This window comes from Apium graveolens, chromosome 5 (genome assembly GCF_009905375.1).
Source record: "Apium graveolens cultivar Ventura chromosome 5, ASM990537v1, whole genome shotgun sequence".
NCBI lineage: Eukaryota > Viridiplantae > Streptophyta > Magnoliopsida > Apiales > Apiaceae > Apium > Apium graveolens.
In genome coordinates, this window is record NC_133651.1 from 315,997,373 (window position 1) to 316,285,730 (window position 288,358).

The 288,358-nt window shown below is 35.7% G+C and overlaps 22 protein-coding genes, 1 long non-coding RNA gene and 4 pseudogenes across 33 annotated transcripts; 8 read left to right on the plus strand and 19 right to left on the minus strand.

The window, feature by feature from the left end:
• Nucleotides 1-4,047: 4,047 nt before the first annotated feature.
• On the minus strand, nt 4,048-5,947 carry LOC141659530 (WRKY DNA-binding transcription factor 70-like). Its single transcript, XM_074466444.1, has 3 exons — nt 5,535-5,947; nt 5,158-5,262; nt 4,048-4,729 (listed from the first exon to the last, which is right to left on the minus strand). The coding sequence occupies exons 1-3, from the start codon at nt 5,867-5,869 to the stop codon at nt 4,228-4,230; spliced, it is 942 nt and encodes a 313-aa protein (XP_074322545.1). The 5' UTR covers nt 5,870-5,947; the 3' UTR covers nt 4,048-4,227.
• Nucleotides 5,948-10,524: 4,577 nt separating this feature from the next.
• On the minus strand, nt 10,525-12,008 carry LOC141723318 (uncharacterized). Its single transcript, XM_074525112.1, has 3 exons — nt 11,398-12,008; nt 11,246-11,311; nt 10,525-10,848 (listed from the first exon to the last, which is right to left on the minus strand). The coding sequence occupies exons 1-3, from the start codon at nt 11,875-11,877 to the stop codon at nt 10,699-10,701; spliced, it is 696 nt and encodes a 231-aa protein (XP_074381213.1). The 5' UTR covers nt 11,878-12,008; the 3' UTR covers nt 10,525-10,698.
• A 1,153-nt stretch (nt 12,009-13,161) lies between these two features.
• On the plus strand, nt 13,162-21,215 carry LOC141659531 (uncharacterized). 3 transcript variants are annotated; one of them, XM_074466447.1, is made up of 13 exons: nt 13,162-13,298; nt 14,006-14,238; nt 14,584-14,643; nt 14,841-14,903; nt 14,977-15,039; nt 15,200-15,262; nt 15,850-15,912; nt 16,800-16,862; nt 19,072-19,131; nt 19,600-19,725; nt 20,096-20,182; nt 20,407-20,686; nt 20,774-21,215. In XM_074466447.1, the coding sequence occupies exons 2-13, from the start codon at nt 14,026-14,028 to the stop codon at nt 20,959-20,961; spliced, it is 1,329 nt and encodes a 442-aa protein (XP_074322548.1). In that variant the 5' UTR covers nt 13,162-13,298; nt 14,006-14,025; the 3' UTR covers nt 20,962-21,215. The 3 variants fall into 3 exon arrangements, with proteins under 3 accessions (XP_074322548.1, XP_074322546.1, XP_074322547.1); XM_074466445.1 differs by having other exon boundaries at nt 20,407-21,215; XM_074466446.1 differs by lacking the exon at nt 13,162-13,298 and having other exon boundaries at nt 13,345-14,238; nt 20,407-21,215.
• A 326-nt stretch (nt 21,216-21,541) lies between these two features.
• Nucleotides 21,542-26,390, plus strand: LOC141659532 (putative acetyltransferase TAP2). Its single transcript, XM_074466448.1, has 8 exons — nt 21,542-21,662; nt 21,758-21,822; nt 22,943-23,003; nt 23,517-23,700; nt 24,002-24,101; nt 24,281-24,381; nt 25,017-25,110; nt 25,966-26,390. Exons 1-8 carry the CDS (start codon nt 21,628-21,630, stop codon nt 26,043-26,045), a joined length of 720 nt encoding a protein of 239 aa, XP_074322549.1. The 5' UTR covers nt 21,542-21,627; the 3' UTR covers nt 26,046-26,390.
• A 1,407-nt stretch (nt 26,391-27,797) lies between these two features.
• LOC141659537 (putative LRR receptor-like serine/threonine-protein kinase At1g06840) lies at nt 27,798-34,669 on the plus strand. 2 transcript variants are annotated; one of them, XM_074466455.1, is made up of 20 exons: nt 27,798-28,232; nt 28,546-28,699; nt 29,065-29,136; nt 29,262-29,333; nt 29,514-29,657; nt 29,739-29,810; nt 29,933-30,004; nt 30,313-30,387; nt 30,656-30,724; nt 30,861-30,929; nt 31,065-31,136; nt 31,323-31,409; nt 31,500-31,568; nt 31,660-32,174; nt 32,452-32,550; nt 32,644-32,927; nt 33,140-33,191; nt 33,280-33,530; nt 33,870-34,004; nt 34,201-34,669. In XM_074466455.1, exons 1-20 carry the CDS (start codon nt 28,127-28,129, stop codon nt 34,534-34,536), a joined length of 2,805 nt encoding a protein of 934 aa, XP_074322556.1. In that variant the 5' UTR covers nt 27,798-28,126; the 3' UTR covers nt 34,537-34,669. The 2 variants fall into 2 exon arrangements, with proteins under 2 accessions (XP_074322556.1, XP_074322555.1); XM_074466454.1 differs by having other exon boundaries at nt 27,806-28,232; nt 32,392-32,550.
• Nucleotides 34,670-34,940: 271 nt separating this feature from the next.
• On the minus strand, nt 34,941-126,022 carry LOC141659540 (protein RETICULATA-RELATED 3, chloroplastic-like). Its single transcript, XM_074466458.1, has 3 exons — nt 125,993-126,022; nt 36,978-37,057; nt 34,941-36,235 (listed from the first exon to the last, which is right to left on the minus strand). Exon 3 carries the CDS (start codon nt 36,206-36,208, stop codon nt 35,090-35,092), a length of 1,119 nt encoding a protein of 372 aa, XP_074322559.1. The 5' UTR covers nt 36,209-36,235; nt 36,978-37,057; nt 125,993-126,022; the 3' UTR covers nt 34,941-35,089.
• Nucleotides 42,658-43,680, plus strand: LOC141661317 (uncharacterized). The gene has a single exon (XM_074468302.1). It carries the CDS (start codon nt 42,658-42,660, stop codon nt 43,678-43,680), a length of 1,023 nt encoding a protein of 340 aa, XP_074324403.1.
• LOC141661318 (uncharacterized) lies at nt 47,277-47,663 on the plus strand. Its single transcript, XM_074468303.1, has one exon. It carries the CDS (start codon nt 47,277-47,279, stop codon nt 47,661-47,663), a length of 387 nt encoding a protein of 128 aa, XP_074324404.1.
• LOC141659533 (KH domain-containing protein At3g08620-like) lies at nt 54,713-60,318 on the minus strand. Of its 2 annotated transcripts, none has more exons than XM_074466449.1 (7): nt 60,100-60,318; nt 59,909-60,000; nt 57,475-57,626; nt 56,143-56,301; nt 55,923-56,039; nt 55,422-55,565; nt 54,713-55,288 (listed from the first exon to the last, which is right to left on the minus strand). In XM_074466449.1, the coding sequence occupies exons 1-7, from the start codon at nt 60,180-60,182 to the stop codon at nt 55,142-55,144; spliced, it is 894 nt and encodes a 297-aa protein (XP_074322550.1). In that variant the 5' UTR covers nt 60,183-60,318; the 3' UTR covers nt 54,713-55,141. The 2 variants fall into 2 exon arrangements, with proteins under 2 accessions (XP_074322550.1, XP_074322551.1); XM_074466450.1 differs by having other exon boundaries at nt 56,143-56,259; nt 60,100-60,312.
• Nucleotides 72,699-76,305, plus strand: LOC141659534 (uncharacterized). Its single transcript, XR_012549781.1, has 3 exons — nt 72,699-72,898; nt 73,031-73,133; nt 76,084-76,305. It is a non-coding gene; the product is annotated as an uncharacterized LOC141659534 (long non-coding RNA).
• On the minus strand, nt 78,896-80,724 carry LOC141659535 (uncharacterized). 2 transcript variants are annotated; one of them, XM_074466452.1, is made up of 2 exons: nt 80,409-80,724; nt 78,896-80,164 (listed from the first exon to the last, which is right to left on the minus strand). In XM_074466452.1, the coding sequence occupies exon 2, from the start codon at nt 80,126-80,128 to the stop codon at nt 79,169-79,171; it is 960 nt and encodes a 319-aa protein (XP_074322553.1). In that variant the 5' UTR covers nt 80,129-80,164; nt 80,409-80,724; the 3' UTR covers nt 78,896-79,168. The 2 variants fall into 2 exon arrangements, with proteins under 2 accessions (XP_074322553.1, XP_074322552.1); XM_074466451.1 differs by having other exon boundaries at nt 78,896-80,144; nt 80,409-80,723.
• Nucleotides 81,629-85,487, minus strand: LOC141723319 (uncharacterized). 2 transcript variants are annotated; one of them, XM_074525113.1, is made up of 8 exons: nt 85,228-85,487; nt 84,856-84,954; nt 84,264-84,549; nt 84,065-84,163; nt 83,920-83,988; nt 83,500-83,803; nt 83,048-83,181; nt 81,629-82,942 (listed from the first exon to the last, which is right to left on the minus strand). In XM_074525113.1, the coding sequence occupies exons 4-8, from the start codon at nt 84,128-84,130 to the stop codon at nt 81,746-81,748; spliced, it is 1,770 nt and encodes a 589-aa protein (XP_074381214.1). In that variant the 5' UTR covers nt 84,131-84,163; nt 84,264-84,549; nt 84,856-84,954; nt 85,228-85,487; the 3' UTR covers nt 81,629-81,745. The 2 variants fall into 2 exon arrangements, with proteins under 2 accessions (XP_074381214.1, XP_074381215.1); XM_074525114.1 differs by lacking the exons at nt 84,264-84,549; nt 84,856-84,954; nt 85,228-85,487 and having other exon boundaries at nt 84,065-84,183.
• Nucleotides 87,110-95,209, minus strand: LOC141659536 (protein PIN-LIKES 6). Its single transcript, XM_074466453.1, has 11 exons — nt 94,964-95,209; nt 94,452-94,824; nt 94,084-94,163; nt 93,321-93,445; nt 91,961-92,082; nt 90,872-91,057; nt 90,213-90,287; nt 89,098-89,198; nt 88,734-88,786; nt 88,317-88,505; nt 87,110-87,494 (listed from the first exon to the last, which is right to left on the minus strand). The coding sequence occupies exons 2-11, from the start codon at nt 94,632-94,634 to the stop codon at nt 87,373-87,375; spliced, it is 1,236 nt and encodes a 411-aa protein (XP_074322554.1). The 5' UTR covers nt 94,635-94,824; nt 94,964-95,209; the 3' UTR covers nt 87,110-87,372.
• Nucleotides 120,315-121,141, minus strand: LOC141659542 (calcium-binding protein CAST-like). The gene has a single exon (XM_074466460.1). It carries the CDS (start codon nt 120,923-120,925, stop codon nt 120,350-120,352), a length of 576 nt encoding a protein of 191 aa, XP_074322561.1. The 5' UTR covers nt 120,926-121,141; the 3' UTR covers nt 120,315-120,349.
• LOC141659541 (cell division control protein 2 homolog C-like) lies at nt 121,789-126,021 on the minus strand. The gene is made up of 6 exons (XM_074466459.1): nt 125,473-126,021; nt 125,281-125,392; nt 124,750-124,843; nt 124,508-124,577; nt 123,078-123,216; nt 121,789-122,102 (listed from the first exon to the last, which is right to left on the minus strand). The coding sequence occupies exons 1-6, from the start codon at nt 125,925-125,927 to the stop codon at nt 122,010-122,012; spliced, it is 963 nt and encodes a 320-aa protein (XP_074322560.1). The 5' UTR covers nt 125,928-126,021; the 3' UTR covers nt 121,789-122,009.
• Nucleotides 126,023-128,883: 2,861 nt separating the features above from the next.
• On the plus strand, nt 128,884-132,450 carry LOC141659539 (F-box protein CPR1-like). Of its 2 annotated transcripts, XM_074466456.1 has the most exons (4): nt 128,884-130,209; nt 130,877-131,018; nt 131,819-131,899; nt 132,232-132,450. In XM_074466456.1, exons 1-4 carry the CDS (start codon nt 129,083-129,085, stop codon nt 132,277-132,279), a joined length of 1,398 nt encoding a protein of 465 aa, XP_074322557.1. In that variant the 5' UTR covers nt 128,884-129,082; the 3' UTR covers nt 132,280-132,450. The 2 variants fall into 2 exon arrangements, with proteins under 2 accessions (XP_074322557.1, XP_074322558.1); XM_074466457.1 differs by lacking the exon at nt 130,877-131,018 and having other exon boundaries at nt 132,232-132,286.
• Nucleotides 132,451-133,238: 788 nt separating this feature from the next.
• Nucleotides 133,239-137,607, minus strand: LOC141659538 (heat shock cognate 70 kDa protein-like; annotated as a pseudogene).
• Nucleotides 137,608-140,172: 2,565 nt separating this feature from the next.
• LOC141661319 (heat shock cognate 70 kDa protein-like) lies at nt 140,173-141,920 on the minus strand (annotated as a pseudogene).
• Nucleotides 141,921-144,504: 2,584 nt separating this feature from the next.
• Nucleotides 144,505-148,351, minus strand: LOC141659543 (heat shock cognate 70 kDa protein-like). 3 transcript variants are annotated; one of them, XM_074466463.1, is made up of 3 exons: nt 148,088-148,351; nt 146,829-147,041; nt 144,505-146,349 (listed from the first exon to the last, which is right to left on the minus strand). In XM_074466463.1, exons 2-3 carry the CDS (start codon nt 147,037-147,039, stop codon nt 144,752-144,754), a joined length of 1,809 nt encoding a protein of 602 aa, XP_074322564.1. In that variant the 5' UTR covers nt 147,040-147,041; nt 148,088-148,351; the 3' UTR covers nt 144,505-144,751. The 3 variants fall into 3 exon arrangements, with proteins under 3 accessions (XP_074322564.1, XP_074322563.1, XP_074322562.1); XM_074466462.1 differs by having other exon boundaries at nt 146,829-147,050; XM_074466461.1 differs by lacking the exon at nt 148,088-148,351 and having other exon boundaries at nt 146,829-147,855.
• A 984-nt stretch (nt 148,352-149,335) lies between these two features.
• Nucleotides 149,336-162,532, minus strand: LOC141659545 (uncharacterized). Its single transcript, XM_074466464.1, has 15 exons — nt 162,222-162,532; nt 160,355-160,482; nt 160,042-160,174; nt 159,097-159,253; nt 158,941-159,019; nt 158,617-158,657; nt 158,306-158,422; nt 158,101-158,181; nt 153,965-154,027; nt 153,812-153,863; nt 151,762-151,836; nt 151,134-151,181; nt 151,014-151,049; nt 150,852-150,926; nt 149,336-149,764 (listed from the first exon to the last, which is right to left on the minus strand). The coding sequence occupies exons 1-15, from the start codon at nt 162,379-162,381 to the stop codon at nt 149,681-149,683; spliced, it is 1,329 nt and encodes a 442-aa protein (XP_074322565.1). The 5' UTR covers nt 162,382-162,532; the 3' UTR covers nt 149,336-149,680.
• A 9,480-nt stretch (nt 162,533-172,012) lies between these two features.
• On the plus strand, nt 172,013-177,882 carry LOC141659546 (putative transcription factor PosF21). Its single transcript, XM_074466465.1, has 5 exons — nt 172,013-172,164; nt 172,654-173,446; nt 175,965-176,097; nt 176,389-176,473; nt 177,066-177,882. Exons 2-5 carry the CDS (start codon nt 172,749-172,751, stop codon nt 177,464-177,466), a joined length of 1,317 nt encoding a protein of 438 aa, XP_074322566.1. The 5' UTR covers nt 172,013-172,164; nt 172,654-172,748; the 3' UTR covers nt 177,467-177,882.
• A 159-nt stretch (nt 177,883-178,041) lies between these two features.
• Nucleotides 178,042-181,193, minus strand: LOC141659547 (fructokinase-2-like). The gene is made up of 4 exons (XM_074466466.1): nt 180,698-181,193; nt 179,533-179,862; nt 178,541-178,657; nt 178,042-178,425 (listed from the first exon to the last, which is right to left on the minus strand). The coding sequence occupies exons 1-4, from the start codon at nt 181,085-181,087 to the stop codon at nt 178,300-178,302; spliced, it is 963 nt and encodes a 320-aa protein (XP_074322567.1). The 5' UTR covers nt 181,088-181,193; the 3' UTR covers nt 178,042-178,299.
• Nucleotides 181,194-182,115: 922 nt separating this feature from the next.
• On the minus strand, nt 182,116-184,998 carry LOC141723323 (fructokinase-2-like). Of its 2 annotated transcripts, none has more exons than XM_074525117.1 (4): nt 184,490-184,998; nt 183,382-183,747; nt 182,643-182,759; nt 182,116-182,566 (listed from the first exon to the last, which is right to left on the minus strand). In XM_074525117.1, exons 1-4 carry the CDS (start codon nt 184,880-184,882, stop codon nt 182,336-182,338), a joined length of 1,107 nt encoding a protein of 368 aa, XP_074381218.1. In that variant the 5' UTR covers nt 184,883-184,998; the 3' UTR covers nt 182,116-182,335. The 2 variants fall into 2 exon arrangements, with proteins under 2 accessions (XP_074381218.1, XP_074381219.1); XM_074525118.1 differs by having other exon boundaries at nt 182,119-182,566; nt 183,418-183,747; nt 184,490-184,992.
• A 742-nt stretch (nt 184,999-185,740) lies between these two features.
• LOC141659548 (large ribosomal subunit protein uL18-like) lies at nt 185,741-189,248 on the minus strand. Its single transcript, XM_074466467.1, has 9 exons — nt 189,113-189,248; nt 188,327-188,396; nt 188,134-188,225; nt 187,788-187,914; nt 187,264-187,343; nt 187,049-187,165; nt 186,440-186,574; nt 186,191-186,360; nt 185,741-186,080 (listed from the first exon to the last, which is right to left on the minus strand). The coding sequence occupies exons 1-9, from the start codon at nt 189,113-189,115 to the stop codon at nt 185,969-185,971; spliced, it is 906 nt and encodes a 301-aa protein (XP_074322568.1). The 5' UTR covers nt 189,116-189,248; the 3' UTR covers nt 185,741-185,968.
• A 3,743-nt stretch (nt 189,249-192,991) lies between these two features.
• LOC141661320 (large ribosomal subunit protein uL18-like) lies at nt 192,992-194,417 on the minus strand (annotated as a pseudogene).
• A 1,420-nt stretch (nt 194,418-195,837) lies between these two features.
• LOC141661321 (large ribosomal subunit protein uL18-like) lies at nt 195,838-243,611 on the minus strand (annotated as a pseudogene).
• A 158-nt stretch (nt 243,612-243,769) lies between these two features.
• Nucleotides 243,770-247,889, minus strand: LOC141659549 (uncharacterized). The gene is made up of 2 exons (XM_074466468.1): nt 246,483-247,889; nt 243,770-245,678 (listed from the first exon to the last, which is right to left on the minus strand). The coding sequence occupies exons 1-2, from the start codon at nt 247,774-247,776 to the stop codon at nt 245,665-245,667; spliced, it is 1,308 nt and encodes a 435-aa protein (XP_074322569.1). The 5' UTR covers nt 247,777-247,889; the 3' UTR covers nt 243,770-245,664.
• Between the last annotated feature and the right edge of the window lie 40,469 nt (nt 247,890-288,358).

Below are 288,358 nucleotides of genomic sequence, written 5' to 3' on the forward strand. Positions count from 1 at the left end.
CAATTATTTATATGCTAAATATCTGATTTATGTACATGTATAATCATTATTAACATCTAGTGAGACAATTGATTACATAAATATCATGTATTTTTAATTATTCAAAAATTAAAATTATGTAATAAATAAATTGCTATAATTTATATATGGTATTCACATTATCACTGACAAACAATTCATATCTATTTTTTACGCAACCGGGTATCAATCATGGTTGTAACATAAAAATGAATTATATATTTTTAAGTCTTATTATTGATATTCGTGATTTTTTTCAAGAATTCGAAAGAAAAATTGTATTTATATCGTTATTTAAACTGTTTTTAAGTTTCTTTCATTACGACTCTAATATTTCTTCATATAATAATATAATAACATTTTATATTATTCTCCTAAAATTAAAAATTTTCAATTCGATAAAGTTTTATAAATATCAGTTGAACCGGTTAATTTCTTCAAATTATTGAACAATATATGTTTTTTTCCTTAAATAACATAAAATGCATTGAATCAAATGCTACAATAATGTATAGATGTGACTTTTATTTGAATAATTCAAAATATTAAAATAATTCAAAATATTTGTACAATATTATCTTGATAAATGAATATTGCTGATCTAAAAGAATTCTTTTTAAAAAGTTATTTTCTTAAATGAAAAATGAAAAATGAAAAATAAATCGATTTAATATATCATCGTAGTTTTAACAAATCTCGTGAGATCTCATTTCAAATTTCAAATATTCTTAAAATCGGGACAAATTCCACAAATAATAATGTGTTCCCACTGAAGTTAATATTTTTAATCTAAATAATCAATTGACTTGATTATATAAAGATCTCAAACACATTAATTTATATTAACATAAGATATTAAAAAATTTCACATTATTGGTAAGATATTCTCGTCGAGCTTGTAATTTAAATTTACTAAATGTAGAATGTGACGATATTTTTCGGTCGGGTCATATAGTCAAATTTCGAGTATTTTTTGAAAAATGGGTCAAGTTCTAAAATGCATTAACTCATTATAATTCGAATTTATCTAAATATGTAATACCAATATAGATTATTTATATATAAGCGATTCTATTTTCAATATTTTTTTTTAAATTATATATGTACATTTTAATTATTTTTTTATAATAAAAAATATGTTAAAAATATATGAGATATATTTTCAAACTAAAAGATGATTAATAAATAGGATAATAATTCATTTATGTACTATGCCTAAATTTATATATGAAATTGAATTTTTTAAAATAACTGTACAAATATTCAACTAACTATCCTTTTTTCGGAATTCAAGTAAGTATCTTTAAAGTTAAATAAAATATTCATTTAACACAGTTACATATTATGTGTATGATATAAAACATATGTGACAATATGGTGTAGTGGTATGAGGTTGTATAGTTTAATGAAATAACTTGAGTTTGATTCCCACAAACCACATCTTTTATATAAATATTAAAAATAAGGGTAATTTAGTCTTTTCAATGAGACTTTCTCATCAGGGAATTTTACCCAACAACTTCAAACTTGCATGCACATAGAAGAGGCCAATATATATGTTGTTGATTCAAAAGTCAAAAGTCAAAATGCAACTCCATGTCACACGATTTCTATCGAAGTCAAAATATATGATTGCAATACATGTGTCGATAAACCTGACAATTTTGGTACACGACACATGAAAACTGTACGGTTATATTGAGTATCTGGATTCGAAATTTTGGTATACGAACACGATAAAAAATGAATATAATTAGTGTGAGGTTTGGATTTCCGAATATAGGTACACGTCTGAACAAAAGTATACAAAATAAATAAATTTAAAATTAAAAATATAACTTAATTTATAGTTTTTTGTCTAATACTATTTAACAAATATGAATATTCAATTTCTATAATTTAGGTATTCAAGATTTAGTTGTTTACTATCATAGACAATTTAAGTATCTGGTGCATTTTCTACCAATTCATTTTTTTATATATAATTAGTGTAATTCCGTATATCAAACAGGTACATACAAATTTATTAGTTCCGGGTTACTATCAACCAAACGGTACACGAATACAAGTTTGGGCCGTGTTCGGATTTAAGATTTTGACAAGAAAACACGAATGTAATACCCCAAATTTTCAGAAAATAGTTATATTTAAATATTCAGCTAAAACTCCAAATTAAATCTATAATAAGAATAAGTTTATAGTTTTTCATAGAATTCTAAAATCCGAGACAGAAATAAAATCATCTAAGCTGAAAATAAAGTAAATCATGGGAGACGCAGCTCCAATACAAATATAATCACTAAAATATTATTCCAAAGCAAGCTCAAATCAAGTCCACCTTTAAGATGTCCCAAAAGTTAAGCACCTGAAAATTTATGAGTAATGAGCCAAGAGCCCAGCAAGAAAATAATTCTACACTAGTGGATCAAGTATCATAATTTTATAAAACAAAAATCATTTTCCAAAATCCATATGCCATAAGATATAAAATTCCACAGCTCGCTAAGGCCACAAATACCTGGTTACACAGTATCAAAAGTTCATAATTTCTGTAAATAATGCGTCAAGGTATCATAGAGTGTGCTCTCCCGAAGGCATCATAAGTAGCACTCCCTAGTAAGGTATCAAAAGGTAGTTCCGGAACTATACGCAATTACTAACTGGTTCCAAAGTCAGAGCTCACTAGAATTCTTATTTCTAAAACAGGGTACTTGGTCTATAAATTTTTAAAACAAAAGCAGTGCAAAAATATTTAAAAGATTTTAAAATAAAATAAAGTGTGAAGAGTTAACTTACCTTATCTGCCAAAATGGTGATCCAAAATATTGCCAAACAAATCCTAAGTTTCAAATAATCAAACCAATTTAAATTAATAAATAATCCATATATAATGGTAAGGCGTAAACAATATTACTTCAATGTTTATATAGGCTATACAGTGCCAAACCATACTAGTTAACAAAGAACATATATCATTTTGATAATTATGGACAATAAATTAGAAAAGAAAGTACTTAATACACTTTAGTACAAAATTGTATTTTAGTAACATACAATTTACAAAATCATATAATAGTTTGAAATTAAAAATATATCAATTCAACTAAAACGTAAAATCATGCATCATTGTTCCAAAATAATTGCAATTCATGTATAAATCATTTAATAAAAAAAATAGTTTATTATGCATCAAAATCTTAAGACTTTCTAAGTATATATATATATATATCCATTTATATAATATTATATTTACAATCTAATATACAAAGATTTAATGCATAAGAATGCATATTTAATACAACTATAACTTTGGGAGCACATGAAAATTTATACGACCATTGTAAAAAAAAACAATAAATATCTTGTAGGAAAGAATATTTTAATAATTAATTTGAAAGTAATATCATTCACATATTTGTACAAACAATGTAAACAATAACATACTCTATAAAATAAGGAGGATGTTTAACCATAGCTAAAAAGTAAACATTTAAAAATATAGAATAAGATATAAAACATGTACGTATGCTGAAAAAGAAGAAGTAGAATAAAACATACCTTGATAGAAGATTATTGTGCAAACAAAAATGAACCTGATACAAGTCTATTTATTTAGAAATTTGTTAAAACCCACTTCTAGGTTTGGGGTAGTTATCACCCCACTACTTTTGAACTCACGTACACATTATCTTACAATATAAAACATCTAAAGATAAAGTATGCTTAATTATATAGATATTTATAACCAAATACATTATTCTGTAATGTATTAAATAAAATCTACATACATAACATGTGAATCATACTATTTTGTAAACTATATATATAAGAAAATATTATCTTTTTATCAAAACAAATAATTTAAAATTCCAAAGACAGATATATATTTGTAAAAAAAAACCGAGTTATCATAACGAAAGTACTCGATCGCAAGTACACGTACACAACCCATTGCCAGGCCATCACAGCATCATCTAGATTGCTTCTACTGTGCTCATTCTCTACTCTAACATTATTGTTCAGTGAAGATACTGGATGTAAGACTACAATGTCAGGATCAAAATAGATTCCATAGTACAGGGACTCAAAGATTTAGTAGTAATCTGCTGCAAACTTATTCAAATTTCAAAAACGAAAAAACTGGTAGTCTGTTATTTCTACATTACAATTATACTAAAATTAAACTGATCCATGAATCAAACCCTATAATTACAGCAAGAAACTATCCATAGCCAAATCATCGTCGTCATCATCAAAATCAACTACGCCTGCCACCATCATCTCCAACTGATCCTCAAAACTGGTGGTCTGATCTGGTGTGGCACTCGTGGTACACGAATACACCCCCGAAGAAATCACATCCCCGTGATCCGAGCCTGCTGGTGACAACAGCTCTGTCGAGGATCCAAATGTGGCACGAACATGATTACTCGTTACAAAATTATAAGTACACGTTGAAGTGGAATTGTCGTTCAAGGGTAAAAAATCGCGAGTGTTTTGTTGGAAATTGAGGAGGATGGATTTAGCCGAAGAGTCCCTCTGATCAAAAGAATCTAGAAAGAATTGAGTATGATCAGTATAATTATGTCTGCAAGTGTGATTCCCATAGTAAGTGGTACGGTACATTGGCACCGGATCTTCTTCTGTTTTCTGCACCTGTTTTGTTGCCAGGCATCCTTGTTCAAATTTGTGTGTGCATCTGTAATAGTGCCTGCAGTCCCACCATAAATTATTCGTACATGAGTTAGCAACAAAAACCGAAACCAAATTGAAACCGATAATAAAATTAAACGAACCAAAAAAGAAACCGAAATTGAAGAAAAAGTGACAAAAATAGCCAATTTTTTAAAAAAATTAACCAAAATAGTCATACTAATTTTAGCCGATTAAATACTCCACGAGTATCTCCGCCGGTAGTTAGTTATTTCATATACGAGATCCTTCACAGTTGGGTATCTCATATAAAGTGAATACTACACTCACAGTTGGGTATCTCGTCGGCTAAAATTGACCAATTTTTTGGTCATTTTTGTTGATTAAAATCCGGGCTAAACTTATCCTTCACCCGAAGTTGAAATCATAAGTTTTCATCACAGATCCATGAACAAATGTAAAAATACTTAAATCAAAGTTATATACCTTGGGTGCTTGGCATTTAGGATCGATTTTTGACCGTATTTTCTCCAGGCATGACCGTCGTCAACCGGAGTTGAGCTCACCTTTGTCTCTGCCTCCGATGTTCTTCTGCACAGCATTAAAAAAAATTCAGTCAACTACTTTATAATCATGAACTAGATACTAATAAACTTTCTTGAACGAAAGAAATTGACCAAGACAAAACCATGAACTAAATGATTCTTACATGTAAACACATAGTTAAATCTGAAGTATAATCACAAGCAAATTAAATGTAGAGTAACACACAACTATTCAGCTCATCTAAAACCTTAAGGTATCCGATTTAAACGTACTATTCAACAAATACATAGATGTAAAAAAGAAAATTTGAAATGAACCTTCTCTTGAAACATCCTCTACGATCCTTGACAATCTTAGCTCTCTGACCGGAATCCAGTTCCTCCGACCTAATTCTCCCGGAGTTGACCGGAACTTGAGAAACTTCATCAGAAAGTGAGCAAGGAAGTTGCAATATCAAAAGAGACTTCTCAAAAGAATCCAAGATTTTAGTAACAAGATCTCCTGCAGACAAAGTGTGGTCAACGTCTCCAAACCGTTGACTGCTCAGCATGATCCGAAGCTGGTCAGCAAACTCACGGCCATTGTTCAGTACTTCAGTGGCTCTCTTCTGATCTCCGGCCACATTTTCCGGCAAACAGAAAGGCTTCTCCATAAGAGATATCTATATATATTATGAAGTTTGAGGTTTTGAAAAGAATCTAGTGTAGTAGATAGTGTAGACTAGTGATTAAAAAGAATGGGTCCTTGGATTTTATATAAGCAAGTGCATTATTGATCCAACGAAGCTTGACAAGAAAATTCCTACTAAGCTTATCTGCATGTTTATGTTATTCCCACGCGCCTTTTTTATTTTTATAAAAATTAATAGTTTGGTGTATAGTTGATAGCAAAACCTAAGTTTATTTTGGTGCACATATGGTGTTAAATTTGGGAAAAATAATGATCAAAATATCCACAATTTGTGAGATAAGTGTCCAAAATATAATTTGCTAGGATGGGGTGTTCAAAATACCTACTGAATAGGCATATACCCACCGAAACATATGTCTGACATGAGTATTTTTCTTTTCAAAATTTTACAAAAAATCTGCATATTTGTATATGATATGCGTATTCGCTGTTACAGTATAGGAAATACGCATTTTCAATATATATATTATTGTACTTTATTTTATCAATAAAAATATGCAGATTTATTTTTTTCTTCACCAATTAAGTTTTCTTCGTTCTTACAAAATTATTGTATTTTCTTTTCTTTCGTGTAATCAAAGTAATTCTTATTTCCAATCAATGTAATTTTTATTTGCGAGATTGTTGTTGCACCCATTTTTTCGGTGTTTGTTAATCCATTTTAGAGTGGCTCATATATTTTGTCATTTTTTGATTTATTATTTTGTCTTTTTAAGAATGATTAAATATGTGCTTTCGGTAACTCCTATATGAAGGTTAAGTGTAAATCACAAATATTCATATTTTATAATGGAAGATTATTCACGTTACGAGGACATTAATTTTTATAATTCTAGTTAGTACAAACTAAAAGCTTTAATATTGGACTTCAACTGAAATTAATTATGCGAAAAGTAATTATAAAATTTCAGAGATGTGTATATGATATTTCTCATAAAGAATTAATCTTATTTATTTCAAAAAAATATTTCTATTCTTTACATTAAACAGTGTAAAAACAAAACAGTTATTTATAAAGTTAGTTTATTTGTTTCTCGAATTGTATTGCCGGTTCGTATCGAAATGCATAATATTTTGGCAAAAAAGAAAAACGAGGGGAGGCAGTAGCTTACACGCGTTAGGTAACGGGTGGGGAAGTTTCGGCTGACGTAGAATAACAAGGACGATGTTGTCATAGTACCCATGTCATGATTTATATGTCATATCTATCTGGCACTTGTAATATTTTAAGGACATGTTTATTTAATGGTATTAAGTAGAGAATAAATTGTAGTACTTTAAATTTTCCAATCCCATGTTTGTTTTGTAAAAAAATAGTGAAGGGTTATCGAAGGATTATAATCCTTTTAAATTATCTTATCCCATATTTGTTTTGTTGGAGTAGAGGATAGGATTATAATTCCATCTAATACTTGGCGGGAGTAAGTATTGTTTTATCCCCTCCTACAAGTCATTTTTTAAAAGATTATAATCCCCTCATTGTTATCCCATATGAAACAAACCTAGGATTATGGAAAATTTAAAGGACTATATTCAATCTCAAGTACTATCCGACAAAATAAACATAGGAATAAAGTTTGAAATGATTATATTCCAATACTTACACTTAAGTACTATCCGACAAAACAAACATAGGATAAAGTTTTAAATAATTATATTTCAATCTCATATGAAACAAACTTAGAATATGATTATTTAATTCATAAAACTAATTTTGATGGAATTAATTATCTGCGATTATATCCCACGAAACAAACATGGACTAAGTCTCTAACAAACAAAAACAAGGAGGGAGTGATATATTATCTTCAAAACGTGCATCTATACAAGTGGTTTGCTAGACTTGCGGAGAACCATGTTAATTGGTTATCATGACCTTGAATTTACTTTACCTTGTTAAGATATGGACTCAACTGAAGCTGTAGTGAGCACAAAAGGACAAGCTTTGAGTTGTTAGATCTTGCTGTCTTTTTTCATTTTTCTCTTTTGGTTAGAAAATGTAGTGCATGAACCTAGGATAGTGGAATTACTATTGGACTAGATATTAAACATCTATGGAACAAGTTTTTAAAGAAAATGAAATAAAGAGATAAAAGTACTTTATTCTATTTTTGAAGTGAAAATGTGTCAAATGTGTATCCATAATCCTTTTGTTTCTTTTAAAACTTTAGTAGGAAAATTGAAATTATTTTATTTACCTCACATTTACTTTCCTTATATGTTAAAATTCCAACTAATAGACAAGTCTTACCGGCCAACATAGCATAATCATGAGAAGGTTGGGCAGTTTGAGTTCTAGAAATACTATCGGTAGTAGATAAAGACTACTAATTAAAAAGCTCTATGAGTTGTTGATATTGAGCAACATAGATTGAAGGACTAGCAGTAGTGTCAAACTTGTTATCAGACACATTAAGTGACATTGCTGCCATTGTCTTATCACTTGCATTTTTAAAATTGTCTGGATAACCATGGATCTTGAAACATCTATCCATAGTGTGACCATTCGTGTTACAATACGAAAATAAATTCCTGCTTTCTTGCCACCATTAGACCCATTAGAGTTGAACAATTTTCCTGTACTACCAATATTTTGTTTCTGAAAACCAGAATTACCACTAGTGTTACCAACTCCTGGCTTAAAATTCCTCTTGTTATCAACCGTAAAGACAAGGGACTCGTTATGAACAATGTTCCGATACAACTCCTGATGCCTCTTTTCTTTCGAAAAAACTCCGAAAGCATGAGACAGATTAGGCAATATTTGTTGCATCAAGATATTACCTCTGATCGTAACAAATTTGTCATTCGATTTCATCATGAATTACAATAGCTCGTGACTATGTTGCATATGTAGAAGCTTTTAAGTGACATTACATGTACACTTATTGTAAGTGCAACAAGGCAATGGACTAATATCACTCATTGCGTCCCACGATATTTTAATTTAAGTGAAAAAAATCAGAAACACTCTTTGATCCTTGACGCAGATCAACCAATTGTTATCCGATGAAAAATAGTTGTGTCATGGACGTATATCCAAACCTATCCTCAAGATTACCCAGATCTCTCTTGCAATCTTAAAGAACAAAACACTTCTGGAAATAGAATCATCTAAATTGCAAAGTAGCCAATAACACACTAGGTCATTGCATATCTCCCAAACTTTTAAATCAGCAGAAGTCACAAGTGGCTTAACAACAGTTCCATCCATAAAATCGAGTTTATTTTTAGCTGAGAGACTTAACATAATTGTCCTTTTCCAAATACTATACATGTAATACACACTTGTGATGTAATACACACTTGAAGAATCCCGATTTGAGGAAATCAGAGGTCTGCTCCAAGGATTAGGACTACCGCTAGACACCATTATTACCGTTCTTTAACTAATTTTGATTCAAAATTGAAATAAAAATAGATCGATTAACAAGTAGTTTGAGAGATCAATTGATAAAAGCAATAGATGATTTATCAAGTCCACACAATGAAACTACACAGATCGAGAGAAATGATACATGAATCTCGTGAACAGAGAGCTTAATCAAGTAAAAATAATAATACTCATTATATTTATATACGGGAATAATGTTTGTTGGGTTATCTTAGTAAACTTACATGATATTCAGGTGATTTTGTATAAAAAAGTATGATATTTTTGTAAATATATGTAATTTTTTATATTTACAATAACACTCTCATGTATTTATATATATAAAAAAATTATCTCATAAAACTTAGTTCAGGTAATCTCAGGAATATGATTTTTCACTAACCAAGTCAAACCGAGATTTTTGAGGCGAGGTAATTCAAAATATAAAATTTTATTTTTGAATTTGTTTAAGCTCTATCGAGCCGAACTCGAGATGCACAATCCAGAAGCTTAACTCGAACACAATTTTTTTAACTATCACATTTTAGTGTTCGAGTTGGATCTCAAGTTTGGAACGAGTTGAGCCTTTAACGAGGCGAGATTGAATTTATTCCAATTTATTCGTGAATAGTTCGGTTGGTGAACAATATTCTCTATACTCTATACAAATTTTTACCCATCCATTTAAGCAACTCTAACCTAAAGTTTTTAATTTTTTTCAATTTCGTTTTCCCAAATCAAATAATATTTATATTTGAGATTCCACTTTTCGAAAAACAAAATAATTGTGTGAGTTGGTGTTTAAAAAAAGATTCAAAGAAGTCAACCGAAAATTTGAAATCCAACAAAAAAAATCAACTTTACTTTACTTGCCACAAATAGCTTGCAGATCACAATTCACAAAGCATAACAGCAAGGCCCATCTACTTTTCAAAGAGAATCGGGCACAAATTGGCAAGTTAATGAAAACTGTAGTAAGAGGCTATCAGAAACTGCAAAAGAACATTGCAAAAGAACATTGATCATTCCAATTTTCAATCCAGCAGCTTATTATAGATTTATAACTTACATTTCTTGGCGAAATGTTTAAGTAACAAATAACTTCATCAACATGCAATTTCGTGGTCTAGTTTTTCTAAGTGATGATCGTTTACTCGACTTAAAATGCCATCAGAAAACGCCTGACAAGTCGATAATAATCATACAAAATTACCTACAAATGCCATCAGAATACGCCTGAAAAGTCGACAATAAGCATACAGAATTACCTACAAATGTCATCAGAATAACCATACCAGATCATATTCGATAAAAGGAGCTTCTTTTATAATTTCATTCAATACAAGGAACTAGTACAACGACACATTATACCAACATTTCACAAACATAATGTAGTAACAAAAGTTACATATTACTCATCAACTTTCCAATTCAAATTCTGAGCTTAGGTTCTTGATTTCATCATTTTTGCTAGCGCCATGGAGCTGTGGAGGAGTGTGAGACAGAGGAGATGAGCTTCCGCTGTTAAGTTCTGCACCTCTATCCTTTTCTTCTGCCTTAATATTGTTCTGCAGATTACAAATTAACACCACATTCACACATCACACGACACACATTCATATGGAGGGTTCATTAATTAACGCAAAGTATGAGATGGTTTCATCTCGTGTTGGCAACGAATGGATGTAATTAGTGGCGGATCTAGAAAGGCGCACAGAGTAACATTTTACTTGTTAATTTTAGTCGAAAAAAATCTACTTTAACAAAAATTCAATAGTCCAAGACCGTGATCTGTTCATTTACTACATTTGTGTCATCACTATTTGGTGGCGGATCTAGAAAGGCGCACAGAGTAACATTTTACTTGTTAATTTTAGTCGAAAAAAATCTATTTTAACAAAAATTCAATAGTCCAAGACCGTGATCTGTTCAATTTACTACATTTGTGTTATCACTATATCTTACCTTAGACTTGCCTTCCTTGATCTTTCTTTCATGTTCTTTTTCTCTTAGAGATCGAATCGGAGATACCTTTAACAATGACAAGATTGAACTACTCAGCCAGATGCAAATCGATTGAATTAAATATGTATAAAAATTTTTGAAATTAAATTTACCTCGGAGGAAGAAGTGATGATTTGATTCAAGCGGTAGAGCCTATCGACCTCGATTTCCAACAAATTTTGTACTTGACCTCTCTTAACAAGTTGATTCATATGCAAATCCATCGCGATTTCTCTATCGTGCAGCAGCTTCTCTGTATTCTCTTTATCTAATCTCATTCTCTCGAGCTTCTCTCGAATCGCGCTAAGCTCTTCAGCCAGTGAAGCATCGATTAGTGTTTCCACTTCCATTTCCGCCTTTTTGGCCTTGTTAGAATCAAGTGGGGGAATATTTTCTTTATTCGAGATATCGATGTCATTGTTGATTTTTGATGATAAAATGTCTATGCTCAAATTAAGCTGCTTAGTTTCTTCCTTTTGCTGCCGGTGGTTCTGATGATTCTTGGGCTTGAGCGGTGTTCGACCAGTTTTGGAGAGGATGCTACGGTTGGAATCCGGAGATTTATTCGAAGATTGAGAGGCTATTGCTATCATCTTCTTCTTAGATAAACTCTACAGTGTGTGTGTGAGAGAGAGAGAGAGATTTAAGAAGTTTTGGGAGATGGGGAAAGCATGATGAGAGGAGGGGGGTTTGGTTGGATTTAAGTTTGAAATTTGAAACTACAAGGCGGAGCAACGGCTACTTTTGTTAATATTTATTTGGGTTTTGTTACTCCCTCCGTCCCAGCCATTTGTATACAAATGGTTTGGGCACAGAGGACAAAAACATAATAAAATAATGTTGTTTTTGTTAAGATAGTGGGATGAGAGACAAAAAAAAGTGTAATTTAGTGAGAAAAAGTATAAAGTTGGTTAAAGTGCTGGGATAATTCAATATTTAATGAATAAAGTGAGTGTAGTGGGAGAAAGTAGTGGGTGTAGTTGAATTTTATATTATAAATTTTTTACTATTTTTGATAAGTTTGAAATGTATAGAATTGAATGAGACATCCAAAAATGGAACGTGTATAGAAATGAATGGGACAGAGGAGTACCTTACCACTTGTATGTAAACTACAAGTATTTTGAAAAAGATTCTTGTCTCATTTGCATACGGACAACTTTTTCATTTAGATCTGCAAACTTGAAGGTTCAGATGTCTTTTACTCTCTCTGCATTCTGCTTGCAATACCAAACATAAATATTATGTAATTGGCATATGAATTTTTACGGAATATGTAAGTTTAATGTGAATAAAATCATGGGCTCGCTTACTTTTATATATCATTATTTATAATTTTTTATTTAGGACACATATATTTGTCCACACACAAGGGTGAAGTCTTTTGAGAAAACAACCTCTTCATTTTTTGGAATAAGAATAATACTGCGTACGATATACTCTCCCAAGACACTAAACACTGCCAAACACGGTATTATTGGATACGATGATGATGAGACTCTCGTGTATTAATATAAAAATCTCACAAATAAGAAATATCACGTGTGTTTTTGTTTTTTTTAAAAAATTGCATATGAAAAACATAAATATTAAAAGTTTGAAAATCCTTACTTCATTAGTATTTTTTTAGTATATGAATTTCAATACCATGTATAATATAAACGCATTTTAAAACCTTAAATTTCATTACAAAAATTATATATCTTCATATTCAAGTTGAATGTGAAATTATAATATCAACTTTATCATTCAAAATCCTGGCCCAAAAAAGATTACTATCATTCAAAACTGACAAGACATGTATAACAAAATTAGCAACAAAAAAAGAAAAAGAAATGCATAACAGGCCGGCCCATCCTCAAAGCCCAACAGGGGCACGTAACTGGACCAACTTTCCGTTACTCTCTTCCTCAACCTCCAGAAACACAAAACAATCTTCACATCTTAAAAAAACTTCCCTCAGTAATTGTAATTTACACAAATATTTGGATCTCAATCTCATCCTCAACTTACAGTACGTATCTATAATTTTGTATACTTACATGTTTTTCTCGTGTGTATTTATTTACCATTTTAACTTCATTTTTTTTAATTATGCAACTCTAATTTAGATCCATATTACATTCTTTTTTGTTATTATTACTGTGATTTTCAAAATTTTTATCTCTAATTCCTGTTAAATGCTGAGTTGTTATGTATGATCAGTGATGCTGCATTGCATGTTAGAAGCAGTTTTCGAATAATTTCTCAATTTCTAGTCCAGGCTGTTAAGTTTCCTTCTACCGATTTTCGGAGATTAATTCCCCCATTACTCGTATATAGTTCGATGGTTTTTTGGTTTCGTAGTGTAATTTGATTTAACTGCTTTAATTTGAATTCTGCTAATTGGATTATTAATGTTGATACTAAACCTAACTGATCGAAGTTCTTATGAGAATGTATAAATGTATTCTAATTTATGGAACAAACCGTGGAATTTGACAATATAGAATAGTTTGAGGATTTTCGAGAGATTAATCGGAGATTTTTAGAGTACTTGTTGGAAATGTTTTTAATATTTTTTTTGCTTCTCCTACTTGGCGGTTAGATCGTTAGGGACGTAATTTGTGGGTGTTTTAGTTACTGTACTTGAGATTCTTATTGCTGTTGTTCAAGATAATCATACATAATACTGTATACTCAATATTTAATATATTTACACAATGTGATTCACTTTAACAGGTGATACAACTTAAAATCTAATGGAAAAGGATATTAAGAAGAAAAATAAGAGAAAGAAGAATAAGCAGGCTAAGAATGCAGAACCTACATCTGCTGCTCCTACTGTGGCATCAGTTTCCGCTAATCAGATGCCCAATGGTTCTGATCAGAAACAGCACACCAATGTCATTCAAGATGAACATGTGGCACTACCAAGTGCAACTTTGGACAGACATGGTGTAGCAGCTAGCGATGTAAGTCGTAATTTTGATCAAACTCCTCGATTTCTGCTACTATTGAACCTCATACTTTCGGTTGCACTATTGCGTTAGCCCATGCATGATGCTACAGTTCGATTGTTCCTAGTAAAAACAATCTTGCAGCCATAGTGTAATTTATTATATTCAGTATTCATGTACTGTTCCAAACTTAACTTTGGGTTCTGTAATTTATTTTATTTATATGTATCATTTACCGTTGAAGATAAGAAGCTTTTCTGGGTGGACAAAGAACGCGAAATGTATAATAACTTATCATGGAACTATCATAATTTTTTTCTTTTCGAATGATGCCTTGGTAACTTTGTTGGGTTTATACAGGCCAGCACAGAACAGGTCAAACAAGTACAAATGGAAAAAGAGGCATATGTGAATAAAGAGGTAAAGAACTAGAGTTAATTATATTGAAACATTTAAATGGATCTGAGTGGATTACACTGTGTTACAAGACATTGTAATCGTGTGTGTCAAGTTTATTCATCTTCTCATAATAACGTTTTTTGTTCTCAAGTAATGTGACATAGATTAGATACTGGATTCTTACATGTAATACTTATCCTTTGTATAACAATTTCCAGAATGACCTGGAGCTCGAGTTCTCAAAATTACGCAATGAAAAAGAATATTGGTTAAAGAAAGAGGTAATATGAGTCGTGTGATCGAGCTTTGTACTCAATACCTTTTCATCTACAACTTTATTTCTGGACTTTACAGGGCATCCTAGAAGAAAAGATAAAACAATTACAAATGGAAAAAGAAGAATACATTAAAAAAGAGGTAATTAAACCTACCTGAATTGGTATTACATATCTTTGTCGTAATCATTTTATTATACAAGGTTTCCGCTGTTCTGCGTAGAATATTGAATATATCTTAGAACTTATATGTTTAAATTTATTAAATAGTGATATCAACATTTCCTTCTTGTAATTTTCAGGCTGATTTTGGGCTTGTTATTTCCAAATTACAGACTGAAAAGGACTCTTGGCTTCACAGAGAGGTGATACTAAGTTTGTTTATTCTATATCTGGGAAAGTTTCTACTTTTAAAAAAACTGGTGTTTCTACCTTCTGTTATTTTAGAAAATATTACTGTATCCTGCTGTTGATCTGACCTTATAATAGTTCTTCCTGTTTTTAAAATTTCTGAGGGTATGGTGTAGAATTATACCAAGTTTCTTCAATCATATTTTGAAGAGCGTTTACTTAAAAATATTAGTGTTTCTACTTCCGTCTGTTAGAGACTTACTCTTTCCTCACTGTTCCATCTGACCTCAAATTATCAACCGTTCTTAATATTAAAACTTCTGAGGTTATGGTTAGTGAGTTGATGACTTTATTTGCACCTTTTGACCTATGAAGTTTAGTATCTTTCTTTTCTGTAGAAATAATATTGAAAAGGTTTTTTCAAGAAATAGTTTATATTGTATTGTTTCATGAGTTAGTACTTTCATAAACAGAATACAATGCCCAATTGAAAACCGGTGAGCCCTTGGGAGGATATAAGATCTTGCTTCGGGGACCCAAAATCAGTTATTCTATTTATACTCTCTAAAATCCTTTACTCAATTAAGGAATTGTTATGCAGGCTGGGTACGAAGAGAAAATCAGTCAATTGGTAAATGAAGCATCTACCACGAGTTCAAAGGAGGTACTGTTTTTGTACTCCCCTGGTTCTATTCACTTACAAACACTTTGTTTTGATATCTCAAAATCAACTGATATTAATATATTTCAAATATTCCAAGAGAAATTTATCTTGATGTTGAGCCCTTTGGGACCCAATTGTAAATTGGAATTTTTATATGGTATAGAGTATCGAAGCTTCTAATATATTTTCAAAGAGAAGTGTCTCAAGTAAACTAGGAAGCACCGACACTGATACGGCGACACCGGACACGGGACACGGGGATTCGTCAATTATCAAAGTGTCCTGTATACGGGACACGGCAAAAAAAAGTTATAAAAATATAAAAAATATTTTTATATGTGTTATATATATATAGATGTATGTATATATTTGATTGTATATATATAGGGTTATAAAAGATGAAGAGGGGAGGTTATAAAAGACAGAGAGACACAAAATTAGGAGTAATATAAGATGGTTTGGGCTTAAGGCTTTTAAAAAAAGATGTTGGGCTTTTTTAAGATGATTTTGGGCTTTTCTATATGGGCTGAGTCGGTGGGCCGTGTCGGTCGCGTGTCGAACCCGTGTCGGTCGCGTATCGGTTGCCTTTTTCTGTCGACACGCCATGTGGCGTGTCGGACACGTATTCAGCCGTGTTGGTGCCGTGTCGCCGTGTTGGCCGTGTCCGACACGCATACGGCATCCTTTTTGGAGTGTCGGTGCTTCCTAGCAAGTAAATCAAGATTATGAAAGTCGAGTTTTAGAAGGCCTTAGTTTAACTTGTATCTGTGTATCGTACATGTATCTGTTTTCAATTTTTCTGTACGTTGCTAGTATTCTGTTCAGTCATTTCCACGAACTTGTAAGTCAGCTTTAACAAACTAATCTCTGATATGTATGATCCACAGGTTTTTTTAGAAGAAAAAATCAAACAGCTGGAGACAGAGAGAGAATCTTGGGCTCAGAAGGAGGTTTGATTTCTTTTCCTGCCGCTAATAATTTGTTTCCTTACGAAACACTTATCTCTTTAAAAAAAATTGTGATATGATTTTTTTATGTTTTATTTTTATAGTCATACCTGCAAGCTTGTCATATTGTTGGTCCAAACACGAGATGTGAATTGCTTAGTTCTTAGTAGTTTTATACTTTTATCGTGTTATATCTAGTTTGGTTAGCAGGGTAACATTTTGGAGTTAGTTTTATTGACATTTCACTTTAGCGTTTTGTTATACTTAACGCAATAGTTAGCCATCTCATGCTTTTCATCTATTTAGTTTTCATTTCGAGTTCATTAGAAAAGAGGAGGTTGTAGTCAAGCTTGCTATGTCTTTTTTCATTACTTTAGTGGTTCGGAAATTTGTAGGACATCACTGTAAGTGATAAAAAAACTAATTGCTTGTTTGGTTAGCAGTAGGAAGTTATTTACTATTAGAAGTTGCATTACCTATGGAAATTAGAATATCTAGGAAGTACGGAATTTTGTTTGGTTGTCATATGGGTATTCACTCTTGGAGCGTGCAAGTTACATAGGTGAAGGTGGGTGAGTAACTTCTCATGTTTAAGGGGAATTCAAACTTCCAAGGAAGTTTTTTCCTTAATTTTGTAAACCAAACAACTCCAACAAACGACACTTCCTAAGTTTTCAAGTTCCTGGGTATTTTATTGTCAACCAAAAAACCACCAAGGCATGTCGGTCACTGCGTAAGTGCTTATACTATATAATTCTTGATTCTGCTTCTATTTACTGAGTTATTTATCTGCTAATACCTCTGTCCGGTTGTATATGAGCTAGTTGTTATCTGTCCCTACATTAAGGTGCAGAAAAAGTGATGGCATATTATATTTATGTTTCAATTGTCGAATCAAAATCTTGACGTTCAAATTGATCGACAAACAAAATACGAAAAATGTAATAAACAAGTAATTATTTCTTTTATTTTCTTTAAAATTGTGAATGTCTCTTAAAAATTGGGACTGAGGGAAGGAGTACTATATAGATAAAATAAAATTGCATCAACAAATAAACAAAGTTGCACTTTAGCAACAAAATCTATTCTTTGGGAAATTTCTTCCCTTTCGGTAAAACACTAAGCATGCAAACATTTTTTTGATTGCCAGATTTTTGTTTCCATAAGTGAAAACAAGAAGACTTAAAAATTAAATTTAGAGTCACGAACCACTCGGATCATTTAGATTCCATATCCATTGTCTTCTGCATCTAACACATGTCTAGCATATTAACATGACAGTTTCTAGTCTCACAAGTTTGTTTTTCCCAACTCTAGCAATTCTTTTTTTAATATATAAAGATCTTTAATATGATTATCCACTAGTTAGGACTTAGGACATTGAATTTGGTACCTGATTTTGGCAGATTACTTTAGATTTTGGTGCCAGTATATCTGTATACATGTTCATATCTATCACTATTATCCTGGCTTATCTCGCGTTTTAGAAATAAATATTTAGTTTCAGGAAAAAATGTAAACATGTACTCCTTCCATGTTTTGATTAGTCTGACAAAATTTTGACTGATAACCAAATTTTTTTTATTAATTATATGAAATACTAAAAAATACATTCTAAACTGGATTAAATATATTTTCTAATAATGTAGGTTTAATTTTTTTTTAATTATAAAATATATGTAATTTACGGTCAAAATCTGGTACCACAGAACTAATTAAAACAGCACACATAAAATGGATGGAGGGAGTACTTATCAAGCCCCATCTACAAAAATGTTCAGAAGAATGTAATAACATGGATTTACAAGGTGTCAATCGGAGAGGGAGAGGATCAAGAAATTTTGAGGGTCTATGCTGGTTTAAGTTAGGGCCTAAGCCGTAAAGTGATTTTGACTAAGTTAGCTTTTATCATATTCTTTAAATACAACATTATTCCCACAGCGACCAACCAAAAGTTTTAATTATTTGGAATTCTAAGAATGATGTTCCATGATTTCCTTCAAATATCCACATTTGAATTTCTACTATTCTGTTTCTTCAGACCCTATGTTACTTCAAGTCTGGATTTACACTGTTTTAAAGGATTCTTAGTCTTATTAATCTATTTCCATCCTCGTAATAATAGTTGCAATTTGTTCTTTTCGGTTGTGCTTGTGGAGAAGTGAAGAGGAAAAGCATCATCTCATACGTTTTTTCACCTTAAATTTTACAGAATTCTGCCACAGAAACAATTTCCGGCCTAAATGCTGACAATGCAAGACTACGCTCACAGGTACATAGTTTAAGTCTCTGTGTGTATTTCACTGTGTGGATATGCATAGTTGAAGCACCGTTACAGATTCGGCACACTAGTTACTTTTGATCGAGCTTTTCCTTTGACAAATGAATTTAACTCTTCAGGGTATTTTTATATGTTGAAACAATTCTGCACTAGTCTATAACTTTTTTAGCATTGAATTTGTTAGATTCTTTTGGTTGTACCATAGGGTAAGCTTCTTTCTTGCGGGAAAATAATCATAAATATTGTCTAGCACTCCTTACAATACATTATACTAAGATGACGATAAACTTGTATTCATATGTTTAGCTGTGCCTACTTAGCTATTAATAAATAATATAATGTGCAATTTTCCACTCAGCTATTCACATATCATGTACTAGTGAAGAATTATAGTATGTACACTTTACAACAGGTATGTCATTTTTATCTGATACGGATATTAAAATCAAAGCCTTGCAGGTAATGGAGTTGGAAGAATCCCAGAAGAATCTCTCTCAAGAGAACCAGCAACTATTAGAAAACATATCAGGCCTTCAGAGACAGATACAGAAATCAGCTCATTTATCCAGTGAAATTGGAGTGTTGGTTTGTAAACTTGAACTCTCTTATAAAATTGTGTGTCTGGCTGCATTTTAATGTGCTAGTTCTTGTTATGCCTCACAAAAAGTTGCCCCGTCTAGAATTTGGGACTGGTGGTTTCAGTTGGATTTGACCCGGCTCTCTGTATACCTTGATGTGGTAGTTTAATACTTGACTCTTCAGTGATGTCTTATTTCAAAAATTAGTTAATATATAACTCGAATGAATTTTGTTCATGACACTCTCGTCTCTTAACTATATTTCACTAAAGCTATTGATAAAAATACTGTTGAGTCCGACAACTTTTATGAGGCCTCCTCTATATGCTGATATTATTCTTGTCTAGATAACCTTTATTTGCGTCCCTCTTTGTCAGGAAAAGGAGCACATTAAATCAGAGATGCTTGCTGCACAGACAATGGTCGAAAATTTGCTTCTTGAAAATGCAAAGCTTGCTGAGAAGGTAATTAAGCATGTACAAATGCAACAAACTTTCCGATTACTCTAGAAAATATACGGGTTCCAGAAATAAATGATCAGGCCTTCCAATTTTCATTGAATATTCATTATATTATTAAGACAAGAGTATGAGCTTGATACTTCTTGATGTTATGTGCATAGAAGTCCCTGTTTGTATAAAGTTTTGTATATAAATTATGATCTGCTTGCTATTTATGTATATTTCAGTTGAATGCTGAGCGTGATCTACCGTGCACAATGGCTGAATTGTCTTCAGGCGGTTCAGATCCAGTGGCTAGCACAATCAAACCTGCCAATAATGCTGAACATTCATCTGTTATCACTGATCCAATTAATCTGACTGCCGAAAGAGTTTTAAGTATACCTGCTGCAGAGTATTTAGCTCCTAAACCTGATCCAGTAGCTGGTACTCCGGCAATAGTTGTTGATGATGTCTCTAGTGAGTATCAACCTCTATTAGAAGAGAAGACAATGCCTGTCGAAAATGGTGAGGTTTCCCAAGAGGAGTTGTGCAATCATTTCAACCACAATGACAGTCCTCTAATTCCAGATACTGAAATCACTGTTTCCACAGAAATTGAGCAGATTCCACCGGAAGAGAGTGAAGCGAGTGGTACAAACTTGTCGGTGGAAGATTCTAGTAGTGAAGAGACGTCACTTGTGCCAATATCAGATGCTCCACTGATTGGTGCTCCATTTCGATTCATATCTTTTATGGCTAGGTACGTCAGTGGTGCTGATTTGGTTAGTCAGGGTACTTGAATTCTCGGGTGATAACTCCCCACCATTATCTGGGTATAATTATTGTTTTTGTATCCGGAGTAAAATAGTTGAAGAAATCATAGGTTAAAGATTGGCCCGAATAAGGTTAATTTATAGATGCTTAGTAATAGACATGTATTAACAACTTTGAGTTAGAGCGGGTTCATTGTTATTTTGACCCCATTTCTCATGTAAAACCACACATAATTGACTAAAATCATTATTTTGTCAACTACTAACAGTCGTGGCTATTAACTTTGGAGGTATCCACATTGAAAGTTTGAAATGTTTTAAATAATTTTCTAGTATAAGATATTTTTACGATAATTTTTTAAACGAGTCAATTTTGAACACGAAGAACAAAAATATGATAAAAATGAGTATACAAATTTAAAAGAACACTAAAGAACGAGTCATATATAACAAGTCATTTTTGACTGTCATTTTGAAACATCGTCTTTGTAAATTGCGGAACGCTAACTTTGAGTTATTTGTTAAATGAAAATAATGAGTTTTTATTTACGGCAATTTGGGCTGGAATGTGGCCCAAAATGAGAAATCCAGTTAAGATGAAGTAGTATAGTCTAGTCCAAGTCCAGTTGTAACAACGTTGGAGACCAGAGACCTGCATCATCTTCATCGTGATTCGTGAACCACTTGTTCGAAATGGAAACGTTGAAGCTCGTCTCTCCTTCTTCACTGTAATTATAAGTGTTTACTTTATTTATCATCTTTCATAATTCATGTTTTTATCAACTGCCTATTATATATGTGTATGAATGTATGTATAAATCAGATTGGCTAGCCGGTCTCAACTATGCCAACCCTCACACTTTACTCCTCACTCTCCTCTTTTTAAAGGTTCTCTCTCTCTCTCTCTCGCCCTCTCTCTCTCCCTCTCTCTCTCTCGCCCTCTCTCTCTCCCTCTCTCTCTCTCCCTCTCCCTCTCTCTCTTTTTCCCTCCCTCTCCCTTCCCCCCCCCTCTCTCTCTCTCTCCCCCCCACTCTCTCTCTCCTTCTCTTGTATTCAAATTTAGTTTATTATTTTACAGTTGAATTTTCGAGAAACTGAATTGACTAGCTTATAGTGATTGCTAATTTTTAAAACTGAATTTACGATATATTTATTAGTTTAGTTTATCCAATGCGACTAGATTTTGATATAATGTTAGGTTGTAACAGTCTATTTCATTGTACCAAGCTTTAGAGTAAAGAATTTTCAGTTTTCATTTCACCTATGTGTTCATTTCAGAATTACCTTAAATGCCTCTTTCTATACTTCCCCCTTCCATTTACGTCTTTACTAGTGCTTTGATTTTGCAGTCTGTTCTTTATCCTCCACCCTCGTTAGTTTGAAAAACGACCTTCTAATAGACCCTTTATGCCATACATAGGAATTTATTTTAGTTTCTTACTTGTGAAAATTGGAAAATGAGGTACGAAGCTTGTTTTCCCCATTTTACTGATAATCGTATATAATTTTCCATGTTAGAAGTCATATTCATTATCGGATTGCAACTCTAGAATTGAATAAGTGAGGCTGAAAGCATACCGTCCCCTACCCCAATGCATACATATAGCTTGAGTCTTCATTTCTCTTCCAAGTGTTTTATCCTATGCCTAAATCTTCAGTACTAACCCTATCCATAAAACAAGAATCCGACACTTGCAAATAAAATTAGTTTGTTATGGGTTGGTTTGATTTTGTTTTCTTAGTAAACTGTGGTCTTACAAGCTAGCATCAGACAACTTAATGGTTGTACGAATATTGTATGTGTGTTTCTGTCATACATATCGGCATTGGAATTGATTTAAGATTAATTAGTCTAGTTTAACTTTATATGAGATATTAGAGAACTGCAGTTAGCACAAAAATAAAGCACTTGTGAATTTTTACTTCCAAACAAAATTGCAGTCGTTTCGGCATTTAGATTACTGCAATAACTATTGAATAGAAGTATGTATCTTCATGATTCTTCCAGGAAGCAGAAAGCTGAGGATATCGCAGCTGAAGGCTGGATTTTGGGAATCCATCAGATCAGGGTAAGACAGGATATGTGATCTTTTAAAGTGTTGAGCACACATATACAAATGTGTTATTATGTCTTGTTGGAATAGGTCACAAGAGTTTGTGGTGTAAGATATTTGTTAATCCACATCCGACCTTCCAAAGTTGTACATCAATGAGAAGTTCTAGGTATCAGATATGTTCACACACCCTACCGATGGAATTTATTAGGGTGTCAAGTGCATGAAATAGCTATTCTTTGTGGGTCTTGTCTTCAATTTTCAACGATTATCACATAGGGCGTCACTGACTAAATGTGTGGATTCATCTGAAATTATAAATAAACATTTCATCTTTGTGACATGCAGGGTTGTGTAGGAACACAAAATGAAAGAAAATAATCAGTACAAACCCTATAGGCCGTCCTTTGATGAGTGGCTATCTGGCTGGTCTATATGCAATATATGTGTCCTAGGAATTATAATATAGTCAACTACTACCAATATTTAACTAGGATTCAAGTGACCTGAACCTGTGGGCTATTGCAGGATTATGAAGAACAATACAACACAGGTTATTGAGTCATCTACTGAAGTTGAAGAAGATGAAGAACCACTTCCGGAGGAATTTGTTCTTGTTGAGAAGGCCCGACCAGATGGTGTAGTTGAACAGATTATTTTTTCTTCAGGCGGAGATGTTGATGTGTATGATCTACAAGCCTTATGTGATAAGGTGATTGCATTTGCAGGCTGTTTCATCCATCTTTGAGTGCAATTTCTTCCACATGTAGACTATATCACTTGGGATGTTCCAAATAATTTATCAAAGGCATTAGAAACGTTGAATAACTTTGCTGTCACTTTATAAATCGAAGGCTTGGCAATGAATTATCACTCTGTCATGATTATTAAGCCGTCCATTCTCTTGTGATTACAATTTTTAGTGTATATACCGGCCATCCAGATTTCGGCTACTCATGAACAAGCATGTTCTTATTTTGTTATTGAAGTACTTTACCTACTGGTCTTAATAGGTTGGTTGGCCTCGTAGGCCACTATCAAAACTAGCTGCAGCTCTAAAAAACAGCTACATGGTAGCTGCTCTACACTCCACAACTGTATCAGCTGAAAAAGGTACTAAATTATATGCTATTTAAAGTTGCTCTCTGAATGTGCTGGGTGCTTGATGTTTTATGTTTATTTTTTTTATATACCTGCTCTTAAAATCTTTAAACCAGTTGCAATTGCATTTACCTTTTCTTTTTAAAATATATGATTAATATCTTAGTGTACTTGGAAGAGTTTCTTGGCAGAAGGGGATGGCAATAGGAAGCTAATTGGATTAGCTCGTGCTACATCTGATCATGCCTTCAATGCAACAATCTGGGATGTCCTTGTTGATCCTGAATACCAGGTATACCTCACTCTTTGTGCCATGTTACCAGGCTGCATGTACAAGCATGTCACTGGTTGATCATGTACATTTCCCTTCTTTTTTTTTTGGCACGGCTGTTTTTTTGTCAAACACTTGGCTGGAATCACTGCTGATGTGCTATAAATAGGGTTTGGAACCTTGATTCATGTTTCATTACATAATACATTAATTCGGGGATGTTTCTTGATTGACCACGCACATGTTCAACTCTCCTGTTTGGGTATATTGATGGTTGGAACCTAAGTTTTAAGTTTTCTTTGATGCCTTTCAAGTGATTACCCTTTTTAAGATGGTGATTACCCACAAAGAATATTGCAGTTTTGACTCTTGATCTCAATTTATCTCCTAATTCTAGATTTCAATTTCAGGCTTGGTGTAGAACTAAATTGCAATGCAAGAATTTAATATTCTTCTTGTTTTTTAAATGGCGGTGTTAGCACTAGGGTTAAATGCGTAATTTCCTACCTTTCTCTGATTGCCATTATATTTCACGCACACAGAAACATATGCGACCATGTGAAGAACTCTATCAGAACTATTTCTACGCTGTAGTATGTACTTTGTTTTGACTATGTTTAGCCTTCAATAATAGTTGTTGCTCTCTATATGTACAGGGACAAGGTCTTGGGAAAGCCTTGATTGAGAAGATTATAAGGGCTCTGTTGCAAAGGGACATTGGAAATATTACATTATTTGCAGACAGTCAAGGTATTCAAATACGAGTTAATGATCCTTAGTTCACTGCAGAAAAGGAATCATCTTAACTTTAAAGAGTGTTAAGCGATAGGATGTGAATAAGATTTTAATGTTTCTCTGCTATGTAGCGCTGTTCTCTACTAATCTGACCTCGTTAAAATTTCGCAAACTGTAGATAATAAATTATTGTTTATGATGAGAGGACGATAAAAGGAAGTGGCATTGTTCTTTCAAATTATTTTATTTTGTACGAGGAACTACCCCACATTAGTGCGGGATTTCAAAGCTCGGGTTATGGACTGCCCCTACCCATAACCGGGTAAATCCAGATTCAACTAGAAGGGCATGCGAGCCAAGCGTCTCCCTGGGGAGTCGAACCTTGGACCGCCTTGATAGCTGGCACTTGCTCTTACCAACTGAGTTAACCCGTGGAGCTAAATTGCCCCTAGACTGTGCAATATAATCTCAGACTTGCAGATTATTTTTCCTAGGAAATCCTCCAACTATATAAGCTTTACAAATAGTTGATATGGAAAATGGTCGTGTGAGAGTAACTTTGGCATGGAAGAACTCATAGGCAAATTGCCAAATTCAGCTTTACAAATTGTTAATATGGAAAATGGTCGTGTGGGAATAACTTTTGCATGGAAGAATTCATAGGCAAATTGCCGAATTCCCTTTTGAAGACGAGTAAATTAGGTCACTTCGCTAATGATTCATGTTGGATGGTGAGTAAACAAGGAGTGAGGTTACTTCAATATGAAAGGTCTATTTTGCATATTCGGTCTTGTTTTAGGTTCACTTTTACTGTAATTTGTGTATTCTAAAAACTTAAACTAACTTAATTCCATTATACTTCTATTGCAGTTGTGGAATTTTATCAGAATCTAGGTTTCCAACCTGACCCGGAGGGTATCAAAGGTATGTTCTGGTACCCGAGGTTTTGATTTCTCTCCGATGTTAAGAAACACTAATTAATGCCAATACATCGCGGCCTTCCACACTCTCGATTAAATGGGTGTGGCACACTGGGAGCGGAGAATCTGAATCTGTATTTGTTATTATAATTTTCTTAAATGTTGTAGCTTATTACTATAATATGTAAAAGTAATCTTTCTTAATCGTATTTACGTATAATTTTGGGAATCCAGTTACATGTGTGAAAGCATAGCATCTCCTGTAGGTACTTGCCTTAAGTTGACCATGTAACAACTCTGGTATTCTGGGTAATCTGTTTTTATGTATTTTATGTCATGGTTGGAGTTGGTATAAGAATATGTACAATTGGTGTACGAATGTCCAGCTTGAGAAGATAAATGATTGATCCACCATTACAGGTAAGTTAGAAAAAATCTAAAAAACTGATAAGACGTTGACAGGCATTCTAATGGCAGTCATTCATTCTATATTCCGCGTGGAATACGCCAGGTTTGTTTGGACTTTTCAACAGAGTTAGAAGTTAGAACCTCGGTACAGTAAGTAGTAATTTTTTTTTTTTATAAATATGACTTATAACCTTACAAATGAGTATCTGTTCTCATAAATCTCGGGGTGAGCGAGGATCGAACCCAGTACCTGGGACGACAAAGGATAAACTCTCAACCACTTGAGATATTCAACCGTGCTCCAGGAACTAATAAATTTGGATAGCGTAATTAATTTATTTTGTTTGTTGACAAATATGACTTATAGACTTATAAATGAGTATCTGTTCCAAGAAATTCTCGGGTGAGTACCCGGGATGACAGAACATAAACTCTTATTCATTTGAGATTCAATCGTGTTCTTATATATATTTTATCTCAATATATGAATAATTTCCACTATTCGATTATGAAAATGTTCATTTATCGAGATTTAACTATACCTAACAAGAAACTTTAAGTTCTAAGCTTGAATTACAAATTTACTCCATGTTTTTTTATGTTATTGGTTTAATTTAATTTCTGCAAGTCAATCTCTTAACATGAAGATATTTGTTGAATTTTAGTAGATTAATGAAATAGTGAGAAGGTGATCAGATAGTTTACTTGTTATGTTATTATGTTATCTTACTAAAGACGATACATTATTTTGTATAAGAACTTACCAATAAAATATTAAAGACGCCTTTTTAAATTCTTTGTAAACAAAAATAGAATTCATTTCTCAATCAATCACATTCGAAGGGTTAGACAAATAGTAGCAAAGTCTGCTGTCGATAGTCACCAAACAAATGCAGTACTCATATTCCATTCCCATTTACGCGTTGTATAATATTAAATACTCCTATCAAACATATAATTTCAGTTGACCGCAAGAGGAGTAAAATCTCAAACCCGAACCGAAACCGAATTAATTTTTCGAGACAAAACACAAAACTGACCCAAAAATGATCGAACCAAACTGAAAGCGATAAACGTTCTTTCACAATTACGGACTTTGATTTCATCCAATTTAAGTTTTTTTAATTTGAGTAAAAAAGATTTATTTATAAAATACGGATAGTGTTGCAGATTTCGAAAATCAGAATTATTCGGTTGAGATACCGATTTACAATTTATTGGGTGATTTTAAAAAATCGGATGATTTATCAAAAATCGGTCAAATCGGACAAATATTTTTGACCGATTTTTAAACGATTTATTAACGATTTTTAAAAAATCGACGAATTTCTATAACAGAGTATGCGGAACATAATTCAAAACCCGAAATTGCCTCCCTGCCCGGGGGACTAATAAATGTGCTAGGATAACTAATAACCGTAATTTGAAACCATATATAATTACTACTTTAAAAAATTTCAACGCTTCACAATCATAATGTGGTGATATGCACACGCCGACGCAAAGAAAATCACTTACATGTAGACTTGCAAAACTAAAAGTACTATCAACATTTTCCCACCAACATGCCTTTACCTTTTCTTCTACCTTTTGCATATAATTACATAATTCCAACAACTAAGTATCCTTGATGTCTCATTCTTGCATATCCTCTGTTCATGTTACTTCTATGAGTTGATCATAATCAAGATTTTATCAAGAAAATGATGAAGATGATGATGGTTAGAGTGTTTGGACTTCATGTTTTTGCTCTGTCATTTTCTTGTTTTGTTCTCCTTGCTGTTCCACAGCTCACTGATCCCTCCCAAGGTTGTCTTTCTATCCTACCTTCTCTTTCTTGTTTAGTTTCAGTTATTACGACGACGATACGTGTTTCAGCTTTTTAAGAGCGGGATATACTGAGTATGTTTGGTTTACTTTATGTCTGTTGTGTTTGTGCATGTTAAGTTACCGGTTCATCTAAAATTTAAGGTGTTAGGGAACCGGTTTGATGAACTTGAGACTTTGATACCATGTATCATCTTGTTCATCTAACTCTGTGCAATATATTGAATTGATTATCGAATTTGGTTTTAACTTGCTAGAGAACTAATACTATACAATTACTTATCAACTCTTGCAGTTTCTGCATTATTAGCTGTCAAGAGCAGTTTAAATGATCAGATGAACCGTCTTAATGACTGGAAAAAAGGCCGAGATCCATGTGCTTCTAATTGGACTGGAATTGTTTGCTCTGAAACAATTGGAACTAATGGTTACCTTGACGTCCGAAAAATGTACTCTGAAATTTCTTTTTTTCAGTTTTTAGTTGATAGTAATATTGCCTGTTTAAGGGCCTTTGTTGTTCACTAAATAGTACTCGGCATACTCATCTGTTCACTATGTTACCCGGACTCGGGTATGGGTGTCAGACACGGGTTCGTATCCAAGTGTCAAACTCGGCAATATTCTGAAAAATTTACATGTTTTTGGCCTAAAATAAGTTTCCAAGTGTCGATACCCATGTCCAAGTGTCGAGTGTCCGACACGGGTACTTGAAGCAAACTGAAGAGTCTGGGTAACTTAGTCTGTTCCGAGGTTTTTTGTTCATATTAGATGTCCCCATTAAGTGATTTTGCTACTTTCTGTAATGTTTTTTTAGCCACCTACTGAATAAGAATCTCTCTGGAAGTTTAGCACCTGAGCTTGGTCAGCTTTCTCATCTACAAATATTGTGAGTATTGAAATGAAATTCTTATTGTATCGATGTTTTGTGCTCCATCTTCCATTCATTTCTTGATTTTCGATGCTACCTAATACACTTATGTTTCTTTTGTTTCTTCTTCTTTCTTGGAAAAGAGATTTCATGTGGAATGAGTTAACTGGCAGCATACCAAAGGAGATAGGAAAGCTGTCTTCTTTGCAACTCCTGTAAGTACTTAGGTAAAATGTATAAGCATCTCCTAAACCTTCCCCATTTTGTGAAGTTGGGTTGACAGGAAATAATCCGAAGAACATAAACTGTCAAATTTACCATTTAATAGATATGAAAATACCACCAAGTGACAGATTACATCTTACTGTCAAATTTACCTGCCATGTTTTATGCAGACTCTTGAATGGTAACAAATTATCAGGCGACCTGCCTGACGAACTTGGATATCTGCAGCATCTAAGGAGACTTCAAGTAGACGAGAACCAGATATCAGGACCAATACCAAAATCATTTTCAAACTTGGCTAGTGTTAGACATCTGTGAGTAAATTTATAGTAAGTTTACTTTTTTGCTTTAGTAGTAGGTATAGTTCTTTGATTAATGTGGTGTCTGACATGCAGGCATTTGAATAACAACTCAATCAGTGGACAAATTCCTCCTGAACTTTCTAATTTATCCACTCTAATTCACTTGTGAGTTGCATATATATATATATATGTGACCTATTCTTACTCTCCATCCCTCCCCTCATATCTGTATGAGAAATTTAGTATTCTAACTGGATACTGCTTGGTATCTTCCTTTATCATTATAGGCTTGTGGACAACAATAATCTATCTGGGTATCTTCCATCAGAGTTGTCAAACATCCCAAACTTGAGGATCATGTGAGCTCCTTCCTTCCTTCCTTTATCATTAAGTACATAATGTTTTGTATATGTTCTTCACTGTGTATCTTCTTTTATTTTTTATTTGATGAAAAGCTACATCTTGTAATGATCAACATGATAATGAACCATCAATGGCAGTCTCTTATAAAACTTTAATAATAATGTATGATTATAAATGTATATGTGCTGTATCTGAGTCCTCAGCTTCTATATGCCCTTGATCACTTTCTACCTCTGCAATAGCAATATCAGTAGTGGTGCAGTCACAGATCCTGGTTAATTTATGTTCTATGATCCTCTTGCAGCCAACTTGATAACAATAATTTCCGCGGGGCTGTCATTCCTGCTGTATATGGGAACCTGTCAAGACTAGTGAAATTGTAAGTTTTACGTTAAGTCTTTTATCTCTTGTTGTTTGTCCGTATTTTCAGCATGGACTATCTATGTTTAGCCATCGACGTCCATCATGTTTTTTAGTTAAATTTAATTTTAAGAAGTCTAGAATGTTATTTAATTTTAATAACTTCTGGTGACAGGACATAAAGAGTTAAAAGTATAAAGCTATACCAGAAATATGACTCTAGAAAGCTTATATATTGTACCTCTCAGGGTGGACTGTCTCTGACACTTGTTTACTTAATTTACCAGAAGCGTTAGGAATTGCAGTCTGCAAGGAGCGCTGCCTAATTTCAGCAAATTATCGAGGCTTAAATATCTGTAAGTTTGAACTTGGACTCTAGGGTTAAGTGATCAACCTGTATAGTTAAAGTTCTTCAGGATTTAGAACATTTTGGTACTGTCTGATGTACAATATAGAAGAAGAAACATGACTAGTTATTAACTTCTTTTACAGTGATCTTAGCTGGAATCAACTCACCGGATCAATACCATCAGATAAGCTGTCGGACGATATGACAACTATGTATGCACACGATGTACAAATAACCTAGTTATTATATTTACTCCATACACATACAATTTACTTTATGTACATAACTTCGTGTTATACTGTGCCAGTTCCAATAAATTTAATTTTTCAACTGTTTGTCTGGTGCAGTATTCTGTCGTCTAACCTTCTTAATGGAACAATTCCGAAGAGTTTCTCAGATCTCCCCCATCTTCAGACATTGTAAGGGTTTTGTTCAGTATATCAATTTAAATTTTGTTGAACGTCATCATGATGATCCTGACAGTCATCCAAGACGCTCTATATTTGTAGACTCCATCAGCATTAATAGAAATTCTTTCTGCATTTCTTCTTGCTAATACTTTGGAACAACTTGAAATTTACATAACATGTGGATTTTTTTTGCAGGTCAGCTAAAAATAACAGTCTTAGTGGTTCTTTTCCTGCTAGTATATGGCAGAACAAGTTCTTCAATGCAACAGCAAGACTTACACTGTAAGACATAGAAGCAAAGTATTTTCACGACTCCTTAAAACGATTGACTTTGACTAACCTTTTTTTTTGTGTGTGTGTTCTGGATTGCAGTGATCTTCAGAATAATCTGCTGGTAAATATTTCTGGAGTTCTCAGTCCTCCAGCAAATGTTACTCTAAGGTGTGTCTCTTTCTTCTTTTACTCAAATTCAGTTACTCCACTGCAGGGGTCCGTTCAACACTGTACTTAACAAATAGCACCTGTGTGTCAGGCTACATGGCAATCCTGTCTGCGACACTGCAAATATAGAAAATATAAACCAGTTCTGCAGACCTGAAGCCGAAGAGGATGCTACTGACATATCAAAAAATACAAGCACTATTTGCCCTATTCAAGCATGTCCTGTGGACAACTATTTTGAATATGTCCTAGCAGCTCCTGTTCCATGTTTCTGTGCATCACCTCTTCGAATTGGATACAGGCTGAAGAGCCCCGGTTTCTCGTATTTTCCACCATATATAAATCAATTTAGAATTTACCTTGGCGAGTCTCTCGGGTTAAGCCTTTATCAGATATCTGTTGAACCGTATTCTTGGGAAAAAGGGCCTCGCCTGAGGATGTATGTGAAGCTTTTTCCTGTAGCGGGGGTTGAGCACTCCAACACATTTAATACAAGTGAAATTCTGCGCATAAAAGACATTTTCACATCTTGGCGTTTTCCTGGTGATGACTTGTTTGGACCTTATGAACTTCTCAATTTCACTCTACTAGGACCCTACTCAGATGGTAAGCATTTACATCTTTCACGCGTCAGGAACTCTGCATATGCAACACTACGGACACACACGATCAGAATTATGACTTTTAATATTATCAAAGATATAATATGAAAAATAAAGTGAGATTCAGTAGTAATATGCGAGCATCCTATCAATATTGTTCCTTGTAGGTGAACCAAATTATAATATATTTCTTGTTCTTGCAACTTTTTATGATGCTGCAGTGAATATTGAGCGCCAAGGAGCAAGTATAAACAAACGCGTTTTGGTGTCTGTTGTATTAGTTGCAGTTGCTTGTGCAGTGGTAATAACTATAACAGCCACAGTTATAATCATCAAAAAACATTCTAAAAATTTCCGGAAGCTGTCAAGATCTCGTACATGTAAGTTTTCAAATTCTTTCGTTTAATGTGATGCGTACAACAATGCATGCATCAAAGGTTATATGGACTTTGCATACCGTGATTCTCATGCAGCCTCGAAGAGTTCTGTAAAGATTGACGGGGTTAGAAGCTTCAGCTTTGAAGAAATGGCAATGGCGACCAACAATTTCACTGACTCAACATTAGTTGGTCAAGGAGGATACGGGAAAGTTTATCGGGGTTTGTTATCTAGCAACAAAATTGTTGCCATAAAGCGTGCAAAAGAGGGATCATTACAAGGTGAAAAAGAATTTCTGACAGAGATAGAATTGTTATCAAGATTACATCATCGGAACCTAGTCTCACTTGTGGGATATTGTGAAGAAAAAGGAGAGCAGGTATCGATTAATTGCTCAACCCCTCGATGATTATGTTCTTTGTTATAGATTCACTTAATCACTTAGGTCATCTGCCACGGATTGACAATAATTCTAATAGCTACATTAGTAATCAACCTTATACTTTTCTCTTGTGTTTTAATGCTTCGTTTCAAGACTGCTGACGTTGAATTACCTAAAATAATCTGAAAGTGTGTTTGGCTCGTTCACAGATGCTGGTTTACGAGTTCATGCCTAATGGCACGCTGCAATACTGGCTTTCTGGTATGAAACTTGTAAATCTGGGTTTTAGGTTGTATATTCTATGAAGATATATTTCTGAGCTCTGACAGAGGTTTCTATTTACTGGTAGCTAAATCTAAGGAGGCTCTGAACTTCGGAATGAGATTGCATGTAGCTCTGGATTCAGCCAAAGGCATACTATACCTCCATACTGAAGCGAACCCCCCAATATTCCACCGCGATATCAAAGCCAGCAATATTCTTCTGGACTCCAACTTCACTGCAAAAGTGGCTGATTTTGGACTTTCACTACTTGCACCAGTTTCAAATGACCAAGGGGTTTTGCCGGATCATGTATCGACAGTTGTTAAAGGCACCCCAGTAAGTTTAACACTAAAACTTCCCATTTTCGCTCTTCTAAAGGAAGCCTGTATAGTAAATTAATATCTCATTAAAAAGTTATATCTAGGCCCGTAAGGGTTGGCTCAGTTGGTTAAAAGAGGGGATAACTATCCTCTTGGTCACATGTTCGAATCCCTGAGGAGAATTTATGATTATGCCTCCTAAGCCAGAGTATGCGATGGTCTCTCTTTAAAGTAACAGAAATTATACTAGCAAATACACTATTGCATTGAAATGAGTTCTCTTTGATTTCTTTCCAACTCTCAGTTTTATCGACATTCATTCATTACATATTCATTTTTCTTAACAAATATGCAGGGTTACGTTGATCCTGAATATTTTTTGACCCACAAACTGACAGACAAAAGCGATGTTTATAGCCTTGGTGTTGTGTTCTTGGAGATCTTAACCGGCATGCAACCAATATCTCATGGGAAAAATATTGTCCGCGAGGTACAGTCCCGTCTCCATTTCTTTCTTGGATATATATATACTTCTCTCTGATGCAGGCTGCAGTTAATCCCTCTAGCACGATACAGGACGTATTTCCAATTGCAGACGCACAAAAATTATTTAAATGTTAGCAATCGGCATAAGTTCCTGAATGATTTCTCGTTACTGATTATGAATTTATAAATCTTACTTTTAGGTGAAGCTATCTTATAATTCTGGCACAATGTTCTCTATTATAGACAGCAGAATGGGGTCTTACCCGTCTGAATGTGTCGAAAGGTTTTTAGCTTTGGCCCTCAAGTGTTGCCAAGACAAGCCGGAAGATAGACCATCAATGCTGGACGTGGTTAGGGAGCTAGAAAATTTACTTCAGAAGATGCCGGAAACTAAACCTGACTTGTCGAAACCAACATATAGGGAGTCCTCGTCCTCAGCGTCGTTAGTCCTTTCAAATGAGGAGTATTTTGCGTCCCTAAATATGTCGGGGAGCGATCTTGTTAGTGGCGTGACGACGAGCATCAAGCCTCGATAAGAGAAGCCTCAGTCACACTCGACAAATTATACTATGGTAGCTTAGTGTTATGAGTTGTACCTAGTTTTGCCTCGTGAATATAGAGAAGATGGTGTATAGTTAGGGGAAGCTGTTAACCTTTTTGTTGTGTGTACTTGGTGTCATTATAATCACAAAAAAACTATAACTAGTCAAGGGGGAAGAAACTGGAAAATGGTAGCATCATTTTGAGTTACACTAGACTGCTGAGAAGAGAAATGGTTTCACTTCAGGGGAATAAAAATCATAAACTTTGCTTTAGTCAGCAAATCAACAATTGCAAGAAAAGGAAAAAAAGATAATCTCAAGAACATGTGTTGCATACAAGTACCATGCATAATCTTGGCAGGCAATATTCATTATATCATTATTCTGTAACTCAGAAGTTGAAAATACAACATAAACCAAAACTGTTCTATTGATATAATTAGAAATCCAAAACTGTTGTTTTATTTATAGATGCAACAAAGACACAAGTTACCTAAAGTAAAAGAGTAAAGACAGCCATTTCAACAGATTAGCATAGCAAAAAAAACTACTTGGGAACGGACTCGCCGTTCTCACAGTCTTGCAACAATTTCTCCTTCTCGTCAGCAGAAGTAGCCAATGGCTCCACCTCCTCACCAGTAACCAGCTTCACTTCCTTAGGAGCAGAGCTTTGTGATCCGGTCAGCCTTGCTAGTACCACAAATGACATCCCACCCAAAACATTATTCATGACCCTCAAAGCAACCACAGAAGTCTTGAATATAAATGGTGGAAGCCCCTTGGCAAGCACATACTCAATCCCGTTGAGCGTCTGGTATCTGAAGTTACTGCTAATACCCATGTGGGCAGCCCATGTTAAAGCATTCAACATGGTAGGTGGCGCTTTGTTTGGAGTTTCAAAAGTAGGATCCATCTTCTTTCTCATCATGAGTAAACCATTGGAAATAGCAGTCCCAACCAATCCAGCTGCTAACCCAACTCCAGCAAATACCATTCCTTTATAAACAAAAGTCCCAAACCTATCAACCACGCTGAAGGGGCCTGGCTCAAACATGTGGCTTGTTGGACAGCTGGCAAAGAAGGCGGGCAATGCAGCCCCAGAGGACGCCATTGTGGGTGCCAAGAGATACATGAGGGTGAAATTCAGTATGGAGCCAACAACGAGAGTTGAGAAAACAAAATCAAGCTCATTAAGACCAAAATTTGGGCGAGTAGCCATGTCACCTAGAACACAAGCGCTCACACCTACAATCTCCTCCATAAGAACCTTGAAAGGAAATTGAGGATCAGCAGCCACCCTAGACCTCCAGCCACTTAAGAAAGCCCCTATAGGTCCAAAACCATCTAAAGATGAAGAATCATCGGGATTAGAAGAGGAATCATCACTATTATTGTCACCGTTCCCACCACCTCCTCCTTTAGAACCGCCAATGCCATCATTGTTTCCACCACCGCCAGCTACAGTGGCACAAGGCAAAAGAAACTTGGTTGAGAGGAAATTAGGGGTGAGCAGATTCTTTGGGAGAGGAGAGATGAAGAGGTTCGGAGAAGTAGGTGTTAGGGGAAAAGCAAGATTATTCTGAATACGATCCACGGATCCATTGGACTTGAAATGGTGATAGTGACTGGGTACAAGTGACCCGTAAAGCTGAGCCATTGTCGACATCGGTAGACCAAGGTTCAAACTCTTCTCCTGGCAGTATACAAGAACATACTCAGAATATATCACAAAGAGTGTGCAAGTGACTAGGATTATCATCCCAAATAAATTATCCTCCATTCCTACTCCACTCCAAACAAAAAGTTGCTTGCATAATTTCATTAATTTTATGTTATGAGTTTAGAGCACGAAATTGGTGAAAGTGAGCAAAAAAGTTACCACTAATACCACTAATACTCCATTGTGGTAGAAGAAACTAAAATTGCACGAAAATACGAGTATTCATTCAAAACTTTAATTATTAACTACATTGGATTGACAAAAACGAAAACCATGACTTAACCCCGAATACGATAAATAGATGTGCATATTCATTCCACCTCTTGAATTTTGAGCAACAAGCTGCATCGTAACATATTTCCAGTCATTTCTCTTTCATTCATCTCTGCGAGCTTAAATTTACTTTGAAACATATTCAATTCATTTAAACTCGATTCTTAATACAATACAACTACTTAAGAGTTAGCATCTCCAAAAATACTTTGGCAGCTCTATCTTTATTTATTAATTTGATAACCTAATATGAACTGTGACTGTCTTGTTAAATTAATCAAATGTTGAATTTAATACTTAAACTAATGATTTAAAAATGAAAAACAAATAAATCAGAATGAGAATCGAAAGCATAAAAAACAACGAAATGAGAAACACAAACCCTAATTACAGAAATCAATAAAGAGAGTGTATGTAACTGTATGTATGTGTAGTTGTGTACCTTGTTTCGGTAGATGCAAATCTCTCTCTCTCTCTTTCAATCTCTCTCGATCTTTCTCTCTCTCTTTCAATCTCTCTCAAAATCTCTCTCTCTCTCTCAGACTCTCTTTACACAGTGAGAGTGATTACCGCCGCTACAGCCGCTTTATTGTCAAATGGAGGCGAGGCTTATTTTTATTTTATTTTTATTTTTATTTAATTATTTTAGTACATTTCACCAACCCACTAGGGTGTTGTGAAGTGATAGGTGGCATTTTCTCCTTTAATTGAATTAAATATTAAATATATATTAAATATCTCCAGTATAATTCCAATGGTTTTGATTTTAAGTCACATCGAATTAGTAGAGGACCAAAATCTCTTTGGGCCTGTAAAACCAACGCTACCCAAAATATCTTAAGAAACACAGGGCTGAGAGCTGAGCTCCCCTCGTGGCCCAAAAGGTCCCCCCCGCTTCTGTTGTGTCCAAAAATATTCTCCATTTTTCGCATGCACCACCCGTCCACACTTCGGTGCTGATTGTTCGAGTCGAACTTTTAACCTCTCGCACGGAAGATAATAGCTACTGCTTGCTTAGTGTGCAAGTGGAGGGTGAATTCAAGTCCGTCTATTCATTTTTTTTATTAAAATTTCATTTTTATTTCCGTTCAACGGATAAGAATCTGATCTAAATACACATCTGTTAGGTCCCAATATATTTGTAGAAGGGGGGTTGAATACAAATTATACCGTTTAATCGAATTTAATGCGGAATAAAAAAGTGAAATAAAATTTAAGTTAAATAAAACTATTATTAAACTTGAAAGGTGTTACAATAACGGTATCGATTATAAGGGATTAATCTCAAATAAATTATCACAAATCTAGAATAAATTCGACATGAACTTTTTCTATTTTTGCAATAAAAAAATCAAATGCTGGAAGCAATTTGAGATTAAGTTCTAGGGATTTTGATCCGCTAGATACTTACACAAGAACAAGAGAATGATTTCTAGTTGTTTGGATTTAACTTTAGTTGCTAGAAATTAATGATCTTGAATGCAGTTGAGAGATGAAATATTTTGCTGCTGCTGCTTTTCTTTCTGTGTTCTTGAGTTGGTTGAAGTGTATTCAATCTTATATATTGAATGTATGCTGCTCTCGTCTTTAATAATTCAATCAACAGAATTCACTTAAACTGACAAGACAATCGGTATGACAATTGCTTGAACTGGCATGACAATCTGTTGAACTAGCATGACAATCGGTATGACAATCACTTTAACTATCATGACAATCAGTATGACAATCTCCTGAACTAGCATGACAATCTGATTGTCATACCAGTTTAGTTGATTGTCATGTTGAATTAATATTGAATATAACTTCAAAATCAATTATGAAAATTCATAATATTAATTTAAAATTAATTAATCAATTAATTCAATGAATCAATAAATTAATTTTTGCAGGTATAATTTATTTTCTTAATTAAATTATATGACTTATTAATTAATAGAGAATTAATACTACTCTTAAACAACAACCACTCTTCTGAAAATTTTCTGAAAATCACTGAAAATTATGAATCAATTCCACCACTTCAATGTTGACACTCGATGTACTGTATGGTTCATAAGTGACTAACTTTCGTGATGTTTATTCATGTCTTGACTTTGATAACTTGATTTTCTTCAGATTAAATCCCTGTAATTATCTGATACCCTGACAAGATCTCTATCACTTGATTAAATCCACAATCTTGATTTATATCACTGAGACTTGATCAATTTCTTGAACTTCTTCCAGTGAATTAATTCCTCAAGTATGTAGATGAACCTTGTTTCTGAATCTTTTGACAGATGTTACTTTGTGAGATCTGTTTGACGGTAGATCCACTATTTACTTGTTTCATTCTTATTTGAGTTGAGTTAAATCCTCGAATAAACAAATAGGCTATGACATATGTCTTTCAATATCTCGTTTTTTCTCATGTGAACATGTAGATTGCACGCAAAATATATTTATCCCATCTCAGAATGATAATCAATATGTTTGACTAGTTTATGGTGAAATGGATCAAATTTTAATAGTAAATTACATATATTATATTATATTTACAGATTTATAATTAAAATTTTAAATTTAAAAAAATGCTTAATATCAGGTAATTTGCAAGAGGACATCTTTTGGCCCATTTTTCTCTTAAATTATTTTAAGAAAAAATTAAAACTTATTTTGAAAATATATATTAACCCTTATAAAATGTAACTTTTTAGTTTTTTTAAAATTTTAAAATAGTAACATAATATAAGTAAAAAAGTATATACAAGTGTACGAGATAAGCGATCAGCAAACTGCGCCGCAAGACCTCATTGAATATCAAATCCTATCCTACAAAAAACATATTCAGTCGAGCTTGCAATCTTAACAAATTTTGTAAAACTTATATTGATAGTAAATCAAATTAGCTAAATTTTCCATTTTAGGGTGTGTTTAGTATTGCTGTTGCGGTCAGCAACAACAAATTTTCGCTAAAAAATAGTTTTTGATAAAATTTAAAAGTTGCTTTTTAGAAAAGTATTCTTGACCTAAAAGCTGCTGTTATGCCCAAAAATTGGTATAAACAATATTTAGATTAAGATTAATAAAATGAGCGGAATTAAAAGAGAAGCGCCTGAAATCTAGGAAGAAGATAAGATTGACTTTCCATAAATAGAAGGCGTGCCCTAAGAACGCGCCCCATTGATTGAATAGCTGATTGACAGTTGTGGTTGTCATGCTTTAAAGGCGCGCCCTCCAACAGGCGGAGGAGGCGCGCCCCGTTATCGAGAAGGAGGAGAGAATTTTCTTAATTGAAACCTGTAGTGTAGTGAGCCTTAGGGCGCGCCTTGAGCAAGGAAGACTCTTTGGACGGGTTGATTGGAAATGATTGCTTTGGCAGTCTTGCTTGATTTAGACAGAATTGAGGCGAGCCCTAAAGATGAATAGTTTAGGGCGCACCCTATGATGAAGAATGATATCAGAAGAGACCAAAGGCTGGTAACACAGGGCGGCGCCAATATACAGAGATGTCTGGGCGCGTCCTCAACTTTTACTTGACATATAAATATAGCTTTTATGTGCTGCTTGGATGGATTCTCTGGAAGACTCAAGGAAGATGGAGAATGTTATTACTAACCTATTTGATGCAGGTACTCTATTGAAGAACTCCTTCATGTAGCATATCTACAGGAAAGGCGGTGTCCGTGGTCAGAGACCTCCAGGGGTATGCCTGGACTGAAGGCCTCCTCCTGTAGTCAATGGGTGTCCTCATTGGGGATGTGGGGTGAAAGCTGGTGTGTGCTTTAGGAGTTCTGTCTCTGTAGTCAACGGGTGTCCTCGTTGGGAGACTTTGGAGTATCCTGCACTTTGCACCCAAAAGCTTGGGATCACTTGTCTTGTAATCTGGTAGGGGCTCCTTATCGGGGGACAAGGATGCGTCCAATATTTGGGGTGAACCACGGCTATACCTGCGTCCATGGATTAGAGAAACAGCTGGTAGCGGAGGGTTATCCTTGGCCAGGGAGATGCCTCATCCGTGAAGTCTCGAAGTCGTGGACGAGCCTTGGGCCTTTGTGGTTGGGCCTCATCGGCGGACATTCCTAAAGCTAGTAGAAGACGGTTTCCGGTGGGCTTCCCATTGGGCCTCGGGATAAGAAATCTAAGCCCATTAGGTTTCTTGTTCCCCAAGAACTACGTGGGCTTGATCCCCTATAAATAGGGGTACGTAGGCACATTGTAAGGAGTCAGAAGCGAGATCGCAAAGGAGCCACCACTAACCCTAAGCAATCTCAGCCCCCAATAATCAACACCACCAAACACTGTTCATCTTTTCCGACGAATACTGTTCATCAGATCCACCGACTACTGTTCACGTTTCCGACAAAGAACCGCCATAACAGATCTTGTTTCCGGCTACGAACCTCAAACTTTATTGATACCAAATTCCTCTGTCAACAAATTGGCGCTAGAAGGAGGGGTTCGAACAAGATCTACATCTGGGAGAAAGGATGTCTCAATATCACGATGGAGGTTTTTACGATGGAAGTTCTGAAGAATATTCCGATCATGGCTATGAATATGAACCCTACGTTCCGCCAATGACTGGCCGTCCCACACCGAACGTTGGAGGACAGCCTCCTGTGCTCATCAGCAACGCCGACTTATTGGAACAACTGTATCGCATGAGCGACGTTTTGAATGGTTTCGATTCAAGGTTAAGCACCGTGGAACGGCGCAAGGGCAGGAGGGGTCTTCGCCACAACCGAGCGGCTCAGGCGTCTGGAAAAGCACCCATGACAGATAGGGATGTCTCGGCCGGCCATGGCCACACTGAAAGAGGGCGTGTGCCGATAACCCCGTGACGCATGTATTATTCTAATGACACGTCCCCGATCATTGAGCTAGTGGAAGAAGATGCTGATGGACGGGAAATTCTGCGAACAGATAACCGGGGAGCCACCCATCCGCACCGCTCTGGACGTAGTCTCGAGGAACGTCGGCAGGCGGAGTCAATGCCGGAGAATCAGCCACGAGGCTTCGCAGCTCTGAAAGATCGCTTGGGGATTCGCTTGGGCGATGACGATTTGAGAATGGTATTACTTGAATGGCAGAAAGAAGCTGATCGCGGAGATGTGACGACCCATGATACAACGTGTGTGCCCCTGAATTCCCAGGAAAATCGGGAGCGGCACCACGATCCAACGCGTGTGCCCTGGAATTCCCAGGAAAATCGGGAGCGGCACCGCGATCCAACGCGTGTGCCCCCGAATCCCCAGGAAAATCGGGAGCGGCACCGCGATCATGAGAGAGCTCCTCCCCGCAGATCGCTGGATCGATATGGACGTGGGTATGGAAACGATCGATGGAGAAGGCCTCAATGGAGAGGAAGAGGTGGAGGCCGAGGCAGATATTTAGACGGATACCGTCGTGGCAATTACCGCGGACATCTTGATTTCCGCTGGAATAACCAAGCAGATGGCTATGATTATGTGGAACATGATGATCCCAGGAATATAGAAAACTATGATCGCGGTACGGTTCGAGGCCGCGGCCAAGGTGGGGAAGAGTTCAAAGGAGAAATCAAGAACGAAATCCTGAAATAATTGTTATACCTGAAGACGCCCAGAATACAAACCAGCAGCAAGCCCCTCCCGGGGGGAATCAAGTGGAAATATCTCCATTGCAACCCCAAGGTCCGCAGCCTCAAATGCAGACCATTCCCGGCGTGGGAACTTTCAATGTAGGAGATCTGAAAAGGCTACTTAACCATCTCGAAGGCAGTATGACGGCTACAGCTGAAATCCCTTCCCCATTCTCGGCAGCAGTAAGGGATGCACAATTGTCGGTCGGGTATCGCAACACTACTAGCGATCTCCGTTTCCACGGAAACTCAGATCCGGTGGAATTCCTGGGTCGTTTTAATATAGAGATGGATGTGTACCAAGTCTCGGACTTGGCTCGATGTCGTCTCTTGGCGGCAACCTTTAGAGAAAGTGCCCAGCAGTGGTTTCAAAAGCTCGGGCCAGGGGTGATCACCTCGTGGGATCAGATGAAGAATTTGTTCTTAACTAAGTTCCAAGCCGCGGTGAGATACGCTCCATCTGTCACAACTCTTGCCAACATCGTACTTCAAAAGGTTCAACGCCGAGTCTACTAGCATGAGGGGGGCGTCAGACGAAGCCTTAAAAAGTTTCCTGATCGCAGGATTAAGGGTTGGTTCAGATTTTTGGAAGCACTTGCAAGGGAAAGATCCGGCCACTCTCGCAGATGTCTTCGCTTTGGCGGAATCCTTTAAAGCTATAGAACAATTTTTGGCAGATGTACAACCAACCTCACAGTCGAGTCAAAGAAACAAAGGAAGGAAGATGGATAGGTCACCAAGCCCGAGATACCGAAGGGATAGTCGAAGCCCAAACCGGATAAATATAACAAGCACAAGGAGGGGATGGAGCCCTCCCTCAAACTATGACTACAGGACAAGCCGGTACACACCTTTGGTCGCATCTATCGACCATATCTACGAGGTAAACAGAAATAAAGGGCTATTTAGAAAACCTGAAGCTTTATCATCATGGCAAAGCAAAGACAAGAAAAAATATTGCGAATACCATGAATCATCTGGACATAACACGCACGAGTGCCGACATTTAAAAGACGAAATCGAAACGCTTATCAAGGAAGGATACCTCGGAGAATGGGTAGTCGAGGAAGTAAGGAAGCACAAGGATGACAGGACAAGAGAAGAGGAAAGACGAGCCCCACGCGGGATAAACAATGATACCCCGGAGGAAAATAAATTTATCAGAGATGGCAGTATCCGAACAATCTACGGGGGAGATCCCGGAATGGAATGCAGCAACCGAGCCTTGGCAAAATACACTAGGGAAGCCCGGTTCAGGCCTCTCACAGATATTCATAGGGTGGAAACCCGGCCACCCAAGGTGTTTAAGGGTGAGTCCATGGATATCACTTTCAGAGAAACAGATGCCCGATGGGTACATCACCCACACAATGATGCGTTGGTTATTTCCATCCAAATCGGTACAAAGAATGTCCATAGAGCCTTCGTGGACAATGGAAGCTCAGCAAACATCCTCTATTACAGCACCTTCAAAAAGATGGGACTGCCTGATCAGGAATGTCGGGGGAAGACTCGTGGGTCTATGGTTTTTCAGGTGTAGGAGTTAGAGTCATGGGGTCAATTCGGCTCCCATGTACACTGGGGGAAAGCCCGCTGTCGGTAACAAAGATGCTCGAATTTAAGGTCCTGAATCAGGAATCGTCCCACAACGTGTTATTGGGACGACCTTTTCTGCGGGAAATGAGAGTCATCACTTCAATTCATCACCTAACTATCAAATTTCCAATGCCGAATGGAGTGGGAAGTATCAGGGGTTCCCAATATGACTCGCGGGAGTGCTACATGCAAGCAATGAAAGGTTTCAGAAAAGACTCCCACGCTGATGATACTCCGGACGTGGATCGGGAAAAAAGCATTGAGCAACCAACCGAGGAAATCCGAGTCCACTATTATGTTGAGCAAGAAGAAGAACATCCCTCTGAGTTGCCCTCGACAATGTTGTACTTGGAAGACACAATCAGAATTGAGATGTTGGAAGAAGAAGAGGAGGCGATGGATACCATAGTCCAAGCAGATTTCCATGGGGAACGTTTAGAAGGAAGATTTGATGTCTTGCAAAGCCTCGAACAGGGTGATGCCATTCCTCTTGCAGGAACACCCTCGCCCGCAAAATATACTGAAAAAGTTGATGACTCTACTACGCAAGACACACCTCCTGAAGGGGATGCACCCTCTCTACAAGACCAGGAGATCTATAATCCCCTTGACTTGGATCCCCGGATACCAATGCTGACGGAAAAGATGGGGCCAGCAGAGGATACGATCGAAATCCCCGTTGATGAAAAAGACCCGAGTAAGGTTCTGAGAATAGGGTCCCAACTGGCACCAAGGCTAAAGGAAGGTATTTCAATATTTTTGTTGGCAAACCTTGATGTATTTGCATGGAGCCATTCTGATATGGTGGGGATTGATCCAGTAATAATGTGCCACCGATTGAATATCGACCCCAAGCATAAAGGGGTTCGACAAAAACGAAGGGTCGTAAGTGGAGAGAGAGCTATAGCCCTGGAAGAAGAAGTAGAAAGGCTCCTAGACGTCGGACTAATTCGAGAATCTTTTTACCCAAAATGGCTAGTGAATCCGGTATTGGTAAAAAAGCCCAACGGCAAATGGAGAACGTGTGTGGACTTCACCGACCTAAATAAAGCATGCCCAAAAGATAGTTTTCCCCTACCAAGAATTGATCAGTTGGTCGACGCCACGGTGGGACATGCCCTGCTCAGCTTCATGGACGTATACTCTGGGTATAACCAGATCCTTATGTATGAGCCTGACCAGGAGCACACCTCTTTCATCACTGATAAAGGGCTCTACTGCTATATCGGAATGCCATTTGGTCTGATCAACGCCGGTGCCACTTACCAAAGGTTGGTAAACAAAATGTTCAAGAAGCAGATTGGGAAGACTATGGAAGTGTATGTGGATGACATGCTCGTGAAATCGAAAAGGGCGGAAGATCACGTCGCCGACTTAACTGAAATGTTCCATATCCTGAGAAAATATAGGATGAAACTAAACCCGCAGAAGTGCGTGTTCGGCGTAGAGTCGGGAAAATTCTTGGGATTCATGGTCAATAACCGGGGAATTGAGGCCAACCCGACAAAAATAAAAGCTCTGCTAGACATGAAATCTCCCACCAGTGTCAAACAGGTATAGAGTCTAACAGGAAGGATCGCAGCCCTAAATCGATTTGTGTCAAAGTCGTCGGATAGGTGCAAAGAATTCTTCAAAGCGATCAAAGGGAGAGGGGAGGATTTTCTGTGGACCCCTGATTGTGAAGAAGCTTTTCTGAAAATCAAAGAACAACTGGGAAATCCGCCGATGTTGGCCAAGCCAGAAGACAGAGAAACATTAATTCTGTATTTGGCGGTGTCAGAGTATTCCGTCAGTGCCGTCTTGGTAAAGGAAGAAGCAAGCCACCAGTGGCTTGTATACTATGTAAGCAAAAGGTTGTTGGATGCGGAAACCAGATATACCAACATGGAAAAATTAGTGTACGCTCTTATTCTTGCGGCACGAAAGCTAAGACTGTATTTTCAGGCTCACCGAATAGAAGTTCGCACTGCTTACCCGCTCCGGCATATTTTACATAAACCCGAATCGTCGGGAAGAATGTTAAAATGGGCCATAGAGCTAGGGCAATTCGATTTGGAATATTGTCCATGCACGGCAATCAAAGGACAAGCGCTGGTCGATTTCGTACTTGAGTTTGATGAAGAAATTGATGATAAGGCCATAGTGCCGGCAGAACAAACCTCGCAAGAAAGTCATCAGGACGAAAAGAAGCAGGAACTCCCCCACCCGTGGTGGACATTACATGTGGACGGGGCCGTAAACAACAGTGGGTCAGGTGCCGGGATAGTCTTGATCACTCCGGAGGGGCACCGCTTGATGAGTGCTATCCATTTCAAGTTTTATGCTACCAACAATGATGCTGAGTATGAAGCCTTGATTAACGGTCTGAAGTTAGCTCTGGAGGTAGGGGCCGTGAATTTGATAGTTCGAAGTGATTCCGAATTAGTTGTCAATCAAGTCAACGGAGGATTCCAAGCCCGAGGACCGCGAACAGAGCTGTATATGAGATGTGCAAAACGCCTACTGGAAAAATTTTCAAGTGCCAGACTGGAAAGTGTTCCGCGAGAAGAGAATAGTAATGCGGACGCTTTGGCCAAGATGGGTTCACATATGGACAGTGTTCAACTTGGACAAATCCCTTTGGGAATCCAAGAAGTTCCAAGTATCCCAGAGGTGGAGGTGTTTCAAATGCAAGAAATCCCACAAGAAAACTGGATGACCCCCATCCATAACTATATTCAGTCAGGGGCTGTACCGGAGGATAAACTACAGGCTCGACGTCTTTGGTACCAAGCTGCAAATTATGTCGAGTATTACGGGGTACTATACAAGAGAGGATTTAACCAGCCACTGTTACGTTGTGTGGACAGGGAAGAAGGAAATTATATTCTCAGAGAGGTGCATGAAGGAATTTGTGGCAATCACTCGGGGGGTGGTTCCTTGGCATTAAAAGTGCTCAGACAAGGGTACTACTGGCCGACTATGAGGGAAGATGCTTTCAATTTTGTCCGGGCTTATGATCGTTGCCAACGGTTCGCCAACTATTCCAACGTCCCGAAATCCACCATTACCTCATTATCAAGTCCCTGGCCTTTTGCCATGTGGGGGATTGATCTCATTGGAGAGTTACCCAAAGCAAAGGGGGTGTGAAATACGCCGTGGTAGCTGTGGACTACTTCACCAAATGGGCAGAAGCCATGCCGCTAGCCACAATCACGGCAAAGAAGATAAGAGATTTTGTGTTCAACTTCATAGTATGCAGGTTTGGTATTCCTTAAAAGCTCATTTCAGATAATGGAAAACAATTTGATAGTAATGAGTTAAGGAAGCTCTGTGAAGACTTAAAGATTAAAAAAGATTTCGCCGCGGTTTATCATCCGCAGAGTAATGGTCAGACAGAAGCCATAAACAAAATCATAAAACATACCTTGAAGTCAAAGTTAGAAGAAAAGAAAGAGGATTGGCCAGAAGAAATGCCTATGGTCCTTTGGTCTTACAACACGACAGCTAGGACGACCACAGGTGAAACCCCTTTTCTGCTGACCTACGGGGTATGAGGCCATGGTTCCGGTGGAGGTAGGAGCAGGATCTCTACGGAGAGATGCGTTCGTCGAGGAAAATGCAGAAGTTAACCAGAGGCTCCACTTGGATCTGTTAGATGAAGCACGGGCAAATGCTCAATTGAAGCTCGCTGCGTACCAACAGAGGGTCGCAAGGTATTTCAATAAAAAAGTAAAACCCATACCGTTCAAGGTTGGAGACCTCGTGTTGCGAAAGGTTATGCCTAACACTAAGATAGCTCAACACGGGGTGCTTGGAGCTAATTGGGAAGGAACGTACAAAGTCAAAGCTATACTCTGGAAAGGGACCTATCGCTTAGAAGATCTGGATGGTAAATTTATTCCTCGAGCATGGAATGCAGAACATTTGCGGAAGTATTATCAGTAGGGTGTGGTTGTGTCCCCCTTGTTTCCTTGTTTTGATTCTTATATAATAGGCTAGTAGCAAATAAATTTCTCCTAGCCTCGGGGGGTAGTACACATGACTGCGAACCTCGGAACTAGCAGAAGGAAGAATTTTTTTTTAAATAACTTCCCCATAAAGCATAGTAGCCATGGGACTGGTGTAATTTACCCACTAGAGCGCGTTATCAATAAAAGAGAAAAGTTACTTCAAAAGTTACTGTATTTGCTTAACATGAAAATTCTCATCTGAAAAACATCAATGGCGCGCCCTATAAAGAGGCGCGCCCTATCTGATAACTCCTGCTTTATGATCATGACAGACATGGTAGACAAAGATGAAGGAAATAAATGCACATGGTCAGCAAAGTAAGACTAAGGGAAAAAACTACCCGAAATAAGGCACGCCTATTGGACCAATAAGTCAATTAAAATATGGCAAAGGTACTAATGGAAAGAAACACAATGACAAACTTTGAGATCACACAAAAATCTATGAGGGCGCGCCATATAGTAACATACTTCATGGAAACATATGATTTCCAAGGGAAAAATCAAAGTGACTTAACAAATTTTTGAGTAAAAATGAAATTAACAACTAGTCATACATGCAAGAATAAAAGAGTAGCAGAAAAACAAGTCATACAACTTTGCACAGCATCAAAAGAGGGCTGACTCCTCATAAGTATTTGAAATTTAAAGCAGTAAATAATCAAGGCGCGCCTTGGGACTGGTCCATTGAGGGAATAGATTGAAGAGGGACAGTTGGATCAACTTCAGGCGCGCCCTTGGAGACTTCCTCTTGCGGCGCGCCCTCCGCTTCTTCTTCTTCTTCCAACCCAAGTTCTATCCTCCTCGCCCTGATCTCAGCAGCATGCTCTTTTTTGAATTCCACCATCTCAGCAACAGTCTCCTCCCCAAACTTCTCAAAGTAGTAGTCAGGATCATTGGCCACAAAACCCACTCTGTAGAAGTGAAAACCATTGGCAAATGCCTCATCAGATATTTCCCTCTTTTCATCAGGCCAGCCTAGTTTTTGTTGCTCCTCCAGATATTCAATTCTCAAGTTAGCTGCACCCAGCTCAGTGTGGAGAGAGGTAGCCTTTTTGTTGGCAATCTCTAGCTGGGAAGTAAAATTGGCCACCTCATCCTTGAGAAAAGAGATTTCAGAATCCTTAGCTTTAATGTCTTTGGCATGCAGAAAGTCTTTGTCTTTGAGGGTGTTCCTCAAAATATTGTTGTCCCCCTGTAGCCTCTCCAGGCGCGCCCCCTCTTCCAGTAGCTTATCCACCACTCGAGTGGAGTGGATAAACAATTGGCAAGATGCCTTTATTGAAGCACGAGCTGCATCTCCCAAATCCATGGCTTGCCATTGCTCCACTTCTTCATCTGAAACATGAAGGGAACCCATGGGGCCAAGAGCGTTCAAGGCAGCAGAAGAGACGGAAGGCGCGCCCTCTGCTCTTTGCCTCTTAGGCGCGCCCTGCTTTTCTGTGAGGTCAATGATGGGCCTCTTTTGAGCAGGTGCATTTTGAGGGATGGAGGCAGAAGTTGGAACAGATGCCTGTGCAGCAGGAGCATCCTTCTTCGATTTGGGCTTAGGCTTATCACCAGGGCGCGCCTCAAAAGACTTGGGGATTTTTGGAGGAGCCATTTATGCGCAAGACATAAAGACATATTAGTTAGACATGACATGGAAGCAATTGATAGAGACAACATTGATAAACATGAGTAAAATACCACGCCTAGAGTAACAGGGCGCGCCTTAAAGACGCAAAAAGAATAAATGAACGAAAGTTTTTCTATCCAGTATGGCAATGAAGAGTTAACAAAAAAGAAGTAAGACGCGCCAATAGTGAAAAGGCGCGCCTTTATATTCTACAGTGAATGAACCTGAAGGATCTTGGTCTTGTAGGGAGCCATCCTCTGTTTCCTCTTCTTCTTCTTCAGCTTCTTCGCTGTCTAAGTCAATAACACGAGAAACAGGAGCACCCTTCCTAAATTTCACGTATTTGCACTTCACTCCTACTTGGTCAGAAAGGATCCCTACTCGCATCAAGTTGGATCGAGTGACTAAGGTTTTTAAGTTCCACCTGTCAGAAGCCACTCTAAGGAGGGCTTCAGCTCGTTTTTTGGGCTCGCCTTTAAGGGGTTTTGAAGCTGGTCTGTCTGAAAAAGTATAAGGATGAGAAAAGAAAGAAAAAATATAAAAATAACACAAGAAAAAAGGCAAAAGGGCGCGCCCTTACTTGGTGACTTGTTGAATCTTATCCTTATTCTGGGAACGTCATACAGGTAAAAGAAGTTTTATTTCCAACCTTTCTCATGGCTAAGCTTGCCAGAGGAAAAACCCTTCTTGTTATGTTGCTTGTCCACCACCAGATAGTAGTACCCATGATCAGATTTCCTTAGATTGAAAAAATAAGCAACTTCTGCCATTGACGGTTGAGGAAAGCCCAAGTCCATATAGAGGATAAACAGAGCCAGGATAAACTTGTAGCTGTTGGGAGATAGTTGAAGTGGAGCAACGTCATACAGTTCTATCACTTCCCTAAGGTAGGGGTGTAAGGGCGCGCCTATACCCAAAGATACTAGCTTGGGGCTGGTCACCATTCTGGGAATTTTAAATTTCCTCCCATAATTAAAGATATGGGGCCGCATCATGCTCAAAGGGCGCGCCCATATGCCTTCCATATCGTAAAACTCCATGAGCCATCCTAGTTGCTCATCTGAACAGGCTGAAGAAAGGCCCACACAGAAAAGCTTCCCATGCTCCTTCCTGAAACGCTTCTTCACAGCTTTAGTACATGGTTCAAATTCATCCCAGTCAAAATCTAATTCACTATCAGAAACTTCCCAGTGGTGGAAAGGGATTGGAGAAGGTTCAGGAGAGGTGGAAAATTGGAAGGAGTCCTCATCAAAGAAATTTTTCTCATTGCGAAGAGGGGACGCACTCTCTCCAGGCGCGCCCTCAGAAACGGGGGACTTAGGCGCGCCCTCTGTTTGTTGGGGAGACGGACTTGGAGATACAGTCCTGTAGGATACTTTAGAGGGTCCCGCACCTACGTTGACGCCCCTCTCAATACCCCTATATCTATCAGCATTCAAATTCTCGAACCAATCATCATCGTCCAGTTATGTCCTATCTGGGATTGGGGATCTATCCTTTTGGACCAGCTTCTGCTTGCCTTGCCTACGAGATAAAAGAATATTGTCCGTGGACGAATTATCTGAGGAATCTGCCATCAAGGTACCCTCTTTGGAATCCTGAAGAAGGCGCGCCACCCGGTTCAGAAATTCAGGAGTGTGGTGGGCGTTTGGAGGTTGAGGATCGAAGTAAATATTTGGGGGCGAATAAATCCCCAAATTTGTGAGAAAATTCTTGAAAGGATGAAAAGGAGAGGACGCGCCCTCGTCTTCCAGCTGTCAAGAAAACCAAAAAAAATGTTGAGGGCGCGCCCCATACGAAAGAATGAGATACAAAAGTGTAAAGAAAATGGGATAGATAGGTGGGGGGTGTAAGAGAAGAGTACTTTCTATGATCTATATCAGCTCCCTTCTAAAGTAAGCCTTCTAACAAGGGGCGCGCCATCAAGAAAATCTTAGCCTATTATTAAAAGTCTTTTTATTACAACAGGCGCGCCCTATTTTGGTCATGAACATGTTATAAGCCAAAGATAGGGTGCGTCCTAAGTTGCTGGTGGATTCTAAGGGCACAGATGGTCAGGTGCAAATTGTAATTAACGATTGATATTCTCAAAAACACAAATTTAAAAGTTAGACCCAATGATTTTGGATCTAAAATAGCAAAATCCGAGACTACACATATACATACACAGATACATACATTATTTTATGCACATCATCAAGAACAGAAATGGGAGATGAAAAGGTAATGCGACATGCAATGTGATTTACTTAACAAAATTCAGAGATGCAAGAAGTTTTTGTACCTTTTTGAATGGAGAATAAGTTGGCTAGAACAGATTTGAGAAATGGCAGCGGAGAAAGCTGATCCCAGACAAAGCTTCTTTTCGCCGGTATGATACGTTTTGGAGAAGGGTAAAGTAGGAGAGAGGGTAAAAGTGAAAAGTAAAAAGAAAGGGTGTGACTGGTATTTATAGTTGAAAATGACAGCTGTCAAAATCAGTCACATCCATCGCGAATCCCTAGTAATCAGGGGAACTGTTTTTAAACCGTTTGAACTTCTAGGACGCGCCCTCCTGAAGGCGCGCCCTATTTCGTTATTATGGCACCATTGAAGTCGTAAAGAAAAATTGGAAGGCACACTCTGTTTAAGGCGCGTCCTGTAAAAAGTATTGGAAGATTTGTTTATACAAATTCTAATAAAGGTGAAGAAAAAATCCCAATCCCATTTTCAAAAGCATATGAAATTTGGGGGGTAGTTGTTATGCCCAAAAATTGGTATAAACAATATTTAGATTAAGATTAATAAAATGAGCGGAATTAAAAGAGAAGCGCCTGAAATCTAGGAAGAAGATAAGATTGACTTTCCATAAATAGAAGGCGCGCCCTAAGAACGCGCCCCATTGATTGAATAGCTGATTGACAGTTGTGGTTGTCATGCTTTAAAGGCGCGCCCTCCAACAGGCGGAGGAGGCGCACCCGGTTATCGAGAAGGATGAGAGAATTTTCTTAATTGAAACCTGTAGTTAGGGCTGAGTATCGGGTTTAGAGCTCATAACCATCCAAACCAAATTTAGCGGTTTTACATTTTACTTAACCATTACCGTAACCATAACCGTTACTGATATAACCAAACCACCCAAACTATAATGGTTCGGGTTGGGCGGTTTCCGTTTAAACCGTTAAGAAAAATATGTGCATATATTTACTAGGTAAAAAATTTAATAAGTTAATAAATTATCAACTAAACAAATTTATTATGTAATAATTTGGATCTTTTAACTTCAATATGTAACATTCAAGTGCACTTAACATAACATGGATTCAACTACTTATAAATATTAATAATTTATCTAATATATGTATCCTCAAAATATATAATTAAAATATTTTAATAGATTCGGGTGGTTTGGATATAACGGGCGGTATAAAAGACAAATCCAACCAAACCGTTATTTTTCGGGTTTTGGAAAAATGAAACCATAACCGATCCAAACCGTTACAAACCATTAAATTTCGGTTTGGGCGGTTTGAAACGGTTGGTTTGGACGGTTATGAAATTTTTTTGCTCACCCCTACCTGTAGTGTAGTGAGCCTTAGGGCGCGCCTTGAGCAAAGAAGACTCTTTGGACGGGTTGTTTGGACATGATTACTTTGGCAGACTTGCTTTATTTAGACAGAATTGAGGCGAGCCCTAAAGATGAATAGTTTAGGGTGCGCCCTATGATGAAGAATGATATCAGAAGAGACCAAAGGCTGGTAACACAGGGCGGCGCCAACAAACAGAGATGTCAGGGCGCGTCCTCAACTTTTACTTGACATATAAATATAGCTTTTATGTGCTGCTTGGATGGATTCTCTGGAAGACTCAAGGAAGATGGAGAATGTTATTACTAACCTATTTGATGCAGGTACTCTATTAAAGAACTCCTTCCTGTAGCATATCTACAGGAAATGCGGTGTCCGTGGTCAGAGACCTCCAGGGGTATGCCTGGACTGAAGGCCTCCTCCTGTAGTCAATGGGTGTCCTCATTGGGGATGTGGGGTGAAAGCTGGTGTGTGTTTTGGGAGCTCTGTCTCTGTAGTCAACGGGTGTCCTCGTTGGGAGACTTTGGAGTATCCTGCACTTTGCACCCAAAAGCTTGGGATCACTTGTCCTGTAATCTGATAGGGGCTCCTTATCGGGGGACAAGGATGCGTCCAACATTTGGGGTGAACCACGGCTATACCTGCGTCCACGGATTAGAGAAATAGCTGGTAGCGGATGGTTATCCTTGGCCAAGGAGATGCCTCATCCGTGAAGTCTCGAAGCCGTGGACGAGCCTTGGGCCTTTGTGGTTGGGCCTCATCGGCGGACATTCCTAAAGCTAGTAGAAGACGGTTTCCGGTGGGCTTCCCATTGGGCCTCGGGATAAGAAATCTAAGCCCATTAGGTTTCTTGTTCCCCAAGAACTACGTGGGCATAATAGGGGTACGTAGGCACATTGTAAGGAGTCAGAAGCGAGAGCGCAAAGGAGCCACCACTAACCCTAAGCAATCTCAGCCCCCAATAATCAACACCACCAAACACTGTTCATCTTTTCCGACGAATACTGTTCATCGGATCCACCGACTACTGTTCACGTTTCCGACAAAGAACCGCCATAACAGATCTTGTTTCCGGCTACGAACCTCAAACTTTGTTGATACCAAATTCCTCCGTCAACAGCTGCTCATAGAAAAAGCAAGTCCCCATTTTCAACTTTTGGGGGAAGTAGATACTGATTACATCATCAAACCTTACCAAAATCATTATTATTTTTAATTTTTTACATCAAAACATATACATATCAAAAAAATTACCAAACATTAATCTGATTTTTACAACACCACTTTTTTCAGCATCATTTTTTCTAACAGCACATCAATTTTTAACAGCAATCCCAAACACGGCCTTAGCATCATTTTTTCTAACAGCACATCAATTTTTAACAGCAATCCCAAACACGGCCTTACTTCTCTGTATGTGACTGTTTCATGTTTCATCCAGCTCACTACAAGAAACTTCAAGTACCAGGCACATAAAACCCAACATCAGCAAAATCCACCATGATTTCTCAATAATTTTATTTAGATTTTTGGGTTCAGAAATGATTGAACAATTTGCTGCATATCCTACATAACATTTCAAATATCTACTTTTTCAATTAATAACAAAAATATATAGGCAATTTTATGTCAAGGCAAATTTCAAAAATTACGAAAAAATGGCAAACAAATTATGTCCCATCTCCAATCTCTATGTCCAAAGAGAAGGATCATGGGATCATGGGGCTGACAACGACGATCTACGAAATGGCTACCAGGTACCGGAGGCTCCAAACAACTTCAAGGTGTCCAAAGTAAATGTAGCCAGCAGAACCACACATATATATTATACATACATTCCAAACTGTCCTATGGCTATGATATTATCACAAAAATAAATTCAATGATTTAAGTTTTACATCAACATATCCGATACCTAACTCCAATCCCCAACTATGTCGACACCCATATAAACATATCCAAGCCAAAACATACAAATCCAAATATATAAAAAATTAAATATAAATTAAAAAAAATCCCCTTTACTCTTTCCTTTCATTTGTGATTTTACTATTGTTTGGCTAAAATGTATTAAACGGCAAAAGAAACCAGACAACCAAAAAAGATCACCAACCAGAATTCCAACGTTTTTTCAAGTTATCATCTCTGGGATACAATTGCATCGCAAGTGATATAAGGCATGACCTTTTTCAAGCTGACCATGAAAACATTAATCATTTCCCACATCCATTAACGACCAGTCTTTGCACGTTTCATACCACTTGTATTGAAAGGAGATACACTGCCACTCGGACCCGGACTATCTTCCCTAAAATTCGAGTTCAGCAAAGCCAGCTCACGCAATTGTTGTCTTTTAATAAAATCCTGCGACTCGTCCTGCATTTAGGCAAGTTGACAGGCCAGAAGAGAAAAGATACAAGTTTAATTAATTATCTTATAGATAAGATACTACAATTTGCATCAATATCCTATTTGAGATCATTAAGAAGGACTGGGCTCAGATTAGTACCACAGGCTTAAGCAATTCTTCAATTATCTCTTGAGCTTGTCTCAATCTCAAATCAACGACGTTGCCAGGTAAGTCAGCCTCAATCAAAATGTGGAGCTGTTCATTTAGGTGCTCATACCCGGGTCGTCCTCTTAGCTTCTCTTCCTTCAATATGAAATCGTAAAAAATTAAGGCACACAAACTCAACAGGACAAACAAGGAAACATCCAATATTATCTTTAGAAAAGCCCAGCTAAATTCACAAAGCAAAAGAGCACCACACCTACATGTTTGCAATTTGAAAAGTGGGAAAAAGAAAATACCACATTGATTATCTATGAATTAGACTGAAATAGTTTGACAAAGAGTAGCACATGACTGAGGAGAGAGCATAGCTAAAGGTAACATTTGTCAAATAATTTTTGAACATAACAAGGTGTGACGTGAAGAGATACCCTATAAACCCCTTCACCCACTTAGTAGAATAGAAAGACAATGAAAACTGAGAGACTTTTTTTTCACCTTGTCTGGGTCCTTGATTGAACCTTTTCCTCTGATATACACACGGCATCCTGTAGTACCTTCAACTCGTTTCAGCGAATTTCCTCTAGGACCCAAAAGTCGCCCAACAAAATTGAACTATAACACAAAAGAAATTAGCCATTGCATATTTGTTAGTAAGACATGACATGATCAAACAATTGTCTTTTTATAATATAGTGGCAGCGTGTTTGAAGCTCACATTTGGATAAGTATCTACTGGAATATCCAAGCGCAGAATCCTCTTCACAGTGTATGAACTAGGACTTGCTGGTGCTCCTTGCCAGTCCATTGTCATCCCAGGAGGGCCACTTAATCTCTGATGAACGATGGAAAATATTAGTTTCTTTTGGAGGACGATCTGAAATATTCCAAGTAGAAACTGGAATGACGACTGACGGGTAATGCAAGTGACAAGAATTTTAAATGACTATAAATAAATAATGGCAATTTCTTGTCAAAAATGTTGTGACTATTCATAGTAACAAAAGGCGATATTAAAAGTAGGTCTGTCTACATATTATAAAAATCTAAAATCATAGAAAATAACAATTATAATTTGTTCATATAGATATAGATAGACATCATCAAATTTTGGGGCCCAAAAGAGGAGGCCTGTGACAATTGTTGCACGCCTGCACTTGAACTTGCTATTAGCTAGCTTATGAAAATTGTGACACAATTAAGTACACTGGAGAAAGAAAACGGATCACAATATAATAGACAGCTTGAAGAACATGATAGCTCAATACATGACATATGACATGACACTGTCCCTTTTCTTTCCAACATTTCACCACAAAATAAAGCAGTGCTAGAGCCTAGAGAATAGCTTGACTATCTGCAACTATAATATCCATCTACTAGAAGCTTCCTCACTATCCTTTGACTTGTTAAATTTTTCCTTAATGTCATTCCCTCAAAATTCTGTATGTTTGTATCACTAATGCAACTGAACTGCCCTCTAAGATCTTCTACCATTCTATGTAGTATCTCTAAACTTAGAATGTAACACCAATAGTCATTTAGTTAAATATACAAAACATGGCATGGAATATGTTAAAAAGATCACTAGACAATACGGAGTTATGGCATATTGAAAAGTTTTAGTTACCACTGCCTTTCCTCGTAAGATTTATTGGACCAAGGATCAGCATCATCTACATCATGATCAGAGTTATTCTCAATGATGTCAAGGAAAGGCAGCGGTAATCAACAAAATTAGCACTCATCAGCCAGATTAGAAGATGGAGATGGTAAAGTACCTTCTTTATTTTTAGCACGAATTCATTTGAAATATCACATACTTGTAACATAAATGCTAGTGTAAGAAGTCACAGCAATGCAACAATTTTGCTTAACTATTACATATGGATTGTGTGTACATGACCTAATTAATTATTAGGTATAGTTCAACATAACTACCAATATCTTTGTCAAAGATGGAACTTGTTGGTATCATAGCAGTTTGTACGAATCAAGAAGTCTATAATCAAACATTTCATAACATATTAACTTCTCAAAAACTAATTACCTCTTGAGGAAGGCCATTCCAGCCACCCATTCCTGTCCGGGGCACATTTGGCAAGAGATTCGAGGATGCCATAGGACTGGGACTTCTATGGCGCAGTCTTTCAAGATCATTAAAACCTTGGTTGGGAAGCATTCCAGAAATTCGAAAAATTTCTGAAAATTAGATAAACTTTCTATTAATAGTTACGTAGGCCAAATATCAGACAAAAAAAATCTCTCTCTTCAATGTCAAGTAATTAAAACAAAATGACGGGCATAATATAGAAGTACCCAATAATCTAGATATAATGACGAGGACAAAGTTATAAGCAACAAGCATAATCCAAGAGTATCAAAAATTTGCACAAGAAAAATATAATCTACGTCGACCATTATAATTAAATTAAGGGAGAATGTTTTAGAAGTTGACACTTGAATTTAGCAGGAGAGAGTGTAGCACAAAGTTAATTACTAATAACTGTTAAGTGAATCAGAAGACCATAAAGATAAACATCAAAAAATAATTATTTCTTCTATGCTATTAATTGAGCTCTGAATGCAAAAAGCTTCTAAATATATTAAACAATAGCAGTAGAAGTAGTAGTGTTTGCGAGGAGCAAAGGTATTTGGAATTAGATATTTTCTAGAAACTGAGGTCTCCAAAATTTGAGATGACAGGCTTTGGAATAAGATATTTTCTAGAAACTGAGGTCTCCAAAATTTCCGTTAGTATCTTCTTGTAACAAGGGAGTAAACTCTTGATCTTTAAGACTGACAGTCGAAGAGGTATGTTGGGTAGTAAACTTCTTGTTCTCCCATAAAAGCAAAATATAAACTTTGTAGAGATGTAGGTGAGATACTCAACGGCTAAGAGGCAAGGTTACGGGTGCGAGGATACAGGTGAGGAGATATGGGGAAACATGGATTCAACATATATAAAAAATGGGGATTTGGATTCGGGGAATACGGAATGTGTACTAGTTTATTAAATATATATTCGATGTTAAGAGTGATAGAATCTACTAACAAAACAAAGAAATTTAAGCGAATTAAATCAAAAGCATAATATAATATTTAACAAAAAAGGCATAATACACCCATCTAATAAACATGAATTCAAGTCAACTTATATTTTTTGTAGAAGTGAAGATAATTTTAGAGCTTTTTAATTAAATATGAAGGTACAGGTGAATATGCATCAAAAAATAATCTAAATCACCAAAAGGCTCTTGGACTCTTGGTCTAGAGGTTTCACCTTCACTTAAGTTACAAGAGGTTGAGGGTTCAAACCTGATGAGTGTGTTTTCAATATTTAAATAATAGGAATAATAATCTAAATCTTACAATACAGCAACTATTTAGTGGAGGAAAGAAATCAATGCAATTACAACCAATCGTCCATAAGCTGAAGACAGAGGTATTCTACAAATTCACTTCTTGTGAAAACAATTATTGAGCAGAACAATACAACACAACAAATCAATGCAATATAATAATCTAAATTTGAATGAACAAACATTTCTTGTGATATGCTGAACCATGTTGAGAAAAAGACAAAGTTTCCAAATAAAATGTCAATTTAGTTAAAGGCAGATGTTGCACTTGTTTCTGGTATCAAATTTCCACTTTCATGTTTTCAAGGCTGCTTTAAAATGGGAACTGTAATTCGGCAGCTAGTAATTGAATAAGCATAACTTAAGTTTGTATCCAGTATGCAAATCAGCAAAAATCGGCATTTAGTAACTGAATAAACATGACTTAAGTTCGTATCTAGTATGAAATCAGCGAAATTCGGCAGCTAGTAACTGAATAAACATGACTTAAGTTCGTATCTAGTATGAAATCAGCGAAATCGGCAGTTAGTAATTGAATAAACACAACTTAGGTTTGTATACAATTTGAAAATCAGTGAAAACTTGTAAGCAGATTCCACTAAAACACTTAAATTTACTAATGAATTTTCATAAAACATCAATAAGCGATGCATGCTCACAAGACAATAAGCTATTCACTTTGCATAAACATTCTTGTAAACAACTTTTATCAAATCTTTGCATTCACAATGAAAAGAGGACGAGGGCACATTGACTTCAAATGGTATCAAAATAAAAAACACAAAAGAGGGTCGGGAACTCGGGATTGTTTCCACTTTCCACAATGTCCCCTACAAACCATTTAAGCATACAAACTCTACCAATTCCGACTAGTACAAACAACAACTCCCCAAACAAAAAATCACAACTTTCACAATCTTGATACTTTGCATTAACAAACACATCCACACATACACAAAAACCAAACCAAAGATTCAATTACAGACAGTCAATTCAATTATCACATACCACAACAACCTCTCGAAAATGCAGCTTAAAACACCTAAAACTGGATCTATCTACACAAACAAAAAGATCTATAACTCAAAAACAAAAGGGAAGACCAAAAAAGAACCCTCAAACCTTGATTCAAGAGCTTAGTACAGATAGGCAAGACTTGCATAAAAGGTTGAAGCTTTTGATGCTCATTCAACAGCTCTGTCAAATACTGACCACTACAAAACAAAAAGAAAAAAACCCACAAACAGTTAGCTCATAAAACTCAATAAAATCAAGAAAATTAAAAAAACCAAGATCAAAAATCAAGAAAAAACCTAGTATCAACATCTGGGTTAGTTCGAATCTGAGGAGAAGCAGCTCTGGCAGGTGAGAAGTTGTGATTGTAAAGCCCTGACATGGTGTTTTGCCGACAAAGACTAATCGGCTGCTAGGGAAATGATTGTGTTGTATGTATTTTGTGAGTAAGATATATAGGGTTTTATTACTAGTACAAGCGCGAGAGAGAGAGAGAGAGAGAGAGAGATTGAGAGAGAATATGTAGTAAAAATACTAAAGACTGTCAAATGTTAAAAAGGTAACTTTTGTAAAAAGGGGGAGGAGTCAAGACAAATCTATCGGGGACTTTGTGTTCTGTCAGCCAACTTAGCTGTCTGCGCCGTTCACATTGCAAATTGCAATGCATTTCATGCCTTATGATTGTGGGCCCCTTTGGTTAAAATAATTTTTACTGTATTTTTGTTACTTATAATTAAAAATTTGGTTCTTTGTGTCATGATTTTTTTTTATCGTAGGTAATCCGCAGCCGCTAACATTCGGGTGCGCACTGGGTAAACCCTACGGACTCACGCAATAGCCTGCAAACCACGTGAGCCAAGGTAAACCGCGTTTAAGCGACAGGCTCTCCCTTGCGGGCTTGTGTCATGATTTTATTAATATTATATAATTTATAATGAAGAAAAATTAACAAAAATATTAGTATAGTACCAAAACAGCAAAACTTAGCTTTAAATTGATAGTAATGGTTAATTTTATGAACTTAATTTATAAAATTTATGATTTAGAATAGGAACAAATATTGTTAAGATTGACGGTACACGACAATTATATAAAATGGCAATATATAATTATGATATATGATAAGCGTGATTTCAAATATTGTTAGGGGTGATCGTCCACGACAAATCTATAATATGGCAATATATAATCAGGTTACGTGATAAGCGTGAACCCTACTTCTTATTAACCCTTACTTTTAACGTCTCACATTAAATTATCATAACGTATGACATAAATCGGGACCCTACTTTTTAACGAATATTATTAACCGGCCTCGTTGGTTATGTTAAAATAATTTATTTTTTAAGATATTGTGTTACCTATAATTTAAATTTTATTTTTAATAAATTTGTAAATCATATATAATTTATAATGTTTGAAAAATTAACAAAATGGTAATGAAGTATCGAAAATTAGTTCCGAAGGTAATAATTAATATATTTTTTCTAGTATGTGCTCATGGGCATACAGTTTACACTAAATTTTATACACACTTTTGATGAGTTATCTTACTTTTATTGGTGGAAATTTTTGTATATACAAGGAGTCCGTCATTATTAATAAGGCAAAAACTATTTTAAAAAAATGACACATGAGAGTTTGTTGTGTGCACATGGACATTTGGGATGAGCCCGGGCTAATTTGGGGTCGGGAGTGGTATCCCCGTCCTCATCCCCCAAATTCAATACTGATTCCCGAACGCGTCCCAAATCCCGAACGGGATTTTTTTCCTCCCCGATCCTCGACCTGAACGAGAAACAAAAATCCCCGTGAGAATTCGGGTAATTTACTTTTAAATTAAAAAATATTAATGTAATTTTATATATTTTTTAAAATAAAAATTAATCAACAAATTCATAATTTATAAATATATTGATATTTATCTCATATTTTTAGCATCAAATAATATTAAATTAATTTATAATACAAATAAATTTTAAATTTTAAATTATAAAAATATATAATATTCTAATTAAAAAATAATCAATAAATTAGATTATTTTTAATTCTAATAATATCATAAATGTTACTCCCTCTTTCCCACCAGATTCTTTACATACTTTTGCCTCATTCTTAGTACTCATTTTAAGGCTACTATAAAATATAGTTATATAATTTATTTTTAGAATTTTCTTTTTCTACATAAAAGTTTAAACAATATATTTTTATTTAAAATATATATATATATATATATAATTATTTAGGAAATCATGTTCTGCGGGAGCCTTAAACTTATATATAAATAATAAAATATGTATAAATATTTTATTATTTATATATATAATTGATTTAGTAATCAATTATTACTTTATTTTTGTTACTTATAATTAAAAATTTGTTTCTTTGTCTAAATGATTTTATTAATATTATAAAATTTATAATGAATAAATATTAACAAAATATTAATAAAGTACCAAAACTTAGATTTAAATTGATAGTAATGGTTAATTTTTATGAACTTTAAGTATTTTTAAGGGTGACAGTCCACGACAAATATCTAAAATGGCAATTATGATATATAATAAACGTGATTTCAAATATTGTTAGGGGTGATAGTTCACAACAAATCTATAATTTCTCATTAAACCTTAATTTTATTGTCTCCAATTAAATAATCACAACGTATGTCATGATATTGGGACCCTACTTTTACGTGAAAATAATTAACTGGCCTCGTTGGTTATGTTAAAATAAGTAAACTTTTTACACTATTTTGTTTACCTATAATTTAAATTTTATTTTTCATTAAATTTATATATAATATATAACTTATAATGCCTAAAAATTAATAAAATGTCAATGAAGTATCGAAAAATAGTTTTGATGGTAATAATTAATATGATTTTTCTAGTATGTGCTCGTGAGCTAAACACTAAATTTTATGCATTTTTGATGAGTTATCTTATTTTTATTGGTGAGAATTTTTTCCCATGCAGAGGATCCATCATTAATAATGAGGGGAAGATCATTTAAAAAATGACATCGGAGCTTATTGTGTGCCCATTGACACATTATAGAAAAACAGTACTTAAAATTTTGAATTTACATTAAAAAAATTCATAACGTGAACTTGAAACAAATATTTTTAAGAATGACGGTCCACTACAAATTTATTATATGGAAATAAAAAAAATCGTGATACATGATAAGCGTGATATCTACATTCACGATAAACCTTACTTTTACATATATCATATTAACTAATCATAATTAACAGAAATTATCTTACAATTAACAAAAAATATCTTACAATTAACAGAAATGTACAACGAGGGGATACAAGGTATTAATTCAAACCTAAGAAGGATGTCGGTATTTTTAGTAGAAAATTTTATTACATCTCTTGAAACGTGAAAATTTTAGTTGGTGGAAGAGCACTACTAATTGCACCAACATCTTATGAAATTTTGGGATTTTTACTGTACAAAATATTGTATTTGAGCTAACATGCTTGGGTTAATTTCAAATTTTAAATTAAAATAAGGACTTGACTCGATTTTTGAAAACTTAGTATTTGACTCGTTGTCACGTTATTTTTTAATATATGGGGTCCTACTTAGGACCACGCGAAGACTTTTCAACCAGACTAAACCAATAATTCGACGAGATTATTTTTTTCTGGATTTATGACTTAGTTTAGGTTTGATAAATAAAAAAAATATTTTGTTATTCCACTTGATAGTTATATTTAAACTAACTATTAAGATCAAACCAAATAGTTTCAATATATATATATATTATGAATTGTATATATCATTTTAATTAGAGAATACATAAATTAAACATTCTATTTGTTTGTGTTGTACTTTATATATAAATATATATAGGCATTCATTCAAATATAAATAACTCTTAAAATATTTTTAATTTTTTAATTTCAATATTCATGGCCATGCTTGGGCCGGCCCTGAATTTTAGGATGTCGTATGCCATTTATAAAAAAATTATCACCCCAATTTTTTTTGGTAAAAATGAATTAGAAAAATATTAAACTCTCGTTATAGGAAATAAAAAAAATTAATTTATATACCTAACAAAACAAATGATAACTCACAACTTTAAAAAAATTCTCGAATTTTTGCTAGCAAAATCTTTATCAAGCCTTTATGATTAGAATTTGTTAGCATTTTCTTTTCGATACACCACATAAAAAACCCATTTAACCATTCTTATAACATATTATAATAGAGATACGATTTAACCCAATTCAAATTTAAAAGCTCGGATTTTTCATTTTCAAATTATAATCTAGTGTTGTATTTTCTTAAAAAAAATCCTCTAAACGATGGGTACCCCATACGATGGCTTGTATTGCTTATCCTTAGGACCGATCTTACATGATATGTGTTGGGTTTCGAGCACATAAACGCAACGGAAACAGTAATTAAGAACGTAAAAAATCAGAATTTTCGAAACCCACCGCAGGATCCATGCGAAAAAATATATATTTAATTCGTAGATCAGATGTTTATCATAAGAAGTTGGTTGACTAATGGAGATCCAAAGCTTGTTTAATCACCAGCATCCCGCTCTCGCGATCTACGCTCTATCGGTATCCACAGAATGGTTAAACTCAAGGATTGGATGTGTACTAGCACAAACTCGTTTCTTCTTGCTCTCTCCATCTTCTCTCTTGGTGGTTAGGATTTGAGTAAAAGTCTTACACGCAAAATCAGTCACCCAAGAGATATTATATAGAGAGTAGAAAAACGAATTATAACTCTTAACTAATTAGGAGTTATTATTAATTCAAAATTTCTATTTGTATTATAATTAAGTCTCACTTAATTATTTAACAAATTAATTTCATAATTAAGATTAGTAAATTTGGATATCACTATTTATCTAATTGATTAAGTCAAACTTAATTAATATTATAAATAATTCAAATTACTTTAATTTAATTTAAATCCAATTTAAATTAAATAATCCTTCAAACATTCTTAGTGTGTGTCCCTATAGGTATTATTACGTTGGCAACGAATTTTAAATCTAATTTAAAATCGTAAACAATAAGCGGCATCTAGTAATACATCATTGTTACCCAAGTAATAATAATTGAATCGGTGATCGATTAAACCTTTTGTGAATAATGTACAATGCAATATAATCCTTTTAACCAAATATTATAGATTAAACTAGAGGCATGTAATGTGTCATCCTCATCATAGTTTAATCCAAGTTTCCTTGATCAATGAGTAGACTATCATATCAAATCAACATTTGAGCATGGCCACGCATTTCGTAGTCTAGCTCACACAAGAGGCCAATAATATCACTCCTAAAATAGGAGGGTTGAATCCCATCCAGATCATTCATATTTCTCATACAATTCATAATATACCCAATGTCCACTTTTATCATTACCCGATCAAGGATAACTTTTAATGGAATCAATGTATATTAATTCTCATATAAAAATATAATGACTCCAGGTCTAAGGACCATTACATCATTATCACTGTGAGAATTACTTATGACACAACAGACATGTAGAATCCCACATCGGGTCTGTCCAACACCATGTACATATATATATACCTGTGTCTTTGACTTTAGTACCACTATACCTATGATCAATGAGATGTGATCATCAGTCAACAAACTCAACAAACACACTAGTCTTAATACATTATTATTGTCCCTTAATAATAATACTCGACTGGGGACCTTTAGGAATATTGATATTATTCTCATAATCTCATTTATAAGACACGTACTTAGAGATATAGAATTGCATATCATATTCCAAGGACATTTATTAATCTAACATTTATTTCGCAGTAAATTAAGAAATAAATTATAAAGGAAATAATCGATAGAACATAAACATTAATAATCCTAATGTCTTAAACTAAAACATCATAGTGTTGTCTCTAGGGCACAAACACTAACAATATCCCACTTGCACTAGAGCCAATCACCCATGTATCTAATACTCATGGAACTAGTATGACCATCATGCTTCTGCTGCGACAAAGCCTTAGTCAGTGGGTCTGCTACACTATCATTACTAGACACTTTAAATTTATATCTCCTTGATCATTAATCTCATTAATAAGGTGATATCGCTTAAGAACATACCTAAACAGTCTCCTTGGCTGTTTCGAAAATATCAATATATTCGGCTTCAATTATAGAATCATCAATGTTCTTGCTGTGAATTATTCCAGCTAACATCACTTATATTTAGACAAAACACAAACCAGGCATAAACACGTAATCATCCTTGTATGTCCAAAAATTAGGTTCAGAAACTAGTATCAGTGTAACCCTTTACAACCAGTTCCCTATCTTTCCCATACACCAAAAATAAATCTTTAGTCCTCTTTAAGTACTTAAGAATATTCTTGAAAACTATCAAGTGACCATCACCTGGATTAGATTGGTATCTGATCGTCATGCTCAAAGCATACAAAATATTAGGATAAATACATATCATTGTACATATTAAAGATCCAAATGCTATGCATATCACCTTTAGAACATGTGGTCCAACCGGATATGATTCTCCCATTAATGCAAAAGTATGGTGCCTTATTGTTGTCAAATCTTTCTGACGAGTCTATCCTTCAAACATCTTTTGAAGGTGCTCAATCATATAATAAGCATCATCATGCTTTTGTTGCTTCTAAAACTCAACACTCATAATTACAAACATGAGACATGAAACATCAGTTGCATAATTAATCTGCTTCTGGTAAGCATTTTGTTCTGCACATGTTTTATTCTCAGCTAGAAGAAATAAGGGAGGGGTTTGAGTGACATCCTTGAACCCGAGGACAATCCTCAGTTCCCATGTCAAATGAGGAAATTATTTCATGTCAGCTTGTCCTTCTCAAGGACTGTTACATAGAGAAGTTATTTGTGTTATTTGTCCTTTGATATCTACAACATTAAAGTGCATAAAATGACTTAGTCTACAGATGATCATTAAATTATGTTCAAGTGATTATTCATTATATATTCACAATATATATCTCCCACTATTTTTATCAAATCAATAGTCGTAACTATTAATTCGGAAAAAAATATCTTCTATATCCTTTCTAGTGAGCCAAGATCCATATTTCACCATGCGTTAGGTCAACATTGGTTTTTCTCCTAAAACATAATTATTTAGGTAGACAACATTTCTCAATTATATCAACTATATAACTCTTGGATAGCTTGGTGGAACAACATTTGTTCATATTTATCTAATATATCTCGCCAAACTCGATGCCTCTAAGTTCACAATCCTATTGTGATAACTTAGGTAAGTCTAACCCAATAGTCAAAAAGTATCAATATACTTCAACACATCCCCCACGATAGATAGGAGTACTTCACTTTGGCAAACCCACTCTTAGTCGATCTAGGGGTTAACGCATTTGACTCATTGGAAGATATCTGATCAACTTAATATTAACTTTAGGGTTTTGTTAATTTTAAAAGATCATGATCCCATCATAAAGAGATTCCCAATTTTTCTTGAATAAAGTACTTCAAATCAATATTCGTCAATGGTTTGATTTCCAGGTAGTGAGGGAGTCACAACGGTCTCGCTTAAAACCCACAACCTTACAAATTCAATGAACTCGCTTTTGACAAAATCGCCCCATGTCAGAAATAAAAAAAAATTGTATTTTATCATGTGTTTCATAAACACGAGAATCTCATAATCGTTTATCCATTTTAAAATCTTGAATCGTTACAGATTTCATCTTGTTTAGAAAGCATGACATGGGTGTCGTATCTAATACATATATCCTTAATCTAATTAAGCATGCATCTTTATAAACTACTCTACACATACATTCATCATATACGCATATATATATAAAGTGCAATAAATAAACGTGGTTGGTTATGGCTTCATCATATGTGATCTTTATCAAGCTAATGACAAAGATTTAGGTCAATCTAAGGTGGAAAATAAATACAAGCTAACTATTACATGTCTCCTTTCTTGTATTGCTTCCTTGAATAGCCTCCGTGTGGGATTACCCTTGATCTTCAAATCTTCATGTCTTCATGTACATTACAATAATGAAATATGAAAACTAATCTAATGAACTTACAAGAAGAACTCGAGTTACATTCGAGATTTGATAATTACAAGATTAAACGACATGCAAGCCGTATTTGAAAAACCAAAATCATTAACCTAAGGTCATAAGCCATAACCATCCACCATGCTCAATTAACACAAAATAACATGTTAAAACACATAATCTGATCGTAACATATCATACCCATCATGATCTAATCATAAAAACCAAATATAAAAAAAAATCAGAAAATTCGAAATTAAATCTGATAACATTAAATCGCAGATTACAGGGCCTAAACGATATCAAACGCCTTACAGAGCAGTCGATGATAGCTTTAGCTATCAGTTACGTTAAGACGCTCGATTCCATATAAAATAGTGTATTCGTTCTCCAAAATCGGACACCAGACACATATTTCAGCAAATCCGCTGCATCCGATTCATAATCGTATCAAATACGATTCTTATAATAAGAATAATTACAAAATATGTATATATCAGTATATATATACAGATTATATAATCATCATATAATTGTACAACTCTCATGAATATTATATATTCAAAACATATATATATACACATATATAAACATAATAACATGTAAAACATACAAAATCGCATACATAACAGTCATGGAATATTGTATACATGTTATCATCATAAAACCAGTAAACACATAAACGAATTAAAAACTTTTCGCAAATATCTCTGATGCCATTGTTGGGTTTCGAGCACATAAACGCAACGAAAACTGTAATTAAAAACGTAAAAAATCAGAATTTTCGAAACTCACCGCATGATACATGCGAAAAATAGATATTTAATTCGTAGATCATATTGTTTACCATAAGAAGCTTTACAAATTGGTTGACTAATGGAGATCCAAAGCTTGTTCAATCACCACGCATCCCGCTCTCGCGATCTACGCTTTATCGGTATCCACGCGAATGCTTGAACTCAAGGATTGGATGTGTACTAGCACAAACTCGTTTCTTCTTGCTCTCTCCATCTTCTCTCTTGGTGGCTAGGGTTTGAGTAAAAGTCTTGCACGCAAAATCAGCCACCCAAGAGATATTATATAGAGAGTAGAAAAATGAATTATAACTCTTAACTAATTAGGAGTTATTATTAATTCAAAATTCCTATTTGTATTATAATTAAGTCTCACTTAATTATTTAACAAATAAATTTCATAATTAATATTAGTAAATTTGAATATCATTATTTATCTAATTAATTAAGTCAAACTTAATTAATATTATAAATAATTCAAATTACTTTAATTTATTTTAAATCCAATTTAAATTAAATAATCCTTCAAGCATTCTTAGTGTGTGACCCTATAGGTTATTATTACGTTGACAACGAATTTTAAATCTAATTTTAAATCGTAAACAATGAGCGGCATCTAGTAATACATCATTGCTATCCAAGTAATAATAATTGAATTGATGATCGATTAAACCTTTTGTGAATAATGTACAATATAATATAATCCGTTTAACCAAATATTATAGATCAAACTAGAGGCAAGTTCCCTTCCCTTTTTTAAAATGCCTGATTGGTCTGCTCAGCAAGCGTACAAAATGGGTTGGGTTAGGGGAACATCCGAGCGATTGCCTTCGCGGATGCAAGCGCGCTCACAAGGCGCACAATAAGAATAAGACCAATAGAGACTTCATAAGGGACCATTTGAGCGTGACCACACATTTCGTAGTCTAGCTCACACAAGAGGCCAATAACATCACTCCTAAAATAAGAGGGTTAAATCCCATCTAGATCATTCATATTTCTCATATGATTCATAATATACCCATAGTCCACTTTTATCATTACCCGGTCAAGGATAACTTTTAATGGAATCAATGTATATTAATTCTCGTATAGAAATATAATGACTTCAGGTCTAAGGACCATTATATCATTATCACTGTAAAAATTACTTATGACACAACAGACATGTAGAATCTCACATCGGGTCTGTTCAGCACCATGTACATATACATCTGCCTGTGTCTTTGACTTTAGTATTACTATACCTATGATTAATGAGATGTGATCATCAGTCAACAAACACACTAGTCTTAATGCATTATTATTATCCTTTAATAATAATACTCGACTGGGGATCTTTAGGAATATTGATACTATTCTCATAATCTAATTTCTAAGTCACGTACTTAGAAATATAGAATTGCATATCATATTCCAAAGACAATTATTAATCTAACATTTATATCGCAATAAATTAAGAATTAATAAATTATAATGGGAATAACCAATATAACATAAACATTAATAATCCTAATGTCTTAAACTAAAACATCATAGTGTTGTCTCCAGGGCACAAACACTAACAATATGATATGTGGACCCCTATATGACATTGCGGTGTGTTGTGTGGTGGTTGTTCCTTGGTGACGTGGTTAGTCTCTGCCAATATGAGATAGAGTGCTAATATGGTAGGTTGAGAGGTATATGAGTTTTGTGTGAAATAGCAAAAGGGTTTAAATTGAAACAATTGGAAAGTAAGTATGTAAATAATTATGGTACATAATGATGGTCCAAGTGTCACTATTTAAGATAGAAATGTCCTCAATATCACTTCCTGAAAATAAGCCCCAAATGTTATTTCAAAACATAATCCCGTCTGTCGTTTATAAATTTAACTCAAAACACAACATTACTTTTCATTTTCATTATTTTTTGCTTTTTTTAATGCTAAAACGCAACCTCGTCTTTGGTTTTCAAGGTTAATGCAAAATGGATTAGTGTTTTGTATGTTTTTTTCTTTTTTCTTTTTTACCCAAAATGCTACATATAACTATTGTTTTTGAGTTTAAAATGTTATTCTAAGGGGTATTTTTGTTCGTATTTTATTCATATATAAATATTTAAAAATTTCAAATTAAGAATCGGTGAACCCTAAAACACTAATAACGACTAATAATTAGAGTTCGGTTTTCAGAGTTTAGGGTTCGAAACCCTATATTAAATTAAGGACTAGACTTTAGGTTTTAGGGTGTGTGTCCTAACCCTAAATCGTTATGTTATTTTTTAAAATATTTCTATAACCCAAATGAGAGATTGTTAAATGCTAAAATATTTAAAATTATTGAATTAGGGTCATGCTTGAATTTAAAAAAATTATTTTAAAATTTTAATATTTGTGAAACAAAAATAATGTATAAAAATATAAAATATTAGTTAAAAATGAATGAAACATATTTTTAAGTTGCGTTTTATTGTTAAAAATGTAATATCAAGTTTTGTTCGGGTCTTAAAAAGTGATTTAAAGTTATGTAATAAATTAAAATAAATAGAAAAAAAACTTGTTGAAAACGTGATACGAAGTGTCATTTTCTTATTTAACCAAAATGTGATTTCAAATTATGTTTTGGTGTGATATTGGTGTGATTTCGGAGATTTTTAGGATGTGTTCGTGCAGTAAATGAAAGTGGTTAATTTCGGTGGGTTAATGGTTCTTTTTGCCATCGAGATCGGGGTGTGATTGTTGGACTTTTGAAGAGGATGCGTGACAATGAAGCACAATATTTCGGTGAAATTCGAAGAATTGAACTTGACCAAGAAGAATCTGTAAAGAAATGGAAGAAAAAAGCTAAGAAATTAAAGAGTACATGTTTGATTTTGTGTATCCATATGTTTGTGTTATGTTTCAAGTAATGTATCTGATGAACTTTTCTATTTGAGGACATAGCATGTAATTCTCATGAATGAAATTGCAATAAAAGCTCAAATTAAGGAGCACACAAACATTAAAGCTCACAAAACTTAACATTCGTAGATGTTTGAGTATTATCTCATTTTGTGAAGAAGACATGTGTGCAATACTATGTGCAAATATCTCTAAATATCTTTCACAACTAGGCTCCCTATTTCCTAGTAATTCACACATGGGAAACACATCATCATATTTTTCTAATTCAGAACAACCCTTTTCCATAATTGTCCCAGGTAATCTACACCAATACCTATTAAAACCTCCAAATTCACCTACTTTCTTCACCATTGAAGTTATTTCAATCAAACTAATTAAGTCCACATCACAGTTATCAATGGAATCAACAGTCCCATTCACATAACACAATGATTTTTCTTTCATCCCTCCCCTATGAACTAGTTTTATAGTGAAATCATCCTTATTTGCATATTTCATCAAAATCCCTAAATAATCATACAATTATGCTAACAAAACATGTCAAACTATACGAATAACCAAGATAATGATAAAAACCCTAATTTTGGAACCGCATTTGACGAAAATGCATAATAATCACTAATACACATACAACAAAAAATATACGTAGGAACACGCATTTTAACAGCTAAAACAACATCAACATTCCCATTTTTTTGGGAACACACATATAGGTGCTCTAAAACACACTAAAACCCTAGGAATGAAGTCGTACCTTTTGTAAAGAGGAGTTTGTCGTGATTTGTACATTTCAACATCCTCCTTAAGCCTACATACCAAATTATTTTGAGGAGATTCTGGTTTAGAATTGAACTGTAAAAAATGAAAATGATGATCGCTATTAGGGTATTTGACTAAAAAGGAAATGGAGGGAATAAATCAAACCCTTTCAATCAGCATCTTTTTAGTTACTTAATAAAAATAATATTGAAAAAAATAACGGCGGTAGACAACGCATAATGTAAATTAGGCGTCCATTTGTCTAACTTTTTAATTTTGGCCATCAAAATGTAAATGTAAAATAATCCGGTCACCAAAATGCAATTTTGTCTAAAAGTTTTAGAAAAGAGTCAGATATAAAGATGCGTTGAGTAAACAAAAGAGGAATTTGTAGTCGTGTAGACTCGCGAGAGAGAGAGACTTGAGAGAGATTGAGAGAGAGAGACTCGAGAGAGAGATTGATAAATTGATGGCAGGCTGGGTATTGTTGGAAGCGGCGCTGCCATTGGGAATAATAGCAGGTATGCTTTGCATAGCCGGTAACGCCCAGTACTTCATTCACAAAGCCGCTCATGGTCGGGTACGCCTCTCTCCTCCTAGTTCTAGATCCCTATGTTACTACTTTATTTTACAATTGATTCAATTAATTCAATTAATAGAATCTGTAATTATAATTTTAATAATTATTGTTGGTTGGGGTTGTGAATTACAGCCCAAGCACATAGGCAATGATATGTGGGACGTTGCTATGGAACGTCGTGACAAGAAACTGATCTCCCCTTCCACCGATTAGATCGTCCCCGCCCGATCGCGAGGTAATTTTGTAATTTAGTCATTTAATTGAGTATGATGTTTGTTTTATTTGAAATGTTTTAATTGTATTGATGCTGGATTGAGGTTTAAAATGCTGTCCGGTGACTTTACTGATACTTTCTGTGACTCCCTAGTTATGCTGACTGTTTAATCATCTGTTTAATCATCGCTCCCGATTAACGAGGGAACTATCTACTTATGAGTTGGGTGTAGGTGTAGGGGAAAATGCTGTCCGGTGACTTTACTGATAACTCTCTAGTTATGCTGATTGCTTAGTTGCCTCTCCCGAATAACAAAGGGCTTTAGAAACTTTCTAGTTATGAAATATGATTTATGTGTAGAACCAACGGGAATGCTTGGTCACAATTTCAAATTCTTTGTTTTTGATGGTGACACAATGAAACTTGAAACTGCGTGCATCTGTGTATGTAGAATCTTTAATATTTATGCTTATCTTAGTTGTTGGTTAAGTGTATGCATGACGAAAAGGGGCATTGGAAATTTGGAATGGTGTCAACTTCTAAATGTTTAGGCAATAAAAAGGAATCAAAGAATATTGAGACAATCATGAATTCATGGAGTTTCTCTTATCTGATCTGCGTGTATACGCTAAACAAATTCAGAGAGGCCGAGTCAAGTTTTGCTTGAGCTGAGGCAAACCTAATTTTTTTTTAATGAACCAAGCTGAGCCAAGACTTCTAATTGAACGAAAAGAAAGACTGGCTCGATAATAAACGAGTGGAACACAAGATTGATCGCGAATAATTCGAGCCAAGCTAGAGTTTATATATATTTTACTCAAGTCCAATTCATAAAATAACTCACATGACTCACTATCTCACGCCCAAGTCACATCCTGTATTCACATGATTTATACCCAATCGATCAATTCACATGTACTTCTTTTCTTTTATAACAAAGATGAAACCAATCATATCTTAGATTTTTGAAAAATGCACATATGCGTGTAGATGTTGAAGTTGGATAAGACTAAAGTCTAAAAATGATTTTAATTTGATTAATATTGGTGCAACACATTGGGCGGTAACAATAGGTTATCCTTTCTTACCTTCATTTTTCATCATCAATTCATGAAGATGGTAAAATTGCTGGATTGAGTTAAAAATAGTGGCGAGATAAGGCACATTATATGTTTGTAGAAGAGGGGCACATTATATGTTTGTAGAAGAGGGCATGGAAGGAACAAGACTTATTATGTACAGAGAAAAAGTATACAAAAAGATACAAAGGAACGAATTATCATTACTATTCCTTAGTGACCAAATTGCCAGAAATACATTTTTATCTTTTGCACTTCTAGTCAATTAATATTGCAACCATTTTATATCCTTTTAACTTCCACATATGTTAAAGAAGGTGGTTGAAGTGACTTTCATCAAGTCTTCAATTATGTATCCGTGTTTGGTATGTCCTTGGTGAAGATGTGAATCTCGATTAAGTCATGCCTTTTATTAGTTTACAATTCACTTTTTATTTAATTTATGTTTTGTTTAATTTGTCGTCAACATCACGCACATTAAGTAGGTTATGATGGGGAATGAATATAAAATGGATGTTTTTTTATAATTAATAAAAAGTTACTTATATTTAGTAGAAATTAGATGTATATACATATATATACTTAATTTGTGTGGCATTGCCGCGTTGGTTCATTTGGTTATGTTTGAGGGTTTTTTATTGCTAACGCAAGTCATGTAACCCCCACATATAATGGTAGACTTCAATATTGAGATATTGTTTATCAAATTGAGTTGAAAACCTTTTGTGAAGTGATTCTGCGGATGAATCACTCAAGTCTATCTTTTATCGGTTTTGTAATATTATTGTTCATTTCTGTTCGTTGTCCTATACCAATCGGTATTAGCAAGATTTTTAGGAAGTTAGTTTTTTGAGGTATTGTTCGCCCAGATTGTTCATTTACTCATTTAGTAGTCACTATTCATCATATTATGGTAGACTTGAATATTGAGATATTGTTTATCAAATTGAGTTGAAAAACCCTTAGTGCAGTGATCCTGCGGATGAATTTCCCAAGTCTTATCTTTTATCAGTTTTTCATTTTATTGTTCATTTCTCTTCGTTGTCCTTGCCGATCGTCGGTATTAGCAAGATTTTTAGGAAGTTACTCCCTCCATCCCAAATTGTTTTTCCCATTTTGACTTTCTGTACGCTTCATGGTAAGCGATTGACTACTAATTTACGTTTAATTTATAAGATCAAACATATTCATGAGTGATTTTGTTGGATTCGTATTTATGAGTACTTTAATACAATGAAGTTTTTATATTTAATACTAATACGATATTAAAGATATTAACAATAAAAAATGTGCATTGGCAAACGTGTTTAACACAAAGAGGAAACGTTTTTAGGGACGGAGGGAGTACTTTTTTGAGGTACAGTTTTCCCAGATTGTTCATCTACTCATTTAGTGTTCACTATTCATCATATCTTTTACAAACACTCATTTTACCATCATCTCCATTCTAAATTACAAAAGCTCTATATTGCAAACCCTAAAACCACCAGGTTGACTCACATCCGAGTTAACTCATCGACTCGCCCATTCAAGATACCTAATATCTGGTTAACCCTACATCCCTAAATTATAATCCGTTCTACATCAGGGTATCTGCGGTACCGTGGTCTGTTCTTTTTAGAACCGGTGTTTTTTGTGGTAGAAAAAAGGAACTTTTTAACAAAGTATACAGTTGAAGGGTTTCTCTTTGATAACAGAACTTGAATTTACTAACTCAGTGGCCAACTCATTTAATTAAGCCAAATATGCTGCTTTCTCATCCAATATCACTCGTAGTTAACTAATCAAATAGGTTTAGTAGGATCCTGCAGGAAGATACATCAATTATAATTAGAATGCAATATACATTTGTTATGCTGGTTATTGTTGTTGACTTCATTTAGTTGATGCAGGAGTCTTAGGTGTGTGTCTGAATAAAGTGAACTCAATTAGCTGCAGGGGAGTCCTCATTTCTTTCTGGCCGGGCGACTATGGAATTGATGTTATCCTGCAACTTTACTTGATGAAATTGATGTCTAATATTTGATTGAATGCAAAGGATCTTGTGTAATTGTAACATTTTAAGTCGTGGCGGACTTAATCGGAGACTGATGCATCAAAACTTTATTAAAGAATCTTGGTTTTTTTTTTGTTTTTTATTTGAGAAATAATGATGGTGGTCGTATAGTTGTCTGAGTTTCACCGCAACATAACACCCTAAATTGCAATTCTCTCGTGTGCAGCCTATTAATCTCGGCTTTTGTGTTCTCGTTGTATGTATTCGAGTTTAATTATTAAACGGGTTGTGTTGAAGAAAATCTAACCGGTTATTATGTTCTGTCGCATGTATTTGAGTTTATTTATTAAACCGGCTGTGTCGAAGAATGTAACCCGATCCGTAACCCAAAATTGCAAATTAAAATAGTCATTGCACGAGTCAAAGCAATAATTGGAGATGTTTGGGGTACAAGTCCAGATGAGTAAGCCATGTTGTCCAAGTAATTCCTGGCATAGCGAGTACAACTGTACCTTCACATTCATGACCCTGAGCAGCAGATGAGATGGCCATAAATTGTTTCTTTCCCCTTTATTTCCTTGAATTGTTTCTTTCTCTTTATTTCATCTTCGGTGGCACTGGTACACTGCTTCTGTCTTACTGTTCAATTATAACTGTGTAGCCAGTAGGCCCTTAAGCATCTTAAAAACCTGACCAGTTCATTCTTTGCTAGCAGCTCCCCTTGTGGGATTTCTTCTTGTTTGTGGCTCTCATTTCACTTGTTAGTTGTTAGTAAAGTCTGAGTGATAAGAAGATACTTTGTGGATTTGGCTCCACCCTATCTTGAAAAGATTATAATCTTCAGCAACTAGTTTACTTTGGCGATACCACGATTTAGGGCCGGAGACGGGGTTAAGACGCGTGGCAATACCCGTGAAAAACAAGACTCCAACTATGGATATAATTTTAGTTGGTGGAAAGAGTTAAGGGCCTCCGACGCCTATAAATAGAAGCTTCTTCGGTCTCTACTAGGCGCAAAATTTTTACGACTGTAATACGCTAGACTAGATCTTGGTCGTTTGTTCAGATCATTCACACAGAATTTGATCTCCGAAGGATCAACCTAGAAATCGACTATTCCTCGTTCATAAGATTATTTTCGGAATCGTAAATATGGCTTAAACCATCTCCAGGCTTCTGCAATTTTTTGTCATTTGTTTAGGTGTGGAATCAGGAATCCATTAAAGACCTTTCTAAAAATAATGCCTTTAAATATCTGCAATTCACCTCAGACAACATAATCATAAATGAATGCAGATATCCATGACTTGATACATGTCTGATTCTGACAAGGGAATTCATGCAGTTTCACTAGATACATGTACAATACACATTAGATATTGCAGAACAGCTTCCTACAACAAATATAAGTGCCCTTTTACAGCAGTTTTACTACTCTCAATGATTCTTGTAAAGGGCATTGTGTTATTTATTTATTTTTTGTAGCACAACTGTGATTGAACTTATCAATATGTTAGTGGAGCCTCTTGCAGTATCAATTATTAGCCATTGCCCTCACATTATCACTATAAAATTGAAACTAGTGTGTAGTGTGTGGTGTGTGTGTACATATATTTTCTGTAAACAAGGAATACAGAAGGAAAGGAATACAAAGGTTGGTAGGTTCCCTTCTGTCATTCACATACAAACACATGTGGGAGAATCCATATCGTGGCTTCGACAAAGAACACCAAACAACAAAATATTAAATGAATATTCCAGACTAACTAGAAAACATCAAAACATACCTACTTCTTCCTTAACAAGGGGGATTCTTACTATAATACTTCTATGCAATATTAATTATAACTTCTAATTTGCAGGCCTAGCAAAGTACTGATGTTCAATTATTAAGAGGCTAAAACGGAAAAAAATGTGGCCAGGAAAAAATATAGCAACATTCATGAAGAAGATTAATAGGGCTAAGCGGAAAATTTCAGAGCACCGCTTCTATGCAGTAAGAAATCTTTAGTTCTAGCAGCCCCTAATTTTGACTCTGATGCTTGTTTGAAGTTTTGTTCTGGCAGCTGACTTCCACTAGCATTCCAGAAATGCATTAGGCCTATTCTGTACACAAGTGGCCAGTCACATGCACAACTTTATGGCATGAACTATGGTAGCAAGTCATGGGCTTTTACTGCTGGTGTAATCTGCCATGACTTTCTTTTTTTGGCTAAATAATTTGCCGTTGTCACATCAAAACAGCAATCAAATTTCAACATAAGCAGCTTACTGAAGTCTGTATGTATCAAATACATGTTACCCTGATCAATCTCTTGGTGCATGTAACACCGCACTAAATAATAAATTAGGTAGTCCGCTAGCCTTAATTGATGGTCTAAGCCTAAGAAAATTGGATCAGTAGGCTCACTTCACGTCATTTACACCTTGGGATTTGTCAAAATGTTCTAGCATGCTTTCTCGATACACCAATAAGTTCTTACCAGTATTAGTGTACCGACTACGGATGCATATGCATAATGAGGTTCTGCAGTCACTAACCAAAGGCCTAACTAGTTGTTCTAATTTTCAGTGCATTAGTCTCAAATAGCGTATCATCATGAAGCCTATCCATTATAAATGAAGAACCTTGCCTACACAGGAGCTAATTAGGAGTGCATCCACATAATAAAGCTTTATTAAATGGTAACCATGCTACAATTAACATATATAGAAAGGATTCTTTGAGAACTTTATTTCTTGTCAAAGGGACAACAAATTAATCACAGACTGAATTACACTTGCACTACAGCCTACATGCACACCACACTATGAATCATGAAAGAATTGAGTATTTTTTATCAATGAAAATTACAGATTATGTTACCCACACTACCACCACAAAAAGAGGCAAGATCAGAAGAATACCTAATTGCATTAATCGAAGATGAATATGAATGGTAGAAGAGAGGGGTCAGGTTGTACAATACAAACAGAAGAATTCAGGGCATGTACTCAGTCTCAAGGGTAGGTTGTGTTCGTGTCACCATTGCTGCTGGTGCTTTAGTACTTCCAATTGATGCCATATGCAAAGCTTCCCCAACCTCTGCAGCCTTTTCCATTTTTTGCATTCTCTTCTTCCGTCGATACCTCCGCAACCATAGTATCAGTATTCCTAGCAAAGACAAAAGCACGAATCCACCAACCACTGAGCCAACTATTATCCAAACCTTGGAATTATCATCATCCTTCTCCTTATCTCTATGTTTAGGTCTCGGGGGCATATTAGATGGTCTAGGAGATACTGGTGCAGGGGGAGGGGCAGTGGACTTGGCAACGATAGAGAAATGCCCCTGTTGGACTGTAGAACATCTATTTCTCGAAACCACATTGCTAAAGTTAACACCACCATGCAAATCAAACGAAACACACTTAGGAACTGACCCATCCGGTGCTAATATTACATCTGGAAACTCTACAGACATCGGTCGTCCAGATGCCAAAATATCCAACTCTTGCAAATGTTTCGCTGATAAATTAGTAGCATCGTAAGCAAGAAGACCCACAACCGGAGCTAAATAAATATACCCCGGTAAAGGATAATACGTCGCAGACCAATTACCCAAATTTCGATACACCAAAACAAGCCTCTCAACATAAGGCTGCTCAATAATCCCAGGATAAAGTGTAAACTCTTTAAACCCCTCAAGAACACCTCTAATCCTTAAACTACCACTCCTCAGCCTCATTGCAGAAATACGAATCCCCGACAAGTTTGAGGGAGGGATCCCATCATACGGTACCCCAGTTCTCGGACGAACAAAGGCCCGAAATGCATAATCTTGAATAAGTTCATCTAAAGCCTCCTGAGCAGAAGACTGAGCTCTAAGTCTTGGCAAACTAAAAAAGAAGCACAATAACACCAACAGAAGCATCTCCAGACTCGAAACAAGAAGCCCCATTGATGCTTCAAACTCCCTAAATCAACACAATATACACTACAATAAGCAAAAAAACAGTACTTTTACATTCTTGAAAATACCCAGATCCACAAAAACTAAGCAAGCAAGCAGAAATAAATAAATAAAGACACATCTATAAATTAAAGTTAAGACCTTTAAAAAAACCCAATTGTTAATATTCTAAAGAGACAAAAATAAGCAACATTATGGATTAAAAGTGATGCAAGAAAAGTTTATGCAACGGACCAAAAAGAATAATTCAAGAAAAGCAAAAAAAGACCTGTGAATTGTAATGAAGGGGTGTTACTTGAGACCCAGATGAGCTGGAAAGTGTGGGAGATAGATGAGCATTTTTGCAGCCGACAAATAATCAAGAAAAGGGTCAGAAGTGGTAGAGAGTAGTGAGAGTGAAATTAGAGAAATGTGTGTGTGTAAAATGGAGGGAGAGATGGTAGTTGTTGTGGTTTTTGCGGAGGGGATAAGTGAAAGAGGGAGAGAGAGGAGAGAGAGAGAGAGATGAGAGAGAGAGAGAGAGAGAGTCCAGAGAGGAGGCCACAACTAGAGAGAAAGAGACCAGAGTGTGACAGAGGTGCAATCCTCTCTAATTATTGTCTTGTTTTTATTTATTTTATTAACTTTTATCACTTGGGTCATCGAGTTTTTAAAAATCGGAAATCGAAATTAATCGATTGAAATATTATATTAATTATGATTATTTGAGTTGGAGATTAGAAAAAGTTATTGATATTTTAGAATAGATTAAAAAATTGAATGGGTCAATATTTTTAATAAGGAATTATTTGATTGAATTGAAAATTAAAAGATTTAGACTCCATCCTGCATTTCTCCTATTTAGCTTAACTTAGTAATTATTTATCTTTTCTATTTTTATTAGATCATTTTCCATTTATAGTTTAATTAAGATTTCTAATTTTGTTTATTAAACCCGTATTAGAAACATACTTACATACTTACTTACTACTCCTGTTTTTGATACGATTCGAACTCTTCATATGTCCAGTAATTGAAATGAGGGAGATACCGTTATATGGACGATCATGTAAGTTTTTCTTGAAAAAAGCAATTTTCTTTTTGATGTATATTTCGGAAATTTTTATACATTAAAATGTTTGAAATGATTGTTGTAGAGGATGTGAGCTAAAATGATCGGTTAAAATTATATAAAAATAATTTTCTCGTTAAAAAGCCAGTAATTCAAGTCACTAAATAATTCCAAAATTTTGGAATTTCAGATCCAATTTAAAATCTACTCCCTCCGTCCCCTCAATTCTTTACATTGGGGGACGGGACTCGACACACACTTTAATGTTCTTATTGAATTTAGTTGCATAATTTTTTTTAAATTTTTTTTTCTTCTAAATAAAAATATAATGTTCAAATGTTTATAAAAAAAAGAAAATTTTAAAAATAAATTACAGAAATATACTTTATAATTGCCTTAAAATGTCTGTCAAGCATGTGAAAAAAACTGTAAAGAAATGAGTGGAACGGAGTTGGTATATTTCAATGATAGATTCTCCTTGACTATTTCAGTTGTGTGTTTATTGAAATGAGAATGTGATGTTTCAAAAGCCCAGTACACAAACTTGTGTTCATTCACAGTTTAAGTGTCAGCTTGGTGTCATCTGCAGCAATGCCAACAGGAAAAGCAGTAGCCATGGTGCTGTTAACAATCGAAAGTGAACGCGAAGCTGACTGCGAATCCATATGCATTTTGAAGGATGACTGAGCTGCTGCAGCTGCTGATAAGGAGCTTGGTTGATCAGCAAAGTGAACAGGCACCTTAATGTAACCACCCTTTGGATCACACAAGTTTCCATGTCTCTGAGCTGCTTCTGCTGATGAGTGTGGTTGCTGGAATAATCCGCGCTGCATTTCTACTCTGTCCTTCTCCTGCCCTGTTACATTCATCTGATTGAGTTGCGATTTTAGGAAGGGAATGTCAAAAGTAAACGCGGTGGAGGATGATCCTGATGATAGTACTCCTGGTGGATACTGCTTTGCTTGTGAAGAGGATGTTACATTGCTGTTACTGCTGCTGCTGATCATCATTGCTCCACCGTACCTATCACTTGCATCGTGATTCTTATTTGCTGGACTGATTGTGCCTTGATTCTTGGAACTTAATCTACTACTAAAACTTGAAAATCCCATGCTCCATGGAGATGATGTGGTTCCAATGGCTGTGATTGCGTTCTCTTTTGCTTTTGATCTGGAGTGACAGCTCTCTACGTCTCGTAAGGGAGGTACTTGAATACAAGATGTTGCTGTAAACTTGGATGCATGTTTCCCTATAGTGCACACACTGTCAACCAACTGATGGTTATTTAATGTACAGCTTTCTAATCCCAGATCCAAAGTACCAGGTTTGTTGGTACCATGGTGTTTTTTCCTTCGCCTTCTACTTGCTTTGTCACTTCCGTTTAAATTATCCTTATCATATGATCTTTCATCAAGGTTGGGAGCACAGATAGGAGAACGAGGCACTCCGATTTCATTATAGTTTCTCTCTTTTCTATCATGATCAGCATTAGGCCACTTGTCTTTTAAAAGGTCATTTCTTGGGTTTTTGACAGTGTGCTTCCCGTTATGGTACAGGTCGACTGCTTTCTGATCAGAGGATGGATTGGTCATGATCTCGGTTTCCCAACCACTCAGGGCAGAGTCGCGTACCTGACGAACTTTGTCTTGAGTGCCTTCCAGCTTCTGTCTGGCCACCATTTGTGCTGTCGGTCCTAAATCTTTAACAAACGACATTAAGCTTTTAATGTAGCTAAGATCGTTCTGATTCACCTAATTAGAGAAAGTAGAAGGCACATGATCAGTCTATGAATTATGCATGACTGTAGTATTATGTATGATTACTGAAATGAAACAAAAACAAACTTAATGTCTTACAAGCAGAAATTGTCTTGGATCAGCATACAAGTGTGCAAGTCTCGAACGACTAGTATTGGCAAAAAGCATTTCAGGAGCACAGGTGCTACGTCTATCTGGTATATCAAGATTCGATCCAGTATCATCTGGAGCACCTAATAAGAAGATCTCAAATGTTGAGAGTCTGAAATTTTGTGCGAGCTAAATAAGATTTTTCAGGATTAAGCTAAGTTTAAGCTTAAAAGAAAATTATAGTAATGGAAACTAGAGTAAATAGGATTCACAAGGTGCTAATTGATAAGCAGAATCTTATGATACATCCTCAGAGAGCAGCCATAAGGAAAATAGGCAGAACTTAATAATAACGAAAGGCATAATAATGTAGCCTTATGATATAGTTCTTCTTCATCACCAAAGGTACCATGCAGTGAAGAAGAACTATTATGCTACTTTAGAAAGTGCCAGAACCTTACCCGAGAATAAATCATACTGATCACGACGACCACCTGTCCTAGCAGCTAAAGAGATTCCTCGCAGTTTTCTCCTGGGAGTTGATGAATGGTTCCGTTTTTGCTTGGTAGATATGTCATTAGTCACACTGACAGTTTTGAAATTTGCACTAGTTCTAGCATTTGAGTTGAAGGCACACTCCTTTGCTTTGCCCTGACACCTCCTTCCAGATCTTCTTCTAGTATCCAAGAATTCTGATTCAAAGTTTTCCGGATCAGTCTTCAGAACATAAAAAACCTTCTGCGCTAGTTCATCCATAGCACGACCCTGTACATTATCAGACGTTACCTTTTCTCAGATTGCTTAAGCAAATAATGACTTGTTACACATGATATATGTTTCCAAATAGTTTGAGAGAACTGATCGTTAAGCATACTGCATACCTGTCTGTAATATGTGGTTCCCGGAGAATTATAAGACATTGCATTCCCAGATATCAAAAATACATCATGCTGCATGGACATCAACAATAAGATGATATCTAGATGTTCTGTAATATGTGAGCAATTGTGAAGAAATGGAGCAAACCTCAAATTGTTCAAATGTTGCATACATTCCTTCATGTAGTTTAGCCCTCATTGTGCCAAAGTCCATGGGTTCTTTAATAATTTTGTGGTAATCTCCGACCTTAAAGAAATACAACACCTTGTCCTATTCAAAATTAGATAAGAGATAATCTATCATAAATTATGTGATTGATGATGAGCTTTGCAACAGAAAAACAAACCTTTTCGGGATCAACTGGTTCTGCAAATATTTCATACGTGTCTCTCCTAATATCATATAGAGAGTACAATTAGAGAACACAGATTTGCAATGATTATGAAACCATCATTCAGATGTTTCTTTCATCATCTAAATGTAGTTCCTGCTACTGTTTTAAATAGTGTAAACATCTGAAGGTCCTGAACATTACTGGAGATAATAGCAGGAGAAAACTTGCCTTTGCAGCACATCAAGAATTAATTCTAGTGTTTGCTTTTCTGGCATAATATCAGCAGAAAATGGTTGGCCTAAAAGATACGTCGCCCAATTAAATACAGTGTAGAAAAATATACAAGAATACCATTAATATGGAGAAGATGAATGAAATAGATTCTTTAGTATTAGCATGAATAAAAATTAAACTGTGCAAGTTGCATAGTCTTTTTTTCTCGGGGTTTCTTGAGCCTTGGCACCAACTAGTTAACCGGATACTAGGAATAAGTTGAACTTCGATATGATCATATCTCGTGTTACTATGGATGTTTAAAGCTCATATTGAAGTTTTAGTTGAATGGAGTATCGAAATCTTGGCTCAAGGTAAATGTTGGACTCACCTCTACTTGCTGATGACTGGTTTTCTTGATTTGGCTTTTCTTTTCCCTGCACACAAGATTTCAGCCTAAATGTATGTTCAAAACTCACATAATGAATGCCTGAAAATGTAAAATTTGACCATCATATATTGTTTTAGTCCATGAAAGTTGCACACAGTAACATTGGTTTTCATACATTCTATCTAAGGAAAAAGAATCTGTGAAACACTATTAACATTACAAGGTATTATCATGATCTCAAACGAATTCGTATTGAAAAGATCCTGGACAGTTGTAATTTCTCTAATTTCATAACACAGAAAATACAATAAATACCTGTAAGGAGCTCTAGTAGTAAACAAGAAATAAAAAAAGTAAATAGGTGAGGCAAACCTGTTTAGTTTTAGAGGAATCAGAATCATCAACTGCTGTGTCTAGGTGTTTTCTCTTAATCTTGGCTCTTGTCCTGGAAGGTGGACCATTCTCCTCTCCGTTACTGCATTCGTGTAGCTCCTTGGCATTTAGACGTGGTTCAGAAGCCTCATTCCGCCATGCATCCTGCCTGCAGGTTCCTCCTCCTTTTACTTCCATCTTTCAGCCCTTCTGATATCGACAAATTTTTTTTGTCACATCCTAATTAAGTAGATAGAAGCATAAATGTACCTACAAACACAAGTACAGAAAGCTTAGCTTGCTCAAAATGCTATATGTATGGCCTCTACCACTGGAAACATATATTACATATTTATTACTATGCACATTATTGGAGGATTCTTTACTTGGTAAGGGAAATGCAACATCATAAACTCAATATCTGCATCAAAATGCAATCTTTTAATTTCATTTTCTTCCTTCTATGTCAAATTGTTGTGTCACAGGGACACTCAGATATTACCATAATTACTTTGATTCCAAACAAAGTACTGATTTTGAAATACTATTCATAGACTATGATATAAGCTTTCTTTTGGGGGTAGATCATGCCATTACTACAAACTTTACTGCAATCATTGGGGCCTTGAAGGTGTCTCTACAAAAATTTAATTTAATCAATCTTAAAATCACCATTGCCTCCTTTGAATTCGTTTTGCAAGAAGCTCTGTTCTCCTCATAATTGCCACTCAATCCCTATTATCAGAGGTAAGACGTAGGCTTTCTATATAACGGGGTTCACTAGTATCAAATATATACCTCTGAAGCATTGGAGCATGCCTAGCAAGATAAATTGCAAGCTCTTCAGCAGATTCACATCCATCATATCCAACGTACTTGACAACTTTAAGGTGCTGATGACAACGTATTGCATCATCTTGAGCATAGTCCGGGGCTGAAATTTGCCTCGTCACTCCTGGCTTGCAGTAACACATTATCTGCATGCCATGCCAACTTCAGAGAGAAAAGTGCATCAATTTAACAAGTTCAAAAAGTAGAACACAGAAATAGAAATTGATGACTGTGCTGCGTGCCAGAAGAAAATTGTAATGTAGAATTTATGACATACAGAAGGTGCTCGAGTACAGGAAATCCACAGGTTGATCCTAGTAAAGCTCAGGGTTTTTTCAGAAGTGCGGTTCATAGAATACTTGTATAGGAGCAAAAGTTTTAGATAGGACACTGTAAAGATCAAGAACAATGGGTATCAAATTTTTGATGTACATGTATTTGGGAGGAATAAAATTCATACCATCCTTAGCTTTCATTCTTTGTACACATAATTCATACTTTGAGTTTTCAAATGAGCATTTAACTAAAACATTTGTTCATGGTGATTCTGAGAGATCATCTCAGAATAATTAGGCTTATAAAATGAGTATCTTTTATGACATATCTCGAGCAGATGTCTTTCCTGAAGAGCTACCAGGTTTGCCACCAACCATAAATCTTTTAGCAAATTCTAGAGCAGGAATCGAACCAATAATTTCGGAAAACAAGAGATAAATCGCACCCCCACGGTGAGCTATATCTAATCGCGCTCACCTCTTTTTGTTTTAAGGGAGCGTGTGAGTGAGAATTCGAACTCATGATCTTGTCGCAACAGAGAATACATCAAACCTTACCCTGCTGTTTCTACAATACCTTCAACCAGATTAAACTAAGTAGCTTTTTAGAAGCTAGATCTGCCAGTATCACCAGAAGAAATCTAGATCTTAGACTGTTTTTCTTCAAATAAACAGAGGAATCTAGATCTGCAAGCCTCGGCCTTACTAGATTGCAAGCATACGACCAGATTTCTTAGAATTACCTACGGTATTCTCTTCTTAATGAGATGCAGGAGGAAAACAGACATGTAAACTTTGCATATATACCCGAATAATCAAATATTCTGGCATTTAACTAGTACTGAAAGTGCCCAATACATGCAAATCCAATTGTCTTGCTCCTTTTGCTATTAACATTAATCCATACATATAGATCTTATATAACCAGTTCTAATTTCAACCACTGAGGCATCATTAAACGACTGATTTAGTTGATGATAGATCTACAACTCAACAATGTACAGCTGCTGCATCCATCCCACTTCATACAAAGTTAGCTCTAAAAGAGTAAGCTGAGATAGAGAATTATCCATCCAGCCATAGAGAAAACCGCAAATATGTGAACCCAGAACAAGATAGCAGCTGCCTCCTTCCCACAACCTCTTAGATTTGCGACAGCACCTGCAAAGAAAGAGATGCCATTAGTTAACCACGTCATCATAATCCCCGGAAGCACTGCTATTAACAACCGGATTTGTAGTTATTATTTTTGATTCTACTCGACGACTCGAAGCTAGCTAATTTCATGCAAACATATTGTTAACATGAGCAAATGAAGGGAAAAAATAACTGCACTAATTTTGAGAGTTGAACATAAATAATTACTAGAAACTTAAATAAGCAAATACACAGATATTTTGGTATAAGATTTTCTGACGTCATCTATGCAAACTGAAGTTTTTTTGAAGTCATCTATGCAAACCAACAGAAATATGAAGGGCCCTCGTAAAACTTAAAATATGGGGTCTTGGAGGAAAAACAACGATATTTTACTAAAAAAATGTTTTTAAAAAATATATAAACATATGTAATGAACAAAAGTTTATATTCGTAAAATATACTAAAAACATAGCAAGATTTGTACTATCTATACAATATTATTATAATACTAAAGGTAAAAGGTATCTATACAATATTATTATAATATTAAAGCTAAAAGGTTGGTAGTCAGGCAATTAGTAAATAGTATGTAGGTTGGTCAACGGGCGATAGAAGGATAACAATTTTTTTGGGATGGACTAAAATAATAATAGAAATCTTGCCTTTTAAAACAAGATCTTAAATAATAACATTATGAATAGGTTCCTTTTGCGAGCCGGATACAAAGAATAAAAAATATAAGTGTTTTATTAAGATCTTAAATCTTAAAGTATAATATATGCATGTCAATTGGAATTTTATACTACTTTCAATCAGATCACTCATGAATGAGATTGCTTTTACCAGAAAGCACAGATGTTGGCATTGTGTGCTGGAGAAGAAGGACGAATTTAAACATCTTATCACCAGGTGGTAGAAAGCCAAGCTTGTCAGCCAATGTTACAATGCCAAGTCCGGTTGGGGGAACCAGAACAAGTCGCCCAAATATTATAGCAGCAGTTGTCTTAAGACCGAGCTTTGAACTGCCAGGTCCTGTATGTAAACCAACAAGCACTCTTGTAGATTAGACCCAGTTTCCCAGCCAAAGAAGTTAGTAACCACAAACAAAGAGGTTAAAAAGGAAAAGACGCATTTAATATCCCGCAGGTGCCAAGGAGCATTTAGAAAAGTGCAATCTTAGAGAGCATTTGTCAATGCAAATTATTTTGGACCGCCCGGTATCAAGTTAAAGACATTTTAAAGAATCAAAAGATTACGTACCATCAACAAGGTTTCCTCCTAGGGCCAATAAAATGCATGGTATCATAGCCTCCCTGACAATTGAACATAACATAAGATTCTTGAACATAACATTTATATTCTTCTCAGCTATAATTTATATAATATAATACTCATGCAGTACAAATGTTCATCTGTCACAATACATAGGTTGTATAAGTAGAAAATTGATCAAAATTAAGCAGCCATCTACTGGATGCGTGAAATTACGCAGCAATAATTAGTAATCTATAAAATTACGTGTCTGCACAAATTGCCAAAAACGAAAAAACACATGGAAAATTTGAATATGTTGCACACTTGACATAATAGTCTATTAAAACATGTCAAAATAGAGCAAGCCTACCCAAGTATTAGGCAGCTGTCTGTGAAGAAGTAAAGCGGAGCATCAGGTGTGAAGATCAGTCCCTTCAAAAATGGTACAGTTCCTATTCCCATGGCTAGTACCTGTATCAAACACAGAGATAACTAGTCAGAAGAAAGAAAAAAACCAGATTTTGGCTTCCGTTGTAGGTGGGGTTCTAGCTGCCACACGGGTGGAAACATGTCAATTATTAAAGTTGTGGACTTGCCTCAGTTTGGCAACAAATGTGCTTGCAATATTGAGGTTTACATTGCTGACTTTGGTTCTTGGGTCACTTGGTTTATGGTTGGACAAAGTCTTCTGTTGCAACTAACTTTGTGTTGTTTTTCACATTAAACATGAATAGGTTTCTTCAGCTTCGAATATGTGACCCAAGTTTCATATGGGATCACTGGTTTATACAAAGTGGTGGGGCCTTAGGGGTGTTTAACTGAAAAGAAGTGCTGTAGTATTATGTGATACAACTCACAGGACAATCACTAATTTGTTTTTGGTCGGACTAGCAGCAAGACTAATAATTTTTAACAGGGTGGTGAGTTCTTGGTTCATTTTCAGGAGCAGGATGGAATCTTTTGTGTTCACCATATTCCACAATCCACATACCACATGTAGCTGATGTGGTTTGATTTTCTTATTGGAAATTACGTTTATCACTGTTCTACTGAAGGGCCTGAGAAAGCAAAGGACAGTTTATTTGGAGTTGGATGACACTGCCAGCTTCTTCACATGAGAAGGCCAAGTGCCACAATGTGCCCAGAGTCTGTGATCAGACTCCTAGTGCGAATAAGGATAGCTTTATTGGGAGAGCAAATGCAAAGCTTCTTATTCCCAAGCTGCCAAGCATATAACGTACTAGAGTATTTTCAATCTATGTTACTTGGACTCGGCTAGAAGTATCCGACATGGACAAGTGTCCAAGTATCGGACTCGGTAACATTTTGAAAAATATACATGTTTCTAGCCTAAGATAAATGTCCAAGTCCGAGTGTCGAGTGTCCGACACGGGTACTCGAAGGTAAAATGAAGAGTCCGAGTAACATAGTTTTCAATTCAAAATTACAGAAGCAATTTTCAGTTTCTATCACTTTTGAACTTACAGAAGCAATGATAGGAGGCTGAAGGATTTGCTTGAGCTTTAACTTCTCATAAAGAAAATGTAGTAAGCTTTTAACCTGCAGAATAGAGCTTATCATGAATAAATATATTGACAAAGCAAACGACATTTTTAAGAATGATATAGTAAGGTAAAACCAGCTAAGAGTATAGTGCACTCTTTATCTTCATAAGCTTGTGTAATTACTAATTAATGCTTCACCAACTAGCAAGGCAAAATTTTATAATCAATTAAGGCAAAGGCACTCATTATCAATTTGACCAGGTGCAATATTTACAAGTGAAAATGTAGCAATTTTGAACAAATACCGAACTGGAAATGACACACTTCGAACACACACAAAAATCGTAAGGATGAGCAAATTTATGCAAAAAGGCTTAATTCTTGACTTAAAAACAAAATCCATCTCAGTTTATCCCCTATAAAACTCATGTTTATATATATATATATATATATGTATATTACGTACACTTTCAACTATTTTTCACCGTTTCTAGTTTTTTAAGAAAGATAAAATGTGTGTTTACTCGAGTTTGAAATTGCGATTTAAAACCAATACTTGCACTATTTGTGACTTTAAACCTTTCGCAACACCGAGAGGTTGTATATTGTACCAACATGAATAATATAATTAACTCTGACCTTTCCCCTCGTCGAAGCATTTGAATCTGCAAATTCAGATTCTTCTAAAAGCAATGGCACCTGCTCTGGAGAACTTTCCCTGGCAGGGGTCTTTAGGGGAAGAGCACGTTCTTCCACGTCAAAGGTCCCTTCTGGAGGAGGTGCCAACATTTGGAATACATAGGTATAGAGGACAATTGCGCCAACCTATACACATAAAACAAAATGTAAAGTTACTTCTCAGATTAGGAAAATATAAGCTTTTATAAAGTCTACATAATAATGATCCTTCCTGTACAAAAAAAGGTATACATAATGACGGCTCAACATGTGCCTACATCTTGTACAATTATCCCATTTCCAGATGAAACATAACAAGACAAACCTCACATCTGCAGCATATACTTGCAACCCCCTTCTCCAGCCAAGAAGTACAAGTTAAGTCTTGATAAATAAATATCCTTCGGATCGGAGAATTTTATTCATTTATCGAGGTTAAAATTTTCCCTATTATGTTGGTAGCGGAAATAATTATTCATTTATCGAGGTTCTGCTGCATATTGTAATTAACTAATCACCCATAAGTTACCAATATATCCACTTAGACACAAAAGTATATGCAATATTCTCTTTAATGAGAATGTCTAAGATATTATACACACACACATACATATAAATAAATATATTAATGTATGTAATGAACAACTATATTATTAGCAAAACTTAGCTTAACGAATACCCCTCTCCTCTTGGTAATAAGAGGTTAAGGGTTCAAGCCTCAATAGATTGCATGTGCGCATAAGTCTTTATATATCTGCAATTGACTCTAACCTTAAAAAAAGAGCTACTTTTATTATTTGAAATTACTAGTGTAGCATGTGGCCAGAAAAAATTGAATACCAAAAGTGAGAAGAGTGATGTTGGATCACAAACATTCCGTACAGGAACAGCAATACTTACGTCATCACATTAAGCCTAAATAAAGTAAAGGACGGTAACTCGTATATTACGACACAAAATTTAAGTCTGCTGCATTATTTTATTTAAGAAGGGAACAAGTTGGATACACTGATGATAAAAAAGGGAGCCTAACAGAGTCTTGTAACCTACCCATTGGCCAAATGATATGTAAGCATTCCCATCTCGAGCACATTGATCTGAGTCACCAAAGGGGTTTGATTTATCCCGACATAGAGCAGCAATCAAAACAAGAGGCACGTTCCCAATATTCCCTGTATACGAATCAATTTTAAAATCACGGAACATATCAGAATCACGTGACGTTTGAGTTTGGAGAAAGAAAAGTAATAGCTTACCATCATAATCTAAAAACAGATATAGTAATTATCATGATTATATAGGTAGACAAATATATTGAGCATGATAAAAAGAGTTTGAGAGTGATGTAACATACATTGAAACCTCTACAAGTTAATATTGTTGGGACCGCAAAATTTTAACAATTTATAGAGGCATCATAAATTGAAATATTACCATTTATTATTTAAGAGGGATTGTAATAAAATTAACAAATACTTCATTTCTTGAAACTAATGTTGATGATTGAAGATGATTTGGTGCCTTGGAATGTAAAGCACTTGTCGCATAAAAACTCTTTACCAATATTTGGTGCAATTTAATAAACAGGAGGGGAGATTTTAGATACCGTTAAAAAACTTAAAAAAGAGCCATAAAAAGATTTAAGTTTAAAGAAATCAAATATCTATAGAACCACGTCTTATTAAATAGTTTTAGATTTATTTCTATTTTTCAAAAACTATTATTTTCAAATATTCAAGGGAATGTATATTTGATATAGTAGACTGTTTAAAATATTATCGTCTCATTAAAATTTGATAACTTCATTGGGCTAAGTAGGACTACTGGAAATTATCAACTTGAAAAGGTTATTAATTTATCCAGTATTACTCTATGGAGGTTTTACTGTATACTTTTACCTGAATGTTTATCGACTAACCCAAGAAAACTGCTCTAGTTTGCTACAAGTAAATGTGAGCAGATATATCTTAGTGGAAAAAAACTATGTATATAGAGACATATTTCACAAGTGATACACGGATTCTAGTCCCACGACTAGTTGCAATTTACAAAAATTTTGTCGAATTAAACCCTGTGAGAAAATAATATATCCTGAACTATTGCATTACTTTTTACTTCGAGTGAGGGGGACTTTTCGATGCCACCCTTTCCCATAGATTTGAAGTTCAATTTGTTGCTAAAAAATTAAACGAGACACCAAAGTACAGAGGAATAAAGTAATGATGCATAGCCACAATGTAGTAATAAAAATAACTACTACGAAATAAGGTAAGAACTTGGCATATACATGGTAATAACTCGTTTGTACAACCTGATTTGTTATAAAACTATAAAAAATTAATTGGTAGTACTGGAATAGTACAAAAACGATGCAAGTACAATATTTCACCACTACATTTTAGTATCTTACCAATTCCAATCTGTATAATAGTGAATTTGAAAAAAGGGTACGGTGGCTGAATGACGGTAGCAACAAGTAAGCCTATCAGGGAGCCTGATATTGTGGCAAGAATAACATTGAAAGGAATAAACCACCTGTAAAATAATAGAGCAATATATGTAAAAATGAAATATGTAATGATGTCACAGCAACACTTACTCGTAAACGGGCATGAATATAGTGTTGTATGGAGTTTATTTGAATGCACTGATATACAACTATAGAAAAATGTACATACGAGCCCATATCAAAGAAGCACACAAACACTTAACTCTCTCCCTCCATTTATGTCACGCATAATATTTTTTCTATATATTATAAAAGCTAATTTGAATCATTTATTATGCAAACTATAAACAGTTTAATACATTATTATAGATATAATCTATGTACTTTGTCAAATAAGGCTCTTTAAGAGTTTTACTAAAAATAATGATCGAATGATACACAATATTTAGAGTTTTAAGACTTCCTCCAGTCCTTGTATCTTACAGAGGTGATCACCTAGATTGAACTGGAAGGAGTGCTTTTTGCAAAATGTAAATTCATCACACAGTTGTTTTCAGTATAAAAGTTTATATATAGAATATAATAAACATTCAACAACAGTTGCAAGTCATAATATAATTTAATAGCAAGAATCAAATATATATGATTATATTTAAAGCACATGTTTTTTACGGGGAACTAAGCATATTCTATATTTGAGGTAATGACAGTATTTATTTCCTACCATTCCAGCATTTTCTCCCAAGTGATTGCTTGTCCAAGTTGAGAGAAGATTAGGCACGGCAGGAGAAGTGAAAAGACCAACTGCATTATGTAGATGGAATCAATCAGCATTAACAAAGCAATGTCACATATAACAAATTATCAACAGAAAAGATGCAACTTGTTCAAGAGAGATTCTCAAGAGTAGAGAAAACTTAATATGCAAAATTTGCAAAATTTATAATCAATCACTTTGACAAGCTGTAAAACCAAAGCATATTATATCATATACCACTATAACCATTTTTTACCAACAAACGTCACAACAGCACATAGTAAATACCAATAAAGAGGGCCGCAGTTAAAAAATTAATTACAACAGCATATTACCCCATTAAGAAGCTTCCTTCCGCTTGCAGGCAAGATATTAACATACTTGGAAGCCATAAGAAATCCCATGAAGCACATAGTAAACACTTTCGCAATAGGCAAAACCGCAATCTTAATACTCCCGAGCAAAGATTCCCCCCCTTGAGTTTCCACCAACACCTCCGAAAGAAATCTCCCCAACATTTTCAGATACAACCAAAAAAACCACTCAAATTTCCCGAAAAATCACCCTTCACTCAAAACCCTCAAAATCACCAACAAAACTGAGATTATGAGCAGCTCAAAACCCCAGCTCCAAAATCAAGAATCCCAAAAGCTCTACCTTTTTACCTCAATTTCGTAATCTTTTAAAAGGGGTTTCAAATATCAGATTCTGCAACATAACCCAGAAACCAATTTCACTAAAGATCACTAAAAAGCATTAAAGATTCAAACTTTATCAACAAAATCACAAGAACATAAAAAGTTAACAATAAAAAATATAAAATTGAAAAGAGAAAAAGATAGCTTACCAAGCAAACAAAGGCATCAAGAACAAAAAAGGGGCAAGCGTAAGCTACTTGGTTTTGTGTATTTTCCACTTAAAAAAGAACCACATCAAACATATACATACATGTGTTGTATGTATATATGTGTTCTTTCGTTTGTGTTTGATGTGTATATGTACCGACAAAGATATTACACACGATTCTTTGTATGTCTTTGTATCTAATGTTAAATACTCCCCTCGCTTTCCGATTCTTGATCCAACAACTATTGTTTCTAGTGTTTTCTTCCTTAATTCCTTCTCTTTTTCTTAATATTCTTTGAGAACAAATGTGGGTCCCAATGTTTTAATATTAAATATTTTAAAAATGCTAACTTTTGGATAAATAAAAAAATTAAAAATAATTATGTGTGATTTTAATTGTAGCCTAATAAATAGCAAATTTTTAAAAGTAGATTAGCTCAAACGAGTACTTGATAAAAAGTCTCTATCGTTCGTATAACATTTTTTACGTAATATCAAAAAGATAGAAAGTTTATCAATTCAGATTTAAATGAGTATTTTTATATTTTCAATATTTGCAAATGAATTCGATTAACTCGAATTTTGAAGAACAATCAAGTAAAATCGATTTTCAAGTATTATGACATTAATAAATAATATTTATTTTTAATTATTTCAGGATAAAATTAGAATTTAGAACTTTGATTTTATTTCATATTCAAACAAAAAAATTTAAAAGCAATCAAGTTATAAATGCCCGAAGAAGAACATACAATATTAAATTACAAATAAATAAATAAAAAGTAGTGCGACATTAATATTTTTGGAAAATTTTATGAGATGCTTACATTTTTCATAAGTAAAATGTTAAAGTGTCCAAATTTGTATCCAAAATAACTTAAAATGACACTTATCATGTACTAATTAGTTAACAATATCAATTAAAATATTCATTACTACCACGTCACCTATAACGGGTCATTTAAAATTAATTTTTTACCCAATTTGGGAATTTTAACCCTACTATTTACATAAATATAAACCAACTAGAGCACGATTGGATAACTCAAGTCATTAAAAGTTTAACATGTGTCATCTCAGATTTTGTGTTCGATCCTTGCTGATCTCGAGAATTTGTGAGAATATATACTTATTTTTAAGATTACAAGTCATATTTGTCAAAAAAAAATATAAACCAACTAAAAAGCGAGAGGCACATGTTTGGTTGGAAAGATAGAAGAATAAATTATTTAGTTTATTATTTAGTTTATTATTTAGTTTCACTTTTATATATGATATATTATTTAATTAATTGAAAATGATTGACTGGACATAATCTTTGGTCAATCAAGCTCAATCAATTATTTAGTTATTTCTACGCAACTGATAGCAATGTGAACTGATAATATGAACAAAAAATAATTCCCATACATCATATTCACACTAATTATTATATTGTCATCACCTGATTGAGGATTGACAAAAATAAAAAAGGGTATTTAGGGCATTTTAACTCAAAAATTATTTAGTTATCTTTTTAATTTTAAAATAATAAATGATAAACAATAAATTTGTGCTCAAATTTAACATGCTGCAGATTCTAAATAAGAAATAGGTTACACTATAAAAAAGAAGTGAACCCTTTACTTGCAATTATAAAAATCCATAATCTTTATTAATTGATTTAATATCAGTTAATCAGAGAGATTAATAGGGAATTTTTCGAACACCCGCACCAGTAAACATGTAACAACCAACGTCGCCTAATTGTAACAAGTACCCCGCCGAGTTTTAGAACACTGCTAAATATATATAGGAGAGCACCATAACTGATCTAAATAGCCAAGCTATGTGCTAAACACTTGAGGCTGTCATGTGTTTTGTTCAGGATGATGATCTTCAGTGACAGCTTGGAATGTCTTTGCTCTTGGCGACAACCATAAGAGAAACTGCATCTTAACAGGGTCTAACATGCCATAAAACCAATGTATTTGTTGAGCAAGAAGCTCTGTTCTCCTCAAAATTGCCACTCAATCACTATTATCAGAAAATAAACCTCTTGTTATGCCCAAAAATTGGTATAAACAATATTCAGATTAAGATTGATAAAATAAGCAAAATCGAAGGAAAAGCGCTTAAATCAAGGAAAAGATAAGATTAACTTTCCATAAAACGAAGGTGCGCCCTTAGAACGCGCCCCGTTGTTTGAATAACTGATTGGCGGTTATGGGTGTCAGGCCTTAAAGGCGCGCCCTCCAACAGGTGAGGAGGCGCGTCCAGTTGTCGGAAAGGAAGAGAGGATTTTCTTAATTGGAACCTGTATAGTGAGCCCTAGGGGCGCGCCTTGAGCAAGGAAGACTGTTTGGACGGGTGGTTTGGACATGATTGCTTTGGCAGACTTGCTTGATTTAGACAGAATTGGAGCGAGCCCTAAAGATGAATAGTTTAAGGCGCGCCCTATGATGTAGAATGATATAAGAAGAGGCCAAAGGCTGGTGACACAGGGCGACGCCTACATGCAGAGATGTCTCAACTTCTACTTGACATATAAATGTAACTTTTATGTGCTCCTTATATGGATTCTCTGGAAGACTCAAGGAAGATGGAGAATGTTATTACTAACCTATTTGATGCAGGTACTCTATTGAAGAACTCCTTCCTGTAGCATATCTACAGGAAAGGCGGTGTCCGTGGTCAAAGACCTCCAGGGGTATGCCTGGACTGAAGGCCTCCTCCTGTAGTCAATGGGTGTCCTCATTGGGGATGTGGGATGAAATCTGGTGTGTGCTTTGGGAGCTCTGTCTCTGTAGTCAATGGGTGTCCTCGTTGGGAGACTTCGGAGTATCCTGCACTTTGCACCCAAAAACTTGGGATCACTTGTCCTGCAATCTGGTAGGGGCTCCTTATCGGGGGACAAGGATGCGTCCAATATTTGGGGTGAACCACGGCTATACCTGCGTCCACGGACTAGAGAAACAGCTGGTAGCGGAGGGTTATCCTTGGCCAGGGAGATGCCTTATCCGTGAAGTCTCGAAGCCGCGGACGAGCCTTGGGCCTTTGTGGTTGGGCCTCATCGGCGGACATTCCTAAAGCTAGTAGAAGACGGTTTCCAGTGGGTTTCCCATTGGGTCTCGGGATAAGAAATCTAAGCCCATTAGGTTTCTTGTTCCCCAAGAACTACGTGGGCTTGATCCCCTATAAATCGGGGTACGTAGGCACATTGTAAAGGGAGAGAAGCGAGAGCGCAAAGGAGCCACCACTAACCCTAAGCAATCTCAGCCCCCAATAATCACCACCACCAAATACTGTTCATCTTTTCCGACGAATACTGTTCATCGGATCCACCGATCGCTGTTCACTTTTCCGACGAAGAACTGCCATCACAGATCTTGTTTCCGGCTACTAACCTCAAGTTTTGTTGTTCCCAAATTCCTCCGTCAACAAATTGGCGCTAGATAGAGGGGCTTAACAAGATCTACATCTGGGAGAAAGGATGTCTCAATATCATGATGGAGGTTTTTACGATGGAAGTTCTGAAGAAGATTCCGATCATGGCTATGAATATGAACCCTACGTTCCGCCAATGACTGACCGTCCCACACCGGACGTTGGAGGACAGCCGCCTGTGCTCATCAGCAACGCTGACTTGTTGGAACAACTGTATCGCATGGGCGATGCTTTGAATGGTTTCGATTCAAGGTTAAGCACCGTGGAACGACGCAAGGACAGGAGAGGTCTTCGCCACAGCCGAGCGGCTCAGGCGCCTGGAAAAGCACCCATGACAGACAGGGATGTCTCGGCCGGCCATGGCCACACTGAAAGAGGGCGAGTGCCGATAACCCCGCGACGCCTGGACTATTCTAATTACACGTCCCCGATCGTTGAGCTAGTGGAAGAAGATGCTGATGGACGGGAAATTCTGCAAACGGATAACCGGGGAGCCACCCATCCACACCGCTCTGGACGTAGTCTCGAGGAACGCCGGCAGGCAGAATCAATACCGGAGAATCAGCCACGAGGCTTCGCAGCTCTGAAAGATCGCTTGGGGATTCGCTTGGGCGATGACGATTTGAGAATGGTGTTACTTGAATGGCAGAGAGAAGCTGATCACGGAGATGTGACGCCCCATGATACAATGCGTGTGCCCCTGAATTCCCAGGAAAATCGGGAGCGGCACCGCGATCCAACGCGTGTGCCCCTGAATTCCCAGGATAATCGGGAGCGGCACCGCGATCCAACGCGTGTGCCCCTGAATTCCCAGGATAATCGGGAGCGGCACCGCGATCCAACGCGTGTGCCCCCGAATCCCCAGGAAAATCGGGAGCGGCACCGCGATCATGGACGTGGGTATGGAAACGATCGATGGAGAAGGCCTCAATGGAGGGGAAGAGGTGGAGGCCGAGGCAGATATTTAGACGGATACCGTCGTGACAATTACCGCAGACACCTCGATTCCCGCTGGAATAACCAAGCAGATGGCTATGACTATGTGGAACATGATGACCCCGGAAATATAGAAAACTATGACCGCGGTACGGTTCAAGGCCGCGGCCAAGGTGGAGAAGAGAATCAAGGGGGAAATCAGGGACGAAATCCTGAAATAATTGTAATGCCTGAAGACGCCCAGAATACAAACCAGCAGCAAGCCCCTCCTGGGGGGAATCAAGTGGAAATACCTCCATTGCAACCCCAAGATTCACAGACTCAAATGCAGACCAATCCCGGCGTGGGAACTTTCAATGTAGGAGATCTGAAAAGGCTACTTAACCATCTCGAAGGCAGGGTGGCGGCTACAGCTGAAATCCCGTCCTCATTCTCGGCAGCAGTAAGGGATGCGCAATTGCCGGCCGGGTATCGCAACACTACCAGCGATCTCCGCTTCCACGGAAACTCAGATCCGGTGGAATTCCTGGGTCGTTTTAATATAGAGATGGATGTGTACCAAGTCCTGGACTTGGCTCGATGTCGTCTCTTGGCGGCAACCTTTAGAGAAAGCGCCCAGCAGTGGTTTCAAAAGCTCGGGCCAGGAGTGATCACCTCGTGGGATCAGATGAAGAATTTGTTCTTAACTAAGTTCCAAGCCGCGGTGAGATACGCTCCCTCTGTCACAACTATTGCCAATGTTAGGCAAAGAGAAAATGAAAGTTTAACATCGTACTTCAAAAGGTTCAACGCCGAGTCTACTAGCGTGAGGGGGGCCTCAGACGAAGCCTTAAAAGTTTCCTGATCGCAGGATTAAGGGTTGGTTCAGATTTTTGGAAGCACTTGCAGGGGAAAGATCCGGCCACTCTCGCAGATGTTTTCACTTTGGCAGAATCCTTTAAAGCTATAGAACAATCTTTGGCAGATGTACAACCAACTTCACAGTCGAGTCAAAGAAACAAAGGAAGGAAGAGGGATAGGTCACCAAGCCCGAGATACCGAAGGAATAGTCGAAGCCCAGACCGGATAAATACAACAAGCACAAGGAGGGGATGGAGCCCTCCCTCAAACCATGACTACAAGACAAGCCGGTACACACCTTTGGTCGTATCTATCGACCATATCTATGAGGTAAACAGAAATAAAGGGCTATTTAGGAAACCTGAAGCTTTATCATCATGGCAAAGCAAAGACAAGAAAAAATATTGTGAATACCATGAATCATCTGGACATAACACGCACGAGTGCCAACATTTAAAAGATGAAATCGAAGCGCTTATCAAGGAAGGATACCTCGGAGAATGGGTAGTCAATGAAGTAAGGAAGCACAAGGATGACAGGACAAGGGAAGAGGAAAGACGAGCCCCGGAGGAAAATAAATTTATCAGAGATGGCAGTATCCGAACAATCTACGGGGGAGATCCCGGAATGGAATGCAGCAACCGAGCCTTGGCAAAATACGCTAGGGAAGCCCGGTTTAGGCCTCTCACAGATATTCATAGGGTGGAAACCCGGCCACCCAAAGTGTTTAAAGGGGAGTCCATGGATATCACTTTCAGAGAAACAGATGCCCGATGGGTACATCACCCACACAACGATGCGTTGGTTATTTCCATCCAAATCGGTACAAAGAATGTCCATAGAGCCTTCGTGGACAATGGAAGCTCCGCAAACATCCTCTATTACAGCACCTTCAAGAAGATGGGACTGCCTGATCAGGATATGTCGGGGGAAGACTTGTGGGTCTATGGTTTTTCAGGTGCAGGAGTTAGAGTCATGGGGTCAATTCGGCTCCCATGCACACTAGGGGAAAGCCCACTATCGGTAACAAAGATGCTCGAATTTAAAGTTCTGAATCAGGAATCATCCCACAACGTGTTATTGGGACGACCTTTTCTACGGGAGATGAGAGTCATCACTTCAATTCATCACCTAACAATCAAATTTCCAACGGCAAATGGAGTGGGAAGTATCAGGGGTTCCCAATATGATTCACGGGAGTGCTACAGGAAAGCAATGAAAGGGTTCAGAAAAGACTCCCACGCCGATGATACTCCGGACGTGGATCGAGAGAAAAGCATTGAGCAACCAACCGAGGAAATCCGAGTCCACTATTATGTTGAGCAAGAAGAAGAACATCCCTCTGAGTTGCCCTCGACAATGTTGTACCTGGAAGACACAATCAGAATTGAGATGTTAGAAGAAGAAGAAGAGGCGATGTATACCATAGTCCAAGCAGATTTCCATGGGGAACGTTTAGAAGGAAGATTCGGTGTCTTGCAAAGCCTCGAACAGGGTGACGACCTTCCTCTTGCAGAAGCACCCCCGCCCGCAAAATATACTGAAAAAATTGATAACTCTACTGCGCAAGGCACACCTCCTGAAGGGAATGCACCCTCTCTACAAGGTCAGGAGAACTATAATCCCCTTGACTTGGATCCCCGGATACCAATGCCGACGGAAAAGATGGGGCCAGCAGAAGATACGATCGAGATCCCCGTTGATGAAAAAGACCCGAGTAAGGTTCTGAGAATAGGGTCCCAATTGACACCAAGGTTAAAGGAAGGTCTGTCAATATTTCTGTTAAAAAACCTTGATGTATTTGCATGGAGCCATTCTGATATGGTGGGGATTGATCCAGAAATAATGTGCCATCGATTAAATATCGACCCCAAGCATAAAGGGGTTCGACAAAAATGAAGGGCCGTAAGTGGAGAAAGAGTTATAGCCCTAGCAGAGGAAGTAGAAAGGCTCCTAGACGTCGGACTAATTCGAGAATCTTTATACCCAGAATGGTTAGCAAATCCGGTATTGGTAAAAAAGCCCAACGGCAAATGGAGAACGTGCGTGGACTTCACCGACCTAAATAAAGCATGCCCAAAAGATAGTTTTCCCCTACCAAGAATTGATCAGTTGGACGACGCCACGGCGGGGCATGCCCTGCTCAGCTTCATGGACGCATATTCCGGGTATAACCAGATCCTTATGTATGAGCCTGATCAGAAGCACACCTCTTTCATCACTGATAGAGGGCTCTACTGCTATATTGGAATGCCATTTGGTCTGATCAACGCCGGTGCCACTTACCAAAGGTTGGTAAACAAAATGTTCAAGAAGCAAATTGGGAAGACTATGGAAGTGTATGTGGATGACATGCTCGTGAAATCGAAAAGGGCGGAAGACCACGTCACCGACTTAACCGAAATGTTCCATATCCTGAGAAAATATAGGATGAAACTAAACCCGCAGAAATGCGTGTTCGGCGTAGAATCGGGAAAATTCTTGGGATTCATGGTCAATAACCGGGGGATTGAGGCCAACCCGGCAAAAATAAAAGCTCTGCTAGACATGAAATCCCCCACCAGTGTTAAACAGGTACAGAGTCTAACAGGAAGGATTGCGGCCCTGAATCGATTTGTGTCGAAGTCGTCGGATAGGTGCAAAGAATTCTTCAAAGCAATCAAAGGGAGAGGGAAGGATTTTCTGTGGACCCCTAATTGTGAAGAAGCCTTTCTGAAAATCAAAGAACAACTGGGAAATCCGCCGATGTTGACCAAGCCAGAAGATGGAGAAACATTAATTCTATATTTGGCGGTGTTAGAATATTCCGTCAGTGCCGTCTTGGTAAAGGAAGAAGCAAGCTACCAGTGGCCTGTATACTATGTAAGCAAAAGGTTGTTGGATGCAGAAACCAGATATACCAACATGGAAAAATTAGTGTACGCTCTTATTCTTGCGGCACGAAATCTAAGACCGTATTTTCAGGCTCACCGAATAGAAGTTCGCACCGCTTATCCGCTCCGGCAAATTCTACATAAACCCAAATCGTCGGGAAGAATGTTAAAATGGGCCATAGAGCTAGGGCAATTCGATTTGGAATATTGTCCACGCACGGCAATCAAAGGACAAGCGCTGGCCGATTTCATACTTGAGTTTGATGAAGAAATTGATGATAAGGCCATAGTACCGACAGAACCAACCTCGCAAGAAAGTCATCAGGACGAAAAGAAGCAGGAACTCCCTCACCCGTGGTGGACATTACATGTGGACGGGGCCGTAAACAACAGCGGGTCCGGTGCCGGGATAATCCTGATCACTCCGGAGGGGCACCGCTTGATGAGTGCTATTCATCTCAAATTTTATGCTACCAACAATGATGCTGAGTATGAAGCCTTGATTAACGGCCTGAAGTTAGCTCTGGAGGTAGGGGCCGTGAATTTGATAGTTCGAAGTGATTCCGAATTAGTTGTCAATCAAGTCAACGGAGGATTCCAAGCCCGAGGACCGCGGACAGAGCTGTATATGAGATGTGCAAGACGCCTACTGGGAAAATTTTCAAGTGCCAGACTGGAAAGCGTGCCACGAGAAGAGAATAGTAATGCGGACGCTTTGGCCAAGATGGGGTCGCAGATGGACAGCGTCCAACTTGGACAAATCCCCTTGGGAATCCAGGAAGTTCCAAGTATCCCAGAGGTGGAAGTGTGTCAAATGCAAGAAATCCCAAAAGAAAGCTGGATGACCCCCATCCATAACTATATTCAATCAGGGGCTGTACCGGAGGATAAACTACAGGCTCGACGTCTTCGGAACCAAGCTGCAAAGTATGTCGAGTATGACGGGGTACTATACAAGAGAGGATTTAACCAGCCACTATTACGTTGTGTGGACTGGGAAGAAGGAAATTATATTCTCAGAGAGGTGCATGAAGGGATTTGTGGCAATCACTCGGGGGGTGGTTCCTTAGCATTTAAAGTGCTCAGACAAGGGTACTACTGGCCGACTACGAGGGAAGATGCTTTCAATTTTGTCCGGGCCTGTGATCGCTGCCAATGGTTTTCCAACTATTCCAACATCCCGACAACCACCATTACCTCATTAACAAGTCCCTGGCCTTTTGCCATGTGGGGGATTGATCTCATTGAAGAGCTACCCAAAGCAAAGGGGGGTTGAAATACGCTGTGGTGGCTGTGGACTATTTCACCAAATGGGCAGAGGCCATGCCATTAGCCACAATCACGGCAAAAAAGATAAGGGATTTTGTGTTCAACTCCATAGTATGCAGGTTTGGTATTCCTTACAAGCTCATTTCAGACAATGGGAAACAATTTGATAGTAAGGAGTTAAGGAAGCTCTGTGAAGACCTAAAGATTAAAAAAGACTTCACTGCGGTTTATCATCCGCAGAGTAATGGTCAGACAGAAGCCATAAACAAAATCATAAAGCATACCTTGAAGGCTAAGTTGGAAGAAAAGAAGGGAGACTGGCCAGAAGAAATGCCCATGATCCTCTGGTCTTACAATACGACTCCTAGAACGACTACAGGGGAAACCCCATTTCTACTAACTTATGGATATGAGGCCATGGTTCCCGTGGAGGTAGGAGCTGGATCCCTCCGGAAAGATGTCTTTGTTGAGGAAGATGCAGAAGTTAACCAGAGGCTTCACTTGGATTTGCTAGATGAAGCCAGAACGAACTCTCAATTAAAGCTTGCTGCATACCAGCAGAGGGTCGCAAGGTATTTCAATAAAAGGGTTAAATCTGTACCATTCAAGGTTGGGGATCTTGTGTTGTGAAAAGTTATGCCTAATACTAAGATAGCTCAATACGGGGTACTTGGGGCTAATTGGGAAGGACCGTACAAGGTCAAAGCTATACTCTGGAAGGGAACCTATCGCCTAGAAGACCTGGATGGTAAACTTATTCCTCGAGCATGGAATGCAGAACATCTGCGAAAGTATTATTAGTAGGGTGTGGTTGTGCCCCCTTGTTTTCTTATTTGATTCTCATGTAATAGGCTAGTAGCAAATAAATTCCTTCTAGCCTAGGGGGGTAGTACATGTGACTGCGAACCCTGGAACTAGCAGAAGGAAGAATTTTTTTTTTTAAATAACTTCCCCATAGAGCATAGTAGTCATGGGACCGGTGTAATTTGAACACTAGAGCGCATTATCAATCAAAAGGAAAAGTTACTTCAAATTGTTTTATCTGCCTAACATGAAATTACTCATTTGAAAAACATCCAAGGCGCGCCCCATATTAAGGCGCGCCCTGTCTAGTAATTGTTGATTCATAATCAAGATTAAATACAGTGTACGAGGGTGAAAGGAATAAGTGTTCATTTCCATCAAAATAAGCTAAGCTCCCTAGGTTAAGGCGCGCCCGTGGACTAATACTTGAGTAAAATATCGCAAAGGGATTACAAATATGTGTTATTTGCAAATTCAAGAAATAAGGCGCGCCCTATAGTCACAAAATCCATGGGATCGTAAAAAGGCCAAGTGAAAAATCGAAGTGTCTTAACAAAGTTTTTATAAAAAAGATATTAAGCCATTCAGAAAGTCACGATGCAAAAAGGAAAAGTAGCAACATAACAAGTCATACAACTTTGCACAGCATCAAAAGAGGGCTGGCTCCTCATAAGTATTTGAAATTTAAAGACTATGAATGATTAGGGCGCGCCTTGGGACTGGTCTGTTGGAGGAATAGATTGGAGGGGGACAGTTGGATCAACTTCAGGCGCGTCCTTGGAGAATTCCTCTTGAGGCGCGCCCTCTCTCTCTTCTTCTTCTTCTTCTAATCCAAGCTCTATCCTCCTTGCCTTGATTTCAGCGGCATGCTCCTTTTTGAATTCCACCATCTCAGCAACAGTCTCCTCCCCAAATTTATCAAAGGAATAGTCAGGATCATTGGCCACAAAACCCACCCTGTAAAAATAAAAACCATTGGCAAATGCTTCATCAGTCATTTCCCTCTTTTCATCAGGCCAGCCTGTTTTCTGTTGCTCTTCGAGGTACTCTATCCTCAAGTTGGCACCAACAAGCTCAGTATGGAGAGAGGTAGCCTTCTTGTTGGCAATCTCTAATTGAGAAGTGAGATTGGCCACCTCATCCTTGAGGAAAGAGATCTCAGAATCCTTAGCTTTGATGTCTTTGGCATGCAAGAAGTCTTTTTCTGTGAGGGTATTCTTCAGAATGTTGTTATCATCCTGCAGCCTCTCTAGGCGCGCCTTCTCCTCAAGTAATTTGTCCACCACTTGGGTGGAGTGGATGAACAGTTGGCAAGAAGCTTTTATAGAAGCACGGGCAGCATCTCCCAAATCCATAGCCTGCCACTGTTCCACTTCTTCATCTGAAACATGAAGGGCACCCATGGGGCCAAGAGCGCTGAAAGCAGTAGAAGAACCAGAAGGCGCGCCCTCTGTTCTGTGTCTCTTGGGCGCGCCCTGCTTTTTTGTAAGGTCAATTACGGGCCGTTTTTGAACAGGTGTTGTTTGAGGAATGGGAGCTGAAGTGGGGATGGATGTCTGAGCTGCAGGGACATCTTTCTTCGACTTCGGCCTAGGCTTATCACCAGGGCGCGCCCCAAAGGATTTAGGGATTCTTGGAGGAGCCATTTCTGCACAAGACATAAAGACATATTAGTGAGACATGACAGTCAAACATGTTGAATAATGCAACAAATAGAAACAATTGATAGAGACAACATTGATAAACATGAGTAAAATACTACGCCTAAAGTAACAGGGCGCGCCTTAAAGATGCAAGAAGAATAAATGAACAAAAGTTTTTCTATCCAGTATGGCAATGGAGAGTTAAAAACATAAAAAAAAGGAGTAAGATGCGCCAATAGTGAAAAGGCGCGCCTTTATATTCTACAGTAAATGAACCTGAAGGATCTTGGTCTTGTAGGGAGCCATCCCCTGTTTCCTCTTCTTCTTCTTCAGCTTCTTCGCTGTCTAGGTCAACAACACGAGAAACAGGAGCACCCTTCCTAAATTTTACGAATTTGCACTTCATTCCTACTTGGTCAGAAAGGATCCCTACTCGCATCAAGTTGGGTCGAGTGACTAAGGTTTTCAAGTTCCACCTGTCAGAAGCCACTCTAAGGAGGGCTTCAGCTCGTTTTTTGGGCTCGCCTTTAAGGGGTTTTGAAGCTGGTCTGTCTGAAAAAGTATAAGGATGAGAAAAAAAATGTAAAAATAACACAAGGGAAAGGATGAAAGGGCGCGCCCTTACTTGGTGACTTGTTGAACCTTATCCTTATTCTAGGAACGTCATACAGGTAAAAGAAGTTCTCTTTCCAACCTTTCTCATGGCTAAGCTTGCCAGAAGAAAAACCCTTCTTGTTATGTTGCTTGTCCACCACTAGATAGTAGTACCCATGATCAGACTTTCTTAGATTGAAAAAATAAGCAACTTTTGCCATTGACGGTTGAGGAAAGCCCAAGTCCATATAGAGGATAAACAGAGCCAGGATAAACTTGTAGCTGTTGGGAGATAGTTGAAGTGGAGCAACATCATACAGTTCTATCACTTCCCTAAGGTAGGGGTGTAAGGGCGCGCCTATACCCAAAGATACCAGCTTGGGGCTGGTCACCATTCTGGGAATTTTAAAGTTTTTCCCATAATTAAAGATATGGGGCCGCATCATGCTTAAAGGGCGCGCCCATATGCCCTCCATGTCATAAAATTCCATAAGCCATCCCAGTTGCTCATCTGAACAGGCTGAGGACAGGCCCACGCAGAAAAGCTTCCCATGCTCCTTCCTAAAATGCTTCTTCACAGCTTCAGTACATGGTTCAAATTCATCCCAGTCAAAATCTAATTCACTATCAGAAACTTCCCAGTGGTGGAAAGGGATTGGAGAAGGTTCGGGAGAGGTGGAAAATTGGAAGGAGTCCTCATCAAAGAAATTTTCCTCATCGCGAAGAGGGGACGCGTCCGCTTCAGGCGCGCCCTCGGAAACAGGGGACTTAGGCGCGCCCTCTGTGTGTTGGGGAGACGGGCTTGGGGATACGGTCCTGTAAGATACTTTAGAGGGTCCTGCTCCTACGTTGACGCCCCTCTCAATGCCCCCATATCTATCAGCGTTCAAACTCTCGAACCAGTCATCGTCGTCCAGCTCTGTCCTAGCTGGGATTGGAGATCTGTCCTTATGGACCAGCTTCTGCTTGCCTTTCCTACGAGATAAAAGAATATTGTCTGTGGACGAATTATCTGAGGAATCTGCCATCAAGGTACCCTCTTTGGAATCCAGAAGAAGGCGCGCCACCCGGTTCAGAAATTCAGGAGTGTGGTGGGCGTTTGGAGGTTGAGGATCGAAGTAAGTATTTGGGGGCGAATAAATCCCCAAATTGATGAGAAAATTCTTGAAAGGGTGAAAAGGAGAGGACGCGCCCTCGTCTTCCAGCTGTCAAGAAAACCAAAAGAAATGTTGAGGGCGCGCCCAATACGAAAGAACGAGATACGAAAGAATGAAGGAAACAGAAAAGAAGGGGATAGACTTAAAAGGAGGGCGAGGCGAGCCATATACTAAGAAGGCGCGTCCTATTCTATTAAACGATAATAAGTAAAAAATATCTATAAAGACTAGCAAATTAGACGACAATGGCATGGCTAAAAAAAAAAAGGGGACGCGCCTTGTATCAACACAGAGGCGCGCCTTACCATCGGGCATATACTTTTGGGGGATAGACGTTTGGGATTCCCAGAAACATAAAATTGAAAGTTAGACTCAATGATTTTGGATCTAGAACTACAAATCACGCATATACAATATACATACACAGATACATACATCATTTTGTGTAAACTATCAAGGACAGTTAAGGAAGTTGAAAGGACAAATGGGACATGCAATGTGATTTATGCAATGAAATTCAAAGAAGAAAGAAGCATTATATACCTTTTCGAATGGAGAAGAGAATGATCAGAAAAAACTGGAGAAATGGTGGCCGGGAGATAGGATTCCGAGCAGAAGAGCAGTGCCGCCGATGGTAGAACTTTGAAAGGGAAAAGGGGGTGAAGTATGAGAGAAGGTAAAAGTAAAAAAGAAAATGACTGATGGTGACTTGTATTTATAGGAGAAAAGGACAGCTGTTAAAACTGTCATGTCAGTCACGATTCCCGAAGAATAGGGAAAACCGTTTCAGATTATTTCAAATTTTAAGACGCGCCATCTTAAAGGCGCGCCTTATAAGGTTGACACCAATCTAGAATGCATGGAAAATAAGGATATTGAGTATATAAAGGCCCTCTGATATTCAGGGCGCGCCCTGTAAAAAATGTGGGAAGATTTGTTTATACAGATTTTGATAAGGATGAGAAAAATTCCAATCCCATTTTCAATGACATATGGAATTTGGGGGTAGTTGTTATGCCCAAAAATTGGTATAAATAATATTCATATTAAGATTGATAAAATAAGCAAAATCGAAGGAAAAGCGCTTAAATCAAGGAAAAGATAAGATTAACTTTCCATAAAACGAAGGTGCGCCCTTAGAACGCGCCCCGTTGTTTGAATAACTGATTGGCGGTTATGGGTGTCAGGCCTTAAAGGCGCGCCCTCCAACAGGTGGAGGAGGCGCGTCCAGTTGTCGGAAAGGAAGAGAGGATTTTCTTAATTGGAACCTGTATAGTGAGCCCTAGGGGCGCGCCTTGAGCAAGGAAGACTGTTTGGACGGGTGGTTTGGACATGATTGCTTTGGCAGACTTGCTTGATTTAGACAGAATTGGAGCGAGCCCTAAAGATGAATAGTTTAAGGCGCGCCCTATGATGTAGAATGATATAAGAAGAGACCAAAGGCTGGTGACACAGGGCGACGCCTACATGCAGAGATGTCAGGGCGCGCCCTCAACTTCTACTTGACATATAAATGTAACTTTTATGTGCTCCTTATATGGATTCTCTGGAAGACTCAAGGAAGATGGAGAATGTTATTACTAACCTATTTGATGCAGGTACTCTATTGAAGAACTCCTTCCTGTAGCATATCTACAGGAAAGGCGGTGTCCGTGGTCAAAGACCTCCAGGGGTATGCCTGGACTGAAGGCCTCCTCCTGTAGTCAATGGGTGTCCTCATTGGGGATGTGGGGTGAAATCTGGTGTGTGCTTTGGGAGCTCTGTCTCTGTAGTCAACGGGTGTCCTCGTTGGGAGACTTCGGAGTATCCTGCACTTTGCACCCAAAAGCTTGGGATCACTTGTCCTGCAATCTGGTAGGGGCTCCTTATCGGGGGACAAGGATGCGTCCAACATTTGGGGTGAACCACGGCTATACCTGCGTCCACGGACTAGAGAAACAGCTGGTAGCGGAGGGTTATCCTTGGCCAGGGAGATGCCTTATCCGTGAAGTCTCGAAGCCGCGGACGAGCCTTGGGCCTTTGTGGTTGGGCCTCATCGGCGGACATTCCTAAAGCTAGTAGAAGACGGTTTCCAGTGGGTTTCCCATTGGGCCTCGGGATAAGAAATCTAAGCCCATTAGGTTTCTTGTTCCCCAAGAACTACGTGGGCTTGATCCCCTATAAATAGGGGTACGTAGGCACATTGTAAAGGGAGAGAAGCGAGAGCGCAAAGGAGCCACCACTAACCCTAAGCAATCTCAGCCCCCAATAATCACCACCTCCAAATACTGTTCATCTTTTCCGACGAATACTGTTCATCGGATCCACCGGTCGCTGTTCACTTTTCCGACGAAGAACTGCCATCACAGATCTTGTTTCCGGCTACTAACCTCAAGTTTTGTTGTTCCCAAATTCCTCCGTCAACACCTCTGAAGCATGGGAGCATGTCTGGCAAGACAATTTGCAAGGTTCGGAAGCAGATTCACATCCATGATATCCGTGCTACTCTACAACCTCAAGGTGCAGATGATAACGCATTGCGTTTTCTTGAGCGTGTCTATAAAATTACAATGGATCGAAAACATTAAAGATGCACACAGACAGGAGTACTCTAGTCCAAACATGTTTCCACCTTTTGAGAGAATGCAGGTTCTTGCAGCTTTCTTCATATCAGCAACTAGGAAACAAGCAAGTCATTAGATTCGAGTATATTGGACATTGTAAAGATCAATAACTAACAGGTATCAACTTCTTTCCTTAGTTTTTTACACCATTCAAACTCTAATGCTCTATTAACATTACAATTATTATGTCCCCAGAATAATAAACAACACAATACACACGTCATATAAACAAGATTTTTAAGGTTTGACAACCTAGTCATTGCATAAATAATTCATTAAAATATATTCATAAAATGAAAACTATTACACTAAATTATATTCAAAAGATAACCTTTGTTTTTATATAAAAAATGATAACAAAAATAAGGCTAATAAATGTACAACTAAACTAACAAAATCATAACACACTTACTAGCAAAATCATAACACCCTTACTAGCAAAATCATAACACATTTAACCTTAGCTAAAACTACATCAATTCTGAAACTAGCAATAACACAATTGATCTTCACATAAACATCATATATAGTCCAATATTCAGAATTATCAATTATATAAACTAATATTAGAGCAACAAATACCCCTGAAATACGAACATTTTTTTGTTGTGAAAGGTGAGCTTTTGTCATATCCACCACCGTCCCAGATTTGATACAAGCCTTACAGAGTTACAGATCTCCAAAAATATCATATTAATCCTTCTCAGATCGACTACCGAAACCGGCAACAAAAGACAGAAAAACATCAAAATATAAAATATTAACATCCCAAAAAGATGATCACGACTAACAATCTTGATAACAAGGTACTCGACAAGATCTCACCCGAAAATGATTAGATCTTGGTTTTATTGAAAAAAAATGATAGATAAATAAAGAGGAGATGGGAGAACGAAAGAGGGCTTGTTCGATTGATGGATGAATGTTGAAAAATGGAGAAGTGGTGGCTAGAACTCTAGTTTTGGGGGTCGACTCTCAAAACCCCAGCTATCCCTCTAGGTTGCGAAGATTTTTACACAAACATACACTTAGAATTTTAAATCTACAAGAACATATTCAGGCGGGTGCTAAAACTTTAATATAAAAACTATGTATATCAACACTTCAAAGAATTAATTTAACATTGTGGATGTTAGAAATATGTTTTAGTCTCAATGATAACTCACTATAACACCTTAAGTAGAATTGTTAAGCGTCATTTAGAAGTATTCAACGGATAATCATAGTTTGTCTGTCCGTTGAAGGAGTAGCTTATATTAATAAGTGTGGAGCATATTCTGTACACTGTGATAGATGAAGGATTTGGGAGTTATATTGATTTCTAAGTCATGTTGACTACTAGTAAGATATACCAAAATATGTGGGTGTTATGGGTAAAAAACTAGGTTGTATATATTACGATATTTATTACTAAGGCTCGAGAGCTCAAGACCTTTAATGACTGCACTTATTTTTCGTAACTTAAATCAGCCTTCACAAGATGCCTAGGTATCTCTGTGAGTTTTAGAAAATCAAGCCAAAAAACGTAGTTCTGATTGATGGGGTATGTTAGGCCCTTAATCAACTGTAGGGGGAGGGGGTGAATACATTTAATACGATCAACTAGACAAAGTTTCAACAGAATCAAACAGTTTTTATATCAGTCTTATAAAAACTTATTACACAAGTACTCTCTCGAAAGGATGAACAAATATCCTTGAGAGCTGCTAGGTTACGGGAAAGATATAACAATGTCGCAATGCATATAACATGAACCTAAACTATGCATTAATAGAGCACAACTACCAATGTATAGGGAATCCTATTCTATTAACAACAAGGAAACCTATACTATTGCTTCTGAGATAAAGTCCTCTACCGACTTGAAATTTCTGTTTCCTTTTTCTCTCCAAAGATCAACTGATGTGACAAATACTGATCTCATCATCCGTTGACATCATCATCCGTCGAATACCAACATCCGTCGATATCATCATCATCATTCGTTGATGCTTTTACTCATCATCCGTTGATGCTTGTAATCATCATCCGTTGATGCTTCTGATAGTTTCTATTTGATATCATCAATTGCTCCTAACAATATCCCCCTACTTGTTCATTATGGAATTATGGACAAGTTCCAATTGATGATGTCAAAACTATCTAAATGCAGGAACCAAGTATGCATATTCAATGTTACTTTAGTGAATATCAGACTTCAACTCTTCATCTTGAACTGTTTCTTTAACTTGAACAATGTCAGAAGTTAACTTCACTTCCTCAGCTCATAATACTTCCAGAAATCTTCATTTAATCACCAGCTTGGATGATTTCTGCTTCGATAAGATTTTCTTCAGTATCAAGAGCTTTAACTACTGGGCCTGTTTGGCCACCACTGAATAAGTGGTTTATTGGCTTATAAGCCCGTAAGTACTTATCGATGAGTGTTTGTCGACCCAACTTATAAGTTGAATTTACAACTTATAAGCTGATAAGTTGAATGTTAGTAACGGCGTTCTTTTTCTCAACTTATTTTGATTTTTATTTTTTTTATTAATTTTAGTTTTTAAATTTATGTTTTTAAATGTTAAGTTAATTTAAAAGTCGTGATTTTTTTTTTGCCAAATTTAAGCAGATTTCATTAATAACTTGAAAGAGATTCAATCGGGACAAACCCCCAACCGATCATGCAACCAGGTTGAAAAACAAATAGAGCTAAATCATTAGCTATTTTGTTTCCGGATTGCTTAACAAACTGAATACACATATTCTGAAAATTAAAAATGAAGGTAATGGTTTCCCGGACAATCCAACACGCATCTCCCCCGTAAACAGTAGTTTCACAATTGACCCTCACATTAATTCGATTGATATTGCAACGTTCAAAGGACTCAGTTGCAACAACTGAGTTTAGAGGCCTCATGTTATGAACAAATATTTTTGTGAGAGGTGAGCACATGTGATTTTCACCACCGTTCCAAACGCACCCCAGCTATCTACCTGCCGGACACCAGCTATAGACCTGCCGAAAGTGTTGTTGATGCGAGATATCCAGATCTCCCGATACACCATCCAATTCATTTTCAACACAACCACCACATCGCACAAAGCGAGACACATCGCATAAAGCGAGACAATCAAACACACAAATAATAACTTAAACAGAATAATACGAAAAAAAAAACCAAAATTCAAAAATCTCGGAATAACACCAAATTGTAATATGTTGTTAGACCACAGATTTTGAATCCAAAAAACTGAATTTTATTATAAAATCCAGACTCTTATCTTAGTAGATCTGAAAACTAAAGTGAAGAACTGTAATAGATTTTTCGAGTTTTGTAAAACAAATCTCGATTTTATTAAAGAAAAAGTGAATAAAAGGAGAAGATGTAGATGAATATGGAGATAGAGATGGGTATAAAGGGTGAAGAAGAAGGTAGGGCGGCTAGGGTTTGGTGAAGTTAGGGCGGCCGACTCTCATTCGAGAGAGAAAAAATTGATCAAAGATTTAAGAATACAATAAAGTCATGAATTAAGATAATAATATTTAAAAAATATTTATTTTAGCTCATTTCAGTTAAAAAAATCTGACTTATAAGTAAAATTAACCAAACACTTTAACTAACTTATAAGTATTATATACTTATCACTTTTAAGCCACTTATTAATTTTAAGTCATAAGTTACTTATTTTAAAATTTTCCAAACGGGCACACTGTATAGATTAAATCTATCAGAGTTTAAGATTTAAATTCTTAGAAACTATCTTCAGCTTTGGCTTTTGATTTTGAAATCTTTGACTTTTCTTTTTTCTTCCCCTTTCCTTTAAGCTTCATGTCAGCAGTTCCAATAGCTTGTGATCTGAGAGATCTTTCACCTTCTGCCTGACTGATTTCCCTTATAACTATACCTCTGGTTGGTCTGTTCATAGGATCATCTTCATAAAGTACTTGAGAAATAATAGCAATATCAGCATTTGTTGTCTTCATAGAATTTTTAAAGTCTTCCCCCGTTTGCCTTAGTTGTTCAAGATCAACTCCAGGATTTTCCTTTGCAAATATTCTTCAACTTACTTCAGAATCAAATAATTGAATCTTTGGATTTTTGTATAATAGAGTTGTCCTTCTTCCTTTAATTTTCAGAGTTTGAAGATATTAGTTTGCTTCAGCACCAGCTTTTTTCTCCAGAGTACCTTGGTCTTCATTACCAACAGTTGTGACTTGTGAAGATTTTTGCATTTTAGTAGTCACAATCAATTATCAGCTCCATTAAATTATGTACTTTAGTAAGTTGATCAGACATTTGAGCTTGATTAGCTTCCAATCTAGCTTGACTGGCTTCAATTGAAATTTTGCTGGTAACTATTGGTTAAATTTGTTTCTGAATTTTCTGATGAGTAAGCAGCTCTGAAGCAATCAATGATTCTTTAATCTGATTGATTTGAGTAGTTGTTGCTTCATGAGCTGTGTGTAAGGATCTGACAACCAAAGTAGATGCTTTCAAATGATATAACATATTAGGATTTATAATCTTTTGTTCTGCTGTTTTCAGATGTTCAACTGCACGTGTGCTGAAAATAGGATATGTAGTATCTTTCCAATAAACATTCCAGAGATTATCAGAATAATCCTACTTCTTCTTTGCATCTAACTCTGTCATTTTCTATTATCGAACATGCACATGCATATCTTTAGAAAAGAAAAGATCATTTACATGAGTTTCTTTACCATCATTAGATTCTTCAATAGTTGTTGGATCTTGCACTAATTTTTGAATTTTATCTTTAGCTTCAATATGCAGAATAAAATGAAAAATTGATCTCGTGGCTTCAGAAGCTTCAACACCTTCAGCAGTTATCTCCACATCTTCAACTATTGTAGATAAATTAATTGGAGCTTCAATAACTTCCAGAACTTCAGTTCCTGTAACGTGTTGTGGTGATTCTGAAATGGATGAATCTTTATGAATGAACTGTTGTGCTACTTCATCTTCAGCGACAACAGGGATTATCTCTTTTGATGGAATAGAAGAATGAATGGACTATTTTTCAACAAAAACAAGGATTATCTCATGTGATGGAATAATAGAATGTATGAACTGCGAGAAAGTATTAGTACTTAGACTTGCAGGGAGATCAATAGCCTTTGATACATCAGAGTGTTCCTGAGATGCAACAGACTGCTATTCAGCATCTGTTCCTTAAGTACTCTGAGCATCTGCAAACATGTAGCAAATTAAACTTAACCTCTCTATTCTTTTAAAGTAGTCTCACTACTTATTACACAACATATCTCATGACTTTTAATAGTCAGAGCTTCCTCACAAGGATTACTAAATCATATCTCTCATCTACCTATTCTTTTGCCAGGAAGAATCCTGCCTCTCTTAAATTATGTTTTTCTCTCAATCTTTTCACATATCTCAGAAAAAGGCTCAGAATGATTGTCCTACAGAAATAAGAGGTGGCTAAAGAAGGGTGATATGTGATCATACAACTAGAGGTAGTCCTTTGTAAGGTCTATATGTAATCATATCAATAGGATTTATATCATAAAAAGTATACTATAAATGCTGAAAGAACTAAATCAATATTTAAATTAAATGCTGATAAAGTAATACCAGTATTTATACCTTGTGAATTCACAATTAGACTCACAGTAGATACTGTGGTTATGACAGTTGTTGTTCATCAATAATGAGAACCTCCAGTTGAATTAGAGAGGACTTGATCAGGTTACCTGTCATGTACCATGATCTCAAATCTTTGTTCTTCTTGCAAAGAACTAACACTTGAAATGTGTTTGATGAAAGCTATCACAGAGTCTTCAGTAAAGACTGATAAAACCTCTGTGTCTTAGTTAGTATCATCAAGATCTATCTCAACAAGTAGTCCCTAACCAACTAACCAACTAAATGTTGTTTATGAGTGGTGAACATAATTCAAGAATTATGACACTTGATTTTTGGAAACATTTGAGAAAAGAATTCAAGTGTTTCAGTTGTAAGAAAAAAATTAAGATTTAAGTATGAAATTTGAGGTTGAGTGTGGACAACTTTCTTGATTTGAAAAGAAAGTTTCAAAAGATTTTGAATTGTAAGCAACACTCAAATATTATAAACCTTGATGATTAAGAATTAAATCTTTTCTTAATTTTCTTCTTTGACAACTATTACTTCCTGTAGTACTCAATTTATACTGAAGTGGTCACATGAAGCTAAAACAGTGCCAACAACGCCTAGGATTTATGTCTCCTGGGCGTTGTTGGTTCTCATACTACCATTCATCCTAGCGTGGGTCACCCCCGCCTAGGAGATACTTTGCCAACAACCCCTAGGATTTATGTCTTCTGGGCGTTGTTTGGCTCTCATGCTCACATATATCCTAGGCGTGGGTCACCCCCAACTAGGAGACAACCTATGAACCACGCATAGTGTGGTTGATTTTTATAGCTTCAGTATATCTTAGGCGTGGGTCGCCCCCGCCTAAGAGACATGGTTTGAACCGCCCCTAGGAATTGTGTTTTCTGGGCATTGTTTGAAATTCTTATTTTCACAAATTTTGGTTAAATAATTTTATATCTTTGTTTTTTTGGTAAGGAACATTCTAGAGTATTCTCGAATTTGATAGAGTATTCCAAAATTTTGAATTTTATGGGCTTACCGCCCTTGATGATTGACAGACCCAATTTCTTTTGGCCCAAAGACGGTTGAGTTATCTCGTATTGAGTGCTATATAAGGAGTGAGGTGTGAGTTCATTTCTCACACTTCACTTCCACAAAAATTCACTCTATACTTTCTTTTTCTAAGCAAATTTTCTCTCCTTCTTTTTCACCGCAAGGAATTATAAGGTAATTACTCGCTAAGCAATTTATAGAGTTTTTTATGTAACAATTGTTAAGACAACCTTTCAGGGCGGAAAAAGAAAATGACAATATTCATAAGTTCCAGGTGAAGTTAATATGTAACACTTGTTGTATTATGTAGATTTTTATGTCATTCAGTAAATCGTATTTATAAACTATTAAAGAACTAATTATCATCTGACACTTAAGTTTGTTTTCCAGATGCCAGTTAATTAGCTTTGCTTGTTTGTTCTTTTATAAACTTAGTAATCCAAACAATGTTGAAGAAATCAACATTATTTTAGGTGACTTCTTGATAGAGGCAGTATTGGTCTGACAAGAGAATTATATGGTTTGCAAGAGCAGACTTGTGCTACTCTTTGATATATATGAAATCCTTGGTTATATTCTAAATTTGAAGTTATATAGGAATAGAATGATCACCAGAAGCATAAACTGAACTGAAATTGGTATATTTATTTTTGTCATCTGTAACTCCAGGAAAACTGGGAAGACGATTGACCCCTGCCAGAAGAACCTGAGGCTGTTGAAAGGCTGAGCTTTGGACAGAAAGCGCTTATAAAGACTCGAATCGTCAATGTACTTATGGCTGGGAAAATGTAAGAGGCCTTAAAATATTTTGCAGCTGCAATTAATCATCTAAATAAAATTAATAAAAAATGATATAGTGTACAAATTTTTTAAATAAAAATTATTGTTTACCGTTATATTTTATTATTAAAATCAATATTATAAATTATTTATCAAAAAGATTATTATTTCATAAATAATATCTTATAATTTTGCTCAATATAATAATTTTAAAAATTTTATCTTTACTATTTTTCATCTTTGTTTTATTTATAAATTACTTTTTTGAATAAACAAATTAATACTTATTTTTAATTTTTTGACATATAATATTATATAAACTTGCATATAAATGTGCCCCTCAAAATTTGAGATACTTGTTCCGTTAAATCATGGTCTGACTTGTTGGTGGAGTTGAGGAGTTCATGGACTAGATCACATATGCATATCTACAGTGTTGAAAGAGTATTGTTAACCTGTTTACCGGAAATGATTTGGTACCATTGATGACTAGATTGTGTGTGTTTTTAGTTGTTCCTTTAAGCTCTAATTAGTTCTACCTTGTTAATCAGTAGTTGCAGACATATAGCGTTTACACTGTTAATATAAACTATGCATGTCGCATTAAATATTATTATACACTCCCTTCGTCTCCCTTAATTCTTTATATTGGGGGACGGAGACTCGACACGCACTTTAATTCTCTTATTAAATATAATTATATAATTTTTTTTTTAATTTTTAATTTATAAAGAAAAAAAGTAAGACGTGACACGATGATAAAAACAACGATGGTTGGAGTATATCTGAGATTGACGATGTTAAGGGAGGATGAGTTAATTTACTTGTGGATAAGATTTTCGTGATTTCTATATTACAAATAAATGATTTTTGTTGTAGATATTAGTATTTTTTGTTGTAGAAATTAGTGAATTCAACGTGATTATATGACATAAAGTAGTAATTTTAGCGAAGATAAATTTAATCTTTCATGTTTATATACCATACTCAAACTTCATAGAGCGGATTAGTTTCGAGAGTGCTAATGATTGGTGCTGGTGTTGGTAGGTGAAATCAAATTCGTAAATTAGAAAAATATAGAGAACGATTTAGGGTAAGCCATTTATTGAGGTTTAACTGTATATAAATTTCATAATCTATGAGTAATTTATTTTATTTTTTACAAAAATGGCATATTAATTTTAAAGTTAATTTAATGATGCAACATAAAATTAACTTTTCAGAAAATCGAAATAAGATTGCATTTTGGGTAATAAAAATTATAGATCATATTTTGAAATTGAAACTTCAAAAAAGAAATTGATATTTCTTTTAAAACTATGTGAATTTCCAAAATTCAGTTTAAAAATGTAGATATTTTGGATAATTTTCCTACATATTATACACTGATAGATATAGGAAAAGTCGATCATGATAATATATAATAATTTTAATCATTATGCATAAACATTGGAAATAACATAATAACCTAAACGTAAACAATTTTCAACAAAGAATATTAACATAAAATGATATAAAAAAGGAAAATATTGTTTTCAGAGCTAAAAAGGTGAAAATACCGAATTATCCTTGCATTAATTTTCTTGCAAGGATTGTTTATGTGATCGAGGTTTTGTGTTTTCAACATATTTTTTACTAGAAAAATAAAAACAATTATGAAAATAGCATTCCCCTAAAAAAATATATAAGTTTGGGGATCCTAATCAAACCACATTAACAATTTTCAAAACTCAATCTCATCATTGAGCGCTCTATGGACACAATCCCAAACAACACAAAATTAAACAACAGAAGCTTCTTTTTTTTTTAACCTGAACGCACCATGACATTGCGCATCATATCTTTGAACTCGAAGAAATCGACTCGGCCGTCGCGATTACGATCCACAGAAGATATCATGAGCTCAACACGATCAATTTCGCGGCCTTCGGGGAACCCGAGCTTGCCCAGAACAACCTGTAATTCTTTAGCAGAAATGAATCCGTCGCCATCCTCATCGAAAACCTTGAACGCCTCTGACAAATCCGATTCCTGACTATCCTGTTCAGTAAGAGCAGCATTCTCATTGTCATCCGCAAAAAAAGCGTTGTTAAGAGACTGATGAAGGGCTTCGAAATCTTCGAAAGTCAGGCCCGGGTTGCCTGGTTTTACGTAAGAACTGATCATGGAATCAATCTCGGATGGATCAGCTTCTAAACCTAGAATGCTGAGAGCCTGACTGAGCTCGTCGGCTGTCAGCATTCCATCATTGCTCTTATCGAACATGTCAAAAATACGACGTAAACGTACTGAGTTCAGGCTCGGGCTTCGGAGCTTGAAGCTGTTTGAACTCGATCTGGAGAGACTCCTTTTCCACGCTTTGCCTTGATCACCTCCCTCCATTTTCAACAACAAAAAACTCGAAAAAAAATAATTTTCTAAATCTGACTAACAAGTTTGCGTAAATATATACAATGATGCGATCTGTTCTAGCTAGCTAGCTGTTCATGAATGAGGGTATGGCTTAGCCAGCAGATACAAATCCACCGATGCAGAAATTATTTAATATAATTACGAAGAAATAATTTATGAGCCAGCTAGATCTGTGTCCTACCATGTAGAAGAACTAATTAAGAGAAATGTATATAAAATGGATGGAGTAGAGAGAAAGGACCCGCAGATTACGCTTTCTCACGTTCAAATGAGAAATATAAATTTCTACCACCAATGTAATTTTACAATGCAAAAATACAGCTGCTGTATTTGGAATTTTTTGCAGAGGTGCAGAAGAATTTGTCAAAATTGTTTTCGAAAATGGCCGTCAAACATGCATTTTTTCTAAAAAAGAATGTTTGGAAACTAACTCCTATTAATTAATCTGTGTTAAGAATAATATAAGATTCTGAAAAGAGTCATTCTATAACGCCTTGAGGTCTCAGGTTCAATCCCTGTCACCCCAAACATTTCTCACAATTTATGAGGGACACGAAAGACAAATTTATACCCCAAAGATGGGCGTCCGTGATCCACTCTTCGACCCATAAATGGGTTTCGAGTGAGGGGGAGTGTTGGAATAATATAAGATCCTGGGAAGGGTCATTCTCTAACACGTCGAGAGTAACTGGTTCCTTAACAATCTATTAACATCATTTCGACTACGAAATGAACAGAAGTTCAAGGAAAGACTACTTACTCTGCAGGGGAACAGCTTACCGGGTCGCAGGGGTTCTTTGAACGTATCTAACAAGGCAAATTAAGCCAATGTATATAAAACCAAATTATTTTCGAGATTATATGTGAGTATAAAATTGGTGCATCCAAGCTAAATTCGCTCACATTTTACAATACGGAGAAACTTGACGGATACAGTCAGTCGTACAGAAGAGTTTGTCGAAGATAAAAGATGATATTCCAAATCACCAAGATGATGACATTCCGAATCACCAAGATGATGAGAGAAATATAACAAGCTATAGACTATAGTACTTTAGAACTGTGACTTGTCCAAGCTGTCAAAGTAGGAATGATCCATAGCTGCTTTGGCTGATATCCTGTCACCTGGGTCATACTTGAGCATCTTCTGTAAAAGCATGAAACAGCATAACAGTATTAGTCTCGCAATAAATAAACATAATTTGTGTAGCAGCATAAAAGACTTTTCTATTTATGTTTGGACAAACAGATTTCTGGCAATAGAATCATAAAGTATACAACTCATTAGAAACGACAATCGCTACCTATCTGTGTAACACGAACAATAGTCAGTGCAGGTCTATACTTACTGGTCTACATGAATTAGTAATCTAGACACAAACAAATATTGCCTGCTAGCAAGATAAGCATGACAGGAACAAGGATCACTGCAAGTTTATTTGGGCATTTATCCTTACTGATGATATCATTCTCTCATGGGGTTTTCAGCTATATGTATAGGTTCTTTCGAGTATCAAAACATGGAACCTGTTTATAAACAACTACAACTCTTGACATTATTTTCTAGTGAATACTTTCTGCATCACTAAATTGGAATAAATCAGACTCAATCCAGAATATTGCGTCTGCTATCCAGTTCCAGTGGTTAATAATTCATGCAAGTATGATGCCATTATCCCGATATGCAACTCTTTAATGAAGATAAGAATTATTAATACCACTTCTAGCTACAGTTAGAAAATCTGCACTACAGCCATCTTCAGAGTTCCCAAGACATATTGTGGTTCATAAAGCATAGAATCATTTCACAATTACAAACGAATTTGGATTTGTAGAATAATAAGATATCAGTTTATGGTAGTTGAAAATTAATTTGGTAGAAATTATGCAGTTGAAGAATCTACAGGCTTCTAAAACATGGATTCTTATAATGTGGTCAAGCTGTTAGGGATAAAGTGTATACATGAAATATTGAGGTGCATAAATTAGTCCTATATCTCAGGTACATCGGGAGAAACCTTTAAAGAACAACCTTGATGAAAAGCCAGGGTCACATTCTTAGATGGCAAGGCTAGTTATAATTAAATAAAAGCAAAACAGAAGAATAGCCTCAAGTAGTTACCGATAGGAGATCAACACCATCAGCATCCAATGATGGAACAGCACGTGCCAAGTTCTGAGGTTCCCATCGAGGATACACATGCCAGTCCCGCATAGAACTAACTCCTGGCCACAGATTTTCACTTGGTGTTCCTAACAACCTTCCACGACAAACAAAACACATTAAGTTAATACTGAAATGAGAATAGTAACTAATCCAAGAGTAAAATTTCCAGCTGTAGAGTAGAAGCAAGTACGTAAATAGGACACATAGATAATTGACCCAGACCCTCATATACAACCTCTTACTTATCAATGTCATCTTCTCATTCTGATTCTATTTTGCACATCTTCCCTCTATCCCATATGTATAAATCAAATACTATAAATTTGAAAAAGAATACGCAACTTACAAAATCCAGCACATAGCATTTCTATATTAACAAGTTTTATTTAGTGTAGTATACACGTGTAATCAAAGTCAGTGTGATTAAGCTGCATATGATTATATCTCATAATCAAGATTTAGTTGCAAATAATATGATATTTTAAGTTGTAGATCTAGGCTCTCATCTCATGCAAACTGATATAGGTCAATTTATTGTGACTGAATTATAAATTAGGTAATACAATTACTTGTTATATTTGCTCTCTTATTCAAACATAGCCTTTAGAGAACAAAGCAAGAGAATAGCATACAGCATAAGGTCAGTTTATCAGCAACCTATATCTTTGGAATTTATCTGACATGCCATAGAACACAAAACATTAGTAGTAATTTATGTCTACTTTTTTCTTGTCTGCTACCATTAGGAGTCAGAAAACTATTAAGATATGGGATCCAAGTAGGCTCCTCTATGAACCCCAAATTAACGGGATCTTATGATCTACTTTGCTTTCTTATCGCTAACAGATCTCAGATTGCCACAAAACAACGGGCTCCTGGGGATCCACTAAAATATTGGGACCTTAAGTGAGAGGGTGTGCTCAAAACCTATTATTCATTTAAGCCTTCTATTAACATATTAAGGTGTTGGAACTTGGGACAAATGGTAAATTAACATGGTATCAAACCTCACATTTCCTCAATAATCTCATAAAACAAATTAATAAATAATTGAAATTGGGGTTTTCAGTGAAGGGTTGAAGATTTCTTGGAAGTTGGTAACTTAATACAAACATCATTATATTTTCCAGAAGTCATAGATGTAGATGTTGCACTGAAGCAACACCCCACCTCAAGAAAATAGCAAATGAAAATATATCATGACACAAAGAAAATTAACACTCTTTATTATTAGCAGAATTAACATGATCCATGCGCAGAAGTTGATACCAAGATATGTGAACGAACTGAACTGAATACAAAAATTCATTGTTTTAAATTGGAACATGTCAAGCAAAAGTATCAAACAACATAGTAAGAATTTCTAAGGAGCTGCAAAGGTGTACCTAAATATGTGAAGCAGTTGTTGAAACTCAGAATCACCTGGGAAAAGAGCTTGCCTTCTTGCCATTTCAGCTGCAAAAGTAATAGATATTGTTAATTTTATCTATGCTGGTATTGTTAGGCAGCACATACTCCGAAGAAATAGGGGTAAAGCTCATGTATGCCAATGAACAAAAGTAATACAGAAACTATACAGTCTAGAAGGACCACGCTGACTCGTGGAGAAGAAAAAGGGGGAACATACCGAAAATGCAACCAACAGACCACATATCAACAGCCGTTGAATAGTGAGTTGTTCCCAAGAGCACCTCTGGAGCCCTGTACCACAGAGTAACAATCTGCAGTATTTGGAAACACCAAATAAATGGAATTGTCAGCTCCCAGAGTACGACTACGCAACAGTAAATATGACAACTATTTAAAACCATCTTCAAACACAGAAATCTATTAACGCCATACAAATCACCCTTCACAAAAATAAAAATCACCTTATACAGTCCCGCGACTCGCTATTTAAAACCATCTTAAAAAACACGGAAATCCTATAAACGCCTTACAAATCACCCTTTACAAAAATAAAAATAACCTCATACGGTACCGCAATTCACCATTTACATTAGCATAAATGACTTGCACAATTGATTTAATAGTAAATACTATGTAGCCACAGTGGTGATAATTCCATGTTTCCATTCTAAATTCAAATTTAATTACAACATAAACGCGAAACACATACATATGAAATTAAACGCGATAATAGTTTAGAAGTACTCACCTCATGAGTATAACTCTTAAGAGGCACAGTAAAAGCCCTTCCGAGACCTAAATCCGCAATCTTAAGAATCCCCTTCTCCTTGTCCACCAGCAAATTCTGAGGCTTCAGATCCCTAAAACACACAATTCAATACAATTCATCATCACAAGCCAATCAAAAAACAAAAACAGGAAAGAAAAACAACAAACTAACCGGTGAAGAACACCGTGAGAGTGACAATGAGCGACGCCTTTACACAACTGAAACAGAAAGCTCTGGACAAGCGAATTAGGCAAAGGCCTAGGATTAGCCCCCTTGCGATGCGAATCAATGTACTTCTTCAAATCAGTATCTAAATACTCGAAAACAAGGTAAAGACTAGGCTTCTTCTTCTTCTGATCCTTGATATCGCAATTGGGATCGACAAGAGCTGAATTGGAATGGCCTACGTGCTCGACGGAGAGGAGACGAACAATGTAGAGCGAATGAGAAAGCATTTGAAGTAATGAAATCTCGCGAAGAGCTGTTGGAGGCACTCCTTCTTCATCCATTTCTAATCTAGTTTTCTTCAAAGCGACTAATTGGCCTGTCGCCTTGTCTTTCGCCTTGTAAACCTTGCCGTATGTTCCCTCTCCCACCTTTTCGAGTTTCTCGTACTTATCTTCCATCTCTCTTGACTCCTCTCTCAATCTCTCTCAATCTCCCTCTCTCTCACACAATCTCTCTCTCTCTCAATCTCTCTCGATCTCTCTCTCTCTCTCTCGATCTATATATATAGATGTGTAAATGAAATTGGGGGTTTTGGTTGGGGCTACAACGGCAGGCACAAAAGTGGCACGTGCTTCCCTCCGCTCTCTCATTTCAAATTTTGAAAAATCCCTAATTGGTTTTTTGTTGAGACTGGGCCCAAATTCTATATTTGAGTTTTGTAGGGCGATTGGTGGGCTTTAAGCCCACGGACCTGTGTAAATGTTTAGATATTTTGGTCTGGTTTGGACTTTGGATGTCAAAAACACCGAAGAAAAAATGGGTAAAAAAATATATATGAAACGATGAAAAACTTATTGGCACTTTAATTTTTTTAAATGTTTTTGACAAAAGATACATATGGTTTTTTTAAAGAAAAATTATGGTCAAAAATATGATAATATAGGCGTTTTTAAGGGATGCATTAAATTCAATCTGTCAGAAGCAATATCGCGCAAATCTCTAAACAGATTATTAACGACCGAAGAGAAATATCGCGCAAATTTCTAAAGAGTTTATTAACGATCGAAGAGAATCTTCGAGTCAAGAAAACATTTAGCTAAAAGTATAGATGACATATAATAAATATAAATAATAGAGATTTTGTAAAAAAGTAGACACTCTAATGGAACATTTCCTTAACTAAAAATATAGTTAATATTGATCATATTTGTTGAACCTGCCAAATGTCATATCATGTCTTACCATATCATAATAATATATTTTATTATAACAACTTCAAATAATGATAACATATTATTTTTAAACTATAGCTAATCATATAGTCAACTCCGGTGAAAAAAATAAACCTTACAGGTTTAGTAAATTTTAGATAGTCAATATTTTATAATATTTGGCCTGTCATTTTAGCCAACAATCATTAGAAATGCTCTGATAAAACATTATAAATGACCATCATTTAAACTATTTATTGTGAGACTGAACACGGTACGAAACGACACGAATAATTAGTGTCTGGGTTCGAAAAGTTGGTACACTAACACGAAAAAATACGAATATAATTAGTGTCGGGTTTGGGTTTCTGATATAGGTACACGACACAGAACGAAAGTACACGGAATAAATAAATAAATAAAATTTTAAAAATATATAATATACATATATACTAAATACCAAATGTGAATTTTACCTTTTCTAAATAACATATATATATAATTTTAAATACTAAAATATATTTTATTATTCCTTGACTACGTGAGCGAACACTTCACCATTTAATTATCTATTGCATTTTTAACAATTAATATTTTTTGTGTAAAATATGTGTAATTTAGTATACTAAAGCGGGTAAACACGAATATATTAGTTTCAATTTAGTGTCACCAAATTGATACACAAATATAAATTCGGGTGTGGTTCAGATTTAAGATTTGATACACGAAAATAGGAAATTACACGGAACATTGTTAAGTCTAAGCGGATCCATGTCCTGTGTTGCTTTTACCATAATATATCTAGATGATCAAATTCTCGCATCCCCGCCTATGCCTGTCAATGGATCGGGTTTGGATCGGATCGACCTAAATTCTTATCCATATCCATTTATTTTTTCGGTTTCGGATTCGGATTTAGATCGGATCGACTCCGGATTTTTTATAGGTCGATCCATATCTGAATCTGTTTGGATAACGGATTTTGGATCGGATATCCGCTCCATTTATGTATATTTATTTTTTAAGTTCAATTATTACAATTTTTTTTTAAAATTGACAATTTCAAAAAATATTAAAATAAAAGAAGAATTAACTAAGTCCAAAGATAAATTGCGAACTAAAATTCGCTTTTTGAAACAAATATACTATTGGATTATACAGTATTTTAATTCTAACAATGAAAAAAATTGATGTTGCAAAATGAAAGTTTTATATGAATTGAGAGTTTGGTTATGCGGCTCTAAAATGTAAAAGAACTGGGGTTATAGAAATGGACTAGACTATGGAGATCGAAACGAACGAAATATAGATAATGATACTTGACTTAAGGATAATGAGACTTGACTCGAGAATAACGGTACTTGACTAAGAAATAAAAATGTTATATGAATTGAGACTTGAGTTATGCGGCTTTAAAAGGTAAACGAACTAGAATTATAGAAATGGACTAGACTACAGAGATTGAACCGAACGAAATATAGATAATGGGACTTCACTTGAGGATAATACATTTAAAATTAGAATTATTAAATTTTTTTTTATCATATTATATATATATAAACCAGATCGGGTTATTAACGGATCAGATCGACCTAAATTCATATCCGCTCCATTTATAATCGGATTTTTCTTATCAGATCGGATCTAGGATCAGATTTTTAATAGATCGATCCATATCCACTAAAATGGCCTCAGATCGGATCGGGTCGGGTCGGATTGGATTTTCGCTTTATTGACAGGCCTATCCCCACCCAATCGTTTTAGACTAACATCTTTTAATTTTGTCGATAGATTGATTTGTAACGAATTAACCTAAATTTATATTCATATTCAACATTTTTTTTATTTGATTTTGATTGTACTAGAAATCGATCTATATTTGAAATTTGTTATGTCTGAATTCATTATAAATACAAATCAAATGTCGGATTTGTTTATATTTTTTAGGCTTAAATTTGAAACGTAGCCGATATTAAACATATTTTTTAATCCATTTTCTTTCGATTTCACATAAAATTCTTACTGAAAATTGGGAAAAACAAATCAACCAAAAAAAAATTTCTTATTTCAAAAATGGACTGCCCCGGCCCAAAACTAACAACCCATCATAAATTTCTTACTGGGCTTGGGCTTGGGCTTGGGCTTGAACAAAATAGCTATATCAGCCTAGCCCACAGTTCCGTTTCCTTACCAGGATCTTTCATGTCTGAAACTAAACTCTGAGCTTACAAATCTAGGCAAGTGCAGCTTCAGCAATTGGAAACTGTACTTAACTGTCTTAATTTTCTAATTTAATACTTAATTGCATACATAAATATTGTCTTTATATTTGTTTAGTTTGTTCTTGTCTTTAATTTAGTTGCATTTACGAAACCCTAACCCTAAGTGTACTTTATTTTACAATGTCTCTACCGTTTGAACTGATTCATGATGAAATACTGTGTCGTGTGCCGGTTAAGTACCTTCTGCGTTGTCGATGTGTGTCGAAAGAGTGGTGCTCGATTATCGATAGTCCTGCATTTATTAAAAAACATCTTAATAGAAGTATTGTGTGTAATCCTGATGGTGATGGTTTAGTTATTACTGGTAATAAGTATTGTGTGCTTGATCTCGACCCGTATGTTGATGATGCGTTTGACGTTATTGATATAGATGATCGTGATCCGCTTAAGACTGTTTTATCGGGTACTTATTGTGTAGGTGCTGCGAATTGTTTAGTGTGTTTTTGTAAGAAGGAAATGAATGAGTTTATAGTTGTGAATCCGTTAACTAGGAAGTATAGGAATGTACCTAGTTTGCCAGTTGCAGAGTTTTTTGAGATGGTTGAGGCTTCGCCTTGTGGGTTTGGGTATGATCATGTCAATGATGATTATAAGGTTGTTACAATTGGTCAGTTTAAACAGAAAAATCCACTTGAGTTACTTGGAATAATGGTCATGGTCTACAGCCTGAAAACTTGTAGTTGGAGAGAGATTCGGAAATTTCCCAATGACATTGGTCTGGTGTCACTTTTGGGCATTTTTACAAGTGGAGTTGTACATTGGTTTGCGAAGAAGTTTTCACAAGATTTATCTCATGAAATTATTGTTGGTTTTGATCTTGGGCTTGAAAAATTCGTGGAGCTCCCTCTTCCTACCGTCGATGGGAATTTTCGTGTTCCCTCTGGAGGAACCCTTTGCATATTTGATAAATGCATCAATTGTACAGATGTGTGGATGATTAATAATTATGGGGCCGAAAATCCTTGGTACAAAGCATTTTCTGTGGAGAAACAAGGTGCACTTGGATCTTTTAAGTTGGTTAGACCTGTTGCTTTTTCGAGAAGTGGCAAGGATGTACTTTTAGAGCTGGACGGCACAAGACTTGTGTGGTATAACCTTGAAAGCAAGGTAGTAAAGAATGTTAGGATTCATGGAATTCCGAGCAAATTTTGGGCACAACTATACAGAGAGAGTCTCTTACAACTGACTGAAAATGAACAGATGCAGAAGCCATCAGAAGACAATCAAGGGAAACAACAAAAGAAAAGGTAAAAAATGTTCTTCTATTTGTGTGTTTCTTTGGCAGCCATCGTCTTGTTATCTTTTGTTACGACTTGGTGAATTTAATATCACATTAGCTAGGACATTAATCGTCTGTGCTGAACATATTTGAGTAGACCAGTAGGGATTATGAAACATATATTTCATAAGGACTATAAAGAAACACAAGCACATACAAATATAAATTGTAGTATAGTTTTAGCATTTGTGTGCGTACTGTGGATCAATAGTGTGGCTAAGACTTCTTTTTCCTTCACTCCTAACTTTGAATATATTCAATTTGCTTAGTTATTTTTCTATAATTTTGTAATTCATTGTGGACACTTATTTAGTTTTTTTTCTATAAAAACTTGTGGGCTATATGATCTCTGACTCCCCAAGTCCTGTTCTGGAGCATAAGACCGTTCTTCTAGTTTTTATAATAATATTTTGTACTTTAAAGTTGTACACATAAAACTAATTTATTCATTTCTGTAGTATGTTGTACTGACATTAATTTAATTCATATGATTATCTTTAATGTTATCGTAAAATGATCACATGCATCTCTACTGTAGTCTTAAGAACACGAGACAATTTTTCTTATAGCTACTGTAATTTTTTGAATACTTTAAAGTTGTTTAACTGATATTAGGATGGTATGGTGTGCTGCAGTCTTAGATTACATGACTGTATTTACTACGAGGGTACAAAGATCACATGTTTGTCTATTGCACTTTTTCCAATTGAGTTTAAAAGGTTTAATGGAAGTGGTTGCTGTCTTTTGTTTAGCTCACCAATATCAGGATTACATTTGGTAAGTGTTGTCTTCTCTATCTTGCAATTTACAAGTTAAACAATCAGATGATAAATGTTGTGGGTACCTAAGAAATTCACAATCTTACTTTACCCTTCCTACAATCTATAATTGATGTATGTATAAATTTGTTTATGAAAGTCCATGCAGCATATACTGAAAAATTATTTCTAAAAAATTCTTGTAAAAAGCTTCATGTATCCCGATCGAGATATACTGTTCAAATGAGACAAATGCCCATATGCTGCTGTTCAGGCATACAAAACTTGCAAGACAGAAATTATGTCCAAAACTTTTATAGGTTCCTCGAATTTCCAATATCTAGTATATGGTATACCACTATACAATCTCGTCATTTTTTTGTGCTGCTAATAGACAGCGCATTAAGCACAAGCTATAAGCAATAAGCAATATACAACTACAGCTGATATCTGTATGATGCTCATCTTAGTCAAGCAAGAAGAGAAGTTTACATTTCTCTATTCTTACAGATGTCTCTATTATTATTGTTTGCTTTCTCCGAGAGTTCATATATGTTGACTGGCAGAAATGGTGTAATGTAGTATGAAGAGAAATCTTAAGTAGCATACTGCTTAAACTAGTATCATATAATATTTGTTGCGTCATTATAAAGTGAGTAATCAGTGTGTAGAACTTACTAATCACATGGCATGCCCTGTTTATTCATTGTCCATAGCTTAGTCGAGATATCTTATGCTTGATTGTGTTGAATGGGTTATTCATTATCTGTGGATGTTCCTTACTCATATTTTTGCCAATTGTGACCATGTCTCTTGTAGGGACGATTTTCTTTCCAAAGGATTCAAACTGAAGCTATAAGATTCTTGGTTGATGATATGATAAATAAGTCAGATGACAAGGTACAGTTATTGTGATCTAAAGTTGTTGCGAGGAAGTTTTATAGCAATCATGTGTGTTTGCATAAGTCTGAGTCTTTGCTTCCTCCACAAAAACCTTTTTCTATTGAAGTGTTCACTTCTCTAATTAAATTTGTATAAGTTATTGAACTGTTTACTCTTTTACGCGTAAATAAGCTATCTAACTAATTAAATTTGGACTGGAACTCTTATGAACTTGCACACATGAGCTTGTTTTAGTTATAAATATTGTTGTGAAATAGAAATAACATGTGTATCATAAACTCTGAACTTGTTACCTGACAAGATAATTTTTTAATAACGTTGTGTTGCAGGATTGCACCAAAGAGGGTAGACCGGAGAGGGAGACAACTGACAAGTAGAGATCTCGATCTTTTGGAACAGAAGAGAGTTACTAAAGCTATATATACATATTGTTGTTCTTGTCATTGTTTACAGCCAACAGTCCTTTTGTTTTAGTGAAATAACTACACTGCTAGTTGAGATATGGGACGCAACAGATGCTATGTTATTGATGCTGCTACTGTTTATTACTTCTGGCTGTCTTCCCTGATTTTTATAATTACTCTTAGTTTTAAAGTTTTATTATATATTTCATTTAGGATACTAAGATTTAAGTGTCAAATATGTGGATTTGTTTGCGCAGTGTTAAAACTGCTTTTTAATTTTGTTTTCTTATCTCTCACAAATTGTTACACTGTGATTTAGTGATTTAATGCTGATAAACGCTCCGATCAACTTGTCATCAGGTAAATACAGTGTTCTAAACATTCCCGATAAATCTCCGATTCAACCGATTAATCCCTGATTAATCCCCTACAAAGTATCCGACCGATTCGATTTTTGAAATCTGATTAATTCTTACAAGTTTTTCTTTATTAAAGTATATATAATTATTTATTAAATTAAAATACTATATTAATTTAAATATGAATAATTATAGAAATTATGATATAATAAATATAGATTTGTTAATAAATAACTAATATAATCATTATAATATATTAAATATAATTTAATATTATATTACATCCGATTTTTTCTTCGATTAATTATTCCGATTAATACCCGATTTTCAGTTAATCCTAAATCGGTAATTCGACCTATCTTCCCCAATTTTTACAACACTGGCTAAATGTAATAAATATAAGTTATTTTTTGGAAAATTACAGAAAATTAATATTCGGTTTTTGATAAATGTGAACCTTAAATATCGCACATCTTTTTTTCTTATGGTGAAATGCTTCAAAACATGAGAAAAAATTTGATAATTTTTGCACGATGAATCGAAATATTTTAAACTACAGGCTGACATCTGTAATAACAGACTTAAACAACATATTTTAAACAGACTTCTAACATGATACTAGAACAGATAAAACTCAACATAACACAATATACATGCATCTGGTAAAATAACTCGTGTTACCAGCTTGCTAAGAAGTAAAACTCCAACAATGTCTGCATAGAAGCCTACTTTAGAGTACAAAACAAAATCAAAATGTCAAATGAAGCTCCAATGCAACGTCAACTAACGAGTACTGTAAAAGTAACGAGCATTTAAAAATATTTAAGCACCATAGCTAAATAAGCATTCCAAGCCATATGGAGATCAGTTGCCTTTCTCAACCTTTAATGTTGTAGCAAATAGACTCCAGTTCCCTCTTCTTGGACTCGTACTCGTCAGCTTTAGCGCTCCTGTGTGCTTCCACCCATTCAATAGCCTCTGTGATAGCTTTCTCCTCCTTCATCCCTTTACCTCTTATGGCATTCCTCATGTCATATGCATAATGTTCAAATGCATTCATTGCCATGATATTCCTTTTGAATTCCTCATCTTCTGCCTTGTACATCTCTGCTTCCTGTATCATTGTCTCAATTGCATTCTTTGTTAGTCTACCCGTGTCGTTAGTTATTGTGACATCTGTCTTCAACCCAGCAATGTTACACTCTGCAGTAACATGTAACACCCCATTTGCATCGATGTCAAACGTAACCACAAAATTATCTTGACCCCTAGGGGCAGGAGGGAGGCCATACAGCGTTGTCTCGCCAAGTTGTTATATTTTGAACATGACCTCTCACCCTCGTAAATTGGAAAGCATACAGACTTCTGATCATCATAGACGGTAACAAAATTCATTTGTTTTCTGGTGGGAATTGTTGTGTTCCTTGGAATAATAACACTCATTGATTCACCCAATGACTCAACCCCGAGTGAGAGCGGGGTAACATCAAGCAGTACTAAATACTTGATGTTAGGATTTCCAGCACCATTCAGTATAGCAGCTTGGACAGCTGCACCATAAGCAACAGCTTCGTCCGGATTAATACTCTTGCACAGCTCCTTCCCATCGAAAAATTCTTGCAATAGCTGCTGCACTTTGGGAATTCTAGTAGATCCACCCACAAGAACCACATCATGGATACTACTCTTCTCCACATCTGCATCTTTCAAACACTTTTCTACAGTCTCCACGCAACTTCTAAATAGATCCATGTTCAAATCTTCAAATTTGGCTCTAGTGATATTTGCGCAGTAATCAATTCCCTCAAATAAAGAATCAACGTCAATAGTTGTCATGGCATTATGAGAAAGAACCCTCTTTGCCTTTTCACAGGCATTTCTCAATCTTCTTAAACATTTAGCATTTCCGCTGATGTCTTTTCTGTGCTTTCTTCTGAAATCCTCAACAAAATGCTCTACCAAACGACTATCGAAGTCCTCACCTCCAAGGTGAGTATCGCCTGCTGTAGCCAAAACTTTAATATTATCCTTTTTCATTTTAAGAAGAGAAACATCAAAAGTACCACCACCAAGATCAAAAACAAACACAGTTTTCTCCCCAGCCGAACTACTTGTAAGCTTTTTGTCAAGACCATAAGCGACTGCAGCCGCTGTTGGCTCAACAAGGATACGCAAGACGTTGAGGCCAGCTATTGTTGCTGCGTCTTTTGTAGCCTGGCGTTGTGAGTCGTTAAAGTGAGCAGGTACAGTTACAACAGCATTCTTTATTTTCATTCCCAGGTATTCCTCAGCAATATTCTTCATCTTTGTGAGAACCATTGACGATATCTCCTCAGGTGAGAATTGTTTCTCAACACCTTTGTAAGTAACAACTATTTTTGGCATTTCAGCAGAACCACTAATTACCTTAAATGGCCAAAGCTTCGTGTCACTTTGTACAGTAGAATCCGTGAATCTTCTTCCAATCAACCTCTTAGCATCTGTGTACAAGAAATATTTTTAATTTTAACATCGAGGATGATTAATTGTTTACCTTTGTGATTTCACTAGCAAAGATTCTATTGCATATATTATATAATTATCATACAAGTTGTGTAATTATCTTTTAGATCTTATTGCAATCGATATGGCCCAAAACATTAATTTTCAATTTTAATATATAAAGATGCAAGAAAATTTAACTACAAAATTGAGAGATCAGTCACAATCGAGTAGATTGATAGCACTAAAGTAAATAAAAGATAATTAGAATGTGAGCAAGGAGAGCCTTCTCCTTTTATGCAGAGAAAACGTATTATAGCACTTGCAGTTGGTCAGTAACGCTTTTTCTTGAAAAATCATACAATTACCTCATGGCTTCATACGTAATCATCTATGTAAAAACTAAACATACTACTGACAAAACTCCAACCAGATATATAGATAAATAACACATGTGCGTACCAAAGATGGTGTTGACAGGATTTGTAGCAGCCTGATTTCTAGCAGCATCGCCAACAAAACGTTCTGTTTCAGTGAAAGCAACACATGACGGTGTAGTTCTGTTACCCTGATCATTTGCAATGATTTCAACTCGATCATGTTGCCAAACTCCAATGCACGAGTATGTTGTGCCTAAATCAATCCCAACTGCTACTCCATCACTACTGCCCATTTTTGCACGTAACTATTTTTGACAACCAGGAATAAACAGAGATTATCACTAAGTTATTAAAGTGTGTACAGAAAGCTGCTTTATGTGAAGGGATCTAAAGTAACTGAATGCGCCATATAGACTGTTATGTTACCCATGCTACCGAGCTTTTCTTATCTGCTAATTATACGGAGTAAGTTTATGAAGGAAAACAGATGTAACTATATAAAGTGGGAATGAAGCAACTTCCATCCACTTGCTCAAAAAAACAAACAGGGACGCACAATATCGTTTTCCTTGATAGAAGCCAGACTACAACTAGCAAAGAATTCACAAATCGCGATGTGAAATAGCCAAAAAAGAAAAGACTCCGACATTTGAAGGCCTTAAATACATATGTTACTTGTGCTACAACGGAAATTAGAAAATAAGTGCCACGTAAGAAGCCAAAAAAACAGGCAAGTGTCTGGTTGTCCAAGTAACTGACATCAGCCAGTGATGAAAGTTGCGCATTAATCAGCCTGATCAAATGCATAGCTCATGAGTCATGGAACAATCAAGATTACTACATCCAGTAAAAGTAGTTATACAAATATAATAAATACTTCATGGTCCTAAACCAGTAAATTTTGTCAAAGAAATTAGTGGACAGGCCGGTTCTTTTCCTCCCTTTCCTTTTGTGTTCGAATTTGTATGACCATGAAACAGGGCGCATTTTAGCTTAGTGCCACTAGAAAAAAAACCATAGCTACAGCTTATTAACTTAATCATAGATCCCATAATTGCTGCAATTTACACTCGAGAAAGCAACCTAATCGAGAAAGCAACCTAATCGATCCGAAAATATAAAAACCCAAAAACGGAGAAATAACCACAATTTTCATCAAACCTCAACAAATATAAATACAAAATCTAAAGGCCCAATAATTCCACTTAAAAATTTAACATAAAATCATTTAATACTTCAAGTAGCATACTAATCAAATAACAGAATCCTTAAAATGCAGAAGCAAAAAAGAATGACAACTAAGAATCTATTAGAAACAGAACTTCTCATAGTTGCAACAATCAAAACAATACAATGAATGTGTAATCTAGTTTACCCAACAAAATAACACAAAAGCCAACTCGAAAATGACCCGAAATGACTCTTACTACTAGAATTTCATTTCTCTATATCAAAAAATTCAGTTTAGAGTAATTTTAACCTAACTCGAAATTGATCAGTTTATCAACTCCAAAATGACTTCAAATAACTCTTACTAAAATATCATTTCTCTATATCTAAAAATTCAATTTCGAGTGATTTTGACCTAGCTCGAAATTGATAAGTCTATCAACTCGAAAATGACCTAAAATAACTCTTACTGACTTATCATTTTTCTATATCTAAAAATTCAATTACAAGTGATTTTGACCTAGCTCGAAATTGATCAGTTTATCAACTCGAAATTGACCTAAAATAACTCTTCCCGATGTATCATTTTTCTATATCTAAAAATTCAATTCAAGTGATTTTGACCTAGCTCAAAATTGATCAGTTTATCAACTCGAAAATGACCTAAAATATCTCTTACCGATGTATTATTTTTCTATATCTAAAAATTCAATTTCGAGTGATTTTAACATAACCCAAAAATGATCGGTTTATCAACTCGAAAATGACCCAAAATAACTATTACTAAAATATCATGTCTCGATACCTAAATATTCAGTTTCGAGTAGTTTTAAAATAACTCGAAATTGATACAAATACCAACACGAACACGAACACGAACATGAGATCAAACCCAAAAATTATACAATATGAGTACGTGCGATAGTAGAAATATGTACATGTATTATGTATATAATGTGACCTGAAAAAGAAGCAGCGGGAGAGATGAATGGAAGCAGAAAAAACAATGACAAAAGTCGACTGCTACTTTTACCAGGACTCTCTTGGAATTCACCCTTTAATATCGGTGCGGTGCCCAGTGCCCTTACTTTTGGGATATTATTTCATGCTACGGTCCCCGGAAAAAAATATTATTTTAACGAGAATAAAAAATGAAATCCAATAAATCAGTTAGTGTCATAGAGGGAGAATCCGATTGGCCAAGACAATAACGATGTGTTTACTAATCTGGTGTTCATTATATTGGGATAAAGATAAATATTATTTTAGGAAGATGATTATTCTATCGATTATTATTTTATTGAGATTGAGTTATATTGTTCTCCATAGTTTCTGATGTCTCATGTATAAAAAATCAGGTAAAAATTTCATCTACTGAAAATCAAATGTATTGTTTTCGATAATTTTTGTATAGCAAGATGATGGATCTAATGCATAAAAAAATCAGGTAAAAACCTCATTTGCAGAAAATCAATTTTACTTTCGTGTTATTTTTATGTACCAAAAATTGAATTTCAAAAACAATACTACATAAATTTGGAACAAAGGCCCATATTGTCACTATTTCAGTTAATAATGCCCAAATTGTCATTTCAGGAAAAAAAGATCCAAAATGTCACCTCATATAATGTTCCGTTTTTTAATATATACAAAACGGAACATCGTCTTCCGTTTTGCCTTTTATTTTGTTTTAATAAATTAATGTTATGTTTTTCAATATTTATATTTATTTAATATTTTTAGAATTTATAAATGATACCATAATTTAACAATTTTTAACATTTAGGGTTCATCAATTCTCCTTTGTGTTTTAAAAACATTTAAAAAGAAATTAATAAATGTTACACCGATTTAGGGTTTAGGATTTAGGGTTTATGGCCTTTAGAGCCTAAACCCTAATTTAATCTAGGCCCTAAACCCTAGGAACCGGAAATATTAAATTTAAATTAAATAATTATAAAATTAACAATTTTTAATATTTAGGGTTCACCAATTCCCTTTTTGGTTTTAGAAACATTTACAAAGAAATTAAAAAATGTTACACCTAAATCCTAGAGCCCAAACCCTAATTTAATCTAGGGTTGGCCCTAAACCCTAGGAACCAATAATATTAATTTTAAATTAAATAATTATAAAATTTAAGGATGTAATTTAATTTAATAATTTTTAACATTTTAGTATTCAACAATCCCCTTTTGGGTTTTAGAAAATAATTTAAAATATTTTTTATTAATTTATGATTTAATAATTTACAAGATATAGTGTTTTGTTTATTTTTATTTTTTTTAAAAAGGTAAAAACGTTACTTTATGTGACGTTTTGCTACAAAACGCACGTTTTGCCCTATAAAAAAATCAAAGTGTTAAAACGGTACACGAAGTTCCGTTTTCGCATATATAAAAACTTAAAGTGTTAAAACGGCAGACGAAGTTCCGTTTTACCTTTAAAAAAAATAAATCAAAACAGAACACGATGTTCCGTTAAAAAGTGACATATAGGGCCATGTTTTTCAAAAATGACAATTTAGACCATTTTTATGTCAAACTGACATATAAGGCCACCATCCACGTTTTAACTTATAACACTTTATATAAATAAAATTGTTGTCTATGAACAATATTGGAGGGTCTAGGATGTTGCGTAACATCAACTATCATGGCTGCTTTACCTCATTCAAGAGTGCACTGTTTTTAGTTTGGTCCTCCTTGTAAAAAATCAACACTCGTAATATACAAATTCTGAAACAAGATATTCGGGATACTTTTTTTTTTTTTTGACATATATGGCTTATAGCCTTACAAATGAGTATCTGTTCTCAGAAATTCTCGGGGGTGAGCGAGGATCGAATCCAGAACCTGCCTTACAAATGAGGATCGAACCCAGAACCTGGGCCGACAGAGGATAAACTCTTAACCAATTGAGTTATCCAACAAATTATTAATCACAAATATCAACAAATTATACAAACCAAGACATAGATGAGAAATTTCTAATCACCTACACCATTAAACACTTCTGGACCCCCTAGATCCGCCTCCTACCAGTACCCCATAGCAAAGTAACAGAGATGATATGATATTCTTCATCAGTGGACAGTTAAAAAACAACCACCAAGAGATCTGTAAGAAGATGAGTGTTTGATGAATCGAAACCATAAACACCAGGCGACATTTGTAACAACAGCCTTAAACAGCATAATTTGATCAAACTTTTAGCATAATACTAGAACAGAAAAACTCAATGTAACAGAATATACATCTGATAAAATAAACTGTGTTGTTACCAGCTTGCTAAGAAGTAAAACTCCAGCGAAAAATTAGTACTTAGCATGCAACACAGTGTCTGCACAGAAGCCTACTTCAATCATTCGTTAAGTTTGGATACCTAATAGAAACAGTTCAAAGCATTCAAAGCTCCGTGGGTGATTCAAACATGAACAAAAATAGGCGTTAGAAGCTTGCTATGAAATACGGAAATCAGTTGTCTTTATCAACCTTGATGTCGTAGCAAATAGACTCCAGTTCCCTCTTCTTGGAATCGTACTCATCAGCTTTAGCGCTCCTGTGTGCTTCCACCCATTCAATAGCCTCTGTAATAGCTTCCTCCTGCTTTATCGGTTTACCTCTTGTGGCATTCTTCATGTCATATGCATAATCTTCAAATGCATTCATTGCCCTGATCCCCCTTTTAAACTCCTCATCTTCAGCCCTGTACATCTCTGCTTCTCGTATCATCGTTTCAATTGCATTCTTTGTTAGTCTTCCCTTGTCGTTGGTTATTGTTATATTTGTCTTCAACCCAGCAATCTTGCACTCTGCAGTAACATGTAACACCCCATTTGCATCGATGTCAAACGTAACCACAAAATTATCTTGACCCCTAGGAGCAGGAGGGAGGCCATACAGCGTTGTCTCGCCAAGTAAGTTGTTATATTTTGAACATGACCTCTCACCCTCGTAAATTGGAAAGCTTACAGACTTCTGATAATCAACAATGGTAACAAAATCCATTTGTTTTCTGGTGGGAATTGTTGTGTTCCTTGGAATGATAACACTCATTGATTCACCCGAGTGAGAGCGGGGTAACATCAAGCAGTACTAAATACTTAATGTTAGGATTCCCAGCACCATTCAGTATAGCAGCTTGGACACCTGCACCATAAGCGACAGCCTCATCAGGATTAATACTCTTGCACAACTCCTTCCCATCGAAAAATTCTTGCAATAGCTGCTGCACTTTGGGAATTCTAGTAGATCCACCAACAAGTACAACATCATGGATCCTACTCTTGTCCATATCCGCATCTTTCAAACACTTTTCTACAGTCTTCATGCAACTTCTAAATAAATCCATGTTCAAATCTTCAAACTTGGCTCTAGTGATATTTGCGTAGTAATCAATTCCCTCAAAAAGAGAATCTACGTCAATAGTTGTCATGGCATTATGAGAAAGAACCCTCTTAGCCTTTTCACATGCATTTCTCAATCTTCTTAAACATTTAGCATTTCCACTGATGTCTTTCCTATGCTTTCTTCTGAAATCCTCAACAAAATGCTCTACCAAACGACTATCGAAGTCCTCACCTCCAAGGTGAGTATCGCCTGCTGTAGCCAGAACTTTAATATTATCCTTTTTCATTTTAAGAAGTGAGACATCAAAAGTACCACCACCAAGATCAAAAACAAGCACAGTTTTCTCCCCATCCGAACTACTTATAAGCTTTTTGTCAAGACCGTAAGCGACTGCAGCCGCTGTAGGTTCAACAAGGATACACAAGATGTTGAGGCCAGCTATTGTTGCTGCGTCTTTTGTGGCCTAGCGCTGTGAGTCATTAAAGTGAGCAGGAACAGTTACAACAGCATTCTTTACTTTCATTCCCAGGTAATCTTCAGCAATATTCTTCATCTTAATGAGAACCATTGAAGATAACTCCTCAGGCGAGAATTGTTTCTTCTTACCTTTTTAAGTAACAACTATTTTTGGCATGTCATCAGAACCACTTACTACCTTAAATGGCCAAAGCTTCATGTCACTTTGCACAATAGAATCCGTGAATCTCCTTCCAATCAAAACGTTGTGTTTCAGTAAAAGCAACACATGACGGTGTAGTTCTGTGACCCTGATCATTTGCAATGATTTCAACTGGATCATGTTGCCAAACTCCAATGCACGAGTATGTTGTGCCTAAATCAATCCCAACTGCTACTCCATCACTACTGCCCATTTTTGCACCTAACTGTTTTCGACAACCAGGAATTAACAAAGATTATCTGCAAGTTACCAAAGAGTGAGCAGAAATAGCCTAAAAAGGAAACACTCCAACTTTTGACGCCTTATATACATATGTTACAAGTGCATGGTGCTACAACAAAAATTTCATACTAGATCCTCCCTTTTATTAACGGTGGAAAAAGGTAAAATTTAATTTTATGAGGACATGGGGACACGGGACAGTGGCCATTACTAGATCCTCCTGGGCCTAAGTAAACTTTCAACAATTTCATACTACTATAGTTTCCGAATTTATACTCTTGAAAGCAACCTAATCAATTAGGAAAAAACAAAACCAAAAACTGAAAAAGCACAATTTTCATCAAATATTAACAGAAAAATAACTAGAAAAGCTAAATTTCCAATAACCCCCTTAAAAAATTAACATAAAATCATTGAATAAATTATGTAGCAATTAGCATACACAAAGCATCTTTAAAAAAACAGGAGCAATAAAGAACCGTACTAAAGACTGCTATACAATTATCTCAGCAATACGAGCATGATGCACCACAATAAAAGATTTACAAGACAATTATGATTTTAGCAAAGAAAATTGTAATTTGATCTTTACAATGTATTCCTTAAATTTTGATTATTTTTATATATATCGTATTGTTTATGATTAATATTTATTTTACCTACAAAAGAATCATACAGTAAATAAATAAATATACTCAGGTACATGCAATGACCTGTTGTGGAAAACAGATGAGGCTGAAGCAACATTTTCGGACCGAGTGAGTCATAATCGAACCCAGAATAAGATAACAAAAAATAAGTTTTAATCACTTCAGTTATCTTACCGTTAATTTAAAAATAAAGACGAGTACTTTAAAACATACAGTTAATAATCGATAAATAATAATTTTGTTAAAATAATATTATTCGTTGGTCCCAATATAATGGTCCGATACAATAATAAATCGCTAAAGTAATATTTTTTTCTTGTTCCGATCATATTATTTTAAAGAGATTTAATTGTAGCAAGTTTCTAATTATTTCATTTTATATAAATTAGTCATTAATATAAATTTCTTACATTTTAAAATTTAAGCTATAGATGTGATTTAAAATTTCTTAAAACTTCCAAATTTTTTTTAATGTAACTCAAGCCCTTTAATATTAAAACATATAGGATATAAATTTTTAGTAATTTTTTGCATTCTCTTGTTAGTACAGATTTTTTTTATTGAATATTATAGATAAAGAGAGAAAAATGAAGGACATTGCTCCATCAAGTAAGAATACAATGACCAAAATCATCAATGTTATTGATGATTGATTTTCCACCGGTTTAAACTTTTTATTCGAACCGAAAATGACTATTGTTTAAACTATTTTCTAAGTTATGTTAAGACTTATGAATTTAATGTAACGACTATAATATTTTAGATGACTGTAATATTTAAGTTCTAAATTTCATCTTCTTAACTTTTACGGACTTATTTTATATACTTGTTCAACCCGATTAAAGCAATCCAAACCGACCCAACCCGTCATAATATTAATAGGGTTGGGTTGTATAATTATTCAGGGGTTAATGGGTTGATAATTTTATAGGCCGAACTAATTGGGATGGGTCGTAAAATGTTATAACCCTGCTCAGCCCAACCCACGTGCAGCCTTGTATAATACAATCCACATGCGTGGATGCAAATAAGTTTGGCTAGCTAAAGTTCATCATTTTGTTCTTCAGTTGCAGACGTTAATGGCTCTACCACGGAAGGTATACAGTCCACCTTGTACCGCAGAACCTAGTCCAAGCAACATAATCAAGTCACAAACATGAAATCACAGTTTAACTGATAAACAGTTGTCCAAGACTACCAGCACAATCATGGTTACAGGAATATGATCATCGCATTTGGCAGAGCAGGTTATATATACAGAAAAGTAACAGAGATGACATGATATTCTTCATCAGTGGCCAGTTAAAAGAGTTTGATGAATCGAAACCATCAACTCCAGGCCGACATTTGTAAGAACAGACTTAAATATCATATTTTAAACATACTTTTAGCATAATACTACTACAGAAGAAATTCAAAGTAACACAGTGATAACAAGCATGGATTTCAAGATATATGTGTGTGCATCACAGAGTAAACAGATGATACTGGGAGTAAATATTAAGGCTAGCTTGTTATAAATTCATTGTATATCTTAAAACAAATGTTAAGTCCTCCTTATATGGAGATGGGAATGCAGTGATAGACTAGCAGACAAAAACACTCTGACGATAAAATAACAACCAATAATAACAATATGGAGAGTGACAGGCTGGGCACATGATGTGGTCCTTATTACACAGTACATAAACATCTGGTAAATTAAACAGTGTTACCAGCTTGCTAAGAAGTAAAACTCTAACGAAGAAAATTACTCAGCATGCAACACAGTTTCTGCATATACTACTAGAAATAGTGCTTACGACATCACCCCTTCAACATCGGTTAAAAATGTCACTAATGTTAAAAGTAATTTTAACATCGAACATTTCAAAACAGTTCAAATACCTAATAGAAAACAGTTCAAAACGTTCAACGCTCCGTGGGTGATTCAAACATAAACAGAAATAGCATTATGCCAACAACCACTCCAAATGCGACATCAACTAAGGGGTACTAAAAAAAGATTCAGCACCTAAAGAAAATAAGCTTCAGAAGCTTGTAATGAAATATGCTGACAGCAATAGGTTTCAGTTTCCTCAACTTGGACTCGTTATTGTACTACACTTCAGTTACCTAATAGCAAATAAATTGCTTCCAATGAAATAAGGAATTAGTTATTGTAGCTAGACTTTAGTTTCCGCTTCTTGGACCCGTAGTCATCAGCTTCAGCACTCCTCTGTGCTTCAACCCACTGAATAGCCTTCCTGATAACTTCCTCCTTCTGCATCTGTTCAGCTCTTCTGGCATCCCGAATGTCATATGCATAATTTTCAAATGCATTCATTGCCTTAATCATCCTTTTGAACGCCTCATCTTCAGCCCTATACATCTCTGCTTCTCGTATCATTGTCTCAATTTCATTCTTTGTGAGTCTTCCCTTGTCGTTGGTTATGGTTATATTTGTCTTTGAACCAGCAATCCTACACTCTGCAGTAACATGTAACACCCCATTTTCATCAATGTCAAATGTCACCATAACTCTAACTTTACCTCTAGGGGCAGGAGGGAGGCCATACAGTGTTGTCTGACCCAGTAAGTTGTTATATGTTGAACACGATCTCTCACCCTCGAAAACTAAAATGCACATGCTATGCTGATCATCCACACAGGTACTGTATTCCATTTGTTTCCGGGTGGGAATTGTTGTGTTCCTTGGAATTATAGTACTCATTAATTTACCCAACACCTCAACCCCAAGTGAGAGAGGGGTAACATCTTGGAGTACTAAATACTTAATATTAAGATTTCCAGTACCACTCAGTACAGCCGCTTGGACAGCTGCACCATAAGCAACAGCTTCATCAGGATTAATACTCTTGCACAACTCTTTCCCGTCGAAAAATTCTTGCAATAGCTGCTGCACTTTGGGAATTCTAGTAGATCCGCCCACAAGTACAACATCACGGATCCAACTCTTCTCCATATCCGCATCTTTCAAACACTTTTTTACAGTCTCCACACAACTTCTAAATAAATCCATGTTTAAATGTTCGAATTTGGCACGAGTGATATCTGAACAGAAATCAATTCCCTCGTACAAAGAATCTACATCAATAGTTGTCATTGCATTATGAGAGAGAACCCTCTTTGCCTTTTCACATGCATTTCTCAATCTTCTTAGAGATTTAGCATTTCCACTTATGTCTTTTCTGTGTTTTCTTTTGAATTCCTCGACAAAATGCTTTAGCAAACGATTGTCGAAGTCTTCACCTCCAAGGTGAGTGTCTCCTGCTGTAGCAAGAACTTCAATATTATCCTTTTCCATCTGAAGGAGAGAAACATCAAAAGTACCACCACCAAGATCAAAAACAAGCACCGTCGTCTGCCCAGATGAACTACTTGTAAGCTTTTTGTCAAGACCATAAGCAACTGCAGCTGCTGTTGGCTCAACAAGAATACGCAAGACGTTGAGGCCAGCTATTGTTGCTGCGTCTTTTGTAGCCTGGCGCTGTGAGTCGTTAAAGTGAGCGGGGACAGTTACAACAGCATTCTTTATTTTCATTCCCAGGTAATCTTCAGCAATATTCTTAATCTTAATGAGAACCATTGAAGATAACTCCTCGGGTGAGAATTGTTTTTCCACACCTTTGTAAGTAACAACAATTTCTGGCATGTTAGCAGAACCACTTACTACCTTAAATGGCCAAAGCTTCGTGTCACTTTGTACAGTAGAATCCGTGAATCTCCTTCCAATCAATCTCTTAGCATCTGTGTACAAATAATATTGTTAATTTTAAAATCCACGATGATTAGTTGTTTACCTTTGTGGTTTCACTAGCAAAGATTTGCATATATCATATAAATATCATGCAAATGTTGCCATTAGAGCACGTACAAGTTGTGTGATTATCTTTTAGATCTTATTGCAATCTACATGGCCCAAAACACGAATTTTCAATTTTAACATTTAAGGTGCAAATTAATTCAACTACAAAACTGAGAGATTAGTCATAATCGAGTAGAATAGCACTAAAGTAACTAAGAGATTATTTTTTTAGAATGTGATGAAGGAGATCCGTGTCCTTCTATGCAGAAAAAACGTATTATAGCACTAGTTGGTCAGTAGCGCTTTCACCTTCGAAAATCACACAATTACCTCATGGCTTCATATATAATCATCAACGCAAAAAAACTAAACTTGCTACTGACAAAACTCAATCAGATATATAGATAAATAACATGAGTACCGAAAATAGTGTTGACAGGATTTCTAGCAGCCTGATTTCTAGCAGCATCGCCAACAAAACGTTCTGTTTCAGTAAAAGCAACACATGACGGTGTAGTTCTGTTGCCCTGATCATTTGCAATGATTTCCACTCGATCATGTTGCCAAACTCCAACACACGAGTATGTTGTGCCTAAATCAATCCCAACTGCTACTCCATCATTATTGCCCATCTCTGCACGAACTATTTTTGACAACCAAAAATTAACAGTGGCTATCAGTAAATTACAATAGAGTGTGCAGAAAGCTCCTTTACATTAAGGTATATTAAGTAAGTGTATGCTATCCAGTGCCACACAAATTGTCACCCATGCTAACGAGTTTTTCTTTTGCTAATTATACCGAGCAAGTTAATGAAGGAAAACAGATGTTACTAGATAAAGTGGGGAATGAAATGACTTCCATCACTTCAGCGAGTGACAAAGATTATGCATCAATTAGCCTAACCAAATGCATAGCTCATGAGTGGAACAATCAAGATTACTACAGCAGTAAAAGCAGTTATAAAAAACAATCTACTTCAAGGTCCTAAACCAGTAAATTTTTTGTTAACGAAATTATTTGAGAGGCTGGTTCTTTTCCCCTCTGTCCTTCAAATTTCTATTACCATCAAAAAGGGCGAGTTTGAACAAAATGTAATTCCACTGGAAAAGAATCATAACTACAGCTTATTTGCTTGCTTTTATCTGCAAACAGAACTTATTATTGCTGCAATTTATACCCTCGAAAGCAACCTAATCGATCCGAGAATATAAAAACCCCAAAACAGAGAAAGAAACCACAATTTCATCAAACCCCAACAAATATAACTAGAAAATCTAAAGACCCAATACTCCCACTTTAAAATTTAACATAAATTCATTTAAGGAAAATGCTAGACACCCGGAAAAAATCCCAAATTTTTTCTAATAATACTATGAGATCCCGCGTCCCCACAAATAAAAATTCGCCATTTGTCGTGCTACATCAGTTGAAGTGAACCTACTTTATTTGTCATAAATGTACCAATCATGCTATAAATTTAGCAACAAAAGAAAACAATCCTACTATACAAATTACAATTAATGTGATCTAGTTTACAGGTACAAAATCTAAAAATGGCCCAAGATTACTCTAACTAGAATATTATTTCGCCATAATTAAATACAAACACGAAAACATAAGTTCGAAACCAAGCATATATTAAAAATGAGTACAACAAGCAAGTATATATAATGTGACCTGGAAAAGATGCAGCGGAAGCGGTAAAAATAATGACCTAACGTCGACGAGGGAACTATGTTGCTACTTTTACGAGGGCTGTCTCTGGCATGTGAGTAACTTCTTTTATGTTTAACCCTAAAAAAGCCACGTCTAAACTTACTGGCTCACAGGGAGGGCAATGGACTGGTTTAGCTATAATTAACTCGGTTTCGGTTTCGGTTACAAAACCGACAAATATAAAAACAAGAAGTAATATAGAAGTGGAAGAAGTTGATGTGCGCAACCTAGAGAAATTGAATTATTATTAATAAATTACAGAGGCTAAAATATAAGAAAAGTTTAGTACATATAAGCTTCTAAAATGAACCAAACTTAAATTTCTCATTTGCAAATGTATTCTGTTGTTCTCTTTTTTTTTCTCAAAACCTGTATTTCTCTTGTTAGCAATACTAGATGTAAATTTAGACAAATGTAGTAACACTTCTGCAGAGTTGTTTGACAACATGATTGGATACACTAATTTGCTTATACAGACCAAACAGTCTGGGCTCAGGGATCTATCTTTACAAATTAAACTGATTATAATAGAAGAGTTCTAATTTTTTAAAAAAAAATCAGAATTAATATATAAGTTTATGTAAAATATAGTATTTATTGATTAAAATTAATAATCGGTTCGGTTTGGTTGGAACATATAACCAGAATCGGGCCATTTAAATTGTTTTGGTTTTTTGTTTCGGCTCGGTTTTATTCAGTTCAGTTTTCTTCGGTTTTCTCCGGTTTCTGTTCGTTTGGTTTTAATACGGTGTTTTGCAGCCTAACCCTTTCCGTCCTAAAATTATTAAAAAAACGGTTTTCCTATTATATGCCACACATGATAAACACGGAAATATTTAAGTATAAACTATTTTGATTGATTGTTTTTTATAATGGTGATGAAACCCTGCCTTTTCAATACCCTTAAAATGATCTAAAATTATAAAATTTCGTGTTTATCATGTGTAGCATATGACAATATATAACATATTCTAAGCTAGTAATATGTAAGATATAAATATAGCTTATATTTATTTCCACACAAAATCTTTAGTTTATTTTCTTGCTTTGTGTACAAAAAAACTCTCAACTCAAACCTAACATTTTCGTGTCATGTAATGTATAATATTGCAGGGGTCTACAACGACAGCTGCGTAGAATCAACTATCATGGTTGATTTCCCTCATCCAAACTGTGCACTGTTCTTTAATTTGGTTGTCCTTTAAAAAATATACAATAAATTTTGAACATAACACTTGTAATGTACAAATTCTGAAACAAGATGTTTGGGATACTTGATAAAGCACAAATATTAACAAGTTATACAAACCAATAAAGATGCTAGAATTTTAATCACCGACACCATTAAACAGTTGCCCAAGACTACCAGCACCATCAGGGTTATAAGAATATGATCGTAGCATTTGGCAGAGCAGGTTATATACAGAAAACATAAATGATATGATATTCTTCATCGGTGGACAGTTAAAACATCCACCCAGAAATCTGGAACACAGCAACCCAGACTTCCATCAATGAGATAACATACGATATAATACAAATAAGTTTGGCTAGCTAAAGTTCATTTTGTTCTTCTTCAGTTGCAGAAGTTAATGGCTCTACCACAGGAGGTATACAGTCCACCTTGTACCGCAGAACCTAGTCCAAGCAACATAATCAAGTCACAAAAATAGAATCACGGTTTATCTCAAGTGAGAAAATATATATAAATATAGTAATGGTAACAGCAGAAGCAGTAGTGATCATAGTAAATTGATAGTAACAAGAAACAAACTGAAAACAATAGGACTGATAACACCCGCAGGTGAAACAGGGAATGGCGTGGAGCCATGGACACCTATTATCTCTATATCTGACTTAATTTTGATTTTTGTATCACATATAAATTTGACAAGGGAAATTAAGTCACTTCCACACATCAAACTACAAGCCGCAAAGGTCAAAAGAGGGAAACTTATGAGCATGAATATATTATATTAGCACACACTAGATTAGCAGATGCAGAGAACATAGAAACCAGAGGTAGATAAACTAGTAAAAAAAAACTCAAGTACATTTGTTGTTGTGTATGACTGCATAGTAAATTATGGAAACAGAATTAAAATTCCTTTTTTTGGAGCACTATACAATCTCCAAAGTCCTAATTTGATTTCTCAAGGTCAAAAGTTAAAACTTGAAAATTTGTAAATTTAGTGACTCTCTAAAGTTTCCAAGGGGAAGCTAGCTTGATAGAGTTCTAGTTTGATCTGCCAGTAGCAAATGAGGGACTACAAGGAGCAGCTCCTCCAGAGTATTGAATCCGAAGTTTAAACTGGTTTAGTAAGATCTCCTCAAAAACTTGTTAGTCTAGGTTCCAAGTGTCTAATTCTAGAAGTCTTAACTCTTAAACTATGCGGCCATGGCCTATGCATTTCACTTTGCTTTCTATAGTACATAACACTATAAAAGCAGGCATGCCCTTCCATTTATTTGCTTAAGAAGCAATAAAATGACATTAGAAGGGGAGGCCAATTAGTCAAAATCAAACTTAAATTGAATTTCAAATTTATGCACAGACACCAATATTCTTTGACAGATACAGCAGAGTCAACACTTCTTAATGATTGTGGACCATTAACCATAGTAAATGATGTGGGGCTAAAGGAGCATATCAAATGCTCAACTGCACTCCAACAAAACTAACCGTAAAAATCATGTCATGTGGACTGGGAAGCCACTTGCTTACCTTTTTAAAGAATGTTGAATATGAATTATCCCAGACAAGCTTGTATTTTCCAACCAAGCATGTAGAAAAATTGCCCTGCAAAGATATATGCAATTGATTATCATCTAAGATATTTACAGTTTCAATATAAATCCTGTAACAAGTAACAAATAGAGAACTCACTTGGTCACTTTCATACCGCCGGTAAGGGAACATTAACTGCAGAATAGAAAAATTCAAATACCGCCACTGGTACGACATAACAAGTAAGAATTATAAATGAACTCAAGCAAAAAGACTTACAGTTTTATCTCCAGAAGAATTTGTATGTTCCAAGCTGAATCCAATGTCCTGAAGAATATCAAAGTAAAGCTAAACAACGTGGATGGAAAAAGCATAACCAAATATAATGCATTCGTCTAAAACCATATTGGATCTTTGATTCAATCTAGAGGAATACAAATATGAAGTAGGCATGAGTTATGCAAAGCATTGTTATCAATTTCTAGACCAGCAAGTATCTCTCAAAAAACTAAAACAGTCAACATGCTTAAAACATGTAAAGCTCTTGATACCTATTTAAGGTCTGTTTGTAACTTTATATGGTGGGTGCCACAGATGACGCAGCGAAGCCACCAGTGCTATGGGGAATTTCTACTGACTGCGGGTATATGAAAGACGACTTGTTTTACTTGCTTAAGTTAGCTGTTCTTATTTTACGAAAAATAGACTCGATTACTTGTTTACAGGCCTCATCCTTGATATATACATCTATGTGTGCAAAAAACAGTATTGAATAAGCACCTGGGTAATTTAATATGTACAATGGAATACATTTACTTGGTAAAATGTAATTATTACCATTCTTCTGGTCTAAAGAAGAGTAAATGATATCTGGTTCAACAAGCTGTTACAAATGCAGGATACATACCATGTTCATTTTTCCTTGCCCTATGGAAAAGTCCCAAGCAATATATGAGTTTATAGATTCAACGTCCAATAATACCTACAAAAAATAGCAATCTGTATGTGTCAGAGACTTAAAAATACTAGCCTAACAACCCGTGCGATGCACAGGTTCATTAATATTTTTATATTATTATTATAATATTTTTTTGGATCATTAACTTATTAGTATATATATAAATAATAAATATAAATATTTGTTATTGGCGAGATTCGAATCTGAATATTGGGTAGTGTATAAAAAATAATATAAATATTTGTTGTTGGTGGGGTTCGAACCTGAGAACTTTAGTAATGTATAAATAATAATATAAATATTCGTTGTTGGCGGGGTTCGAACCTGGGAGCTTGAGTAGTATATATATCTTTTAGTATTTAAATCTAACTGTCCTGATCACTTGGTTAAAAAGATCTGACGGTCATAAATGGGGATAACCAAACCAACCAAAAAAATGCATACCAAATTTTACCCCATTCCGGTTATTATAGTATAGTATAGATAGATTGGATTAGCATATTGAAATTTGATGCAAAATTTAAACCTGAGCATGATACAAGAAAATATAATACACTTACCAAAACCAGAGAAACATGTTTAAATTTTACTCCATAACCGTTTGTTAAAGCTGAATTCTATACATTCTTTATCTTTTTTTGTTGATTACTCTATATTTCCTCAAAACACGTTCAACTTTTCTGCTCTATGTCACTCATTTTCTTATTTCTTCTTTTTAACTTTGTTACCTATTTATTTAGCTTCATGTTTTAATTATTAGAGGGAATGCTGTAGCAAAAGATTTTACTTTAGTATAGGATATTGACTATCGGCAAATCATAGCAGAGGACTAAATCCTTTCAGGCTTCGTTAGACTTGCATTAGATCCAAAAAAAGAGTTCGAGTGTAAAATATAGCATTTAGATCATTGAGAAATTAATATGGAAGGAGGAATTTCAGCAACAAACTAGAGAGAACCGGGACCAAACATCATGTTTCCACTCATACATTAAGTGCTTAAGAACTACATTATGTAAAACTCAGTACCATGCAGAAGCAGAACATATTTCTGTAAGAATAAAGATAGAAGTATACTCTTATTCGAGTACACCTATAGTACCCTTGCCTGATAAATTCCTTTTCTGTATGAAAAGCATCTATGCCCTGATAACCCTGGAGATTGATAAATCAGCCTCAAAAGGTCCTCCGCTTGCCAGAAAGCTTAATATATGGTGACTGTACCAAATAGTATCCTTCTAAAAATAAAAAAGATTACCCTTTAAACTATTATTGCCAAAAGGCCTATTTATCACTGCCTCTTGCAAATACCAGTACTAATGTTATTACCACCATTCCCACTCTTTGAAATGTTTGGATTTTTCAAAACTCCATGGACACACCTCACTCTGTGCTTTCTATTGCCTAGGATAACTGGTTCTGCCTTTCTCATTTACCCAAATTTGGTTTAGTTGTAACTTAATAATTAATAGGTCCGGAGAAAATGAAATACACACACACACATATAGTGACAGCGGCATTACCATTAATGTTAACTTAATAAATCTTCTCTCTAGCTAAGGAGTTCCCTTGTAGTTCGTTGTGGCCGACAAAGATGTTACGTCACTGAGTAAATTAATAACTAGCGGAATTTTAATGTTCAAGAGAGATCTGGTTGATGACTTCTCAGTTTCAAAGTGCTGAGTAAAGAAAAGAGACACATGTAAAGCAAAAGAGGCTAATAAGTTGGCTGATGTTGCATTTGTGTTGATAATTCTAACAGAGCATCTTATCTCTTCTTACCATGTAATCCAGACAACTAAACTCTTTAAGCTTTACTTTTCCATTAAGGTTCATGCATACAGGTGATTCTTTCATCTGTAAACGAAGATTACATACCACCAGCACAGAGGTAAACCTCAATAGTGTTGGTGTCATTTTCAAATTTCATTTCTCATAGACAGTTTGCTTATGCAATGCTAGTGGCGATGTGAGGCCAGATGAGCTTTATGCAAAAACAAACCTCGAAAGTTTTCCCAGATGGAATAATTATTTCTTTGCAGTCGTCAATTTTCCTGTACATAAGAAAACCATATTTTTAAATCTTGGGTGCGGAAATTTCTAGTATATCTATTTGTCCAAGAAAATTGGGTTTCAAGAGAACTAAATAACATACCCTGCTTCTATTGCACCTGCTTCCTCAGCTGTAATGAAGAAAGGAGAATTTGTGAAGACTACTCTGTAGACCAAGATAAAAAAGTATAATTAAAAAGAAATACACAGTACTTCATGTCAGATGGAAAGAAAAAACTTCTGATATGAAAATTCAATCCTATCAGATCAAACAGCTTATATCTTCTCGGACTCAAATTAAAATTCTTAAATAGGACTATGAATCACTTAAAAATATTAGAACTGATATGGTGCTTAATATATATTTTAGGATTAACCAATTTTCATTATCCATGCTTTATATATTTCTAGACATCCAACACCTGCATTGCACTTGGGCATAAAAATTTAAACAGTTGTCCTCAAGGATGAAGGAAAATGATGTTGCCATGTTGGACCCACCCCATAAAATCAGTAACTGTGCAGCACAGCCTTGCCGCAGTGAACAGCTAGTTCAGACAACACTGCTACAAGACCATAGGTAACAACAACATATAACTACGAGTACGAGGCGGTGAAGATACCACAAGATGGTCACTCACACCATTCTTCAACTATAAAACATGGAAAAAGGATGAACACCTTCTGTACGACAGTACGAGACTGCAGTCAGTATGTAAATTACCCGACATCCCGAAAAACCACATAACAGTTTTGATTAGGGAAGAGCTTGTGATATATTAAGGGCTGTGTTGACCTTGGGTACCAAGCTTAAGAAACATGTTGCCTAACTTAAAGCATAAGCATTAACTGCAATTCACACAGATGCTGGCTTTGTTCTACTTCATCACGGTAAATCTATTAATCAGGCAAATAAGAGACAACACCCCTGGATGATAACTAAAAAAGGAAGCATAAACAACAACGGAACCGATGCAGTCATGCAGGGACATGGAATTAGGAAATGTATGCTAATACTCAACCTACTTATCTACATTTCCAGTTACCCATTTCAGCCAAGCTGAATGGAATATAGGCACTATGGATAATAGTGGTTCTTCATGACGTCATATAGTCAGACGTGATCTGATGGTAACATGGATGAAAATTCAATTGAGAAACAAGACTCCTCCCCCACCCCCCACTCCAAAAAAAAAGAACTCATCCAAGCTAATCCAAAATCAAAGGAACTGGAAACTTGTTTGCTATAGTGGCACGATGAAGCTCACGGTATTGATTGAAGTTGCAACCAGCGTCTTCCTTGCACACCAGTACAAGTGGATTATATATTAGGTTGGTTTTATGACTAATGGCACTCGCAGTAGCAGATAGGTGAAAACTAATCATACGGTCTCATCATTTTGTAGACATAGATAAGTAAGTGCCAGGGCAAAGCTGGATGGATGGAAGTTGGAAGGTCAAAAAGCTCAACAAGGACGACAGAACAAATGATGCACAATCACTTCGAGCAGTCATCCCTCATAAAATCCAAAGACTGCTTTGGTTTCATAATTTGATATCTGACCATCAGTCTGGAAAAAGAACACACCTGCTATAGCAGCAAGCACTCATCTAATCCATAAACAAATCAGTCACAAAACCATAAGAGTCTAAAGAAATAACATAGCACTAGCAAGCTGCAGGAGATTTTGTAGCATCACCAAGATGAATAATAAAGCAGTTCGCTTTTGTAACCTAAAGATTTGGACAAAAAGTTGTAAGAAGCATCACAACAATCAAATAATCAATCATGATGTAATGAACTCAGCTTCCTCAAAACTTCATGCTTTCGGTAGAGTGATACCCCTAATAAAATGTACTAAACTTTTAATCATTACCTCACAATGAAGTCAATTGGGGACAATACTCCAAGAGGGCCCCCAAATGTACATGAACTTGTTGAGGGCATCGAAATACCACTAGCAACCTCGGCTTTTGTCAAATCATTGCAGTGTGCAATCATGTCTTTTGTGACTGAAAGGTCGGGATATTGTAATATCTTTTGCACTTAAAATGTCATCATTTTCTCCATTTTCAACCTTTGAAATGACACCAGCTTCCATTTGATTACAAACAAGCCCGTCTTTAGTTAGTTCACTATTGTCTTTAATTGATAGAAGTCCAATATTATTTTAACCTCTGAACATCAACTTTTTTAATCCAGTCATTCAAGATATCAAACAACTTTGCTAAACTATTGTTGTTTCTTAACATAGATTGCTAAATTCAAAACCTTCAGGGCTAAATGGAAATTTTTGAAAAGGAGGAAGCAACAGAAACTTTAGAGGTTAAACTACAAATTCACATAGTATCATATATTCACATATATGAAAAGTGTTAGGTACTTTACTAATGTATGCATGTAAACTCCTCAAACTTCAAGGGCTGGACTGGAAGACTTAAATTGCATGGGTAAAAGTCAAAATTACATAAACATTAGGGGTCAGCCTGATAATTTTACAACTTTATAATCATACATATTCATACACTCAATTATTCTTCTACCTAGAATAAATGATTAGGGCATCTTTCCTTATACAGGAGTATATCCTGAACTTGGATAACAAGGGACTAACAGGGGTGTTCCAATGATTTGGCTTAGAGGTTTAAAGGATTGTTGGGACTGTCAAGCGCTCTTATATCTCCACGAAAGAGGAAGTTAATAGGTAGGATTGAATTTATTGTTGCTTCTTTTCTTTAGGTTAGCTTTACTCGGTGTATATGCAACACTTAAGTTGGAGGATATCTAACTGTACTGCACATATTGCTTAAACTTATACTCCTCCCAAATCTATCCGTATTTTGTGGCCCTTAAAGATGTGTTTCTGTTGGAAATTGGAATGAGTTCTTGGTCTTATTTTGGTACTATTTCTCGTACAATTATAGGTTGGAACGGCGAGAAGCGCTAAACTGAAGACCAAGTGAATAGTTAAGTTGGCCATTACACCTAAGATAAAAGAAAAGCTAGGCATTACTAGTATAATGCTCGTTAAAGCAGAGACATCTATTAAAGCAAATCACTCTAATTCAGTGCCGGAATAGCAACCAGCATACCTTTTAATCAATGTGGTGCCAGAGTGTCTCTACTAGTGTCAGTGATCTGGACAAACTTGACACCCAGGCACCCAGCTAATACAAAGAGCGAACTTTTTACCAATATACAAATATGAGAGCCACTGAAACCCTATCGCTATCAGTACATGTTGCAGTTCAAAGGTACTTGCATGGGATGGCCATTGCCGACATCAATTCAAATTTTTGCGAGATTAAATTGCGTGATGCTCATATGTCTCTACATATTCGGAATTGCATCAGGCCGCACCTGCACCCAGTGCCTTCTTTGACTCTATACGTTGTGTATTTCAAGTGGCTCAAATTGGGGGCAACAAACAATAATAATGAGGCATGTTGGACCAAATAGCAAGAGCAAATAGAAAAGGATTGAGAAGCAGACAATCAGCATGAAGAAACCCTTTTAGCCATAACTTATAGGCTGGACAGAATTAATTAACAAAAATGAAAATTGTAATAATGACGTAGAAAATAGCCTACAAAGTAAAAAGCATAACATCATAGTGGTTGAAATTTCCCTTAATTTTTTTACATTATATATATGTCCTTCGTAGACTGCAGCTAACCATTGACAATAGCAACTCTGTGATATTTTTTAAACATAAATATTCCCTAGAATAAATAGTAAAGCCGTCAAATCCTAAATGGGCAAGGACGTACTCAGTTATTCCGCTAAGAGCGGGCTATGATGAGGGTAAAATATATACAGCCTTATCCCTATTCAAGAAAATAGAGAGACTGCTTCAGAAAAATGACCCCTGGCAATCCGCATAAAGAGTTGAAAAAAGTCATGAGTTGGGGACCTACACACAGGGCCAGCTCAATCCCTTACTTAAAAACATAAATGCTTACAATTAATAAATTTATTCTCAAGCTTGTACACTTAACTTATTTGCTTTCACGTGATAATGTCCTCTTACTTCAACTCAAGGTTATCATAAATTCATAATATTTAATCAAGAAACTACCATCAGCTGAAAAGTATGCACTGTATAGACGTTACCAAGTATAAATAGTGTACATCAGTATCAATGTATCAAACAATACATCATCAGAGGCTATTCATATCTCAAAATGACAGTGTACAACTGTGGATCAATTATAAAGGGGCTGGGTATAAAAAAGTACCCGATAAATTTCAAAAATCTTTCCAATTCAGAGGTGTAGATTCCAACTGCTTCTTCCAAGATGGATATCTGATTTCTTTGCCTGCTCCATATAAGATGTCAAAAAGATGTGAAGGTATGAATTAAAAATATTGTTCTACTAATGTAATAATGTCACTTCTGCAAATCATAAAGACATTGTATATTAGGACTAAAGTAGATCTCACAATTTTACAGCCTCGTAACGCCGCCATGATAGAGTAAGAAAAAGTCGTATAGAGAGCACCATTTTTGTAAGGCTGTATAAAGGAGGTCCGTAACGTTCTCTCTGTTCTTCCATAGGGCTGTAGAAGAATTTGACAAAACTCTAATTACAGTTGTACTAAAGCATGTCCATCCAAGAAACTGTCTGAGATCGTTAAAATATAACCAACATTGATATATTCATGTAATATGTAGTCTTGGCTATGTCTTTTTTATCCAAAAGAATATAATGCATAAAGAAAGAGGCACTTAAGCAACACAGAGAGACACATACCCATGATCATCATTTAATTGCTTGATAAAATCTAGTAAAACCTGCACTATACACAAGTGAACATAAGAGTTCATAATTTTTTAAGGAAACAAAGATTTAATGCACTGCAAACCGTAAGTAATATCTCAAAAGCTAACTAAAAAAATATTTTGTTTAAAAAATCTTTATTTACTCACAAGTGTGGGCAGACATCCCACATAGCAGATAGTGGAGAACAAATAAAAAGACCAGAAAAATGTTTTTCGTAGAAACGCCAAAAGGAAATAGGAAGCAGTGTCAGGTAGGATAGTGAAATCCTTTACTCATCTATACAAATAAGAGTACCTGTGGCACTCCAACTAAATACTTCACAAGAGTTCTATAGACACCGGTTGCAGCTCCAAGCTGAGCTAACTGCTTTCTCCTGGATTATAAACATTTCATTAAAAGTTTTAGAAAGAAAGTCAGAACTTGTAGCAGGGTATAAGTTAAGACGTTTACCGTTCCATTTGTTGATTCCACAGCAAAGCATAACGATCATGTATACTTGCACCAGATTGAACTAAAGCATCAAATGCAGCTTGCTTATTCCTCTCTGAGCGTTCTTTCTGTTGTCTAATTAGGGTACCCCGAAAATCTTGAGGCATGTATGTCATAACTACAGATGTATCACACAAGCTTATATACAGATAGGAAACACCCAAGTCTCATGTAGCACTGATCTTAAACATGGACACGTTTCGATTTAACTAAAGTATATTAATAACACATATTATCACGCAGATTTTAATTAATATTTTATTCCCATCTACTAGAAGGTTAATGGTGTGCATTAGTGAAACAAAAGGAATACAGAGATGCAATTATTAATCTCTTCGGTGAAATTATAGTAAAGTACAAGATCAGAGAATCCAAATCATTTATGAGAGCAGAACACTAAACATCAGGGGCAATTTGGTGGGTCATAGGTGACACTGCAGAAGTACATCACCAACAGAATCGCCTGAATATAATATTTAATATATTATCTGTGTGGATGTTCCATTAAGATGTAAGGACATCAATATTAGAAATATATTCTTTGGTGTAAATATTCGTATTAAACAATGCGTATAAAATAAAAAGACGTTCGAATATATATTGTTGTGATTACGCAAGACGGCAAGAGAACTTATAATGATTAATTTGACAGTAGATTTTATATTTTATAAAATATAAATGAGAAAAAAAATATTAATAACTTTAGTATATATTTCAAAAAATTAATAACCAAAAGGATAATGCCACTTGAATAGTATCGAGTACACTAACAAAAAAAGTGTTGTAAATTATAGTGTCGATATATATATATGCAATGAGAGGACGGAAGGGGATGCCACAAGCATGTAATTTATGTGTTGTGCGTAGAAAAATTCAAACTATAGAATTAAGGAGTTAAAAAAGAACCTGTATTAAAAATAGATTCAGAATTCTTAGATTGAAAAGATTCTAATATCTTTAAAGTGTTTTCAATTTTTTCTTTTAGCTTCCCAAGAACACAAGAAAGCTCAGCATCTTCACTTGTTGATTGTTGTTGGATCTGTCTCACGGAAAAAAAGAGTAAGAAAATTAAGTATTGCATTATTCAAAATTTTGAAATACTAATTAAACTTGGACGCAAGCCTGTAACAAGATGCAAGTAAACACAGAAAAAAGAGCAGGCCTGCCCTTGAATCTTGCAGATATTTACATAATATATTTCAAAATCTTTTAAACTCACCTCATTTGGCCAATGAGATTTTTCAAGCAAAAAGAGAATTTCTTCCATATGCTCCCGGTTCTTCCACATGTTCTCGTCAATTTTGTGAGGAGGTTGGCTCTCAGCTTCTTGTACTAGGGATGTTTCACCTAAAATATGATTTTCCATAGTAAATTTTCAATTTGATACCATTGCCCCACGAAAATCCTATAATTATATTAAAGAACAAAAATTTGAACTGTTATAATGAACTTATTGTTTTTTTTAATATTGAGCTAAATTTCTTTTACTACTCCACATCTATTTTTCAGCTTGATCGAATACTAGAACCAGTTGTTTAGCTAAGATGAAAATCGGACCCTAATGAGTACTCCAATTTCAATATAAAACCATCATATTTTATTGCAGCAGGCCAAATTACTACATTCGTTATAGAAAAATAAATCAGAATTTTATTAAAAACATTGTTAGCCAAGCATGCTGTATATGAAGGTTATTCTTACTATTCATGAGCAATTAAAAAAATTCATGCGACAAACCAAACCAATTACAACCAAAATTAGGTTGAATTGCATTACTTTATTCATGAACTAAGGAAATGTACTACTCATATAAAATAACTGTACAGTAATAGTCTTTCTCTACAATTTATTTCCCCCCTTATTATATGCGCATACCACATCAACTATCAAACCCATCCCTTCATCTGTATTCAGATCTCTAACTCGAAGACAAACTTCCAGTGGTTACTTCTCACTATAATATAAACAAAACCCAACACTTGATCCCAGCTTCTCCTACAATGGCACCCTCCCTATAAAATTTTATATGTAGCAGTAAAAAGGAAAAAAGAAAAATCTGCAACACTATCGATAAATATACAATCTATTGGGATTCTACTTTCAAAGTAGCCTCCGAAACAAATTGTATAATCAACGTGTTTGATCAATAATCACCCCTCTTGCTCTCTTTACTCCCTCTCTACCCTTTTTCTCCATCCAGAATCTAATTCATCTTACTGTATCACAAATACAAGCTACTGATGCACGTAGTTCCCTTTATCTGATTATAGAGGGTAATACAGCTTCTTATTTCAGAGCTTGAAATTTAGCTAGAATAGAAAATTTTGTAATATAGATAAAAAGAGACAGTTTAGAGAGAGAAAGAATTTAAAAAAAAAAAAAAACCTTGAGTGTCTAATCTCGCACCCAAGAATACAAGAGAAAACTGAAATCAAAATTAAAGTAAGTCAAGCATACTTCAGGTCTCCTAACAGAATTCTGGTCCTTCGGAATATAATTATAAAATAACATGATATTTCAAATATTAATATAAATTGTATCAATATCTATCACTTGATCATAATATATATTGATTTATTACTGAGTGTTGCTTATCATCAAAAAATGTATGTTTCTCCTTGCACTACATACCTAAACTAAACGATCAGAGCCTCCCCCGCTCCGTGCTTCATTGCACAAGGCATTTCACATTTCTTAAACAATTGAACATCAACCGTCCCAGCCTCGAGTATTCGAATTAATATAAAGTCTAAAACAACGAAAAAACAACGAAAAATGAAAAACAAATTCTTCTCTCACGTGCTTAATTGCACAAGGCATTTCACATTTCTTAACCAATTAAACATCATACCGACTATTTCAAATAAATATAAAGTCAAAACAACAAAAACGAAAAAAATAAACTATTCTCGAAACCTAAAACAAACACAGACAGGGCTAGACTAAAAACAACAAGGCGAATTCAAAATTCAATTAAAGTCAAAGTCAAAGCCCTAACTGAAACAAACTAGAATCGCATTCAATTGAAGTGACATGTAGTGTACGTGCAAAAGCGGCAATTAGAGAGAGAGAGAGAGAGTATTTACCTTGAGAGAGAGGAGTGGGATTTTGAAGGAGTTGAGAGAGAGAGTGAAGTTCGTTGGAGAGATGCGAAACGGAATCGGGGAGAGGAGAGAAGATGTACTTGTCGTAGTAAGAAGCGAGAAATGCTCTTGTTATCGGCACCATGCCCTCTGTTGAAGCCATAGAGAACGGGAGAGAGAGAGAGAGAGAGAGAGAGAGAGAGAGAGGGAGAGATTGTAGGTAGATCCGTCAATCGAATTAAACTGAATTCAGCACAGTGCCTAAACAACTCCAGCTGCTTCTTTTCTTTTTTCCTTTTTCATATTTTTCAATTTTTTTAAGAAGAATATTACTATATTTATTCGTTTTTATTTTAACAGGGTGTTATAAAAATTGAGAATATGCCCTAATCGGTTGAGCTGCCGGATTGAACTGAAATTGGGGATTAATTGAATTAAAAATGGATATATTGTTTTGACATTAAACGACCCTTGCACAACTTTTTTGGTTCTAATATTTTTGAACATCCATATGTCATTTCTTCTTTTAACATCACTCCATTTCTTTGAAATAATGTGTCCAATGCGAGCCTGCAAAAGCCACAATTATTCTTCTGCTTCTATTAATATGCATCCAGACTTACTTTCTTCAAGACTAATCACATACCAATCACTTTCATTAACAATCTTCTTTATTCATTGTGAACTCATAAATAATAACCATCGAGAATTACTTTGTTGTCGTCTTAAAATAATTGACCAAGGCATTTTACGCTATTACATAAGTGTTGATCATTCTAATCATTCTACACAATGTGCTTACATCAGCATAACATTGTCAGCATATCCAGCTGGTTCCACCTTTTTGCCAACTGGAGAGTTTGTTATTTATTTTGTGTGTATAAAAGTTAGTTTTCTCTTCCCTCTGAGTCACTCACTTAGAATCTCTCTCTGTACATTTCTACATTTTTCAGTATATAAACAAAACGATTGTAAATAAACTTTGATGAGTTTTAATGGAAGATTGTGATCATTTCAACTTGATCTCTGGTAATTTGCAAACTGTAATATGGTATCAGAGCGGTGACGATCATCTTCGTTGATTCTTCATCGTTCTTTTATTTCTTCGATTTTTTTTCTACAGAAAGAGCTTCCTAATCTCAATTCATTTGTATTCTGGTTGATTTTCTGCAATCGTCTTCGTGTAACGGTTACTGTTATCTCTTGCAATCGATCTATGTTCTTTGTTTCGATTCATTGAGTTAATCTTCAATACCGATCTATACACACACTATTTGTATATCAATATCTGTAAATTGTTGATTCTAATGGCTGATAATGCTACTGCTGCTACAACAGAATTGAATCAAAATCCTAATAGTGTTTACTACATTCATCCTTCCGATAACACCGGTATGAAACTGGTAACTACACCGTTTAACGTATCTGGTTATGGAAATTGGAAGCGATCCATGAGTATTGGCTTAACTGCTAAGAACAAAATCAGTTTCATTGATGGAACCTTGACTAAACCTGATCTGAATGCGCCTGATTATAAATCTTGGTGTCGTTGTAATAGTATGATCATAGGCTGGATCATATCTGCTTTGGAACCTCAAATTGCATCTAGTATACTATATGTTGACAGTGCAAGAGAGATCTGGATTGAATTAGAGGAGCGTTTTGGTCATGCTTCTTCAGCTCAACTCTATGCTTTGGAGCAAGAAGTACTTAATATTTCTCCGGATAATCTTTCGATTTCAGACTACTATACTCAAATGAAAAGGTTATGGGATGAAATCGATAATTTGAAGCCGTTACCTGCTTGTGATTGCAAGAACTGCACTTGTACTCTGACTCAGAAAGTTCTTAAAATTCAACAAGACCAAAGGCTTTTGTTGTTTTTGATGAAATTGTCCAATGACTTTGCCAATATTCGTTCTCACATCCTCATGATGTCTTCTTTGCCTACTCTACCTCAGGCATACAGAATGTTACTCCAGGAGCAAAGACATAGGGAAATATCTAAGTTGCCTTCTACAACTTCTGATCCTGTTATTTTTTTTGCTGACAATAAGAAGTTTCCTCCTGAGAGACAGAACACATCTCAATACACAAAGAATCAATATGCTGGAAAAGTTTTTGTTGCGGCAAGTCAAGTCAAGCCCAGAAAAACATATTTTTGTGATCATTGTAAAATTCCAGGGCATAGTAAGGAAAGATGTTTCAATATCCTCCACGTTTTAAGACTTTGCCAAGAAAATTTGCTGCTAATGTGGTTGCTGATAATGTTTTTCAAGATTCTTCAGGCATTCATCAATCTGACTCAGGTTCTGGTTCTGCACAAATTACTGTTGATCAATTCAATCAACTAATGAACTTACTGAATCAGAAAAAGGATGCTCCACAGGATACTGAATTCACAGGGAATGCACTTTTGGCAGGTACTTTTTGCCTGTTTTCTACAGTCTTTAGCAATAACTGGGTTCTTGATAGTGGAGCCTCGGAACATATGTGTTATTCTCTTGCTTTGTTTGACACCTATAGTGTTTTATCTACTGAAAATAGTATTACAATTCCTAATGGCACTAAGGTTAAAATCACTCATACTGGTACTGTGAAGTTAAATCATTCCATCATTTTGCATAATGTTCTATTTGTTCCTTCTTTTCATTTCAATCTTATATCTATTCACAAATTATGCAAAGACAATCAGTTATCTGTCTGTTTCACACCTGATACTTGCTCTGTCCAGGGGCATTCAATGAAGCCTCTACTTCTTGGTAAACAACTGCAAGGTCTTTATTTTGCTGCTGATCATTTGCTTCCACACTCTTTTTGCAAGGCAACTTCTGTTTCTTCAGCAGATTGTTTACCATCTTCTTCTACTTTTGTTAATACAATTGTACCTTTCACTTCTAGTAATACTACAGATGCAAAATTGTTGCATCTTAGACTAGGCCATATGCCTTATGCTAAACTCAAAATTGTCAATCCTGATGTTGATGTAAAATCTTTATCTTCTGAATGCATTTGTACTATTTGTCCAGCTGCACGACAGCATAGAATGCCTTTTTCCTCCAGTTCTATAAAATCAAATCATATTTTTGAACTCTTACATGTTGATGTATGGGGTCCATACAATACGCCCACACATGATGGTTGCAAATATTTTATTACTATAGTTGATGATTTCAGTAGAGCCACATGAATTCATTTGATGAAATCTAAACTTGATTCAGTCAACATTTTGTTTACTTTTCTTCATTTTGTTCAAAACCAATTCAAAACTTCAGTACGAGTGATTCGAACTGATAATGCTATGGAATTATGCTATGGTAGAATACTATTTTTGTACAGCAAATATGGTATATTGCATCAGACTAGTTGCTCTAACACACCCCAACAAAATGGAGTGGTCGAACGAAAACATAAACATTTAATGGAAACTACAAGGGCTTTATTCTTTCAATCAAAACTTCCTGTCAAATATTGGGGACATTGTGTACTATGTGCAGCTTTCCTGATTAACAGAATGCCCATCAAATCTCTTAACAATGTCACTCCATATGAGAGATTGTTTAAGGACAAACCTGATTACTCTTATCTCAAATGCTTTGGTTGTTTATGTTTTGGTTCCACATCAAAACAACATAGATCCAAACTTTCCGCTAGAGCTCATCCTTATGTATTTCTTGGTTATCCACCTGCTCAAAAAGCTTACAAAATTCTTGATCTTGTTACCAATAAAATAATAATATCCAGAGATGTGGTCTTTCATGAAAAGAATTTTCCTTTTCATATGACATCTACAGATTCTCCAATAAAGCCTTTACAGTTTTTCTTACCAACTCATACTACTTGTGATGTTTCTCAGTTTTATGACATTCCAGATGTCTTTGTTACTTCTCAAAATTCACCTATTTTTGATCATTCTGATGAGAATGTTAATCAGTCTGTTGATCATTCAGAATTTCAATCTTCTGATTCTCATACTTCTAATGCATCATCTGATCATTCACATGCCATTCACCTTCAACCATCTCTTAGGAGAAGTATAAGAACTATTCAGAAACCATCCCACTTAAATGATTACTTATGTAATCTTGTCACTTTTGATTTTCTTCCATCAGCTCGTAAAGCTTTTCTTACACACACTTCTAGTTTAACTGAGCCACGTTCTTATGAAGAGGCTTCTCAAGATTCTGGTTGGGTTCATGCTATGAATGTAGAGCTTACAGCTCTTCAGTCAAACAATACATGTGATATTGTTGAACTACCAAAAGAAAAAAAGGCAATAGGTTGTAAATGGGTTTTTAAAACAAAATTAAAAGTTGATGGATCCATTGAGAGGGTAAGGGCCAGATTGGTGGCAAAGGGGTTCACTGAAAAATACGGTATTGATTATCAAGAAACTTTTTCTCATGTGGTAAAGATGGCTACAATCAGGAGTATTTTGTCTGTAGCTGCTAGCAAAAGTTGGAAACTTTTTCAGCTAGATGTTAACAATGCTTTTCTTCATAGTGAATTACATGAAGAAGTTTATATGAAGATGCCACCGGGTATTCCTAATCCCTTCCACAAAGTCTGTCGGTTGAAGAAATCCATTTATGGCCTGAAACAAGCCAGTAGGGAATGGTTTGCAAAACTTTTACATGAATTGCTTTGTCAAGGTTTCGTTCAGTCCAAGAATGATTATTCACTTTTCATCAAAAGAACTAATTCTGATATAACTATTGTTGCTGTTTATGTTGATGATATGATCATCACGGGTTCTGATATCTCATGTATTCAGCATCTCAAGTCTCATCTTCAAACTGTTTTTGGAATTAAAGATCTTGGTTATTTGAATTACTTCTTAGGTTTTGAGGTTGGTTATGTTGCTGATGGAATTACTCTGACACAAGCCAAATTTACTAAGGAACTGCTTCATGATTCCGGCATTACCAAATTTAAATCTACCACTACTCTTTTACCTCTTCATCTTAAACTCAACAATGATTCTGGCCAGCTTTATTCTGATCCTTCTTTTTACAGGACCTTGGTTGGAAAATTGAATTTTCTGACAAATTCCAGGCTTGATTTAGCATTCTCTGTTCAGACGCTAAGTCAATTTATGCAAGCTCCTAGAATACAACATTTTGAGGCTCTGCAACATGTATTACAGTATGTAGCGTCCACTGCTGGTCAATGAATTCTACTTAATGGCAGAGATTCTCTTGTTCCCAAGGCATATTCTGACTCTGATTGGGCTGCTTGCCCTAATACTAGGAGATCAGTATCTGGTTATCTGTTACTTCTTGGTTCCTCTCCTATTAGTTGGAAATCAAAGAAACAGTCTACTGTTTTTAAATCTTCTTCTGAGGTCGAATACCGTGCTATGGCTGCAACAGCCTCAGAAGTTACTTGGATGGTTCGTTTGCTCAATGAACTTGGCTTTTCCGATCTTCAACCTGTCACATTGTATTGTGATAATCAGTCTGCTATGCATATTGCCCGCAATCCTGTGTTTCATGAACGCACAAAGCATATTGACATTGACTGTCACTTTACTCGTGATCGGGTTATGGAGGGTCTGTTACAACTCTCTTATATACCCTATGACCAACAGCTTGCTGACTTGTTTACAAAACCTTTACCTTCTCCTGCGTTTCATTCTTTGAAATCCAAGCTTGGTCTCGTTTCAACACCAAGCTTGAGGGGGGGGGGGGTGTTGATCATTATGATCATTCTACATCCAATGTGCTCACATCAGCATAACATCTGACATCAGCATATCCAGCTGGTTCCACCTTTCTGCCAGCTGGAGAGTTTGTTATTTATTTTGTGTGTATAAAAGTTAGTTTTTTCTTCCCTCTGAGTCACTCACTTAGAATCTCTCTCTCTGTACATTTCTACATTTTTCAGTATATAAACAAAACGATTGTAAATAAACTTTGATGAGTTTTAATGGAAGATTGTAATCATTTCAACTTGATCTCTGGTAATTTGCAAACTGTAATAATAAGGTTGGGATAAAGTGTACTTCACGAAGTAGTCGATCTTCATCATTCTTACATCGAAAGTAAATTGTCCTTGTTATGGAATAATAACTAGAATTTCGTTTGTATTTAATTATAGAATTTGTGAGTTTCGAATTTTAATTGTTGCACTTGTGTTCAAGACTAATTGGTCCTCACAAGGTACTTATGTATCTATGTGTTTAGAGAATTAAAATCGTCATCTCCAAAGAATGCTTTACATATTGCGTTTCTAACAAACATCGCTATGAAGAGAAATTATGACAATCAGATGCAAGTTCTTCAAATAAGAAGTTCCTCATTATTGTAATAGGCATGGTTTTAGGCGACAAGGAACGCAATAAAGACTTAACTCCGAAGGAAGTGGTAGTGGACCAGATATATTAATTTATCCAGCGCATTCAATACTTGGAAACTCCCCGGGTTCCAAGTATAATCTCGTGTAATCAATATATAATCTCGTGTTATTAATATGTACATACATATATAATTACATACATACAATAAATATATACGTATATATAAATTAATATCGAGACATACACACACATACATACTCGTATATTTTTATTTGTCATCAATCAAAACCCGTCCTCCAACATAATGAAATGGCGAAATATTATATTAAATTCAATGAAATAAAAAATCAAATAAACTATTTATACATATATGTACATATTACACTTCACTATTAATCATTCTATGATATATATAATATACTCCCACTGTCTCATAACTTGTTAAAATCGTTGTTAGACACATAGATTAAAATAATGAATTATTTTGAAGAAAAATTAAGAAATCGAGGGTAAATTTTGGAGCCATTTTAAAGACAATATGTTATTTTAGGAAATGTTAACAATCTGTTTAAACATCGCAAAATAGAAAGTTATCGGGACGAACAAGATCATATGTCATTCCGTGAGTAAACTTATAATATTGACGTCAATTGCATTTATAGTATGATTTATCAATCATATTTATAACACATAAACACATTAAATAACTAAAAATAAATTAATAATTATTTTATATTTAGATTGATTGATATACATCAGACACACGTAATCACCTAGACTTGTTTTACTTACTAAACATTAACATATTACAAACACCATTTGAAGTGGCAAAAAATATACGCTAACATGATTTATTATTTCCTGCGAATAACTCGTGCTCATATGCATAAACAAATAAATTATTCATCGATTAGGTAACAACATAAATATATCGTCAACAATTACACCAAAAATAATTTCAGTTAACAAAATCTAGAGTATATCCGTGTATTGCACGAGTTATAGAGTTAGTTAACAATGAAAAGGAAACAAAAAAATATCATAAATAAAGACACAAAATTTTCCACCAAAAAAGATTCCCACGAATTGTCAATAACTATGAACGCTAAGAGTTCAGTAGCATTCTTGCTTACTAAGACACATTTAAAGTTTGCATATGTGTAAGATCTAAAATTAATAGTTAAATTTAAGAGTAATATAAAATGAGTGAGTGGGGTTACTTTCAAAAATGTACTTTATTAAAAAACAAAATCAATTAACTCTATAATAAATAGGAAAAATGCAAAATCTATATATAAAATGATATATAACTAATTTATGTAATAAATATAAAATTATACTTATAATACAATTATATCATTTTAAATTTTGTATACCTAAATTCAAGTATGAAAAGTAATAATATCATGCAAGGTAGATAAAGGAGGAATGAGTAATCTTTTTATTAATATTTTGATATTATTTTATTATAAAAGCTAATAATAATTAATAAGTAGATCGATTTTCCTGTTCCATGCATGTGCACGTGATAAGCGCAAAAACTTAAGTGATACTTCCTCTATCCTAGCCCATTTGATCCCTCCATCCCAACCATTTGTTATCAAATGAGTTGGGCACGGAGACCAATATATTGATTAAATAATGTTGATAAAACATTTAAGTGGAAAATTTAAAGGAATATAAGTACACAAATTAGCAGTTTGGGGGGAAACAAAACTACAGGTCCCGCCTAAACCAAGCAGCCCGCCTAAATAAGTTTCATCAGTACAACTCATTTATATTACAATTGCTAACATCCATATACATGCTATTTACGAAAGTACTAGTCTACATGTGCACTTTATACAATCCCAACAAAAATCCAGCAGCAACTTTGTCTTGTTTAGGAAGATGGCATATTTTAACTCAACTTCCCATGTTGTTTCTGCAAAGCACATAAGGTTGAAAGTTTCGGAAAAAAATCAGATTACCCATGACTTATCACTAAGTTTCGGCAATAATAAACTTAAAAGAGGAGTAATCAAACAACTTGGAGTTCATTATGGTGTTAGTAGAGTAACAATATCTAAAATATGGATAATTGTGCATAAAGCAATCAAAGATGGAGTGCTTCATAATGTTGATAGAAAATACAAAGGTGGAAATAAAAGGTATGTTTTGGATTTAGAAAAGGTACGACAAATTACTCTTCATCTTAGAACAAATATTAGGACATTGGCTTGTCAGTTAAACGCAATCTGGAGTGTCCTCGAAAACTAATTTCGCTGGATCTTCGAAAACTGATTTATTTGGTTTCATCCGCATCTGCTGGGTCTCCACCGATTTTACTCTATCCAGAGTGTCTTCAACAACTAAGTCTTTAAATTTATCATACTCGAGATAAGCATCGACGATTTCTTTGAGATTTATCGGAGGAGAGGGCTGAATTTCGGAGTCATATTGCATGCTCGGTGCTAAATCTTGGATAATTTGGGATTCCATTATAAAGGCTAATTGAATATCGTAGTTAATTTGAGAGAGAAGAACAAGGAAGAAGAAGATTGATTTACCTAGAAAAAAGAAGAAAAAAAAGATTGAGCGGCGTATTTGATGATAGAGAAAAGTAAGTGATGAAAGTAGGTTTGGGGGAGAGAACTGATTATGCGAGATAAGTTGAGTAATTAGTAAGTGGTTGTAATAAAATAATGTCATATGACATTATTATAATATATAAATTTGACTAATTTAGTTAATGTAAAGAATTGGTGTGACATTCCAAAAAGGAAAGTGTAAAGAATTGGACGGGACGGAGGGAGTATAAGTTATCACTGATTTTAGTCACTCTAGTTTACTCCTTCCGTCCCAAATACAAGTTCCTTTAACTTTTTACGCATATTTTAAGATATATAAATGTCATTGGATTTTTCTATTGTGTGCACATGGGCACATACTAAGAATTAGTGTTTGATGAAGTGTTCACTTAATATTGGGGGATAGCTCATTAATAATGATGGATCCCTGCATACACAAAATTTTCTACCAATAAAATTTTTACAACTCATCAATTACACTTTTTAGCATGTGTCCATGTGCACACAATAGACAAACCAAAAGTCATTAACAAAAAGTTTTTTGGCCGCATTTGAGGTTGCATTTAGTTGCATAAACTCATCAAAATTTGCATTCAGTTGATTTCAGTTGTCAAAAACCGTATATTTGCCAAAAAATTGAAAAATAGTATTTTGCAAATTAAAAAGTATTTTTGTTTTTTTTAAATGACAGCATATTTGCAAAAATATTTTAAGACTTGGATATTTTTTAAAAACACCCAAATTTATTTTCTTGAATTAAATTTAATATACATACTTCTATTTAAAAAAAGAAACTTTAAAAAATAACCGGTGAAGTGATCATTTTTATTAATTTTAAAATACGCGTAAAAAAATTAAAATGACTTGTATTTTTTTCGGTGAACCGAATAATAGATTCCCATATAATTTAGGACACCGAATTAAGACATCCGCGTCTTGTGTCTCGTATGTCAGAAGCTTCTCTTTCATTCTCGCCCCCATGTGATGATATACACTAATACACATACAAATCACACACACATTAATAATTAGCGCTGTTGATTTGTTCTCGCCCTTTACAAGAGATCTAATCTAAAAGGTTATAATCAATTCTCTTCTTCTCATTCTCTCATTTTATTTATTTATTTAAGTTGATTGAGCTGCAGATCTTTGTTGTTTTACATTCTCTTTTTGTGTAATTGTGAAATGTTTGTGTTTGTTTTGTGTTTAGTATCAATTGATTGTATGTAGTGTTGTGGTTGCGTTTTGTTTCGTGTTTTTTCGAGTTCTAATTGGTGGTTGTGGCTTAATTGTGGTCAAATTACTATAGGGTTTTTATGAATTGTAGGAAGAGGGATTAGGGTTTGATGTGAATTTACGTGAATCGAGATATCGAAAGTAAGGAGATAAGCAATGAGCGTAGTTTAGTTAGAAATTATATAAGAATTTCTCGGAAGGAATTAATTTAATGAAGTAGTGTGAGTGAAGAAAAAGCATTTGGGACATTTGTTTTGGTTTAAAGGAGATAATGGTTGTGTTTGATTTACTTAATTGTTGTAAAATGCTAATTCGGAGTAATCTGTTACAGGAAGTGTGATCTGATTCGGAGCTGTAAGGATTTTTAGCGGGATTGGTTTATTTAGTACTGTGTTTAAAGATTTTCGTAGTGGTGAAATTTGGTAAATGGAGAAGGATAGAGCTGTAAATGTAGGTGGAGGGTTACTGCCTCCTTCAGGTAGGTTTTCGCCTTTTCGGCCTTCTGGCAGTGCTCTCAATGTGAAAACTGAGGCAACGGGTTCAAATGTATTGCCTCCATTGCCACCTGATAGTCTTGTAGAAGCGGGTCGTTTGGGTCATGGATTGTCGTCTGATACTAATCATTTCAGCTATGATATAAGCCAAATGCCTGATAACCCACCTAAAAATCGGGGCCATAGACGAGCACACTCGGAAATTCTTACACTACCAGATGACCTTAGCTTTGATAGTGATCTTGGTGTTGTGGGTGCTTTGGATGGACCTTCATTTTCAGATGATACCGAGGAAGATTTGTTTACAATGTATCTTGACATGGATAAGTTTAATACTTCGGCAACATCTTCCTTCCAAGTGGGTGAACAGTCATCTGCATCAGGACAGCCATCGAAAAATGCACCAGCTACGGGACCAGCTGCTCCTTCAACTGAAAATGTGGTTTTTGCCTCTGCTGACAGGCCAAGGATCAGACATCAACATAGCCAGTCTATGGACGGGTCTAGTACAATTAAACAAGAAATGCTCATTTCGGGTACAGAAGACACGTCTTCTATTGAAGCTAAGAAATCAATGTCTGCTGCTAAGCTTGCTGAGCTTGCTCTTGTTGACCCAAAGCGTGCTAAGAGGTATATTTCGGATTGAAAATGATATTTCACCTAATTCTTTATGCTTTTTGTGCCGTAGAGGATTTTTGTATCTTTGCAAACATGTTGCCAACAGTTTATTTTCTTTTTTACAACAAGGTAACTACGAATTGGTAGATCAGTAAAAGGTGGAGTTGGTGCAAGTGCTTTAAACTAAGTGTGAAGAGACAAGAGAGGAGAAATTTCCGACGCATGATGCATTAATATTCAATAAGGAGAAAGTATATGAAAGTCATAAAATTTAAGACAGCTATCGTCTGTGATAATTCTAAATAAATGGTATTCAAACTTAAATTTTAGAGATTGAATCAAGTTTTTAAGAAGGGAATATAGGAATATTTAGAATAAGTAAAACAAAACCTTTATGGGTGGCCTATAGAGAGAAAGTACATGCTGATTATTAAAGTAAAGGAGAGTACAATATTTGGAGGCGCCAAGTGTATAACAGTGTAGAAGGTAAAGTGTTGACAACAGAAGAGGCAAAAGAAAAGATAAAGAGTAAAATAATGGTGAAAATTCTACAACACATTAGATTGGTAGTATGTTGACCTTGCTTTTGCATAATTATCAATGTTTTTTAATTTTTCTTAAAGGAAAGTTTATACAAGAATGAAATATAACAATACCAGCAATTGCGGTTGCATTTTTGGACGGTGATACTTGTAATGAGTTACTGATGGTTGTGGTGGTTGATAAATTGATAATGTAGGAGTGTAGGAAAAAAGACATGAAACCATTTCAGAACTGCAAACAAAACTCTGGAGTTTGAAAGACAAACCTACTCTAGAGTATAGTATTTATAATCACTGTCCGCTAATGTCTTTTAGTAATTATAGCTGTCTTTCAAAAGTAGAGCTAGGCCCAATTAGTGGGCTTGGCTTTGTAATTGAAACACGATTCTTTTGGATAATTGTCTTGGCGGTTAAAATTTTGGGTCTCTTTGAGTGTTTATATTAATAGTAGTTGTCTGAAATCCCCTTCCTGTACATGCCCCTGATCGCGGACGAGGTAATACACATTCCATACCCATCTGAAGAAATAAGTATAATGCCCTAGTGTAGTGTTTTAATAATTTCAGAAAAGGTCAGGTAATGGAGATGGTCTTTAGGCCACGAGTAGTATAAATATATGCGATCCATAGTTATCTTCATAGATGCATGTTTCATTCATGTTAAATAGCATTTAATCATTTAGTTTAAAAACTGATGACAGATTGAATAATACGTAATGCACTATATAGTAATGCACTATTATAGTATAAATAGAATTATATGAATCGTCTTTCTCCAGTTTTAGGGTTTATAATATTCCAGTATTTGGTTATTTAATGGCTCATCTAAGAGAGACCTTCATCCGGTGATATCAGAATTAGAAAACTATCAACCTGCTGTTTAGCGAACACCTTTTCACTAAAATGCTTATTAGTTATGTATAATATTTTCCGATTATATTCCTTACTATGTGGTGTACTCGCAACCTTAAAAATTACTATTATAACTTTGATTATGAGGGGTGAAAAGTATGTTAAAGAAATAGGTAGAGCTTTAAATCAATGAATGGCCCATAAAGAAAGGAAAATAAGAATTAAAAGAGACTAGAAAGAGATAGAAAGAAAGATCAAATGAGAGATGCAATGATGGGTACTAATTACTGTGTGTACTGATCTTTTAATTACTAACCAATCTGCTTTATTTGACCTTGCTACTATGATTTTAGCTGATCTAGTCAGCAAGATTCTATACTTGTCCAAATGTTTTACTTGCCTGAAGAATCAGGTCTTCAGTATTGCTTTGATCACATTATAAATTATGTCTGTCTATAATAGTCCGCTTCTGTGGTTACATCATGACGGATCTTTGTTATTTCTCTCCATGTCTAGACTATAAGTTAGGAAGTGTTTGACACGACACGGTTCTGAGTGTTAGATTTTCATGTTGTTAAAATGTGGTGATCAGTACCCTGTTCTTGTTTTGGACACAGGGACAGTGACACATGTTACACATCACAAGTTTTTAATAAATATGTACATTGGATCCCAAATAAACATGAATATCGTACAAGACATGTTTACAGATTTTTTAAAAAAAACCCTATTATATTGGGTTTCTATTATCAATACCCTCTTTTCCGATTCTATTTTTACCTCTTGTTTTCTTGTTACATCCCCAAGATACTCTCTTACATTCAAATGGTCAACGAGTCCTATTTTCAGTGAAAGGATCTTATGTGTGGTGTCCAAGTGTTCGATACACGTGGGGTTGCCGAAACGAAAATTTCATAGTATTGGAATTGTAGCAGTGGTTGAAGAATGTACCTGATGTCTTATTATGAAATGCTTCTGCTTTGTAGTTTATTCTTTCTAATTTGTTAAGGTCTTCTATATCTATTTGTTTTACCTTTGTTTTGTATGTGTATCTGTCTAGCTTTTATATCACATCTGGCATCCTTGTTTGGTTACGTGTAACTTACGGGGTATAGTTATTGATTGGCATTGAAATAGGATATGGGCAAACAGGCAGTCCGCGGCAAGGTCCAAAGAGAGGAAAATGAGGTACATAGCTGAACTTGAGAGGAAGGTTCAGGCCCTGCAAACTGAGGCAACATCTTTGGCTGCTCAATTGACCCTGTTGCAGGTACTTTCCAAAATTTCTTACTTACATGGAAACTGTGTGCCCCGTGCCTGTGGTACTCATTTGGTAGTATTACCCAAAAGTTAAATAATTTGATCAAGCCTCTGTGGCTCGTTGGTGATTCCAGACCCTGCTTATTTACTTGTTGATAACTTAAGATTAGCATACATTTAGGTATAGTGGGACCCTTGTTTGTTCCTGCAATAATTCTTCTAGGTATGCTTATTATATGTCAGACATACAGATGAAGACATGCTTCTAATTTAAATTATTTTTTCTGTATTTGTTGCCCAGAGAGATACAAATGGTCTGACAGTTGAGAATAGTGAACTAAAACTGCGGCTGCAGACAACGGAACAACAGGTTCACTTGCAAGATGGTAAGAGTCTGATTTCAGATCTGATCGATCTATAAATATTCCAATAATTTCAAACTGCAACCACCAACTAGTATTAATAGTATGTTGTGATTGAAAAAGGTAGAAGCCCAAACTGATTCAAAAAAATTAATCTTGTTACCGGGACAAAAGTTGTTTTTCCTTAATTTAGGTAAAAGGCCGAGTGTGTCCATGGACGTGAATGTAGTTTCTATAAGAATGCAAGGCGGAGTAAACAGATTAGAAGTGAATTTATATCTCATGTTCTTAAATTAGTGATGTTAGTTGCTTGCAATCCTGCCAGTGGTGTGTTCCCCTCTTTTGATCAAAATTTACTATTATTTTAGATCCGTAACTCACTGCGTATTTACAAGGAGTAATGGTCTTTAAAATGATAAATTTTCTTCTGGTTCCCTGACTGATTTCAAATTATTATCTCTTTTATGGTGTTGGATGTGCTGATGTGTAGAGTGCAATAATTTTCTGCATATCGATTTAATTTTGCATAGATAATGCAATAGAACTTTAAAAGTGTTACGTTTTAACCCCTACATAGTCAGAATGTGATGCTATGTTTCTGTTTTTCTATTAACAGCATTGAATGATGCTCTCAAGGAAGAAATCCAGCATCTTAAACTATTAACTGGCCAAAACATTGTAAATGGGGGTCCTATGATGAACTATCCTCCATATGGAGTCAATCAACAATATTACCCTAACAACCAGGCTATGCAATCAATGCTAACTGCTCAGCAGTTTCAACAGCTCCAGCTCCATTCTCAGAAGCAACAGAATCAATTTCAGCAACGGCACCTACTTCAGCAGTTTCAGCAGCAGCAGCAATCACCTCTGCCGCAGCAGCAACAACCTTTACCGCAGCAGCAACGGGAACAACACGTGTCTCAAGGCGGAGACATGAAAATGGAAGGGGCAACATCATCTGGAAACTTGGGAGGGAGTTCTCAAGACATCAGCACGCCTATGTCCAAGGAATAGATAGGCATTAAGGATTAGTTAAGTCATAACATATATTGGTTGCATACTTGCATGACAGTATGGGATTGATAATTTTTTGTTTCGTGATTCATTTTAGATACCATGCATGTTAAGTGTGTGTTCTAGGTAGTCAAAATTTGGGTTAAAAATCAATTTGTTGGTAGTGTAATGTTTACATCCCGAAGTCATCCTGTAGTCTGTTCTGCCCTTCTTGCTATGTCATTAGTTTTATTGACCTTAGGTTTTATGGCCAACTCTAGAGTTATTCCTTGTGTTGATAACATTCATGTAGTTTATCTTTGCCTGTTGTTACTGTGGTTGATACCATTCTTTTATTGTTTGTTTTTTGGGACATTGGCTGAAGCTCTGGAACATACTCTTATTCAAGTTTTTTTATCTAAATTTGTTTTAGTGGAGTTTATGTTCTGCTGAGTATATAATTATGTAAAGTAAGACCTAATTAGCCTGGTTATACGTCCTTTTTTTTACTAATTATTACTTGAATTTCCTAGGAAGCAAGTGTGAGAGAATAGTTTTGCATATATCAAGGGCACAGTATATCAGTATTTGCGAGACTATATGTGTCAAACTGGATACAGGAACCAACACGAAAAACAAAATGTGTTTGTTATTACAAGCACCAATCCTCAAAAGCACATAAATATAAGTACGATTCAAGAAATCGGAAACTCCACTTTATTCAAATCCCTAACAAAAATTCCACGAAACCTAGAAACTGAGACGACAAATAGAGTACTTGATATGAACATGGATTAAAGTGGAAATACAAAAATAAAGCGTGTTTCTTCTTCTTCTTTTATTGAATCGTGCCATTAAGATTTAAGGAGTGCCTGGACTTCAGAATCGGTAGGCAGGGCAGGGATTGCGCCTTTCTTGGTGGTGGTGATTGCTCCACAAGCACATGCGTATTTAAGTACTTCTTTCAACTTTGCTTCATCCTGCAAATCATTCCCATTTATCAAGTACATTGTTACTATACTGAGTGAATTGATGGCAACTGTAATTGCTAAAGAAGAAAGTGATGCTAGTGTTGTGGGGAGAGTTTTGATCTACCTTGAGTATGGAAGCATCCTTGACTAGTTTACACAAGAGAGAACCGATGAACGAGTCTCCAGCGCCTGTTGTATCGATAGTTTTCACGTGGAAACCAGCAATATGCCCGTGAAAAGTCTGCAAACAAGGTGAAGGCATCAGGCCTAATGTATTCATTAAGATTGAATGTTTGGAGCAAACAATACTTTCACTAATGTCAGATTCTACTGTTAGTCTATTAAGAAAGTTAATAAAGATCGATTTTTCCACCCAAAAATCTCCCTCTGAGAACACAAACTTAAAAAAGAAGCTGATTGTTATGGTCACAGACTCATGAATCCCTTATCTTGAGCTAAAATTTACAAGAACTTTGCAGGTAACATCCAATGCATAACCTCACAGAGAAACTTGAAACACGAAAACATTGTTATACTCTGATTCTTGTGGGACTATGCTCGAAAAAACTGACAAGGTAAGCTGAATCAAAGCTTAAAAATAGCCACTTAACAGAACAAATTAGTTGCACAATCGTACCTGTAATTCGGGCCGAGCGAGCCGAGTTTTGAGCCGGGAGTAATTCGAGCCGAGATTAATCGAGTCGAGCTGAGCCGGCTCGTTTAACTAATCGAGCCTAAACCTCTCCCCGGACTTGACTAGTTTAATTTCACGAGTTGAGTCGAGTCGAGCCGAACCAGCTCGTTTAGCTAAACGAGCCCTCGTTTAATTTTACACTTAATCGAGCCTAAACTCTACCCAAACTCGGCTCGAGTAATTAAACGAGCCGGAATTTCTGCCCGAACTCGGCTCGTTTAAATAAACGAGCCGAGTCGCGCCCACTTAAACGAGTTCGAGTCGGGCGAGCTCACTCGAACTCGAATTACAGCCCTACATGAAGCCCTCTCCTTCAAACTAGACACATGGAAAGCTCACATTTTAAGCTGGACTAGACTATTCTAGAATGCACTCTAAACAAACCCTGTTTACAGTTCATATGCTGAAGTTTAAGTACATACCTGAGTATAATAATTGCATCCTTTCTCGCCTAGGGTCACCAGAAGAAGCTTCAAGTTAGGATGGCGCAGGGACAGAGCTGCCTCGTCGCTTACTTCCTTTCCAGTAAGAAACTCAAGCTCGTTGTCGCTGACCTTGATCACATCAGCCTTCTCCCATATGCTCATAATCTTTTCTCGCGCCTCCTTCTCGGATGGCCACAATGGTATCCGAAGATTAGGGTCATATGAGAGTAAAGCACCGGCTTCCTTTGCCACCTCCATTGCCTTCAAATGTGCTGATCTGCATGGCTCCACAATCAAGCTAATAGATCCATAATGAAAAACTTTAGCCTGTGCATTCAACAAAGGCATTCCATTAGACTAACCAGTTCATATTATAACAGAAATCCTTCATTTAGAAAACTTAAGAAGACTACTAATATTAGTATAGTACTCCCTCCGTCCCAATATACGTTTTCTCTTTTAACTTTCGGTACTGTTTACGGTAAACGATTGACTTCTAATTTACGTCTAATCTATAATATCAAACATAGTCATGAGTGATCTCGTTGGATTCGTATTTATCAGTACTTTAATACAGTGAAATTTTTATATTTAATACTAATACGAATTTAAAGATATTAACGATCAAAAGTGTGCATTGACAAACGTGTCCAACACAAAGAGGAAATGTTTTTAGGGACGGATGGAGTAGTATTTATAAAGAAAAAATATATCTTGTAACTAAGAATAAAAAAATTAATACTAATTTTTTATAGTTAGCTTGAGCTTCCGCCTAAGTTGTTTAGTCTGTTCCGTATAATTAAATACGTTTATGATTAAATATTAGATTATATAATTAAAAGTGCGGCAAAATTTGACAATATGATAATAGTAGCATGTTACATGCATGATTCTCAAATATAACAGCATGGTTATGATTCGGCAAAATCAAGAGTTATGATAATAGTAGCATGCTACATGCATGATTTTCGAATACAATATATGTTACGATTCCTAATAATGACAAAATCAGGAGAAAAGTTACGGAATCTGAAATCCGACCGATTTCCGAAAGTAATTTAGATTATACAAATCAGGAGAAAAGTTACGGAATCTATTTATGTAGAATAAACTAATAACAGAATTGGTCTAAAATTTAGGAACAAAAACACGAACAACGTACCGATCTAATAATCTTATGATTCAATTCATCGGCCCTCAACAACATATCGGCACTAGGATTCCGATAAAACATGAACTCCCGTTCTCCATCTGCACGTAACGTAACAAACGCTAACGCAGTCCTCGCACCCTGATCAAACTTGATCCCGTCAACACAAACGCCATTCTCCTTCAATATTCCCGCAAGCATGCGGCCGAACTCATCGTCTCCGAGTTTTCCAACAAACGCGGCTTTTCCACCTAGTTTAGTCACCGCGATCGCTACATTGGCCGGGGCACCCCCAGGAGCCTTAAGAAATCCCGGTGCCTCGGCCAATGAGACGCCCGAGACGGTCGGGACAAAGTCGATCAGCATCTCGCCGAAGCTCACGATCAAATCATTAGTACTCATTGTTAGTGTTTGTACGTTTAGATTTGTGAATATGATATATGAGGAGAAGATGGACGTGGAGTTGTGTACTTGTGTGTTTAAGTAGTACTATAAAGTTTTAACTAAACAAGGTTTTCTATAGGATAATAACTAATTAGAATCGGTAAAGTGTTTTAACTAATCAAGGTTTTCTATTTATGTAGGATAACTAATTAGCATAGGAAAAGTTATCATGGCTTTGAGTTTCGATTACCCTAGAATTAATAATTAATCAATCAAGCATACCGGTACATATTCTAAAACAGTTTCGATTATGGCTTTGATTTTCGATTATTCTAAAATTAATATATACTCTCTCCGTCTCAATTTATCTGTATTATTTGACTTTTGGCGGTCAAATTGACTTAACTTTGACAAAAAAATTTCGCATAGTATAATATCGAAAATAGTTATAAAATTTATATCATTAGAAAGTATGTTTAATCTACTTTTATATGTATATTTTAATTTTTGAAAATAATGAAAGAATGAGTTTTTATTTACGGTCAAATTTGAGTCAATTTGACCATTAAAAGTCAAACAAGACAGATAAATTGGGACAGAGGGAATATAATCTAAGAGAATAAAGTTCTTGAGATTATCTCAGGAGATATGTATGTAGATCAAATTAAAATATTATACACTTTCCTTATTACAAAATTTCTAGTTATTTTATTTCATTAGCACATATATAATTGACCCGTGGAGCTTCCGCCTCATACGGCTCCTCTAGGGATGGAGGTAGGCCAAGTTTCCTGGGATAAACTCGGGAATTTATTCTCATAATCTAAATAGTTTTTTTTAAAAAAATATTCTGGCTTACTAAATTTCGAGATAAGTTAAAATGGAACCCGAGACCTTTTACATATAATATTCTTATATAATCTTGGGGTTATATATAACAAACGAATTATTCTTTTATACTTCGATTTTTCCAATTATTATTGTTTCATATATATAAGGTCTCTCAAATCAAATTGTTATTTTTGTTGCAGGATTGCAGAAATTGTTGACTATAGTATATGATCCAACTAAAGAATGTTTTTCTATCAGCTTAAAATTTCGGGAGAGTTGGTTACTTAACAAATACAGGGGGAAAATATTGATCCGCAAGAATTCCAGAGAGTCATTTATTCGGAACCAAATAGTTACAAATTTTATTCCTAGCTAGGCAAGTCAACTGGTGTGTGACTAATCCGACCTGAGCAATTCTACTCTAACAATGTAATACTAATTGCTGACATTGTAACAACCAGGGCACATTGAACTGATCAAGTGCTGTTTCGGAGTTGTAATCAGCTTCTGCCACCCGCTTGTTTTGATTTTCTCCGTTCTGTTGCTGGAGATCAGCCCCTGGACATCACAGATTGTGGGCAGTGCAGGTATCGCGCCTTTTTTTGTCGTTGTGATGGCTCCACAGGCACACGCAAATTTAAGCGCTTCCTTCAGTTTTGCTTCATTCTGCAGAATTTTAATGAAGTGAGTCGTTTGTTGGCGCAAGCAAATCTTGTTTCTGAGAGGAGTTCTTAGTTCTTACCGTGAGTATGGCATCATCCTTAACTAGTTTACAGAGGAGGGCACCGATGAATGAGTCTCCAGCGCCTGTTGTATCCACAGTATTGACTTGGAAACCTGGAACATTTCCGCGGAATTTCTGCAAACCAGATGCAAATATCAGAAAAAACTTGGATACGTCTGGGATTGCTGTTAAAAATTGATGTGCTTTTAAAAAAAAGTGTTGTTGAAAAAATCAGATGACTAGTTGATAATATTTTTAATTTATACTCCCTCCGTCTCTCCCAATTGTTATCGTTTCTAGGAGACTGTTCGGCACACATTTTAAGATAAATAGAAAGTGTAGTTCTATATATATTTTTTTAAATTTTCTTTTTTCTGAATAAAAATAGAATGTTTGAATTTTTATTCAGAAAAATAATTTTTTTTAAAAAAGTTAAAGAACTATACTTTCTCTTAATCTTAAAATGTGTGGCGGACACTCCCCCAGAAACGATAACAATTGGGAGGGACGGAGGGAGTATAAGTTTAATGTAAAAAATTAAAAAAATAATGTTTTTAATGAGGTTTGATTGCGAAATCATCATCTGCTTCCTACAAAAATTGAAAAACAGCGTTTTCAAAAAGTATGAGGGCCATACTTTTTTTAACAACAGCTTTTACGTCAAAAACATTTTTCCGAAAAACCTTTTCAGTTTTACTAAACAGTTTTTTAGCTGATTTTCAGCGAAAAACCTATGTTGCTGTCTGTAATAGTGTACCTTGGTATACCTATGTTGCTGTCTGTAATAGTGTACCTTGGTATAGTAACTGCATCCTTTCTCGCCAAGAGTGACCAAAAGAAGCTTCAACTTAGGATGCCAGAGAGACAAAGCGGACTCATCACTTACTTCCTTCCCAGTAAGAAACTCAAGCTCGTTATCGCTAACCTTGATCACATCAGCCTTGTCCCATATGCTCATGATCTTCTCACGAGCCTCGTCAGCGGATGGCCACAATGGTAGCCGAAGGTTAGGGTCATACGAGAGTAAGGCACCCGCTTCCTTTGCGACCTCCATTGCCTTCATATGTGCTGATCTACATGGCTCCACAATCAAACTAATGGATCCGTAATGAAAAACTTTAGCCTGCTCAAAAGAGGCCCTTCATTAGACTAACCAATTTATGATCAAGAAAACTATTCACTACATTTATGTAACAAAAACTCGAAAATTATCCAAAATTTTATGAAAAAAATCGGAATTAGTAAAAGATACTACTTTCTCTAAATTTACTATGAAGAACGTAAAACGGTAATATTTCTGTTTAGAGTCCACCATCCATTTGACCCTCTACTCGGAGTTTTTATAGACGGTCAAATCTACGTAGTCTGAAATATATATATATATATATATAATATTCTTTTCGTAACATGTTGAAATTTTAAAGTTCATTTCAGGATTAGTATCAAACGATTAGTGATAAACTTTTACGACTCTACATATGTTGAAAAAATGAAGATAAAAAAGGGTTGCGTGATGCGTGAATTTAAGATAGCATGTACCGATAATTATGACAACAATTATGATCAAGGAAACTATTCACTACATTTATGTAACAAAAATCCGAAAATTATCCAAAATTTTATGAAAAAATCGGAATTAGTAAAAGATGCTAAAGTGGGGATCAGTATCAAATAACTAGTGATTTTAAAGTTAATTTCAGGATTAGTATCAAATGACTAGTGATAAACTTTTACGACTGTACATATGTTGAACAAAATGGAAATAAAAAGGGGTTACGTGATGCGTGGATGCGTGAATTTAAGATAGCATATACCGATAATATGACAACAATTAAAGACGAATAAAATTCAAGAAAAGAACATACGGATCGAATAAGCTTAAGATTTAATTCGTGTTCCGTCAACAACATATCAGCACTCGGATTCCGATAAAACATGAACTCGCGCTCCCCATCAGCCCGCAATGTCACAAACGCTAATGCAGTCCTCGCGCCCTGATCAAACAAGATTCCGTCTACAATAACACCATTCTTCTTCAGTATACCAGCAAGCATGTGCCCGAACTCGTCGTCTCCGAGTTTTCCAACAAACGCCGCATTTCCACCGAGTTTAGAAACTGCGATAGCTACATTTGCAGGTGCACCTCCTGGAGCCTTGAGAAACCCTGGTGCCTTGGCTAATGAGACACCCGAGACGGTGGGAACAAAGTCGATCAGCATTTCCCCGAAGCTCACGATCAGATCACGAGTGCCTCCCATAACTGCGACGAAAGTTGTGTGAATATTGTTAGAGAGAAAGAGTGTGCAGAGAATTATGGAGATATGATGAATGTGGAAGTATAGATAAAGAGAGAGAAGCGGCTGATTAATATGGATAAAGTTAAACTAACATTGAACATAAATAATTAAATTTGGTGTTAAACAAATAATGTCGTATGTGCATTACACAAGTGATAAGGATTTAGGTAGTTATATATTGATGTGAACTTTTTTTAATCCTGAGTTAGTTTTCGCGTATCTTAATTAATTCGGAATGAGTAGTGCTAGGTATACAAAATATTTATACATAATGACATGATATTTGATGCGAGGTTTAATTGGTTTTGTTGATATAAATACAGGAGTCATTCTAATTAAAACACACAACATGACATTACTTACAAAATTTTGACATTATTTTGTACACCAAGCATTTTCCATTCGGAATACTGCTTGTATACTCTTACCCACCGACAATGGCAGCCCACTTACTTTCATGTCTAAAAGGATAAACTTAATTCATTAATGAACTTGTAAATTTGCTTAAAAAGGTAGATTCATTTTTTTATCATGCTTAATAATATTTTAGTGAAAACCAAATCAAGATACGCTACAACATTCATGTACGCAAAATCTTCCTATTATTCCATACATAAAAATGTGCTGATTCTGCGATCAGGGCTTCATCACACTCGTATAAAAACTAATAAGCAATAAAAACTAATGAAAGCTTAGCTTAAATTTCATAGTAACCAACACTTCATACCAACACCTACACATACTCCAAATATAATAAAAAAAGATTCCATAGAAACCCTCTATTCCTCTAAGATAGACAGTTACTAAAAACCCACCAAATAAAAGAACATTAAATAAACATAACCCAAAAGAGAATATTGATTGTAGCAGCATAACTCTTTGCTTGTTTGGAATGAAAGATGAGATCCATAATACCCATCAAGGTCCATAATCCTTGTAACATCAACATTACTTAATGTGCAAAATTCAGGGAACTGAACAAAACCAAATGGTACTGAACTACAGGGGTAACTGCAAAAGATATCACGACAACATGCACTGATATATCTAATCATCCTCCTCGTCATCATCGTCAGCTCCGGCAGCATTATTAAGGGCATTCAAGCGCTCAATCAACTTGTTCTTCCTTTCATCATAAGTAAGTTTCTTCAAGTTGTACCTGAACCATACATTCACATTGTATGGTAAACATAAAACAAGAAAGATAACAGCAATACTAAAAAATAACAATTATCAATAATGCTTTGAACTGCTTGTTAGCTCGCATACCTCTTGTGCTCCTTGGGTTGCTGTTTCTCTGACTTCTTAACTGTTGGATCTGCACGAATTGCTGCATGAACTTTCTTGTAAAGCTCTTCAATATTATCTGCATCAATTCCTTTCTTGGCATATAATGAGAAGTGAGTTTGATACTTCTCTGGCTCATCTTCAATTAGTGTCTGCAAAGAAAATAAAAAATATATATTAACCAACGATAGTGTAAGTACATTAAAATTGACCAGAATGAATGACCCTAACCCTCATGTATGCGGCAACATGGCCACCATAGATATACTTGTGGTGAACCTCAGCATCAAGCTGTTTAGAATCCTTTGAGTAGCCAGCAAACCGTTTTTCACTGTGAGGAATGTCAAGGCCACCATCCAAAGCACCCTACAATTAACAGCTAAATAAGTTCTAGTACATATGCACAAACAAGCACTTACATGCTAACCAATACCATGTTACTTGTGCACCAGACCTACACTTTCTAATTGAGACACAAGTCACACACAAGTTACATGCTGGCATTTAGTACATGTAAGCAAATAGTGATTAGGACTCCTTCGGCCAAGACAATAATATTTCACCACAAAAAACTGGGGTAAAAACAACAAAGTATACACCTAACTGAAACCACTTAAATCAATTTAATACACAACATAACTTGTGAGAGCATCAAGAAAGTTTGTTGTATTTCAGTAGCATTTTCGGAAATTTTAATTAATACCAATGTTCTACGAAAGATAAAAAAGGTACATAGATACAAATATACCGTATCACGAAATGTAATATTACTGTGAAAAAAGACAGAGCATGAGCTAAAATACAATTACAGCTAATGCTTAATTATATTCCATTACATACCTTTAGAGCGCCAAATACACGATTGCCTGTAGTAGTCCTCAAAAGGCCAACATCAAGTAGAGCCCGGAAAGGTCTTCGGCTTTCTGCAGGTTCAACTGAATAATCCTCTCCAGTTGCCTGAAAGATAGATTTAAAAAGAAAGAAGATATTGTAATTTACAGATTAACAGCAGTGAATATTCTTCAGATACTATTAATGAAGAGTAAATGTGTCACCTCAACATTGCCCTCGTACTCATCATCCATTTCAAGCTTTTTCAAAACACGTCGGGCTAAGAGAAGTCCCGTGCAGTAAGCTGATAAATAGTTCAATGGCACATTAATGTCTTAGTTGACAGCGTATAAAAATTAACAGATAGTAGTATTCATTGGCCAGTTCCGCATATATATATATATATATATATAGATATTATATCACCATGCTGAAACTATCATCAAAATTAAGATAGTTCATCTACAAGTACAACTGTATTACTGCTGCATCTCATTACTAAGTGTCAATCTACTGATCTCCCTGCCTCCAGCTGTTGTATTCTATTGTCAGCTATGTGAATCTTATAGAAGTTCTTGACCTGGTACTACGCATAACTACATGCCAATGTCAGTCTACCTCTACTTTACCCGGTACTCAAATATTGTTTCCCTACCTTAAACAAGTTCCCTAGTTTGTTTCCTTCAGTTTGCAAATAATAATTGTTAACGGAAATAAATAATAAACCATAATGAAATTGCTTTTATACCTGCAGCATAATTTGTAAGCCCAACTTCAAGCCCGTATCGAGGAAGCTCGTGTGAATAAGCAGCTGCAAGCACCATATCCCCAGCTATGGTAGCAGAGATGATTTGCGCAGTGATATCCTTGTTGGTCTAGAAGTTCTATTAAGGTTGAACTCATACAATTAAACAAGCTATGCTAACATTTTGAGAGTGATGGAAAAAAAATTATTGTTTGTAATTTGCAAACACATCAACAATCGACAAGACGCAATTAACTGAAAACTTGGATGAAGACAGCATGTAATTGCAACTTACGGGGAAAACAATTGATCATATGACTACAATTCATAAAAACGGCCTTAAGGATACAAATCGCACAACAAAGCGGTACTTGGGAGTGTTGTACTTGTTCTTGTCCTGATTGATCAAGCGAATCCTGGCACGGTAATCAGTTTTTCCCTCTACAAAAACACAGTCCATCAGTAAAAACATTTAAAGATATACCAAAACCTACTTGAACCAAATTTATAAACCAATACAAATAAAACATCTCAACATTTACCTCGCCTTCTCTTAAACTTAACCTGAAACCTCTTGAAGTAAGCCCTCGGTTTGTTAGCTTTCACAAACACCTGAATGACCAATATTAACATAAGCATACTTCAAATCCAGCTAACACTATATATCAGCCAAAACTCTGAACCTAAATTACACGCAATACCGAGAAATGCAACATAACCGGACACATAAACTAATTAACAAAACAGGATACATAAACTAGTTAAGAAAAACTACGCATTACGTATATGTCACAGGCATGCTTCAAATCCAACTAAAAACACTACATATCAACTAAAACTCTAAATTAGGATTACCCGCAATCTCGAGATATGCTATACAACCAGATACATAAACTTAAGATGCACAACTCAGGCATGCTTCAAATTCAGCTAAAAACACTAGATATCAACAAAATCTCCGAATTAAAATTAACCGCAATCTCGAGAAATGCTACATGACCAGATACATAAACAAATTAAGACGTACAAGTGTCACAGGCATACATCAAATCCAGCTAAAAACACTACATATTAACAAAAACTCTAAATTCACACTACACGAAATCTCGAAAAATGCAACAAATCTAACAATCACAAATTTTAGCACTGGAAATAAAAAAAAACATAAAATTGAATTTTTACAATTAAATGTGTAGATACAATTGAAAAATGTATACATATCAGATGAATTAACAGAAACAAATGAGAAATTTGAAGAGAGAGAGGGAGAGAGAGAGGGGGAGAGAGGGGGAGAGAGAGGGAGAGAGAGAGAGAGAGAGAGAGATCACCATTGTTGCCAAGTTAGGGTTGAGACTAGAGAGAGGCGGCGAAGCTAGGGTTTTAGCGAAGGTGATGTGTGTGAATTTATGCCTGCTGAATTGGGCCTTTGTAAAGAGAAGATCTAATGGGCTGTTTCTGCTTACAGTCAACCGGCCCAGACATTAAACTCAGCGACCGTTTAGAAAATCTTACTATAAGTAACTTATGACTTAAAATGAACAAGAGACTTATAAGTGATAAGTAAATAGATACTTATAAGTTAAATAAGTATTTGGTTAAATGTCATAATATTTTTTACTTAACTGAGCTAAAATAAATAAATTTTAAATATAATTATCTTAATTCGTAAATTTTAAATAAGAAAGACATATAAAAACATAAATTTTAAAACAAAAAATAATAAAAAAGCGAAAAATCAAAATAAGTTGAGAAAAAGTACGTCGTTACTAACATTCAACTTATCACGACTTATAAGCTGGGTCGACAAACACTCGTCAATAAGTACTTACGAGCTTATAAGCGAATAATGAACTTATTCCCGGCAGCCAAACATGCCCTCATTTACTTAAAGTGAGTATGTATATATAGAGTACTATTTTACTAAAAATATTTTTATAATGAAAATTAAAAAATTAAAATTAAAAAATTTTAAATCACGTCGAAAATATAGCACATATGATATGCAAATTGACAGTTGGAAGATAAAAAAAATACAATGAAGTCGAATTTTAAATACAACTTATCGTTAATTAAATTAAGAATGAAATGGGAAAACTGAGATTGCATGCGAAAGGTGTCTGTGTGGTGTTTATAGGGAACATTAGATTAGATTGATATAAGAGTGTAGATTAGTTTTTAGTTTTTATTTTAAGATTTATTTTGTATTTAAACAAATGCTTATAAATACAAACTAAATTAAAATACAAACTACAAACTACACCTCTCACACACAACTACACATGATTTCCTTCATTTTTAATTGAATTTTTCCAGTCAATTAGTAAACTCTTTTTAAAATTTAACTTAACTATATTTTTCTACATCATCCAACAATCAGTATGAATACCATATTTGATATGTTTCGACGATAAATCAGGTAAGTTTAAATACTGATTTATCGTCAAAATATAGCAAATATGCTATGCAAATCGATGAGTGGAAGCTGAATAAAAATACGGTGAAATTATTTTTTAAAAAAAGTTAACCAACTAACGGGAAAAGTAAAATAAAAAATAAGGGGGAAAGTGATTAAACATATGGGTCTCATTGGTTTATAGTTTGTATTCTAATATTGGTTTGTATTTGAGCACTTGCCAATATATATATATATATATATATATATATTTCATAATTATGAGTTCCCTTCTACTACTTTTCACTATTTCGGCTATTTTTCGATAATTTGACTAGTTTATAACACGTATAATGAATGATTGTTTTAAATTATTATTATTTAATATTTTTAGTTTAATATTTTATTAGTTATATGTTTGAATTATTATAACCGAAAATATCTTTCATTATATATATATATCTTTAATTTAATAACTATTTATAACAATTTGATTTTAAAATAAATAAGTTTATAATTGACCCTGTAAATAGGTCATGTGTTTTAATTAGAATATATTAATTTAAAATTACTTAAAGTTGTTTATAAAATTCAAACATTACTAAATTGCACACTAAATTGCACTTTGTGTCCTGAATTATTTTACTTTCTTCATACATGGCTAATTGCACTTTTTTCATACACTTCGTGATTGATATCAATAATTAAAAACCAACAAGAGTAATAAACATAACCCAAAAAAATATTGATTTTAGCAGCATTACATGTAACCCCATAACCCTTGTAACATTAACATTACTAAATGTACATTAATATGTACTTGTTTTAATAGTTAAAAGGATATATTGTTCTTGTGCATGCATATCAGTAAAGGTCATGTCATGTTTACTAAGATAGGTGTTTCCTATATTATTTTTAGTTTACTTTGTTTCGGTTGCAATTGGATGATCTTTATGTGCTTGTTATGTGTCTGATTCTTGTTTATTTTGTATCTGATTCATTATTCATCGGAATTTATTGAGCTTATACTTATTGTAAAGTTTTTTTTGATTATCTACAATTTTCCTTCTTTGCGGTTTTTTTTCAAAATCTGCTTATAAGTATGACAAAATCAGCATTTTGTGTAATCTGATTGTATGATTCAGGATGATATGCAGTGACTTCTAAAATTCATATTAAATTGAATATTAGTTCAAATATTATGAGTCATACAATTCTGGAAATATCTTTTCAATATCTACCTTTTGTCTTTACATTCCATTACCATATACTGCGATTTCGATGTCTTAAATATCAAAATACTATCATAATTAGGAGTTGATTCTGATTCTACAGTCCACAAATATATGTTTATTGAATTCGTTACTTGTTCATTTTCAACAAGCCTTACCATTATGGAAAGGTCCCGGAATTTTCTACATTTTTCGTATTTTATACTTTTTCAGATAAAATCATCTTCATAGAGTAAATTGGTATTCTTTGAAACTGATCAGATTTGACTTTATCATAATTAGCCATTTTATACAGTATATTGCATTCAATGTACCGGTAGATTGAATTAAATACACCATCATCATGTTATATTATCATGCGTTTTTAAATATAATGCATATGTGTTTTCCTTGCATATTTTTAAATATTGACTGAATGTGCTTGTTATAAAAGTGTTAACGAAGCATGCACACGAAAGAGAACCAATTTGAGATACAACAGAAATTCATGAGCATGAATTTATGCAATGTTCAGGACCTGAGGCTAGAGGTTCAGGCCCTGATGATGTGCCATGAAATAAGTTTCTTCAATGTTCAGGATCTGAGGTTGGAAGCACAGGACCTGATGGTGTGCTGAAAAGTTTCTGCAATGTTCAGGGCCTGAGATTGGAAGATCAGGACCTGATGGTATGCTGAAAACGTTTCTGCAATGTTCAGGGCCTGAGACTAGATGTTCAGGACCTGAGATGCTGAAAAGTTTTGGTTTGTTCAGAGTCTGAACTGGAAGCCAATTGCTAAAACTATATAACATGTATATCCTTAATGATAACATAATTTAGTACTCTTAATTACTTTGATCTCTTAAAAAAATGGAGAATAGAGAAAACTAGAGAGAAAAGATCATCCTTTTATTCACCCACCTTTCAACAAAGTACATAGAGTAGTGTTTATATAGGCTATACAAGTTAAAATTATCAAGGAATTGTAAAGCCAAAGGTCTACATGTTTAATACTAGGGGAACCAACAGTTGACATAAATTTATGTAATTCAAGAGTCATCCAATTAATTATATAACAACAGATGGGAAAAAATTTAGCAGGGAAGAACTAAATTGTATGCGTCTCATTAAAAGTTTGCACACAGAGGTCAATACAGTTGAAGTAGGAACATCAAACTAAAAAAACAGTAATAAACAGATACTAAAAGAAGCTCCAAATGATGAAAATGTTCCGTAATCTTACATAGCCTGAAGTGTTTCAAGTTATATCTGCTCAGTTCAGGATTTAACTTTCTGGATACACCAAGCTTGGCAAGAGAGTCTTCCTCATTCAAGTATCACCTTGAGAGATACAAAATAATTTAATCTCATATCAACAATTATTATTCCTAAAAATTTGAATTATATTTTTCTGATAATACAGTAATAATTGCTTCCCTCGAGTCAGAGGGAACAAGAATGCCAAACATTTAATTGAATCATCTTAAATACCGATAAGGGATTTATAATTAATATCTATAAAAAACACAACCCAAAAACATTTGATTGCAGCAGAACATACTTCCAATATCAGAATAAAATTACATATAAACCTATAAGATAAATAAATATTTGATTCATCATTTACCCAAATAGACTTCGCGAATAATATCAATGACAATATCAATTAAACCCACAAAATAAAAAACATTAAAAAACATAAGCCCAAAAAAATATGATTGTAGCAGAGCATATCACTTTTTGCTTGTTTAGAATGAAAGATGAACTACTTGTAACATTAACATTACTAAATGTGCAAAATTCAGGGAACTAAAGAAAACAAAATGGTACTGAACTACTGGGATAACTGGAGAAGATATCATTCAAACATGCAATGATATATCTAATCATCCTCCTCTTCATCATCATCAGCTCCGGCAGCATTATTAAGGGCATTCAAGCGCTCAATCAACTTGTTCTTCCTTTCATCATATGTGAGTTTCTTCAAGTTGTACCTGCACCATACATTCACATAGTTACCAACAAAAATTAAGCCAGATGTAGCAAAATCCCACTACACAACTGCAACTCTGTATGAAAGGTGTAATATTATCAAGGGGAATAATGGTAGCACAATAGCAGAAACCAGAAACCATGACACTGGGAATAAACTAGCATTATTTAATTTTTTAGCTCATTGAAACTAGGATTTTTCAAGCAAGCTGTCTAGGAAGATTATAATATTCTGCTGAAAGATTAGGATTATTAACAAGTCAACAAGAAACAAAGAATAGTACTAAAAAGTAACTGTTATGAATAATGTTTTGAACAGCTTATTAGCTCGCATACCTCTTGTGCTCCTTGGGTTGCTGTTTGTCCGACTTCTTAAGTGTTGGATCTGCACGGATTGCTGCATGAACTTTCTTGTAAAGCTCTTCAATATTATCTGCATCAATTCATTTCTTAGCATATAATGAGAAGTGAGTTTGATATTTCTCGGGTTCATCTTCAATCAGTGTCTGCAAGGAAAATTAAGATATAGTCACTAACGATAGTGCAAGTACGAATAGAATCGATCAGAATGAATGATCCTCACCCTCATGTATGCAGCAACATGGCCACCATAGATATACTTGTGGTGAACCTCAGCATCAAGCTGTTTAGAATCTTTTGAGTAGCCAGCAAATATTTTTTCACTGAGAGGAGAGAGAGATTAGGAGTAGAATGAGAGAAAGAGGGAGAGGGAGAGAGGGAAAGAGAGAGAGAGAGAGAGATTAGGATTAGAATGAGAGGGGGGGGGGGAGAAAGAGAGAGAGAGGCTAACCTGAGGAGCTTTATCGATAAATTCCTGGACGTAATTTTCACCAAAACAACGATGACCAGCGTCATAAAGCTGGCGAATGAGAGAGATAGGTTTAGTTTTACCAACAGCCACCACTCGAACATCATTACCACTATGCCTAGATCTCTCTGCAGCCTGACGTACACGATGTAACACTGATTGCAGAGCCTTCACAGCTACTCCTTCCACCACCGGAGCAGCAGCTGCCATATTTCTATTAATTGAACTGCTACTATTACAACCTGGGAATATGTATCCTCAAAATATATAAATAAAATATTTTAATAGACTGACAGCGACGGCTGAAGCTGACAGGTGCACGCGGGAAAGGGACAGGCGCGTGCAGCGCACGCGGGTGTCGCGCATTCCGGGAATGCGTTACACCCTGTGGCGCATTCACGGAATGCGTTACACCTTTTAATGGCTTTAAAGGGTTGTAACGCATTCCCGGAATGCGTTACAGGGCTTGTAACGCGTTCCTGAAATGCGTTACAGCCCATATGTTTTTTTTTTAAATTTGATTTCTGGGAGTTTCGTAACTCCGTTTTGGGCGTGCAATATATCGATGGACTCATTTTTCCGAGACGGATCTAATGGAGTGGTCAAATATTTTTTATATAAAAGTTTTTGAACTGTTTATATTCCCGAAAGTGTTTTAAAGCATGTTTTAATTGTTTTAATTACTTTTAAATGCTATAATAAATTCATACATCATTATATCAATGTATGCATGATAATTGCTTGCATGCTTACTTGTTTATTTATTTTTATATATGAGATATATGCCTATGTTTACCATGCGATGATAAATTTAGGTGAACTTAAATCAATATAAGGCGTGCTCTACAAAATCTAGAATATGAATCGTTTCTTGCCTTAACAATAATATTATGAATACAATCATGAGATTCTTGTGTTTATGAAACACGTAATTAAATATGAATTTTCAATATTGAGAGAAAGGATGATTCTGTCAAAAGCAGATTTCTATCTGTAAGAAAGGGGTATTAAGTGACGCCTCTTGACAATGCTCCCCCGATCTGGGAATCATCTGATTATCGATTGATGATTTGAAATATTTAATTTAAAAGGAAGAATCTCTTTATAATATGATTATGATTGTAACATAATATAATCCCTCTAAAATTAAATAATATCAAGTAGTAATTGGCCAATGACACAACGGGCTTGTGTCGGTCAAAGCCTTCCAACATGGTAGAAAGTAGTTCTTATTTTTAAATCATTGTCATTTCGTGCTACAACCGAGGGCTTTGATTTCGAAATAAGAAATACCTATCTATTACATAGAGATGTGTACATTGAATTAAAATTTAAAGGTCGTTACGTGCTGCAGTCGTGGGCCGTTAGAGACTGATTCAATTGTACGAAATGTTGGGTTAGACTTGACTTAGAATATTGAGTTTGTCATGTTACAGCCGTGACTCAATTATTCAAGAGGCTAAAGTTTTATTAGGGAATAATATAAGATGTAACTGACAAGAGTTGTCTACCTATTGAACATCACATGACGTTTCGTGCCACAGCCAAGGTCGTGTGATGGAATGTAGGATCCCTATTCCCACTAGCATTATGAATGCTTAATTTTTTACTTAGGGATTGTATAAATTAGTAATAAACATAACCCAAAAAAATATTGATTTTAGCAGCATATAACTTTTTGCTTGTTTGGAATGAAAGATGAGTTTCATAATACCCATCAAGGTCCATAATCCTTGTAACCTCAACATTACTTAATGTGCAAAATTCAGGGGACTGAAAAAAAACAAAATGGTACTGAACTACTGGGGTAAATGGAGAAGATATTTTAAACATGCAATCTAATCATCATCCTCTTCATCGTCGTCAGCTCCTGCAACGTTATTAAGGGCATTCAAGCGCTCAATCAACTTGTTCTTCCTTTCATCATATGTGAGTTTCTTCAAGTTGTACATGCACCATACATTCACATTAAGTCAAATGTAGCAAAATCCCACTACACAACTGCAACTCTGTATGCAACCTGCAATATTATCAAGGGCAAGAAACCAAAAACCACGACACTGGAAAGACGAGATGAGGATAAATTAGGGATTATTTTATTTTAGCTCATTGAAACTAGGATTTTTCAAGCAAGCTGTCTAGGAAAAATTATAAAATTTTGCTGAAAGATTAGAATTATTAAGAAGTCAACAAGAAACAAAGAATAATAATGAAAAGGAACTATTATGATTAATGCTTTAAACAACTTATTAGCTCGCATACCTCTTGTGCTCCTTGGGTTGCTGTTTCTCCGACTTCTTAACTGTTGGATCTGCACGGATCGCTGCATGAACTTTCTTGTAAAGCTCATCAATATTATCTGCATCAATTCCTTTCTTAGCATATAATGAAAAGTGAGTTTGATATTTCTCTGGCTCATCTTCAATCAGTGTCTGCAAGGAAAATAAACAAGATATAGTCACTAACGATAGTGCAAGTACAATTAGAATATACCAGAAACTGCAACTGCAACTCTGTATGAAACGTGCAACTCTGTATGAAATGTGCAATATTATTATCAAGGGCAAGAAACCAGAAACCACGACACTGGAAAGACGATATGAGAATAAACTAGGGATTATTTTATTTTTTAGCTCATTGAAACTAGGATTTTTCAAGCACGCTGTCTAGGAAAAATTATAACATTTTACTGAAAGATTAGAATTATTAACAAGTCAACAAGATACAAATTTGCATTTTCTCTGTTGTTAGAGATGTTTTTAGATACTACTTCCTCCGTCCCTCTCATTTCTTTATAGTTTTTTTTCAAATGCTTGACACGCATTTTAAGGCAACTATATAGTATACTTCCGCAATTTATTTTTAAAATTTTCTTTTTTTGTATAAAAGTTTGAACATTATATTTTTATTTAGAAGAAAAAAAAATTAAAAAATAATTATGCAACTACATTTAATAAGAGCATTAAAGTGCGTGTCGAGTCCCCGTCCCCCAATGTAAAGAATTGAGGGGGACGGAGGGAGTATCTTTTTCAAAGTATAAGGTCAGAGTGAAGTACGACAAATGTACTTTTATTTTGCATAATTAATTTTTCATGTATCAGAAGACAAAATTATTAGAATTTGCAGGATAATATTTAGTTTTTGATACTTCTTTTCTACATCTTGCATGAAAAAATTATTTAATAAAAATTTTGATTTTAATAAAAAATCCCTGATTACCCGTGGAGATTCTCGTTCCCTGTTTGGGCCGGGGACGGGGAATGATATATAGTCCTCGACGGGGAATGGGCCGGGACGGGGATCAGGTTTGAAGTTGCGGCTTGGGGCGGGGATAGCATTATCCGGCCCCGAAGTCACCCGACGCCCATCCCTAGGGGCTGTTCATAAAAGTATAGTGGGTAGATAGTTTTTTTTTTGATTTCAGGGTACCATCTCTTCAGTACTTTATCATCATTGTATCGCATGCTTGTTGGTACATTATTATTTGCTATTCTATCACAAGATATAAATTCTCTATTGTATTCATAGGGTGCTTGTATGTACATAATTAACATATAGTGCTTTTGATCTGTCAGAAGTTGGGGATCTTTACACAAACAACCTCTTTGCTTTTCTAAGGCACCATCCCTGCTCTCCTATACAAGTAGATACACTGGGTAGGTTATGTTTGGTTTAGAAAGAAAGATTGTATTCGTCTTATAACATGTAGGACTTGAGCTTAGGAAAAGAGTGTGACGGGTTTTATTAAGCAAAATAAGCTGTTCCGGGTCCAACCTACAAGAATTTTGAAGCTATCCTTGTATTAATACCATAGAAAACTAATTTCTACATAGATGTGTCCTACCACTACAACTCCCAAATAATTGATCAGTGCAATGAATTAAGTGTAGTTAGTAATAAAATTCTATATTTGGATCCTTATAACCTTACTAAGTGTAGTTTGGCCTAAAAATATTAAAATGATATTTTATTCCACCACAAAAACTTTAAGAATGCAAGTACAAATGCAATGTACTTAAATCTCATGAAATGAAATTGATGTCTTTGTATTACTATTGTCCCTACACATAACTTAATATAATAAATTGCCTAAAATTAGAAGGAGATATTTACTGGGGGATAAGGATGAGATTTATACCCAAAAGTGACTTTGCTTTATTACTCTGCAAATGCCCAATAAAATGCCATTGAATGTCTTCAGGAAGCTGCACATACATGTTCATTATTTTTATACAAGTAATTGAATAAACTATGCTAGAACACCCAAAAAATTCAAAAAAAATGTCGAGTTGTTAATTTACTACTGATTTCTCCCTCGTTAATGGAATAGAGCCCATGCATAGATATGGACACCGCCAATTGAAACAATTTTGAGATTTTTGGTAACTCAAGCATTGCTCTTAGACTTGTTAATAAAATAATACAAGATCCTGGTAAACCTTCTCCTAATGCCTTGAGTTTAAAAGCTCAGGGGTTGGGGTTAGTATAGGTCTCAAGTTCGATTCAACTTGTAACTTAACAAAATTAACACGCCTTCGGTCTCATAGTAAACACCCTATTTTCTTTTGTGAGGAGTTTTAGAGGTACCAAATTGTAGAGCTGTAATTTGAGTCGAGTTGCACGCAACCAGCTCGAGCTCGAGCTCATGTAACAGGACTAGACTCCAACTTGTATATATGAGCCAAGCTCGAGCTCGTTTAGTTGAAAAAGTCCGAACCCGGCTAAAATTCGGCTTGAACTTGAAAACTCGAGTCAGCTCAAACTCAAACTCAATTATAATTACAAATGAAGTATTCCTAAAATTTATTTTTACTATTTATGAATTTAATGTTTAAACATGACTTAATTTTTTGGAAAATAAGCTCAAATAGACTCCTTCATTAAACGAGTCAAGTTCGATTAGAGTCTCGAGCTTGTTTAAGTTTAAGGAGCAGCCAACTCTTTTAAAAATACTCGAACTCATGTATTATCTATTAGATACTCGACCCGAATGCGCTCCAATAGCTGCTGTAACACCCCCAAATCCGGGGTCGGGGATCCGGGTTGTCACGAGTTCCATTTCCCTTATTAACACCCAATCTTAATAATAACTCAACTACTCTGTACTGTGACCCCACAATAAACACACACACCACACGTTATAGTCTCAGAGATGAACATCCAACAATAACCACAAGTCATTTTATTCCACAATTATCTGCTAATACACCTTAAAAGGGTTCTGAATAAATTTACATTTCATTACCATTATTTCAATTCATAAATATACATAAATCTGGTACATCAAAAGTTGAAGCCTAGTCTATTGGTAGTTCCCTACCTCAGCTACAGTGACTTCAATGCCTATAGGAAGCTGCGGAACGCTTCCTATCCGTTCGCGAATTGGGAGCTTGGTCCTGTTCATCTTATCTATCTGATGTTGTGTGATGAAAGAAGAAAGCAAGGGTGAGCAGCAAGCCCACCAAAATAATATGTATAATGATTAACAATATATGAACCTACTCATAATACTCACGAAAGTCTTGGTCAAAAGAAATGAACCAAGTTGATAACTTAATGCGATGAAGTCGCAAAATATTCAGTATATATATATACATATATACTTTTCAAAATATTAGAAGTCCTCTTCCATGCATAATATACACAAAGTCCCAGTGTATAACTGTATATAAAAAAATATCGTTGCAAGGTGATCTCATATATCTAACCTTGTCTCAACATTTTTCTGAAAATTTTTGTCATTCATAAGACAATTATTAATTAGATATAAGTTTAAAAGATGAAGTTACAAGATACCCCAATATACTTATATCTTTCCCAAATACTACTTGAACTACCACCGTTCAAGTTATAATTAGTTTCAAAAGTTCATCCCACTGATGAGACCACAAGATAAGACTTGAATAGATTCAATCTTTGAAATATTATTGAATGAAATAAAGTTACGAGATACTTTATTTAGTCCCGATATATATATATATATATATATATATCCACATATATATCTCTTAAACATTTCCTGGAACCTCTGTTATGTAAAGTATGAACAGAGTTTGAAACATCCAATGAATTTTGGAAAGGAAAAGAATTTTGGCATAAACCAGATATCTTGCTGATCAGGCAGAGATACCAATAAGTAACCTTTTCTACTAGTAGATGGATGAATCCCCCACCGGTCATCACCCTGGCCACATAAGGACCTTGTGCTGGACCGCCACCCGGCCTCTTACGCGTTGATGGACTGCCACCCAGCCACTTACACTTTGATAGACCGTACCCCGGCCTGTCGCTTATGCCGACTCAATTAGATGGACTTACTTCCCGAACGTTGGGTAAGTAATCAATTCATTTACCAAAACTGCAACCGTGTTGCGAATATAAAATACACCACAGAGCCGGATCCCTCAGGTTTTGAGCGAGTATTTAAATCCCCTTAAAAAGGAAGATCTTAAATATAAAAATGAGTTTTGGGATCCGCTCTAACTTTTAAAAATCATTTTGAAGACTCGAAAACACTTTAAAGAGTGTTTGGAGTAAAGCTGATTTAATGAAGTAAATCAGTCCCCAGAATATTTAGAAAATATCTGAATATTATTATTTAAATAATATTCCCATAAAGAATAATCTTTATAAAAATAATTGAAGTAGAAGTATTAAAACTTATACTTGAAACGAGTATTAAATAACCAAAGATATACTTATATGAAAGTATTATCTTTATTTGAATAATCGAAAATAAGTTTGATTATTGACACCTTATTCTTTAATAAAATAAAGAATATGTAATAACCCCAATTTTTGGGAAATTTTGAAACCCTTATGAATAGTGTTTTTGCTGAATGAGAAAACTTTTCATGCCACACTATATAGGGGTTCTGATATGGATATTCTGAGATTTTATTAGTACTTTATATGAGATATAAGTGTATGTAAAGATCGTCAGAATCCAAATCCGAACACTTTGATTTTTCCCGGAAATCCAATAGATACGGAAAGAATTGAGTATAAGGTAACAGGATAAAAGGATTTAAATTAAAGGATTATAATAGAGGATCATAAAAAGGAATATAATGTATTGAGAAAGGTTAAGGGAACCTAAGTAATAAGATCCCGGGTATGATCCCTCAAACGATAAACGAAAACGAAAGTTAAGCGAACAGTATAACAGATCAGCGGTCATTAGGCAAACAATTAGGAAGTTAATCAAAGGGATTAGAGAGGATGATGTCACCCAACCAATGAGAAGAGGACAAGGAGGGGAGGATGACATCATGAGGATGACACAAGCATGACATGGGAAGGAAGGAGATGTGGTGGCTTTTTAACCACACAAAATCAAGGGCAACTAGGTAATTTACTAAAACAAACACAAAAATCAAACCAACCAAGCCAAGCAAATTATTTTTTATCAAAATCAAAAAGAAACCAAGGCATTGTTCTTCATGCTCTCGGCCAAAACAGAACCAGCACACTAAAACTGCTGTATCTCCTTCATTTCTCACTCAAATATTATGTTCTATAGCTCATTGGAAAGGTATTGAGATGACGTACAACTCTTTTTCACAAGTCTCGTCCAAATAATCATGGTAAGACCCTCATTTTTACAGTTCTTTAAATCGGACTTTTAGAAACTTCAAAGCCTAACTTTGTGTTCTTGATTTCTTTGGAAAGATCAAGCTTGTAGGAGGCTCCCTAAGGCTTCCTAGCAACTTAACACCTCCCAAGGAAGGTATAAACTTCAAACCCTAGCCTTTACTTTATTTGTTAGTAAGTTTAATGGTTGGTTTTGTGAAATGAGAAGCATGGATTGTGATTATTAGTAGTTTGGTTTGATTTGGAAGTGTTTTGGTAATTGAAGCTTGATTATAGTTCATAGATCTTGATTGTGGTTGTTTGAGTTGAAAACCTTGGAGATTATGGACTGATGTGGTATGGTTTCGGTGAAGTTTTGTTGTATTGATGGTTATGAGTTGGTTGATGGTTAATTGGAGTAGTTTAAACATTGGTAATCGCGTAAACATAGCCGTCGTAACGTCCGATTTTCTTTGGACTGCTTTTGTTCATAACATTTGGACCCGAGAACTCCCTGCTAGATTATGACCATTGCCATGTTTAGATAGTTCATGTTACGAGCTTCGTTTTGATATGTAGTTCGTTTGATTCCGATGTACGGTTTAGGAGAAACGACCGTTTCAAGTAACGGCGTTTCGCGAACGAATCATTTCCCCTCACCTTACTTTGAAACATAGGTTAAAGACCAAAAAGGGTTAATTAATGTATGAAACAATTATGGTAAGAGTGTTAGGCAGTTGGTAAGACACTCGCGAAGGAATCGCTTTAAAACTCGTAATGGTTAATTTATTAAAAATGGTGGAGCCGAGGGTACTCGAGTGACTTAAGAGAATCAATAAGCGCAAAACAAGCGTTAGAGTCTAAGTTAGTTAAAGTATAGATTTACAAGTGACTTTGGTTTAATTCCAACTTACTTATTGTTTATAGGTTACCAGACTCGCCCCGAGCCTTTTATCACCCCAAGTCGCTCAGGCAAGTTTTCTACCCGTTATAACTGTTGTTGTGATGAATATATGTATTTGCATTATCTTGCGATAGATGCATGTTGGTTAATTAGCAAATGTTGTTATATATATTGAAGCATGCTGCTATGGTATATATATATGCATGCCTGTTTCGTATTCTTTCCATATATAATTGTTGATAATACCTATGCTAGAGGATAGCGGTAATTTGCATATACCCTTAGTATAGGGACCCAAAGGTGGAAATATTTTCTAAAACCGGGAGTCGAGGATCCCGAGTAGATTTTGTATATATGGATATAAATATAAATATATATATATATACTTATATATATATATATGGTCATAGTTTTCAAAACTATTAATCGAATAAGGTTTATTCGATAACTTTAACTTTATTTTATTATTGAATATTGTTTCGAATATTATTCGAAGGCGTATGACTCCTTTATATTAAATGAATATTATTTGAATATTCAATTGAGGATGTATGACTCACTTTATTTTATTTAATGAATATTATTTGAATATTCATTCGAGGGCTTATGACTCAGTTTATATTATTTAATAAATATTATTTGAATATTCATTTGAGTATCTATGACTCCGATTATTTGCTGAGATTTGTTCTTTATTTTATTAAAGAATAAGGTGTAAATAATCAAACTTATTTTCGATTATTCAAATAAAGATAGTACTTTCATATAAGTATATCTTTGGTTATTTAATACTCATTTCAAGTATAAGTTTTAATACTTCTACTTCAATTATTTTATAAAGATTATTCTTTATGGGAATATTATTTAAATAATAATATTCAGTCATTTTTTTAAATATTCTGGGGACTGATTTACTTCATTAAATCAGCTTTACTCCAAACACTCTTTAAAGGGTTTTCAAGTCTTTAAAATGATTTTCAAAAGTTAGAGCGGATCCCAAAACTATTTTTATATTTAAGATCTTCCTTTTAAAAAGGGGATTTAAATACTCGCTCAAAACCTGAGGGATCCGGCTCGGTGGTGTGTTTTATATTCGCAACAAGGTTGCTGTCTTGATAAAAGAGTTTTTGATTACTTACCCAATATTCGGGAAGTAAAATTCTTGGAACAAGTTAGTCCATTAACAGGCATCGCCTGGGAAATATCGGTGAGTTTTCCTTTCCAACTAGATACGACTTCTTGGTGGAGCCGTATCAACAAGTTCTACTTGGGGAAAGGGGGAACGAGCTTTACGTTTCAGAGTCATGGATTTCATCTGAACTAGGAGTGGTGTAAGTGGTCGAGTGGCGCCGGCCCAGCCTTATTATATTGGCCCAAATGGCCTGGAAGTTCCGCTAAGGCGGTCCATTCCTTAGGAGTTCAGTGTTCGGTTGACAAGTAAATCCGACAGGTTCTCCTCTACATGTAGAAAATGGTGGGGTTGTACTACTATGACTGATCATCGTAAGTGGTCTTCCTGGCGCGGTAAACTCCCGTAATGAGTTCATCATCCATTTGGATAATTCTGCAACACTACCCGTAGCATTTCGATCGAAAGGCTACTAATGGGTGGTTGCCGAAGCATTGACAGGGTCAAACATTTTTATTGGTGTATCCATTGAATGAAGTATCTCGTAACTTCATTTCTTTTCAAAATATTTCAAAGATCAAATATTTTCAAGTTTTATTTGTGGTCTAATCTATGGGATGACCTCGTGAATCTTATTATACTTTGAATAGTAGTAGTTCAAGTAGATTTCTAAAAATGATATAAGTATAATGAAGTATTTGGTAACTTCATCCCTTGTTTTTACTTATATCTAGTAAGTAATTATCTTACTCATGATAAAAGATTCTAGTAAGTATCCATTTAGATACTTATATTATTGTTATCACTATATATTATCTTGCGAGCTGTAAGGCTCACTCTTGCTTTATTTCTTCATCACACAACAACAGTTAGGATAGATGGCCAGACTCCAGCAGACCCAGCGCAAGCGCGTGGGAAGCATCCCGCATCTTCCCGATGATGTTATGGCTGCTATAGCTGCAGAGGTAGATCTATTGGTAGATCAGGCATTCTATTTTTGAGAATCAAATTATGTATAATTATAACTTGTGGCAGATAATGGCAATTAACTGTAAATTTATCAAGTAATCATTTTGGGTTGTAATAACTTTTAAATTGTGGATTCAAAGACTTGTACTTATTTAAATTTCATCTCTGAGACTATAACGGGTTGTGGTGTGTGTTAGTGTGGGGTCACAGCATAAGGTTATTATTATTAATTAAGTGAAGTGATATTGTGGAAAGAAGGACCGTGACGACCCGGATCCCCGACCCCGGATCTGGGGGTGTTACAGAAGTGGTATCAGAGCTAAGCGTTATAAACCTCAGAGATGATGTGACGTTAAGATAATAAATTCACTAAGATAATAAGAACTCTTGCCAAGTTCATAGCCGGGCTACCTAACGTAGCACTGACAGATAAAACCCTTATGGGAACCCTTATAAATATCGTGATAGAAGCGTAGTTCATTATCGTATATGGTAGCGGGACACCGAACCCTGAGGTTAAGGAGTAACAACGCGATGATGTTTTATTACTAATTGGAGATCGAATTGTGGATCCGATAGAGCGTCCTAACGCAGGACCGGATGATGTAGCGATTGAGGATGTTGTCCTAGAAGGGATAGTTGTTGAGGAGGATCCCATGGAGGATCCTGAAAAGATTGGATAAAGGACCACTGATGAATTGATGACCATGGTTAGGTCGACTACCAGAGGTAGGATTGGCCGGTCACTACCGGAGGTTCGTTCAAGTTTGTAAAGATAGTAACCCCTTTAACGCGGCTTACTCGTAAGACTGAGAAGTTCGAATGGACAGAGAAATGCGAGAACAGCTTTCAAGAACTGAAGCAGAGGTTGGTGATGGCCCCTATGCTGGCATTGCCGGATGGAAAAGGAGATTTTATGAAGTGTAGTGACGCTTCGCACAAGGGCTTAGGGTGCGTGCTTATGCAACACGGTAAGGTAATCGCGTACATGTCAAGACAATTAAGGTAATATGAAATTCGATATCCTCGCCCATGAGCTTAGGCTCGTGGCAATAGTTTTACCCTAAAGATTGGAGGCACTACTTGTATGGAGAGAAGTGCGAGAATTACCTAAGCCATAAGTGCTCTAGTACATTTTCACGTAGAAAGAGCTCAACATATGCCAGAAGAGGTAGTTAGAGCTAATCAAGAATAATGATTGGGAGATTCTTTATCATTCGGGGAAAGCCAATGTGGTGGCTGATGCCCTTAGTAAAAAGGAGAGACTCAAGATGATAATGTCTTTGGGAGAGTTTATAAGAGATTTTGGAAATAGTAGTGAGGTAACCGGAGCCGGTACCGAAAAGCTGTTTGAGATTGCAATAGAGACCGAATTATTGGAAAAGAGCATACGGTGCCAGAGAAAGATGATAAGGGAATAATGAGGTATTCCTATAGAATTTGGGTTCCGAAAGTTCAAGAGCGTAAGGATGAGAACTTAGATGAGAGCCATAGTTTGAGGAATAAGATTTAGGGCAAACCCTGAATGTGATAGTCAGGGAGGTTGCCATCAAGAAAGAAAGAACCCATAACATAATAGAGTGGAAAACAAGGTTTTTAATGTATAAGATAACCCCGATTATGGGAGAAGGTTGAAACATTTCATACTAAGGAAACAGAAAGTCGAGTAAGGAAAGGAGACCCGAGACGGTACTCCTATACAGCAATTTATGGACCTGTCTAGACAGAACTTAGACTATTATCCCCAACCACCACCTTGAGGAAACAATGCGATAGGAAATTCTTTCAGGACCTTTAAGTCTCTAAGCTCTCAGAGTTCCAAGGAACAGGTTGACCTAGTCGAGGCAAGAGCCTGGCTAAAGGAAATAGAGGAATCATTTGAGATTCTGAATGATTGACGAACCACGAAAGACTGTTTTTGTCACTTACCCTCCTAAGAGAGAGACCACCCGCTGGTGAAAGACCAAGAAAGGCACGGAGCCAGAGGTTAGAATAAACTGATTTAAGTTCAGTCAATTATTTTCGGGAAAGTAATTCCCAAAGATAAGGAGATAGTGTAAAAGCTTTGGAGCTAGAACAAAAGTGGATGAGTATGATGAATTATGAATCTAAGTTGTAAAAGTTGTCAAGATTCGTTCTGAGGACATGAATCCAGAATGACGGGATGTTTGGAATCAATACTTATGTTGTGTTAGTTCATGAAATAATGATAAGAGAAAGGAAAATAAAAAGAAACTGAAGTGGAAAGGAATATAAAGGCAATAGAGTTTGAGGTATGATAAGGGAGTTGGGTATGAGGAAACCCTAAAGACTCGTAGCAATAGACATAGAAAAGTATGTAATCGTCAGGATGAGGGTGATTCACCATGAATTAAAGTTGATGGTTGAAGGCGTACGAGTTATGTACATTTTATCCCCTTTAAGTTGGGAGGATTCAAGGAAACCTTTAGATAGTTCGAAGGATAAATAATAAGACGCGGATAGACTAAGGAGACAAGAAAGTAAGAAAGTAGGAAAATTGGATGAAGGAAGTGACCTTCAATAATGTGAAATGTAAGACCGGTGGCTCGATACTCAGAAAGGGAGACGCCAGGTATGAGAGGTATCCCAACATTGAGGTGACTGTTGAGATAAACAACAAAAGTAAATAAGGAATTATTAAGAAGAAGTTCACGTTGAACATGACCAATATCTTCCAGAACATCCATGTTATCATTACCAAATCAGGAAAGAAAAGCGGATGACCATTGTTATCTTTTGGAGGCCATATGGATTGACCTCAATTTGAATAAGGATGCTATTATGAAGTTAGGTATAGACTATCGAGGTGGGAATGATGAAGAAGATAATCTATCAAGGATATATGACTTGGTTTATCCATGGATGGATGCATGTACCTTTTTAAAGGTGGAATTAAGGATAGAACATCGGTAACTTAAAACGAATCCTAGGGGAATGCATAAAGGTTGGCATTTCACCCTTAATAGGGATAGTATGAGTTTTGACAGTATGAATTGGAAAGGATTAAGGTAATAATAACCTTTAAGGATCAGTGGAGAAATTTTTCAGAAGTATATAGACAATGGTTCTAGTATTAGTAAATGGTATTTTGATATGCCCTGTATATAGGGAATACAGGAGGAACGATTGAAGGATAACCTTAGAGGTTTTACAAGGAGAAAGGAAATATTCGAAATTCTCAAGAATAAAAATGTTGATAAAGGAAATATGACATAATTATAATGATGCCAAGTGGGGCACGTGTTAAACCACGAGAAAGTATGGATCGAACCAGTAAAGGTCGAAATTATTCAGGGCAATTAGGACTTAAGATAAAAGATGTTCTAAGTATGATTGAGAGTCAGTCGTGACAGTTATTAACCTCTAAAGATTGAGGCAATAACTTATGGAAAAATGGTGATATTTTTTTTTATTTACTCATCAGATATTAAAGAAAAGCATTTTCACATAAGCTGTGATTGAAATAAGGTAGAAAATTTATTTGGAGGTGGTTAAAATGACATTGACTATAAGGAAATTTTAATATCAGGAAAGGCCAAAGAGGTGGCCGACACTTTAAAGGTAAGAGGATAATTATAGGCGCTTGTGCCAAAGGAATACAGTGATGATGGTTAAAGCTGAAGGTTGTATTATGGTTTGGAAGATTGACATTCTTTCTGATGACTGTGCAATACCCAACCGTAATAGTAGTTGGTAAAGGTTTAATTCGTGTAATCGCCATGAACGGGCTATCTATCTCAGGAGATACTATCTTGAGAATGAGCCTGGACCATGTTTCAAAAAAAAAGGACTAAACAAACCTTTGAGTTAAGTCTTCTATTGAAGGCATATGATTAAGAATGGTATTAACCTGCTATCATTGCTTTCATTGAAACTCTTCTGCAATTTTATCTGCTTCACGTCATGAATGTACGTCAGGATCAGGAGTGTTCTTCATGAATCAAGAACGGTGATCATGTTACCTCCTTAGAAGAATTCGATATGATATGAATGGACTCCGTATGGTTAGCTATTAAAACTTCATGGAAAACGAATGACTACAGTAGGTCAACGGCGGGCCATAGTAATGCAGGAATGATTCTGAGAGTAATGAGCTGATTATTTACAACCGTGAGAGTTGTATTGGAATGGATGTTGAGAGTAAGTACCACTAATCGGGTCGTGGTGGTGTATAAGTTATCATTGATAGACTAATTAAGTCGATTATTTACCTATGATATATTTATTCCTTCTTATCGATAAAGAGTAGTATTACCCATACGAAGAAGGTTGCGGTATAAAAATGGATTCTAGTAACGATGAGGTCTAGAATGAGATCCCAGATTCGATTTTCGATATCGAGGGAGTTTCAAAGGTGATTGTGTATAAGCTCGAGGAAGAGCATGGGTCCATAGAATGATGGACGGAATGGCGAAAATATTTAGGCATGTGAAATGCGATGCTATAATACTTGATGTTGATATAAATACATATATGTTTTGTTCTCCTATGACAAACCTCTATAGTTCAGAGGTAGGTTCCAAGCCAGATATTTTGTGGCAGTATATTTTTTTTCATATATACAATTCTCTTCAATTCGTTCTTTTCTCTTCTTTTCATTTCATGTAAGCTGAGAAGAACAACCCTTCCAGAAAGGGGAGGTATTGCCGAATGACTATCTATCTGTGTGATTGAAGCCTAGTAGGATACCATCTATTGTTTAATTGCTTGTCAAGTACTAAAGGCTGGCCACCTTCTGTACTAACTATGCGATATAACAAGTGTTCATGATCATAGTGATCTCTCAATAAATTCTTTTACTTCTATATGAAGGACTAAGCTTTCGAAGATAGAAGCAGCTGAAAAAGGAGTAGTAAAGTTGTGGTGGTATGCGGAATGGAAGCATATTCGTGATACTAAGGTTGACGAGGTTATTAAAAGGTTATAGAACGCTAACAAGCAAAAGTATAACCAGTATAATATTAGGAACGGAAGGTAGTAGCGATTACGAACTGGAAAAAAATGGGTATTGAGAAGCAAAAGCTCTAATGCTAAAAGCTATAATGAGAGTCTGTGCAATAGACTTGAAAGAAATTGGAATGATCACTTAACACGGATTGAGTTTTCTTACGACAATAGATCATTTGTCATTATCGAGATGTCGCCTTATGAGATCCTTGAGGGAAGACAATGTCGATCTCCCTTATGTTAGGATGAAGTTGTAGAGCGCAAGATGCTCGGATCCGCAGTAGTCCAAAGGACCAAGGATATGATAGATCTAATCAGAGGACGGCTGGTAGTAGCCCAAGATGGACATGACACGAAAGGACAAAGAGTATGAAATAGGGGACCTAGTAATGTTATAGGTATCCCTTGGAAAGGATTGATGAGGTTCGGAAAGAAAGGAAAGCTAAGTCTACAATTTGTTGGACCCTTGGATATATTAAGACGTTTGGGAAGTTAGCATAGGAGCTAGCCCTAACCCCGAACATGTAGCAGGTCGTAACGTGTCTCACGTATCAGTGTTAAGGAAGTGTAATTCAGATGCCAGATAAATAGGGGCATATGAGCGCATAGATATGCAACCCGACGTAACCTATATGGAGCAACCAGGAAGGGTTGTAGAGTGAAAAGGGAACAAGTGCTTAGGAGAAGGGTTATCAAACTATTCAGAGTTTGATGGAAGAACCACAATGTGGGAAAATTTATTTGAGAGTTAGAAAGTGTAATGCTAAGAAAGTATCCCAATTCATTTTCTATCTGATTCCGGGACGGAATCCTTTTAAGGAGGGGAGACTGTAATAACCCCAATTTTTGGGAAATTTTGAAACCCTTATGAATAGTGTTTTTGCTGAATGAGAAAACTTTTCATGCCACACTATATAGGGGTTCTGATATGGATATTCTGAGATTTTATTAGTACTTTATATGGGATATAAGTGTATGTAAAGATCGTCAGAATCCAAATCCGAACACTTTGATTTTTCCCGGAAATCCAATAGATACGGAAAGAATTGAGTATAAGGTAACAGGATAAAAGGATTTAAATTAAAGGATTATAATAGAGGATCATAAAAAGGAATATAATGTATTGAGAAAGGTTAAGGGAACCTAAGTAATAAGATCCCGGGTATGATCCCTCAAACGATAAACGAAAACGAAAGTTAAGCGAACAGTATAACATATCAGCGGTCATTAGGCAAACAATTAGGAAGTTAATCAAAGGGATTAGAGAGGATGATGTCACCCAACCAATGAGAAGAGGACAAGGAGGGGAGGATGACATCATGAGGATGACACAAGCATGACATGGGAAGGAAGGAGATGTGGTGGCTTTTTAACCACACAAAACCAAGGGCAACTAGGTAATTTACTAAAACAAACACAAAAATCAAACCAACCAAGCCAAGCAAATTATTTTTTATCAAAATCAAAAAGAAACCAAGGCATTGTTCTTCATGCTCTCGGCCAAAACAGAACCAGCACACTAAAACTGCTGTATCTCCTTCATTTCTCACTCAAATATTATGTTCTATAGCTCATTGGAAAGGTATTGAGATGACGTACAACTCTTTTTCACAAGTCTCGTCCAAATAATCATGGTAAGACCCTCATTTTTACAGTTCTTTAAATCGGACTTTTAGAAACTTCAAAGCCTAACTTTGTGTTCTTGATTTCTTTGGAAAGATCAAGCTTGTAGGAGGCTCCCTAAGGCTTCCTAGCAACTTAACACCTCCCAAGGAAGGTATAAACTTCAAACCCTAGCCTTTACTTTATTTGTTAGTAAGTTTAATGGTTGGTTTTGTGAAATGAGAAGCATGAATTGTGATTATTAGTAGTTTGGTTTGATTTGGAAGTGTTTTGGTAATTGAAGCTTGATTATAGTTCATAGGTCTTGATTGTGGTTGTTTGAGTTGAAAACCTTGGAGATTATGGACTGATGTGGTATGGTTTCGGTGAAGTTTTGTTGTATTGATGGTTATGAGTTGGTTGGTGGTTAATTGGAGTAGTTTAAACATTGGTAATCGCGTAAACATAGCCGTCGTAACGTCCGATTTTCTTTGGACTGCTTTTGTTCATAACATTTGGACCCGAGAACTCCCTGCTAGATTATGACCATTGCCATGTTTAGATAGTTCATGTTACGAGCTTCGTTTTGATATGTAGTTCGTTTGATTCCGATGTACGGTTTAGGAGAAACGACCGTTTCAAGTAACGGCGTTTCGCGAACGAATCATTTCCCCTCACCTTACTTTGAAACATAGGTTAAAGACCAAAAAGGGTTAATTAATGTATGAAACAATTATGGTAAGAGTGTTAGGCAGTTGTAAGACACTCGCGAAGGAATCGCTTTAAAACTCGTAATGGTTAATTTATTAAAAATGGTGGAGCCGAGGGTACTCGAGTGACTTAAGAGAATCAATAAGCGCAAAACAAGCGTTAGAGTCTAAGTTAGTTAAAGTATAGATTTACAAGTGACTTTGGTTTAATTCCAACTTACTTATTGTTTATAGGTTACCAGACTCGCCCCGAGCCTTTTATCACCCCAAGTCGCTCAGGCAAGTTTTCTACCCGTTATAACTGTTGTTGTGATGAATATATGTATTTGCATTATCTTGCGATAGATGCATGTTGGTTAATTAGCAAATGTTGTTATATATATTGAAGCATGCTGCTATGGTATATATATATGCATGCCTGTTTCGTATTCTTTCCATATATAATTGTTGATAATACCTATGCTAGAGGATAGCGGTAATTTGCATATACCCTTAGTATAGGGACCCAAAGGTGGAAATATTTTCTAAAACCGGGAGTCGAGGATCCCGAGTAGATTTTGTATATATGGATATAAATATAAATATATATATATATACTTATATATATATATATGGTCATAGTTTTCAAAACTATTAATCGAATAAGGTTTATTCGATAACTTTAACTTTATTTTATTATTGAATATTGTTTCGAATATTATTCGAAGGCGTATGACTCCTTTATATTAAATGAATATTATTTGAATATTCAATTGAGGATGTATGACTCACTTTATTTTATTTAATGAATATTATTTGAATATTCATTCGAGGGCTTATGACTCAGTTTATATTATTTAATAAATATTATTTGAATATTCATTTGAGTATCTATGACTCCGATTATTTGCTGAGATTTGTTCTTTATTTTATTAAAGAATAAGGTGTAAATAATCAAACTTATTTTCGATTATTCAAATAAAGATAGTACTTTCATATAAGTATATCTTTGGTTATTTAATACTCATTTCAAGTATAAGTTTTAATACTTCTACTTCAATTATTTTATAAAGATTATTCTTTATGGGAATATTATTTAAATAATAATATTCAGTCATTTTTTTAAATATTCTGGGGACTGATTTACTTCATTAAATCAGCTTTACTCCAAACACTCTTTAAAGGGTTTTCAAGTCTTTAAAATGATTTTCAAAAGTTAGAGCGGATCCCAAAACTATTTTTATATTTAAGATCTTCCTTTTAAAAAGGGGATTTAAATACTCGCTCAAAACCTGAGGGATCCGGCTCGGTGGTGTGTTTTATATTCGCAACAAGGTTGCTGTCTTGATAAAAGAGTTTTTGATTACTTACCCAATATTCGGGAAGTAAAATTCTTGGAACAAGTTAGTCCATTAACAGGCATCGCCTGGGAAATATCGGTGAGTTTTCCTTTCCAACTAGATACGACTTCTTGGTGGAGCCGTATCAACAAGTTCTACTTGGGGAAAGGGGGAACGAGCTTTACGTTTCAGAGTCATGGATTTCATCTGAACTAGGAGTGGTGTAAGTGGTCGAGTGGCGCCGGCCCAGCCTTATTATATTGGCCCAAATGGCCTGGAAGTTCCGCTAAGGCGGTCCATTCCTTAGGAGTTCAGTGTTCGGTTGACAAGTAAATCCGACAGGTTCTCCTCTACATGTAGAAAATGGTGGGGTTGTACTACTATGACTGATCATCGTAAGTGGTCTTCCTGGCGCGGCAAACTCCCGTAATGAGTTCATCATCCATTTGGATAATTCTGCAACACTACCCGTAGCATTTCGATCGAAAGGCTACTAATGGGTGGTTGCCGAAGCATTGACAGGGTCAAACATTTTTATTGGTGTATCCATTGAATGAAGTATCTCGTAACTTCATTTCTTTTCAAAATATTTCAAAGATCAAATATTTTCAAGTTTTATTTGTGGTCTAATCTATGGGATGACCTCGTGAATCTTATTATACTTTGAATAGTAGTAGTTCAAGTAGATTTCTAAAAATGATATAAGTATAGTGAAGTATTTGGTAACTTCATCCCTTGTTTTTACTTATATCTAGTAAGTAATTATCTTACTCATGATAAAAGATTCTAGTAAGTATCCATTTAGATACTTATATTATTGTTATCACTATATATTATCTTGCGAGCTGTAAGGCTCACTCTTGCTTTATTTCTTCATCACACAACAACAGTTAGGAAAGATGGCCAGACTCCAGCAGACCCAGCGCAAGCCCGTGGGAAGCGTCCCGCATCTTCCCGATGATGTTGTGGCTGCTATAGCTGCAGAGGTAGATCTATTGGTAGATCAGGCATTCTATTTTTGAGAATCAAATTATGTATAATTATAACTTGTGGCAGATAATGGCAATTAACTGTAAATTTATCAAGTAATCATTTTGGGTTGTAATAACTTTTAAATTGTGGAATCAAAGACTTGTACTTATTTAAATTTCATCTCTGAGACTATAACGGGTTGTGGTGTGTGTTAGTGTGGGGTCACAGCATAAGGTTATTATTATTAATTAAGTGAAGTGATATTGTGGAAAGAAGGACCGTGACGACCCGGATCCCCGACCCCGGATCTGGGGGTGTTACAGAATATACCTCAGCAAATAATCGGAGTCATAGATCCTCAAATGAATATTCAAATAATATTCATTAAATAATATAAACTGAGTCATAAGCCTTCGAATGAATATTCAAATAATATTCAATAAATAATATAAAAGAGTCATAAGCCCTCGAATGAATATTCAAATAATATTCAATAAATAATATAAAAGAGTCATAAGCCCTCGAATGAATATTCAAATAATATTCAAATAAATAAATAAAAGGAGTCATACGCCTTCGAATAATATTCGAAATAATATTCAATAATAATAAAATAAAGTTAAAGTTATCGAATAAACCTTATTCGATTAATAGTTTGGAAAACTATAACCATATATATATATAAATATATATATATATATATATATATATATATATATCTATATCCATATATACAAAATCTACTCGGGATCCTCGACTCCCGGTTTTAGAAAATATTTTCACCTTAGGGTCCTTATACTAAGGGTATATGCAAATTACTGCTATTCTCTAGCATAGGTATTATCAAATGAACCAACAGATATATATGGCAAGAATACGAAACAGGCATGCATATATATACCATATCAGCATGCTTCAATATATCGCAACATTTGCTAATTAACCAACATGCATCTATCACAAGATAATGCATATACACATATTCATCACAACAACAGTATAACGGGTAGAAAACTTGCCTGAGCGACTTGGGGTGATAAAAGGCTCGGGACGAGTTTGGTAACCTATAAGAAACAAGTAAGTTGGAATTAAACCAAAGTCACTTGTAAATCTATACTCTAACCAACTCAGACTCTAACGCTCGTTTTGTGCTTACTGATTCTCTTAAGTCACTCGGGTACCCTCGGCTCCACCATTTTTAATAATTTAACCTTTACGAGTTTTAAAGCGATTCCTTCGCGAGTGTCTTACCAACTGCCTAACACACTTACCATAAATGTTTCATACATTAATTAACCCTTTTTGGTCTTTAACCTATGTTTCAAAGTAAGGCGAGGGGAAAAGTTTCGTTCGCGAAACGCCGTTACTTGAAACGGTCGTTTCTCCTAAACCGTGCATCGGAATCGAACGAACTACATATCAAAACGAAGCTCGTAACATGAGCTATCTAAACATGGCAGTGGTCATAATCTAGCAGGGGGTTCTCGGGTCCTAATGCTATGCACAAAAACAGTCCAAAGAAAATCGGACGTTACGACGACTATGTTTACGCGATTTCCAATATTTTAAACCATTCAAAACCATCCCAAATCAACCTCAAATCCAACATACAACCAACATCCATCCTTATCACATCATAACAACCCCAACCAATTCAATTTAATCATTCATACTTATGCCTAAACTTAACTTTAATCATACTTAAGTTCTTTTAATCAAAACCACAACATTTACCATTCCATTTCAAATCCCTAACTCTAATCACAACAACAAGCTACAATATCATCCTACTAATCAAAATCATCTTATAATATATAGGAATCTAGGGTTTGGAGATGGTATACCTTCCTTGAAGTGGTGGGAGGAGCTAGGAAGCCTTAAGAAGCTTTGAGAAGTCTTAAGAATGCTTGGATCTTCAAGAAAAACAAGAAAAATTTCAAGTTAAAAACTTGAAAACACTATTCATTATCTTCTTCTTTGATTAAATGAAGAAGATTGAGAAGGAATTAATGGCTTAAACTCATGATATAGTCCTAACTAAGCATGAAGATGATTAGGGAATTATCTTACCAATTTAGGAGGCTTGGATCTTGAGTTTTTGAATTCTTGCCCATTTGCAATAGTAAAAAGCCGAGAGCATGATGAACCATGCCTTGGTTTCTTTTTGATTTTGATGAAAATGATTTTGCTTGGCTTGGTTGGCTTGTTTTTGTGTTTGATTTAGTTAATTACCTAGTTGCCCTTGAATTTGTGTGGTTAAAAAGCCACCACACCTCCTTCCTTCCCATGTCATGCTTGTGTCACCTTGCACATGTCATAATGCTCCCACTTGTCCACACCTTGTGGTTTGATGATGTCACAGTCCCTGGCTTCTTGTACAAGCTTGTCTCTTGGTCACTTATTTGTTTTACGGTTCGCTTATATTTCGTTCTCGTTTATCGTTTGAGGGATCATACCCGGGATCTTATTACTTAGGTTCCCTTAACCTTTCTCAATATATTGTATTCCTTTTATGATCCTCTCTTATAATCCTTTAATTTAAATCCTTTTTATCCTGTTACCTTATACTCAATTCTCTCCGTATCTAGTGGATTTCCGGGAAAAACCAAAGTGTTCGGAATTGGATTCTGACGATCTTTACATACACTTATATACCACATAGAGTACTAATAATATCCCATAAGATCAATAACAGAACCCCTACATAGCGTGGCATGAAAAGTTTTCTCGTTCAGCAAAAACACTATTCATAAGGGTTTCAAAATTTCTCAAAAATTGGGGTTATTACAGTCTCCCCTCCTTAAAAGGATTCCGTCCCGGAATCAGATAGAAAACAGTTGGGGATGCTTTTCTAGCATTGTGCCTTCTAATTCTCTAGTCAATTTTTCCCCATTGTGGTCCTACCACCAACTCTGCCTAGTTTGATAATCCTTCTCCTAAGCACTTGTTCCTTTTCACTCTATAACCCTTCCTGGTTGCTCCATATAGGTTACGTCGGGTTGCATATCTATGCGCTCATATGCCTCTATTTATCTGGCATCTGAATTACACTTCCTTAACATTGATACGTGAAACACGTTACGACCTGCTACATGTTCGGGGTTAGGGCTAGCTCATATGCTAACTTCCCAAACGTCTTAATATATCCAAGGGTCCAACAAATTGTAGACTTAGCTTTCCTTTCTTTCCGAACCTCATCAATCCTTTCCAAGGGATACCTATAACATTACTAGGTCCCCTATTTCATACTCTTTGTCCTTTCGTGTCATGTCCATCTTGGGCTACTACCAGCCGTCCTCTGATTAGATCTATCATATCCTTGGTCCTTTGGACTACTGCGGATCTGAGCATCTTGCGCTCTACAACTTCATCCTAACATAAGGGAGATCGACATTGTCTTCCCTCAAGGATCTCATAAGGCGACATCTCGATAATGACAAATGATCTATTGTCGTAAGAAAACTCAATCCGTGTTAAGTGATCATTCCAATTTCTTTCAAGTCTATTGCACAGACTCTCATTATAGCTTTTAGCATTAGAGCTTCTGCTTCTCAATACCCATTCTTTTCGAGTTCGTAATCGCTACTACCTTCCGTTCCTAATATTATACTGGTTATACTTTTGCTCGTTAGCGTTCTATAACCTTTTAATAACCACGTCAACCTTAGTATTACGAATGTGTTCCCATTCTGAATACCACCATAACTTTACTACTCCTTTTTCAGCTGCTTCTATCTTTGGAAGCTTAATCCTTCATGTAGAAGTAAAGGAATTTGTTGAGAGATCACTATGATCATGAACACTTGTTATATCGCTTAGTTAGTACAGAAGGTGGCCAACCTTTAGTACTTGACAAGCAATTAAACAATAGCTGGTATCCTACTAGGCTTCTATCACACAGATAGATAGTCATTCGGCAATACCTCCCCTTTCTGGAAGGGTTGTTCTTCTCAGCTTACATGAAATGAAAAGAAGAGAAAAGAACGAATTGAAGAGAATTGTATATATGAAAAAAAAAAAATATACTGCCACAAAATATCTGGCTTGGAACCTACCTCTGAACTATAGAGGTTTGTCATAGGAGAACAAATCATATACGTATATAAATCAATATTAAGCATTATAGCCTCGTATTTCCCATGCCTAAATATTTTCGCTATCCCGTCCATCATTCTATGGACCCACACTCTTCCTCGAGCTTATACATAATCACCTTTGAAACTCCCTCGACATCGAAAATCGAATCTGGGATCTCATTCTATACATCATCGTTACTAGAATTTTATGCTTGCACCGCAACCTTCCTCATATAATAATACGACTCTCTATTGATAAGAAAGAATAATTATTCACCAGGTAGATACTCTACTTAATTAGTCTATCAATGATAACTTATACACTACCACGACCCGATTAGTGGTACTCAATCTCAACACCCATTCCAATACAACTCTCACGGTTGTAAGTAATCAGCTCATTACTCTCAGAATCATTCCTGCATTACTATGGCCCACCGTTGACCTACTGTAGTCATTCATTTTCCCTGAAGTCTTAATAGCTAACCATACAGAGTCCATACATCTCGTATCAAATCCTTCTAAGGAGGTAACATAATCACCATTCCTGATTCATGAAGAACACTCCTGATCCTGACATACATACATGACATGAAGCAGATAAAAGTGCAGAAGAGTTTCAATCAAAGCAACGATAGCAGGTTAATACCATTCTTAATCATACGCCCTAAATAGAAGAATTAACTCAAGGGTTCATCTAGTCCTTTTTGAAACATGGTCCTGGCTTATCTCAAGATAGGACCTTCTAAGATAGATAGCCCGTTCATGGCGATTACACGAATTAAACCTTTACCAACTACTATTACGGTTGGGTATTGCACAGTCATCAGAAGGAATGTCAATCTTCCAAACCATAATTCAACCTTCACATTTTTAACCATCATCACTGTATTCTTTTGGCACACGCGCCTATAATTATCCACTTACCTTTAAAGTGTCGGCCACCTCTTTGGCCTTTCCTGATAGTAAAATTTCCTTACAGTCAATGTCATTTTAACCACCTCCAAATAAATTTTCTACCTTATTTCCGATCACTGCTTGAGTGAAGATGTTTTCCTTAAAATCAGATGGGAAAAAAAATATCACCATTTTTCCATAAGTTATTGCCTCATTCTTTAGAGGCTAATCACTGTCAAGACTGACTCTCAATCATACTTAGAACATTTTTTTTATCTTAAGTCCTAATTGCCCTGAACAATTTCGACCATTAGCGGTTCGATCCATACTTTCTCGTGGTTTAACACGTGCCCCACTTGGCATCACTATAATTACGTCATATTTCCTTTATCCACATTTCTATTCTTGAGAATTTTGAATATTACCTTTTTCCTTATAAAACCTCTAAGGTTATCCTTCAATCGTTCCTCCTGTATTCCCTAGATACAGGGCATATCAAAATACCATTTACTAATAGTAGAACCATTGTCTATATACTTCTGTAAAATTTCTCCACTGATTCTTAAAGGTTGTTGTTACCTTAACCCTTTCCCAATCATACTGTCAAAACTCATACTGTCCCTATTAAAGGTGAAATGCCAACCTTTATGCATTCCCCTAGGATTCATTTTAAGTTACCGATGTTCTATTCTTAATTCCACCTTTAAAAAGGTACATGCATCCTTCCATGGATAAATCAAGTCATATATCCTTGATAGATTATCTTATTCATCATTCCCACCTCGATAGTCTATACCTAACTTCATAATAGCATCCTTATTCAAATTGAGGTCAATCCATATGGCCTCCAAAAGATAACAATGGTCATCCGCTTTTCTTTCCTGATTTGGTAATGATCACATGGATGATCTGGAAGATATTGGTCGTGTTCAACGTGAACTTCTTCTTAATAAATCCTTATTTACTTTTGTTATTTATCTCAACAGTCATCTCAATGTTGGGATATCTTTCATACCTGGCGTCTCCCTTCCTGGGTATCAAGCCACCGGTCTTACACTTCACCTTCTTGAAGGTCACTTCCTTCATCCAATTTTCTTAATTTCTTACTTTCTTGTCTCCTCAGTCTATCCGCGTCTCATTATTTATCCTTCGAATTATCTCAAGGTTTCCTCAAATCCTCCCAACTTACAGGGGATAAAATGTACATAACTCGTATGCCTTCAACCATCAACTTTAACTCATGGTGAATCACCCTCATACCAACGATTACATACTTTCCTATTTCTATTGCTACGAGTCTTTAGGGTTTCCTCATACCCAACTCCCTTATCATTTCTCAAACTCTATTGCCTTTATATTCCTTTCCACTTCAGTTTCTTTTTATTTTCCTTTCTCTTATCATTATTTCACGAACCAATCACAACATAAGCATTGATTTCAAACATCCCGTCATTCCGGATTCGTGTCATCAAAACGAATCTTGATAACTTTTACAACTTAGATTCCTAATTCATCATACTCGTCTGCCTTTGTTCTGGCTCTAAAGCTTTTACGCTATCTCCATAACCTTGGGAATTACTTTCTCGAAACAATTGATTGAACTTTAATCAGTTTATTATAATCTCTTGCTTCGTGCCTTCCTTGGCCTTTCACCAGCGGGTGGTCTCTCTCTTAGGAGGGTAAGTGATAAAAACAGTCTTTTGTGATTCGTCAATCATTTAGAATCTCAAATGATTCCTATATTTCCTTTAGCCAGGCTCTTGCCTCGACTGGGTCAGCTCGTTCCTTGGAACTCTGAGAGCTTAGCGATTTAGAGGTCCTGAAAGAATTTCCCACCGCACTGTCTCCTCAGGGTGGTGGTTGGGGATAATAGTCTAAGTTCTCTTTAGACAGGTCCATGAATTGCCGTATAGGGGTACCATCTCGGGTCTCCTTTCCTTACTCGACTTTTGTTTCCTCAGTCTAAATATTTCTTCCTACTCCCCATAATTGGAGTCATCTTTTAATTTAAAATCTTCATTTTCCACTTTATTATATTCCGGGTTCTTTATATCTTAATTGCGACCTCCCTGATTATCACGTTCAAGGTTTGCCCTTAATCTTATTCCTTGTGGGGGCATATTACTTGGAAAATTTTGAGAATCTCCGGATATTTGTCTTACTTACTTTGCTTAAGTCTTCCCCTCGTTTAGTCCTTGCACGATTGCAAATTATGAATTCTTAAGTTCGATAAACTTCATGACACTCTCTTAAGTGTTAATAGAGCAATTAACAATGTGATTTATCACAATCAAACTGATCTGAACTGAAATTAACGAATATATACATAACCATTTGTTCGAGGGTACAACAACTGAACATATTAAAGAGGATTACATCATATGAACTTATCGCTCCTATCCCAAAAGTACTACCATAGATAGTCATCTCGTCATTAAAACTAATCATTCATAACTTAGGCTAATCCTCCAAAAGCGGTGCTACATGAGACCCTTGTTTGATGGCTCTGGCTCTGCACACTACCATGGATTAAGAGATACGAGCACGCACGACATCCCTAACCTGCTCCATCACAGAGGTGATGAGGTCTAAGATAGTCGCAAGTAGAGCTGGATCAACCTGACCCTCAAGATGGCCCCTAGCTGTAACACGGGTGGTAGCCTCAATCCTTTCCATGCTATACGTTAATCCTGCCGGAAGTATCCCACCCTCAATCCTTGGTGCAGTAAGTCGATCCAACAGATCACTCCTAACATTCCGGGCCTCTGACAGGCCACCCAAAGTCATATGATAATCAGCGATAAGAGAAGCCTGAGTGGTAGCATCTAGCAGTCCATGGGGGGTACGTGGTGCAGACCCAGGAGATCCAAATGGATAACCAAGCACGGTATCAGGTGACAATGGTGCAGGGGATAAAGGTGGCATTTCCTCAGTATGTGCTGGGCTCTGTACAGGGGAGGGAACAGAAATTGGTGGAACCTCATGGATGTCTACAGGAGCCTCTGGAAGAGGGTCTGATACTGGTATAATTGGGGTTGTGGAAGGCCCCACTCCTTCTGCCCTCATTAACTTTTATGCCCTTGGTAACTCTTCATCCTCTAGGGCCACCCTCGCGGCCATTCTTGCTCTGGTAGTCGCCCTGACTACGGTCATCTGTTCCTCAACGGTCCTCTCTTCATTCTCATCAGGATCCTCCATGAGATCCTCCTCAGCCACAATCCTTTCCGGAATAACATCCTATTCTCTATCTGAACCTCATCCGGTCCCTCATTAGGGTACTCCATCGGATTCACAATTTGATCTCCAACTTGTAATAAAACATCCTCATGCTGATGCTCCTGAACCTCAAGTTTTGGTGCCCCGCTGCCCTATACGAGAACAAACTATGTTACTATCACGATACCTATAAGGGTTCCCATAAGGGTTTTAACTGTCAGTGCTACGTTAGGTAGCCCGACTATGAACTTGGCAAGAGTTCTTATTATCTTAGTGAACTTATTATCTTAACGTCCCATCATCTCTGAGGTTTATAACGCTTAGCTCTGATACCACTTCTGTAACACCCCCAAATCCGGGGTCGGGGATCCGGGTTGTCACGAGTTCCATTTCCCTTATTAACACCCAATCTTAATAATAACTCAACTACTCTGTACTGTGACCCCACAATAAACACACACACCACACGTTATAGTCTCAGAGATGAACATCCAACAATAACCACAAGTCATTTTATTCCACAATTATCTGTTAATACACCTTAAAAGGGTTCTGAATAAATTTACATTTCATTGCCATTATTTCAATTCATAAATATACATAAATCTGGTACATCAAAAGTTGAAGCCTAGTCTATTGGTAGTTCCCTACCTCAGCTACAGTGACTTCAATGCCTATAGGAAGCTGCAGAACGCTTCCTATCCGCTCGCGAATTGGGAGCTTGGTCCTGTTCATCTTATCTATCTGATGTTGTGTGATGAAAGAAGAAAGCAAGGGTGAGCAGCAAGCCCACCAAAATAATATGTATAATGATTAACAATATATGAACCTACTCATAATACTCACGAAAGTCTTGGTCAAAAGAAATGAACCAAGTTGATAACTTAATGCGATGAAGTCGCAAAATATTCAGTATATATATATATACATATATACTTTTCAAAATATTGGAAGTCCTCTTCCATGCATAATATACACAAAGTCCCAGTGTATAACTGTATATAAAAAAATATCGTTGCAAGGTGATCTCATATATCTAACCTTGTCTCAACATTTTTCTGAAAATCTTTGTCATTCATAAGACAATTATTAATTAGATATAAGTTTAAAAGATGAAGTTACAAGATACCCCAATATACTTATATCTTTCCCAAATACTACTTGAACTACCACCGTTCAAGTTATAATTAGTTTCAAAAGTTCATCCCACTGATGAGACCACAAGATAAGACTTGAATAGATTCAATCTTTGAAATATTATTGAATGAAATAAAGTTACGAGATACTTTATTTAGTCCCGATATATATATATATATCCACATATATATCTCTTAAACATTTCCTGGAACCTCTGTTATGTAAAGTATGAACAGAGTTTGAAACATCCAATGAATTTTGGAAAGGAAAAGAATTTTGGCATAAACCAGATATCTTGCTGATCAGGCAGAGATACCAATAAGTAACCTTTTCTACTAGTAGATGGATGAATCCCCCACCGGTCATCACCCTGGCCACATAAGGACCTTGTGCTGGACCGCCACCCGGCCTCTTACGCGTTGATGGACTGCCACCCAGCCACTTACACTTTGATAGACCGTACCCCGGCCTGTCGCTTATGCCGACTCAATTAGATGGACTTACTTCCCGAACGTTGGGTAAGTAATCAATTCATTTACCAAAACTGCAACCGTGTTGCGAATATAAAATACACCACAGAGCCGGATCCCTCAGGTTTTGAGCGAGTATTTAAATCCCCTTAAAAAGGAAGATCTTAAATATAAAAATGAGTTTTGGGATCCGCTCTAACTTTTAAAAATTATTTTGAAGACTCGAAAACACTTTAAAGAGTGTTTGGAGTAAAGCTGATTTAATGAAGTAAATCAGTCCCCAGAATATTTAGAAAATATTTGAATATTATTATTTAAATAATATTCCCATAAAGAATAATCTTTATAAAAATAATTGAAGTAGAAGTATTAAAACTTATACTTGAAACGAGTATTAAATAACCAAAGATATACTTATATGAAAGTATTATCTTTATTTGAATAATCGAAAATAAGTTTGATTATTGACACCTTATTCTTTAATAAAATAAAGAATATACCTCAGCAAATAATCGGAGTCATAGATCCTCAAATGAATATTCAAATAATATTCATTAAATAATATAAACTGAGTCATAAGCCTTCGAATGAATATTCAAATAATATTCAATAAATAATATAAAAGAGTCATAAGCCCTCGAATGAATATTCAAATAATATTCAATAAATAATATAAAAGAGTCATAAGCCCTCGAATGAATATTCAAATAATATTCAAATAAATAAATAAAAGGAGTCATACGCCTTCGAATAATATTCGAAATAATATTCAATAATAATAAAATAAAGTTAAAGTTATCGAATAAACCTTATTCGATTAATAGTTTGGAAAACTATAACCATGTATATATATATAAATAAATAAATATATATATATATATCCATATCCATATATACAAAATCTACTCGGGATCCTCGACTCCCGGTTTTAGAAAATATTTTCACCTTTGGGTCCTTATACTAAGAGTATATGCAAATTACTGCTATTCTCTAGCATAGGTATTATCAAATGAACCAACAGATATATATGGCAAGAATACGAAACAGGCATGCATATATATACCATATCAGCATGCTTCAATATATCGCAACATTTGCTAATTAACCAACATGCATCTATCACAAGATAATGCATATACACATATTCATCACAACAACAGTATAACGGGTAGAAAACTTGCCTGAGCGACTTGGGGTGATAAAAGGCTCGGGACGAGTTTGGTAACCTATAAGAAACAAGTAAGTTGGAATTAAACCAAAGTCACTTGTAAATCTATACTCTAACCAACTCAGACTCTAACGCTCGTTTTGTGCTTACTGATTCTCTTAAGTCACTCGGGTACCCTCGGCTCCACCATTTTTAATAATTTAACCTTTACGAGTTTTAAAGCGATTCCTTCGCGAGTGTCTTACCAACTGCCTAACACACTTACCATAAATGTTTCATACATTAATTAACCCTTTTTGGTCTTTAACCTATGTTTCAAAGTAAGGCGAGGGGAAAAGTTTCGTTCGCGAAACGCCGTTACTTGAAACGGTCGTTTCTCCTAAACCGTGCATCGGAATCGAACGAACTACATATCAAAACGAAGCTCGTAACATGAGCTATCTAAACATGGCAGTGGTCATAATCTAGCAGGGGGTTCTCGGGTCCTAATGCTATGCACAAAAATAGTCCAAACAAAATCGGACGTTACGACAGCTATGTTTACGCGATTTCCAATATTTTAAACCATTCAAAACCATCCCAAATCAACCTCAAATCCAATATACAACCAACATCCATCCTTATCACATCATAACAACCCCAACCAATTCAATTTAATCATTCATACTTATGCCTAAACTTAACTTTAATCATACTTAAGTTCTTTTAATCAAAACCACAACATTTACCATTCCATTTCAAATCCCAAACTCTAATCACAACAACAAGCTACAATATCATCCTACTAATCAAAATCATCTTATAATATATAGGAATCTAGGGTTTGGAGATGGTATACCTTCCTTGAAGTGGTGGGAGGAGCTAGAAAGCCTTAAGAAGCTTTGAGAAGTCTTAAGAATGCTTGGATCTTCAAGAAAAACAAGAAAAATTTCAAGTTAAAAACTTGAAAACACTATTCATTGTCTTCTTCTTTGATTAAATGAAGAAGATTGAGAAGGAATTAATGGCTTAAACTCATGATATAGTCCTAACTAAGCATGAAGATGATTAGGGAATTATCTTACCAATTTAGGAGGCTTGGATCTTGAGTTTTTGAATTCTTGCCCATTTGCAATAGTAAAAAGCCGAGAGCATGATGAACCATGCCTTGGTTTCTTTTTGATTTTGATGAAAATGATTTTGCTTGGCTTGGTTGGCTTGTTTTTGTGTTTGATTTAGTTAATTACCTAGTTGCCCTTGAATTTGTGTGGTTAAAAAGCCACCACACCTCCTTCCTTCCCATGTCATGCTTGTGTCACCTTGCACATGTCATAATGCTCCCACTTGTCCACACCTTGTGGTTTGATGATGTCACAGTCCCTGGCTTCTTGTACAAGCTTGTCTCTTGGTCACTTATTTGTTTTACGGTTCGCTTATCTTTCGTTCTCGTTTATCGTTTGAGGGATCATACCCGGGATCTTATTACTTAGGTTCCCTTAACCTTTCTCAATATATTGTATTCCTTTTATGATCCTCTCTTATAATCCTTTAATTTAAATCCTTTTTATCCTGTTACCTTATACTCAATTCTCTCCGTATCTAGTGGATTTCCGGGAAAAACCAAAGTATTCGGAATTGGATTCTGACGATCTTTACATACACTTATATACCACATAGAGTACTAATAATATCCCATAAGATCAATAACAGAACCCCTACATAGCGTGGCATGAAAAGTTTTCTCGTTCAGCAAAAACACTATTCATAAGGGTTTCAAAATTTCTCAAAAATTGGGGTTATTACAGCTGCCTAGCTAAATTAATTCCTAAATGACGTGTCATGCTCATGTAGCATTAAGAACAATTGTTCATATTTTTGTAAATCCAGAGGGCCTTCTACTTTAATTGTTTTATAACTCACAAGTCATAACCAATTAGAATTAGAATTAAAATGGGAGAGAGATTGTTATTAAAATTAGAGAGAGAGATTAGGATTAGAATGAGAGAGGGAGAGAGGAGAGAGAGAGTAGCCTGAGTAGCTTTATCAATAAATTCCTGGACATAGTTTTCACCAAAACAACGATGACCAGCGTCAAAAGGCTGGCGAATGAGAGAGATAGGTTTAGTTTTACCAACAGCCACCACTCGAACATCATTACCACTACGCTCAGATCTCTCTGCAGCCTGACGTACACGACGTAACACTGATTGCAGAGGAGATGACAAGGAATTAGGGATTATTTAATTTTATTATTATTATTTTATTTTATTTTATTTTTATTTTTTTTTATCGTAGGTAACCCGCAGCCGCTACCCTTCGGGTGCGCACTGGGTAAACCTTACGGGCTCACGCAATAGCCTGCAAACCACGTGAACCAAGGTAAACCGCATTTAACCGACAGGCTCTGACTCAGGAGATATAATCATAAATTCTTCTCCCGTGGGATTCACCAAGAGGATAGTTTTCTTCTCCCGTGGGATTCGAACCTGTGACCAAGATGATTATTTAATTTTATTATTTAGCTAATTAAACTAGGATTTTTCAAGGAACCTGTCCAGGAAAATTATATAATTTTGCTGAAAGATTAGAATTATTAGCAACAAGAAAGATAACAGCAATACTAAAAAATAACAATTATCAATAATGCTTTGAACTACTTGTTAGCTTGCATACCTCTTGTGTTCCTTGGGTTGCTGTTTCTCCGACTTCTTAACTGTTGGATCTGCACGAATTGCTGCATGAACTTTCTTGTAAGGCTCTTTGATATTATCTGCATTAATTCCTTTCTTAGCATATAACGAGAAGTGAGTTTGATATTTCTCTGGCTCGTCTTCAATCAGCGTCTGCAAGGATAATAAACAAGATATAGTCACTAACGATAGTGCAAGTACAATCAGAATAGACCAGAATGAATGATCCTCACCCTCATGTATGCAACAACATGGCCCCCATAGATATACTCGTGGTGAACCTCAGGCTGTTTAGAATCCTTTGAGTAGCCAGCAAATTGTTTTTCGCTGTGAGGAATGTCAGGTCCACCATCCAAAGCACCCTATAATTAACATCTGAATAAGTTCTAGTATGTATGCACAAACACAAGCAATTCCATGCTAACCAATACCATATTACTTGTACACCAGACATGCACTTTCTAATTGAGACCCAAGACACACAACATTACATGCTGGGATTTAGTACATACAAGCAAATAGTGACTAGGACTCCTTCAGCCGAGACAATAATATTTCACCACAAAAAGTTGGGTAAAATAAAAAAAGTACACACGTAACTGAAACCATTACATACCTTTAGAGCACCAAAGACACGATTGCCTGTAGTTGTCCTCAAAAGGCCAACATCAAGTAGAGCCCGGAAAGGTCTTCGGCTTTCTGCAGGTTCAACTGAATAATCCTCTCCAGTTGCCTGAAAGATAGATTGAAAAAGAATGAAGATATTGTAATTTACAGATTAACAGCAGTGAATTTTCTTACTATTCATGAAGAGTAAATGTGTCACCTCAACATTGCCTTCGTACTCATCATCCATTTCAAGCTTGTCCAAAACATGCCTGGCTATGAGAAGTCCCGTGCAGTAAGCTGATAAATGTTTAATGGCACGTAAAAGTCTTAACTGGTAGCATGTATGTAACACCCCCAAATCCAAGGTCGTGAATTCGGGTTGTTACGATCACTTATTAATTAAATAATCCTCTTTTCACAATATTACTCGACCTTTTATTCAGACTCACACACACACAGGTTATATGCTTGGAAACATTATTAAATAAATCATTTCCACTTATCTACCTGACGGGGCTGGCGCACAAAAAGCCTACGGAACTCACGAGCGTTCCTTACCCGCCTAAGGACAACAGTCCTGGTCTGATCCATGCTGATAGTCTGTTGTGATATGATATATAAAAGCAAGGGTGAGCATTAAAGCTCAACAAGGTATATATCCCCATAATTAAGTATGTAAGGATAAATAAAACCAATAATTATACTTTGTATCTCCAAAGCGTTCTGAAAGTTTATATGCTTATCAAATTTATAAAATTCTCAAAATCAACTACAATAGTATATCCACTGAATACTTGTATTCATCTCCTTCTCAAAATCATTTTATACTCGTACTCATTTTATTTCAAAATCTCAAGATGTTACTCGAACCAAGATTCTCATATGGGTGTGATATATATTCGTCAACATCCCAATTTAAAACTAAGCCTTATCGGCAGATTTCTCAAATGGATTTGATATATAATCATCAACATCCTTATTTAAACTCAGTCTTATCGGCAGATTTCTCAAATGGATTTGATATATATTCATCAATATCCTTATTTAAAACTCAACCTTATCGGCTCTCTGTTGTATATTTCACAACAGTTTTTCCAAAATGGAAGAAAGGGACTATACTGGAATAAACCACGTATCGGTGATCAGCCGAATACGAAATTTTCTCTACTAGTAGAAGGAATACAAACCTAGCCGCCTTTGGGCTCATCAAGACACTACACGGTGGTTGCCTATTGCCGTGCAAGTCCGAAAGTCAATGGTCACATAGACCATATAACCGTACAATGCGCCACTCCGCGCTTGCATAATGCGCCACTCCGCGCCTGGTCACTGCCCGATACCACTCCGTGCCGGGCAGGCCACATTCCAGTCCCAAAACAGTTATATCTTTTGCTCAAAATCCTTTTTCGAAGGAATAGGTCGTTAAAAGTTGACCTGTAAATAAGATGTTTTATTCATCACTTTTAACTGAATTGATCTTTTGGAGTTGTCGGAGTTTTGAATTTAAAATCATTTTCAAATCCCTATCTGTAGTAGGGTGACACATATATTACTCACTTGTTCTTTATTGAACGAGGAAGCAAAACTCTTATGCTTCTAGACTAAGTTCCCTAAGGTTTTGATAGGTTTCAAATGATTAATCTCTTTCAAGAGTTTTGAATAATTTAGAAAGTACCCTTGGGAACTATGTCTATTTTTAAATAAGTTTTTAGAAGTCCAAAGATATTAAATATCTAAGGTCTCATAATAATCTAATAGGGATTCAATGAATTGATAAAATCTTATAAATAAAATATATCTGTATAAGGTTCAATGAATTGATAAAATCTTAAGTACAAAGTATTTCTAATTAAGGTTCAATGAATTAATAAAAAACCTTAAATACAAAATATTTCTGAATAAGGTCCAACGAATGGAGACACCTTAATCAAATAATCAAAACAGGATTTGGTATCCTATAATTGCTCTTTGAATAGTTAAATCTTTATTAAATAACGTGAAATGATTTATAAACTATTCAGTATATTTTTAAATACTTTCTTTATATTTAATAATCCCTTCAGCATCGCTTTATAAAATAATCAATCAAGTAAGGGTGTCCCTTAAATGAATAAACCAATATTTCTCGAAGTTTAAGTCAAAATCTTAATCGTTCGCTTGATATATATATTACGCGAACGTACTTTGTTTATCGAAATAGAAATCTTTCGCGTTCGGCTCTCTCCGGAATTAAATCATTATTAAAATATTTCCGACTCCCATTATCCTATATTATATTTGAAATACGTTTTAATTTCTCATACTCGTGTAAAACGAAATTTGTTTTCGTAAACAATCGCATAATTCGTATGCATTGATATCATAGACAAGCATATATATTTGAACTGTAAATTATGACATCAATATCACAACAGTATATATATAGCATGGATAGTATGAGATAGGGTTTCGAAAACTTGCCTCGAGTAATCGAAGTGGTATGGTCTCTGGTGTTTGGTTGGGATCTATAAACAAGAACCAATGGTCTAAGTTAGTACGCGATTAACGTCTCGCTTTTATTAAGCAACTTTCGCAACTACTCAAGTATAACGAATCTCCGATCGTCATATTCTCAACATTTATATTCTCACTTTATAACATGGTCGAGTTTTGAAATCGATCGTTCGCTTTAGAAAGTCCATTTTGAGTTTTAAGCTCGAACGTGAGAAAACGCGCGTCAAAACTAGGTTTTTATGCGTTTCTCGCTTACGCTCTATTTACCAAAACATTTTTATAAAATCGAAAAATTAATATTTTCTCAAAATTCTTTTTGGACATTCTTCTCTACTGTCATATCCATTTTTCATAATTTTTCCAGAATCTCGAAATTATTTTAAGTCCTTCAAAATCACAATACAAGTGGACTTAAGTGCAGTTGGCTAATCGCAGAAATGTTTTACACTAAAACGACCATAACTCCTAAACCGTAAATCTCCTCATGATGATCTACACATGTATAGAAACTATAAAACAATCTCTATCTAGTCATGTCCAGTGGTTTTCAAATTTTAACAATTTTCATGGCCGAATGTCCTGCAGAAAACAGATCAAGTGCAAGAATGCCCAAACTCAATTTCTACTACTTGATCTTAACACAATCAATACCTATAATCATCATAAACACAAGTACTTCTCAAGATCCACCCACATGAACCTTATATGCTCTATATAGTACCACATACATGGATTACAACTCAACATCTCAAGTCTTTAGCAAGAACATAATCAATACAAACTCAAACAAACACAATCCTTTGGATCTTAACACTACAACAAACATAACTCTTAAATTCAACCATAAATCCTTAAAAGGTTGAAAGTTATACCTTCTTGGATACTAGGAAGGTTAGTGCTAGGATGATTGAGGCTTGGTTTGCTTAGAAAACACGTAGAAGGGCTAGATCCTTAAGAAATAAAACAAAGAAACAAGTTAAAATTTCGGAGTTACCTTTCAGTACCTCATTCAAACATTTTTATAAAATTGAAAAAAAATAATTTGAGGCTTAAATTTGGTACGAAGCTTACCCATGATATAGAAAAGCTATGGTAAAAATTTCATGATATTTGAATGCGTATATTTTGAGTTATGAATTTTTCTTTCTCCCTTGCTCAGAAAATCCGAACTGCTGGAATGAAAAATGGGAGAGCTTTAAGTGAGGGAAAAGGGGTTGTTTTCTTTTGTGGCTAAAGTGTGGGAGTGTACAATGAATATATGGGATGTATGCAGCAGATTTGACAATAATTTGGAAAAGGTATGGGTTGGTTTGATTGTGTGGTGAAGTGAGAAAAGGGAGAAGTATGGCTTGTGTACTTGTTTGTCTCCCATCACTATTCAACACTATTCCACTAACTATTCTAGTTAGCTTCTAATCATCTAGTTACACTCCTAACTACTAGTTAGGACTTGGTTATGCATGGCCAACTTGCATGGGATTTAATTTCTCATTCGTTTATTTATCGTAAATGCAATCGTCGTTCCATTCCGATAGTTTCCACGTATAACGACTTGTTTCGTAGCGATTTCTTTTATCGCTTATAATCCTATAACCAATTCCATTCCTTCTCTTGATCATAGAAACACCTTGATATATTATTTATTTCACGTAATATTCCCGGTTCTATGCCATTCTTTACGGATACGAAAACACGTAGTATAATTGTGAATCTTCGAATTCCGTCGCCTTTTACATTCACTTATTTTCCTCGATACACAAGAATATGATCTCGGATTCTCAAAATTCCACTATTCATTTTATGATGATCCCCATACGTATTACTTAATTAGCTCAAGTTATTATTCACAGAAGTTTTAAAATATTACAAAAATCAGGGTTCTTACAGTCTCCCCCCCTTAAAAGGATTCCGTCCCGGAATCAACTCACAAATAGATGGGGGTACCTTTCTCGCAGGTGGCTCTCTAATTCCCAAGTCGACTCTTCGACCTTGGGATGTCTCAATAAGACCCTGAATAGCTTGACACTCTTATCCCTGAGTACTTGCTCTTTTCAACCAATGATTTCAACTGGTTGCTCAATGTAGGACAGATCTAGTACTTACTCATGTTTCACTATATTCTTGGTATCCGCATTATACTTTCTCAACATTGGCACATGAAAAACACTATGAACCTGTTGAAGGTTTGGAGGTAAAGCCAATTCGTATGCCACGGTTCTATTTGTCACAAAATCTCAAAGGACCCATATATCGGGAACTCAACTTCCCTTTCTTTCCAAATCTCATCAGTCCTTCCCATGGTGACACTTTCAAAAATACCTGGTCACCCACTTCATACTCTCTGTCTTTTCGTGCTAAGTCGGCATATTTATGTTGTCGGTCTTGGGTTGCCGCTAAGCATCCTCTAATCAACTCAACTATGTCCCTCGTTCTTTATACCAAGTCGGGACCTAGTAACTTTCTTTCACCAACTTCATCCCAGTACAAGGGTGAATGGCACCTCCGACCATACAGCGTCTCATGTGGGGGCATTTCTATACTCGCATGATAACTATGATTATAGGCAAACTCTATCAAAGATAGGTGTTCATCTCAATAACCTTAAAAATCAATTACAAAATTTCTCAACATGTACTCCAATGTCTGAATGATTCACTCACTTTGTCCATCGGTTTGGGGATGGTATGCAGTACTCACATTCAGTTTGGTTCATAAGCATTCCTGAAAGCTCCTCAAAAAAATCTGGAGTTGAATCGGGGATCTCTGTTAGATACGATAGCTACAGAGACTCCATGTCTTATCACAATTTCCTTGATGTATAGCTCTGCTAATCTATCCACCATGTAGGTTTTCTTGATTGGAAGAAAGTATGCTGACTTGGTCAGTCGATATATAATTACTCATATTGCATCACGGTTAGCCTTAGCTCGGGGAAATCCTACCACAGAATCCATGGCTATTTGTTCCCACTTTCACATCGGAATTCCTAAGGGTTGTAGGAGTCCCCTCGGTCGCTGATGTTCCACCTTCACTCTTTAACAGGTCAAACACTTACTGACCCAATTGGCCACGTCTCTTTTCATGTTGGGTCATCAATAATATTCCTTTGGATCTCGGTACATCTTGGTACCTCCAGGATGAATTGAATATCTAGAATTATGTCCTTCGCGTAAAATTTCATCTTTTAATTCTCGAACATTCGGAATCCAAATCCGGTTCGCATACCTCATAATTCCCTTCTCATCTTTCTCACATTTGACTTATTCTCAGTCAAAGATTCTCGCTCTTCATTCGTCTTCTCTTCCTGATAATGTCCCATCTTTTCTAACAATTCCAGTTTTAATTTGATCTCAATTAGTCCATCAGTCCCTTTACCAGTGACTTCACCTCTATCTCTATCTCCTCGAGTTCTCTCACTAGTTCCTCCGGCGTTGTCAACATCTTGAGTCTCTCTTTACTACTAAGGGCATCGGCCACCACACTGGCCTTCCCTGGGTGATATAAATCTCACCGACATAGTCTTTCATTAACTCTAACCATCTCCCCTGTCTCCTGTTGAGTTCTTTCTGAGTAAATATATACTTAAGGCTCTTATGGTCAGTGTAGATCTCACAATTTTCTCTGTATGGATATTGTCTCCAATTTTTCAAAGCAAAACTATTGCTGCTAATTCTAATTCATGAGTAGGGTATCTTACTTCATATTCCTTCAGCTGCCATGAGGCATAAGCAACCACTTTCCCATGCTGCATGAGCATGCATCCTAATCCTTTATGTGACGCATCACTATAGATCACAAATCACCCTTTCCATCGGGCAATGCCAGTACGAGGGCTATTACCTAACTTCTTTTCAATTCCTGAAAACTTTCCTCACATTTTTCATTCCACACAACCTTTTCCGTTTTGCAAGTAGGCCTAATCAAAGGTCCTGATATCTTAGCGAAATCCCGTACGAACCTCTCATAAAACCGGTTAATTCCTAAAAAGTTCCTACTTCCGTAGGTGTGGTTATTGTTTCTCATTCGAATACTGCCTCAACATTGGTAGGGTCAACTAACACTCCTTCACTGCTCATCAATTGTCCTAAGATCTGAACTTTATTTTGCCAGAATTCGCACCTTGAGAATTTGGCAAACAACTTTTCTCTTCTCAATGCTTCTACCACCATCCTCAGATATTCCGCATGTTCTTCTTCCATTTTAGAATAGACTAAAATATTATCAATAAAAAAATAATGACGCACACGTCCAAATACTTTTTAAACACTCGATTCACAAAGTCCATGAAAGCTACTGGGGCATTCTTTAGCCCGAACGACGTCACCAAGAACTCATAATGTCCATACCTCGTGCGAAATACGGTATTTGTTCCCTGTTTTAATCTTCAGTTGGTGATATCCCGTTCTTAGATCGATTTTCGAAAAGTGTACAACTCCTTCAAGTTGGTCAAACGAATCATCATTTCTAGAGAGAGGGTATATGTTCTTAATAGTCAGCTTATTCAGTTCCTTATACTCTGTGCACAATCGCATACTGCCATCCTTCTTTTTGACAAACAACATTGGTGTGCCTCATGGTGACATATTAAGTCTCATCATTCCTTTGTTCAACAGTTCTTGCAACTGTGAAGTCAATTCTTTCATTTCAACCGGGGTTAGCCTATATGGGGCTTTTTGAAACTGATGCCGTTCCTGATGCTAATTCGATAGCGAACTCTATCTCTCGGTCAGGTGATAATCCTGAAAGGTCTTTGGAAAACACATCCTCAAATTTGTTAACAACTGGTATGTCACGTACATCGGGGCTTCTCTCTTGGTACCCTCCACGTATGCTAAATACGCTTTGCTATCTTTCCTCAATAATTTCTTCGCTTGAACAATATTCAAATATTTCTGGGTCTGACGCTGACCCTTAATCACAATTTCCTTGCCGTTCGGCATTCGGATTTTAACTTTCTTTCCTTTATAATCAATCTGAGCACCATTGCTCGATAACCAATCCATTTTTAAGACCACACCAAATTCTCTCAGCTTGAAAGGAATTAAGTCCAACTTAAATCCTTCCCTCCTAGTTCCCACTTGCAGATTAGATGAATCTCATTAATTGGAACAACCTCTCGATTCACTATTTTTATTCGCAATAATTCTCGCGTTGGAATCACATTAAGTTTTAACTTGGCCAAAAATCTCGCGATATAAAATACTTAGTTGCTTCAGAATTAAACAGAATATTTGCAGTAACCAAATTGAGTAAAAGGTTACCTGCTATCACGCCCTAGCTGGGTTGGGGCAGTTGCTAGAATAATGTCCTGGTTGGTTACAATTAAAGCACCTCAGTAGCTCTTTTCCCACATTACATACCTCGGGATGTTTCTCCCCACATGACTTATGATCTGGTAGGGGTGACCGAAACTGGTTATGAAACGTAGTCCTATATTGACCACCTCCCTGGGTGATACTCTTGCTTACCGGTTCGCTAAACCCGGTACCACTGCGCGTTTGGACACCGCTCCCCTCTCAGTCCTAATCAGAAACTTCTGTTATCGCTCTGCCGCCTTGGCTTCTGAACTCCTCTTCTTGCTCTCTTCCTCTTTTTGACCTTGCTCACTCTCTGCCTCTACAATCGAGGCCTTTTTGCACATAGTCTGTTATCTCAAGTAATGACACTCGGTCCTGAATTCATTGTTTCAGCCCTTGCTGAAATCTCCTTGCCTTTTTCTCTTTCATGTTCACAAACTCCGGCACGAATCTCGACAGTTCAATAAATTTGGCTTTGTACACAGCCACTGACATCTTATCTTACTTAATCTCTAGAAACTTCAACTCCATCTGAGCCTCCATAAACCTGGGAAATACTTTTCCCCATATGGTAATCACATCAGTCTCCAGGGTTCCTTTAGGTTCCCACTAATAATTTGCTTCTCCTTTCAGCATATAATTGGTGAACACAGTCTTTTGCGTCTCTTCTATGGGCACTATCTCAAAGCTCTTTTCCATTTCTTTCAGCCAAGCTCTGGCCTTAACAGGTTAGCAATCCATTGAAATTTCTGGGGGTTTTAACAACTTAAAGGCCTTAAAGACATTAGTAACTGGAACATGATCAACCTGGGTTGAGGGTGATAATTTAAATTCTATCGAAGAAGATTCATAATTTGGTCCATGGGGTTTCCGCTCTGGCCTTCCCCCTCATTAGTATCCATAGTTTCTTCTTCATTGTAATCCTCTAAGTCGAATTCATTATATTCGACTTCCTCGTGTTCTTGGTTATTTTGGTTTACCAATTCAGCAGGGTTTGCTCTAGTTTCCCAATATGTCGGGGTGGCATCGTTATGCTAATATAAAAGATCACCAATATAACATTATTCGCGTCTCTACTCATTATGTTAAAGTCGCTTAATAACTCGCTTTGTCACAAATACATTCTTCATTCCTCTTTAGTTACTCGCAACGTTGTGCCCACGCACCTGATTTGATGTGTTAACAAAAGACGACATCCTGTCGAGAATATACACGTAGCTCCTAGTGACATCCCAATCTTGAAATTCTGCGTCAGACTTATTGGTCTTCTCCTCCAGTAGTTCGGAGCTTGCTGCGTTGATTGTAGGAGCATGAAACTTTTCAGAAATTATTCTGTCGATTCTCGCTTTCCGTGCCAAACCATAATGGCTTAACGGACGAAATGATTTCGTATTATCGCATAGCATTCTCATCTTGGGACACGTTAAAATCTTCCTTATAGGACATAGATTCCTCAATGGTATAGCGAATACCCTTCTTGGTAGAATCGCTGTTCATCATGTATTGAACCCTTATTATCGGAACAATACTTTCAACCAATTCAGGTAACGTAATAACCATAATAGTAAAAGAATTAAGCATCTTGATTCTTGCCTAATATGTCTCCTCAAGGACACTCTATAAAGAGCTATGAATGGCAAAACTCGGGTTTTCCAATCAACACATGGTATTGGGGTATCGTCTTCGTCCCGCTTTCTCCGGAGACTTAGCTCCACTTCTATATCAACATTATAAAAAAAATCATGTACAATTTTCTCCTTTCCACATTCTGTCGATCTTAAACGATTCCATCAATTTCCGTATAACACTTCACATAAACACTTCAACATAACTCCTGGTAGTCCATCAACAAACTCTATTGGCTCAACCAATGGACTCTCTTTCGCATATAACTCTTAGAAATCTTTTCTATGAGTGCTACAACTCATTCTCTTCCCTTAATGTTGGCTTTTCAATCAACTGTTAATAACTCAACCAATGCCTCAACTCTTAAGGCTAAGGTCCCCTTGGGTACTACCGTCGCGACTACTCCATAGTAATCCGACTACGAACTCGATGAGAGTTCTTGTTAACTTTTAGATCCTCAGTCTACCCATTTTACTCTTATTGTTTCCAAGACTTACAACCTTTGGCTCTGATACCATTTCTGTAACACCCCCAAATCCAAGGTCGTGAATTCGGGTTGTTATGATCACTTATTAATTAAATAATTCTCTTTTCACAATATTACTCGACCTTTTATTCAGACTCACACACACACAGGTTATATGCTTGGAAACATTATTAAATAAATCATTTCCACTTATCTACCTGACGGGGCTGGCGCACAAAAAGCCTACGGAACTCACGAGCGTTCCTTACCCGCCTAAGGACAACAGTCCTGGTCTGATCCATGCTGGTAGTCTGTTGTGATATGATATATAAAAGCAAGGGTGAGCATTAAAGCTCAGCAAGGTATATATCCCCATAATTAAGTATGTAAGGATAAATAAAACCAATAATTATACTTTGTATCTCCAAAGCGTTCTGAAAGTTTATATGCTTATCAAATTTATAAAATTCTCAAAATCAACTACAATAGTATATCCACTGAATACTTGTATTCATCTCCTTCTCAAAATCATTTTATACTCGTACTCATTTTATTTCAAAATCTCAAGATGTTACTCGAACCAAGATTCTCATATGGGTGTGATATATATTCGTCAACATCCCAATTTAAAACTAAGCCTTATCGGCAGATTTCTCAAATGGATTTGATATATAATCATCAACATCCTTATTTAAACTCAGTCTTATCGGCAGATTTCTCAAATGGATTTGATATATATTCATCAATATCCTTATTTAAAACTCAACCTTATCGGCTCTCTGTTGTATATTTCACAACAGTTTTTCCAAAATGGAAGAAAGGGACTATACTGGAATAAACCACGTATCGGTGATCAGCCGAATACGAAATTTTCTCTACTAGTAGAAGGAATACAAACCTAGCCGCCTTTGGGCTCATCAAGACACTACACGGTGGTTGCCCATTGCCGTGCAAGTCCGAAAGTCAATGGTCACATAGACCATATAACCGTACAATGCGCCACTCCGCGCTTGCATAATGCGCCACTCCGCGCCTGGTCACTGCCCGATACCACTCCGTACCGGGCAGGCCACATTCCAGTCCCAAAACAGTTATATCTTTTGCTCAAAATCCTTTTTCGAAGGAATAGGTCGTTAAAAGTTGACCTGTAAATAAGATGTTTTATTCATCACTTTTAACTGAATTGATCTTTTGGAGTTGTCGGAGTTTTGAATTTAAAATCATTTTCAAATCCCTATCTGTAGTAGGGTGACACATATATTACTCACTTGTTCTTTATTGAACGAGGAAGCAAAACTCTTATGCTTCTAGACTAAGTTCCCTAAGGTTTTGATAGGTTTCAAATGATTAATCTCTTTCAAGAGTTTTGAATAATTTAGAAAGTACCCTTGGGAACTATGTCTATTTTTAAATAAGTTTTTAGAAGTCCAAAGATATTAAATATCTAAGGTCTCATAATAATCTAATAGGGATTCAATGAATTGATAAAATCTTATAAATAAAATATATCTGTATAAGGTTCAATGAATTGATAAAATCTTAAGTACAAAGTATTTCTAATTAAGGTTCAATGAATTCATAAAAAACCTTAAATACAAAATATTTCTGAATAAGGTCCAACGAATGGAGACACCTTAATCAAATAATCAAAACAGGATTTGGTATCCTATAATTGCTCTTTGAATAGTTAAATCTTTATTAAATAACGTGAAATGATTTATAAACTATTCAATATATTTTTAAATACTTTCTTTATATTTAATAATCCCTTAAGTATCGCTTTATAAAATAATCAATCAAGTAAGGGTGTCCCTTAAATGAATAAACCAATATTTCTCGAAGTTTAAGTCAAAATCTTAATCGTTCGCTTGATATATATATTACGCGAACGTACTTTGTTTATCGAAATAGAAATCTTTCGCGTTCGGCTCTCTCCGGAATTAAATCATTATTAAAATATTTCCGACTCCCATTATCCTATATTATATTTGAAATACGTTTCAATTTCTCATACTCGTGTAAAACGAAATTTATTTTCGTAAACAATCGCATAATTCGTATGCATTGATATCATAGACAAGCATATATATTTGAACTGTAAATCATGACATCAATATCACAACATTATATATATAGCATGGATAGTATGAGATAGGGTTTCGAAAACTTGCCTCGAGTAATCGAAGTGGTATGGTCTCTGGTGTTTGGTTGGGATCTATAAACAAGAACCAATGGTCTAAGTTAGTACGCGATTAACGTCTCGCTTTTATTAAGCAACTTTCGCAACTACTCAAGTATAACGAATCTCCGATCGTCATATTCTCAACATTTATATTCTCACTTTATAACATGGTCGAGTTTTGAAATCGATCGTTCGCTTTAGAAAGTCCATTTTGAGTTTTAAGCTCGAACGTGAGAAAACGCGCGTCAAAACTAGATTTTTATGCGTTTCTCGCTTACGCTCTCTTTACCAAAACATTTTTATAAAATCGAAAAATTAATATTTTCTCAAAATTCTTTTTGGACATTCTTCTCTACTGTCATATCCATTTTTCATAATTTTTCCAGAATCTCGAAATTATTTTAAGTCCTTCAAAATCACAATGCAAGTGGACTTAAGTGCAGTTGGCTAATCGCAGAAATGTTTTACACTAAAACGACCATAACTCCTAAACCGTAAATCTCCTCATGATGATCTACACATGTATAGAAACTATAAAACAATCTCTATCTAGTCATGGCCAGTGGTTTTCAAATTTTAACAATTTTCATGGCCGAATGTCCTGCAGAAAACAGATCAAGTGCAAGAATGCCCAAACTCAATTTCTACTACTTGATCTTAACACAATCACTACCTATAACCATCATAAACACAAGTACTTCTCAAGATCCACCCACATGAACCTTATATGCTCTATATAGTACCACATACATGGATTACAACTCAACATCTCAAGTCTTTAGCAAGAACATAATCAATACAAACTCAAACAAACACAATCCTTTGGATCTTAACACTACAACAAACATAACTCTTAAATTCAACCATAAATCCTTAAAAGGTTGAAAGTTATACCTTCTTGGATACTAGGAAGGTTAGTGCTAGGATGATTGAGGCTTGGTTTGCTTAGAAAACACTTAGAAGGGCTAGATCCTTAAGAAATAAAACAAAGAAACAAGTTAAAATTTCGGAGTTACCTTTCAGTACCTCATTCAAACATTTTTATAAAATTGAAAAAAAATAATTTGAGGCTTAAATTTGGTACGAAGCTTACCCATGATATAGAAAAGCTATGGTAAAAATTTCATGATATTTGAATGCGTATATTTTGAGTTATGAATTTTTCTTTCTCCCTTGCTCAGAAAATCCGAACTGCTGGAATGAAAAATGGGAGAGTTTTAAGTGAGGGAAAAGGGGTTGTTTTCTTTTGTGGCTAAAGTGTGGGAGTGTACAATGAATATATGGGATGTATGCAGCAGATTTGACAATAATTTGGAAAAGGTATGGGTTGGTTTGATTGTGTGGTGAAGTGAGAAAAGGGAGAAGTATGGCTTGTGTACTTGTTTGTCTCCCATCACTATTCAACACTATTCCACTAACTATTCTAGTTAGCTTCTAATCATCTAGTTACACTCCTAACTACTAGTTAGGACTTGGTTATGCATGGCCAACTTGCATGGGATTTAATTTCTCATTCGTTTATTTATCGTAAATGCAATCGTCGTTCCATTCCGATAGTTTCCACGTATAACGACTTGTTTCGTAGCGATTTCTTTTATCGCTTATAATCCTATAACCAATTCCATTCCTTCTCTTGATCATAGAAACACCTTGATATATTATTTATTTCACGTAGTATTCCCGGTTCTATGTCATTCTTTACGGATACGAAAACACGTAGTATAATTGTGAATCTTCGAATTCCGTCGCCTTTTACATTCACTTATTTTCCTCGATACACAAGAATATAATCTCGGATTCTCAAAATTCCACTATTCATTTTATGATGATCCCCATACGTATTACTTAATTAGCTCAAGTTATTATTCACAGAAGTTTTAAAATATTACAAAAATCAGGGTTCTTACAATGTACTCCCTCCGTCCCGGTGGGTTGTTTACATTGGGGGACGGGGGATCGGCACGCATTTTAAGGCTCCCGTAAAACATGGTTCCCTAAATAATTTTAAATATTTTTTTCTTTTAAATAAAAATATAATGTTTAAACTTGTATACAGAAAAAGAAAATTTTAAAAAAAAATTATAGAACTATATTTTATAGTAGCCTTAAAGTGCGTGCCAAGCATGAGGCAAAAGTATGTAAAGAATCCAGTGGGACGGAGGGAGTAAAAATTAACAGAGTAGTATTCATTGGCCAGTTCAATATATATCCTATCATCATGCTTGTACTATTATCAAATTTACGATAAGTCCTTTACAAGTACAACTGTATTACTGCTGCATCTTATTACCAAGTGTTAATCTACTGATCTCCCTGCCTCTAGCTGTTGTATTATATTGTCAGCTACGTGAACGTATAATTATCATGTAGAAATTGGCATTAATGTCATAAAAGTTCTTGGCCTGGTACTACGCATAACTACATGCCAATATATTGTTTCCCTACATTAAACAAGTTCCCTAGTTTGTTTCCTTCAGTTAGCAAAAAGTAATGTTAAACAACTATAAATATATATAATACTATAATGAAATTGCTTTTATACCTGCAGCATAATTGGTGAGACCTACTTCCAAGTCCGTATCGAGGAAGCTCATGTGAATAAGCAGCTGCAAGCACCATATCCCCAGCTCTGGTAGCAGAGATGATTTGTGCAGTGATATCCTTGTTGGTCTAGAAGATAAATTATGGTTGAACTTGTACATTTAAAACTGTTATACTAATCTTTCGAGATTGTAATGGCAAAAAAACTATACTTCGTAATTTGTAAACATGATGCCAATAAACAAAAACTTGGATGAGGAAACATATAATTGCAACTTACAGGAAAGATTAACCATAGGGCTACAAATTGCACAACAAAGCGGTACTTCGGGTGTTGTACTTGTTCTTGTCCTGATTGATCAAGCAATCCTGGCACGGTAATCAGTTTTTCCCTTTGAAAAACACAGTCCATCAGTAAAAAAAATTCAAGGTATACCAAAACCAACGTAAACCAAATCTACAAACCAAGACAAATAAAACATCTCAATGTTTACCTCGCCTTCTCCTAAACTTAACCTGAAAGCTCTTCAAGTAAGCCCTCAGTTTGTTAGCTTTTACAAACACCTGAATGACCAATATCAACATAAGCATACTTCAAATTACACGCAATTTCGGGAAATGCAACATAACCAGATACATAAACAAATTACAAAAAAACTTCACATTACATATATATCACAGGCATACTTTAAATCCAGCTAAAACCACTATATATTTACAATAAATCTGAGTCACAACCAGATACATAAACAGATTAAGACATATGAGTCACACTCACAGGCATACTTCAAATCCAGCTAAAAACACTACATATAAACGAAAACTCTGAATTTACATTATATGCAATCTCGATAAGTGCTACATAACCAAATACATAAACAAATTAGGACGCACAAATCACAGGCATACTTCAAATCCAGCTAAAAACACTACATATAAACGAAACTCTGAATTTACATTATACGCAATCTCGATAAATGCTACATAACCAGATACATCAACAAATTAAGACACACAAGTCACAGGCATACTTCAAATCCAGCAAAAAACACTAAATATTAACAAAAACTCTAAATTCACACTACACGCAATCTCGAGAAATGCTACAAAATCGGATACATAAATAGATTACAAAAACTTCACACAGATCATAAATCACCACAAATCGATACATTTGCACTCTAAACACGGTAAAAAAAGACTGTATCTATAATTTTACCGATTAAACAAGTTCAATACACACCCGTATGATGAATAATGAACAAATCTAACAATAACATTACACAACAATCACAATTCATAGTACTGAAAGAAAGAGTTGATAAATTGATCAGCACAAACACTAACGGGTCTTCCAAAGGGCAATAATATTAAAATTACACTACGTACTCTGGTAAGTCCCTAAGTATGTACTCAGGTAAATAAAATGATACAAGTCATTACTAGTTCCTCATAAAAATGTATATTACTATTGTAACTTCAATGAAACTTAAGAGAAAGCTCAGTCAAACTTAAAGGTACTTGTATACTTATTCTCATTTTCAGTCATTTGAATCTAATCAATCTATATTGCTATCATCCTCTCCAAATGTGAACAAAGACTTTTCAAGTAACGCAGAGTACTCATTTAGTATATCACTTTCACAACATCAAATATTATTGCTACTATTCTACACACACAACTGTATTTAAACTCTTTGACATTAAAATTACACTACGTACTCAGGTAAGTCCCCTAAGTGGGCATTTTTATCTATTTTTTATTTAAAAAAACAGGTTTAACATTATTTTGCATTTGACTAAATTGTAGATAAATATAGTAAAATACTTAACATTCTTAAATATAATTATAATCATTAATTTTAAAGTATTTTCGCTAGCGCGAGCAAAATTCACTAGTTCATACCAACCTCTCTTTTGGTTCTTTGGTGGTGTATATGCCCTATGGCTATGAGCAATAGTTTAGGAATTCAGTATATTAATTCTTTATCACTGACTACAGGCGATCATTTTTTCCTACCCAAAGTTGTACAGATATCCACAAGACTCATATTTAACCACATGTAAACAAACTATAATCCACAAAATTAACATTTGAAAACCTAGAGAATAGAAAGGTAATTTAAATTAGATCAATATAGATAATAGTAATACTTTTCTAAAAAAATATTAAAAGACTAATGTTTCGCAGTTTGATCCAGAGTACTGCAAAAAGAAAGAGTTAATAAATTGATCAGCACAAACACTAACCTGTCTTCCAAAGGGCAATTCAACTACCCCTTATTTTTGTTAACTTACATGCCAATTTTCGCTGCCACAATATTATGTCTTCTTATACACTACAAATTTTAAAACACAAATCTTTATTAAGAGGTCCAATAGATGTCGCAGCATTACAACACTCCATCAGTTCTCCACCAGGTGCCAAACAGTCCTTTCCCGCCAACAAAAGTTGCGAACAGAGCTCAAATTAGTAGTCCTGCATTATGAACACAAAAACATCAGCTTAGCAGTCCATTTTAACAGCAGAGTTATATACCTCCAACCCTACATATTTCTCCATTTTATAGTCAATTTGATTTATTTTGTAATGCTTATTTTGATAATTTTATTTAGATAAACAAAAAAGGATAATAAAACAACAAACTTCATGACATCAACGAAAACCAATTTCTTTAGATCAAATATAAGACAAAAAGTTCAAGTTTTGATCAAGAAATTGGTTGATTTGACAAAAGAGGAGGTGAAGTGGCCAAGTGTTTATGAACGGAGGCAGTAAAATGCAATATTAAAGCATAAAATTAATCTAGGCAGATAAACAATACAAAATTGACATTAAACCATAGTCATGCAAATAAGGGAATCACCAAAACATACTTGTCTGTGTAAGTGTATATACAGACTTGCCAACCTACAAAATAAAGCTATAACATTGTTGAAGAATATAAATAAGATTGAAAACAAGAATCTGAACACAATATTAAGTTTAAAACACAGAAGCATATGTTTCACCAAGAACACAAATGGATTCCTCAGATCCCAAATTAAATCACTGTAAACAAACGTAGTACGGATACTTCAACCAACCCCTCCTGAAAGAGAAGATAAAATGATCTCTACCTTCATCCTTAAACTTGATTGATCGGAATATTATACTTAATTCTCATTTGATTGCGCATAAAGTTTTGTTTTTTATCTAGAATGATGAGTGCATATTAATGTATATGTCTTCATGATCACAATATAAATCAAGTCATAGTAAGGAAGATAAAATATTGCATACCAAGGTGTCTTTCACGGAACAACAATGGTGGACCGCGATTGTGATCGCTATTATCCTCGTCCTCTCTTGGGATGGGTACCATTCCATTAACAGAAAACAGGCTCTCGACATGGCGATAGGATTCATCCCACTTTGGCCGCAAAGCATCCATTCCGGTAGCATGACAAAGGGAATCCGTTTCGGGGTCATATAAAACAGAACGCTTACGATCCCAGCCCACAAGTAAAATCTTACCAGCATCCTCAAAGCACTGGATTATGGATATGTGTTTATTATGCATAAGAGTTTGGGTAAAAGAATACATTGTATTCCAAGTATCACAGGTCTGGTCTAGTGCATATACATAAAACATTTGATTGGAATAATCACTGGGTAAACAAGTTAAAACAGCAAGTGAATCCATGAAATTGAAGGGAAGCACAGAGGTGGATGGATTGTTGACAGCTGGTGGATACATAATCTCCTTGTACTCTCCAGTATGAGGATCAATTGCAGCAATAGAGTCAGACTGACGAAGAACATGTTGATAACGAACCTTATGTCCAAGACCAAAACCAACAAATTCCAGGTAATTTAGTGACCAATAGGGAACACCCTTGACAATAACAGTCGAATTGTAACGAGACGTAAGATACGGAACTGGCGTTCCCTGGTCAACATCTATCCAAGAATCATGATTGGCAGAATAAATCTCAATGCGAGATTCAAGCATCGGGCCAGTGGAAACAAGCCTAACAACCTTATAATCGTTACTTTGCGAATCAAAAGCCAAACTAACAGAAACGTGGACATTATCGCCAGGTTTTCCCGGGGGTGTGGGAATTAATTTCCAGTGCATAATTGTAGGGTTCCATAAAACAACCCAAGGACGAAAGCTAATCGCATAAGGAAAACGCTCAGATTCGACAAAACACGATAAACAGACAATGCCATTAACTGAACCCGCAAAGCAACATTCTTTAAAAACATCAGGAAAATTAACATTTGCATCAAAATCCAATCTTTGACCAAGCATAGAATCATTAATATGATAAACTGATTGTTCTTGTTCTTGTTCTTGACTAAACAAAGATAAAGATTTACGAAGTAAACGTCTACAATAACCAATAAAAAGCAATTGGTGAGTGTTGTTGTTGCGATTAAAGTGTTTTGTTTTGAATTGGGGAGTCATAATAAGAGCATTCCAAGACTTGCAAACACACCTCAAAACAGCATTTCTTGCCGGAACTTTCAAAAGTATCTCCTCCGGCAGATTTCCGGCCAACCGATTCTTTTTGTTCTCTTGCGAATTCATTGCTCACAAACAATTCGCTTTGCTAACGATAAGTCTTATGATGTGTGGGGTGTGACCCTTTATATAGGCGTTGTCAAGCTACCAAAGATCGCGAGAATTGGTATCCTTATGATTAGACACTATTCGGACCCCTATAAAATAATGTTTAAGATTATATGTTACTGTTTTCATCAATTTGATCATACAGTTCGGGATCGAGTGATCAAGCAACCAAATTTTTAATATTACGTTTTTAATATAATAACTAGTATGATCCACGGATTATTTTTAATATTATATAATTGTTTTGAATTTAATTTGAAGTAAAATTTTAAGTTTTGAAACTTATTTATTTGAAATTTTAATAATATGATTTGATAATGCTTATTAATATACACATAATTGTATAAGTTAGTGACATTACAGTTTTAAAAATAATTTAATGATTAAAATTTATATTTTTATTGATAGTTATAAGCGCGTTTACGAAATATTATTATATTTAATTAAAAGGTAAATTTTAGCTGAAATCAATAGTATACGAACTGTCATTACTTTGTTCACCGATCAAATCTAACTAACTATATTCAGATTTATGTTTGTTTAATAAGTTAAAAGCCGAATCCATGTTAAAATTTTATGTATAATATGTTAGTTTGAGTCCCGTTATATTAACCAAATCCAGCTAATTATATTTACTATTTTATTTTTATTTTTTTTAGCCCAGGGTGATTATTATTTATTTTAGACCGAATGGATAATATGTATTATTTTGTTTTAGTTTGATGACATTATAGCGACCCCACAAATTTCCTTTCAAATTTTTATTATTGTTAAGGTCTGATCCAATAATATAATATTTTTAGTGGGATCAATAATATTTATTATTTTATTTTAGCCCGATTCTTCAAATCCAACTAACTATATGTAATTTTTTTTAATATTTTATTTTAACGAAAATCATTAGACATATTATAATTTTGTTTTAACAAAATCATTAGACATATTATAATTTTGTAATGAATATTTTTCTATTTATGAAAGTGTTTTATTTTAAATAATACTATAATTACGGTGACCAGCCCGACTACCAACAAAACTTAGATTGTTTCGTATTTAATATAATAGTATAGACAATATAGAAGATAGATAGATTAATAGATAGATAATCAACATATATTTAAAAGAATTGTGCATAATATTTTTAGAGAAATATTTGTTTTATTTCAAGAAAATAGAAAAGACAACATGTTTTATTTAAAAAATGTATAGATTAAAAAGATTTGTCTAAAATATTTGTAGAGAAAGAGTTGTTTTAGTTGGTGAAAAAAAACAACACATTTTACTTATAAAGGTAATTGGTTAGATATTATGTTAGGTCACACACACTGTAGAGGGGGTGAATACAGTGTATAATACAATCAAATCGAACTTTTATAACTCAAGTAACAGAAAACAAATTTTATTGAAACAATAAAATCTGTTACAGTATGGAACTGTTACCTCTCAGTGATGAACAAATATCACGAGAGCTGCTAGGGTTACAATGAATAATCTTCTCGAATATGATAACACTTATAGTGTAAACCCTATGTCTGTGTTTATATACTACACAGTTACAAGATAATCGCTAATTGATATGGAATATAATTCTGCTTCCTAAAATATATCAATCATATATCTTTTCTTCCAAGTATTCTATTCTTTATAGAATTCCTTCTTCATGCATATCTCTTCTTACGTTTGTCTCGATCTTCTTTCCTTTAATCAGCTGCTGTCCTTATCTGAACGTCCTTCAGTACTTAAGTTCTGACATCCATCTTCTGATGATTATCTCCTGATAATATAAGTACTGATATCCTTAAGTCCTGACTTCCAGTAAGTACTGATTTATCCTGTTTAAGTAAGATCTGAAAACTAAACATAAATCATATTAGCCATGACATTATCAAATATATCTAACAATCTCCCTCAACTTGTAAATTAGCATAATATACAAGTTTAACAGATATTTAATGATGTCAAAAACATTAAGTATAAATGCATGAGAATTAGACTAAATAACTACAACTTACAGTCCTTAAAACTTTGCCAATCTTTAACTTCTGATAACAACTTCAGTCTGTATTCATATCAGAATTTAAGCAGTTGTAGATCTTGACTTGGCTTCATCTTCTGATCTCTCTGATGTCAGGAGTTGTTCCAGAGATAGTTCTTCAACAAACATCTCTCAGCATATCTGAGTTCATCAATCATCATCCTTTTAGCATCTTTAAGTTCTGCAGTATCTTCACCAATTTGAAAGATTGCAGCCCTGAGATCATTAATTCTAGCTTTTCTTATATCCTGATCCAGTCTGATCAAATATGCCTTGTCAGACTCAAGATTGAATTCCACAGCCCTGTAACCCAGAAAGGTAGTTATCATCTTAGCAGTGTTGGGCTTCATTTTAACTATATCACCCTTGTGATCTCTGTACTTTGGAAGATATGTGCTGTCAGACTTAACAGAATAAAGCCTTTTCTGTCTCTGAATCTGATTCTTCAAATAGTTTGCAGCACTTTCTGTTATTTTGTCATTCACTTGAAGTAAGAATAATACATGCTCCAGTTCTTCAAAATACTTCAGTGGAATGACATTTTCCCTTATATGATAAACCCTACCATCTGTCATGAAGTACAACAAGATGTGTTCTTTCAAGTAGGTATGGTAAACCATTTGTACAGATTCCAGTTGATTCAATCTTTCAGGAGTTGCTCCAATACCTGGTTCACTTAAGGAAGTTGGATCATTAGTAGTGTTCTGTATTCTTCTTTCATCAGCACTTCCCAATCTAGTTTTATCTCTTGCTTCCTTTCCAGTAACCACTCTTGCTTCAAAACCACTTGCAGCAGTCTTCAAAGGTTGAGTCTGTTTTGCTTTAGTGAATCCTGGTAGGAGTGTCTTTGATTTATCTTCTGATATCAAGTTAACTTGAGCTATGTCAGAGGTTACTTGCTTCTTTGAAATATCAGAACTTACTATCTCTTGACTCTGAACAACTTGAGCCATGTCAGAGGTTGTCTTAAAAACTTTTCTTGAAGTCAGAGCAAGATCATCATCTTCATCAGTAATTTCTTCATTCACAGGAGGCACATAAACCTTGATAGGTTCACCAACTTTTTCTTTGCCCTTGGACCTTGGATCTATCTACAGTTGTGATTTAGCCATGGTTGCTTCAGGATTTATCCATTCTTTTATCACAATGCCTTTGAGTTTTGGAAGTGTCTTTTTACCAGAAGCTTCAGATTTAGATTTGACTTTTTCCGATTTAAGTCTGGCTTCTTCTTCCATTAGACTCTCCAAGTCCATTCCTGGATTTTCCTGAAGAAATAACTGTCTTGACATTTCTTCATCAAGATCTAAAAGTTCATCAGAACTTATCCTTTTACCAGTAGCAAAAATAATTCTTTTTCCAGCATCAGAACTTGTCCTGTGACTTGTGATTTCAGCTTTTCTTGATGAGAAACCTCTACCTTGACTATGACCTCCACCCATTCCAGGGTTTCCCTGATCATCATTTTCATCATCCTTCCCCTTCAGTGTCTTATCAGTTTTGCATTTAGACTTAATTACTTTCTCCCCTTTTTGGCATCAGCAGGTAAGAGAAGAGAGACAAGCAATTCCACTGAGGCTTGGATTTCATTAAGTTGAGATTGCTGAGAAGATTGATTTTTCAGAATATCATCAATCTGAGCTTGTTGTTTCTCTTGAGTCTTCTCAATATAAGCAACTCTGTCAAAGGTAGGTTGGAAGAATTTTTTCTTGTCAATCTTCTGAACTTGTTCTTGCTTCATTAATTCTTCCTGAATCTTATGTAACTCTGCATGAGTAGTTGAATGGAGACCTTGTAGCTATTTAGTACTCAATGCAGTGACTCTAAGTTGTATTTTGAAATTATCAGTGATTAACATCTCATCAGCTTTTGTCAAGTGCTCAGCAAGATTCTTTGCAGATGGAACACAGATAACTGAGTTCCATTCCTTAGTCCACTCCTGTCCTGCATGAGTTTCATTCCAAGGCACTGGTGCTTCTCTGATGACAAACTTCTTAACTAGTTCAGATTTAAGAACAGTTTATTGAGGGACATGTCCTGAAGGACCTGCTTCATCAGCATCTGCATTTGGAGCAGCATCACCAGTATCTCCAGCATTTGCAGCATCAGAACTTATAGAATCAGTATCTTCTGATAAAACAACAGTATGAGAAGCAATTGAGGCTTCAGCATCATCCTCTAATTGCTGATCTGGTTCCAAGTTCTGATCAACAGCCATATCCTGCTGCTCACCTATATGCTGATCATCATCATCTAGGCAGCATCAGTAACAGGTGTTGTTAATGGATTAGTTGCTGTTGGAGCTTCTAAGTAAAGTATTTCAGGCACAACCAGGTTCTGGATATCAATTTCAGCACTTGTGCCTGGTTCAACAGGAGATACAGTCTTAGGAGACACAGATGGTGTGTTAGCCATTTCAGTAGCAGCTTCCTGAGTTGGAGTTAATGGAGAAGCAGTGGCTTGAGCAGATTCCTTTTCTTGTGAGATCAGAGATTCCTGATCTCCTTCCTTAGTTGTTGCTTCCTCATCATCTGAAACTGGCCTTTTAGCTCTCTGTTTCTTGTATCTCTTTGAAGATGAGGATTCCTTGGGAGGTTCAACAAAAGTCATTCTTCTAAGCCTTTTGAGAAGCTTAGATCCCCCAATTCCAGAATCCTTCTGAGAAGGAACTTTCTCAGCTTTTTTGACAACAGGTTCTGAAGTAGAAACTTGTTCCTCACTATCAGACTCATCTCGCAAAACAATCCTCCTTCTCTTCTGAGGTGATTGAGGAACAGTCTTTGTCCTCTTAGGCTTGGAAGATGAAGGCTTCACAGTAGGTGCTGAGGATGAAGGTTGAGCTGTCTGTGAAGTTGAGAGATATGATTTGAGATATGTTTTGAGGGATGGTTGAGGTATAGATGGATGAGTGGTATGTTCTGATGGTTGATGTGGTGTTTGGGATGTGGTGGTAGGTTGGACATCAGGATAAACAGATCTATAGGTTTGAGGATCAACATTTACCAAGATCTGTTTTACAGACTGAGGAATCTGTAAAGGTCTAACCACCTTTTTCTTAGTATCAGCATTTACCAAGTCATTAAATGCTCGTTTTGCAATTTTGAAAGGTGGAGTTAAGGTACTGGCAGGTGGGGGTTCATCAGCACAATAGAAACTATATATAAGCTGACAGAATCTAGCAAAGTAAACTACATTCCTATCCTCTGTCATCCTATCCCCAATAAAACCTATCACAGCATTTGCAAAATCAAAATGAGTTTGGTTAATGATAGCATACCCGATGTGCTGACTCATTATAGGGATGACATCAGAGTTGAAACACTTATTCCCAAAAGCTTTAGTGATGTAGTCGAAGAAGAAGCTCCATTCCTTTCTGATATGAGCCCGTTTCAACTGCCCAAGCTTAGCCAAACTCTGCTCATACCCCAAACTGGCCATTAACTCTTGAAGAGCTGATTCCTCCGGGGTTGAAAAAGTACATCCTTCTGGTAAATGTAGGGCCTTGCGAATTGTACCAGGAGTTACCATATGTGTAGAATCATCCACTTCGAAAACAATACTAGGAGTACCATTTGTACCACCATTATCAAAGTGCCCAGTCCGCCAAAACGTCAGAACTTGTTGGCTTGAAAAGACTGAAGGTTGGGTCAATGCATACCCAATTTCACTGTGTGCAAGAAGATCTTGCACAAAATGCAACTCAGACGGAGCTTCAGCATGATCGAGAATTGCAGCATAGTTATTTGTAATGAACTTAGCTCCATCAATGATTAAATCCTTAGGTGCCATGAGAAAAATTGAGATTTAAGAGTGCCTGTTAGGTGTTTGATAAAATGTCTGTATGAAAAACCAACGTCAGGAGATGAGAGAGAGTAAAAGCAAAGAAAGAGAGATAAAGTGTAAAAGTAAATAAAAGATTCTATAATCTTCTCTCTCTCTCTTACTTATACTTGGTAAAAAAAATATAACCGTTGGACACCTGTCAGACATGCAGCAATAATGAATAGTTAATGGGCACGGGAAAACAGTAATCATGACTTGCCCACTTGCAGTTTTTCAAGGAAAAATCGTTCCACTTACCCAGTAATTCCATTAATCGAGGTAAATTAGTTTTAATTCAAAATTTAATCTGTTCCCACTTATTCAATTATTTTTCACTGCAACACCAATATTCTGAAAAAAAATCGAGTGAGAATGACCAAAATAAATCAAGTAAACAAGTACTGATATTGTAAGATTAGAACTTAATTTAAATTAAAATTGAAATGGTCATCAGAATATGGATATATCAGGATTTATCAGTGCATTTAAATTACAAACATCTCAGAGACAAAAACTTGCAAAAAGTAGAAATTCCATTAATATATTAAGAGAATACATTCATGAAATTTAAATTACATCAGAAGTTTACAAGATTGCCCTAAGCTTCTAAACCTAACATCAACAGCCTTTGTCCTAGCTCAAGAAGCAGGGCAAGGCTGATGATGAAGAAAAACAGGAAGAAGAAAATAAGTTATTTCTTCTTCCTACTCTCGACAAACAGAATAGCGAGTCTGATGATTCGCTCTTACTGGCGGAGAGCTTCCAGCCTTTCCTCCTCCAATCGCTCCAGATGGCGATGGTAGTCCATGTAGAAGAACAGGAGGTGGGTGAGTACTTCCTGGGGAACTGAGTCCCATATCTCATCAGGAATGGCAGTGACGTGCCATTCCTGCTGCCAGGCTTCACAGCTTAACTCCATGTTGAAGGTCTCATAGTTTAAAAACATATTGTAGTTAACCATGATGTTGTGTATATGAGGGAAAAGAGAGTAAGTGTTTGATGTATAGGCTGATGTGAAGTGTTCGTTTATATAGGCAAGAGAATTCCAGGAGACGCAAAGAAATTTAATGCTGAAAGGTAGAATTAATTCTACCTCGTCTCCCTAGACTGGAAAGACGAAAAACAATCATTGGAAGTGTAAGTCAGGGTTTAATGCGCACAAGTAACAAGTAAAAAATTACTGTACATGTACATATTTTATTAACCCTAATTAGATTGACTGTTAATATTCTACCCAAACATATTCTGGTTTAAAATGAGACTGTTTTTAGATTTTATCCACAAATAAGTCAAGTAAAGGAGCTGAGTTTAATATCAGAACTTAGACTTATATCAGAACTTAACAGTTATTAGAACATGATTTCTTAACTCGAAAAATGAATGCCTATTTTTGTAATTCTTCACACAAATTCTGATGTAGATTTTTCAGAACTTAGTCATCAGAACATTCAACAGAACTTTTCCTCAGAATTTGTGCAATGTGACACAGAAACTATTCATCTAAAATAACATAGATCACCACAGTATTTTTCATCATTTATATGGAGTGTTTAGTGTGTGCATTAAGCTAAATATCAGACAAAGAGTAAAGTCTGATTCACTTCAGTACATCTTAGAAATAAGGCATAACTAAAACTTTACTAAAACCCTGTCATTATTCTGAAGCCTACTATTGAATGAGTTCATACTTGAGTCCACCTCAACTGTTTTGTGCTAATTTTGTGCATCTTTTTAAATTCCATTGTACAGTGGCTTCTCAGTGTAACTGAGTCACGACTGCTTATCAGAATTTATGCTATTATCAGAGTATTTCTCCGGTAATCATAGAGTGTGAAAAGTCACCAAGAAAATATTTTACTTTTCTGATGCATATTTACTTAATACCAGCAATGCACTTGGGTCATCCCTTCCACATTTTTACTCTAGATCTCAAAGGAGTACCTGATTTTAATCCTTGATTTTTTTTTCTTTTGATAAGTGAGGTTTATCAACACTTAGTACATTCAACAGATTTACTAGCATCAGAACTTAACAGATGAGAAGCATTATTCTAGTTTTTGACTTAGTAATAAGATAGACAAAGTAAACTTAACTAAGCTCAATATCAGAATTTGCTTGTGTCAAAGGATTTCCACATAAATAATTACTTATAACATGGGATTTCTAGTGTATTTAAGACTACTGGGTCAGCATCTAGCACATATATCCTCATAGGATTGAATAGTTATACAAACAGACATATCACTGTCAGAGTTTAGAAGGTCACATCAGACAACATTCAGTATTTAAGCAATTTTCAGTTAAGCACAGAATACACAAAGAGAGTAATTTCTGTAAATACTGATCATAAAGTCTGATGCATCAGAACAAGACTAGGCAGATTTAGAAAAAGAACCTGAAACCATTCCAAGTCCATTTACCAATCTTGTAAAAGTAGCTTCACACAGTGGTTTTGTGAAGATATCTGCTAGTTGTTGATCTGTTGGAACAAAGTGCAATTCCACTGTACCTTCATCCACATGTTCCCTTATGAAGTGGTACCTGATGCTGATGTGCTTTGTCATTGAGTGTTGAACTGGATTACCTGTCATAGCAATAGCACTTTGATTATCACAGTAAATGGGGATTTTGAAATATGTTAACCCATAATCCAGTAACTGATTCTTCATCCAAAGAATCTGTGCACAACAACTTCCTGCGACAATGTACTCTGCTTCTGCAGTTGATGTGGAAATTGACTTTCGTTTCTTGCTAAACCAAGAAACCAATCTGCCTCCAAGAAATTGGCAGCTTCCACTTGTGCTTTTCCTGTCAATTTTGCAACCTGCAAAATCTGCATCTGAGTAACCTATTAGTTTAAAATCTGATTCTCTGGGATACCACAATCCCAGATCAGCTGTTCCTTTAAGATACTTGAATATTCTTTTCACAGCTGTTAAGTGAGGTTCTCTTGGATCTGCTTGAAATCTTGCACAAAGACAGGTAGCATACATGATATCAGGTCTACTAGCAGTTAGATAGAGTAGTGAGCCAATCATACCTCTGTAATCAGTAATATCTACTGATTTACCAGTATCCTTGTCCAGTTTTGTTGCAGTGGCCATGGGAGTGGATGCACTTGAACAATCTTGCATTCCAAATTTCTTCAGCAAATTTCTGGTGTACTTAGTTTGACAAATAAAAGTTCCTTCTTCATTCTGCTTGACTTGAAGGCCCAAAAAATAGCTAAGTTCCCCCATCATACTCATTTGATATCTTGACTGTATCAGTTTGGAAAACTTCTTGCAAAGTCTGTCATTTGTAGAACCAAAAATGATATCATCAACATAAATCTGGACCATAAGTAAGTCCTTTCCATGGTTGAGATAGAACAGTGTTTTGTCTATAGTTCCTATGTTAAATCCACTTTCCAGAAGAAACTGAGCTAAAGTCTCATACCATGCTCTTGGAGCTTGCTTAAGTCCATAAAGTGCTTTATCAAGCCTGTAGATATAATCTGGATATTTGGAATCTACAAAGCCTGGAGGTTGTTCAACATATACTTCTTCCTCCAATTCTCCATTGAGAAAATCACTTTTTACATCCATTTGAAAGACAGTATACTTTTTGTGAGCAGCATAAGCCAAAAATATCCTTATGGCTTCCAATCTAGCAACTGATGCAAATGTTTCGTCATAATCAATTCCCTCATGTTGAGAATATCCTTTTGCAACCAGCCTTGCCTTATTCCTTGTAATTATGCCATCACTATCAGTTTTGTTTCTAAATACCCATTTTGTACCAACAACAGATCTGTTCTTTGGTCTTGGTACTAGGGTCCAGACTTTATTTCTTTCAAATTCATTTAACTCTTCCTGCATTGCTTGCACCCAATAAGCATCTTGAAGAGCTTCTTCCACTTTCTTTGGCTCAGTCTGAGAAAGAAGAGAATTGTAAAGACATTCATTTGAAGTAGCTGTTCTAGTTCTGACACCTGCATCAGGATTTCCAATTATCAAATCAGGTGTATGTGATTTAGTCCACTTCCTTGCAGATGGAAGGTTTTCTCTAGAACTGGATGCTCCCCATGATCCATGCTGTCTTCATTTTTATTTTCTGATGCTCCCCCTGAAACTATGCTCTCTGAGTTGGATTCTTCAGAATTTAGATTTTCAGAACTATCAGAACTTGGCTTATCAGAACTTGACGAATCAGAACTTGAAGAGCCAGATGTATGTTCTGATGCTTCTTGAGATGTGGTTAGATCTTGAGTATGCTCCTCCTGCATAGGTGCATCTGCCTTTGGCGTAGTCACAACAGTTTCAATAATATCAGAGTTTAATCCATCAGAGTTTGCAGTATCAGGACTTAGATTGTCAGGATTATCAGTATCAGAATTTGAGTCTTCATTTTCAAATCTCAGCTGATCATGATCAATAAAATCTTCAAGTCCAGTAATCTTCTTGTCATCAAAAGAGACATTGATAGATTCCATGACCACTCTTGTTCTCAAGTTATAGACTCCGAAGGCTTTTGTGGAAAGTGGATATCCAACAAAGATTCCTTCATCAGCTTTTAAATCAAATTTAGATAGCTGTTTAGGATGAGTCTTAAGAACAAAACACTTGCATCCAAATACCTGAAAATACTTCAGATTTGGCTTCTTTTTCTTCACCATCTCATATGGTGTCTTTCCTTGCTTGTTAATGAGTGTTGCATTTTGAGTAAAACAAGCAGTCTGCACAGCTTCAGCCCAGAAATAGGTTGGAAGCTTTGCTTCATCAAGCATTGTACGTGCAGCTTCAATGAGAGTTCTATTCTTCCTTTCAACAACTCCATTTTGCTGTGGAGTTCCAGGAGCAGAAAATTCCTGCTTGATTCCATGGTTTTTGCAGAACTCTTCCAATATCAAATTCTTGAACTCAGTACCATTATCACTCCTTATTATCTTTACTGAGTCTTTGACCAATTTATCCAGTTGCCTGACATGATCAATCAAGATAGATGCAGTTTCACTTTTTGTGTGCAAGAAATACACCCATGTGTATCTGGTGAACTCATCCACTATGACCAAAGCATATTTCTTCTTTGCAATAGACATGACATTTACTGGACCAAATAGATCAACATGTAGTAGGTGATAAGGCTCAAGAATTGATGATTCAGTCTTGCTCTTGAATGGGGATTTTCTTTATTTAGCCTTCTGACAAGAATCACAAAGGCCATCAGGAGCAAATACTGACTTTGGCAGTCCTCTCACAAGATCTTTCTTGACCAGTTCATTTATATTGTTGAAATTTAAATAAGAGAGTTTCTTGTGCCAATTCCAGCTTTCTTCAATTGGTGCTCTACTCATCAGACAGATTGCAGAACCATCAGTACTTGTTGAAAGCTTAGCTTCATAAATGTTACCACGTCTGTATCCTTTCAGAACAACTTTGCCTTTAGATTTACTTACAACTTCACAGTGTTCTTCAAAGAAATCCACATGATAACCTCTGTCACAGATTTGACTTACACTCAGCAGATTGTGTTTAAGTCCTGAGACCAGAGCTACTTCTTTAATGATGACATTCCCAAGATTGATCTTGCCATATCCCAATGTTTTTCCAATATCGCCATCTCCATAAGAAACACTTGGGCCAGCTTTCTCCACAAAGTCTGATAGCAGGGCTTTATTTCCAGTCATATGTCCTGAACATCCACTTATTTCCAGTCATATGTCCTGAACATCCACTATCCAGAACTAGGATGTTTTTCCTGTTGCCCTGTAATCACAAAGACCACTAATGATTAGTTTTAAGGATCCAGACTTGCTTGGATCCTTTGGCCTTATTAAGTTTGTTAACATTTGCCGCGGATTTAGCATCAGAGTTTATGTTAACATTTTTCTTATCAGAATTTACACTATCAGACTTTGAATCAGAACTTACACTAGAAGGAACAATGGAAACTTTCTTTAAAGAAGGTTTTATTTGATAATAATCATAGTACAAACTATGATATTCCTTACAAGTATAAATGGAATGCCATAAACTACCACAATGAAAACAAGGATTTTGTGGCTTATATCTAACAGACTGACTCTTAAATCCTGACTTTGAAGGTAAGGAGTTTATGTTCTTATTCTTCCTGCAAAAAGAAGCCAGATGGTTAGAACTTCCACAGTTATGACATGTTTTCCTAGGAGCTTCAGGAATAGGCTTATAATCATTGCTTTTATTTACACCTTCCTTTTCATTCCTATTTTTCTAGGTGACTTTACCTTGTTTGCATTCTTAACATCTTTCAGCTTATGCTTAAGCTGCTTCTTAGTCATTAAGCCTATGTTTACTTCAGCTGTCTTTTCCTGTTTTAGTTTGTCAGAAGTTAATTCCTTTTTAACTTCTGATTTCTCATTATCAGACTTTACAGCTACAAACTTGACAGGTTTTAACTTTGGCTTTTGTTTAACAACTACAGGCTTAATACCTTCAGTTCCTTTATCATTCTTATTCTCTCCATAACCTAAGCCCTCTTTCCAGTTTTCACTACTTAATAAATTCTGAGTTGTTCTGCCAGAGTTAGTCCAAGTCCTGATAACCTCTCTTTCCTTTTCTAACTCAGTTTTTAGAGATTCATTCATTTTTAGCATTTCATCCCTAACATAAAAAACATCATCTCTATCTTTCTGAGTTTGATGGAACATAACTAACTCCTTTTCTAAGAAATCATTTCTTTTCTTAAAAGCAAGATTTTCAGAAGGTAATCTTTCATATGTTAAGGTTTGATCTCTATAACTAACAAACATGGTTTTAAGATATCTTCTCAACTCATTAATATCATCAGTATGAAAAGCATAAGTAGTTTGAGGTACCTTTGATTCAGCAGCTTCAGAACTGCTTTCAGCACTTGCCTTATCAGCATTTGCCATCAAGGCATAATTCTCCTCACTTTCAGAATTTGAGGTGTCTGTCCAGCTTTTCTTCTTTGTGACAAGAGCCTTGCCTTTGTCACTCTTCACTTTCTTGCAATCAGGAGATATGTGGCCTTTCTCACCACAGTTGTAGCATTTGACATTTGTATAATCTCCTCTGTCAGACTTTCCTCCTCTGCTCTCAGATCTTCTGAAATTCTTCTTATCAGAACTTGTGCCTTTCCTGGAAAACTTCTTTCCCTTCCTGAACTTCATGTATGCAATCTTTGTGATCCCTTTCACCATAAGAGCACACAGCTTCATCATCTCCTCATCAGCATCCGTCTCAAGTAAACTTTCAGATTCTGAGTCATCATCACTTTCAGAACTTGATGACTCAGTATCAGACTTTGTGAAAAGAGCTTTACCCTTGTCTTTCCTTGAGGTAGCTGCCTTGGGGGATTCTTCTTCAGCCTTAAGGGCAACTGTCCTTGACTTTCCACCTTTCCTCTTGCTTCTTTGTTCCATCTCAAGTTCATGAGTCTTGAGCATTCCATAAATTTCATCAAGAGTTGTTTCATCAAGATTGTAGTTATCTCTTATTATTGTTTCCTTCAAATCCCAGCATTCAGGAAGAGCTAACAGGAATTTGAGGTTTGAATCTTCAAGATCATACTCCTTATCAACCAGTGACAGATCATTCAAGAGTTTGAAAAATCTATCATATAAATCAGTCAATGACTCATTAGCCTTTGAGTCAAAGTTTTCATACTCTTGAGTGAGTATTATCTTCCTGTTCTTCTTAATCGTATCAGTTCCCTGACACCTTGTTTCCAGGGCATCCCATATCTCCTTTGCAGTCTTGCAGTTTATTACCCTGTTTGACATTACATTATCAATGGCACTATGCAGTAAGTGTCGTACCTTAGCATCCTTAGCAATTGATGCGATATCTTCAGCAGTGTAATCACTCTTCTCCTTTCGTACAGTCTTTGCTGCTTCACCTGCAACTGCAACCGCGAGCTTGGTTGGTTTATGAGGCCCTTCCTTGATTCTATTAAGATATTCTGGATCTGTTGCTTCCAGAAACATGGTCATCCTCACATTCCATATGGGTCATTCAGATGGTCTCAATATGGGAACTCTGATGGTCTCATATCGGCTTTGAATTTATGTCTTAGGAGGTTTTTCACTTTTGGTGGGCTTAGTTGGAGTTTCTGTTTTAGACATGATTGTGTTTGGATCTTAAACTGTTTGTGCGTTAACAGATAGGCTATGATACCACTTGTTAGGTCACACACACACTGTAGAGGGGGAGAATACAGTGTATAATACAATCAAATTGAACTTTTATAACTCAAGTAACAAAAAACAAACTTTATTGAAACAATAAACTCTGTTACAGTATGGAACTATTACCTCTCAGTGATGAACAAATATCACGAGAGCTGCTAGGGTTACAATGAATAATCTTCTCGAATATGATAACACTTATAGTGTAAACCCTATGTCTGTGTTTATATACTACACAGTTACAAGATAATCGCTAATTGATATGGAATATAATTCTGCTTCCTAAAATATATCAATCAGATATCGTTTCTTCCAAGTATTCTATTCTTCATAGAATTCCTTCTTCATGCATATCTCTTCTTACGTTTGTCTCGATCTTCTTTCCTTTAATCAGCTGATGTCCTTATCTGAACGTCTTTCAGTACTTAAGTTCTGACATCCATCTTCTGATGATTATCTCCTAATAATATAAGTACTGATATCCTTAAGTCCTGACTTCCAGTAAGTACTGATTTATCCTGTTTAAGTAAGATCTGAAAACTAAATGTAAATCATATTAACCATAACATTATCAAATATATCTAACATATTAATTACGTAAGGGCATTCCGATACTGAGTCGGGATGCATTATGGATATTTTCACATACTTTAATCCATATTGATATTTTAATTTGAACCGAGCCATATTTCGCGGAAATCGGACGAGAAACCGAGGAGATTTGGCTGAAATGGAGTTTTCGGTGAAAACTCAAAGGGGTTAGTACACGGTTTTTTCTCCGATACTGAGTCGGGATGCATTATGGATATTTTCACATACTTTAATCTATATTGATATTTTAATTTGAACCGAGCCATATTTCGCGGAATTCGGACGAGAAACCGAGTAGATTTGGCTGAAATGGAGTTTTCGGTGAAAAACTCAAAGGGGTTAGTACACGATTTTTTCTCCAATACTGAGTCGGGATGCATTATGGATATTTTCACATAATTTAATCCATATTGATGTTTTAATTTGAACCGAGCCATATTTCGCGGGATTCGGACGAGAAACTGAGTAGATTTGGCTGAAATGGAGTTTTCGGTGAAAACTCAAAGGGGTTAGTACACGGTTTTTTCTCCGATATTGAGTCGGGATACATTATGGATATTTTCAAATACTTTAATCCATATTGATGTTTTAATTTGAACCGAGCCATATTTCACGGGATTCGGACGAGAAACCGAGAAGATTTGGCTGAAATGGAGTTTTCGGTGAAAACTCAAAGGGGTTAGTACACGGTTTTTTCTCCGATATTGAGTCGGGATGCATTATGGATATTTTCACATAATTTAATCCATATTGATGTTTTAATTTGAACCGAGCCATATTTCGCGGGATTCGGACGAGAAACCGAGAAGATTTGGCTGAAATGGAGTTTTCGGTGAAAACTCAAAGGGGTTAGTACACGGTTTTTTGGATATTTTCACATACTTTAATCCATATTGATATTTTATGTAACACCCCCAGATCCGGGGTCAGGGATCCGGGTCGTCACGGTCTTTCTTTCCACAATTATCACTTAACTTAATTAATAATAAACAACCTCATGCTGTGACCCCACACTAACACACACCACAACACGTCATAGTCTCAGAGATGAAATTGAAATAGGTACAGTCTTTGAATCCACAATTTAAAAGTTATTACAACCCAAAATGATTACTTAATAAGTTTACAATTAATTGCCATTATCTGCCACAAGTTATAATTATACATAATTGATTCTCAAAAGTAGGAGGTCTTATCTACAGATAGATCTACCTCTGCAGCTATAACAACTATGATCTCAACGGGAAGGCGCGGGGCGCTTCCCACGCTCTTGCGCTGGGTCTGCTTGAGTCTGACCATCTTTCTTAACTGTTGTTGTGTGATGAAGAAATAAAGCAAGAGTGAGCATTACAACTCGCAAGATAATATATAGTGTAAACTATAATGCAAGTATCTAAATGGATAACTTACTAGAATCCTTTATCAAGTGCAAGATAATTACTTACTGGATATAAGCAAAACAAGGGATGAAGTTACCAAATACTTCACTATACTTATATCATTTATAAAACTACTTGAACTACCACTGTTCAAAGTATAATGAGTTTTCAACAGTTCATCACATAGATGAGACTACAAGACAAGATTTGAATAGATTAAATCTTTGACGTATTATTGAAGGAAATGAAGTTATGATATACTTCATTAAGTTCCGATATATATATCCACATATACATCTTCTTTATACATTTCCTGAAAACCTCTGTCATGTAAAGTATGAACAGAGTTTGTAACATCCAATGAATTTTTTGAAGGAAAAAGAATTATGGCATAAACCCGATATCTTGCTGATCAGGCAAAGATACCAATAAGTAACCTTTTCTACTAGTAGATGGACGAATTCCCCACTGGTCATCACCCTGGTCGCAATAGGACTTTATGCTGGACTGCCACTCAGCCACTTTTGCATTTGATGGACTCCCACTGAGCCACTTACACTATCATGGACGCCCACTGAGCCCATGTTGCTTATGCTACTTCCCGAACGTTGGGTAAGTAATCAATTCATTTACCAAAACAACAACCTCATTGCGAATATAAAATACACCACAGAGCCGGATCCCTCAGGTTTTCAGCGAGTATTTAAATCCCCTTTAAAAGGAAGATCTTAAATATAAAAAAGAGTTTTGGGATCCACTATAACTTTTAAAAATCATTTTGAAGACTCGAAAACACTTTAAAGAGTGTTTGGAGTAATGCTGATTTAATAAAATAAATCAGTCCCAATATATTTAGAAAATATCTGAATATTATTATTTAAATAATATTCCCATAAAGAATAATCTTTATACAAATAATTGAGGTAGAAGTTGTAAAACTTATACTTGAAATGAGTATTAAATAACCAAAGATATATTTATACGAAAGTACTATCTTTATTTGAATAATCGAAAATAAGTTTGATTATCGAACATTATTCTTTAATAAAATAAAGAATATTATTAATAATAAGCGGAGTCTAATACCTCTAATAAATATTATAAATAATATTCATTAAATAAAATAAAGGAGTCATACATCCTCAAATGAATATCCAATTAATAATTATTAAATATAATAAACAGAGTCAAAAGTCCTCGAATGAATATTCAAATAATATTCATTAAATAAAATAAAGTTAAAGTTATCGAATAAACCTTATTCGATTAATAGTTTTGAAAACTATAACCATATATATATAAAAATATATATATATATATATTATACTCGAGAACATCGACTCCCGGTTTAGAAATATGTTCACCTTTTGATCCCCTATACTAAGGGTAAACTCAAATACCGCTTATCTCTAGCATAGGTATTATGCAACTATAAGCATTTGAACCAACAGATATATAATTTAAGAATATGAAACAGGCATGCATATATACCATATCACATGCTACAATATATCGCAAGAATTTGCTAATAACAAATATGCATTTATCGCAAGATCATGCATATACACATATACATCACAACAACAGTTATACGGGTAGAAAACTTGCCTGAGCGACTGGGGGGTATTAATGGCTTGGGACGAGTCTGGTAACCTATAAACAACATATAAGTTGGAATTAAACCAAAGTCACTTGTAAATCTATACTTTAACCAATTTAGACTCTAACGTTCGCTTTCGCGCTTAATGATTCTCTTAAGTCGCTCGAGTACCCTCGGCTCCACCATTTTTAATAAATTAACCATTACGAGTTTTAAGGAAATTCTTTCGCGAGTGTCTTACCAACTGCCTAACACACTTAACATAATTGTTTCATACACTAATTAACCCTTTTTGGTCTTTAACCTATGTTTCAAAGTAAGGCGAGGGGTAATGTTTCGTTCGCGAAATGTCGTTACTTAAAACGGCCGTTTCTCCTAAACCGTACATCGGAATCAAACGAACCACATATCAAAACGAAGCTCGTAACATGAACTATCTAAAAATGGCAATGGTTAAAACCTAGCAGGGAGTTCTCGGGTCCTAATGTTATGAACAAAAGCAGTCTAAAGTAAATCGGACATTACAACGGCTATGTTTACGCGATTTCCCAATTTTATACCATTCCAATTCAACCACCAAACAATCCCAATTCATTCATACAACCAACATCCATCCAAAACACACTAAAACAGTCCCAAAACCTCAAGTTCTTCCAATTTATGTTATTCTCATCATGAATTTAAACTATACTTAATTTCTTTAACAAATCAACAAGATTCAACATTCATTTCACTACCACTCCAACCCAAACTCTAAACAAACAAGCTTCATGCTTCACATATACTATATCAATCACAACCATTCCTAAATACTCAAAACTAAAGCTAGGGTTTGGAGTTTATACCTTCTTGAAGCTTCTTAACACAACACAAGAGCTTTGAATGCCTAAAGAACCTTGATCCTTGCTTGTTTAACCTTAAACTTTCATAAAATTCAAGAAAACTAAAGTTATTTTTTTGAAAATTACTATTCACCATCTTCTTCCTTGAATTATTGGAAGAGATTGTGAAGGAATTTGAAGCTTAAACTCATGGGATATCTATATCTATGCATAAGGAGTACTAGATAATTAACTTACCAATTAAGGAAGCTTGGAACTTGAACTTTGAAAATCTTCTTCTTGAAATGGAGAAAAGGCCGAGAGCAAGGTTCTTGGTGAAGAGAAATAAAATTTTTGTTTTGATGAAATGATTTGTTTTGGCTTGGTGGATGTAGTTTTGTTTGGATTTTTGGTTAATTACCTTATTAACCTTGCCTTTATGTGGTTATAAACCAACCACACCTCCTCCCTCCCTATGTCATGCTTACATCACCTTATTGTGTCATCATCTCTTACTTGCCCTGTAACACCCCCAAATCCGGGGTCGGGGATCCGGGTTGTCACGAGTTCCATTTCCCTTAATAATACCCAATCTTATTAAACAATCAACTACTCTGTACTGTGATCCCATAATAAACACACACAACACACGTTATAGTCTCAGAGATGAACATCCAAAAATAATCACAAGTCATTTTATTCCATAATTATCTGCCAATACACCTTAAAAGGTTTTCTGAATAAATTTACATTTTCTTTGCCATTATTACAATTCATAAATATACATAAATCTGGTACATCAAAAGTTGAAGCCTAGTCTATTGGTAGTTCCCACCTCAGCTACAGCGGCTTCAATGCCTATAGGAAGCTGCGGAACGTTTCCTATCCGCTCGCGAATTGGGAGCTTGGTCCTGTTCATCTTGTCTATCTGATGTTGTGTGATGAAAGAAGAAAGTAAGGGTGAGCAGCAAGCCCACTAAAATAATATGTATAATGATTAACAATATATGAGCCTTCTCATAGTACTCATGAAAGTCTTGGTCAAAAGAAATGAGCCAAGTTTGATATCTTAATGCGATGAAGTCGCAAAATATTCAGTATATTTACATATATACTTTTCAAAATCTTGGAAGTCCTCTTCCATGTATAATATACACAAAGTTCCAGTTTATAACTGTATAAAAAAATATCGTTGCAAGGTGATCTCATATATCTAACCTTGTCTCAACGTTTTTCTGAAAGTCTTTGTCATTCATAAGACAACCATTAACTAGATATAAGTTTAAAAGGTGAAGTTACAAGATACTCCAATATACTTATATCTTTTCCAAATACTACTTGAACTACCACCGTTCAAGTTATAATTAGTTTCAAAAGTTCATCACATAGATGAGACTACAAGACCAGATTTGAATAGATTAAATCTTTAAAATATCATCAAAATAAAATGAAGTTACGAGATACTTCATTTGATGCAAACATCATTTTGAAAACTTGACCCTGCCAACACTCAACAATCGCCCAACCGTAGCCTTTCTATCGAAATGCTCTGGGTAGTGTTGCAGAAATATCCAATTGGATGATGAACTCATTACGGGAGTTTGCCGCGCCAGGAAGACCACTTACGATGATCAGTCGTAGTAGTGCAACCCCACCATTTTCTACATGTAGAGGAGAACCTGTCGGATTTACTTGTCAACCGAACACTGGACTCCTAAGGAATGGACCGTCTTAGCGGAACTTTCAGGCCATTTTGGGCCAATAATATAAGGCTGGGCCGACGCCACTCGACCACTTACGCCACTCCTAGTTCAGATGAAATCCATGACTCTGAAACGTAAAGCTCGTCCCCACTTTCCCCAAGTAGAAACTTCTTGATACGGCTCCACCAAGAAGTCATATCTAGTTAGAAAGGAAAACTTACCGATATTTCCCAGGCAATGCCTGTTAATGGATTAACTTGTTCCAAGAATTTTACTTCCCGAGTGTTGGGTAAGTAATCAAAAATTCTTTTATCAAGACAGCAACCTTGTTGGGAATATAAAACACACCACAGAGCCGGATCCCTCAGGTTTTGAGCGAGTATTTAAATCCCCTTCGAAAGGAGGATCTTAAATATAAAAATGAGTTTTGGGATCCATTTTAACTTCTTAAAAATCATTTTGAAGACTCGCAAAACGTTTTTTAAGAATGTTTGGAGTAATGCTGATTTAATAAAGTAAATAAGTCTCAAAATAAAAGGAATATCTGAATATTATTATTTAAATAATATTCCCATAAAGAATAATTGAGGTAGAAGTTGGAAAACTTATACTTGAAATGAATAGTAAATAATCAAAGATATACTTATAAGAAAGTAATATCTTTAATTGAATATCAAAAGTAAGTCTGATTATCGAACATTATTCTTTAATAAAATAAAGAATATTATTAAATAATAAGCGGAGTCATAATACCTCGAATGAATATTATAAACAATATTCATTAAATAAAATAAAGGAGTCATACATCCTCAAATGAATATCCAATTAATAATCATTAATAATATAAACTGAGTCATAAGCCCTCGAATGAATATTTAAGTAATATTCAAATAATAACATAAAGATAAAGTTATCGAATAAACCTTATTCGATTAATAGTTTTGAAAACTATAACCATATATATATAAAAAAATATATATTAATCTCGGGAACATCGACTCCCGGTTTAGAAATATGTTCACCTTTTATCCCCTATAATAAGGGTAAACTCAAGTACCGCTTATCTCTAGCATAGGTATTATGCAACTATAAGCATTTGAACCAACAGATATATAATTCAAGAATATGAAACAGGCATGCATATATACCATATCACATGCTACAATATATCGCAAGAATTTGCTAATAACAAATATGCATTTATCGCAAGATCATGCATATACACATATACATCACACAATAGTTATACAGGTAGGAAACTTGCCTGAGTGCTCCCGGATAGAATTATGCTTAGAGTGGGTCCGATAACCTATGAACAACAATATAAGTCGGAATTAAACCCCGGTCGCTTAAGAAACTAGACTTTAACCATTTAGAGTCCTAACGTTTGCTTTCGCGCTTAACGATTTACTTAAGTCGCTCGAGTACCCTCGGCTCCACCATTTTTAATAAATTACCCATTACGAGTTTTAAAGCGATTCTTTCGCGAGTGCCTTACCAACTGCCTAATCCACTTAACATAATTTTTTCATACTCCAGTTAGTCCTTTAAGGTCTTTAACCAAGGTTTCAAAGTAAGGCGAGGGGAAATGTTTCGTTCGCGAAACGCCGTTACTTAAAACGGTCTTTTCTCCTAATCCGTACATCGGAATCAAACGAACTACATATCAAAACGAAGCTCGTAACATAAACTATCTAAACATGGCAATGGTAAAAACCTAACAGTGAGTTCAAGGGTTATGATCTTAAGAACAACAACAGTCTACGGTAAATCGGGCATTACGACGGCTATGTTTACGCGATTACCCAATTTTAAAACACTCCAAATCATCTCACAATCACAACCCAATCAAAACTCCATCCATACTTTATCATAACAGCCCCAACAACTCAACATTAACAATTTATACTATTCTTTATCATGAATTTAAACTACACTTAAGTTCATTAATCAACAACCAAGATTTACAACTCCAAAAACATCCCAAAACCAACTAATCTCTACATACACAACCATCAAGCCTCTCATGAACTATAATACTCATATTATGCTCTTAAAATTCAATAACAAAGCTTGGTTAAGAGATTATACCTTCCTTGAAGCTTCTTAACACAACACAAGAGCTTTGAATGCCTAAAGAACCTTGATCCTTGCTTGTGTAACCTTAAACTTTCATAAAAATTCAAGAAAACTAAAGTTATTTTTTTGAAAGTTACTATTCACCATCTTCTTCCTTGAATTAATGGAAGAGATTGTGAAGGAATTAGAAGCTTTAAACTTATAGGACATCCATATTTATGTACAAGGAACCTTAGATAATTACCTCACTAATTAACAAGGCTTGGATCTTGAATTTTGGAAATTTCTTCTTTGAAAAAGAAGAAAAGCCGAGAGCAAGCTTGGAAGAAAGAGAGATTTTTTTGTGTTTTTGCTTTGATTTGTTTTTTGGTTGGTTGTTTTTGTTTTGTTTTTTGGGTAATTACCTTTCTAACCTTGACTTTGTGTGGTTATCATTCATCCACACCTCCTTCCCTTCTATGTCATGCTTACATCACCTTATTGTGTCATCATCCCTTACTTGTCCTCTCCTTATTGGTTGGATGACCTCATCATCCCTAACCTCCTTGATTAACTTCCTAATTGTTTGCCAATGACCGCTGATCTGTTATACGGTTCGCTTAACTTTCATTTTCGTTTATCGTTTGAGGGATCATATCCGGGATATTATTACTTGGGTTCCCTTAACCTTTCTCAATATATTATATTCCTTTTATGATCCTCTATTAAAATCCTTGAATTTAAATCCTATTTATCCTGTTACCTTATACTCAATTCTTTTTGTATCTAGTGGATTTCCGGGAAAAATCAAAGTGTTCGGAATTGGATTCTGACGATCTTTACATACACTTATATACCATATAGAGTACTAATAAAATCTCAGAATATCCATAACAGAACCCCTACATGGTGTGGCATGAAAAGTTTTCTCATTCAGCAAAAACACTATTCATAAGGGTTTCAAAAATTTCCAAAAATTGGGGTTATTACAGTCTCCCCTCCTTAAAAGGATTTCGTCCCGGAATCAGATTGAAAATGAACAGGGATACTCTCTTAGCATTGCACTTTCTAACTCTCAAGTAAATTTTCCCACATTGTGGTCCTACCACCAAACTCTGCCTAGTTTGATAACCCTTCCTGGTTGCTCCATATAGGTTATGTCGGGTTGCATGTCTATGTGCTCATATGCCCCTATTTATCTGGCATTCGAATTACTCTTCCTTAACATTGATACGTGGAACATGTTATGAACTTGTTGCAGGTTCGGGGGTAAGGCTAGCTCGTAAGCCAACTTCCCAATCCGTCTTAGTATCTCAAAAGGTCCAATGTATCTTGGGCTTAGTTTTCCTTTCTTTCCAAATCTCATTAACCCCTTCCAAGGGAATACCTATAACAACACTAGGTCCCGTACTTCCCATTCCTTGTCCTTTCGTGTCAAATCAACATACTTCTTATGTCCATCTTGGGCTACTACCAGCCGTCCTCTGATTAGATCTATTATATCCTTGATCCTTTGGACCACTACTGGCCTGAGCATCTTGCGCTCTGCAACTTCATCCTAACATAAGGGAGATCGACATTGTCTTCCCTCAAGGATCTCATAAGGCGACATCTCGATAATGACATATGATCTATTATCGTAAGATAACTTAATCAGCGTTAAGTGATCATTCCAAATTCTTTCAAGTCTATTGCACAGACTCTTATTATAGCTTTTAGCATTAAAGCTTTTGCTTCTTAATACCCATTCTTTTCCAGTTCGTAATCGCTACTACCTTCCGTTCCTAATATTACACTGGTTATACTTTTGCTCGTTAGCGTTCTATAACCCTTTTAATAATCGCGTCAACCTTAGTATCACGAATGTGTTTCCATTTCGAATACCACCAAAATTTTACTACTCCTTTTTCAGCTGTTTCTATTTCCCAAAGTTTGATCAATCATATAGAAGTAAAGGAATTTGTTGAGAGATCACTATGATCATGAACACTTGTTATATCGCATAGTTAGTACAGAAGGTGGCCAGCCTTTAGTACTTGACAAGCAATTAAACAATAGATGGTATCCTACTAGGCTTCTATCACACAGATAGATAGTCATTTGGCAATACCTCCCCTTCTGGAAGGGTTGTTCTTCTCAGTTTATATGAAATGAAAAGAAGAGAAAAAAACGAACTGAAGAGAATTGTATATACGTAAAAATTTTATTGCCATAAAATATCTGGCTTGGAATCTACCTCTGAACTATAGAGGTCTGTCATAGGAAAACAAAACATATATGTATTTATATCAACATTAAGTATTATAGCATCGTATTTCACATGCCTAAATATTTTTGCTATTCCGTCCATCATTCTATGGACCCATGCTCTTCCTCGAGCTTATACACAATCACCTTTGAAACTCCCTCGATATCGAAAATCGAACCTGGGATCTCATTCTAGACATCATCATTACTAGAATTCTATGCTTGCACCGCAACCTTCCTCATATAATAATACGACTCTCTATTGATAAGAAAGAATAAATATTCAATAGGTAGATACTCTACTTAATTAGTCTATCAATGATAACTTATACACTACCACGACCCGATTAGTGGTACTCAATCTCAACACCCATTCCAATACAACTCTCACGGTTGTAATCAGCTCATTACTCGCAGAATCATTGCTGCATTACTATGGTCCACCACTGACCTACTGTCGTCATTCGTTTTCCATGAAGTCTTAATAGCTAACCATACGGAGTCCATACATATCATATCGAATTCTTCTAAGGAGTTAACATAATCACCGTTCATGATTCATGAAGAACACTCCTGAACTTGACGTACATATGACATGAAGCAGATAAAATTGCAGAAGAGTTTCAATCAAAGCAACGATAGCAGGTTAATACCATTCTTAATCGTATGCCTTCAATTGAAGACTTAACTCAAAGGTTCGTTTAGTCCTTTTTGAAATATGGTCCTGGATTATTCTCAAGATAGGACCTTCTAAGATAGATAGCCCGTTCATGGCGATTACACTAATTAAACCTTTACTAACTACTATTACGGTTGGGTATTGCACAGTCATCAGAAGGAATGTCAATCTTCCAAACCATAATACAACCTTCACGGCTTTAACCCTTATTACTGCATTCCTCTGGCACCAGCGCCTATAATTATCCTCTTACCTTTAAGGTGTCGGCCACCTCTTTGGCCTTTCCTGATAGTAAAATTTCCTTACCGTCAATGTCATTTTAACCACCTCCAAATAAATTTTCTACCTCATTTCAATCACTGCTTATGTGAAAATGCTTTTCTTTAATATTTGATGAGTAAATAAAAAAAAATATCACCATTTTTCCATAAGTTATTGCCTCAATCTTTAGAGGTTAATCACTGTCACGACTGACTCTCAATCATACTTAGAACATCTTTTATTTTAGGTCCTAATTTCCCTGAACAATTTCGACTTTTACTGGTTCGATCCATACTTTCTCGTGGTTTAACACATGCCCCACTTGGCATCATTATAATTACGTCATATTTCCTTTATCAACATTTTTATTCTTGAGAATTTTGAATATTACCTTTCTCCTTGTAAAACTTCTAAGGTTATCCTTCAATCGTTCCTCCTGTATTTCCTAGATACAGGGCATATCAAAATACCATTTACTATTACTAGAACCATTGTCTATATACTTCTCAAAAATTTCTCCACTGATTCTTAAAGGTTGTTGTTACCTTAACCCTTTCCAAATCATACTGTCAAAACTCATACTGTCCCTATTAAGGGTGAAATGCCAACCTTTATGCATTCCCCTAGGATTCATTTTAAGTTACCGATGTTCTATCCTTAATTCCACCTTTAAAAGGTACCTGCATCCTTCCATGGATAGATAAAGTCATATATCCCTGATAAGGGTGTCTTATTCAATCATTCCCACCTCGATAGTATATGCCTAATTTCACAATAACATCTGTTATTCAAAAAGGGGTCAATCAATATGGCCTCCAAAAGATAACAATGGTTATCCGCTTTTCTTACCTAATTTGGTAACGATAACAAGGATGTTCTGGAAGATATTGGTCGTGTTCAAAGTGAACTTCTTCTTAATAATTCCTTATTTACTTTTGTTGTTTATCTCAACAGTCATCTCAATGTTGGGATATCCTTCATACCTGGCGTCTCCCTTTCTGGGTAGCAAGCCACCGATCTTACACTTCACATTCTTGAAGGTCACTTATTTCATCCAATTTTCCTAATTTCTTACTTCCTTGTCTCCTCAGCTTATCCGCGTCTCATTATTTATCCTTCGAACTATCTCAAGGTTTCCTCGAATCCTCCCAACTTACAGGAGATAAAATATATGTATCTCTTATGCCTTCAACCATCAATTTTAACTCATGGTGAATCACCCTCATCCTGACGATTACATACTTTTCTATTTCTATTGGTACGAGTCTTTAGGGTTTCCTCATACCCAACTCCCTTATCATTCCTCAAACTCTATTGCCTTTATATTCCTTTCCACTTCAGTTTCTTTTTATTCTCCTTTCTCTTATCATTATTTCATGAACCAACACAACATAAGCATTGATTTCAAACATCTCGTCATTCTGGATTCGTGTCCCCAGAACAAATCTTGACAACTTTTACCACTTAGATTCATAATTCATCATACTCGTCCGCTTTTGTTCTGGCTCTAAATCTGTTACACTACCTCTATAACCTTGGGATTTACTTTCTCGAAAACAATTGACTGAACTTAAATCAGTTTATTATAATCTCTTGCTCCGTGCCTTCCTTGGTCTTTCACCAGCGGGTGGTCTCTCTCTTAGGAGGATAAGTGACAAAAACAGTCTTTTGTGGTTCATCAATCATTCATAATCTCAAATGATTCCTATATTTCCTTTAGCCAGGCTCTTGCCTTGGCTGGGTCAGCTTGTTCCTTGGAACTCTGAGAGCTTAGCGACTTAAAGGTCATGAAAGAATTTCCTACCGCATTGTTTCCTCAAGGTGGTGGTTGGGGATAATAGTCTAAGTTCTTTTTAGACAGGTCCATGAATTACCGTATAGGAGTACCGTCTCGGGTCTCCTTTCCTTACTCGACTTTCTGTTTCCTTAGTATGAAATGTTTCATCCTTCTCCCACAATCAGGGTTATCTTATACGTTAAAATCCTTGTTTTCCACTTCATTATATTATGGGCTCCTTCTTTCTTAATGGCGTCCTCCCTGACTATCACATTCAGGGTTTGCCCTTACTCTTATTCCTCGAACTATGACTTTCATCTAAGATCTCATCTTTAAGCTCTTGAACAATTGGTACCCAAATTCTGTAGGATTACCTCATTATTCCCTTATCATCTTTCTCGGTATTAATCTTTTATCTAATTGTTGGCTCTCTGCCTTCATTCATCACTTTTTCTGGCACAATATGTTCTTTTCCGATAATTCGGACTGTATTGCAATCTCAAACAGCTTTTTGGTACCGGCTCCGGTTACCTTCATATCTATTTCCATTTTCTCAAAATCTCTTATCAACTCTCCCAAAGACATTATCATCTTGAGTCTCTCCTTTACACTAAGGGCATTAGCCACCATTTTAGCTTTCCCTGGATGATAAAAAATCTCATAATCGTAATCCTTGATTAGCTCTAACCGCCTCCTCTGGCGTATGTTGAGCTCTTTCTACGTAAAAATGTACTAGAGCTCCTATGGTTTGTGTAAATCCCGCACTTCTCTCCATACAAGTGGTGCCTCCAATCTTTAGGGTAAAACTATTGCCACGAGCCCAAGCTCATGGGTCGGGATATCGAATTTCATATTACCTCAATTGTCTTGACGCGTACGCGATTACCTTGTTGTGCTGTATATGAAGCACCCTAATTCCTTATGCGAAGCGTCACTACACATCACAAAATCTCCTTTTCCATCCGGCAACGCCAACATAGGAGCCGTCACCAACCTTTGCTTCAGTTCTTGAAAGCTGTTCTCGCATTACTCTGTCCATTCAAACTTCTCAGTCTTACGAGTAAGCCGCGTAAAAGGGGGCTACTATCTTTACAAACTTGAACGAACCTCCGGTAGTGATCGACCAATCCTACCTCTGGTAGTCGACCTAACCATGGTCATCAATTCATCAGTGGTCCTTTATTCATTCTTGTCAGGATCCTCCATGGGATCCTCCTCAGCAACTATCCCTTCTAGGACAACATCCTCAACCGCTACATCCTCAATATCAACATCATCCGATCCTGCATTAGGACGCTCCATCGGATCCACAATCCGATCTCCAATTAGTAATAAAACATCATCGCGCTGTTACTCCTCAACCTCAGGGTTCGGAGTCCCGCTACTATATACGATAACGAACTACGCTTCTATCACGATATTTATAAGGGTTCCCATACGGGTTTTAACTGTCAGTACTACGTTAGGTAGCCCGACTATGAACTTGGCAAGAGTTCTTATTATCTTAGTTAACTTATTATCTTAACGTCACATCATCTCTGAGGTTTATAACGCTTAGCTCTGATACCATTTCTGTAACACCCCCAAATCCGGGGTCGGGGATCCGGGTTGTCACGAGTTCCATTTCCCTTAATAATACCCAATCTTATTAAACAATCAACTACTCTGTACTGTGATCCCATAATAAACACACACAACACACGTTATAGTCTCAGAGATGATCCAAAAATAATCACAAGTCATTTTATTCCACAATTATCTGCCAATACACCTTAAAAGGTTTTCTGAATAAATTTACATTTTCTTTGCCATTATTACAATTCATAAATATACATAAATCTGGTACATCAAAAGTTGAAGCCTAGTCTATTGGTAGTTCCCACCTCAGCTACAGCGGCTTCAATGCCTATAGGAAGCTGCGGAACGTTTCCAATCCGCTCGCGAATTGGGAGCTTGGTCCTGTTCATCTTGTCTATCTGATGTTGTGTGATGAAAGAAGAAAACAAGGGTGAGCAGCAAGCCCACCAAAATAATATGTATAATGATTAACAATATAAGAGCCTTCTCATAGTACTCATGAAAGTCTTGGTCAAAAGAAATGAACCAAGTTTGATATCTTAATGCGATGAAGTCGCAAAATATTCAGTATATTTACATATATACTTTTCAAAATCTTGGAAGTCCTCTTCCATGTATAATATACACAAAGTTCCAGTTTATAACTGTATAAAAAAAATATCGTTGCAAGGCGATCTCATATATCTAACCTTGTCTCAACGTTTTTCTGAAAGTCTTTGTCATTCATAAGACAACCATTAAGTAGATATAAGTTTAAAAGGTGAAGTTACAAGATACTCCAATATACTTATATCTTTTCCAAATACTACTTGAACTACCACCGTTCAAGTTATAATTAGTTTCAAAAGTTCATCACATAGATGAGACTACAAGACCAGATTTGAATAGATTAAATCTTTAAAATATCATCAAAATAAAATGAAGTTACGAGATACTTCATTTGATGCAAACATCATTTTGAAAACTTGACCCTGCCAACACTCAACAATCGCCCAACCGTAGCCTTTCTATCGAAGTGCTCAGGGTAGTGTTGCAGAAATATCCAATTGGATGATGAACTCATTACGGGAGTTTACCGCACCAGGAAGACCACTTACGATGATCAGTCGTAGTAGTGCAACTGTAATAACCCCAATTTTTGGAGATTTTTGAAACCCGGATGAATAGTAACTTTTGCTGACAATGCTGATTAAGAAAAATTATCAGACCACGATATATAGGAGTACTGTTATGGAAATTCTAAGATCGTATTAGTATTCCATAAAGAAAATAAGTGTATGTAAAAGCTGTCGGATTTTGAAAACGAGCACTTTTATTTTTCCCCGAGATTTCCACCAGACATTAAGGGATTTAAGGAATTAATATTAAGATGAAGGATTTTAAATTCAAGGATTTTAAATTCAAGGATTATAAATGAGAATTAATTTAGGTATTAAAAATACCAAGAAGATTTTATCAATAAAACCATTAAGGTATTTAACCAAACGATCAACGAGATTGAGTGATAACCGGACAAAGAAATGAATAACGACTCTTGTAAATACCTTTGCAAGTGGCAAGGCAAGTGGATGGTTGATCAAACAAGAAACCAAGTGATAGTTACGAAGGAATGGCTAGTTAATTATATAGTTAACTAGGGATGATCTCATCTCACCACAAATCATCAACACATGGCAAATGGTGAGATCATCTTCCACTAACTCCTTTGTTTATTATTAACCTAGCAAAATATCAAGAGAACCCATCATTATCCACCACATTATTCCACCAACACAAGAAAGCAAAAGCATTTCCTCTCCCATTTCCATTGCTCTCGGCCAAAACAGAACCAGCACACTAAAACTGCTGTATCTCCTTCATTTCTCACTCAAATATTGTGTTCTATAGCTCATTGGAAAGGTATTGAGATGGCCTACAACTCTTGTTCACAAGTCTCGTCCAAATAATCATGGTAAGACCCTCATTTTTACAGTTCTTTAAATCGGACTTTTAGAAACTTCAAAGCCTAACTTTGTGTTCTTGATTTCTTTGGAAAGATCAAGCTTGTAGGAGGCTCCCTAAGGCTTCCTAGCAACTTAACAGCTCCCAAGGAAGGTATAAAATTCAAACCCTAGCATTTACTTTATTTGTTAGTAAGTTTAATGGTTGGTTTTGTGAAATGAGAAGCATGGATTGTGATTATTAGTAGTTTGGTTTGATTTGGAAGTGTTTTGGTAATTGAAGCTTGATTATAGTTCATAGGTCTTGATTGTGGTTGTTTGAGTTCAAAACCTTGGAGATTATGGACTGATGTGGTATGGTTTAGGTGAATTTTTGTTGTATTGATGGTTATGAGTTGGTTGGTGGTTAATTGGAGTAGTTTAAAAATTGGTAATCGCGTAAACATAGCCGTCGTAATGTCCGATTTACTTTAGACTGCTTTTGTTCATAATATTTGGACCCGAGAACTCCCTGCTAGATTATGACTATTGCCATATTTAGATAGTTCATGTTACGAGCTTCGTTTTGATATGTAGTTCGTTTGATTCCGATGTACGGTTTAGGAGAAACGACCGTTTTAAGTAACGGCGTTTCGCGAACGAAACTTTTCCCCTCGCCTTACTTTGAAACATAGGTTAAAGACCAAAAAGGGTTAATTAATGTATGAAACAATTATGGTAAGTGTAACACCCCCAGATCCGGGGTCGGGGATCCGGGTCATCACAGTCTTTCTTTCCACAATATCACTTCACTTAATTAATAATAAATAACCTTATGCTGTGACCCCACACTAACACACACCACAACCCGTTATAGTCTCAGAGATGAAATTTAAATAAGTACAAGTCTTTGAATCCACCATTTAACAGTTATTACAACCCAAAATGATTACTTGATAAATTTACAGTTAATTGCCATTATCTGCCACAAGTTATAATTATACATAATTTGATTCTCAAAAGTAGATGGTCTGATCTACAATAGATCTACCTCTGCAGCTATAGCAGCTACAACATCAACGGGAAGACGCGGGACGCTTCCCACGCGCTTGCGCTGGGTCTGCTGGAGTCTGGCCATCTTTCCTAACTGTTGTTGTGTGATGAAGAAATAAAGCAAGGGTGAGCAGCAAGCCCACCAAAATAATATGTATAATGATTTACAATATATGAGCCTACTCATAATACTCATGAAAGTCTTGGTCAAAAGAAATGAACCAAGTTTGATATCTTAATGCGATGAAGTCGCAAAATATTCAGTATATATACATATATACTTTTCAAAATATTGGAAGTCCTCTTCCATGCATAATGTACACAAAGTCCCAGTGTATAACTGTATAAAAAAATATCGTTGCAAGGTGATCTCATATATCTAACCTTGTCTCAACGTTTTTCTGAAAATCTTTGTCATGCATAAGATAATCATTTACTAGATATAAGTTTAAAAGATGAAGTTATAAGGTACTCCAATATACTTATATCTTTCCCAAATACTACTTGAACTACCCCCGTTCAAGTTATAATCAGTTTCAAAGGTTCATCACATAGATGAGACTACAAGACAAGATTTGGATAGATTCAATCTTTGAATATCATTATAAATAATGAAGTTACGAGATACTTCATTAAGTCCCGATATATAAATATATTCATATATATCTCCCATACATTTCCTGAAAACCTCTGTCATGTAAAGTATGAACAGAGTTGCAATATCCAATGAATTTGGAAGGAAAAGAATTTTGGCATAAACCAGATATCTTGCTGATCAGGCAAAGATACCAATAAGTAACCTTTTCTACTAGTAGATGGATGAATCCCCCACCGGTCATCACCCTGGCCACATAAGGACCTTGTGCTGGACCGCCACCCGACCTCTTACGCGTTGATGGACTGCCACCCAGCCACTTACACTTTGATAGACCGTACCCCGGCCTGTCGCTTATGCCGACTCAATTAGATGGGCTTACTTCCCGAACATTGGGCAAGTAATCAATTCATTTACCAAAACTGCAACCTCGTTGCGAATATAAAATACACCACAGAGCCGGATTCCCCAGGTTTTGAGCGAGTATTTAAATCCCCTTAAAAAAGGAAGATCTTAAATATAATAAATGAGTTTTGGGATCCGCTCTGACTTTAAAAATCATTTTGAAGACTCGAAAATACTTTAAAGAGTGTTTGGAGTAAAACTGATTTAATGAAGTAAATCAGTCCCCAGAATATTTAGAAAATGACTGAATATTATTATTTAAATAATATTCTCATAAAGGATAATCTTTATAAAAATAATTGAAGTAGAAGTATTAAAACTTATACTTGAAACGAGTATTAAATAATCAAAGATATACTTATATGAAAGTATTATCTTTATTTGAATAATCGAAAATAAGTTTGATTATTGACACCTTATTCTTTAATAAAATAAAGAATATACCTCAGCAAATAATCGGAGTCATAGATCCTCAAATGAATATTCAAATAATATTCATTAAATAATATAAACTGAGTCATAAGCCTTCGAATGAATATTCAAATAATATTCAATAAATAATATAAAAGAGTCATAAGCCCTCGAATGAATATTCAAATAATATTCAAATAAATAAATAAAAGGAGTCATACGCCTTCGAATAATATTCGAAATAATATTCAATAATAAAATAAAGTTAAAGTTATCGAATAAACCTTATTCGATTAATAGTTTGGAAAACTATAACCATATATATATATATATATAAATATATATATATATATATCCATATCCATATATATACAAAATCTACTCGGGATCCTCGACTCCCGGTTTTAGAAAATAATTTCACCTTTGGGTCCCTATACTAAGGGTATATGCAAGTTACCGCTATTCTCTAGCATAGGTATTATCAACTGAACCAACAGATATATATTTCTAGAATATGAAACAGGCATGCATATATAGCATATCACATGCTACAATATATCGCAAGAATTTGCTAAATAACCAACATACATTTATCGCAAGATCATGCATATACAAATGTATACATCACAACAACAGTATAACGGATAGAATACTTGCCTGAGCGACTTGGGGTGATAAAAGGCTCGGGACGAGTCTGGTAACCTATAAACAACAAGTAAGTTGGGATTAAACCAAAATCACTTGTAAATCTATACTTTAACTAACTTAGACTCTAACGCTTGTTTTGCGCTCACTGATTCGCTTAAGTCACTCGGGTACCCTCGGCTCCACCATTTTTAATAATTTAACCTTTATGAGTTTTAAAGCGATTCCTTCGCGAGTGTCTTACCAACTGCCTAACACACTTACCATAAATGTTTCATACATTAATTAACCCTTATTGGTATTTAACCTATGTTTCAAAGTAAGGCGAGGGGAAAAGTTTCGTTCGCGAAACGCCGTTACTTGAAACGGTCGTTTCTCCTAAACTGTGCATCGGAATCGAACGAACTACATATCAAAACGAAGCTCGTAACATGAGCTATCTAAACATGGCAGTGGTCATAATCTAGCAGGGGGTTCTCGGGTCCTAATGCTATGCACAAAAACAGTTCAAAGAAAATCGGACGTTACGACGACTATGTTTACGCGATTTCCAATATTTTAAACCATTCAAACCCATTCCAAATCAACCTCAAATCCAACATACAACCAACATCCATCCTTATCACATCATAACAACCCCAACCAATTCAATTTAATCATTCATACTTATGCCTAAGCTTAACTTTAATCATACTTAAGTCCTTTTAATCAAAACCACAACATTCACCATTCCATTTCACTACCATTTCAAATCCCAAACTCTAAATCACAACAACAAGCTACAATATCATCCTACTAATCAAAATCATCTTATAATATATAGGAATCTAGGGTTTGGAGATGGTATACCTTCCTTGAAGTGGTGGGAGGAGCTAGGAAGCCTTAAGAAGCTTTGAGAAGTCTTAAGAATGCTTGGATCTTCAAGAAAAACAAGAAAAATTTCAAGTTAAAAACTTGAAAACACTATTCATTGTCTTCTTCTTTGATTAAATGAAGAATATTGAGAAGGAATTAATGGCTTAAACTCATGATATAGTCCTAACTAAGCATGAAGATGATTAGGGAATTATCTTACCAATTTAGGATGCTTGGATCTTGAGTTTTGAAATTCTTGCCCATTTGAATAGTGAAAAGCCGAGAGCTTCAAGAACAAAGCCTTGGTTGCTTTTTGATTTTGATGAAAATGATTTTACTTGGCTTGGTTGCTTTGCTTTTGTGTTTGATTTAGTCAATTACCTTCTTGCCCTTGAATTTGTGTGGTTACAAAGCTACCATACCTCCTTCCTTCCCATGTCATGCTTATGTCATCCTCATGATGTCATCCTCCCTTCCTTGTCCTCTTTCTATTGGTTGGATGACATCATTCCCACTAATCCCTTTGATTAACTTCCTAATCGTTTGCCTAATGACCGCTGATCTGTTATACGGTTCGCTTAACTTTCGTTCTCGTTTATCGTTTGAAGGATCATACCCGGGATCTTATTACTTAGGTTCCCTTAACCTTTCTCAATACATTATATTCCTTTTTATGATCCTCTATTATAATCCTTTAATTTAAATCCTTTTTTTTTATCCTGTTACCTTATACTCAATTCTCTCCGTATCTTGTGGATTTCCGGGAAAAACCAAAGTGTTCGGAATTGGATTCTGACGATCTTTACATACACTTATATACTACATAGAGTACTAATAATATCCCAGAATATCCATAACAGAACCCCTACATAGTGTGGCGTGAAAAGTTTTCTCATTCAGCTAAAACACTATTCACAAGGGTTACAAAAAGTTGAAAATTTTGGGGTTATTACAGTCTCCCCTCCTTAAAAGGATTCCGTCCCGGAATCAAACAGAAAACAAATGGGGGTACTTTTCTAGCATTGTGCTCTCTAGTTCCCAAGTTGATTCTTCCACGTTATGATTCTGCCATAGTACTCTGACTAGCTTGATCACTTTGTTCCGAAGCACCTGCTCCTTCTAATCCATAATCCTTACTGGCTTCTCCACGTAAGTTAGATCTGGCTGCATATCCACCTGCTCGTACTCCACTATGTGTCTGGCATCCCGATGATACCTCCTTAGCATTGACACATGGAACACATTATGAACTTGTTGCAAATTAGGGGGTAGGGCTAGCTCGTAAGCTAACTTCCCAAACGTCTTAATATATCCAAGGGTCCAACAAATTGTTGACTTAGCTTTCCTTTCTTTCCAGACCTCATCAATCCTTTCCAAGGGATACCTATAACATTACTAGGTCCCCTATTTCATACTCTTTATCCTTTCGTATCAAATCAACATACTTATCATGTCCATCTGGGGCTACTACCAGCCGTCCTCTGATTAGATCTATCATATCCTTGGTCCTTTGGACTACTGCGGGTCCGAGCATCTTGCGCTCTACAACTTCATCCTAACATAAGGGAGATCGACATTGTCTTCCCTCAAGGATCTCATAAGGTGACATCTCGATAATGATATATGATCTATTATCGTAAGATAACTCAATCCGAATTAAGTGATCATTCCAAATTCTTTCAAGTCTATTGCACAGACTCTCATTATTGCTTTTAGCATTAGAGCTTCTGCTTCTCAATACCCATTCTTTTCCAGTTCGTAATCGCTACTACCTTCCGTTCCTAATATTATACTGGTTATACTTTTGCTCGTTAGCGTTCTATAACCTTTTAATAACCACGTCAACCTTAGTATCACGAATGTGTTCCCATTCCGCATACTACCACCACTTTATTACTCCTTTTTCAGTTGTTTCTATTTTCCAAAATTTGATCAATCAAATAGAAGTAAAGGAATTTGTTGAGAGATCACTAAGATCATGAACACTTGTTATATCGCATAGTTAGTACAGAAGGTGGCCAGCCTTTAGTACTTGACAAGCAATTAAACAATAGCTGGTATCCTACTAGGCTTCTATCACACAGATAGATAGTCATTCGGCAATACCTCCCCTTTCTGGAAGGGTTGTTCTTCTCAGCTTACATGAAATGAAAAGAAGAGAAAAGAACGAATTGAAGAGAATTATATATTCATAAAAAATTTTATTGCCATAAAATATCTGGCTTGGAATCTACCTCTGAACTATAGAGGTTTGTCATAGAAGAACAAAACATATATGTATTTATATCAACATCAAGTATTATAGCATCGCATTTCACGTGCCTAAATATTTTCGCTATCCCGTCCATCATTCTATGGACCCACACTCTTCCTCGAGCTTATACATAATCACCTTTGAAACTCCCTCGACATCGAAAATCGAATCTGGGATCTCATTCTATACATCATTGTTACTAGAATTCTATGCTTGCACCGCAACCTTCCTCGTATAATAATACGACTCTCTATTGATAAGAAAGAATAATTATTCACTAGGTAGATACTCTACTTAATTAGTCTATCAATGATAACTTATACACTACCATGACCCGATTAGTGGTACTCAATCTCAACACCCATTCCAATACAACTCTCACGGTTGTAATCAGCTCATTACTCGCAGAATCATTGCTGCCTTACTATGGTCCACCACTGACCTACTGTAGTCATTCATTTTCCATGAAGTTTTAATAGCTAACCATACGGAGTCCATTCATATCATATCAAATTCTTCTAAGGAGGTAACATGATCACCGTTCTTGATTCATGAAGAACACTCCTGATCCTGACGTACATTCATGACGTGAAGCAGATAAAATTGCAGAAGAGTTTCAATCAAAGCAACGATAGCAGGTTAATACCATTCTTAATCATATGCCTTAAATAGAAGACTTAACTCAAAGGTTCGTCTAGTCCTTTTGGAAACATGGTCCTGGCTTATCCCAAGATAGGACCTTCTAATATAGATAGCCCGTTCATGGCGATTACACGAATTAAACCTTTACCAACTACTATTACGGTTGGGTATTGCACAGTCATCAGAAGGAATGTCAATCTTCTAAACCATAATACAACCTTCACAGCTTTAACCATCATCACTGTATTCTTTGGCACACGCGCCTATAATTATCCACTTACCTTTAAAGTGTCGGCCACCTCTTTGGCCTTTCCTGATAGTAAAATTTTCCTTATAGTCAATGTCATTTTAACCACCTCCAAATAAATTTTCTACCTTATTTCCATCACAGCTGATGTGAAGAGGTTTTCATTAAAATCTAATGAGTGAGAAAGAAGAAAAAAAAAATCACCATTTTTTTTCCACAAGTTATTGCCTCAGTCTTTAGAGGTTAATCACTGTCACGACTGACTCTCAATTATACTTAGAACATCTTTTATTTTAAGTCCTAATTGCCCTGAACAATTTCGACCATTACTGGTTCGATCCATACCTTCTCGTGATTTAACACGTGCCTCACTTGGCATCAATATAATTACGTCATATTTCCTTTATCAACATTTCTATTCTTGAGAAATTTGAATATTACCTATCTCCTTGTAAAACCTCTAAGGTTATCCTTCAATCGTTCCTCCTGTATTCCCTAGATACAGGGCATATCACAATACCATATACTAATACTAGAATCATTGTCTATATACTTTTGAAAAATTTCTCCACTGATCCTTTAAAGGTTGTTATTACCTTAATCCTTTCCAATTCATACTGTCAAAACTCATACTATCCCTATTAAGGGTGAAATGCCAACCTTTATGCATTCCCCTAGGATTCGTTTTAAGTTACCGATGTTCTATCCTTAATTCCACCTTTAAAAAGGTACAAGCATCCTTCCGTGGATAAATAAAGTCATATATCCCTGATAGGGGTATCTTATTCAATCATTCCCACCTCGATAGTCTATACCTAACTTCATAATAGCATCCTTATTCAAATTGAGGTCAATCCATATGGCCTCCAAAAGATAACAATGGTCATCCGCTTGTCTTGCCTAATTTGGTAACGATAACAAGGATGTTCTGGAAGATATTGGTCGTGTTCAACGTGAACTTCTTCTTAATAATTCCTTATTTACTTTTGTTGTTTATCTCAACAGTCACCTCAATGTTGGGATATCTTTCATACCTGGCGTCTCCCTTCCTGGGTATCAAGCCACCGGTCTTACACTTCACATTCTTGAAGGTCACTTCCTTCATCCAATTTTCTTAATTTCTTACTTTCTTGTCTCCTCAGTCTATCCGCGTCTCATTATTTATCCTTCGAACTATCTCAAGGTTTCTTCGAATCCTCCCAACTTACAGGGGATAAAATATATGTATCTCTTACACCTTCAGCCATTTATTTTAACTCATGGTGAATCACCCTCATCCTGACGATTACATACTTTTCTATTTCTATTGCTACGAGTCTTTAGGGTTTCCTCATACCCAACTCCCTTATCATCATTTCATGAACTAACACAACATAAGCATTAATTTCAAACATCCCGTCATTCTGGATTCGTGTCCTCAGAACGAATCTTGACAACTTTTACAACTTAGATTCATAATTTATCATACTCGTCTGCCTTTGTTCTGACTCTAAAGCTTTACACTATCTCCTTATCTTTGGGAATTACTTTCCCGAAAACAATTGACTGGACTTAAATCAGTTTATTATAATCTCTTGCTCCGTGCCTTCCTTGGCCTTTCACCAGCAGGTGGTCTCTCTCTTAGGAGGGTGAGTGATAAAAACAGTCTTTTGTGATTCGTCAATCATTTAGAATCTCAAATGATTCCTATATTTCCTTTAGCCAGGCTCTTGCCTCGAATAGGTCAACCTGTTCCTTGGAACTCTGAGAGCTTAACGATTTAAAGGTCATGAAAGAATTTCCTGCCGCATTGTCCCCTCAGGGTGGTGGTTGGGGATAATAGTCTAAGTTCTGTCTAGATAGGTCCATGAATTGCCGTATAGGAGTACCGTCTCGGGTCTCCTTTCCTTACTCGACTTTCTGTTTCCTTAGTATGAAATGTTTCATCCTACTCCCCATAATTGGGGTCATCTTTTAATTTAAAATCCTCATTTTCCACTCCATTATGTCATGGGTTCCTTCTATCTTGATGGTGACCTCCCTGACTATCACGTTCAGGGTTTGCTCTAAATCTTATTCCTCAAACTATGGCTCTCATCTAAGTTCTCATCCTTACGCTCTTGAACTTTCGGAACTCAAATTCTATAGGAATACCTCATTATTCCCTTATCATCTTTCTCGATATTAATCTTTTATCTAATTGTTGGCTCTCTGCCTTCATTCATAACTTTTTCTGGCACAATATGATCTTCTCCAATAATTCGGGCTGTATTGCAATCTCAAACAGCTTTTCGGTACCGGCTCCGGTTACCTTCACTTCTATTTCCATTTTCTCAAAATCTCTTATAAACTCTCCAAAAGACATTATCATCTTGAGTCTCTCCTTTTTACAAAGGGCATCAGCCACCATATTGGCTTTCCCCGAATGATAAAGAATCTCCCAATCATTATTCTTGATTAGCTCTAACTGCCTCTTCTGGCATATGGTGAGCTCTTTCTGTGTGAAAATGTACTAGAGCACTTATGGCTTAGGTAATTCTCGCACTTCTCTCCATACAAGTAGTGCCTCCAATCCTTAGGGTAAAACTATTGCCACGAGCCTAAGCTCATGAGCGGGGATATCGAATTTCATATTACCTTAATTGTCTTGACGCAGACGCGATTATCTTGCTGTGCTAAGAAGCACCCTAATTCCTTATGCGAAGCGTCACTTACAAATCACAAAATCTCCTTTTTCCATCCGGCAACGACAACATAGGGGCCGTCACCAACCTTTGCTTCAGTTCTTAAAAGCTGTTCTCGTATTTCTCTGTCCATTCG

Excerpts from the sequence above, each read along its gene's own strand:
- LOC141659530 (XM_074466444.1), bottom strand. The coding sequence starts at position 5,869 with ATGGAGAAGCCTTTCTGTTTGCCGGAAAATGTGGCCGGAGATCAGAAG. Across the intron at positions 5,263-5,534 it reads AGAGGATGTTTCAAGAGAAG|AAGAACATCGGAGGCAGAGA; the intron begins GTTCATTTCAAA and ends AATGCTGTGCAG. Across the intron at positions 4,730-5,157 it reads CTAAATGCCAAGCACCCAAG|GCACTATTACAGATGCACAC; the intron begins GTATATAACTTT and ends GTGGGACTGCAG.
- LOC141723318 (XM_074525112.1), bottom strand. The coding sequence starts at position 11,877 with ATGATAGCAATAGCCTCTCAATCTTCGAATAAATCTCCGGATTCCAAC. Across the intron at positions 11,312-11,397 it reads TCATCACTTCTTCCTCCGAG|GTATCTCCGATTCGATCTCT; the intron begins GTAAATTTAATT and ends TCATTGTTAAAG. Across the intron at positions 10,849-11,245 it reads TCAAGGAAGGCAAGTCTAAG|AACAATATTAAGGCAGAAGA; the intron begins GTAAGATATAGT and ends TGTAATCTGCAG.
- LOC141659531 (XM_074466445.1), top strand. The coding sequence starts at position 14,026 with ATGGAAAAGGATATTAAGAAGAAAAATAAGAGAAAGAAGAATAAGCAG. Across the intron at positions 14,904-14,976 it reads AATATTGGTTAAAGAAAGAG|GGCATCCTAGAAGAAAAGAT; the intron begins GTAATATGAGTC and ends TGGACTTTACAG. Across the intron at positions 15,040-15,199 it reads AAGAATACATTAAAAAAGAG|GCTGATTTTGGGCTTGTTAT; the intron begins GTAATTAAACCT and ends TGTAATTTTCAG.
- LOC141659532 (XM_074466448.1), top strand. The coding sequence starts at position 21,628 with ATGGAAACGTTGAAGCTCGTCTCTCCTTCTTCACT. Across the intron at positions 23,004-23,516 it reads TGGGAATCCATCAGATCAGG|GATTATGAAGAACAATACAA; the intron begins GTAAGACAGGAT and ends GGGCTATTGCAG. Across the intron at positions 24,382-25,016 it reads TTGTTGATCCTGAATACCAG|GGACAAGGTCTTGGGAAAGC; the intron begins GTATACCTCACT and ends CTATATGTACAG.
- LOC141659537 (XM_074466454.1), top strand. The coding sequence starts at position 28,127 with ATGATGAAGATGATGATGGTTAGAGTGTTTGGACTTCATGTTTTTGCT. Across the intron at positions 29,137-29,261 it reads CTTTCTCATCTACAAATATT|AGATTTCATGTGGAATGAGT; the intron begins GTGAGTATTGAA and ends TTCTTGGAAAAG. Across the intron at positions 34,005-34,200 it reads GGAAAAATATTGTCCGCGAG|GTGAAGCTATCTTATAATTC; the intron begins GTACAGTCCCGT and ends TCTTACTTTTAG.
- LOC141659540 (XM_074466458.1), bottom strand. The coding sequence starts at position 36,208 with ATGTCGACAATGGCTCAGCTTTACGGGTCACTTGTACCCAGTCACTAT.
- LOC141661317 (XM_074468302.1), top strand. The coding sequence starts at position 42,658 with ATGAGGGGGGCGTCAGACGAAGCCTTAAAAAGTTTCCTGATCGCAGGA.
- LOC141661318 (XM_074468303.1), top strand. The coding sequence starts at position 47,277 with ATGGTTCCGGTGGAGGTAGGAGCAGGATCTCTACGGAGAGATGCGTTC.
- LOC141659533 (XM_074466449.1), bottom strand. The coding sequence starts at position 60,182 with ATGTCAGGGCTTTACAATCACAACTTCTCACCTGCCAGAGCTGCTTCT. Across the intron at positions 57,627-59,908 it reads TACTAAGCTCTTGAATCAAG|AAATTTTTCGAATTTCTGGA; the intron begins GTTTGAGGGTTC and ends TCTAATTTTCAG. Across the intron at positions 56,040-56,142 it reads CAGTAGATACTTATCCAAAT|TTCAATTTTGTTGGGCGACT; the intron begins GTGAGCTTCAAA and ends TTTGTGTTATAG.
- LOC141659535 (XM_074466452.1), bottom strand. The coding sequence starts at position 80,128 with ATGGGGCTTCTTGTTTCGAGTCTGGAGATGCTTCTGTTGGTGTTATTG.
- LOC141723319 (XM_074525113.1), bottom strand. The coding sequence starts at position 84,130 with ATGGACTTTGGCACAATGAGGGCTAAACTACATGAAGGAATGTATGCA. Across the intron at positions 83,804-83,919 it reads GAACCACATATTACAGACAG|GGTCGTGCTATGGATGAACT; the intron begins GTATGCAGTATG and ends GATAATGTACAG. Across the intron at positions 83,182-83,499 it reads TCAGTATGATTTATTCTCGG|GTGCTCCAGATGATACTGGA; the intron begins GTAAGGTTCTGG and ends TCTTCTTATTAG.
- LOC141659536 (XM_074466453.1), bottom strand. The coding sequence starts at position 94,634 with ATGTTGGGGAGATTTCTTTCGGAGGTGTTGGTGGAAACTCAAGGGGGG. Across the intron at positions 91,058-91,960 it reads ACATATCATTTGGCCAATGG|GTTGGCGCAATTGTCCTCTA; the intron begins GTAGGTTACAAG and ends TTATGTGTATAG. Across the intron at positions 90,288-90,871 it reads ATGCTTCGACGAGGGGAAAG|GTTAAAAGCTTACTACATTT; the intron begins GTCAGAGTTAAT and ends TCTATTCTGCAG.
- LOC141659542 (XM_074466460.1), bottom strand. The coding sequence starts at position 120,925 with ATGGAGGGAGGTGATCAAGGCAAAGCGTGGAAAAGGAGTCTCTCCAGA.
- LOC141659541 (XM_074466459.1), bottom strand. The coding sequence starts at position 125,927 with ATGGAAGATAAGTACGAGAAACTCGAAAAGGTGGGAGAGGGAACATAC. Across the intron at positions 124,844-125,280 it reads TTAAGAGTTATACTCATGAG|ATTGTTACTCTGTGGTACAG; the intron begins GTGAGTACTTCT and ends CAAATACTGCAG. Across the intron at positions 123,217-124,507 it reads CAACTGCTTCACATATTTAG|GTTGTTAGGAACACCAAGTG; the intron begins GTACACCTTTGC and ends TTGTCGTGGAAG.
- LOC141659539 (XM_074466456.1), top strand. The coding sequence starts at position 129,083 with ATGTCTCTACCGTTTGAACTGATTCATGATGAAATACTGTGTCGTGTG. Across the intron at positions 130,210-130,876 it reads GGGAAACAACAAAAGAAAAG|TCTTAGATTACATGACTGTA; the intron begins GTAAAAAATGTT and ends GGTGTGCTGCAG. Across the intron at positions 131,019-131,818 it reads CAATATCAGGATTACATTTG|GGACGATTTTCTTTCCAAAG; the intron begins GTAAGTGTTGTC and ends TGTCTCTTGTAG.
- LOC141659543 (XM_074466463.1), bottom strand. The coding sequence starts at position 147,039 with ATGGGCAATAATGATGGAGTAGCAGTTGGGATTGATTTAGGCACAACA. Across the intron at positions 146,350-146,828 it reads TCCTGTCAACACTATTTTCG|ATGCTAAGAGATTGATTGGA; the intron begins GTACTCATGTTA and ends ATTTGTACACAG.
- LOC141659545 (XM_074466464.1), bottom strand. The coding sequence starts at position 162,381 with ATGGCTTCAACAGAGGGCATGGTGCCGATAACAAGAGCATTTCTCGCT. Across the intron at positions 160,483-162,221 it reads TCCCACTCCTCTCTCTCAAG|GTGAAACATCCCTAGTACAA; the intron begins GTAAATACTCTC and ends ATCATATTTTAG. Across the intron at positions 158,182-158,305 it reads CGTTACGAGGCTGTAAAATT|GCAAAGAAATCAGATATCCA; the intron begins GTGAGATCTACT and ends TATATGGAGCAG.
- LOC141659546 (XM_074466465.1), top strand. The coding sequence starts at position 172,749 with ATGGAGAAGGATAGAGCTGTAAATGTAGGTGGAGGGTTACTGCCTCCT. Across the intron at positions 173,447-175,964 it reads GACCCAAAGCGTGCTAAGAG|GATATGGGCAAACAGGCAGT; the intron begins GTATATTTCGGA and ends GCATTGAAATAG. Across the intron at positions 176,474-177,065 it reads ACAGGTTCACTTGCAAGATG|CATTGAATGATGCTCTCAAG; the intron begins GTAAGAGTCTGA and ends TTCTATTAACAG.
- LOC141659547 (XM_074466466.1), bottom strand. The coding sequence starts at position 181,087 with ATGAGTACTAATGATTTGATCGTGAGCTTCGGCGAGATGCTGATCGAC. Across the intron at positions 179,863-180,697 it reads ATCATAAGATTATTAGATCG|GCTAAAGTTTTTCATTATGG; the intron begins GTACGTTGTTCG and ends TTGAATGCACAG. Across the intron at positions 178,426-178,540 it reads AGGATGCTTCCATACTCAAG|GATGAAGCAAAGTTGAAAGA; the intron begins GTAGATCAAAAC and ends AATGATTTGCAG.
- LOC141723323 (XM_074525117.1), bottom strand. The coding sequence starts at position 184,882 with ATGGGAGGCACTCGTGATCTGATCGTGAGCTTCGGGGAAATGCTGATC. Across the intron at positions 183,748-184,489 it reads ATCTTAAGCTTATTCGATCC|GCTAAAGTTTTTCATTACGG; the intron begins GTATGTTCTTTT and ends TCTTTTGAGCAG. Across the intron at positions 182,567-182,642 it reads AGGATGATGCCATACTCACG|AATGAAGCAAAACTGAAGGA; the intron begins GTAAGAACTAAG and ends AAAATTCTGCAG.
- LOC141659548 (XM_074466467.1), bottom strand. Across the intron at positions 188,226-188,326 it reads TAAGTTTAAGAGAAGGCGAG|AGGGAAAAACTGATTACCGT; the intron begins GTAAATGTTGAG and ends GTGTTTTTGTAG. Across the intron at positions 186,081-186,190 it reads CAACCCAAGGAGCACAAGAG|GTACAACTTGAAGAAACTTA; the intron begins GTATGCGAGCTA and ends TGTATGGTTCAG.
- LOC141659549 (XM_074466468.1), bottom strand. The coding sequence starts at position 247,776 with ATGAATTCGCAAGAGAACAAAAAGAATCGGTTGGCCGGAAATCTGCCG.